We start from the raw sequence: 284,388 nt of genomic DNA, 5'->3' as shown, positions 1-284,388 counted from the left end.
GTATTTAAAGGGCAATTTAGGTCATTTATGTCATAAATGTTTAATAACTCCACTGCAGTGGTTGATTATATAAAGAAATAATAAAATAAAGAAAGAAAATACCAGCATTCTTGCATTATTCTTGCAGAGCTCTCACAAAACTAAATACTCTCCATGGGTTTTCGTTTTTTTTTAAATCTTTCTAATAATGGAATAAGTCATCGCCACTTGTGCTTTTGTTCGTGATGTGGATGTATGCAGAAGCAATAATGGAATCCACGTCTTGTTAGTGTTATTCTGCTCCTGTATTCCATCAGTAGTAGTCATGAAATGCAGTAAACACAGACATGTTGAACACAGACACATATAATCAGTTTCTATCACTTACAATACACAACTATGGCAGTGACAGCAAGGGGCCAACTTACATACATCAGCTTTTTTTCTCACAAAGGTTTCAAAACAGGTGTCGGGAATCAGAGCTCGACATTGAATATGCAAAAAAGATATAAATAAGACATTCATATAAAAATAGGCTTTTACAAAATAAACTCTATTAACCAATATTTACCAAAAGTGGAGAATGTGCCCATCTTTTTGATCAGTGAATAAGTCCAGTTAAGCTAAATCAGCTTGAAGTGAGCAATGCCATTGAAGACGGTCAGTAGAGCGTATGCGGCCTTCTACCTCGACAAGTGGGATTCTCTAGACTAGCAGCAAACAGAGGGAAGACAAACTCATGAGAAGGTCAGAGGGTCAGTGTGAGCAGCCTACAGCAGTTTCATGTGGAACAACGTTATTCTACAAGTTATTCCAGGCAGATTCCAATCCAGTGTATCAACCGCAGACAAAGGGGTCGATTGCTTTAATAAACTAAAACCTCCCAACATTTAGTTACTTTTGATCCAAAATGGACACAAAAAAAAATCAGTAGTTTTCTTTATAGAATAAATTAATATTAATCATTTTCATTCTCTAAATACAGTATGTTAAATATTCCAAATGGCTGTGTCATTTCACCCGTGCACAGGGAGCGAGAACTACAGCGACGTGCTCCGCCCAGCAATCACATCCGCCGTAATTCATTTGCATCGGCCAAGTCGAAATGTCAGTACACGTCCACATAGCTTAAAGTCTTGACCTTTTGACTCACGCTGTGGTCACCCGGTCCCGTATGTCACAGTTCAGTTTCTGTCCTTTAACAGTCACCCCCCCCCCTCCGACCGACAACAATCCAAGAAGAGGGGTGAAGAGCTTTGTGTGCAAAAGAATCGCGACGCCCCCCTTCCTCCGCTTACTGCCTGCACGGTGCAGTAGTTCCTCGTGACGTACGAACAGGCTGCGATCACAGCCTCCTCGTTAAGTTCGACAGTTCCAGTTTGTCCGTGACATCACAAAGACATGAACACGCACGCTCCCAAACACACACACGCACACACACAACACCCACAGACACACCTTTCCGATAAATATTCTCATTTGCACGTGTACACCTCTGTCCTCTCGCTGCAGGTGTTGCACTTGACGTAGCAGCACCACAGGAACTTGCAGTTGCACTGCCACACGCGCGAGTACTGGTGTGTGTTGTATCCCCGCCCGCAGCACATGAGGTCGCAGCCGCTGATGTGCTGCATCATAGTCTTGTTGCACACCCGGCCCTGCGTGCCCAGGCTCCCCGTGACGGGGTCCGCCTCACAGTAGTTGGGCGACCTGTCTATGTACACCAGGTCTGAATCCATGGGCTTCCGGTAAGAGTAAGGCTTCTTGATCTTCAGGAATTTAGGGCGCTTGTTGCGGCTGGCTTTCACCGTCTCCACGTGCACGGCGTGGGCATACTTCTCCTTGAGAATGTAGCCAAGCTCGCGGAACTTGGGAAGTGTAGTCCAGCAGGTTTTGGTGGTGCAGGAGCCTGAGACACCATGACACTTGCATTCCAGTCGCATGTTCTTCTCCAGGACCTAGACAAACAGAAAACAACTTAGAGGTGTAGTAACAACTGGCAACTGTAAAAACACATTACAGTGATGAGTGATAGTCACTCTCTCATGAAGGGATAATAGCAGCCATACTATTAAAACCAAGTATTATGTAGGTTATGATTTCACTGCTTCCTCCCTCAAAGGAAGATAATTAATATTTATTTTGTTTCTGTACGTGTTTCTACAACCTGAATCCACATTTCAACCCGTGCACTTCAAGGTAAGTGACAGACGTGTAGCTTAATAACAACGTGACTGACAAACACGCTGCGGTCGTGGATTAAACACAGCGCCACTATATAGCAGTGTGATACCGTACACACAGAAGCCAAAATAATGTATCGGATTTCAGGCTCTGTGTGTGTAGTTACCACACACAACACACAAATGTCAAGAGCGATTGTACAAGGCGTCGAGTGACTGGGATTACTGTTAAACCCTGAACTGATGACAATGAGAAGTGCCACTGACTGAAACTGGAATTTTTCGTTAGCAACAAGGTCAATTGCGATTTCCTTTCGCTAAAACTCTCGGCGTTTGGTATGCGATATGTTCTCCTACGGCCACCGACAGGAGATTTATGCCCCCGAGTTCTTGGCAAGTAAACTGTAACTATAAACCCAAATGCAGACATGAGAACAAGGAGCGAAAAACAACTTTTCCCAAAGCAAACCACTTCATAAAACCTCCTGGCTGCTACTCCCTAATCCATCAGTTGTTCTGTGACCAACACTTGTGACAGCCTTTGTCCCGACGTCTTCGACCGGGGAGCTGTGAACGGCGCTCCTGCTCAGTGTCACTGCTTTTGATTAGCATAAATAAAGGCGGAGAGGGGGCTGACTATCAAAACAGAGAGTCTATTTATCAGCAGAGAGAAAGGGGACAGAGGGAAGAAGTGCTCAAAAGTTTGAATCCACAAGTATACACTTTTCCCTGAGAGGCAATTTAGCTGTCCAGATAAGCCAATTTGAATTCATGGGCCTGAAATGCTCACAGAAAATGATCTTCTCTGCACAATTGTGTGCGAGGGGGCTTTTCAGCCACTGCTGGACATGTTGGTTTTGTGAATGAGGCTGTTTTGGCACGGCGCGGTGGAGAGAGGGGATATGAGTTAACACGGGCAAAGCTGCTTCTTTATTCTTCACTAACTCCGGCCTCACTTTAGCTGTTTTGGCACATTACCCCCTTCGATCTCTAACCTCTAGACTCACTGGAGTCTCTTTGTCACTTTGCAGTCTTCTGCAGGCAGGGATGCAATCGAATGAGCAGGCCAGGAGCAAATCATGAAAATATAATTTCCTGATGAATTAGACATATTTATACAGGTGTTTTCTTACTGTTTTATGTTGTAATGTCTCTTTTATTTATGTCAGGCAGTGAGAATAACATGGTGTATACAATACCAAAGTAAAACATGATAAAGATCCAGTTTTTAGTTTATTTCTGACGATTTAATTCAAACTGTTTCCTACCTCCACTAAGGAGGTTATGTTTTTGTCTGTTATTTATCAGGATTACGCAAAAACTACAGGTTGGATTAGCATGAAACTTGGTGGAAGGCTGCGGTATGGGTCAGGGAAGAATTCATTTAATTTTGGAGCAGATTCGCATCACGAGTGGAATAGGGCGTTTTCCACCATTTTAGTTGACTTCTCAGAGAACCATTCTTTGATCCTGAAATAAATCAGGGATACTTAGGGGAGTGATGTTCATGAGTGTGTGTAATTTGGGGTGGATCCCAACATTTTTTTGATCTGGTGAATTTAAGTGTTCATAAAGGGACTGTTGGGTCTATTTGACGTCTTTATATTTTGTTTTTGATGTATGTTGTGATGCCCTTTGTAACTTTTCCTTAAAACGTTTTACTTTATTACAGGCTGTCAGTGAGCATTCACAATAACATGATATATAAAATACCAAATTTATACTTTGTAAAGATCCTATTTGGAACTTATTGCTAATGATTTCATTAAACCTATTTATTAGAGCTGTTATGGTTGACTGCAGGTAACTGAACTCCTCTACAACAGCAGAAGACACACACTAGCCTTCTCAATGACGATCCAACCCAGTATCCAAACAGCAAACGGCCATCAGGTGCATGTACAAGCACATTGCACCTGATGTGGGTTTATGATATTAGAGAAATTGTGGGTGGGGATCGGTATAAAGGAAACTGTGTGCTGTCGCAGTGGTGCAAAGCATGTGGGGGACGGGGCTAATGCCTTTTTGTGCAGCGTCAATCTGTTTTCAGACCAGAGATCTGGGTTGTAATCAAACCCTGCCACTTAGACAGCTCTTCGCCTAAAAGCAGCCCTTTATTCCGCTGCTTGTTTCATCTCGGCCCCTTTGCCCAGATCCTTGGCAAGGTTCACCCACGCCACGGCCCGGTAGAGGCCGTTAACAGGAGCTTAGATCAGCCACAGACTAGTTAACCCGTGGTTCAACGTCCCTTTTTTTCTTGAGACTGGATAAGACAACACATTCACAACTTTTTTAAAGTTAATATCCTGAATAAAGACACATAACCCTGTTGTTCATCACTTACCTTGCGTCCAACCTCATTATTGTGGAGGTTCATGAGCGTCCTTGCGTTCTGTTTGACCTCCCGAGCATCGATAAACACTTTGGAGAAGCCCAGGCCGTAGCTGATGTCCGCCGAGCAGCCTCCCCACTTCCAGCCCTGGTCTTTGCTGTAGAAACCCTGCTTCTCCTTGTCACAGCTGCAGTCACTCAGGTTACCCTGTGTGCAGGCCGCAGTGATGGCATGGGCCACTCCTGCTGCGATGATGGCGTAGGTGAACGCAGCCTCTTTGCTTCCTGTAGGGGAGCAGGAAAAAAAAAAGGGGTGATGAATAAAAAGTAGCATGTTTAGATTTCGATTTTGTGAATGTCCAGTATGAGGAAAATACAAGAGGATTTTCAAATAGGAAAAGTTGTTTAATTATTAATAGTATATGTGCTTACATCACGGCCTCACTGACACTTCACTCAAGGCCTGCAGTGTTTTGAAACCTGACCTGGAAACTGTCCTGCCCGTGAACTAAAATGGCTGCTGGCGGTACAGTCAACAAAGCGGCATGAATACGAGGGTTGTCGGCAAGGAAGGGCTATTGATCCGCTCAGAAAACTGTCCCATTCTGTGTAAACGCATAAGGCACTGACATCAGAATCTTCATTCTGCCGTTATCTCACCCAAGTCCGGCTCATAAATCATTTACACACATGCGGAAATATCGACAAATGAGTAATGGTTAATCTGCCAAGACTCATAGACAGATCCTATGTAAACAAGGCAACACTTTTTCCTTCTAATACTCTGTCAAAACAGCCCACGGCCAAATAAATGTGCGTGTTCACGAACATAATCACCAAGTAGCATGTTTTCATTCTCTGATCTGTGAGTCTTTATCGCACAAACAGGAAATCACGCTGTATTTACGTGTAAACAAACTCCTCTTGTCCCTGTTTGTTCAAAACAAACATCGTGTCTTCTTCGTGCTTCCTCGTGCCAACCGTGCTTCACGATGTCAAGCTATCGTGTTTTTAATAAACATCTTGGATCTGTGCCCTTGCCATTGAAAAAAAAATCTACTCATATTGAGGCATCAATTATGTGGACGTTTTTATAGAGTCAATGGGCTCCGAGCCAAAAAAGAAGGTGTGTCCGTTCTGACTGCACCGTTGTTAATTTTTCCCTTTCAGTTCTGAGTGCATGAGTTCACTGCAAGAGACGGTGTGAATTCTTCACAACCTTAACGAGAGGTGTACGATATTAAAAAGAGAGAGAGAGTCAGAAGCATGTATAAGTTGAACTGGGAGTGCCGGTTCACTGTTCTTCTGCCACGTCTGCTTCTCCTTCATCTCCACAGTGTCAGGGACCTCGCTATACGCACGATCTTTATATGGACCTGGTCCGTCTCGCAGCTTAGTGCAACCGCAACGCTCAAGTGCAAACTCAGCTGAAGCCTAAAATCCAAAAACGGCTCAGCGCCAACGCACCTCGCGTTGCTCATAAGCATTATGTCAGTTCACTGGTCATCCCTCGCTTTGCTCCGAGAACAATCACAAGCAGCAGCTGATGCAGAATGGGCATCAACAATGGCATTCATTTACAACCTTTTAGCCCTCTACGCTAATCTGAGCGGTGAAACCAATCTATTCGGTATGGCTGTCCAGGCCATAGACTTAAACTCCCCTCTTGGAAACACAGTCTCTTGATGGGTTAGAACTACTCATTCATAAAGGAACAGATTGTCGAACACCACTGTTTTCATTTCAACACTATGAGGAGATAATCCTTTCTTCCCAATAGCGGCGTGCGAGATCCCAAACATCTGGTCCAAGCTACTGACCATTGTGTAATAGAGTAAATAGAGCCTGTTTGGAGGTTTTGGTATATTTCAATAACAAAAAGTATTAAAACTCCCTATAATGTAGCCTTCAGGTGTCATTGCAGAAAATATTCTTATACCCTGAATATTTGACAGTCTTGCGTCCAACTTATCACTGAGTAGAAGACAAATGAGCCGCAAAATTCCTGCCACGATTTCAGGTTTGGTTTGTCACGTGTCATGAGACTTTTGTTTCAGCAGGAATACTGATTTGTTGCTTTAATTTTATACTTTCAAGTTGTGCTCTCCCCTTGTCTTTCCCCCTCACTGTAACTTATACCCGTGGTAAGATCGACGTCCCTACAGTGGGAGCCACAGCACCCATCACTAGACAGGATAAAGACCAGTGAAAATGTGTCTCCAGAGGCTCTGTTGGGCTGAAAAGAAAGGCTGCCAACATTCACAAGAGCTCTGTTACAGCACTGGCTTCAGATACCTTTTACACATCCTCAGAAAAGCCCCGCTCAAAGAAAAGTCAGGAGGAAAACTAGGCCTGATGTAAATGACACTGGTTCTATATGGGATGGTCCCTATATACTGGGATGCAGTGATACAAAGTAGATGATCGTGTATGTGCAGAGGAAGTTGAGGACTGATCTTGACTGCAGAGGGGGATCGGATATATAATTCGTTTCGTGAGACTGGAGAAAAATGTATGTATTTACAAACAAATCCTTTGTATTTGTTTTATTTTTCTCGAGCATCAGGTCCTATTTCAACTTCAATTATTGAAACCCTAAATATATTTCAATCCTTCAATTTACTTTGGCTTTGTGTTTGTAAATACAAACCGTTTTCAAGGAGAATGGCGAAAGAAACCAAGGGTTTTACGCACAATGCGCACAAATACGCACGGAATTATGAGGTTGATAGACAAAATGTGTTGAGCCTACTGATGTCAGAAAAAAACATTTCAAACTGTAAACAAACATTAACAGACAGCAACATACCCACTTTCAACTCTTTTCCGAAGACTGTCCTCTCTCCAAGCGCAGAGCAGTTCCAGCGCCCGTTTTTGAACTGAAACTGACACTCGTTGATGCCCATTTGGGCTCCCTCTCCGATGACGATAATGGCATCGGGGCGACTCTGGCAGATAATCCGTTGTCTGGGAGCCAAACCGGGGATCTTGTTACAGATTATGCTCGCACCTAGGGCCACCACGGACGTGAAGCCACTGTGAATGGAAGATGGATAGGACTAAGGAAAATGACCCACCGACAATTTCTAATTTCCTCTGATACGCGAATGTATTTGCACGTTTTGGTTTTGATAAATACAATCAACACAATCAATATTTCCCCGTTCAAATGGATGGTTTGGTTTGGATCATTTTATTTTAACATTAAAATATATCCTATGGGTGTTTCACTTTACAGGAGATAAACATGTCTGGTTAAAGTGCACAGTTTTCCAAATTGCAGGCTGCAATAAAGTTTCAGATACGTTTAATTAGCAAATTTCCCCATTGCGTGACTAATACAGGACTTCTTATCTTATCTTATCTTATCTTATCTTATCTTATCTTATCTTAAAACAGATTAACACAAAACACAAAGGTTATAATAAAGGAAACGTCGTCATTTAATAATCACGCAGTTACCATAGGTATACGGGAACTGAGACCTTTACGCACATATCCCCAACTTTACGCACGTCGCTAAACTTTGTATTTGTCATATTTAACATCGACTGAGGAAATACAGGATATAATCTGCGATTATTTTTTAGAAGGAGCAGCAACAGATACGTGTTATTATCTTCAGTTCGGGAAGACAACGTAACAAGCTCACGGGCAGAAGAAGTCGAGTGAAGGCAACTCACCCAATTTTCAAATAAACAATTCCCAGACAAAGTAAAACTCTTAGAATCCAGCGTCGTGTTCTCCGACTCATTGCGGCTGCGCTCCGGGTCTCATGCACCGATCTGCAGAGCTGTTGATTAACCTACGCGTAGCGCTCGTTCTCCGGTCGTGTCACAGGTAAGTCCAACGGAACTCCAGAAGCACGGAAAGCATCAGGGGGGGAAAAAACAACAAAACTATCGCGGTACAACCCCCGGGAACTTTCACAAGCTGCCGGCTACAGGGGTGTCATCCAAACTCCCGTCACTTGCCCCCCTTCCACTGGGCCCTCTTGTCATTGCGAGGCTGTCACAGTCGCAGGTAACCCGTGGGGTGAACAAGTGCGATTATCTCGTTCTCACAGTTCCTCTGCAAACCCGCAGGTCCTGGTTATATATCTGCCTCATCTATCTGGGGCGTGTTCTCAGGAGACATGCATGGGGCCCTGCTGAAGAAGAAGAATCCCGCCAGGGCTGAATATCTCAGCAACACACACACACACACACACACACGCACACGCACACACACACACACACACACACACACACACACACACACACACACCTTGACTGATTGAGATGGTTATTTATCTGGTTATTAAGTGGGTCAGGGCTCAGTTGGATGTTCCAATATAAGTTTACATTTTACGCACGTGTTTCCAGGTTTACTTTTCTAGATTTATCCAGAAATGTCTCCTCTTACTCTAAAGATTCACCACAAACCACAAAAACCTCCAGAAATAATATTTAAACAAAGAAAGTAGGATTGTTTTCTTTTAAGAATCCTTCCCTCATTATTAGAATGATTCCCAGACTCGTGCTCTTCAAATATTTCTCCACTCACTCGTATAATTAAATCACTTTATTCTGAAATTGATAAACATTGATTACATACATTGCATTTATGTCTTATAATATATATAATATATATAACATCACTTCTCGTGGTTCCAGTGCACCTGGTGCGCGCTACCACGCGTTGCGCCTCCATCCGGCGCCACCTTCCTTTTATTATGGCGACATCTAGTGGCAGAACCCGGATATTACAGGCACAAATACTCACCAACCCACTTCACGTTTGACCCTGTGCGCTTTCCGTAGCTTGTCAAAACTTGGTGCTTACCGTGCCCCTCATGGAGATTGTTGATGAAGAGGTCTATTAGATTATTGATTTCAGTATGGATCCTCATCACCCATACCTGATTGGGGATTGCCTTATTCATATTTACACATTCCTAACCGAGGAGGATTTGATCATCGCTTCGCATGTGTGTAAGGTAAGTGACCAACACGCGGAAGTAGTCGAGATAACAGTGTTTGTTGTTGTTGAAATAATTCTGACACGTTCCCTGTGGTTCTCCAGGACTGGCACGAAGCTGCGGACACTCCGTGGTTATGGAGGTGAGCTGTTTTCAATCTTTATCTCACTCCTCTGTCTGCACAACTTGTAAAGAACGATTGTTGTTGTGTGAACGTCAACAATAATTGTGTGTCTTCCCTGCAGGAGGTTGTGTCTGCAGCGCTGGACCTTCTGTAACCTCACCGTGTTGGGCAGTAAACAGGTCAATCACTCCTGGAAGACCTACTTCCTGCGACGCCGCCACCTAGAGGAGGAGATGACGCAAGGACGGTCAGGAGGTTACAGCTGCAAAAGCCTCAGAGGACACACAGGTATACACACACACACACACACACACACACACACACACACACACACACACACACACACACACACACACACATAGTTACTACTTGCCTATCTCTTACCTTTACCTTAACCTTAACCTTAACCTGATCCTAAACCTAACCCTCACCCTAACCTTAAGGCAAGGCACGTTTATTTGTAGCACATTTCAACAAGGCAATTCAAAGTGCTTTACATAGAATAGAATATAAAAGGCATCACGACAAATTGTAAAAATACATAAAAAAATACAAAAAAAGAAGCATTACAAAATATATATTATGTTACAAAGGAGCTAAATACGGATTAAAAAATAAATTGATAAAATAGGAAATAGAAGAGTGAAAATAACACTGCAGTTTAAGAAATGAATAATTGCACGATTTAGTAAAATTAACCTTAACTTAAATGTTACCTTAACCTAACCCTAACCATAATATTTGTGTTCACCTTAAAATTTAAAGATTTACGTTATGTGGACCTGATTTTGTCTCTGGAATCCCCTTCCATAATGTTTCTCATCCTGTTTCTTTGGGTCTAACATGTGCCTTGCCCATCAGGCAGGGTGGTAGGGCTGGTGTACCTGCAGGGGAACTCAGCCCAACATCCTGAGCTCTGGAGCAGCAGCGCCACAGTCTGCAGCGGCTCCACTGATGGTACAGTTCGAGCATGGAACATCCAAAATGTCAGTGCAACACCTTTCAGCATCATCATGCATGATCTGTGCTCACATTTCATACTACTGCGTGTCTTTTCTTGTGTAGATTCACAGATGTTGACTGAAATTGGCTAATAATGTCTGTAGGTTTTGAAATTTGCTTTTCATTTGACTTAAATTGGACCGAGCAAAAGAAAAATTACTCAGTCAGAAAACTTGTAAAACTCAAAATTATTGTCTCATGTCTGTCCTCATCAGTCCATCATCAACTAAAATGGCACTCAGAAGAGCACATACCTCAACCAAGGCAGAGCAGTGAAAGGTTTAGATATGTTAAAATAAAACAATAAAATAAGCTATTTAGGGTCATTATTTAGGCTGCTTCACCTCATCTTCAGTTATGGGGAGTCTGTTCCACAAATTACTTTCTTTTTTTAAATTTAACTTATTAAAACCTGCAGAAACCCTGTTTAATCAAGCTGCACCAAGATGTAATCATAGATATCAATCCCCTAAATATGCCTAATTTTTTTCCATCAAGATCCCCCGAGAAAGAGGAGGAAACTAGACTGGCTTTGCCTCTTTGTCCAGATCCATAATATCTAAAATTGAGTGGGTGCTTTCTTAGCCCATGTCGCATCCTTCCACCAAGTTTTGTAGAAACCTGTTAAGTAACTTTTGCGTAATCCTGGTGATATCAAACAAACAAACAGACAAGGTGGAAACCATGAAGTCCTTGGTGGAGGTAACAAGAAATAAATAACTCACCAAGAACACCTGTACAACTCAGTAGTAGGTGTCACCTGCTGTCAGTTTTGTTATCCAAAACGTAGCCGATGCATTTCCTCACGTCGTGTGTTTTTTTGTCTCAGGTGAAAGTGTTTGAATGCGGGAACCCATACTGCATTCACACCTGTTATCTACACCACACCTTGTGACATGTACCGCAGTCATGTTCTACTGTAAACCACATGAATGCAGTTTTCATTCCAGCTCCGCTCACCTGAAACAAACTCTCCAGTAGCTTCCTCTGCTTGGCTCGTAGATGCAGGTCATTGGAATCAATCTTCCCCATCAAGGCCTGACGTGGCAGTTTTCTCTCTCTCTCTCTCTCTCTCTCTCTCTCTCTCTCTCTCTCTCTCAGGGGGAGCTTGTGTGGTGCAGTCCTGTGCAGAGTCCCTTGACTGCGATCGTAAAGGATGAACAGCATGACCTCGTGATCACAGCAGACTCCACAGGCCTCATCAAGACCTGGCAGGCCAGCAGCGGCCAGGAGGTGGCCTCGTTTCCAACTGCATCCCCTCACTGTACATTACTCCAGTACAGCATCAACAACGACTGGTTTCTCACTGTACGCAACTTCAGAGAATATATAAAAGTCTGTTATTTTTATTATTCGAAGTTTGACACATGCTTTCCCTGATTTCTTTATCCAGGTGGGAACCAGTCAGGGGTCAGTGTGCACACTAGCTGATTCAGCTTTGACTAAAAAGTCCAGCATCAAGGTTTGGGACACGTTTAAAGTCGACGTACTCGTAGTTTCACCGAACAAGAAATGGATCACAGCTGGAACCAGGGACAATGATGATTTATGTCCAAAGGTATTTCTTATTGTCTTTGGCTATATTTGTTTTTCCTACTCTGATCCTCTTTTACCTTGTTTACCTCCGTCCAAATGACACAGTGGGAAAACGGGTGTTTCCTCGATAAGAACGAGGAAACATAAATACACGTTTAGTAGATTTCTCTTGTTTGCTTTGTCGCCAGGTGATCTACACCGAGAGTCTAACCTCTCCGTCTGAGGACGAAGATCCTCTGTGCCAGGCCGTGCCCGTCACCGGGTGCCAGGCAGCTGTCTTCGTACCCACCCAGCCCGCCAGACTGGCCGTCATCCACTGCACCGGGCTCTCAACCAACAAAGCCCTCACTGTGTTCGATGTCAGCATTAAAAAGACAAAGTACAAGGCGGATATCCAGGGTGAGGACAGAGACTAGTGATATGAATCTTATAACAGCCATTAAAAAATAGCAGTCAGTTGGTGAATCAGTCTAGAAAAAAATCCATTTAACTACTGAACAGCTGCTGGTAAAGAAACTGCTGAATTTAATAAATTTGTCATTGAGGACTTTGCTTATTGTGGTGCTCGACTGCATTTAATCACTCCAAGAAATGTCTGATGCAATCTTTCACTCAGAGACCGCATAGCTCCACCAAAAGTCCCCTTATTAAACCGCATTTAAACTCACTAGATCTGGTTTTTATTTATTTTATTTTATAAGATAATTCTAAGAAAATGTAAGAAATGAAATTAGATGTAATTGAAGTTGCTTGAGTGAATTCATTCTGTAACTCACCATCACATAATAAATCCTATAAATCTTTATAATAGCTTGTACTATTATAATCTTGATTCTCTTCTCATCTTAGTCCAGCAGGTGGAGTCCTTTCCCTTGACTCTGAACAATTGGTCCTCACACATCCTGCTGGAGGCCAGAGACAGCAACTGCTTAGTGGTGGCAGCCGACCAGCAGCTGTGGGTGTACTCTCTGAAAGGAGCCCTGCTGGCTAACTTTAAAGAGCACATCATGCCCATCTCTTCGATATGTGTGGTCAGCTGTTCTCTCATTCGGTTTTTAAAAGAAATTTCCACTTCCCACGTTGAAATTGTTTCTCTAGATTTCTGAAAGGGACTCATTTGTTTTTCTGTGTGTGTTGACTTTGACAGGATAACTTCCGTGTGGTGACGGCGTCTCAGGATCTGTCCTTACGAGTTCTGATGTGGACAAATGACAGAGACAACGGGCTGAGTCTGGAGAGCAGATACCACTTACTGGGAGGCTCGCACACCATGTCCAGGTAATGGATTCTGTGACGTGTCTGCTGCAATCAAGTTAAAGGCAATAGGAACTACACTTGTACTGCATCTCATTACTAACAGTCTGTAAATAACAAATATTTGGCATAGCAGGAACTAAGGGAATAGATTCTACCACTATCTCTGTGTGTGTGTGTGTTTGTGTACAAAATAACTCAACTGTGCATGAACAAACATTCACCAAACTTGGTAGGATTATAACTTGGGAGGGTGTCTCCAGATGATTAACTTTTGGAGCTGATCGGTTTTAGGCCAAGGTAAAAACAAATATGGTGCAGAAGAACAAGTCTCCACAAATAATGGAGCTAGCAAGACAAGCTAAAACTTATATTAATCAGAAAATGACTCTTCATCATATGATAATTGACGTTATGTTAGTACATAGTTCAAAAAAGCCTTTTTTGAGGAATCTCTGTATCCTACTGGACTATAGACACAACTTGAACTTTATATAGATCAAAAAATTATTTATAATCATATGATAGGAATGACATCGTCACAGTGTCACTATGAAGTCAGAAAATAGTTGCAACCAAGAAAGATTAAAGACATGATCTACAATTTTATTGAGATGAACCAATGATTCGTCATCACATGGTATAAATGATGTCTTGATGGATTCGTGGTATTACAATATCAAAACGTTAGCATTGTCTGATTGGATTATAAACAGCGTGTGCATCGCCCGTCAGCTTGTGTTCATTTACAAATTTTGTGTCTTTCTTCTTTTGTGCCCTGTCACCAGAGGGTTCACTCATGTTGCGAGTGACTACACCAGCATCGTGGCCTCAGTGGAAGGGAAAGATGGGAAAGACGTCCTGAAAGCTTATTTTTTCACCTCCTGAGCGTCACTGCTTCACGGAGACAAGCGCCTTTATTTGCACGACCCACGGGAAGGAGGAACATCTGCTTTTATTACCAACTGTTCGTCATATACTCGTTATTATGATGTTCTTTGGTAGGTCTGTGTTTACAAAAAAGAAGAGAATGTAACTTATAATACAGATAAGAAGCACTATGTTATGGGAAAGGCATTGATACGCTGTGTGATACAATATGTGAAGAAAATGTTCTATGATCATGGAGCTGAGGTATGTCACTGTTATGGATGAATATGACCAAGCTTAAGGCATGAAGTATTGCAAAAGTAAATATTCTGGTGACCTGTTCTTCATTATGTTGCCTCCACTCACTACTTAGGTCAGATAATACTGAGGCGAGCTTTGTATTAGTGGCAATAAACTACATACCATGAATCTTTATACATTATATAAATCCCCCATATTGACAAACGAGTTATTAAACATTAAATAGATTTGTCACAAGGCACAAAAAGCTTCCCTTTCCTCTTTCTTGCCTCCACATGGAGTCAGAGTGCACCACACATACATAACTGGTCCTATGATTAAGCGAAGGGAGACGAGAGTGTCTCATCTGCGTCCATTCTTGTAAATCTGGTGTCTTCGAGGACACACCTCAGGACTGGAGTCATGGTCTCGAATACTTGCCTCCCCTCCTCTGAGTTATTCTCCACCTGTTCAAAAGGCAAACACCATTCTTCAGTTTTTAAAACAAACGTCATATGGAAATGAGTTGAACTGTTAAAATTTTTTTTTCGATGTTTTTGTTTTTCTTACCCAGGTGAAAGCTTTGATAGTTCGATTTAGGAATGCATTTTCCACCTCTTCTGATATCATCAACAGGTTAGCCATGCAGTCCAGTATGCACCGTAGTGTCTGTCTAGGAGCCTGGGAAGAGGTGACGAGGAGGGCGGAGTCAAAAGAATGAATTGTTGCATTGCTGTTGTTACAAGTGTGAATCTGCACAGAGTCACCTCTGACCTGGTCGAGTGTGTTGAGGACAGTTTGAGGATCGGGGTTTTCAGGGTTCAGGGCTTTGACGGCCTGGACGGAGATGACCGGCTCTTTAAGTTGCTCCATCCAAGCCCACATGAGCCCGGTGAGGATGAAGGGGTCCCGCTCCATTAACAGCCTCTCCCACGCACCGCCTTGGTTCAGCTCTGCCTGCACACATTCAGCCATTAGACATATTTAACCCAGTATGTGACTGAGGCAACTACTTCAGACACATTGTACTGTTAAAGCTGCTGGGTGTTGATTTGTTTTGTCACTAGAGCGTGCTATGATGAGGATTATGGACACTTCCATGTGTAACGTTTAAGTTGCTGCTGCTTGTCCCTTTGCCGAGGAGTTCATTGACTCCTATTGGTCATTGTTCTACGTAGGACACTTATGTAGCGTAACAGGTGGAGTATCCTCGCGCTAGAGTAGTGTGAGAGGCCTGTGAATCCAGAGAGTTATGTACTGTTCAGTTGTACTTGGTTTTTCTAAATGAAGACAGGAGCAGAATAAAACCCTGAGTTTGAAGGAGAAGTTGCAGCCCGCTTATTACCCACAAGCCCAAAAGACCTGGAGCAGGCTACCAACAAAGGTAGAACACAACTTCATTTAATATTTCACTGTATGGATCAGTGTTTGTGTGTCTGTTAGGGGGGGGGGGGGCATTGCACCTTTAAGATTGGATGTACTGTATATGCAAGAAAGCCTTTGTTGTAACTATAAACAATAGTTTGTTTGAACCTCTGACATGTGCCCTAGTTTCCATTTCCACTACACCACTGGTGGGGGTCATTTACCTGCCAGGCTAAGACTTTGCTCTTGTGCTGTTCTTCCCCTTCGAGAAACAGATCCACTGCCAGGGCCTGTGCCACCAGCAGCCTCCTGGCGTCCAGGGACAACTCCGTCTGCAGAGTGATGTAGGGCACCTCCGACTTCTCCGATTGCTCCTCCTTTCTATCTCGAGGCTTCGTGCCATTCATCCCCAACTCCTCCCTCTGCTCTGCCTTCCACCTGGACAACATGGTTCCCTTCTGGGTAGATTCCTTCTTCCTAAAGGACCCGCTGCGCTGGATGTATTCCTGTTGGACCTTCCTCAACAGAATGGATCCATCTTGGTTTTCTACGTTCTTGACTTGCCACAGTGAGCCTGTTGAGCCGTGCGAGACCTCAGACATGTTGCTGTTCCTGTCCTGACGCTGGGGTGCGACAGGCTTTTCTACATTTTTCTGCGACAGGGATCCGAGGGGTTGCGTGAGAAGGTTGAGCTCCGAGCCCAGTCGTCTCAAGTCGGACTCACTGTAGCTCAGACTTTTGCGGTGGTAGAAGATGGGCGGTTCGTGGAAATGCCTGGGTAAGGTGGGCGAACCAGGTAAGCGGGGCTGCTTGGCAAACATTTCAGGGCCCAGCTTCTCGATGACGCTGAGAGTCATCTCTATGTCATAAATGTCAGGGGCCTCTATAATGTCCTCCTCGATCACCTGTCGGTTCTCTGCAATGTCCTTCAGAAGTCTCGACACAAGCCGGACGATCTTTGGTAGGTGCCGCAGCTCCTTCCTCTCGTAGCCATGCAGGACGTGTCTCTGGCGGTGCAGGTACTGCGACAGGGTGACTGGGTTGGACCGAGGCTCGGCACAGGAGAACACACTCCTCAAAGGGGCAAGGAACTGGACAAAGTCTCTGACACAACGCAGCTGACCTCGGGTCTGGATAGAACCGGGGCGTTTAGCTCGCACATACAAAATAGCCTGGTTAGCAGTCATCCTGGTGGAAAAGGCCAAGAAACATGCTAACAGCACACCTGGAGGGAAGCACAGAGAAAACTGTGTTTATTGAGCAGTTGAAATTTGAAAGAGCTTAATGCACCATTCCACATGAATCTACCTGTTCTGCCGAGACCAGCGTGACAGTGAACTGCCGTCTTTCCCTCCTGCTGCGCGAAGGCCATGACCTTCACCATGTCCAGCACAGTGGTGAGATTGGCCACTCCATAGTCGCTCCAGCCAAAATTGTAGAAATAAACTGAAACGACAAGATGTTTTCAGTCACACTTAAGCAAACGTTACTGATTTATGAAGGATTCTCACATCAAGCACTTACTGTTGTTCTCCATGAAGACCTCCGGGAGGTATGAGAAGCCGCTCTCTGGCTCCAGAGGGTTTCCACAGCTGGCATGTTCGCCAGGTATCTGTAGGTTGATCACTGTTTTAATACTGTTCCTTGACACAAACACATCCAAAGAGAGACATGTTATTATTCTCATCTCCAAAGATGGTGCTCATATTCATAAAGTTGTGTATATATATATACATATATACCTTCTGAATTGATCAATAATGTCATATTTCTCAATGATTTCTGTCGAGGGTCTGGACATAGCAAGAAGATGATCAGTAACCCTGAAATAACACAAAAGAATGTTAGTGGGATAAAGAATATATAATAATCTGTCTCTTTTTATTTCAACTAACACGACTTCAGAAAAATATACACTTAAGAAAACTGCTATATTTTCTTTGTACTATGACAACTACTGAGGTAGAACAAACAGGTGTACCAGGATGAGTAGAGGCCTTTTATAGCTTGCTGGTCATCACTCCAATAACTCGGGTTGTCATACTTGCAGGCGTGACCTCCGCAGCCGATGGAGCATTGCATAGGAGCAGGGATGACGTAACGTATAGCTTCTCCTACTATTGTGTAGTTGGCCCTGGGGGCTCTGACTGTTATTGTTGTTAAAGGGTGGGGGTGAGAAAGGAAGAGAAATCGGACGTTACACAAATAATCTAAAATTCTAAGTAATATAATCAATGAAATCGTACGTATGTAAAGAGAGAGATGTGAAATACTGGTAAAATCCCATAAAAGGTTTGAGATACTCAGAAAATGTTGTGCAGCACAAAGAGTCCAAATCAAATGTAGGTTGTTCTGCAAGGCCTAAATAATTAAGATGGTCAGTGCTCACGTCGAGGCGTTTAATCCTCGCCTGGCGCTGCAGCTCTGTCATCAGAGCATGACTTTAAAAATAGCTACTCTCGTGGCACATTTGTACTCGAACACAGCATAATGATGGAATAAAAACCTGTAAATGCAAAGCAGCTAACTGACCTTCTACTCATAAACGTTTATTGATCTGTCTTCATTAATCTTACTCACGGTATTCCATCAGAGCTCCACCTCTGGTATTTGCCTGGAGAGCCATGTGAGCAGTCATTCAGGCTGACATCCACAGTCATAGCAGAGCCTGGACACACGGATATCTGCTTTGTTACACCACCTCATTGACACTCAAACAAGTGGTGCAGATGGATTTATCTTGAGTCTGGAATACAATCTGGAAAATGCTTTCAGTCCTCTGCATTAAAATGTTAGTTTTCCAGTTTGAAACTAGGTGACTAATATGCCTGAGCACCTTTAAATGTGCAGATCGATCCAAGATCAACATCATAGATCATATTTAAGCAAATGTAAAGCAGACGTAAGACATTAGAAGGGATTTGGCTTTTGCTTTTCTTAATAGCTTTACCTCATTACAGTAAAATATTCAAAATCACCCTTCTACTGTGCAGAATAATCAACCATATAGTTACCAAGGAAGGAAATACAACTATCCTAACAATAAATAACACAAAATAAAATGCATTTGATTGAATACAAAGTAATGATTTACCTGTTTGAAGTGGGACGAGGTGCCTGTGACCACCATCTCAGAAGACAAGTGGCTCAGAGCGGCGGCTGCCAACATTTCTGACATCAGCCTCTGACGTTGTCTTTCCCTCTCGAGGTCTTTGGGAAGTCAATCCCGTGGCTTCGCTTGATTTGATTGGTCTCAGATTATCTCTGTTCAATGGGGTGGGGTGATAACAAGTAGCCACAGGATCCACTGCCAACTCCCCATCCAACTCACCAGGATCAAATGAAGAAAGAAAAGAATATGTAGAAATGTTGCAGAGTGTGTTTCTCTGTGATTACCTCCATGCACGGTATTCCACCCTGTGCTCTTTGTGGGGGGAGTGTGGTTCTATTCCTGACTCCTCCTGGATTAGACTGCTAATCTTATTACTGCTTGGGTATAAAACAGAGCTCCCACTCCTCAACAAAAACTAACACTATGACCACACCCCCCAGTCCCTTCTGCTGGACTGTTCAATGATCTTAACCACATTCTGCTTGTTGATGCATTTATTGTCATCAGGTAACATTTCACCAACTTCCACCTCAACAGATTCTCATCATGTCGACTGTGTATTTCCTTGTGAACGAGCACAAATGGAAGTGAGGTTTTTCTCATGAGGGGGTTTAGACGGAGGATTTCTAAAATCTAGACCACACTGTCGCTCTCCTGCCCTGCTTCTACAAATAGTGGCACCTGAGTGCCAGTGGCAAGTAGATAACATTTGATTGGCTTACCGCGCGCCTCGCAAAAGCTGGTTAGGATGTAGGTTACCGCAGAGAGATCAGGTTATGATGTACAGCATTTGGAGAGACTTACAAGGCGATAATCTTAAAGCAATGCTCTGCACCTTTTCACACTTCAAAAGATCTGTCAGGTGTTGAAGTCAGGATTATAGATTTCTGCTTGTTATAAAGCTGCAGAAGGTTTGTATCACTTGATCCTGATCCTGTTCTTTACTATCCTGCTTTTTTTATTTTGTATATTGTTTAAACAATTATTGATAATAGTAAGGATGATAATAATTGCACCTTTAAAAACAGGGTTTGCAAAGTGCTTTCACAGATGAAGCAGACACAGGTTACTCGGGGACAATCACACTGTGCATTCACACTGATATAACCATTAATAAATAAGTAAATACAAATAAAAAGAATAGGAGCATTGAAAATAAAAAGAAGATGTTACATACAAGTAAATAAATATAAAGAAAAAGAAAATAACAATAATAAAACATTTAAAAAATAATTGTCAGATCATTATTAAATTGAAACACAAATGACAAATACAAATTCTGACAAATAAAAACTTGAATCTCTGAAAGTCTGTTCTTCTGTTCCAACACACAACGTATTGTCTATCAGCGAAAACTGTGGAGCTCGGTCTGGCTGTGAAGAGAAAAGAACCAATCAACATCATGATAACGAGTATCAGAGGAACAGGGACAAAAAGTCTCTGTCAACACAAACCAACTGAGCTCAGTGCATGACGTGTTGTGTATGTGGGACGAGATAAGACCCAGAGTAAATCACAGGCATATGATTTTTAAGGCATGTCTCACTAGTCGTTTTACCATGATGAATACAGAGTGTAGAGATAAGAGTATATCAAGAGTGCAGGCAGAGAAACAAGACATTTGATAAAACACATATAGAACAGAGAAATCACAATGTTTTAATATTAATTGTAGCTATAATGAGGTTTTAAAAGCATCAGGTATTATTGTAAGACTGGGAAGATAGTTTAAGTTTTAGTTTTAATTTACTGGTAGAGATATTTTGTCGACAGTCTGCTGCAAACACAAAGATAGAAACATGAGCCGGGCAGATAAGAACAGACACTGGCAGTAACATGTGCAAATTTTTGTCAAATGTGATCACCAGCAGGGAAGAATGTTTGCACCAGTCTTCATCGTCACAAGGGACAAAACCTGTAACGTTGTAAGAAACGTGTTGTGTGATCTCTGCAGTAATGTGATGCTCTAGATTTAATCTGTAAGGTGAGTACACACTTATCTGTAACTATCAAAATAATAGTTATCTCCCATATCAGTGAAATTCACTTACCAGACAGCTATGAGGAAACCAGCTCTGTGTCACGGGTATTGTCAGGAATGCAGGATTTATGCAGGTTTTTATTATTCAAAAGTAGTAATACCACATTATAAAAAACTTCTTTACAAGTAAAGGTATTGCATTCAAAAATCTTATGTGAGTGCAAGTAAGAATATTCTCAACTAAATGAACTTTCAGTGTCAATAGTAAACTAATGCATAAATGCATTTACTGTAAGTATATGGAGCATTTTGATGCTTTAGTTGGTCAAGATGATGCAAATTGTATTTACATTATTTATAAAACGGGAGCCTTTAACACATTCTATTCTATTATTTTACAAAATAGTTTTTCCATAACTTTTATCTTATCTTTTAAATAAAACCAAACATGTGATAAAATGGGGGTTTAAGCTCATTTTGTAAAGTTAATTTTGAAGATATATAAATCAGACAGTGTCATAAATCCTCTTCTCAAATAGTGATGTAATGTATGTGTCTGTCAGGGACTGTGTGAAAAATACAGTTTTTCTCGATTGTTTGCAGAAAACACGAATTCATGTTTAATCCGACAGGGGGCAGCAGATATTCATGTGGTAGCTGCTGACCGACCGGTCTGTGTGATCTATTTCTATGACAACCAGCGGCTTGGACAGAGACTTCCGTGCTCCACATAAGCAAAGAAGCAAAGCCTGATGGGAAATGAGTTATTTTAGTGGCGTCGCTGGGTCACACTGCCTTTACTGCCAGTACTACTACACTACATTTCCCATGATGCACTGCCGCTCTGTAGGAGCAGCCCCGGCTGGTTGCGTAGGAACGTTCAGCTGTTTCAAATGAGCCGGTGTCCGCAGCAGAGAAATACCGGAAATAAGCAGGTTTGCCTTCAAAATAAAAGACACGTGTTCTGATATTTGTTGAATATGTTAATCAATTTCCACACAAATTTGACATAATCTATTTGTGTACATATTATGTTAAAACTACCAATGTCTTACACTATATATATATATATATACTCTGTATATATTCTGTTTAAATTGTATATATCGTTTCTGTTTTATATTTCCTTGCTGTTAAGTTGCATGTTTGCTAATATATTACTTTTACCAATGTCTTTTATTTATTGACTAACCCCAATACTATTTCAACATGGCAAATTTCCCTATTGTGGGATGGATAAAGGATCATTTCATCTAATCTTACTGGGAGTAATCGATTATTATCCTTTACACTAATGTGCAGTCTATTACAAAGCTTAACCAACTAAGAAACTAACTAACTCTACACATCATCCCTTTACAATATATATTATAATTTCAATATATATATCAACAATACAGAATAAACAAACCTACTCAAGGCCTGACGTCGGCGAGCGTTTTATTCTGAAACTGTACACCCGGAAGTGTGACTTCCTGTCTCTGGCGCTGGAGCCCTGTGCTGGTGCTCTGCGGCTCTATCGCTCCGACAAGCCGGGGAGAGGAGAAGCAGCCGCGGGACCTCAGCGATGGAGCTCTGATAAAAGACACGACGGCGAGCTCCCCCCGTCGGAGAAACGAACCCCGAGTCCCCCACATGACCAAAGAAACCGGAGCGGCCACGAGAAACGCAAGCGTAACAATCATGCAGTTCAAATACCGACGAATCTGAGCAGCCGCCTCCTCCTCCTCCTTCAAGGTTACGCCGCTCGAAGACGCCCCAGCATCCCTCGCCTCTCACCCCCCCTCCCCTCCTTCACACCTTCGCCGGTTACCGACCATGTCCGTGGAGGAGCGTGGATACCCCGACGCGATGCTGCTGCTGGAGGCCCGGCCGGAGTGGATGCGCGCCGAGATCGAGCGCCTCGCCCGGGAGCTGAGCGAGACCACGAACGAGAAGATCCAGGCGGCGGAGTACGGGCTGGCGGTGCTGGAGGAGAAGCAGCAGCTCAAGCAGCAGCACGACGACCTGGAGACGGAGTACGAGGCCGCGAGGCAGGAGCTGGACCAGCTGAAAGAGGTCAGGGGACACGGGGACATCACTAATCAATCACATTACAAATCATAATACACAGTTCTGACACATCAGCCATATTCCCTATATCCGTTTTCTGGGTGTTTACCTAATTGCTGCAGTAAATACTTTGAGTTTATTTGTAGTTACTCATCACTTCCATGACAGGGACATTTGACAGGCATCAGTCATAAAGCAGCAGAGTTGCCCCTCATCCTACAAGGTCATTCACTGCAGGATGAGGAGGGGGTGCTTCCCCCCCCCCCCCCTCTCTTCACGCAGGGTATCCCCTCATTCCACTTGCCACCTTTTATTTATTAATGCAGCTCCTTCTTCAAGATGAGACATTCCTGTCTGACTCAGAGTGAGTGTAGCCCCCCCACCCCCCCCCCCCCCCCCCCCCACTGCTTTATAATGTCTAAATCACAAGTAGATCTGCCATCTGCACATAAATAAACATTGTTAGAGGGGGGTTTCTAAAACGCTTTGCTGTGCATGTTCGGTATGGGACGTGAAAATCTGACTCATTAATTGGAATCTGTGTTTTTGTGTTTAAATCTGTCTTTCTAGCAGATTTGTACTTCTGAAAACTATATTTACATGTTCCGCTGTCTTTTAAAAGCAGAAGTTTTATAGGGACATTAGATGATATCTTGTCTCTTAGCTCCGACAGGCGCTCCTCTGCGAACAGGCCATACTAGTTTAGTGTGAGGGAGGGGGGGGGCGGGAGCAGGTTTGAATTTTTGAACCTTCCCGCTCAGAGGAGTGGATGAGTTGCAGAGGAAACCAGACGAGTTGCGACCCCGTGGGAATGGAAAGAATGTTGAGAGTGACGGTTCAAGTTGGGCCGGCGGAGTCGGATAAAGGACGTGTCTGTTTTTCCTAACAGTGGTCTGACTCACCCCCCCCCCCCCCCTGTCGTATCACACTGCGTCCAATTTTCCTTCAGCAGTTTGTCAGTGTCCTATATGAAAGTGTGGCTTCAGAGTGACGTGAGGCAGAGAGTTGTACAAATGGTCGTGGACACTGATTCTCTGACGCCGGCTTGTTCATGGTTGCTCACGTCCTTCCTTTGAAAAATGGATTCCTCCTGTGTGAGGCAACCAACAGCTGACGGAGCTGACTTCGTGGTAAAGCCCTTCTTGGCATGCCAGAAAGCTGCTCATCATTCCCTTGGTGTTTTTTTTTTTGTTGCTTTTCAGGGGAGAGACAAAAACACAGAGAGTTTCAGCTCTTGGCGTCTCCCTCCTCTTCCTGTCTTGTTTTCCAGCAGCCTTCTCTCTCTCTCTAATGGTTGCTGTTGCAGAAAGGAGGAGTGCTCGGGGCTGTCTCAGCAACTCCTGCTCTGATTCCCATGCATTTCTTTTTTGGCAAACAGGCCAAGCTCTGCCACAGAGGAATGACAGCGGAAAACAAGCTCTGAATAGAAGAATCAGACTGGGAACGGTTTAAAAAGTAACCAAGGCTGCAAACAAATAAGTGAATAGGGACATTTTGAGGAGATTATTGATGTTTTTTCTAAATATAGTTGTTTGTATGAAAGGAGCTCCCATTGTGAGTCTGGTTGGACTCTTTGAGTTGTGTCTGATCTTTCTCTCTGTGTCATAATGGGCCACAAACAGCCATCTGTGGGAGTCATAAACTGGATTGTTTGCTCTCAGCTGGGGCAGGGGTTCTTTATTTTGCCTTGGGCCCGGGTGATGCTGGCTGTAGATCACTGATCAGATGTTCATGTTTTTGAAAGACCACAGCTATGGTCCTTTATCCTTCTACCCATCCCCCCCCCCCCCCCCCCCCCCACCCCCCGCCCCCCCCCCCCACCCCCTAGCCCAGGCAGAAGTGATGCTATCACAAGAGCAATGCACACACATCCTCCTGAAACCCCCCTACACTTCCTCTGTATTGTCTGTTGGAGAACAGATAAGAACAAGATAAGCTACTGTCTCCACAGTGTCTGAAGTTAAAGCTTGAAGCAGCGGCGGGTTTCGAGTCAAAATCAAAACTTTCAGAGCGCAACAGTGACCAGTCATCCACTTTTAGAGCGGCTCTGGCTCCAGAAGCAAATTTCCCATCATTTTCTCAATTGATGTTTCAGAAAATCCCCATAAAATTGTTTAGAGTCTGGAACCAAGCCGAGCAGCTATTTGAAAATGGAAAAAAAGGTAAAGGTACGAGTTTGTGTATGCATAACTATTGTAATATTGAAGGAACTACGCATTCCATGAACCACTGCAAACCCACAAGCTGGCCCTCATTAACACTACACTGTAGAACATGAACTGACTGATTTTCACCACTTTAAACTTTCTTTTCCTCATCTCTAAAAAAAAAAACCCACTGCATGTTAGGAAGAGAAATCATAGTTGCTCTGTGGTAAACATAATGCAACTCTAAATTATCCGAACGTAGCTGACATGGTTTTCGTTGTGGTAAAACATTCCCATGGAAACAGCCAGCTCCACCAATCAGAGGCATTGCTAATGCTATTACACCTGAGGTTTGTGAGTAGTGGCATACTTTTTCACCTCGTAGCTTGTGGTCATTTGGACCGTTACAATATTATGGCTGATAATAAAAGTCTCTATTCAGAAAATGCATGGAATTTTTACTTCTGGAACCGTGGTGTTGAGCAGTATAAAGCAGTGTGAGTGTCGTAGCTTCTCACCCTTGCTTTGTTTTTTTGGGGGTGTTTGAGAGTTGACAGGTCAAACCACGTGTGACTCTTTCTGTAGCTGTTGGTAAAGAGCATATTTGTCTGGTCAGGAACAAATACCATGTTGCCTTAGGTGCTCGGCTACTATTTGCACTATTGGCAGCGATGTTTGGATGTCTCTTCTCTTTTATACAGACTGGAGTGGATTGTCTGTGAGATTTACAGAGAAGCTCAACACTGGATTCTCTCCAGTGACCCTCTCATTTTACTTCCAGGCATGTGCAAACACAACACAAACGAGAAAAGACTGATTTATATGTATTCGTGGTGATTTAAATGCTCCAGATATCACTCATTTTGTCTCAGTTTGGACCGAGACAGTCGATCAGAAATCATCATGACGCTGAGCAAATTTCCCGTTTTGCCAGTACTCACCTTCTTACTTCCCCTTGGACAGGACACTAATGTTCACACTCAAACACACCCCCGCACACACGCTACTCCTGAGGCTGGAAGATGGAGGAATGTGCTCTGCTGTTGCTTAGTAACCTCACGGCTCTGGGCCTGAATTGGAACCGCCGTGCTGCTTCCTCAGCAGGTGTTGCTTTCGGAGTGTACAAACAGCTCACTATTATAGTACATATACACACAATTGTTGGAAGGAACCATGCATTGGTTAATGGTATTCATTGGACATCACACTTTAGCATTGGTCGACTCCTACATGTGGGCCAGGGTCTTCTACCCACACTTTTCCTTCTTCTTATCTATATCATTGTTGTCCTGCCACAAAATAATTCTCACAAGTAATAATTTTTGTACATGGACTTCTGTCACTAGGATTATTGATACAGATGTCCAGTCACATGGTTTTATATTATGACTATTATTTTATTTCACTCACACTATATATTATATCTAGAACCTTCAGATATATCAGCTGATATGAATATAAAACAAATTGGCAATGATTCCTAATATGTCTCTATGACAACGAAATGTAATTGAGGGTTTATATTTCACAGTTTGACCATAAACTTTATTTTAAACAACCATAAATAATGCACATATTTTCTACATTGTTTACTCAGTAAAATTAAGGTTTTCATACCGACTCATAGTAAACATAAACGACATTATATTATGTCTATGAAAGGCAGGTAAATCAATTGAGCTCTAATCATATCTAAAAGTCAATAAATGATTTCTACATAAAAAGCAGCTCACTCCTCAATCAGTTCACTGATAGAAGCACCCTGGCTGCTAATGAAGCTGTATGGACGGTTCCCTGTTATCATGCTGGCTGAAGAGTACAGTTCCATTCACTACGTACTGTAGATAATGACATTATGCTACATTACAGCAGTGGAAGAGCATGAGGTCATGTCTCCTCAGCGGTTGTTGATATTCTCAAGTTAAGCCACTCACAAATGACATCCCGTGCCACACCTACGACTGTAATTGCGGTCCTGAGGGAAGTTCCTGTGCCTGCATATTGTGGACCTGTATGGAGGCTCACGACAGAACTGCAGAGCATCTCACTTTTACAGACAGTCTGTAAAAGAATGGACAAGTATCAGACAAATAAAAAGTGAGGACTCTGGATACTGGTCCTTTCTTTTACAGACATCTACACAGGGGCCCAGAGCTTCTTGGGTCCTTGTTGCATTTCGACAAGCATTAGAGACCACACCATCATTCAGTCACCCACAGACCCTATTTCTCCCCAACTCTCCTCTCAGTGTAGCGGCAGCTGCGTACTGTGTTGTGGAATTCAAACAGACAATCAGAACCCTAAATATTGTTAAGCTCAGTGAAACCTGGGTTCTCTGTGCTCGTCTAACTGGCTCATTGTGTGTTTGAGTCCACTGGGGTGAACAGGTCTTGGGTGTCATAGACGAAGAGAGGGTTAAACGCCAGCAGAACACAGTGGATGACAAAGAGAGGCGTCCCATTGTGATAACATTTGAAAGGATTGGTCACTTTTGTCCCCTTTGAAATGGCAGATCACCAAAGGATATATCCCAATGTCCTTAAACAAAGATATCTGGTGTGACTGTAAGCCCTCTCTGTGGTGTTAAATGGGTTGGATGCTGATTGGACGTCACTAGAAAATACAAGGACACAAAACCCATACGGTTGCTTGTATTAGGAGTCATAAATATAGTCGGGCCACACTGGGCCATGTTTCATCAACAGCTGCTCACTTTCAGTTTTTTCGTTTTTCGCTTTTCTCACTTACTCCAACCATTCTTATAACTTAGCACAAACTCCAAGTCCTCCCTTAAATACCTCATTCAAGCCATCTTACTCAATCATTGTCTCTTCAGATATGCGTTTGCCTGTATTTGGACAGCATCTGCTAAACCTTTCAGCATTGTTTGGGTTTTTCTAATGAGCTCTTTTATCCTTAATGTATTTTGCCAGGCGGCAAAACTGCAGTTAAGGGGTAATCTTTTCTAAATGGCACTAAATAAAGTCCCAAATCCTCTACCCTCTGGGCTGTAAGAGGATGAATCCCAGCCACTATGCACAGGGCTTACAGAGGTCTGGGAGTCTGCCAAGCCCAGCTACACTCATCAGGCCCATTGCTGGGGACAGGTAGGTTCATTTTGGGGTAATGCTGCACAGAGGTTGTGTTTTAGTCTTGGGAAGCCCTCTTCTCCCTCGCCTGTCCCAGTAACATACACCAATGGCGGCAAAGCCTACCAGTCTGTTGTGAGGGCTGTCAGGCCTGGCAGAATCTCTGCCTCAATGCGAAGCTGCAAATTATTGTCAAGATCACCAGTGCAATAATTTCTGAATAATTTCAACTATTTTTAAAGTGTCCAGACAGGGCGGATCCACTAATGTAGCCGTCTGTGCCACAGAGGGACGACCATATGGTAAATGAAAGAATCATTCTATCTAGTTTTAGGTTTAGCGGCCCACTGCTAATCCCTAATGATTTTAGGAGCTTTTGTCCTTCACTCTAATACAATAAAATAACATCAGCATTAATCAACAGTTCAAGCAGAGGCCACATTTACTCTCAAGCATTAGTGGGTGGTTTTAAGGCGACATGTTTGAAGAGTGGAGTGTTTGTGCAGTGTGTATAAACGAAAAGAATCATGCCTTTGTTAAGTCCTGCTTGGGCAGGAGGTGACGTCGCAAAGAACACATTCAGCACTCATGGTATGTAGTTTATTGGCTGTTTACATGACTTGAGTTCCTCGAAGAAACACCAAGTTTGTCCACAAGCCTGTCAGATGTTGTTATCGCCAGTTAAAAGAAGAATGCAATTTTGTTACTGTTCATGGAAATGTTTTCTCTTATCTAATTTTGTGTGCGTCATTCGGTCACACTCCGAGACACTGCCCTCTGGCTACAGTAAATATGGAGGAAGTTATTAGCTAATCTAACCCAAACACAGTTGAACAACAACGAAGTGGAACATTTTATTTTGAGTATTACTTGATTCCACATATTGCAAAGCCTGCAGTTAGAACATTTCTTACTTTGTTAATGTGTATTAACTTTGAACTACCCAATACAAAGACTTCTATCAAAGTTTCACAGAAGTCAAGAGTGCATGTAAGGAAAGCGGTATGGCTGCCCAGCAGGGTCACGATTCTCGCGGTGTAATCCAATTACTGAAGACTAGGGCTGGATCAGGCAGGGGTCCACGCTAAAAGCAGGAGATGAGGTCATAGTAGTGACTGTAAAACATGGTTCACTGAGGCCAGTCTTCTGCTTTTCATGCTCTGACACTGGGTTACGACTATAAACTAATATAAATCTATCAACATAGAATCCTGTGTGCACTCACCTGGGTTGCCATTGTGTGTGCAAGAAACACATGGACTACTTATCCATACTCTGCATGTCCAATTGTCTTAAAAACCTAAACTAGCCCTTTATTTTACTTTAAACACCACAAATTAGCTGTTTCTGGTTATATTTACTACGTTAACTTCTATTTGTGTATTTAATTGATTAGACTTATTAGTGGGGTTTTTTGTGACATTTTGTATTGTGGGGGTGAAAAACACATTTGCCCTTGTGTTAGGTAATTAAGGTAATACTACCTGTCTGTATTGACTTTTTGTAACTGGAGACGTCCTGTTACATCACGTTTGAGGTGGATACTGAAACACATGCCCCTGTTAGCTGCAGGCCTATAAACTACTATTCAGTTCAGGTCAGCATTTATTTGTATTGAGTGTAACCAATGAATCAGGTGGTGGAATGTGGGTAGAGTCTAAGTTTTGTTTTGAACCCTGTATGTATATTTTGAAAGTATGTGGGCGGCATCAGATGATCTTGTCTGTAACAGAAGCCAAGCAGCGTGATCGGCTCATTACAACACCCTCACGGGATGTCAGTGGCCTTTTTTATGACTTTGTGTTTTGATATAAATCTTAGTCGTTGCTTTACAGTAACAATAAGGGCTCCACATCATATCTTTCCTGTTCCTTCTATTGAAATCATTCAGGACCGAACTCCTCTGCCCCATCTGCTCTGCATCGCTTTGCTTGTGAGGAGTCTGGCTGAGGAAGCATAAGAAATATGACTGTTTCAGTCCGGATATCTTTTAATGGATACGAGGAAGTGACCACATGAGGGTCATAAGGCCAGTCACCACTGTCACCTGCGTTTAACAACAGACGACAAGGAAGAAGTCTTTAAAAATAAAGAAATTATCAGAGGAATATCCTTGCCTTTCCTGCTGTGCTAACCTCAACAATCATTGTGCTGCATTTCCTTTCACAGTGTTCTAGGCTTTACCACATCAACAGAGACAAAGAGACATTCAGTAGCCTCATGGAAACTTGGTGTTCAATATATGTATTGAACTGTTCTAAAATTCCGTAGTTTTTATAGTTTTTTTTATAAATGATCGTTTTCTTTGAAAGCTTTTTAAAAATGTGGATTTGCAATTTCATGCCAGCAATCTTTAAGCGTAGTCTCTCTATACATGCAGTAAGGAATAAGAAACACACAAATGTTGATGTCCTTTTGATGTCCCCTTGAAATCAACACAACAAAAGATGGGGGTGACAAATATTAGCATACATGACAAGCAGAAATGAACTTGTGGTAGCTATAAGTGGACAGATGGTGGGATCCCCGACCCCCACCCCCCTCCACACACAAACACACACCCATATCCTCCCTCTAAAGAGGAGTTTGTTTAGTCCTGCAGTTTCTTCTCTGTAGTTTGTTCCAGGGCATTTTTCCCCGGCTCGATGCAGTAGATAAAGAGATCAGGGATGAGATGCAGACTCGCAGTGTTCTCTGTTTACATGAGTACATTCTGCCACACCCATCTCTGAAATTCTACATAGCCTGCTCATCTCAATTATCCCCTGACTGGCAGAGGAGTTTCTCCCACCTCACCTAAATTAATTAGACCACAGGGCAGATTCTGTAACGCATCTCCTCCTTTTAATAGGCCATCTTCTCAAACATTAGCAAAAAACTCATTTCAAAGGGTTGCCCTTTAGCCCTGGGGGTTCCTTTTTAGCCTCAGATAGAACAGCAGTATGTCTACATTCTCTCCACAGTCTATACCCACTCCCTGCCACCATCCTCCTCCACTTCCCTCCCCAGGCTCCTATTGTAAATAGGTTTGTGGGCCTGGGTCTCCCTGTCGCAGTGTTCCTGGGTCGACCTTTTAAAACCCTCAGGCATGATGGAACAGGGGAGGGAGGAAATTGGAACAGAAAAGGGGTAAAAAGGAGGGGAGATCCAAATACAAGAGTCAGGCAGGGGGCTGGCGGTACAGAAATAACAACATTAAAGTTTGGGCTCAGGAGGCGCAAAGAGAGGAGGGGTTTTAATTGGATGTGTGCCAGTCTCTCAGGGGTCCTTGAGAAATGGGGATGGAGAAAGGGGGAGAGGTTTGGTGGGAGGGGAACTGGGAAATGCACGGGATTCCTGTGGGAACCAGCTTGCGCTCTTTAAATGTAAGAAAAACAGAGGTTGGTCTATTAAATAGCTTAATGAGTTTAAAGTGTTAAATGGAAATCTTTTTATAATATCTGTACAAATATATACATATAAATATGAATCATATACACAGGGCTGTTTTGCTAATGTTTGTACAATATTTCCTTAAGGGCATTGTGTTCTGGCTTGGCTCTCACTTTCTTCCATTATTTTTCCTTTTATACTGTACACACATCCTGTTGGTTCAGGGAGATGTGGGCAGTAGCATGGGTTGTATTGAGCATGGAATAAAAGAAGTCATTGTTAACAAACAATGTGTGCTATATTCAGATAGGGCTTGTTTTCTTATTTAACCTTCAGTACTTTATTTGAACACAGATGTGTGGTAGTGAGGCAACCTCATTGTTGACATGGTCTCATATGGAGGCTTCCCACCCTGACCCATGACTTAACCTCAGTGGTAGAGAGAGGGTCAAACAATCGCATACAGGTTTTAATTATTGCGAATGGGGAAGGGAGGTCATTAGCCTCCATCTGGCTGGGAGCAAGGGCAGGACCTGCCCAAGGGACCATCCTCTGAGGTTGGGAGGGTGAACTGAGAGAGATGGGACTGGGGAGTTAGGGACGGCACATGGTAGAGATTGGGAGCCTTGTTCTCAACTGGAGTGGCAGAGGAATTGACAGAGTAGATCAGGAATGATAAATAGTTGAATTTGAAGTGGCACCTAAGACTGAAAACCTCAGGAGAAAGGCTCTGCAGTCCCGCCCCCACCCTGTCACTCCCTCAACCTGATTGATTAGATGAGTCTAGGATGACGAGGGGGGAAACACATTAGGGTGTAATATACAGCATTTATCTAAAAGATGGTTATTGGTAAGGTAACTAACTGGATACAGTTGATAGTGATATTGATAACGATATTATTAGCTATGTATTGCTTGTTGTGTGGATTTTTGATTCTATAGTATCGATAATCGTGAAAATCATGAAAACCGTGAAACCGTTTCCTCTAACAATAATCGTTACACCATAATCTCATATTGTGTCTAAGTGTGGGTGTCTAAGTTCACAAATGAATGCCCATGTGTTTATGTGTGTATGTACCGGTTCCACAGGGACCAGTGTCCTTTGGGAAATTGTCTGAAATCTATACTATACATAGATTATATATCCAAAGCTATACTAAATGGAGATCAGGTCTGATTCACTTCTTGTTTTTAGCAAAGAGTTAAAACAAAAAAAAACTCCAGTCAACACAAACAAATCTCTGGAAACTGGAGATGTACAGGACACGGGTGAGGACTGTTGCCAGAGAAAGAGGGAGGAGAGCAAGCTGTGCTGGGCTAAGCTCTGAAACAGCCATCTGTGTCACTCGCACCCGTTTGCCCTGCCTTTACTGGCTGACTCCCGCTTCGTCACTGTAATTGGCATCGTAACCATAACGACGGCAGTTCCCCTGGGGTGCGGGCGCGTGGACCTGGGAGATCTCATCCAGACACAGAGTGTCAGGCAGAAAGGGGGACGGACAGATAAGGCTAACTTTGCATTGCAAATGATCGAGGTTGTGAATGCCTAGAACTGGAGCTGTTATGTGATATGAGCGAAGATAAAGAGCCCAGACTCCGGCCCAGAGGAGATGTGGTGGTGCCATATATCAAATCTATTGAGTTTCTGCTTTCCCTTGAGACACAGGTTTTTTTTCCTGTATTCTGGAGCAGATTTAGCAGCTGAACTGTAGAGACAATAAACACCCAGGGATAAACAGATTCCATCTTGTGATCGTCTCTAACCCAGGATGCCAGTTCATAGATTAAAGTCAGAGGGAAACTCTATTGCAGTATGCAGAGCACCCAAAGTTGAGTTTGGAAGCTAAATAGATAACAAATAGAAGAAGGTACAGAATATATCTGTGAGCAGACACTGTGACTCTCATGGAGACAGATAGAGAAGACACAACAGTGGTTTGGCGAGATGAGCCAAGGTTTAGATGTATTTGTCCAATATCTTAGCTTCCTTGACCCTGCAAGATTTCTCTCGAAAAAGTTACAAATGAGAAACGGGCGGGTATTGTTGTCCCACCTTCATGCTGGCAGAGGAGGTACTCAAATTGATGTATGTGTAAAAGTTAGAGCTGCAATGGCAGAACAGGACTCCATCTCTGTTTTATTGTTATACACCCTGCTTCTGATTCAGGAACGCCCTCATGTGAAATCATGCACAGGGGCAGTAGCATGCTTGCTTCTTCAGTTCAGTGTAAACAAGGGAAGGGGTCTTCTTAACACCAATAACATATTCTGTATTAAAGGTGCTTTGGAAGTGAGAAACAAAAACAGTAACCCAAGTCAGGACAAACCTTCTCAGGAAACGCTTAAGCAAAATCAGCTTTTTCTGTAAATGTTGATCCACGGTTTGTTTTCAGGCTTACCTTGTGTTTCACCCCTGAGTGGAATGAAAATGACCGTTTCTGATTCTGCGTCATGTAAATCTGTCTCGACTATTATATATCACATACTCTGAAGGCTAAATAAACTGTGCTCAGATCCTAGTTCTTTATCTCTCTGCCAGAGGCACAATGACTGTTTTACCCTGTTATAACACAGGAGCCCGTTCATTAACACCCACAGTACAGAGCATTCAGGCTGACACAGACTTTTATGAAAGCAGAAGGCCGTCCACCTCTTGCATGTGTTTCACTTTTCTATAGAGTTTATATGTTTTCTCCGAGCTCCGGCCTTTGTCAACGTGTGATGAATACAGATAAGGCGCGTGTTTGAACATGAGGTCTCATCTGACCAGAGACCAACTTCATACAGAATCTCTAATTTGGACTTCTTATTAGTGGCCTATGTGAAGCTGGAATTAAATATATATAGTTTTCCCTAGCCAGATCTGATGAAAGTACCAACTAATGCTAAATAACTACAGCCTGATGTAAGGAAGGAGAATTTATGTCGAGAGTTTTTATCACTGAGCTGCTGCAGCCCAATTAGGCACCTCAGCTTTTTTTTCAATAGTTGACTTCTTTAGTGAGGCGTGTAAAGGGCCCCACGAGTCTGATTAGTACATTGCTCATGTGTAGAAACTTTAATGTGTCTACCTTCGCCCAGTGGCTCCATCCCCTCTGGCATTTGCTTTGTGGTTGTGTTTTTTTTTAGACGGTTTATGTCCTTCAGGTCTCGTGATGACAGTTTTGTATTCAGCCAGTCTACTTGAGGCAATAAAGTTTATTTTCAAGTAAACACATCTTGTAAACTCACATGTGGGAGCGTTTCTCTCACCTTTTTGTTTTCCTATATTCCCTGTAAAGCCCTCCTTGCCTGCGGTGTGCAGCTCATGGCCTGTATGGTTGAAAACATTATAGTTGTATGCAGTGTTGGTGGAACCCCTTTGAGGCTTTGAACACTCGCCTCTTGCTCCCTTATCTCAGAGGAGAGAGCAAGTCTCGACAGTGCTGGCGTGCCAGGTGCTTCAGTATGGATGACTGCAGGGCACAATGGGGAAAATTGAAAATGAGATGTGTGTGTATTTGTGTGTGAGAGGCTGTGAAATTGTCCAGGCCTGTGTGTGTATAATTGCCCAACGGCTCTATGCTATGCAAAGTGAATCAATGTGGCGATGTGCCAGGCAGCAGCTCATATCTATGCTTCGCTCATTCGCATTTCACTCGCCTTCTGTTCCCTTTTCTCCTTCTCTTCGGCAGATATAACACCTTGCATGCATCCAACTGTTTGTTGCAATTTCTTCTTCGTCGTTTAATAGAATTACTCTACTAGAATAGTTAGTTGCTATTACTTCATTTCCCTGTTTGAGTGAAGAGAATCCCTGCTCGAAAAGTTTAAAGTTGCAGATGTGATTAGAAATAGTCAGAGGAGAGGAGATTTCAGACCAGTGGAGAGTTAATCACGATACCAGTGGATTTGTCTTTAGCATTTCCATCCCAGTTTCCACTGTAGAGTAAAGTCTGAAGTAAATAATTAGCTTGCCTGTTACACATCATGGTGAGTAGTATCGGATTTGGCATGACCTGCTCTAATCAGCAGCAGAGTGTAAATGTTAACTCAAACAACTATTCACTGCCACGTGAGGTGGGCAGCATTCCTCACAGAACCAAGCAGTTGGTGTATGTGTTTGGTGAAGTGAGGCTGTTCAGTGTAGAATACTGGGCCAGCCTTTAGTGCTAGGTCAAACACGTGCTGCTGGTTCGCCAGATGTCTATTCACCACATGCCCCAAGAGATCTGTTATTATAAAGAGTTGATCGTGGACAGCTAAATATAGAACCAAAGCTATTTGTCCCTTTTAGTGTCGCAGCCTGTGCAGTGGCCTGCGAATGGCGACAGAGACAAAACGAGGGAGAAACGCAGCATGTATCTGCTTATCATCACAAACTGGGAGTCCACGTGAGCTGCGCTTCACGAGGCAAGAGAAGCCATTCAGCGTGTCTTCTTTTTCTTTCCGCTCCACCCCTCTTCCTCGCAAGTCGCCCACAGTGACAACACTGACCTTCGGACTTGCTGCAACACTGCTTTGGAATCCAGGGTCAACTACTCACAAAATCAATCTACATGACTCAGTGTTGCATTGTTCAACACGCGTCATCACAGGATGTCTGTGTCATAAAAAGAAGACTGCTTAACTGTCTTAAAATCAGAGCATTCTGTATTCTGCAAGACTTGTGAACCAGTCTCGTATCACAATTCAGCATCTCTTAGGGTATGTTATCTGGTTTTGCACCAAAGGCATGTTCTGTTGTGCATGTCAGGGCATGTCCTGACAGCATTATGGCCTGAAGTCAGTGTTGAGATGAGGGAAGATGAGGGAAGGCAGCTCACTGTGCTTTTTCATAATTATACTGTCTCGTAAAAGTTTAAAGTGTGTTTTATCTATGTAGATGACAAAAAACATTCTCAATGGATTAGACTTTTATTATTTTCTCTTGTTTATTACTCACTGTCTTTATTATGGCATTTACTCTTCCCTGGATGTCATCTCCAGCTTGTTTTTTATCTTTGCAAGTTTCATTTTGATAAATTTGTCATGATATTGGTCTGGAAACGGCTTTACAGTAAAATGAGTATAAGGCATGAATGAAAAGAGCAGCGTCTTTCAATCTGGCTCAGCAACAAAGACGTTTTTTGACTCCTCTGTTTCCTTTTCTTTTTTTCTGGCTGCCTCTTCTACTGGTCTCTTTTCAGCAAGCTTTACTTTTCTATTGGAGTCATGCTAAGAAACCACAGGGGGCTAAATGGAAACTTGAACAATGAGATGATTAGAACTACAGCAGAGATTGAGGAATAAAACCCAAATCCAGAATGCTGTTATGGGTTCTGCTCCGAATGCAGGACTTTTCAAAAGAACCCGCTCATATTGATTGAAATGCTCTTGGCCTCCTACTTAAATCCAGCCCAGCGTTCAGTTCATGTGTGGGTGAGTTAACTCGAATGTACCTATTGGATTTATTCTCCAATTCAGGGGGTCTGCAATAATCGGATCTCTTGAGACATCTCTCCCCGCTCGCTGTCCTCTCTTCTTGCCACAACAAACACTTTTCTTTGCCAGCGGAAGAGAAACTGAAAATAGAATTTTAGATTTGGTCGACTTCAGCTCCACATCACCTCTGAGACCAGCACTATTGATCTGTTTGTTGGTTGTCAGAGACCTAAAGCTCTTCCCCCCCTTGTGATCTTGACTCACCGGATTAAAGGAACATGCACAGTAGAATTCTGAGCGGGGGAAACCGGTGGGAACTCTGTGACCTATATATTCTCTCTGCTTTAATTTCCTATAACAAGTAAGGTGTTGACTATATGAGCCTTCAAAACCCAGTGTTTATATTTCCCCCGTTATTCACATCGCACAGAGGCCTCAGTCCTGATTTGTCTCACCTCAGCTCACTTTGAAGTCTGTGGTCAGATTAGAGGACAATGCAGTGATATCACCACACTGCGTTCGAAACACATACACAAATATAGTCTTTGTTAAAGCCTTTCCTGTCAAAGAATGCACTGTTGTGGCAACATTTGTTTTGCAGAAAGATAATCCCCACAGAAAGGTAATTAAATTGAACACCCTGAGTGTAAAATAAGTCCCATTACCAGAGGAACCAGTGTTTTGATATCGACTCTACCTAAGATCTCATAGCAACAGGCTCCTTCCTTAAGTTAGCCTGCGTTCGTGCACCCTCGCAGCGTCTCTATTTACACTTGTGAAGTTTCCATGCAATAATCAGGCAATTAGGCCGTTCACAGCCTCTGTTATGGTTCCAGCAATGTAGGGGAGGCTGAGGATAAAAAGGCGAAGTAAGATCTGAGGGGGCTCATCTCATTGTATCAACTCCTCTGTCACATCATGCTTTGATCACAGTGATTATGTGCTGTGATCTCCACATGGCGGCTTGGAGTACAAAGTCCAGCCCAGCATGGTGCCTAACCTCAGTCCATAATGTATGCACTCATCTGGAATCAGAAACTGGTTTCCGCAGAGGGATAAATCTCTGAAATGATCCACTTCTCCTTACGTAGCATCATAATGTTTTGCTGTAATCGTCTGTGAGGAAAATCTATGAGGAAATGCAGTCCAGACAGCGTGCTAAAGACCAAAGACCTACCTTTGATTAGCTTTACAAGGGATTAATAATCCACGCTCACATGTCCAATGTAAAAAAAAAAGCAACATATGCCAAGCTAAAGATGAATTATAAATTGGGTAGGCGGCTCACTGTGAGATTATAGGCCTGCGGTCGCGTGCGGCCCCAATTTACTCTTCCCTAAAAGTAGCCTAAAGCCACGCTTGGGGAGCTGAGATTAAAGACCTGGGGTCAGTGGGTTTGGGCTGCAGGGGCTTCTACTTTTTGTTTGAAGGACCGGCCTCTTTGATTGGATTGATTGGAGTCCCTCCGATATCCACCATGCACCAAGATTATGATGATGGGATTCCCCTCATTTCTGATTGGGTTAATCCTGCATCTTGACTTTCTAATCAAATTTAGCCTGCTGCTGATTGATGCTGTGAATTTTTTTAAATTAATTTTTATTTTTTAAAGCGAGAGGAAATAGAGGGCAAGGTATGAGGAACACTCTTATCAGAGGTTACTGGCATTAGTTGTTTATTGACAGACACGTGTCAGGAAAGACCCGATCTGATTACTTAAGCACCTCCCAGTGGTTAGAGCACTGGGATTACAAGTTTTTATATTTTGAGGATGATTGAGGTGTATGTTTACATCTCTGTGTCATCGAGCTGCAACTAAGTTTTATATTTATAATATTTTTATTATGAATGAATCAGCAAATTGTTATTTTACTTAATTTATTGTGAAAAAGTCCCCAAAATTCAAGCCTGAGGTTAAATCTTCATATTGCTTCCAAAACTCAAAGATGGGCATCATTTGACTAGAAAGTTACTTACATTATTAACCATTCATCAAAATTGTTTCTGAATAATCATCTCTAATTCAACTTAACAATTATTTCAGCTTTAGTGTTGGGCCTCAATAGGTATTTGATCTAACATTGGCAGTAATGTGGCTGTTTATAAAGAGGTTTGCTCTTAGAAAGATGAGGTTCCTTATGCTACAACCTCATTTCAAACTGCCGTTGTGTCTAAATGAAGCCTCTGAGTGAGAGTTAATCTGTTCACCGTCGTTATCTTTCTTCTGACTGTCATCTTTCCTCGAATATGAGAGGTATCCTAACTACCATGCACGAGACATGATGTCAGGCACTCCTGTAACCCAGTAAACTAGTTTTGCACGTTTGCATATTCGTCTTAAGCCGCGCAAGTAGGTCAGTTGGAGTGATACAAATTTCCAGATTTTCCTTTCTATAAAGGAATTACTGGGATTAATACGATACCCAGTCAAACAGTAAATCCTACCGCAGCCGCGTCACGTGCAGATGTAAGAGGGTAGCAGGTCAGAGAGGAGAGACAGTGCAGCGCAGATTTAATCCAGCGCCTCAGGTGATTTCAGATAACTTGCTGCGCTCGAGCTGCGAGCATCGGATCACTGGTGGTTACAGGATTGGAAATAAAATCTGTAATCAGTGGCATGATTATTTTGAGATGGGAGAGAGTGGCCTAACCTATATTCTGCTGCAGTGAAGGTCTCTCTCTCCCTTCCTCTGTGTGTGTCTGTCTACATTTGTTGTCACTGCCTTGCAGGCCATTGACAAATTAAGGTCAAAAATTACAGCAGCACTAATAATAGGGATACATCCTTTCATATTCCACACTCAAACTCCACCTTTCACAGCCTTTCAACAGCGTATATTCCCTTACAGAAGTTAGAAGCTGCAGCCTATGGCACCCCTGACTATTTAATCTTCATGAACTTCATCCCCGCCGTGCAATCTGTAAAAATCAAATAGTGTCTGGTGCCCTTCCCTTGCTCTGCTGTGATCCCTGAGGTATTAAGAGCATTATAATACGGGCTTCCCGTGATCACCCGGACACGTCCATTTGCTCTACTTTTCCTGTTTCATTCTCCCATCTGTGGAGTCACTGCAGAGCACGTGCAGGGGACGCCAACATCCTGTGGGTCAGGGAGGGAGAGATGGTGGGGGTTAGAACGGGGTAAGACGGGATGTTGCAACCCAGATGGAGCCTTACTGATTATGCAGACAAGGTTTTTTTTTAGCCCAAGCCCCCATCTTAACCACAGGAGACGAGATCAGTGTCACTTTAAAGGAGTTTTTGTCACTTTAGTCTTGATATTCAGCATTTGAATCATCTGATTTACATTATATCGCTTGTGTGGCCATTGAAAGCTATTAACCAATGCACATTATGTTCTTCATTGTATCTTTAGGCCTTTGGACAAGCATACTCCAACCACAGGAAGGTGGCAGCAGACGGGGAGAGCCGCGAGGAGTCTCTAATCCAGGAGTCGGCGTGTAAGGAGGCCTACTACGAGCAGAGGGTCCAGGAGCTGCAGACCGAGCTCCGCCAGGCACGCAACATCCTCACCAACACCCAGTCTGAGAACGAACGTCTGGTCACCATCTCCCAAGAGATGAGAGAGGTAAGAGAACGAGACCCAGAACCAGAAACACATAGATTTGTTTTCTGCGCCAAGTTGTGAAAGGATTTAAAATGTAAGATTTCAAAAAGGATGCCAACACTGCATGTAGGATATTGGAAGCGTCTACACGAAAGGGCCTGGTAAATGCGCTTCAAAGATTATTCCTGTTCATCAGAAGACATCAGTACTTTGAAAATGAACTCACTTCAGAGTTTAAGAGGTGTGCTGTGTCTTGTGCTCTTGTTTGCCTGTAGCTTCTGAGAACAACAGGTTTGTTCATGCTATCGTGTGTTTTTTTTAGGTCTGAGGCTCCTGAAAACCTGACAAAAGCTCATTTTACTCAACCTGTTCCAGGCAATAGTTTTGGGACTGTACTCTGTCTCGTGGTTTGTTTAAATAATACAAACATGGAATGGGGGGGGGGGGCGCGATGTTGTTCTGCCCTTTAGCCTGCAGCAGAGGTATTTATAAAGCCAAATTAACTTATCTGATGCATTGCGGGCTCACATCTGAGTCTGGAACACCGGCATGCTATCTAACATCAGGCACGGGAGCAGCATTATGTAAGTAAAATAGTGGGATCTCAAGATATTCTTCACGGATCTAACTTAGGCACTGTGTTGAGCCGAGAAGGAAACCAAGCAATACTTTACTTTTATTTGTTTGCTGGGTGCAAAGATGCTTCAAATGAAGAGGAATGACTCATCCTTGTCCTCAGACTGTGGTGCGAAAGTCCTGAATAAAGTAATAACTGCACATACATTCATCCACCACAGGTTCAGTGTTGCTGTTCAAGCCTTTATTATCTAGGGTGTGATTGAAAAGTCAGCACCTGCTGTGTTGACATGTTAAGACGAGACTAATAACTGTAGGACAGATACCTGGCTGATTAAAGCAACACCTTGCCTTCAAGCCTAATGTGATGTTCCTCACAGCTTATTGTGATGGAGGGTGGAGTCATAATCACACGGAAAGAGGAAAAACACTAAGACCATGGGAATGTTTTCATTTAGCAAAAGACAATATCGTGCGTATGCGTATTGGCTGGATTAGTATCTTAAGTTCGGGTGAACCTGTCCCTCAAGTTGTGACATTAGTGACAAAAACACTCCACCTCAGACAAGCCCTGTTCTGTTCTGTTTGACTGAAGCACAACTTCATCCACGCCAACCCACACCCTTTACATATGTCAGTATTTTGGTGACAACTGTCATAATGCAAACCTCTGTTGTCTGCGCCCCACTTTGGACAATGTCTGACCTCGCTCGCTGCTGCCATTTACATATACTCACAGCTAATTGACCTCATTAGAAGAGACACGAGTGAAGTGCAGAGTGTGGGTCGAGCGTCTTTGCCAGTGGCCAAGCAGGCAGCGGGTTGCGTGAGGGAACTTGTGATGAGGAGATTTGGAGATTGAATTAACAGCAGCAGTGGCACAAGTTGAAATCACGCTGACTGGGGGATGTACGGAGCTCTGAGGACGCCGGCTTCGACACAAATACTGAGAGACATGAAGAGGTGGGAAAGAAAAGATGAACACGGTCTGACGAGGGAGCCTCTCACCTTTGATGCACAGGTCTATGCTCCCTTGACAGCAGAGTAAAGGCTGGAATAATAAAGAGGGGGAGCGATTGAAGTAGTAACTTGTTTGAAGGTTAGGATTATATTAAGAGAGAAGGAGCAGACCAGACTAATGCTAGATTTAACTTCATTTGACACTCTCAGCTCCACGTAGCTGCGTGATACACCACATATCAGAATTTCTCTCTATCTTGATTGTTGCATCACATCTGTATTTTGTGCAGGAATTCTTTGGTGCCAACACTTTAGTAACTGTATCTTGGTGTTCAGTCAGATCAGTTTTGCTATATTCATTCTATACCCACGTCTCCACTCAAAAACCTTTTTACTAATCAAGAAAAGTCGTATATTATTCTGGATTCTGCCTCTTTCTTGGCCCCTGTTCCCTCCCCTCTGTATAATGCTCCTGCTGTGCAGTACTTAAACCCATCAGTACTGCAAATCTTGCCGTGTTTGTGCACGGCAGATTTAGCTGAGTCTTCTGTTTTGCAGGTCAAGTTGGTAATTCCAGTGTAATTGGGGAAAGGGGGATGAAAGGTCCTTCCCCCTCCTGAGTGAGTCTTTGGGCTTACAGCTGCAGGAGTGAGTGCTGTGTTCTGAGTCACTGCTTGAAACAGATGTCAGCGGCATTTCTTACTGAGATTAGTGAAACAGGCTTGAAGACATGTCCCTCACAACAACTTAAGTTCCGGAAAGCTCCAAATTCCACTATAATTAGGTCAGCTGCTGCTCAGCCCTGAATCCAAGTTGGTTTTAGTTTGGCTTTATGGAAGCCGAATATCACCAGACATGTTTTGGAAATGGAACACAAGTTGATTACTTTTAAAAAGACATGATGCTTCCTTAATCTCTCACCTGCGGTTATGTACATATATATATACTTATATATTTATGTTTGTGTGTGTGTGTCAGTGTTTCCATGATCTACAGCTTTACTGGTGTAAGTGGGCATTTCACTGGTGGCCTGAATGATGGCCTTTCTGCAGGTGCCAGTCTCATAAATACCCTGCATGGTCGTTGCCAGCTGTAATTGGCTGAATAAACGATGCCGGAGTGTAAATCACCCCATGTATGGGAGATAATGACACCCTTCTAATGGTACTTCTGTGGGTGCTAGGAGGAGCGTGTGTGGCAGGCAAACGGAGGGAGCCTGGGCACTGAGGCTGGCATTGTGACCAGACTGACGGGCCTGAAAGAGGTCTTTGTCTCCAGGGATTCAAATTAGCCCAAAAGCTCAGGCTGGGAGAGGAGGGAGGAGGAGAATGAGGCACTAGGAGACGACGAGAGCGGTGGAAGAGAAAGAGAAGAAGGCTGACAGTCCGTTAAAGAAGGAGAGAAGCTTAATGAGAGTAAATTCAACACCCGCGGTGGATGATTGTGCTGTTTTTCTGGGGCAGCATTGTAAAACATATTGAGTCAGGAGATTGAATGACTCAATTTCATCACGGAATGCAACTGACAGTTGGGCTGTAACTGTTGCCTTTTGTGCTCGGCCCTGCATATTTACAAGGTTCCTCCATAAAATAATGATTTGTTTAGCTTGAGAGCTTTAACAGCAGCACTATAGCTGTTAGTGCTGGCAACTCAATCAGAAGAAAGTGGCGTAATTCCGCAGATATGGAAGCTTCACTTGGTGTGAAATGGCTTTTGTCTCCGAACACAGATCAGTTCATTCACAACCATTTAGTTACATCATTTCAGCTGGTTAAATATGTCACGTTTAAACCCTGCCGGGCTGTTTCTCGTGCCAGAGACTCGAATGTTCGCCCCTGAGCACTGATAAGACATATTTCACTGCTATGGTGCAGTCTACAGGATTAAACCTCCACAAAGAGCCTGTAACATTGTAAGGAGGCGCACTCTAATAGGCGTGACTTCATTAAATTCAATCTCCTGTCTGGAGAGGAATGTGCCCACAGTGATGGCTGCCATTATCCTCACAGAATGGGGATTCCCATTGATCGCTGGTTTATCCAGCAAAGCCGAAGATAGAAATGCTGAGAAATGTTATTTGTGTACTTTAGTCAGGCTATTTACACAAATATAAAAAAAAGGAATGTGTTTCCGACTCCGCATCAGGACACGATTCATTGCTGTACTTCCTTTGTAGATTTAAATCGTCAGTGCAGTGCCCGTTCTCAACCTGCCTGTTTGAAATGGGATGTTTGGTTTGCCTGTGGTGATGCTGGTTGCGGCTTTCTTTCTGGAACTGTAAAAGTGACCTCCAGAAATTGAGTTGCGCCAGGTAAAGACTGGCTGCGGGACCCTGAAGCTGCACCACTGCTGCCGCACAAGTTCGGTGAAACCTGTCAGTATGTAAAACCCTGAACTGGAGAATCAGTTGTCATTGCCGTTGTCAGACGTTGATCGCCTGTTAATTCAAAGTTTATCAAAATTGAACGTATCGTGTGTACTGCACTTTCTTGTACCCCTAACAATACACAAGTGTAAAGCTGACAAGACGAACAGTTTTGCAGACAGCTGGAATTGTTAGATCTACATTCAGGATGCAGTGTTGACACAGTAACTGACTCATCCTTCATTTGCTCAGACCATTTCATGCTCACAGGCACTTTAATTATCAGCTTGGGGTTTTTGTCCATCACCATGATGTCGTAGCCATTCACATGTTAAACATTATTCCGCCTCATTGACAAAGTGGCTGCAGTTTGATTGAAGTGCTGCTTCGATTGGTTGGATTAAAACACCTGAGAGAGAAATGGGGGAGAGGGAGAGGGAAGGTGTCTGTATTGATGGGATGAGTTTAAAAGGTTAAAAGGGAGGCAGAGGGTTTAAGCTCATTGTGAGGAAGGCCATTGTTGTTATTGCATCCAGGATAAATTGGAGTGCACGGCTGCAGTTTTTCAGTGATGAAGCAGTAGATCAGATGGACGTGAGGGCAGGATTTCAGTTGTCACTGCAGCGCTGATGCTTCACCTTGATCATTGAAAGGTCAGAGTTGAGTGGTAAGAAGATCCAACCTCTTTCTTCTTCTCTCTTATCGTATGATGTGAGGGTAATGTAACAGGAGTCCTCCGGGGCTCTGGGGTGTTGGTGTCGAGGACGTTATTATTTCTTGTGACATTAATGCCGAGACAGATCACCTCCTCTCCTGTGGGAGTCAGGGGGGAAGGGAGCAGTGTGGAGAGACAAGTGGAGAAAAGTCTCGAAGGAAGAGGACTAACTGAAATGACCAAGGAATATAATGAGCAGAGGAAGAGAAGAGGTGTGAAAAAATATTCTACATGCACTGTCGGTTTAAATTTTTACGGGAGAAATTGGTACTGCTGGTGTTACAGATGTTACACTGTGACCTTCTCTAAACCGTCCAGATGTTATCTGCTTTATCTGCACCCAGCATCACCCGATCTCTCACTTCGGCTATTTTTAGCCCTTAAGAGTGTGAGTCGCTCAAATACATATAAAGGGATTTTCCATTTATTCCTAATAATGTTTATCTCTTTTGTATCAGCTTAAACAAAGCTCTAAAAAATGTGCCGTTCTTAATTTAAGCCCCTGGCTCGACGGTCACAGCACCAAAGAGGTTTTCTATGCCCGATCAATAAATCCTAATAAATCAAGAACACACACGCAAACAGGCCTGCACACTAGAGCCTGACCGATGTGGATTTCTGGCGGCCGATACCAAGGGAATGAAACATTTCCTACACCGATATATTAGTCGATATGTAAATAAAATAGATAAACTCTAATTCCTAAGTTGTCTATCAAAACCTTATGACATAGAGATTTAACTGAGGCTGGATATTTTACAGTTTAACAATAAACTTTAGACATATAGAACTTAAATTTAGAAAAGAAACATATTTTTATGAAAAATATAAACCCAAATCTTTTCTTCATTATTTATTCTGTAAAACACAATGTTTTTGTTTCACTGCATAAACGCCAATAGCTATGTGTCTGTGAAAGGCTCGTTATCGGCCAACTGATGTATCACGTGTACATTTCTCCACTTCCATCAACGTGACCTCAAAATCACTAATTCACCGCTAAGTGCATGTGGGCACACTTTCACTCTGGGCTTTTCAGCCATCACACACTGTGGGCAACGCACCATCCACCGCACAGTCACATTGTTCCTTTCACTTTTTTATTTTGTAATTGTCTCATTGAAACGTGTGACCTTGATGGTGTTTTCTCCCCCTGGGTGAGCTGAATAGAGCGACAATCACTGGCAGAGGAGAGGAGGATAAAAGCAGATCTGCTTTCACCCACATTCTCGGCTCTGACAGCAGCAATAGGCCCCTGAGCATCATTATTCCTTTGCTCTGTCTAAAGCTACACTGTGGGGGTTGAGCTTGGCTGCATCTGTGATTCATTTCTCGTCTCTCCTGAAGGTAATCCTGAGAATGGTTTGGCTTTGTGGAGTTAGATTTAACGTGGGCTGACGTGACCTTGATGTGCTGCAGAGCCCTACAGGACAGTTAAAAGTTCCTTTTTTAAAAATTCTTTAGTCCAAAAGTGCTTTCCACAGCACAATATCACGAGAGATCTCCAAGCAGAAGTGAACAGGGGCTGTTCCTTTCCACTTCTTTTCATCTGATGGGTAGATATGATGGAACCAAAGCTGAGTATGAAGAAGGAATTCAACTGTGACTGATGCACAGCCTCTAAAAGCACAGTGACACACTGACACGGGAGAGCAGGGAGGTGGGGTTGGAAAAAACGAGAGCGGTAATAGTGTTTGGAGAAATGGCAAAATGGAGGTCAGACAGAGAAGCTGAGAGGGGGTTAAAAAACAGTATTGAGCTGGGGTGCACTTGGTGTCATGCCATCTGGGAGCCACTCTGCACTTTGCAGGAATTGTAATTTTTAAAAAAGTGCATTTTACTGAAGTGAGGAGGATGGAGAGTGAAATGGAGGTCAGTGGAGTAAGATGGACGGAAAGAGGATACAAATATTCAGTATTTTGCCATCTGGGAGTCTGGAAGACACTTTCAAGGGAAGCAATCCAAGAAGTAAGAAGCCAGTAAATATGGATTTGGCAGAAATGCAAGCTGGATTCATCTGGATTTTTGAAGCTGCAGAGCCTTGAACAAAGCATTAAAACATTCCTAATCTATATTTGTGCTAAGCCTGAAACTTTGCCACCGTGGCTCAGTGAGTAATTGAGCCGTTTGCCGTAGAAGTCGGAGGTTATAGCCGCTCAAACACATTGAGAAATTACTCCAAGCCTTGGTGAGATTTAAGCAGGCTCAGCCGCACTGTGCTGTCAGAAGTGGTTTACTGGTGAGAAGAAAGCTTAAGAGATGAAAGTAAGAGTTCCTACAGTTAGAAGAAGCTCTGACCCACAGAAATGTGCAATGGTCGCAGTTTTGCAGCAGTGCATCATCAAGAGAGACTTCATTAGAGCAGAAAACTACTCATATACTATATTCACGTAAATTGCCTTGTCTTACATGCTTCACTTTGCTTTCAAACATCTAATATATCATGCCTACAATTGCCTATCCTGTAAGTTTATAGTGAGGGAGAACAGCCTGGTGTATTCACTGCCACCCTATCGTGTGTGTGTGTGTGTGTGTGTGTGTGTGTGTGTGTGTGTGTGTGTGTGTGTGTGTGTGTGTGTGTGTGTGTGTGTGTGTGTGTGTGTGTGTGTGTGGGTGTGTGTGTGTGTGTGTGTGTGTGTGTGTGTGTGTGTGTGTGTGTGTGTTTTTCAAGCAGCTGTCCAGACGTCACCTGCAGTGACAGCAGGCAGGGGGTAATCACAAACCACACACAGGCGTATATCCATTAAAGGGCTCACACTGACAGGCTGACACTGGCAAGTGGGACCTAAGACGGCCTTCAGAATATCACACCCCACCCCGGTCTCTAACCAGCCACACACACGCATCATCATCGTCGCCATGATTTCTTTTCCCAGGAGTGTCTATCCCATGCCTGATTAAATGTTATTACACACACAGGAGCACACATGGCCGCCACAACCTCTGGTGAATTAAGTCAAATCTGTGAGGCAGCAGGACAGTGTAACCTCCCCCAGTCTGGGAGGGGTGCAGTGTGGCGGAGGATGTGGAAACAAGGTGAAGGGTCAAAACCCTGCCTATGCATTGTAATCAGATTGGAGGCAGATCTTAATCAGTCTCAGTGCTGACCTGTATTCATCGGGACCAAATGGCACTGACCCTCCAGCTGAGGCACATCATCATAACCCAGACCTGGAAGAGACCTCACCAAGCAGCTGGCACAGAGTTAAAAACAACAGATGACTCCACTGATGAGATTATGTTAAACATGTCTTCCATATAATTGTATACATGTAGTTCAATTACTCTGTTACTGATTCCAGCTCTTCTTTTAATTTTTGCTTTAATTCCCAGAAGTCAGGACCACTGTATAGAGGCTTAGCGGCAGGACTGATCTGTATTGTTAGCTCATGCATTATTCAGTAATGCACCAACATCAGGGCTTTCGCTCAGCAGAGACGCCCACGCTCATTAGACATGCGCACAACCCTGATGAATATTAATGCACCTTCAAACGTCAGCATCGACACAGCACCGCTCATCGCGATGAATTATTACCCAGAGCAAATGAGGACTGTGTACCCTTCATCAGCGGGGGTTCAGCAACATAGTATTTGTTAGAGCATTCTGCTCTTTGTAAAATTAGCGAGTAAATTCCAATTACAGAGAAAGTAACAAAAACAGATTGCATTCTTGTTGCGCAAATCTCCTGAGTCACATTTGTTAGATCTCACAGAATCTGAATTATTGCTGTTTACTGTTAAAGCTCACTTATGAATAGTGGGTGTCAAACAAATCTAGCTGTTTAAGTTCAATGTCTGAGCACATCACAGGTAAAGGGATCAAACCGCTGACCCAGTTATCGTAAGGTGTTTGTAACCATCAGGACACCTCTCTCCACCAGCTTATACCCACTGTATTTCAATGAGTAATATCACTGATGTGTATTCAGTCTGGAGGCAGCGCCGATTTGATTCCTGCGCTGGTTGAAATGATCGCAGAGCGGGAGCAGGGATTGTGATGCGGCCACGTGGCGACAGCATGAGAGGAAGGGGCCACCTGGCAGGGGATTGGGAGGCTAATTGTCCCTATGGTATTAGGTTATCTCTGCCAGCTCCTCTCAGAGCATCACACACACACATAGTGACAAACACACACATGCAAATCCTAACCACGATACAGACACTCTTATTGTCTCACACATGTAAATCTACACATAATTACACAAAGAGTGTGATAGGAGCATCGGAGTCATGCGGACAGACTGTGCGGTGCACACACTCTAAAAGTTTCACACTTGTTTGCACATATTAACATTCAAGGTCAGTTCAGACACTGCTGAACACAGAGATCTATTTCACATGCCTACCCATCTCTTTCTCATATTACACACACACACAGACACACACGTATGTTCGTTCAATCAGTTCAATAAGAGTAAGGCCCACCCTCCTTCAGCGAGTATCCCTTTACTTCAGAGCTTTTATCCTTTCTCTAAAATGTCTCCTACCCGAATGTCCTGCGGGACTCTCCTGTTTTTTTGGATGGGGGGGGGGGTGGTGTATGAGCCAGCATGCAGGGATGGGAGGATGGCGTCAAACCTCAAAAGAAGAGGACAGAGGGTTAAACAGGGCAATAGATCGGGGAGTGAGGACACAGGTGGCTCAGTGGGGCTGATCGGATCCTTCTGGCTTTCGGTTCGTGACAGTGTCTGCGAGTGGGGGAAGGGCTTGTCTCTTACCTCTCTCACCTTTTATATAATTAATGATGCCTGAGCAGCAGGAGAGGGCCAAGTGCACTCTCAGTACTAGAGCTGGTTTGTAATAACTGCAAACATGATGTCAATGTTTCACATGTTGCTTCAGTTTCAAACTTTCGAACGATGAATGTGTGGTCAGAACTTTCAAAATTGATTTGAATTCCAAATTTCTACAAGTCCGTAATTTGTGCTGATTAGTCCTTGTATCCTCTTGTACGGAGAATCAACCCTAATCTACGCCTCTTTAGAAAATTAGACTGTGGAAGTGCTCTGTCGCCATTGAATAGCTTGCATCATGGGAGAGAAAATTAGGCCTCTGTGTCATTGGTGTCATGATGGCTGGCAGGCAAGCGCACTTGTGGCCTACTGCCCGGAGAGACACCTGGCACCTCCCTCTCAGACACGGACAGGCTCACACACCGGACACACACACGGCGGGTTCCACCAGATGGGAGCTCTTTCTTATCTTGCAAGATTTAGAGTGTTTAAGAGTCGACGTGACACAACCATCACAGTAAAACAAGAAAAGCCAATCAATCGCCGTCTCTCAACCTAGATTGAAATAGTGGTCACAGCTCTCCCTCCTTTGGCCCCACAGAACAGCCAGATGGTGGAGCTGCAGAGGAACCAGCTGCGGGATGACATCAAGGAGTACAAGTTCCGGGAGGCTCGTCTGCTGCAAGACTACACCGAGCTGGAGGAGGAGAACATCTCGCTGCAGAAGCAGGTCTCCGTGCTCAAACAGAGCCAGGTGAGGACAGAGCAGTGCTGCAAGTCTCAGTCATTGCAAACAGGGAGAAAAAGGAGAAGCGGTTGGGGAGAAGAAGAAAAGCAGAACATCCCCTTTCTTAATATATTTTCCTCGGCTGGTTGTCATCATCATCAGGCTATTCATAAACCGGTTGCTTCAGGCATCACAGCCTATTGTTTTTCATAAACACGTATACTATCTTACAGAATCTTAGTAGCCCCACAGGGCCTCCACCTCCCTCACACCAGCTCTCAGTCTCTATTCTACTGATTAGACTGCTAGTAACACAAGCCCCTTAATGTTCAGATTCAATTACGATAATAAAACATCCTCTGGTACAGTAAAGAGATAATTAGCTTATTTGTGTGTTTTTTCCCAGACTCTTTAACAGCTATCACTGTTCAAGCAACAGATTCTAACACTTCATGGTACAAAACACACAGTTTATTCAAATGAGCTGAAAGGGGAAAAACACACTTTGCAGATCTGCAAAAAAACGAAGCAGATGAATTTCCAAGTAGGACATTTCCATTTGATGGGGGCTTTTATGCTTGAGCTGTTAATTCTCTCGGTATGCCCCCGTCGTGCTGGATTAAGTTTTATTTTTTGAAACAAAAGCGGCTCCTTAGTTGAACAATATATTAAAGATTCCCAAATCCAATCAACTTAAAACTAATTAGGAAGCAAATTAATTGGATATTTTCTTAATTAACATTGTCTTGAATGTCATTCACGGTTTGACATACATGAACCAGCCTGACAGCTCATTGTCATCAGTGCTGCACCTAGTTGTATTTGATACAGAACACATTAAAGTGGCTCCTTCTCCTCCTCCTCTGTCCAGGTGGAGTTTGAGGGTTTGAAGCACGAGATCCGTCGTCTGGAGGAGGACACTCAGTTCCTGAACAGCCAACTGGAGGATGCCATCCGCCTGAAAGAGATCGCTGAGCGTCAGCTAGGGGAGGCCCTGGAGACCATCAAGACTGAGCGTGAGCTAAAAGCGTCCCTGAGGAAAGAGCTTTCCCACTACATGAACATCGGAGACAGTCTGTATCACAGGTGAACAGAGCACAAACATGGTGTTCCCTCAGCTGCAGCATCCTGTCTATTTAACACTTAATAACACATTGTTCACTCATTTTCCCTCAGCCCACTGAGCATCTCTCTGGATGGCCTCAAGTTCAGTGACGATGCCGGCACCGAGCCCAACAACGACGAGGCTCTGCAAGGGTACGAGAACGGCTTCATCAAACTGGCCAACTCTATCGCTGAAAACAACCGCGGCTCCACGCCCAGGATGGACGAGTTGTTCTGTCCTATTCCCAGCCTCGTGGACGACCTGCTGAGCGAACTTAACATCTCGGAGATCCAGAAGCTCAAACAGCAGCTGATACAGGTTTGTCTCATCACCATTGTTTGTGTGTTCACAGTGCGCTCCAGAGTAGCTCCCAGTAAATAATCAGTCAAATATATCACCTTAACTACATTTTATTTTCATGTTGTAATAGATGGGTGAGATGCCTTAGATTATTTGATCATACCTTAACTACTTTGTTGTTCTTAAAACGCACCAGGTTGTCAGTAGTTAACAGAGAATAACTCCAACTTACTCATTTGAGTAAGTTGAAGGAGTGTCTGAAGGAGGGAGTGAGTCAGTGGAGTGTTTGGGCTCCATCCCGACTCAGGCTGTTGCAGGGATCTAAATCCCCTTATGGCAAAGTTAATCCAGGGAGACACACACACCCTGCAGGCACGACTGGGCCGCCAGACAGCGTGGTGGCACCGGAGGACCTGCCATCTGCTTGCTCATCACCCCACGGTTACGCCTGACTGGGCACCATGGTTACCAAAAAAGTAATGGGAACCTGTGGATAATGATTGTTTAGAGGACTAGGGGATTATGGATTTTTTTCCTCCATCACCCTTCATCAAACATAAACACGGTTGCTGGTGTAATGTGTGAACTTGAGGTTACCTTGGTGCTGCCTTGCTATGATCACTGTTTTGGTTCTCGACCTGACCATTGTTCTGGTGAAGCAGGCGGACTGTGACAAAGCCCCATGTTTGATATGAGCCAGCAGCGTGTCACACTGCCTGCTGGAGCCTTCTGCCAAGTCATTCCACAGATTCCTGACAAGATCAAGAGCACAGGAAACAAAAAGCTTCCTTTACTCATTCAGCCTTACTCTGCTGCTCCTCTACCTTATCACATTCTATTGATTTGGTTCTCAATGATCCATCCCAGACCTGGATTTCTCTGTTATCACCTGAGCAATCCCTGGAAATCTATAACTACATCCATAATGGATTCTACAGGAATTTAATGGTTGTTAGGGTGTTAAACTTTTAAATATGTGAAAGGATCAGTCGCTGATTTATCATATTTTTAAGACAATATTATGTGATACAGCCTGGTCGTCAACATGAAGTGTAATGAAGTTTGCGATCTCAAACTTACTCATCATTTTATATTCTGCAGTAATGAAGATGAGAGTGACCGTGACACTGTAATATTATTTACAGATCCGCCTCTGAAATAGCTCAGTGCTTAAATCAGCACAACTATGTGTTTGTGTGAAAGATGAGCCTCCTCGTGTCTAAGCCAGCAAATAGTCAAGGTCAACCTGACTGTGATGCCGGGCCACTAAGCAACGAGCATCACATACCTTGGCAGCACAAGCCTGATGGTGGGCAGAGTTACCACATGACAGATAATCCACTGAATCAGTTTGATCTGTGAAGTTCAAAGCAAGAATCCCTCCCGATATGTAGTTACCAAGAAATAAAACATGGAATTAGATTTTTGCAATAACCTGAGAAAGGCCTCATATGTCTGTGCTCTTTGTGTGTGGTTCCTTGTCTTAGATGGAGCGTGAGAAGGTCAACCTGCTGTCCAACCTGCAGGAATCCCAAAAGCAGCTAGAGCAGGCTAACGGTGCTCTGTCAGAGCATCAGGAGAAGGTCAACCGCCTCACAGAGAACCTCAGCGCCATCCGCAAGCTCCAGGCCAGCAAGGAGCGCCAGTCCGCCTTAGACAACGAGAAAGAGCGCGACAGCAACGAAGACGGAGATTACTACGAGGTGGACATCAACGGACCTGAGATCCTGGAGTGCAAGTACAAGGTAATTGTCCCCTGGTAGTTGAGAACGAACAGCACAGACTGTTAGATTAAGCTTTAAATTGACAGATAATTCACATAAAATCAAGTTAACTCAGAGCAAATCAGATTGGGTTTATTTATACGCCACAATCGATCTTTCCTTGCCAGGTTGCTGTGTCTGAGGCAGGAGAGCTGAAGGAGGAACTGAAGACTCTGAAGGCAGAATACCAGGCCTGTCAGTCGCGATACGATGAGGAGCGCACCCGTCTGGAGAACGACGTCACAACACTGGGAGCGAAGCTGGGGACTTTGGAGAAGACCAGTCAGGCAGAGAAGGATGACAAGAACAAGCTAGAGAAGGAGCTTCGCAAGGTGGGATGTTGTGCTTGATATTGACGTCATCCTAAATGGAGGATGGTGGTGTTTTAATAACCACTGTGAAACAATAACGCGGCTAACTGATTTCTGTATCTGTATCTTCAGCTGAGCGACGTGGCGGGCGAGTCCCAAGGTAGCCTGAGTGTGGCACAGGATGAGCTGGTCACCTTCAGTGAAGAACTGGCCACCCTCTACAACCACGTCTGCATGTGCAACAACGAGACGCCCAACCGTGTCATGCTCGACTTCTACAAGCAAGGTAAGGGCGGTCGGAGCAGCCCAGAGGGCCGCGGCCGCCGCTCCCCCATCCTGCTCACCAAGGGCCTCTTCCCCGAGCCTGGTAGGACTGACATCAGCGACACTTCATCACTCTCCCCCCTGCCTTCTCCTGTATCCGACCACCGCCGCGAGCCTATGAACATCTACAATCTGGTGGCCATCATCAGGGACCAGATCAAGCACCTGCAGCTTGCCGTGGACCGAACCACTGAGCTGTCGCGCCAGAAGGTGGCCTCTCTGGAGCTCGGCACTGTGGCCGACAAGGACAAGGAGGCCTGCATGGAGGAGATCCTCAAATTAAAATCTCTGCTCAGCACCAAGAGGGAGCAGATTGCCACCCTGAGGACTGTCCTCAAGGCCAATAAGCAGGTCAGTTGGTCTTGTGTCTTTTACACATTCAACATATCTTTTAACCAACAGGGTATCGCTACCAAACATTTGTCCGATTCCCTTGAAAGACAGAGACAGACGACAAAAGTGTCAGCTATTTCAGGTCGATTCAGCTGCTGCAGCAAATGCGCCGCAGACAGGATCTGTAACGAGCACTGGTGGGGAGAGCAGCCTCCACGGTGTCAGCTGCCCAGAGAGTCTGTGTTTAGGTTTGAAGAACAGCCCTCCAAAGCACAACAAGCCATAACCCAGAGGCACAGTGTGTATGCAGTTGCTCCAGCAGCCCTGTAAAGTATGTGTGTGGTTACTCACTGACCATTAGAGCACAAACATGAAAGCCCGTCATAAACCACACACCTTTGAATTTCACAAGAGCAGCTAACAATAGTAGCTATAAAGGGCACAGGGCTACTTTAATGACTTGCACGTGACCAACAGAAATAGGTCATATGTTCCTTATTAACAGAGGTAGTCATCTTAAAACAGGAACTACACCCCCGACGTCTTCCAGCTGCTCTGACCTTTTCTATCCCTCTCGTCCACCCACAGACAGCAGAAGTGGCCCTGACCAATCTGAAGAGCAAGTACGAGAACGAGAAGGCCATGGTGACCGAGACCATGATGAAACTGAGGAACGAGCTCAAAGCGCTGAGGGAAGACGCCGCCACCTTCTCCTCTCTCCGAGCTATGTTCGCCACACGGTAAGGGACACACCGCCTCCTGCCCTAGTGGACAAAAAGATCCTGCTTTTCACGTCGCACAAACATTTACCTGACATCTCTTTCAAACCCTGACACAATGTTTGCCCACCTCACATTTCCAGGAGAGATTGCTGGATAAGCAGTCTTTGTTTGTTTTTTTATACACCCACATGGTCAGGCATAAATCCCAACTGTGCCTATATGCTTTAGATTAGGGCAGCGTTTTTACAATCGATTGTGCTCTTCCTAAAACTACTGTATATGCATCATACAAAGAAAATGAAAAAAAAGATTATTATCATAATATAATCCACGTTCGCCATATGTTGACTCTGTCTGTGTTACTGTATGTACATGTCATCTTAAAGAGGATATTGTTTGATTTTGAGAATCACGGCCAGGAAGGGATTTTAGTAGCTTTGATACAGACAGAAGGTATTTAATCTGGGTATCATTTATGTCACTTATAAGTGTTTTGATGTGTGTGTGTGTGTGTGTGTGTGTGTGTGTGTGTGTGTGTGTGTGTGCGTGTGCGTGTGTAGTATCAGATGGGCTGACACACTTGCTAATCTTTTCTGATTCTGAAAAGAAGCCGGTCAAAGGTTCTGTGCATAATCCCACCTCAGCTTGGTCTGGATTACACATTCAGTACTACACACATCGTAGACTAAGTGCTCATACACAGCCTGTTTGTTTGTTTGTGAATGAATATTGAGAAAGATAAGGAAACGAGCGACAGAAGATAATATCTATCTGTATAATTTAATAAATAATAATTTTAGACTGGATTTTTAGTGATTCCACAGTGGATGAACACTCTCTGAGTGGCTTTTCCTCTTGGTGGATGTGTTTTTTCACTTGTCCTGTAAATATCGGCTCTGGTCCAGATGGCTGAGATGCTGAGACAGTCTTTCCTTCTGCATTTAAGACTTCTCTGCAATCCACAGAAAAGCTCAAGCTGTGCAGAGGGAAGGAGGAGGAGGAGGAGGAGGAGGAGGAGGAGGAAGGAGGGGACGGTTTTATAGAATGAAGGTTACTGAGGCTGCGGGGAATACGTGGGAGGCTCAGCACCCCCTCATCTTACCCATACAGCAATTCGATACCTATCTCTGAAGTGAAGTATGCTTGCTGGAGTAACTCCATATACCTGCGGTGTCTAATTAGGAGGATAACCCCTCTGTCTGTTGCCTATGTGGTTGGTGTGCTGCAAAAATAGATGGTAAGAGGCTGTAGATGTAACGCTAAACTATAAAGGGAACCAGATCCTGCTCGCAACAATGATGTTTTTTCACCCATCATTGTAACATGAGTGTGGTGAAAGTGTGAGATCATATGGACGATGCAGATCCATAGTGAAGGGTCTCTGTCCTTAAGCCTCTTTTGCTGGAGAGACTTAAGATATTGACAACACATTGGAGCTCGCTCTTCAGCGCCTGCGTCATCACGTGTGTTTTTCGTCCCCGTGCATCAATCACCTCCCCCTGACGATGATGTTCTCAAGGCTGCAGCACCACCGCCCTGCAGCCCAATGCGTGATTTACATACAAGTTTGTTTCTGGGGATTCACGCATTGGTATGTAAATTCTGTCCAATACGGCACAGAGTTGGGTCAGGGAACTCTTTGAGAGGCAGGGGGGACTCGCCTTAGAGAGGTTTCCCACACTCCCCCACCTCTTTGTATCCCCCTTCCATTCCTCAGATCCAAACAACCGGTTCTCTGGTCTGTCTGGAAAAGAAAGAGAGGAAGGGGGCAGGCGTTCAGTTAAAGCCCACTACAGGAGCCTAATTTTACTTCTCTTCTTTTGTTCTTTTTTCATGATAATCACCTTTCTGACAAAGTCTGTGAAGGTGGATTTGTGAGAGCGTAGAGTACTCGGATACAAATGTGTGGTCTCGGACAAAGAGGAAGAGTGCAATTGAAAGAACGAGCAGGTTTTTGTGCGAGTCCTTTGTGGGATCTCACGCTGCAGCCTGAGTGTAGATTAATAAAGTTACTTGAGATCTTCTACGTCCTTTTTCATTCTGCAAGGATTTCATGAGAGAGAAGCAGGCTGAATGTTTTTCAAGTCTGTGTGTGTGTGTGTGTGTGTGTGTGTGTGTGTGTGTGTGTGTGTGTGTGTGTGTGTGTGTGTGTGTGTGTGTGTGTGTGTGTGTGTGTGTGTCTGTGTGTGTCTGTGTCTGTGTCTCCAGCTGCAGTCTCTGGTGTCATATTAACAGTAACCTCCTCCTGCCTCTAACATTCCTCAGACATGCCTCTACATGCTCCCAGCTCCTGCATGATACTGATAAACAGCCAAACCATTAGCCCGGGTCACGTTTTCTCCTCAAACACACACACCCTCAATCATCCCGCTCTTCTGTTGTTCCTTATATTTTCTCACCATCGCTGCTCCTTCCATTCTGTTATTACTTCTTTATCCCCGTTCCCTCTGCATGATATCCATCCCACCATGACCACCATGACCAATCAAGCTCCAGACAGGACCAGAGTGGAGGAGGCTGTGTGTGTTAGTGTTGTGAAGGCAGTATTGATTACCAGCCATGTTTGCATGAACGTTGCAATCGGTTGTTTCCTTTTGCAGCCACAAATGCCATTTGCTAAAGTAAATCTTCACAGAAAGGTGCAGATAGTTTCTCTTTGTCAAATATGGTGTTCACTCCTCAAAAGGCGACTGGCTGTCTCCCGGCCCCCCTCCGCCATTGTGCCCCCACACCCCATCAACAGCTCAGAAAGGCTCCTATTGTATCCCTCCAGTCCCCAGAATAGACTCTGGGGTTTTTTCCCGGGAAAAATGCACGCCCTCTCGCCCCCCCATCCAAGAGCGGCTGAGCTGTCTGCAGGAGCAACAGCCCCCCCCCCCCCCCCCCCTTATACCCAGGTCGTCCCCCCCACCTCACACTGGGTTTAATGAAGCAGCACTGATCCGTATTGTCTGGGTGTGTGTCCCACTGGGAATCAAACTGCATACACAAGAGGGGAGGGTATGGTTAATGTTTGCATGGTGGTCGGGCAGGGTCCGAGTTCACATGGCTCCCAACCACGTGCAGCACCACTCACAACAAAAACATCTGATGTCACTGCGACTTTTTGAGACTAGATTCTACCTTCAAGACTTAATTCAATCAAAACAAGAACTTAAACTATAATATCACTCAGAAGAGCACATAACTCCGCCAAGGCCCAAAGTTTAAATTCACTACATTTGGATTTTTACTTCTCTTCTATTATTCTCTGAGAAATCAAGGAAAATGAGGAAACACTTCACAATGTCAAAGAAAGTGGAGAAAAAAAGATGCTGGATCCAGACCCTGAGTTGTTTCATGGTAATCCATCAAATAGCTTTGTGTAATTTTAGTTACAAAACAAACAAACCACCCAAGACACAAACAAACAGTCAGAGATGAAAACACAACCCCCTTGATGGAGGTAATTACAGGTTTCACTCTGTTCCTAGTGCATTTTGCATTTACCAAAAACACATTTTCATATCTTGAAAGAAGAAAGACAAAGGACAACAATCAGGAAATAACACTGGAATATAGAAACTATTCAAATCCAAGTCATTTTCTTCTTCTACTTTTGCAGTTATTTGGAAAACACAATTTTATGACTTTAAAGATATAGAAGGTGGAGATTTTTTTTAGATTAATCAACTCACTTGTTTTTACAGTGCAGCCGCTCAAACAGTCACTTTCCACAGACCAAAACAATAACAGATCTCTCATGCTGGCTGGGAAAATGACAGTTGCAGACCTTTGAATACACTGTTACATCACTTAAGAGAATATTGTTGTGGTTTTTCGGACCGTCACCTCAGGTAGAGGCGTTCCCACATAAAGTAAATACTTTAATTCCCGACAGATAAAGGGAGCAGGGTGAGGCCACCTACCAGTTGAACTGTGTCTAAATGTTTTTTTAATGCTGCACAATTGGAGAACAAGGCGACGCTTTCTAACACACCCCTCCCTTCATAAAGGTGTTCGTCAACACTGAGGCATGTCACTCGTACTGCTTTGTCAGCAAAACACTTTAGGTATAGGGATGAGCAAGATGGCAGACGAGATGCAGACAGCAGCGAGGAGGGGGGAAGGAGAGGAGAGAGAGAGAGAGAGAGAGAGAGAGAGAGAGAGAGAGAGAGAGAGAGAGAGAGAGAGAGAGAGAGAGAGAGAGAGAGAGAGAGAGAGAGAGAGAGAGAGAGAGAGAGAGAGAGAGAGAGAGATAATGAAAAGGGGGATTGGTGGAGAGAAGCAAGAAAATAGAAAGGGCATGACAGCAGATGGTGTGTGGAGATATGAAACCTTAACCCCACAATGCATTTCGGTGACCCAGTTTCCTACCTGTCCAGACACACACTCACTCACACACACAAGGGCACAGGGTGATAATGCCGCAGTGCAGCACCCAGTAACATGTGCCACAGTCTCACTTCAACTGGAAAAGTGGAGATCAGGTGTGAACAGCTACAGCCCAGAACTATGAACCACAATCCTCTCTTCACCATCTTCAGTTCTCTCCCCTCCCTGACACTCGTCTTCAGTCGGCTGCTCAGGTGACGCATAAAGGATCTTCTCAGTGACCCCTGGGTTAATGCTCTCATCCTTTGTGTATGCTATCTATTCTTATCTTGCTCATAATATTCAGAGGAGCTTAGAGCTGCATAGAGTTGTGGAGCACAGACAGAAGTCTCGTGCTCATGAATGTCTCACCCTGATGCAGTGGCCCTACAAACCCCCAAAGCATGGATTTGAATATCATATTCAAGAAATATGTAACAATATTCAAAGGTCTGAAGTGTTTTATCATTTATGAACAAGGGAAGAGAAGTTTAGCTGCAGACAGATGAGGAGTTATTGTTTTTTTCAAAAACATCTGCTCAAATTATTTAAAAAATGAGCTGTGAACATTGTAGTTGGTGAAATTTGGTGAAGGCCCTGACACAGCTCATGAATTCCTTGAGTAAAAGAGCTGGAGCTCTATCTGTTCTGTGTGGCTCAGGGGTTCCACCTGGTGGTGGCAAAAACTGTGCAACCAGGGGAAAGGTCATGATGAAAGTGTTTTTATTTTAGTTATTGACTCAGTGAGTGTTTGTGTCAGTATCTGAAACATGCAGCTCGGGTCTGTGTGATATAGTCATAGTTTTACAATAGTTTAATGTAAAAAAACTAAATCCGAAATTATTTTCTCCATTGAGTTGCACTGTTTCGTATTACTGCATGTGATAGTCCCCCCTAGTGGTGTGACACGGGACAATATATCTTCCTGACACTCTTCATTACCAGTTCAAAGTGAATGAATACACGTCTGACTCTACAGCTTTCTGTGTGTGCCTCTTGCAGTTGTGACGAGTATGTGACCCAGCTGGATGAGATGCAGAGGCAGCTCGCTGCAGCAGAGGATGAGAAGAAGACCCTGAACTCCCTGCTGCGGATGGCGATCCAGCAGAAACTGGCCCTGACGCAGCGCCTGGAGGACCTGGAGTTTGACCATGAGGAGACCCGCCGTGGAGGCACCGCCAGCCGCGTTAAGGCCCGCAGCAAGGCCGCCAGTGCTGCCATCAACCACCCCCACGTAAGTCAGAGTCTCTCCTGCTCTGGCACCGGCCGCCCAGAGCCCAACAACGCCGTGCCCAATGGCATTCTGGGAGGCCCTGTGGTCTTCTGCAGCGAGAAGTACAAGATCTACTGCGACTGAGGCGGACAAGGATTCCGCAAGGGACTGCTGTGTACAGAGGGGAGGGCGCCTGTCGGCCGAACCCTCCCTGCCTTAGTGTTTAAGATCCCCACTCGCTCGCTTAGCTCCCTGGCCAGCCTGCGCTCCTCTAGGGACTGCTGTGTGACTAACCAGCTGCTCGTGTGTTGCTAGTGTAACGCTTAGGGGAATGCAGATGTATGTACAGTGGTGCACTAGACATTTGGACTGTAGTAGACATATATGGCATGTGGATTATAGGGCCCCGGTTATATTGGGGGTTTTGTGGATATTATGGAGTGTCTATTCTTTCCGCTGTCATGGTGCCGTACGTATGATGTAAAAGGCGGCCGCTTCTGTGCTGGGTTGTTCTGCCCCCTGAGTGTATTGCCTGGTAACACTAACACATTGTGGGGGTGGGGACTTGTAAAAGGGGATGTCAATTTGATGCTCTTGCAACTAAATATGACATCCTCTGCTCTACGGCTCGTCCGTTGGCATCGGTGCTCCTTTCGAAATAAAAGCCCTCTTCTTTCCTCTGCCTCTCCGTCCTGGTCCCCCAGGACTGACCTGTGTCCAGTTGCCCACTGTCTAATCAGGTCACTCTTAAATGTTTACAAGAAGAAAAGAAATATGCAATCTCCCCCTGCTTTCTTGCACGGGGAGCACAAAATGATTCTACACAGAGATTCTAAAACTTGCCAGTGGGTTTTCTGGTGTAATTGTTTTGGGCCAATAAGGAGCACCTGTGACCATGGGTGTTTATTTCAGGATGGTTTCGAAGCTGTGATCGTAGCACACCAATACAATAGGGTTGGTAGATCGCATGGCTTTGCAGCTAAAAACGCTTATGAACTTTTGAACTGTTTGTATCTGTGTGTGGTACAAGACAAATGTACTGCAGGGCTCTACATTGTAAAAAGAGGAGTTATTTGGTGTCGGGTGCGATGCAGGAGGGCTCTCTATTCCATGTGACCCACTGCGTTGCGATGGATTCCTTCAGAGCCATATTATAAGAGAAGAAGAAGGTTTGACAAATCGATCTCCAGACCCAAATTAAGTGCACTTCAGCATAGGTGCCTCAGGTTCCTACTTCTGTTGAAATGATATGATTGCTGTGAACAGAGATACAATATAGTTTTGATCAAAGATGATTTTTTAAATATGGAGCAAATCCTAGAAGAGCACAAATCAATAAAAAGGCACCCACATCTATTCGGATAATAAATGTGCAAAGAAAACCAAGCAACCACGCGGCAAAAGTGCCTGTCGACCCAAACACTCGATATATTATCTATCTGCTGATGTAAAGCCCTGTCCTGTCCTGTGTCTCTACTTGAGCTCACTCTGTCCTCCGCTTCTCCGTCTCTCTCCCCCCTTTATCCTCTCTTGTTTTTGAAGAGCTCTGTGTGTTGATGTGGATGAAAACACTTTTCCCTCACGTCTCTAATCTGTGTCTTGTCACTCGGTCGCCATAACGACCCTCTCTCTTGTAGATTGTCAGCAGCTTGCTCCTGAAGCATCACCACTCACCCTTTAAATAGAATGAGGAACTGTGGGGAAAATTGCCCGCCGAGTATTTTTTTGTCAGGTAAAGTCCTCACGTACTTTGTGTTCCTGATTTTGTTCTGTTGCCTGTTTGTATATCAGAGTTGAAATGAAGCGCCCTCATGTGTGTGTCATGTTTTCTAATCTTTGCAAATGGAGGGCGCTCATTTAGTTTGGTGAGTGAGGACACAGCGACGTACTGTTTTAGTATCCACACAATAGCTTTAACCCCTCGCAAGCTAGCATTACGCAAATAGGAAAAAAATACAAGTGGGGCTTGTGTTTAAATCCATGTATTTCTTGTGGATCATAGACACATTAGCTTTATGATGCTGAAAGCAGGGTTGATGTGAGGAAAATCCTGCAAGATTGATCAAATTAGAAGTTTTCTACTACTACTAAGCTATATATTGTACTCTATATTCTTAATATGATCATGTTCAGGTTATAATCTTGCAGGATCCTACTACAGTATTCCCTCCTCTCAGATATGAAGAGAGGAGAGTTCCTCCTATGCCTCCGAAAAATGGAACGACGTCCCCAGTCAACCTGCTTGAGTGTGCATTCATAAGCCACAGCACACAGCATGGACGTTAGAGATAGAGAAAAAAACTAATGCAGGCCTCCTGAGAGGTCAATCACTCTTACGTTTGTGATTCACTTAACTTACAAGTGCGATATATTCAGTTTCTATCAGTTTGCGCTGACAGAGAAAAGGTTTGGGGAGTAGTCAAGGGAGAACTACTCGTGGTGTAAACCAGCTCCTGGGAGAGAGAGAGCGAGGAGATAAGAAAAAGCTAGACATGCTGGGGAGGAGAGCCAGATGTCCGACTGAGAGCTGACTCTCATACTGTAGTGAATGAGTTTCCTAAGGGAGAAACTCACTGTGGAGGAAGAGACTAGTTGAACAATCAACCAGAGGACATTGATTCAAATTAGTCGAGCCCCTGACCCCTTCTCTCCCCTTGTATAGGCTCAGTGGGATCACTGAGCAGTAGATAGACCCCAGGATGTGATTGTTACTAGAACCCCCTTCTCTCAACGCTAATGAATCCCCACTTTGCTCCATCTGGTTTGAAATCAATGTCTGGCTCCTACCTCTGTTTGCAGGCTCCGCCCACTTCACTTTTCAGTTTTACTACCCATGATGCATCTAGTTTCTGATTTCATGTAAGCCTGCATGTATAACAGAAAAAAAACATAAACCGTTTTTCATGTACTTGCATGGCACAAAAGAAAAAACCCATCTCCTCTGACACAGGGTGGCGGGAGTGTGGCTTCAGCTCTGTCCTATGAATGAAAAGGTCGTGGTACTCGTGAGTCGTTGGCTTCCTAACTGCACCTGCAGGGTGACTCGTGTTGAATGTGCTTTCACACCAGCTCCTCAGAAACGTATAGACGAGGTCGATTTGACCCGAACGCTCCTGACATGACATCACTCGCCTCCGGGGCTCCTGCCTAACGTCGGCTTCTGTTGCTCTGACTAACCACAGCCGCCCTTTTTGCTGTGTGTGTGTGGACTCATGTTAACAGTTGCTCTAAATTGATCAATAATTCTAACGCTGATCATTTGTCTGTTTCTTCATTTTTGCAGTAAATTACAATAGCGCCGCGCGGACGACGAAGCACCGACACAAGGTCCATTCTCACAGCCGATAGAGTTCGCCGGGAAAGGGTTAGCACTGTAGACGATTTGGACATGAAGACAAAAAAAATAAGAAAATGTTAAAATTTGTAAGTCGGATCAACTGTCCTTCCTCTTGAACACTAAAGTGATGCATGCAATACTTAGTCTCATCTTTGCGTGCTGCTGCTGGAAGCCAATTTCCGAACCGGAGGTTGCAATTGGCCTAATCTAACCCTCCAATGAGAAGCCAGGGGAGATGGGTATTTTCTTTTTTTATGTAAATCACAATCTTGTGTTTTTTGTTGTTTAGTTTATTATTTTCTTAATCTGTGCACTTTCATTTATAGGACTATAACAGACTATTATTAACCAATAGGAAAGCGTGGTAGCACTATGGTTTGTGAGTAATTCAGTATAGATTACACGACTATAGGATTATACGTCCTGCTGAAAAATCGGAATTAAAGAGACTATTTACTCCGGTAAGGGCTTCGCAAACCATAGAGCGACTATTACGGCTTCATCCTCAAGATTTTATCCATGAAATTATCTTTTATTGTTTTGTTACATCATATGTTATGCTGTTGGTTTTTCTCTTGTGTTTGTTCTACTGCCATGTTCTCTACAAAAAAATCCAGGGTGATCAAATTCTGGGGTTTTTTCATGTATTTATTATTCCTAGGAATAGTTCGAAATAACACAATGAAACTTGACAACGCTCTGACTCAAATAGGTAAGTTGTGTTTTGGGAAAACTTCAAGCGACGTGAAAAGCTTTTCCTATCTTCCTACCGAGGGCGTTCCACTGAAGCAGGATCACTGACTCTCAGAATTCTTTGCAAGTGCAACAATTAAATTCCAAATTGGAATTGTTTCATTCTCTCTTTGTTTATCGTGCCAAATCTTGGTGCACCGTTTAGGTTGAAAAGAATCAAGACAGAAAGAAGACAAGCCGTCAGTTACAAAGGTGTAATTCGGGCCGCGGCTCTCCGTGTGAGGGCCGGGGTTTTGATTTTTTGGTTTCTTCAGTTCTTCGTTTCTGACCAGTAGTGCCTTTCATTGTTTCAAGGGAGAATCTTAGACTAGCGTTTTTATGTTTTCAGTTTTTTTATATAGGTGAGGACCTCGGGTTCAAAATGACTGTGAGCAGCAATAAGTGCAAAGGGAATTTCAACCCTTTCCGCATGAGTGAGGTAATAGTTTTAAAATTAGCTCAATAAAACTGAAATTGTTTTGAATTCTGCGGGTCAGTGATCCATTCAATAAATTCAGGGGTATTAAAAAAGAGGTTTGTTTTTTATCAAACTTCGGGAACCAAACAAAATCCCTTTGGCCTCCTGTTTTTGAACAAATGTGTTGGGGTCGATCGGTGTACTATTGGAAACATCTACGTATCTCTAGCTTTGTTTGGTGAAGGTAATGTGATATCAGTAGTATTGTTGAAAAAATGTGCAGAGGGCGCATTTTATCCTTCTTTTTCGTCCGATTTGTTTTGTTTGTTTGTTGGTTTGTTTGTTTTTTTATTCTTGAATCTTTTTTTACGTCATCTTTGAGCATTGTGTTTTCAGGAAACAGAAAACAAAATGGGCATCAACAAGCAGGAATAGTGCCATTATAGCCAATGCTTGTTTGTTGAGGCGTTAAAGTTACCAATACGGACGAGAAGCTAAAAACTAAAAGTGCAATTCAAATACAGTTTTACATTTAAAAAAGAAAAAGTTTTCTGTTTGCTGGAAGCGATAGCATTGTCATAATAAAATTAGCTGTGCGAACTTGATATTGTCATATTGTGTTTCAGTATTGATCCATAATGAGGGTTTGATATCTTTATATGAAATAACGACTTCACCTGTATGTTGGTATTTATTTGAATTGTCATGCAGTACTGTATTATCAATAATGTGCATTATGATTACAGCTAAATGTCATATGCATGTTGCTCAGTCATGGGACCTTTACACAGAATTGAAAACAAACATTTTAAATCTTTTTTTCAGGGAAAAAAAACGATGAGGAAGAAGGAAACGAAAAGACGAGAGTAAAGTCTCATGTATTATTGATGAATTAATCCCATGAAAGTGTTTTGTTTGTTTTCCAGCAGGGAGGAGGTATGTCTGTGTAAAGGTAGTCATACTGGCTAAAAATCAATAAATAAAAACATAAATCTCAAGGCCTTTTTCAGTGTTGTTATTTATAGCTCCTCTCCCACAGCAGCAGCAGCACATGAAGGGTTAACCAGGAGAGTGCATGGTCTGCAGCCCCCGAGTCTCCTCAGAGTGTTCCCAGCTGGAAGCTAGGGGCAGGGGGAACTTCCCAGCTGTCTGAGCACACAGCTCCAGGACATGATCACATTTCACACAATGCACAAAAAACACTTCCACCTCCTCCTCCCCCGCCGCTGCAGACCCTCGTTCTCTCCCTGCCTGTTCTCTGCTGTGTCGCTTAAACCTCGCTGCTCCCTCTCCCCTCCTCGGCCTTTCTCCGTTTCCCATTTCTTTTCCTTTCCTCCTCTCTCTCCCCCCCTTGCCTCCTGGTGATACGCCCACGCGCTGAGAGCCGCCCTCTTGACCTTTGGTGCACCCAGCACTTCCTGTCCAGGCTCTGGAGGCCGGAGCTCTGTCTAATTAATACTGCAGTGATTTAAAATGCAAGAGAAATGCTGACGGGCTCTTTAACAAGCTGCTAAAATACTTGATTTCATGCTCACAATGCAGTTTTCCCAGCCCAAGAGTGATTTATAATGATGCACATGAGATCAAATAAATAATTTCAGCTTTAAAATGTCAAGTTGATTAGGATAAAGTAACGTAGCCTTCTGCAACTAAAGAAAGATTATTAAATATTCCACTTACGCACAGATAAAGTTGCATGATTCATATCTGTGGTTTCCACCCTTTTCTCTCTGATGCAGCCTCGTCGGATGAGATCAAGAACACTTTATTAACACCATCTGTCGTGAGGTTCTACTAAAGTCATTATTTAACACTGTGTTGCATCAAAGTGGATATTGTTCTTTTCTTTTCATATTTCTTTGTACTTTTTCAACTGTAAAATCTGACAGGTTGATCTTACCCTAAACAATCTATAGTAAACTTATCTCCTTGAAAAAGTTAAGTACATATAAACTATTAGTCTGAAGTTGCGTTTACTGAAAATCTCATTCATTTCACTTACAACTTAGTTCTATGTACTTCATTTATTTCGAGGTGTTACAACTTAAACATGACAATTGAAATGAAATTGTTCTTTCTACGTTTAAATAGTTTAAGTAAAAAGTTAGTCTGACTTAATTGAAAGGATGTGTGTACTCAGTAGAATTTAGGAAACAGTTAAATAAAGTAAACACAAGAATGGTTAGTTCACAGGATTGTAGCAGGTTGTTTTTATTGATTATTGTGAGAAATAATACTCTCAAACATCAGCCTCACACTAGTTTGTCATCCTTTAGTGAGGTAATTTTGGTCATCTAGGTATCTCACTTGATAATATCTGATTTTTATCTCGATTAATGTGTCATGGACAAGTATTTGATTGTGTGTTTATACTGCAGACACTCATGTCCAAAGTAAATTCCCCACTGGGACGATAAACTCCTTCTTATCTTATCTTATGTTTTCCAACTGGATGAGCTCCTCCACAATCTTTCCACATACTTCCTGGTGAATGCAGAAGAGCCTCCCGGAGCTTTTTAAAGTCTGGAAGCTCCCCACAGAGACACAGCAGACACAGGGTGGTCCGTGCTCCTCATTACTAATGAACTAAACACCATGTGTGTAATATTGGTGGACTTCTCCTTCAACTGAATGCACTAGAAATGTTCTCACAATCATACATAAGTTCCAGTTACCGTAATAATAAAGCTTAATATATCTTATGTTAATGATACTGTCGCCCACCCACACGCCGCTGTGACTGGAGCGGCAAAAGCAGTGAAACAGCTTTTTCACATGTGCCAGCCCGATTGAGCTTGAATGTCAGAGTGTTAATGAAAAGACGTCAATGTCCCTGACAGCCAGTGACATCACTGTAGCCACAGAGGAGCCTTTGTTGGTGCCAGTCTCCTCTCACATCCTCCCCAACCAGGGCTCGACTGGCAGAGGGAAAGTATGGGTCAGTGGGGTTCATTCCTCGACATCAGTCCTCAGTTATCAGTTAATATGCAGGTGCTGTGGTTTTATTCTCTGGACGCAGGGGAGCGGTTCATGCTGCAGATCGAGCTGCTGTCTCACATGTGATGCACTGTTAAAATCCACCACCTGGGGTCCCTCTACTACAAATGGTGACATCTTCATGGGCAGCTTGTCAGTGGGTTCAGCATTGGTCTTAAAACAGAGGCAGAATGTGTGTGTGTGCACTTACAAAGAGTCTCCTTTATGTGCCTGCGCCGTCATGTGATAAAGTCATGTGGAGCCTGAAGGAAGCGTGATCAGCTGCTGTGGATGAGGAGCTCCACAACTTCAGCACCACCCAGGCCCTCACATGGATTAACTTCAAACACACACACACACACGTTTCTGAGCAGCTCTACTGGAGCAGAAATGATTCCAGAGGACGTTAACTCATTTATGGCCCGTGGAGGAGTGTGAGCTCAGCCTCATGATGCATTAAAACATTCCTCAGTCCTGACACTGGACGTGGGGTGTGAGCGTCCTCGTGACTCACAGATCTGTCAGGATTATCGAAACTCTTGGTGCAGTCTCAGAAAAGTGCCACAGCCACAGATCAGTGTGGATTCAATCAGCAGGAGGAGGCTTTAATTTGCACCTGAAAAGGAGTGAAGGAGTAAAACCTGGCACCTCAGTACAGAGTGTGATTAGTCATCTGATTCAGGCGTTTACACCATGACGGTTTCAGATAAGTGTAAAAGACTCATCTCACACGTATGCGTGCCAGGTTCGCACCTATCCTTCATCTTGACTGCTCATCTGCCTCAGTCTTCTTTCTCTTCCAGTCCCTAATTGTCTTATTTTCAATACTGCTCAGTCTGTCTCTCGCCTCTCCCCCTCCTCCTTTAACTCCCTTCCCCTCTCTCTTCCTCCTTCCTCCTCTCCTCTCTGTGGATGCTGTTGTTCCTTCTGGGAGGATGTATCCCAGGGGGCTGTTTGGTGTTCTGCTTTCTGTGGACCAGCATGCCCCAGACGCACTGACAGGCAGCTCCGTGCACTCGGAGGCACTAACAGGGGCACTGGGCCCCTGGTCTATTTAAAACACGAGTTCAGTCATCCACAAAGCTTTTGGCCTTTCCGACTCCGCAAAGACATGTTCAGAATTATTCTCCTAAGTAAAGAGGGAAAAGGTTAAAGTGAAAAAGGGAGAATGTGTTTTCTTTTCTTGTTTTTGCTTGGGTCTGCAAAATGGAGGCCCTGTTTTGCAAATGAAGTGATCAGAGCAGATATAGAAGAGCTCATACATGAGGTGTGTATGTCAATGGCTTTGTGTGCACAGCAGCCAGGGAGGGAGGGGGGGGGGGAGGCATTACCATTACAGACCCTGCTGTTGTCTGTGTTGATCTGAGACAGATGCAAAGCGTGCAGCAAAAAGGGGTTAATGACGCGTGGCTGAGTCGACACGGGTTTCAAAAAGACGGCGGGCCGAGCGGACAGACAGACACAGAGAGTCGTAACGAGGGTTCGCGACCACACACTCGTGCTCCTGCTTGAAAACTTTATTACTGACACACACAGACTGGCAGTGGTGGAGGAAGCACATGGAGCCTTCACTGAATGTAAAAGTATAGAGACAATCTGAAAATACTCAAAACAAGTCAAAGTGTTTTAGGTAAAAGTCCAGAAGGATCATTCATTTTAAATCTGTATCAAGTAATTTTGTATTACCAAATTACAACATATATTATCTCTGGGCACTTTACATATTAAGGTTGAGACTTTACAACCTTACAATATTATAGAGAAACCCAACAGTTCCTTTTGTACTTGCAGTACTCGAATAAATGTACTTGGTAAATGTACTTCTACCACCAAAGGTTGTAGCCCTTATAACCTTGTATACCCCACAGGAAATGAAATGTGATTTTATATCTACAGTCAATACTTGTTCTCCTGCTGTTGTGAGTCTCTTGTTACTGCTTACAGAGATTCTCAGAGGCAGCTGACAGAATCCGTTCAGCTGCCTGGGAACTCAAGATAATCAATTAAAAGATGAGCAGCGACATGGAAACGCGTCGCCAGTTAGTATTTGTGTTCCAGCCTCTTTCTCCACACTAATAGGCAGCTGTGGACCTTTCTCAGCAGAGCCATCTCTGGAAATAGGCCTCATCCTTTTCATGACTTCACGTGACGCTGTCATGTCATGTCATGCCTCGCTGTGCCAGTGGGCACATCATGGCTGCGAATGTAGCCTGCTAGAAAACTGACTCTGAGACTGTGGTAGCTGCTTCTAAGGGATAGTTCACCCAAAAATGAAATTATCTACTCACCACTATGCCGATGGAGTGGTGGGTGAAGTGTTTGAGTCCACAAAACACTTTTAGAGTTTCAGGGGTAAACAGCGTTGCAGCCAAATCCAATACAATTTTAGTAAATGGAGACCACTTCTTCAAACGTGGAAAACAACAGAAACAAAAACATGAAATGCCTCCATACTGCTCCTGTGGTTTCATTCAAGTGTCCGTAAGCCTAAATATTCAAATTTGACTCAAAACAGCATCATTTACACTTTGTTTTAGTCCAAATGCAGCTTGTTTTCCTCTTCTCGAGCCACGTTCACACGCAAGCAAGCTCTCGCCCAAGAGTACGCGCCAGGTGACATTTAGGCTAAATGGAGGCATTTTCTGTTTTATTAGAAGTGGTCCCCATTTACTTCAATTGTATTGGATTTGGCTGCAACGCTGTTTACCCCTGAAACTCTAAAAGTGTTTTGTGGATTCAAACACTTCTCCCACCCCTCCATAAGCATAGTGGTGGGTAGATAATGAGTACATTTATCCCTTTAAAGTCAAGTGATGAGTCCAAGAATAACTTTTATTAGGTTCTTATCTATTTTCCAACACATATCTTTCATTCTAGCAGTCACTCACCCAATGAATGGGGTTGTCGTGCTCGCGCATCGCACCGGCGGGGGCGCGCATCTCCCTTTTTTTTTTTTTTTTTTTTGCTCCAGCGGCTCGGAGAGGAGGCTTCTCTCTTCAGGAGGGAGGAGAGAGGAGCGCACGGAGGAAACTACTCTGCTCGCTACTCGGCACAAGAAAAATGACCCGGGCACAACTCGCTGGAGTCCGTAGGGAAACCATGAAGCGACCTTAAGTGTGTGTGTGAGGCTCGGTTCTCCTTTTTTTGGTGGGGACAACAGGAAAGGAGGAGAAGTGGAGACGCTCCGTGCGCAGGAGCCTCTGTTGTTGCCAGTTTCTCCGAGAGAGGAAAAAGAACGCGTTCCGCAGAGAAAAGAGCCGGAGACGAAGTTTGTGCAGGATGCAGGGGGTTTCAGCTACTGGTGAGTTTTTCAAACACACAGACTGCTCTGCCTCTCTGTCTCTGTTTGTAATGAAGAAGAAGAAGAAGAAGAAGAAGAGGGAACTCTGCTGGGAGAGCTTTTCTGAACTTGTTCCCCCAAATGGCCACGGCTTCCATTGCGCACAGGATTTGAAATTCCAAAATGCTTTTGCCAGCTGTCAGCGGGGCAGCTGCAGGCCTACAGCAGCCCCACAACAACCGAGAGAGGGGCTGTTGCTCGTACACACACTCACACAGACTCACACACTCACACACACACACACACACACACACACTTGTGTTGGGGAGCTGACATGGCAAGAATAGGAGCAAATCTGTGCCAAAACCCTGAGGAAAGGAGCTCTGACCTCACCATTGCCCCAGACTGACGCAGGGCCCCCTCCTCACACACACACACACACACACACACAAAATTATATTACTGATTTTGAGAGGAGTCATTCATCCTCCTCACTGCTGTAGTGTGTGTGTGCTCTGTAGGACCTTGTCCAGCTTTAATACTCGTCCTAATGAGACAAAACTTCATTTGTGAACCCCCGGTCAATGTCACACGTGACTTGTGGTTAAGTTAAGTAAAGTTAGTCCTGGTTCAGGTTAGAGTTAACCATGAATGAGTGGAAGTCAATGAAAAGTCTTAATAAGAAGTGTGTGTGTGTGTGTGTGTGTGTGTTAAATATAATTTAACTGGAGGAGAGTGTGTGTATATGTGATGCAAAGCTGTGTTGACCTCTGAGGTGAAGTGTGTGTATCAGTGAGTCATTTCGTCTTTTCATTGCATACACAGGTAATTTTGATGATATCCTTCTGAATTTGTATTCTACCATAATCAAGAAGACAGTTGTTCCTTTTCGGTCTATAATCAACTTTTCGTGTCCAGATGTGTGTAGCGTGATGTTGAGATGACACATCTGGGGCATCTTGGCTTAATATTCCCAACTAAGTATCCACAGCAGTAAATTGCAGCAGGAACCGAAATCCAATTCAAATTTCAGCTAAATCTGGAGTTTGTTCACAGGAGGCCTGAGAATACAGTGCTAGCATGCAGACAAAGAAAGGGGGAGGGCATAAGAGTGATAGGGATGGAGTGCTGATGGGGCGATATCAGGCTGCAGCAGAGGTGAGCTATGCAGAGAGAAGGGAGAGAGAGAGAGAGAGAGAGAGACAGAAAAAACAAAAAAAAGTATGTTTGTTGTGAGACTCGGGGGAGGAATTGATCTGCCGTCCTCCTGGCTGACTTTCTTTTTCCGGCAGTCCAGCGGTGTATCGTTTCTCTCCCACACACACATTCATTCCCAAGGCCTCGGTCTCTCCCTCTTTTTTCTCTGCACTTCCCTCTTTCTCTCCCACACTGTCCCGGATCAATCTCGTCTGCCCCCTCATCGCTCTGCCTGACTTAAATCCCCTCCCCAACACACACACACACACGCAGACACACACACACATTCGGGTCCTCGCTGCAACTGCCGTCGGATGAAATATATCAAATTTTGTTCTCCTCTAAACTCCCCTAAACTCTACTCCTTCCACATGGGAATCCAACCCGCCCGTGCACTCTCTAATGCTTATTTTTATGTTTACGATGGGAGGGTCAAAAGGGTTGTAGGCTGCTCACATCAAATCATCGGAGAATCTATTAAAATAGACCACATCACAAATAAACTGCGGTCGCACAGATAGCACGCCTCTCAGTTTGAATTCCACCTCAAGCCTCAGACTGGTTTCCCACTCCATAAAACTTCTCTCGACAGACTTCACTCTCTGCGAACATGTCTCGTCCGACAGATGTGGGACGACGGTGGTGGACGTTTTTTTGGCAGCAGAGTCCTCGGTGCAGCGTGGACGTCCCCTGACTGGCTGTTTAGGTTATTTATTATTAACAAAAGCTATTGGGCCTGGCTGTGTTTAACCAAGCCAATGTAAACATCTCCCCTCCGTGTTAGATAAACACAGAACACGGGAGTTGGAGGAGAGGATGGTGAGAATATTATCTGCCCAGCTCCCTTTGTTCCCACTTGGTTTTCAGCTCAGATTCTCCTGCTGTTTCTCTCACTTCCAAAGTCTGTCCTCTTGCTGAAAGTCAAATGGAAGTCGATTGACTTTTTAGGTCATGTCGACTGGAGATGTTCCGATACAGTTTTTCCCTTTTCGATACTGATTGCGATACCTGGACTTATTGGCTGATATCAAGTACTGAACCGATACCAGTGATTAAGGAAACAACAGCATATATATTGTGTTGTAACAGCTTTATGTGACTAACCCTGTATCAAAGTAATTATTTCTTTCATTGTCCTCTGGCGCAGTGCTAGTGTTGTTATTATGTGTCACTCCTCTTGCATACAGTTCACGTCGACATTTTACTTGTGGGACTTATTGACAAACTTTGACATTACAGCTAGCTGTGGCTAACGCTACAATACCGGTCTTGGTTTTGGGAATTTCTGAGAAAATAAATTGGTGAAACTAAAACTGTTTTCAGACATGAACGCCAGAGAATGTCCGCACAATTGGGTCTGAACATTTTTTTATGGAGTTCGCCTCTCACATATGCAGAACACAGCAGGAGATTGTCGATCACAATGACAGGAACATCTCAGGAATGTCAGGAGAAGGTCCGCAGCAACTGACTCGGACATTAGCGCTCTCGTCCTGAAATTATCTGGAGTTCAGTCCATGTTTGAAAGCAGCTAAATATACTTTAAAGACTCTGTATTGAATCGGTACGTAGATTTGCGTACTTGCTGATGCCTGATCCGACATCTTCAGCAGTAGCAGAGGCATTTTTCCGATCCAGGTATCAGATCATCTTTAATAAGGACAGAGGCACAAACATGATCTATGAACCGCATACTCCACTATACTACTGTACTGCAGTGTTACATGTCTGGAGACAGTTGTATTCAAATCAGCAGGCATGATTTATTTATTGATTGAAGTGGACATAAATAAATTAACATCTACTTATACTAGTGGGTAAATCTGGCTGCACATGTAGCAGCCATAGATTGAACAGTGATTTTCAATTTTTTATTATGTCAATGACATCTGAGCAAAATACAGTAATATCAAAATATCAATGAACTGTTAAACTGGGAAGCTGTCTCAGTCTCCAGATAAGAAGTAAATGTGTTGGGTGATGGAAAACTTCCTGTTGCCATTCTTCCCCTCCAGCTGTCTTGGCTTGTATGGAGCCCACTGATTGTTGTCGTGCATTAGCTCAAGGGCTCAGTAATTCATTCAAAGTTTTAGATAGATAGATAGATAGATAGATAGATATTGAAGCACTGCAGCTAACAAGCTACTGCTTGATCTCAAGGTGACCAGCAGACCATTCTTCAAACACGTTGGTGTATTCCTGCAAGTGCCAATGTCTACCATCCCCTACGTGTGTGTGTGTGTGTCTGTGTGTGTGTGTGTGTCTGTGTGTGTGTGTGTGTGAGTGTGAGAGAGAGGCAGCATGAGTCAGTTTCAGTGCCTTTCTGAAGCTTAAGGCTCTTCCTCGGCTTGTCTGACTGTCACATTGATTTTCCCAATGGTGGTCATGTGTGTGTCTTCAGCTAAGACAGCCCTGCAGTGTGAGTGTGTGTGTGTGTGTGTGTGTGTGTGTGTGTGTGTGTGTGTGTGTGTGTGTGTGTGTGTGTGTGTGTGTGTGTGTGTGTGTGTGTGTGTGTGTGTGTGTGTGTGTGTGTGTGTGTGTGTGTGTGTGTGTGTGTGTGTGTGTGAAAGGGGCCTCTGATGTGATTGAACCATTTTCTAACACAACATTTTTAGAAAGTGTTTTTTCTGTGGCTTCCCCCCTTCTTTTCTTTTCCTGCACTCTCTATCCGACTGTAAATGCCTATTTTCATGTGAAGTTGTCACAGTGATTGTGTTAAATGACCTCGTGTCCACCTCTGCACCAGATAAGACAGTGGTCTATTAGCTTTGCTGGTTTAACATTAGAGTGCAGGTAAACATCAGACACATTTACAGGAGGATGATGACTTCAGGACCGAGACTGAACCACGGAGGATCAGAAACTGGTTTGCTATGATATGTCTACTACTATAAGCTGGTGTGACAACATTGTGGCGTTATATTGACACTCCTGTTCAACAGGTTCTTCAGTCATTGGCAGGCACGCTCCTTTGAGAGGCGTGTTTCCAATTGTTCTGCATTGAAATTGTCGTAGCATATGCAATTATAGAGCAATGTTTGCAGTAATTGTCAAAAAGGACATTGTGACAACTTCTAACCACACCTAGCTGTTCTGTGTGGTGTGACGTAGCCCACAACACTGGGCTTCCCCACCCTTTGGACTCAAGGCCTAAATATGAAGTCATATCTGCTCTTGACGTCTTGTCATAAGTTACGATCCTGAGTTATGAGTAGTTCAAACGAAGATCTCCGGCAGTTTCATTTGAAGGATCGTACATTCAAGAGGTGAAAGTAGATTTAAAATGTAAAAAAAAGGTGAAGACAGTTATTTATAAGTTTGTCTCATACCCCTGCCAAGGAGGTTATGTTTTCACCTCTGTCCATTTCTCTGTTTGTAAGCAAGATTACACAAAAACAAAATGAAAAGATTTCCACGAAACTTGTTGGAAAGATGCGGTTTGGGTCTATGAAGGACTCATTCATTTTTAGTGCAGATCCAGATCAGGAGACTGTTTGAGTGTCTTTCTAGTTTGTTTGTTAAGTTAGCAGCATTTCACAAAAAGTACAGGAAGGGTTACCACAAAATCTGGCAAAAGGATGTAAAATTGAACAGGGAAGAACGCATTCAATAACAAAGTGTGCCATTTGTTATCATTCAAATTCCCTCAAATCAATTCAAATATTTTTTATTTAATATCTGTGACCAGAGTTTGGATATGAATAACCTCTAGTACAACAACCATAGTTGGAAAGCCTTATAGTGTTGGTGTCTGAATCCTTGTGATGCAACACACAGGCCACGTCTTTCCACACCAGAAGATCACACTGACACTTTGAGTGTTTCGAAAGTATTCACAGAAAGTTTTCACAGATTAGTTGGAACGAGCGGGAATGTGACAGCAGGGGTGGCAGGAGTGTTGAGTCGAATGCTGTTTGGTATTAGGATGTTTCTGTTCGGAGCAGCAGTCCTTCCTGCAATATGTGTTTATACTGGAGGTCTCTTGGCTTGAAGTAGGGTCTGGCTGACACACTCACACACACACACACACACACACACACACACACACACACACACACACACACACACACACACACACACACACACACACACACACACACACAGAAGGCGGAAGTGACCTAGATTTCCTAAATGGTACCAACTGTTGAGGCCTTCGAGAAATGAACAGAATTATACTCAGTGTCACCCAATCAAGGACAGGCATGTCAAGCATCGAGCGTTCCCCTAGAGACTAAATAAATCTCATCCTGGTCGTCGAGGTAGATCAAGTTGTTTGGAAGTCAGAGGCTAAGGAGTGCTGGGTTTAAGTGTCTGAGAGACGGGAGTGTTCCTTGAGGCCTTTTCTAAAAATGGGAAAAATAATCAGAAATCAGCCCAACAGAGAAGAGAAAGGGTCAAGTTCAGTAACCTTTCACCCTCTAAACTCTTTGGGGGCATTAGTCACAGGAAGAGAAGGTCAGTGTCTCTGCACAGCCGTCTGTGTCTGTCTGTATCGGAGTGTCTTCTCCAGTCTACTGTCTGTCTGGATTGGACCGACCCTGATGAGGGGGATTTTCCTGGGAAAGTCATATGGAAAAAAAAAAAAAAATCCTTAATAGTAAAAGCATGTTCCATTCTATTTCTCTGTGTGTATGTGTGTGTGTGTGTGTGTGTGTGTGTGTGTGTGTGTGTGTGTGTGTGTGTGTGTGTGTGTGTGTGTGTGTGTGTGTGTGTGTGTGTGTGTGTGTGTGTGTGTGTTTTATGAGTGGAGCTCCTTTCTAGCACACTGAAGGCATTGTGTTTTTCCTCTCTGATCATCAGAAGAGCAGGCTCTCTAGAAGCAGGGGCTTCCTGTACACACTGGGGTGAGGCAGGGGAAGGGGGAGGCAGGGAGGAAGAGGAGGAGATGGAGGCCAGGTGGAGGTCACCTCTAGGTTAGATGGTGAGCATTAATGTTCTGGTTCACAGCAACACAGAACCTTGGACTCCTTGTCTGTAAAATGTCCTCCTCAATACCTTGGTTACAATCATTCAATAACCAAATATAAAGGATGGGTCCTGGGATGTGCCCTACATGAAAAACAGTTCCAACAATTGATTGAACCAAAGAGTTGTCTTTATATCAAAAGCTTGATTTAACTTCCTGTGTCATAGAAGTCCATTATTGTCCAAACATGTGCAGAGCCTGCTCTAAACCTGCCTGATTGGAATGGGCTGTTGCTCGGCCTGTGGTGATGCTGGTTCTAGTTTTCTTTCTCAAACTGTGAAAGTGACCTGCAGTAATTGAGACACTGCAAATGAAGACTCAGTCCACAGAACCCTGAACTGCAGAATCTGTTGTCATTGCTGATGAGTTCCTGATGTCGCTGCTTCAGTGTGCCGGTCGCCTCTTTATTCAAAGTTTAGTAATATTGAACATTTTCTGTGTCCAGATTGCACCGAATTTGTCACTGCACTTTCTTGGGCCTTTAACAACACAACACACGTGTGAAGCCGATTTAGATGAACTGTTCTCGTGATATACAAACCACAGACAGAGAGGAATTTCTTTAACTATAGTAGATGTAGATAACTCCTGTACTATAGAAAATATCAACGTGGTACACAATTGAAATAGGTGACACGTTAATTCATTATGATTAATATGAGCAGTTTGCACTTCAGTCTATTGTGAGTCAGTTTCCTGCTGCTGTAAATACTCCTGTGTGCAACAAATCTATACCTATTGTATATTCTATAGATCCATATCTGTATAGACTAGTCTATGTCCTTCAGAAAATACACCGTCTTCTCTTCTGGTGTAATGTTTGCTAAAAACTACATTTTGCAGCTCCACAAACAGGCTGGGAAAGTAATGACGTTCTGAGCGATGGAGTAGAGCTGTTTGCTTTGGGTCTTTTCATATGATTTGTTGACATTATTATTATCAGGATCTAGTTTGTTTATCTTGTGTATTTGTTGATATTCACATCTATATTCAATGTTTAACAAAATGTCAAATATTGAAACAATCCTATACAGTATATATATGGTCAGTTTGGGGATTTATTATTTTTATTATGACCCATGCAGAAATTGTTCTCCATAGGTTTCTTTCTACTATAAAAAATCTTCCAGGAACTAACTTAAGCTTATTATTTTTATCAAGGTTACATTATTTCATGTGGGATTCAGTTTTTTTTTAGCAGGAATAGCATTACTGAAACTCCCTGGTTTTGATTTCAAGGACACTCGTCTGAGCTTTGAAAGTGCAGCATCCAGTAGCCAGACGTGGACGGTGTGAATATGGTGTTTTCTTACATTATGGAAGCTGTCTGTCAAAGCAGTTGCTGCCTGCAGCTGCATTTCCTCGTGCTGACGCTGTTCAGTCCTCCAGACACTGAAATGATGATTGATTATCAGATTTCCAGTGGTAGATTTTTACACCAGTGTGAAATGTAAACCACAGGCTCGGGGAAAAAATTCAATCTAAAGAAAATAACCCTTCAAACTGTACACACGCGCTTCTTGAGAACTTAATGTCCTTAATGTCTCAGCTAAGTTTAGTTCGCCCCCCCCAAACCGACCTTCCTTAATCACCGCACACACTCCGCCATTCACATTGGCTCACCTGATAGGGTCATAAACCATGTTGTAAATGTCTTCCTAGTCTGGCTGATTGCAGCCAACAAAGGAGGCTTGTGTGGAGTTCTCCACGCTCTCTCCCCTGGGTGCCCTTCCTCCCTCCGCCCCCCTCTGCTCTGCCCTTCTGTTGTCATTAACCATTGTCTCTCTCCCTCTCCTCTTCCTTCCTGTAAACCCTGCATATTGTTGGTACAGAATAAATCTGGGGTAGAGTCGATTTAGCCGCTAAGCCCCAACACTTATTTGCCGCTCTTGACATTTACACATGATTATAATTTTTTATTTAACACTTACAAAATGTGCGACGCAGCCCCTGGGCCTCTCAGTCTGCAGGAAACATTTCCCTGCTCTGTTCTTTAGTCTCAGCCTGACACAGACGAGCTCCTTTTTTTAAAACCCAGGCTGATGCTTGAACAGGCCTCTCATTTAGTTCCCTACAAGACACTGCCAGATAGTGAAAGTTGTTCTGTTAGCAGCCTTTCTCTTTTGGCAGCATTCAGTTTATGGTCCCCCTCGTTCAAAAGTCCTAACTGCCACGAGTGTGTCTTTACGAGCGTCTTGTTATGCCTCCTGTAATTTGCTGTTTTGACGAGGAAAGATGCTGCTGTCAGTGGAAAAGATTTGTGGTACATGATGAGTGCGGATTTGTTCTCCCTTCTACTGAGCTCGTGAGAATCTTCTTCTCACTCTTAAATCTCAGCTCTTTTTTACCGTCATTCATAAAACGCTGATTCAGTAGTTCATGTAATAAAGCAGGAGAAACAGCTTTTACAACCCCGTCCATGAGCCCTTTCTTCTATTCATTCAAATGTGATTTATATCAGATGTGGATCTTATTGCCGACCAGAGCAGTTTTCCATAGAAATCTCTCTACTGCTGCTCTGCTGAGTGTGCAGCAGTTATTGTACCACTAGATGGCACTGTTATGTCATTCCTGTAAAGTTATTCATCCCACCCAGCAGCAGCAGCAGAAGGAATCAGGAGACCATGAACTTCCCTTAACGTTAATTAATAATCCCTAAAGACTCCAGAGTCTCGGGGAAGGAACTCCCACAAGGTGTTGCAAATAAATTAAAGGGGTTGTTGGGTTATTATAAGAATCAAAAGCGTGAAAAAACTAATTTCAGATACATGAAGTAGTTTATCTTTCATTTCTGTTTTTCTTGTGAGTTAATAGATAGATAGGTAAAATTCTTCAGGCCTGTAAAAGGAATATTGTACTATTGAGGAGAAGACGATGGAAAAGCTTTTTGTTTTAATTGGTGCATCCAGTGATGATTTAAGGGGTCACAAGCCAAAAAGACTTGGAGTCTTTGGTTCTGCTTTCATGACCATATTTTAAAACATCTTTGTAAACAGCTGTCGAAATTGAATGTGTTTGTGAAGTTTTCTGTCCGTCATCACGACTCTGTGTCGGTTCACTGACTCTCTCTCTCTGGGCTCCAGAGAGAGGTGGAGCTCAGCAGTCGAGCTGGTCTCAGTCTGGGTGACATCGAGGTGCTTCACCTTGACCCTCGGCTATCTCCTCTGCTTTTTCCTATTATAGTCTGTGCTTCTCTGCAGCCATTTATCACCCTGTGCTACTCTGACTCTGTGATGACTTTGTGAAACAAAGTAGAACTGTCATATTATGACTCCACACCGGCAACACTCAGTGGCTGTTGTATAGTCGGTTGTCTGTCGTCCGTCCTTATGTCCGTCCCATTCTTGTGAATAACAAGTATAACTTCAAATTTGTTTCAAACGTTAGTTGGACTCAAGGCTAAACTGCTTACAGTTTGGAGGTCACAGGTCAAAGATCAAGGTCGCTGTGACCTCTCAAAAACACATTTCCTGCCTCGTGAACACATGTCTCAGTAACATCTAGAGAGGATACTGTCAGTTTTGGTACAAATGTTCACTTTGAATCAAGGACGACCTGATTAGAGTTCGGAGGTCAAAGGTCAAGATAATGTGACCTCACAAAACTATTTTTTTACCTTGTGGGTTGTCAAAGGTCACGGTGGATTCACAAAACATGTGTTTGGCCTCTTGAACAATACATTTTTACCAGTTGTCACTTGGACTTTAAGATTAACTGCCACCTGGAGGGACTGAAACTGCACTGGTTGGCGGAGGCATATAACCGCATGGCAGTAATTCTAGTCGGAGCGAGGTGTGGACTCTGATTTACCACTTTAATGGCTGCAGTTTGCGATGACTTGCATTTTCGACAGTAGTTAAGAGCTTCCCCTCTCCTCGTGTTAAGTCGTGTCACCTGAGATCCTCCTTTTGTTCTAAACTGTCAGCCGGAGGTTTGAACCTGTCGGCTTCTGCGGCCACCGCACTGCGCCGCTCCCTCTCCCGGCTCTCATCACAGGGAGGGTGCAACACCCTGCACCTAACGAGGAGATGAGAGCTACATCCACACAGATGGATCCTGTTCCTGTGGCCCGCTGCGGATTATCCTCCTCAATTTCAGGGTTTCAGCATTTTTTTTTCTTCATCAGGCTCCTAATACACTAACAAACCCTTCATTGGGTAAACATTGATCCTGAAAGGTCAAAATGTAATAAAACAAAAACTGCCATGGGCTGCTTAGGATCTGGATTTTATGGATGTGTGTTTGTGTTTGTGTGTCTGTGTGTGTGTGTGTGGTAGGTGTGTGTATAGGTGCATGCATACATGTCAGCTGGTTTTCTGAAAAACTTGCTCTCTGTCTGCTGCTTTTCATGCCTGGAGCTAAATCGTTGTAATTACTTTCTTCCAAAAATACCCTTGGAATATGAAGTACATGAGCTGGAGGTTGTTAAACTGCCATCTATCATCGCCGGACACACACACACACGCACACGCACACGCACACGCACACACACTATGCTGGTCTCCTGCAGCATGACTCTGCCGCTGTGCCCGATACACAAAAACAAAACAGCCAGACGCGACTCATCCTGCTCTAATCTATTTGACGGCTGGGTGAGAGAGCCAGCAATACACTTATAGGTAAAGCACTCATAACCACAACAAGATTCAACCCTATTACAATAAGTAGCTTGTGGGCCTGCTTCTCTTCTTTACCGACTCTCGGTGCAGGATGGCGTCATTGCTGTATCTCATTCAGTGGAAGAAATATGAGTGGACTGCTGATCTCAGTTTCAGCTGACTGAGGTATGAATGTGTTGATTCATTCACAAGAGCGAGCTTGGGATGCTTTGCATTCTGCCTTTGCTCTCACTGTCCTTTGTCTTGAAGTCACAGGCATGTCGCTGCAACTGTGCCCAGTAGGTGACTACTGTACAAAAGTTTTTTGATGCAATTCTGCAACATGGAGTTTTTATGACTCAATTAGATTTTCACCCGCTCTGTCTAGAGGCACCATTCAAACAGATATCAGTGTAAATAGCATAGATTCCCCTCCAGAGGAAGTCAGGCCAGTAAACACAGCGAGAGTTAAATATTGTTGGTTCAGTGAAGCATTGATCATTTTTCACACTGCTCTTTTGGGTGTACTTTGCTTTCCTGTGTGCGATCAATCATGTCAAATGTTGCTGGTGATAAATGCCCTCCTGTGTATTCCTTGCCTGAGATATTCCCATCAGACACACACACACACACACACACACACACACACACACACACACACACACACACACACACACACACACACACACACACACACGCACAGACCTTCGTCATCCATCACCTTCTACCCCCGTCACGCCTCGTCCTCTTAAACATGATGCAACACATGAAATCTGAGATTATAATTTTGTCCTGCAACAAAGCTAAAAATCTAAGAGAACAGTGGAAATGATATGCAGCTGAAAGGTTTCGTGTTTCTCTGCAGATGGAGTTGTTAGTGCACGTTTGCCTTCTTTTGATGCTGCGCTGGGTGACGCTAGCCGCCCTGCATCATCACACACGCTCCGTTTCTTTGACCCTGCATGGCCGATGTTCCCAAATCACTTTGTGCCAACCTTTTCCTCATTTGAACTATTTATTTTTACTCTCTTGTTTCCATCTCTGTCTGTGCTTGCACACTAATCTCTACTGAGCCGTGCATAATCATAGGCCATCTGGGCGCTGTAGGGAAAGATGAGCCTGCAGCTCATCAGATGACCAAATGCACTGTGGGTGGACACACACTCGCGTGCAGGCACTCACACACACTCGCATGCACACAGTCACACCTTTAATAGTTACAAACCATCACAGGGAGGTTCACTCGAATCACACCTTGGAAGACCACACTCAAGGACATGCACACCATGGGGTAACAGTGGGGACTACAAGGGCACTCAGTATAGAGCACATACCTCCACCAAGGCCCAACAGGCCCCTTAATTACAATCGAGCTGCAGCACATTTCACACACCAGTCCCCTAAATATGCTAAAGCTGCTTTTTTCCATCTAGATCCATGAAATATTTTATATAAAGAAAGTAAAAAGAAATTCCTGGATCCGTACCAAAATTTAATGTGTCATTCCGTGACCCACATCGCATCCTTCCACCAAGTGTCCTGGTAATCGGTCCAGTAGTTTTTGCGTATTCATGCGAACTAACCAAACCAACCAACAAAAAACGCAAACAAAACCAAGTGCTGCAGGAAAAATCAATCTCTAAATCAGTGGTTAACTATTTCTGCATTGTCCATATAGTCTTTGCTTAACAAAATAAAATAATCTGACTTCCACACAGAGATCCCATTCATATAACAACCCCCGTGTATTTATTATCTGCTGTTTCTCATATTGCTCCCCTGTCTGCAGGACTGCCTGCTTGTGTTGTCTGAGGAGCCTGAAGAAGAGCTCATCCAGATCATTACTGAACTGCTGAGTGCTGGTAAATTCTAACCTGCCCCTATGGTTCAATAGATGCAGCGTTGTAAAAAACAGGTCATACAATAAAAGATATGTGTGAGACCTTTGTAATTATATTAAAATTGTTCCACTGAGGGTGAAGTTTGAACTGGGGCAAATCATCATGTGAATATGTAATGAATTAAACCATGGAAGGTTTATCCTTGATATAAGAATCACATGGCAGCAGCTACAGTATCAAAACTTGACTAAGGTTGACTCTTAAAATTGTAGAAACTAACATAAGTCAATAGCTGTAATAACTACATCGAAAAATAGATATGTCAGACTAGTTTTTAACTGATATCACAATAACAGTTTTGTGGTATTTTATAGATAAAATATTCCGATTGGAGTGGCTCATAAAAGTTCCTTTAAATTAAAACCTGCAAGTCTTATAGCAAAGGCCATTTTGTGTGTCTCAGCTACATATTGGTGGTAGTTACAGTTTCCAGCCCTGCATGCAGCCCATCAACCCCATTTAAACCCACTAGATCTCGATTTTTATTTGGATCCGCACCAAATTGCTCAAAATAATCAATACCAACCCCCATGTTGTGTTTTTCATCAACACTCACACATAATTCTCTAAGAAATCAAGGAAATTGTTGAAAATATGATCTCTCTATGTTAAAATGAATCCCAGATCCGCCCCCGATCCAGATCTGCACCAAAATTGAATGGCTTCTTTCCTGGCGTGTACCGTATCCTTCCACCAAGATTCGTGGGAATCCGTCCTGTGGTATTTGCCTCATCCTGCAGACAAACAAACAAACAGCAGTGAAAACATAACCTAATTGGCGGAAGTAATCATTGTATGTACATCTAAATCTGATGCCCTTATATCACTATATTGATATAGAAACATATAGACACATGTTTACAAATATTTATTATTGAATTCAGACTTTGCGGTTGACGTTTTTGTGGCAGACATTTCTATATTACTTTAAATATTCAATTCAGGATCATTTTCTTGATCTCCTTGATATTTTCTTTGCTCTTTCAGTGAACCGCTCTCTCCTTCCCCCCCATTTCTGACTCCCCCACACACCCCAGGGCCAAACACCCACAGACGACATGGGACCAGTGTAGTAATATAATTTCCAGACCTTATACCACCACCAGTTAGCTCTGCTCTAACAACGTGCAGCAGCATAGTCTATAGTGTGTTGTCTTTCCATCGGGGGGGTAACACAGATAGTGGGATTATGCAGACCCAAGTCTCTTTGTAATTCAGATTAGACCTCTGTACTCCAGGAGGATAGCTTTAATTATTAATAACGAGTCTCCTCTGGGTGAAATATTAATGAATTCTTCTTTAAAGAGAGGTTCTGACGCCTAAGAGAGGGAGGAGGACTGGAGCCTAATTTAAAACATCTCTTTGATCTTTATATCTGAATGTTTGAGGAGTTAAGGTAAAGATGACACATGTATGTGAGCGGACAGATGGAATGACTGCTGAAGATATTTTCATTCAAGGACAAAAGAAGTATAGCATAGCATTTAAATTTGACACAGGAGATCACCTGTCGTTATTCATATCTCCAACCAAACCCTGTTTCCGTCTGAAAGCTCCAATTGATCCGCGCAATGAATGGTTGTGAGTGTAATTCCCCTCAGAGAAACCTGATCCACAGGCTCAGTGAGTCAACATGAATGTGTGTCAGGAATCGTGGAAGACTCTGTGCAGCTGCCTTAACGGTGTCCTTCCTCGACCTCTGTCCTCCGCTGAGGTTTGTCTGGATGTTGTGTCTCGCTGCCACTCGGGGACCTTCACAGACGTGTGAACATTAAAGCTGTTCGTTTTCCCAGCGTGAGCTCGTGTGTCTCTCTCTTCTGAATGTGTGTGTGTGTGTGTGTGTGTGTGTGTGTGTGTGTGTGTGTGTGTGTGTGTGTGTGTGTGTGTGTGTGTGTGTGTGTGTGTGTGTGTGTGTGTGTGTGTGTGTGTGTGTGTGTGTAGATGTATTCATACGTGCGCCTGCCTGTGTTGTCTTTCTGTGTGAGGGCTCTTAGGAAAAATCCTGGAGTCGGGTCAACATGCTGTGGAATGTGAATTGTCTCCATGACAACAGCCCAGTGTCCTCCTTCCGGCTCTCATCCACAGGGCTCATGCTGAGGCCGCCAAACCAAGTGTGCCGAGGCATCAACGCCACCGATCTGAGCTATTTAAAGAAAATACTTATTTATCTATGCTGATTTCTGTACCAGGTCCCGTCTGACTCAAGCTGGACTAATAATTTATTCCTGCAGTGTGTGTGTGTGTGTGTGCATGTCGATGTAGTATTTTGCATATTGTTGAAGGCGTTGCTGTGCACGTCTCTGTGTTTATTACAGAGCCATGAAGTCACGGCGGGTGTTGAACCGTGACATCATACGCTTCGATATCTGGAGCGTAATCCACAGACAGAAGAGCAAACGTAGTTTCCAGATTTGTTGTCGCTGTCTCATTGGCTGTCCTCGATTCTGACATTAAACAGGGAAAATATATACACATCAATTTTTAATGTATGAACACCAGGCGATGAGTCGTATTTCCCCTCCCTGTGTAATAGAGGGATGGAAGGGTGTGTGTGTGTGTGTGTGTGTGTGTGTGTGTGTGTGTGTGTGTGTGTGTGTGTGTGTGTGTGTGTGTGTGTGTGTGTGTGTGTGTGTGTGTGTGTGTGTGTGTGTGTGTGTGTGTGTGTGTGTGTGTGTGTGTGTGTGTGTGGTGATCCCACTGAGCAGATGGGTGGCAGATGCCCTCCTTAGGTCAGTAGAGCGGAGAAGGTTTAGACTAGTCGTGAATATACCAGCGAGTTTGAGACGGAGTCGGCAAATAATCACACACACAAGTTTCCTCTCAGATGAACTGGGATCATTGTTGTAATTAGTGAGAGTGGTAACGCTCGACAGACGGACAGAAGAACTGTGCCAGCTTGTTTCATTTCCTCTGTCGGTTACTTTCTCTTCCTGACTCCCTGTCTATCTTTGTGATCTTATTCCAGGCCGTGACATGGAGATCTTCCAGTTGCCCCCCTTTTTAAAGCCGAGTTCTACCTTGAGCAGCGATCTCCTTCGCACGAAATAAAAAGCGGTAACAAGGTGGTGAGAGGTTCGACATTCCTCCCCAACCCACAGCTCACATTCCTCTCTTTGGTGTAAAGAGGGGGCACGAGCACCATGCCTCATTAGATAACCCACAAAGGCAAGGCTCTATTCTTATGTGAAATGGGTTTTCCCCGGTATTTGGATTGCCCCTCAGGGCGACCGCGGTGCCGAGTCTCTATCTCGTCTTTTCCCCCTGATGTGAGAATATTACACCTTCGGCTTGTGGATTGAGCAGCCTGCTTTATTGCTGTGGAGAGCAGCACCTGTTCCCCCCTGTCCGGTGCGATGCATAATTCACTGTGCCGAGAATTTCAATCAGTTCAGCAAGAGGTGGCCTATATAACAAGCTGCTGGAGGTGAGGGGGTTTACTCGGGAGGCTGTAGTTATTGCCGCTGTTTCAACAGGAGGACAAGAGGATCAATCAGGGCCCATTTTAACCCAGTGTCAGTCGCACTCAACTCGCCTACAATTTTAAAGCTTCTGCGTTTCCTGAATCTAAATCCAACACAGCCACCCATCCCCCTCTTTACATTCCCCCTGTCTTCCGCTTCTCTCCTCACACTCAGCGTTTAAAGCTCTGTTATCATTTTGGAACAGGGGGTCTTCCAGTGGTGTTTCCATGGTTATCGGTGGCATTCGCCTGTAGGTTCAGAGCCGGTGTCGGGCGATGTCACCCCGTCTTTCAGGCCCATGTCACCCCAACTATTGAGCAGGATGAGGGGGAGCACAGTGAGATATGGAGAGGGGGGGGTTGGCTGTAATTATATGTGCATATGAAGTGGGTTGGAGCAGCTTGGGCGCGTCACCCTGGCAGCTTTTGTGATCCTCGTGTCTGTGGGGGGAAGTCGCACACGGATGTACTCCCCAGAGACTTGTGGTAAAGAGGATCCTCAAGGGATACAGCAACATTACTCATCTTCATATTTCAGAAATACAAATTATTTTCAAGGAAAGTAAGAGTCAACACAAACACAATTTGAAAATACTTTTGATCTATTGAGTTATTTGTTATTTATATTAGTATTTACAAAACAAGAAAAGAACTGAAACTGTCATTTGATTAACAGATTGCTCAAAAAATATGAACAATAAGCAACTAGAATCTTGATAATCGATGAATCAATTCCTTCGTTTAACAAGACAAATTGCCAACCATTTGTTAAATGTTCTTAAATCTGAGTATTTGCTGTGTTTAATATCATTGCAATTTAAATTTCCTTATCTTTTGGCGAAAAACCATTGATTTGAAAACAAATTCTCTATTTTATGACATTCTATTGACTAAATTATTACTTAACTAGAAGGGCACCTAGAAAACCCATACCTCCACCAACAGTCCCCTAATGAAACCACATTTAAATTCACTAGATTTGCTTTTTAACCTTGGATCTGCACCAGTATAAACATCAGTCCCCTTGACATGCCTGATTATTTTAATCAGGATCCATGAATTGTTCTCTGAGAAATCAAGGAAAATGTTGAAAAAACGCCAAGTTAACACAAAGTTCAAGAACATGAAAAGAAATATGGATACGGCCCCTGACCACCAAAATGTAATAGATCTTCCCCTGACCAATACCGCATCCTTCCACCAAGTTTTTGGGAAATCAGTTGTGTAGTTTTTGCAGAATCCTTCTAAATAACTAATAAACAAACGTAGAATAAAACGTAACCTCCTTGGTAGTGGTGAGAATACACACCATGTTTTCAACAATTACCTGATGATTCCTCCAAAACGTCCCCCCCAACCTCTCCAGCTCACACACACACACCCACTCTCTCATGCAACAACTGTGCCGACACACCCACTGATACTTACACACACTTCCCCCATCTTTCATGCAGCCACTTCTTTTCCTCTCTCCCTCCTCCACTCATCTCTCTCTCTCACTTAACTCTCCCCTCCCTCTCCATCCACCCCTCTCCACCCTGCTCCCCGCCTTGCTCCCCTCCTCATGCCGCCAGGCCGGGCCCGTCATTAGTTTCCATGGTGACAGTTGGGAGGCATTATTGCCGGCTGAGAACTGCTCCTGGGTCTCTTTTGAGAGCGGCGGCGGCGCAGGCATTGTTCACTCCGCTCCTCTGAATGGTGTGGGGATCAGGACAGGGAGAACGCAGAAAAAGGAGGAGCGCATTTTTTTTTGGGTGCTGGGGGGAGAGAGAGAGGCAGGGACAGCGTAGTGGTGGGTGAAGGGGAGGAGGAGGAAGGGAGGAGGAGGAGGAGAGTGAGAGAGAGCGAGCGAGCGAAAGAGAGAGAGAGAGAGAGAGAGGCAGCGTGGTGTTTGGAGAGAGTCGCTGAGGGAAGAGGAGTAGTAGAAGCAGTAGCAGACTCATGTCGCCTCCCTGAGAGCTGTAATAAACCAGGCTCCTCTCACAGCCTCCTCGTGGCTCGGTGCTGAACCCGATCGGACTCTGCTTTGATATTTATTTTTACTGTTTATGTTTGTGTCGCGCTGCAAGAGACGAAAAGGATCTGCAGAGATTTCAGACGGAGGGCGAAAACAGAGGCACCGGAGGCAGATGGCAAACTGAGTTCAGTTGGTGAGTTCTGCTGCTTCATCGTGTGCCTGTAGTAGATCTGCATGTGTATTCATGTGGGAAGGAACATGTGCAGACTTGAGCTTTGCATAAAGATGCGTCTTGCTTTTTGGTTTATATGAATTTCAGTGTGTATGAGTGAATTCAGGTGGTGCTGCCTTACAACAAAATCAATGTTTTCATGTGTCTGGGTTATGTTTGGGTGCGTGGGCTTGCAGCTGTCTGCTGAATGTGGGCTAATTCTCGCTGTCCTCTGAAATATACATGCCAGTCTGCATGTTTTATTCAGATGGTACATTGGGGGCAATTTTCCGCTGCCTTGATTCCGGGATCCCCTGCGATGTGGTTTTTTTTCAGGGAATTTGTGCGAGGGACAGCGTCAGTTGTGTTTTGGTTCTAGTTTGTTTGGTTTTCTCTTTCATCTGCAGCTCGGTGTGTAATTAGGAGTGAGAGCTGAGCCCTCTGGCTCCTTGAGCGAGTGATGTGCGGTGAGTAATGTAGTGGGAAGCAAACAGCGCTGATGTTTTTCGGATCACTGCCCTTGAGGTGCCGTTCCGATAAAGCTGCACTCCAGATTATTTTTACATCGACAGTCTTACAACTTCCAGTCAATACACGGTGACGACCACTACCAGCTCGATGATGTCATAGCATGGCAGCGTGACAGTGATTTCAAAGATAATTTGAAGCTTAACTGATCAGCCAGTGCCGGTGAATTGTATTATCTTACTCACCGCTAGTATGTCAGTGTTTGTATTCAGTGTCTTTTTTCTCTCTTGCTGGTGCACTATAATTTAGCTGACTAGGGAGTTGTCTTGAGGAGCAGGGAGTCTGAGTGTTTCCATGACGACCGGCAGCAGCTGTGCGAGTGTGTGGCAGACATTGTGGCATCGCCCTAGAGACGGCGAGACTCGTTCTAATCAACGACCTTTTGACCCAGATCAATGGGGTGGTGCTGAGCCAAGCAGCTACAGGATCTGCCTGACATATATACTGTAGCACGACGCCAGGGGTGCACAGCTGCTTACGCGTTTCCTGGAACGTTCGCTGGCGACAGAGCCGTCTGATCCTCTTAACGTTGGGGTAGAATTTGTGTAGAAGCAGGCGTCTCATATATCAAGGTTAATCGTGTCCATTAGATGGATTTATTTTAAGAGTAATTGAATTATGACGTCTGAATATCCAAGTCCCTGTTGGTTATGTTTTTGTTGAAGTGCCATGTGAAGCAGGACTTTGAAAGAAGAAGTCCCCAACGTAGAGTAAAAAGCTGGAAAGCCAAATTATAGCTGAATACCTGTTTAGCATATATTAGCTTTAGCATACAAGTTTCCAAACGCTCCTAAACATCAGTGTCCAAATGACTGATGCTTTTCTTCAAGTGCAAAGTTCTTAAATCTGCTGAAGATGAACAGCTTTAAAATAAAGAATGAAGTCAGCAGAAGAAGAACATCGGTGGCCCTTAGTCGAAAAACTAACAGAATCAGCACCTCTGCACCACAGTCTAAACAAAAACAGATTGTCAAGCTACGGACCCAGTAAGCTGGCATTTATGGCTGCCATGTAGAGGGCCTGCACTCAAGGCCGCCACACAAAGACTCCCACAGTTAACCTCGTGTGAAAGGCAAAGTCCCAGAACCCCTGGGCCCTGGAAAAAGTAATGAGTCATGTTTCACCCTTTTTCCTGCGTCTGAACAGGTTTATACTTTTAGAGAAAACCAAAGGAAAAGGAAGTCTTCAGCCCACAGTGTCCACAACTATTTCATACTTTACAGGGGCAGGTCTGTTATATGTGCAAAGAGCCATGATATATGAGCTATTAGTTCGGATGATTATCCTGCATCTTTAAACTTCAGTTAAAAACTTCTTTCGTCCACCTCATGTAGATGTGGTATAAACTCATTAAACCCAAACTTGAGGGTTTCTCTTCATTTGATGGTTATATCGAGACGAAGGATGAGCTTCCTGTTGCTCAGAGATTCCGGAGAAGCGATCAAGCCGCACACAAACAAAATGCAAATACCATGTTTAACAGTCATCCTGATTACTGTGCTCCATCACACTGGTAATTTAAACCCACGACTTCCTTTTAACACAGGGCACGTCCGCCATGTTCCTCTGGTGTTGGCACAATAATTATAGAAATCAAGCGATCTTGCTGCTGGAACCGTGACTGGAGATGACAGAGCAAATTTTATGTGACTCATCTTTCAGCCAGTTGCACACAGCACAGTCTGGTAGTTCACTATTTACATAGATGTTTGCATACTGATACCAGCAAATGCTGATATCTTTCTAAAAATACCGGTCCCAGCGAAGAGTAGGCAAATCTGTGTATCAATACATTTCCATGGACTATTGTATTATGTATTGTTATATATTATGTACAGTACGTATTAGATTTATGAAACTGCAATTTTCTTTTTACCAGAAATCACTTCTTCTTTGCAGTAGTTGCACGGTACTGTCGCTGGCTTTGTTAGCTATCACCCAGCAAGATGGTAAAAACTTCACGCTCGAAAGTCCCACACGTAAAACAGTGGCGTGTGCCGTATATCTGTTCTTTTCAAACTCGATGATAAAAGTTCCGTGGCATTCATTCTCACTACTTGTATTCCAAAGGGTTCAATATGAGCCTGACATCAATGATAGCAGTCATCACTTCCATACAGGGTTAGCAGCATACAGCTGTTAACATGTTGTTAAGTTGTAATAAGTTGTTATTTCTCCAATGCACCGGTATCAGATCAGTACTGAAGGAAACACGTCATCGTAACATCTCTACTGACATTCTTCAGGGTTGGACAGTTAAAAGTCACAACAGTTTTGTTTTCGAGTGTCATGTTTGTCCTTGTGTCTTTGTGTCTCTGCGTGCGTGTGTCCCTTCCTTCTCCACTGGGTCTGTGCAGCCAGTCAGAAAGTGTTAGGAGCTCTTTTGTCTCCGCTGAAGCATGTGTGTTGTCTTTTGTATGAGAGTTTGTCATTAGACAGGAGGATGAATAGAGAAAATCACACACGCGCTCACAAACAACACTCCCCTCCTGCCAAACTCAATCACAGCACTAACTTACATCTTTTAATCTGACCTCTGTCTGGGGAGTGTCAGTGCGTGGGGGGGGGGGCTGTTTGCATCCTAAAATGCATTTAAAAACCCTCGCTCACTTCAAAAGCTCATATGGTTTCAGTGTTAATGCTGACACTGTCTTTGTAGTTTGTGTCCCACTGCTGTGGAGAGGATCAGAGATGTCTTCCAGTGGCCAGTAACAAGATATTTATTGAATTTCTGCTGCAGGGCATCGTGGGAGTGCATGCACAGTACATGTGTGCATCTGTTTTTATGTCCCTGTGTGCTTGTTTATGTGCGTTCGCTCATGTGAGCTACTGTTTTCTTTTTAAATATACTTTCCTTTAGGGATGTTTGACTGGAAAATCCTTCCCTGCCACGTTCACATCGGGGGGGAACATTACCGTCTCCTCATAAAGTGGAAAGTCAGTACCTGTGTACACAGGGAGCAGGGGAGCTACCATAAATGGTAAATTTCAGGACAGTAAGCTGCTCCCAGTGATCTTGCTGTTTTTTTTTGTCCTCTAAGCTTGAGGGAAAGAGAAGCAGAGGAAAGAGAAAGAATGTGATTGGCTTGTATTCATGAAATATTTACTGATTTCAAGCATTTTGTTTTAGAAAAAAATCTTTTCATGTCAAATTCCCCCCCCCAGGGATGTACAGAAACAGCTCTCGTCCCCGGGGCTGTTTCTATACATCCCTGCCGTTGACCCATAGACTCCCATGTAGCGGCAGTTATGGAAGTCCTCTATAATTGGGCGCTCTTTGATCAATCCTCGCCTTTCCCTTCAGACCCCCTTCAGAGACAAGCTGTTGCAGGTAACTCAGGTAACAGATGACAGAGCTGCAGGCGAATGCAGCTCAGTCTAAATTCAACGAGGACGTGCCCACGGTCAAAGACAACATAAAAGACAGTTACGAGCAGGGTAGAATGTAAATGATCCCACTACAAAGTGTATTTTATGACAAATGTGTGTGTAAAGTTTTTGGTTCTTATACATATTTTATTTTTGACATTTCTTTAAAACAAATTGTAATTTATTCTCCTGCTTTTTCTTGTGTCCCTGACGGTGTAGCCCTTGTTTTAATGCAGTGCAAGCAAGAAAGGAATCATACCTGCTATAAACAGAGCCTCCCATGGGTCGTGTGGTAGGAGTCGTCTGCAAAAAAAATAGAAATCCGTGTGCATGCACGGATTAATAAACCGTGCACACATAAATAAACCGTGCGCGCTTTGGGACATGCACATTAAGCAGATTCATTGATAAAACAATCTTTAATAATATAGCCTTATACTGAGATCCTTTATTTTACATACGAGGTGACGAAAGAATCCCTAGTTGTGACTAATCAGGAAATGCATAATGGATGGATAATGGGTGTAAACTCATGTTAGGTGAGAGGGTCAGATGGATTACAGCACACTCATAATAAACTGAGTTCATCTCTTTAGCACAGATAGTGTAGCCCTGAGATCTATTAGCAGTGGGTTAGAATACCCACATTGGAAACCAGCTTCCTATACTCGACTGTAAAGATGTATAAGAGGCCGACTCTGGCTGAGCTGTTGTCTCCTGTGTGGGCAAACTAACATGTCTGTGAGCGCTGCAGTGCGGCGCTGTAAAGGGGAAAGTACTGGAGCCATTAGAGAGGAAATAGGAGCCTTTATTAGTCTGTCTAGTGTACACCTGGCTTCTATAACAGGCCTCGCCTTGTACAGTGTGTGTGTGTGCGTGTGCGTGTGCGTGTGCGTGTGCGTGTGCATGTGTGTGTGTTCCTGGTATGTCTTGGCTTCTTGCTCTCGTGTCTTAGCTAATTCTGTCCACCTCAAACCTCAGCCTGAGAAGCTTTCTGTGATTTAAAGTTTCCATTCAAGACTCTTCTTGCACAACATGATAATTTCGTCTTCTCCCTCTTCGGCGTTTAAAAGTATTCTCAGCTTTCAAAGAGGAGTGACTCATCATTTATAAGTGCAGCCCAGTGAACTATAGTGTCAAACACTTTGTTCACGAGTTCAGACGGGCTGACAGGAGCTGCTCGCCTCATATGCTCCTTGCCGTAAAGCTCCAGTTGCTGACGCTGGCGTTTCTAGAGCCAAGTGACATTTTGAAAATGATCCTGACGTCAAAGAAGACGCATCTGTGTCCAGCGCACACTGACCTTTTTGTCTGTGTGGTGTGTTGGTCTGAGTCCAGTGTATGTCAGCACAGAGGAGCAGTGACAGGGGAGGAGACAGAGCTTAACCCCCTGTTCCTCAGCCTCAGCAGCCCAGCCCTGTACAGCCACACACCCATTCTGCATCAGACCAACCAGACTGCACTGAGCTGGACGGGAAGGGGGCAACATATTGACCTGTGCTGGGCAGGGCTGTCCCGCTCTGGGACCTTTTGACTGTCAGCAGCCTCATAGTCACTCCCCTCCACATGCTGACATCCATCCTGCCTGGAACAGATGCAGGGGGGTGTGGTAGCGTCCGCGTCCGCGTCACCTATACTACCTCACAGCTCACAGGATGGAGGCCGAGCAAAAGTTGGGATTGAGTTGGTCAGAAGTAGGATCAGAGGAGGATTTACAAGAACAGGGTTAGGGTGAACATCTCAGAAAACATTAGAATTTTCCACAGACCAAGGTGACATTCTCTGAAGATATTCATCAAGTTTATAATCATGCATTAAAAAGATAAATATAAAATCCCCACATTTGAAAATCAAAAAAATGATAAAAGGGATTATTTGATGATCAGAATATTTCTGTCACCTAACTTTTGTGTTTTTGTGACTCATCCATCAGTGGGACAGATGAATGGTTTAACTAAAACAACATTGTTCAGTTTTAGCTGTGGACACATGCACCATCAGAACAATATTCACATTACACCCGGGACCTTCTCCTCGTTCTGAATAGAATACAAACGCCTCTTTTCCAACAAACACGTTCGTATGTAAACTGGAAAACTGAGCCCAGTGGACGTGATCTACACAAACCACTTCCTCTCTCTGTTGGGGGAAACCATGGTTTTCCAGAGGTGTAATTCTGTGGCCGTTAGAGTTGTGTTTTGGTCGCCGGTGAAATGTTCTCTCCCTGTGTGGGTTTGCGTTTTATTTGGGAAAGGGAGCGATTTGTTCGGCCGTGTTTTTGGTAGCTGCTGAGTGTTTTTCTGTGGTCACGCTGTAAAACGTTAGCAGCAACAATGTTGACATGAGCCAAAGTAATTTTGTGGTGTGTGCTGCATTTGGGGTTGTGTACGGTTAAGCAGCCAGACTGAGCGACACAGGCATGTGCATGTTTACATGTGTATGCATACACATGTGTTAATGTGCATGTAAGCATGAGGCGGGGGGGAGTGTTGTTTGCCCCTGGAGACACTGTATTTAACATGCAGCAACGCCTAAGTCATCAATCAATCAGCAATTAATCAATCCTGCAGTCGGCCACATGATCCGTTTTTAACTGGTTGTGTCCACCGCAGTGATTGGTTGATCCCACCAATCAATACATGACAAAATAATCAATACACTCACACGTCAGCACAAAGAGTCATCGGGTCTGGATCCCGGATATTAAAATCCTCATTACAATATGGCTTTCTTCGAACAGGGGATGATTGAAATTAGTTTTGAAAATGCTATTTCAGGCTCTGGGGGTTGGTGACTCATGAAGCAGACCTGTGTTTGTCCAGACCTCCCCCCACTCCCTGTGGGGATGGAAAGAGCTGGACTATTTTTTTCCAGCACCAGCAGTTAGATTTTTTTTTTTGTCTTTCTGCTGGTGAAGGTGTGTTAGTGTTTTAGTAAAAATGGACTGAGAGGAAGAGACGGGATCCTGCTCAGTTGTTTTTTCATTTTTTCCCCCAGTTAATTGTTGTGCAAATCTTCCAGTAACACAGTGAAAGCCGCCATTGACAAGGGCTACAGTAAGCTTCAGTAGTTTCTGGGACAGTGAGGCAGTCATCTCCACGGGCAGGTTTGCAAACCCCCTTGTTCTGCTGTGTGTGTCTGCCCTAATTGCCAATCTGTGGCTGCTTCCTTTACAGTAAATGCTCTGGGCTACCGTGCTGCACTGCATCCAGACAAACAGAGGCCCACCTCTCTGCACTGAGCCTCATAAAAGTCCTGTTGTGTGTATGTGTGTGTGTGTGTGTGTGTGTGTGTGGGGGGGGGGGTGCTTTGAGTGAATGTGAGAGGCCGGAGGGCCGAATTTCAGAGGCCACTTGTTAATGTGCAGCGAGTCACGAGTTCGGTGATAAACATGAAATTTGAATCATCCCCCCACTATGTCCTCACATCATCATGCCAATTGCTGTAAACTCTGAGTGTTTCTCCACTGACTTGTACTGTATCTGTGAATCTGAAACTGTGGGGCTTCGAGTCACTCTGCAGGAACAAGGTCAGCGACTGTGTCATCGCTCACCCACAGCATTTTTTCTGTCCGGCCGACAAGGACACCGCAGCGTCTGGGGAATAAAGACGAGAGCAGGACCGATGACATAAAATCAGCTGATAGGAGCGTTTCACAGACAAAGGATTATCATGTTCTCCGATTTCTGCTGATATGAAAGGTTTTATTTTACAGAACAAACGATGCAGTAAAGACGGGCATTTATAGTTAAAATATGAATAATACAATTTAGGTTATTAATTTACATGCTATATATTTATTATTATTATTATACATTTTATGGTTGAACTGTAAAGTACTAACCACCACCTGGTAGCCCGGTCCTCCACAGGCAGAGGCCTGATTCCTCCTACAGCAGCCGTGGGTTCAGTTCTGACCTTTTTCAACGTGTCTTCCTCCATTATCTCTCTCTCTCCATTTCACGCTCATGTCGATAAAGGTGAAACACCTGAAAAACTACCAAAGAAAATAATACTAGTCACCAATTACATTTCATTCTCATATAAGGGTTTGATAACTACATCTCAGGAATCATTGGAAATGAATATATGTAAATCGCTATTAGACTCGCTATTAGAAAACATAGAAACACTACTCTTTGACCCACGTGTGTGTTGGTTTTACTGGTGACCGTAATGAACACTGAATGGTCAGAGGACAACGGCCACAGTTGTTAATTCATTTGACATTTTTAAGTCCACCTTTGTCTGAGCTGTACGTCCACTGAAAGAAGAAAGTCGTTCTTTATGGTTCACTGTGACCCGCTCGCTATATTAGCTATATATATCAGCGGTGTTGCCATGGCAATAGCCTCCTCTTTGGTTTCTCGGGGCTCGCTGATGGAGAGTCTTTCTCCACTAACTTGATTTTGTCGGGGCTCTTCAAGGATGATGCCACTCTGATATTAACTCGTCTGTCTTTATGTGTTGAGCTCTCTGCACTTGTTGACAGTTACAATGTGTTATTACAGGAACAGAAAACAGATGGGTCTATTTTTCCACACTGTATTTACAGCTTTGTAATGTGCTCGCATCACTTTTCTTATACCACTGCCATCATCCATGCTTTTTATTAAAGCCGCTCAACTTTACTTCAACTCGTCCCACACTTATTCTTTGCTTCTGCAAGAGTAGCCTGCAACCTTCTTCAACACTTTCCAGCCGCCCACCGCCTCCTCTTCCTCTTTTCAGCCTCCCTGTCTCTGCCTCGTCTCATCCCCACAGAATTTCGTGGCGTTAATCTGTGGGAGCTGTTGAAATCCTCCTATTTAGTGTGGGAGACATGTCAGTGAGCGTGCTGTGCCCACTGGCCTGATTTAGGGGGAAGAAGACAGACTTAACAAGATGACTTTCCCCACCCACCCCCCTCCTCCGCTCCCCCCAGCCCCTGGGAAGCCATTACACCAGTGAAACTCGAGGCACTTCTATTTCTTAAACAGCACAACACGTATTTACCACAGGAGGCTCCACGCTCACAGAGAGATTGGCAAACAGAAAGTGACTGGTTATGATAACAGAGTGTGAAGAGAAATATAAGAATGTAGATCTGTAATCTGGGGCCAGATGCTGGGATGTGATTGCGTAGCTGTTGATCCTCATGTACTTGTGATTGTGTGTGTGTGTGTGTGTGTGTGTGTGTGTGTGTGTGTGTGTGTGTGTGTGTGTGTGTGTGTGTGTGTGTGTGTGTGTGTGTGTGTGTGTGTGTGTGTGTGTGTGTGTGTGTGTGTGTGTGAGAGTGTGTGAGTGTTACTCTAAGGGAAGTCTGCTGATTGTCACAGATTGAGGATCTGTCCTGCAGCAGATCCTGGAGCAGCTGCAGTGTGTTTGTGACATAGATCCTCTCAAAGTAGATCTATTCTTTCTGATAGATGGTGAATGACTGATGTTCGTTAATCAGACAAAACAAGACATTCGAAAATGGCACTGTCCTGGTATTGTACTGACAAAAAGTTTATTTGAAAAAACAACTGTCAGATTCATCATTAATTTAAATAATCGTTCAATTAAAATAATAATTCCTATCTCAAAGTATCAACATCCCCCCCTGCAGGCTTGTGAGGTGGCTGTGAAAGGTTTGTGGATTTGTCCTTCGCTGAGCTCAGCTGCTGCGTTCAGACTCAACTCTCGTCCGTTATGATGGATTCCAACACTCATCAATTTTTATGGTGGCAAAATGTCCACAGCAGCTTCTCAAACCACTCATCCAGCTGCTCAGTCTACTTCTCTAGTCTGCGACTGAATGCTTTGTGTGTTACGTGCAGACAAAATGACTTTCACACTGTTGTTATAGTAACTCTCTCAATCCTTATGTCAACTGTGTGAGGTCTCTTGTACTGGCCCATGTGTTAATGTGGCGCATGTACTGTTAGTCTGGCATTTTAGAATATGTATTCTAATCCTCATAGATAGAAAATTACAAAACAAAACTACCACAGTTTCATCCTCAAGTCAAATTGTGTCTGTCTGTAAAGATTTACCGAGGAAAATATTGAAAAATAAGCAACTATTTAATAAAGCATGAATATTATCAAAATAATAGAATATAAATAAGGCGAATTATAATATATTAAGAAAGGATACAAACAATAAAAGTGACTGATATGCTATCATTAAAATTTTTGCACAATAATATATCATGATTATAGTTTTAGTTATTGCAGAGAGGTTTAAGGTGACATGATGACATTGATAAATAAATATTGCACATGAAACAAGTTGTGATATTGCACAGAGTCTTTTCAGTCTAAGGAGAAGTGTGTGTCTTTTAATTGTTGGGGTGATTTCTGAAAAGCAGATCGAGGTCAGAGCACTCATTACCGTCTCCTGCTGCACAGAGGAGACCATGAGTCGACATGAAGGTGTTGATATGGACCAGCAGTGGACAGTTCATCACTCTGTCATCTCTACTTCTTTTCCTAGCTGTTGTTTCAATTTAGCTTTTTCCACTCGTCACTTTATTTTGCTCTTTTCTTCATCTTGCACTTGCACACCAACACTGAGGCATGCCCTGTGTGTGTGTGTGTGTGTGTCTGTGTGTGTGAGTTAAGTTAAGTGGCTCAGAGCCATTAGATGAGAGACTGCTCCTCTTTCACTCAGTCCTTCATGGTAACCTGAAAAACCAGATCAATGTGTCTCGGTGCAGAGATAGAGAGTAAAACAGACGCATGGACACAGGTGGAATGAGAGGAGCAGATATAACACTGGCAGAGAAACTGGGAAATCTGACGGTGGCGTGGGAGTAATGAGGTGTCACACACAGAAAAAGTGTCATTGGGATTGGGCTGCGTCTTGGTGGGGGATTGGGGGGAGGTTGACGTGTTGTCAGCTCAGCCTGCACCAGGGGTTGGTTTGCGGGGAGGAGACCTGATTGACTGGCTGCCTGACTGGGGACACTCTGAATGCTCGGTCTCTCAGACAGCACCGGGGCGAAGAGGACTGTACTCAAGGGATGATGGGTAATAAATGACTGTGAGGGGGTCGCTTCGGGGCTGACGGTGACTGACAGCCAGCCAGGTTTGTGCAATCGTATGTGTGTGTGTGTGTCTTGTGGATGCTTGAGAAAACGTAGGAGGAACAAATGAACAGTTTGTTCCAGCATTTGATGTTCATGAGATTTTAGAGAAATAGCAGCTGCTGTTATGAAGCAAATGATTCAAAGTAATGGATAAGAAGCAGATGGAGGTCAGATGTGGAGCTTATCTTAGACAGTTAGAAAAATGTGGGTCTGAGGGCTCTGATCTATTATTTTTTATTTTCCGCCAAGGAAGTAATATTTTTTGTCTGTTGGCTTCTTGGTTGGAATTGAGCAGCAATACGCAAAAAGGACTGAACCGAGAACAATTCATTGAAATATCTAAACACAACTAGACATATGTTCTATATTTTGTTGACTTGTGTACTTGCACTATCCAAAATGTTGACAACAATGTTCAAACCCAGAGAAATCCTCAATTCAAGGTATCAGGACATTTATTTTTAGTCATGTAAGTCATTGCATCATATCCAATTTTAGCTCTGCCCGTCTCTGCTATAACTTCCAGAACAAACAACGTATGATGAAGGAAAAACACGCCGCTCGCCACATTTTTTCCTTCCACTGTTTGTATTGGCCACTTGCCGTTTGCTGTGTAAAGTGAATAAAACGCATGACCTCATCCATGCACATGATTTGCACCTGAGTCAGGGCAGGTAGATTTTTTATTGGCAAAGGTGGTAAAGACAACAACTCCCATGATCCCACGCTGTTTCATGACATCATCAAACTAGATCTTTTGTTATTGTTTTGATTTAAAGACCCCTAATGGCTGAAGTTACATATTTTATGCCCAACATTGCAACATTCACTGATATCACAGGCAATGATTTATGGATCTTGATGAAAAAATTAATCTGGCAAACACCTTAATTTAAATGTCTTATTTTGAATAAGGTCAATAGTTGGATTATTGTCCATGAGTGTTTGGTGCAGATCTGATTTTGGTTCCTACTATTTTAGCATTGATTCCCAGTATTTCATATATATTTAACCTCATAATGTGACTTATCAGGTTTATATTATGGCATATCTTATAAATTGGGGTTCAGAGAGAGAGGATCTAAAACTGCAAATGAAGTGAAAGTCTTCAGTGACATAAAGGAGACATTCCTCTGGTTTTGTCTTGTGACAGCATCACCAGAGATTTGTTGGGGCCTCGTGCCTTCAACTCAAAGAGGGAGGGTGCGAGTATCATTGCGTCTCCGATGTGTCCCCGTCACATACCTGACGGTGTCTGAATATCTCTGTGAGTCTGGTTCACAGCAGCCTTTCACTGTCTAGAAATCCACTGTAATGCAGTCTTTCAGGTTACGACCCAAAATATTCACTGTGCTCTCCGGGTGCTGTTTGTTCTGTTCAATCTCAAAAAGCGCGTTACACCCAGGCCACGAGTGCACAGGTAAGATGATGACGGGTTGTCTGACACGTTGACTAATAGTGGCTGGAATAGTTCCTGCAGGGGAGGCTTGTCACAGTAACACGCAGCCTAAAGGGCGCAGTCGTGATAATGTCCTATAATTGTCCCACTTATCCATCCCTCAGTAAATGGAGCTGACTGAATTAATGAGTTCACTATTCTCCTGTGTGTTTACACAAAATGATGTGAAATCTACATATTACAGTATTAGTCTAGGGTTCCTCTGAGAACAAATCAATTAGGTGACTGATCCAAAGCTTCAAGTATTGTTCTAGTTATTTATTATATTTACATATGACATATTTACACCAATGTTCCCAGTATTGGCCCTATCCAGAATAAGACAATATTTCGATTATGATGTTTACATGAGTCACTAATGGAATATTCAAATTACCATTTACATGTTGCAGAGCGTAACCCGATTATGGCTCAATACATTACGTCCACTATGAAATTATGTCTGATATTATTCCGCCACTTTTAAGACCCCCACACTTTGATGCAACCATTTAGCATTTTTTCTTTCTAATTTTGCAAAAGCTACGACTCACCCAGGGCTTTTGTTGTCAAGCAGTGACTGTGTTATATCGCAGAATGCTGTGAAAACTCCCAAAGGACTTTATGATGGGATTAAGACATATACATGTCTACATAATGTGATTAAGGTCAGAATACGCCACACGTCATAATGTGATTATTGCTTATTCTGAATATGACCTCATTCGGGTTAAGGTCATCAGAAAATGCTGTTTGCATGGTAGTGTCTAATTCGTACTCTTGCCCTTATTCAGAACAAGACATTTTTTATTGTTACGTTTACTATGTCATACCTTCAACGTTCGTGCAACCTTTTTGAAAATATCTCTATTAATGGAGTTAATATCAGACTAATGGTGCCCAGGTGAACGTTGTTGTTCTTACAACACTGTGTGTGTTGAGGTATGAGTGCAGCTGCTGTGTGTGTGTGTGTGTTGTGGGTCTGCAGTAAGAGTACGCCCGGATCGTCGGGCCTCCACAGTGACACACATGTTACTTTGGCCCCGGGAGGAGGTGCTTGGATCAGGTTTGGCAGGTGAGCAGATAGGTGCAGCTCCTCAAACACACCTGGGAAAGGAAAGGTGTGTGTGTGTGTGTGTGTGTGTGTGTGTGTGTGTGTGTGTGTGTGTGTGTGTGTGTGTGTGTGTGTGTGTGTGTGTGTGTGTGTGTGTGTGTGTGTGTGTGTGTGTGTGTGTGTGTGTGTGTGTGTGTGTGTGTGTGTGTGTGTGAAGCAGAGCTGAGCTTTGCCGAACCCTGTAGGGTGTGTGTGTGTTTCCCACAGACACTAGTCTCAGCTGCACATGCGCACTGTGGCAAACTGGGAGGGCAGGAGCTGTTTCGGTATTTACCGGCTTGAGACTTTTCCTCTTGTTCTTTGGACTTTGGATATGGGAAACTGAACAGTTGGAGGCGAGGTAACGTTTGCTAACCGGCTCCTCTCTCAGAATATATTCACTGATTATGTATTTTATTCTGTTCTGACTACTTGTAAACAGCTTTTATTGACAGCCTGAGCTCATTGTGTCGGGATTTAAGTTATTTCCTCGTACTTGCTTTCACTTTGTGTTCCTCAGTGACCGTTGAATGATGACATAACATGTTATTTTACTTGGTTTGAAAGATTTTAATTAAGAAAAACTGTGAGCGTCAGCGCTTCTCTTTCTGCTGTGTCGTCATGTTCCTGTTTGGTGTTAGGCAGTTTGATATGAGGGCCAGGTTTTGCTCTCAGGTAACCATGGCTACGCTGCGTCTCCATAGGCACCGGCCCCTATGTGTCCGTCTTCCACCGCTGTTTGCTTTTCCCAGGAACGACCCCGGCCGGTGTTGGGTCAGAGAGTTCTTCACCAGGCAGTCGTCTGGCTGAAGGATCTGCTTGTTCACTCGATCACAGGTCAAGGTTTTCCTCTGACTCAGCCCACGAGTCATCTCGGATGTAGAGGAGCAGAAACCAAAGCAAGACAATACTTCTGTTGCTAGGGGCCAAAGTCGAGTTCACTCAGAGCGAACATAAAACCTGTATACTGTAGGATTTGTGATCCTCTAAGCTGAGAGAGATGTTTGCACGGCACATCTCTTCCTGCTCTCATTCCTTTGTGGTGCAGACATGGTGGGAAAGCCTGCAGTGTGCCACATGGTGGCACGCCGTGTAATAAGACTCATTACAGACTCTATTGTCTCCTTCCGCTGCAAGGAGCACAGCTTGAAACACCAAATTAGATGTGGTGGGCTTCGTGCTTCCAAAACAATTCTACACATAGAGGACGAGTCTGGTAATATTTTCAGCAAAAATCCAAACAAAAGACTAGAACCAGCAAGTTTCATAGATGTTCAGGAACTGTTAAAATACTGTCCCATCATCACCTGAAACGTGGGCATTGTAATTTATTTAGATTTCATCCCAAATACGCACTCCTGGGGGGGTAAACACTCGCTTTAGCTCCACAAATCAGCAGCTGAAGATAGTCCTCAAGAAATGCATGGTTTTCTGCAGTTTGAGGAACATGCCCAGCCATTTTCAGAATATATGTATCCAGCTTTAATTATGTATTTACCTCCATTAAGGAGATTATGTTTGTTTGTTTTAAAGATATGACAGAAACTACTGGAGGGATTTGCACGAAACTTGGTGGAAGAATGTGTCCTGGAGAAACCCATTACATTTGTTGGGCTTCTGAATCAGGGGCTGGATCCAGGATTGTTTTATCACCTTCTTTAACAATATCTTTTTATATTTTCGCTGATTTCCAGTGCACTGATTTGCATTGGGTCTGCATTCTGGGCTTTTTGCACTACAGTTTTCTTTTTTGTCTTAACGTTGCTTAGATTCTCTATACAATTCTCCATTATTCTCTTCTTATTTATGTAAAACTGTTGGTAGAGGAACGTTTTTTCTTTTTGGAGGTATAAGTTCTACTGAGTAAAACTTTTTAAAAGATCTTTAGTAAGAAAAATGATTCTAGCGGCTTGGTTTTGGTATTTTTGTGAAACTTGAAGAACAAAAAAAGCCATCTTGTAAATCTGTAAATGTGTAAATGAATGAAACATAATTCTTCCAAAGTATCTTCCAAAAACAGGTCAGACTGATCGAACTAAAACCAAACTGCACTCAATCGGAGTCAGAGCACTTTACTGTCCATCACAAGTTAATGGAAACGCCTCTTTCAATGCAGCTCACACACAATTCTTCACACTCTCACTCGAGCTATTAACAGAAAAGTGGGCAGAGAAGATTAGATGTAGTCGGTCAGATACAGGCCGTTCAGACAGCGAGAGGGAAGCCAATCTGTCGTCTGCTGCCTGAGGACGGGTGTCAGGATCGATTCTGCAGAGCTCCTCTTCTCCTCTGTGCCCCCCCTGCTCTATGTCCGGGGGCGCTATCCTGAGCCCAAGGTCGTTCACCTTCAGTTCTATCACTGCACAGTGTGCACAGTTGCATTGCAGTTAGGATTACACTGGGTTGTGCGTGTGTGTTTTTAGATGAATCCAATTATATCCTGATCAATACTTGACAATTGTGTTTCTTGTCCTCCGCAGACCTCCCTGCCTCCGCTCTGCAGTACCAGTGTGGATCAGTGGACTACCTGTGTTCTCCACAGCTGGCTAAGAAAGGTCCGACCCCCAGACCATGTCACGACAGGCCCGCCATCAAACCCCGGCCCCAACCCTCCTCCTCACCCAGACCGCAGACCGCACAGAAACCTCAAGGTAAAACGCCGGGACATAGTGTGGCCCCCCTTCAAGGCCGGTTTTGCCATTGGCGCTGTCATTATAATTGAAAGGTGCAACAAGATCAGAGCGCTGGGATCAAGATGTCATTTATTCTGCTCTGACAAACACTTTTCTATAACATGGTACGTGTCAGCGGACTGACCTCACTCTGTCACTCACACTGCTCAGTAGGTCACCTCTGTAGGAGTGGCTGGTGTGAAGCAGGGCAGGCGCTACAAAGTGTTTGTGTTCGGGCATCATTTGAAGGAAGCTAAATATAATAAGCTTGTGTGATGCTCAGTAGGAAATTACTGAGAAACATGCGGGGACACTACACACAAAGATTTAGAGTAACAGGGCAAGAAGAACCAAAGAGGTTATGTTTTCACCACTGTCCATTAGTTTGTTGGTTGGTTTAATTGTGAGCAGGTTTATATATAAAACACAGGATAGATTTCCACAGTCAGGATTTGTTTTTCTTTCTTTAACATTGCAAGATTTTTCCACATTTTCAGTTGGTCTCACAGAATAAAAAATATTAATAATATTTTACATTATATATTTTTCCTCAGAGAGTAATTGATGTTTAAGGGACTGATATTTATGAGTGTGTTCAATCTGGTGCAGATTCAATAAAAGTCCAGGTGGTGGAGGTATTTTCTCTCCTGAGTGCCATTCTAGTTTTACTCTATATTGTCAGTGTTGTTAATGAAGATCATAGTATGTATTTTATTAAATATGAAAGGATCAAAACTGAATTAGACTGTTGGGCCACCACAACCCTCCAGAACAGCTTCAATGCTCCTTGGTTAAACTCTTCATGTCCTGATTGAAGACAGAGAGTTGCCGTCTGACACCTTGGTCCACTGGTGAATTCACAATGATACAAAACAGGGACAAGCCAGCGCGTCCTCAAAATGGAGGAGCTGGGACATTTTTGGTTTGATAAGTGACTGCAGGAATTAATCAAATCATTGTAATGTCTTGTGATGAATCAACTCATGATGTCAGCTTTAGCCAGAACAGATGAATCACACAATTTTCATGCTAATCAAAGCAGTGGCCCCTCGTTCTCTGTGTGGAAGCGTGTGCATTCATTTTGTTTCTCTACTAGTCCTGCATCCACACAGTTCCTGACCAGTGTTCTTACACCAGTATAAATTATATGGTTGTAAAATTAAAAGTATATCCTTATATGACATTACGTGGGAAACACCTTTATGAAAAATGTGAAATTAAAATGCTTAAAGACAAGGGAATGATGATATTTTTCCATTCTGCACTGGACAGAAAGAACTACCCTATTTCTGAGCACAGTTCTAATACTCACAGTTTAATACGGACACTGTTTCCCACCTGACAGGATGAACTTCCTCTCCAAAGTGTTTCTATTTCACTCATAGCTTATCCTGAGAGAGCCGTTCTGTGAGAACCGGCAGGGAAGGCACAGAGGAAGTGCTCAAACTAACAAGTGTAACTTGTAATTTCCTGGTTTTCACACATTAAAGTGAAGGACAAAGAAATGCAAATGAAAGATTAGACGATGAAGTTGAGTATGCATGAATGCATAAGTCATGCTGCATTTTAAAGGCAGCTCCGTCATTTCTCTGTCGGTGCTTTTATTTTAAACTAACTGGAACCACAGTAGCTTCACGTATGTCAGCATCCTGTTCTGAAACCAGGAAGTTGGCCGCTGAAGCTCAGAGTTGTTTCGCACAGCACCGCTGCACGTCTCTTTCCTGGACTGTGTTTTTTTACTATTTGGAGATCTTTCTTGAGCGTTTTACGAAAAAAAAGCGGTTTTCACACACAGACTCGGCCATGGAGGTTTTCTCTCTCGGATTTATTCGTGTTACCTGATTGGTTTTGTTAACAACTGAAGCCTCACGCATCTCTCTTGCTCTTCTCTTCTCGCCTCGTCTGGACTTCTGCATCTGTAGTGCCCCCTAAACCTGCGCACCTGCTCGCCCTCGGGCAAGACAAGAAACCTAAGAGGATCCCCCCAGCGCCCTCCAGGCCCTTGCCAGCACCCCCTCCTCCACCGAAACCAAAGCCGACTCTGCCCCCTCCTGTCCTGGGAGTACAGCCGCAGAGGGAGGCCCAGAAGGTGGGGCTGCTCATCGAGAGGTTTGAGAATTCAAGGTGAGGAGGACATTTTATCAGAAGCTCGGTTTGTTTTTCAGATACATTGCTTGTTTCATTATGTTCCATATGTCATGTGAACTTTGTTGCTTAAGGCTAGAGAATAAAACCTTTAAAAAGCATCTCAGTATGATTCCAGTGTGAGGTACAGTGCAGTGTTCTAATTCTTCGCTTTGCTACGACTGCTAATAAGCGCTTCTCCTTAACTGTGACTGTGTCTCTTACTCTCGTAGGGTCCCAATCCTGGGGGTGCTCCCACGGTCCCAGCTGCACCTGTGCCTGAGAATGGACACTGCGAACGACATCAACTCCTCCTGCGGCCAGGACACGGCGGCGAAGGCTGCAAGAGACTCCTCCGCTGTGGACAAACTTGCACTTGGCAACTCCGAACTAACTCCGGAGGGGTCTGAACTCTCCTGCCTGGCCTCCATGCACATCGACGGCTCCGATGAGGCTCCGCTGGACGAGTGCGCGGAGGTCGACCTCACGCACGGCATCGGTTGCCTTGACGACGTGGAGAGGGAGGAAGGCTCCTCCCATGAGCTCCTGGACAATCCGGACTCCTCGGAGCAGAACGGGAAAATTCCCAACCGGGACAGCGGCATCGACAGCCCGTCATGTGCCGCGGACGGGGAGGTGTTCCCCAACGAGGACGCCATCGACGAGGAGGATCATTACGACAGCGTCACGGAAACGGAGAGCGTGTCCTGCTGTGTTACCCTGGGCAACAAGCGAGACTCAACGCAGGATGAGGATAGTGACTTGGACGAGGGGAGCAGTGGGGAGATGCACCCTCTGACAGACACACAGACTGGGTATACAGCAGACACAACGTCAGAGGCATACAAAGTGAGTACCTCACATTCTTAGGCCTCATCAAGTCATTACCATAAACCTGAACAACCATAATTTAATATCTGAATAACCCCTCTGTGCATCAAAGGTGGTCATTAGTTCTCTCTCTACCCCCCGCACCTTCACTTTTTTATTCATATGCCATGTTGCATCATGATTTTCAGGAATTTTCATTGCGTGCTTAAATTCAGGTCATCGCACTGGTTGAGAAGCTTCATGTCAGACAGTCACACTTCCTTTCATGTAGTGGAAAAAAAAAAAGTAGCTTGTTTCTATTATTATCATCTCAGCCTGGGTGAACAGTTTCAAAGAATACTTCTGCATGAAACGCTAGACACCGCTGCGGCCTCCGTTTGCCGGTCACAAGTGACGGGCTTGTATCTAAAAGCAGCTCCATCGTTCCATAAAAGGATGAATACCTGCCCGAAAGCTGTAACAGGAGCGTGTGAGGGCTGAGAGATGAAAGAGCCCAGAGACAAAAAACCTCCCAACAGATGATCTTCAGTTTCAGCTTTCCCTTGTCCTTCACTTTGACTATTGATTGTAAACAACACTGATACCTCAGACTCTGCACACACTCTTCCTGATGGTGGCCTATATACAGAGTGCGGCATCGGTGCTTCCGTTATTGGAGACAGACAGAGTTCTGATCCAAAAGCATCGAGTCTTAAAATGAAACCCATTGCGGAGGTGATGACAGAAATATGAACCAATGTCAAATGAGAAAAGACAAAAAGCTCAGATGACCGGAAAATGTTCGACAGCGCAATAAACTCAGAGAGCAAAGTTTTATTAAAGCAGCACTGATGTGGTCGTAGAAAGCATCGTTACCACGGTTACTGTCTCTGTTTTTAAGCTGTTCAACTCAACCCAAACTCACTTGAATGTCACATGGACACAGAACACAGACCTCTGCTGACTGGCCACAGCCAGAGTGTTTCAGGGAAAGGTATCTGCACTGAGCAGTGCTTCCTGATACCAGCCATGCTGTGCAGAGGAAGATTGTGCGTGCGTGCATGTGTGTGTGCGTGTGCGTGTGCGTTTTTTTAGGATCTTTTCCAGCGTAAATACTGATCTTGTCATGACAAGAAAAACCTCATGGAGACCAAAGCCTAATCAGGCTAAACATAATTTCAGAGCTCCTGGTTGATGTTATGGATAAGATAAAGTTAAAAGTGGTTAGGATTAGGCATGAACTGCACAGGTTTTGGTTAAGCTGTCGACTATGAATGGAAGTCAATGTAAAGTCCTTACAAAGGTAGCTGCATGTATTGTGTGCATGCTTGCGTCTGTGGCTGCACGACTCTGAGGCTTCAGTCGACATGTTGAACCTATATAATGAAAACCTTGTCACAGAGGATGTGGGTTTTCAGTGACGTGCGTTGCAAGAGGGTAAGAGATTGAAAAAGAAAACTTCTGCTGACTGAGTACCGTCCACTTTGCAAACATTAAGACATTTTGAGTTCCACTGAACAACCTGTGTTGACAATTCCAGCCTCCTGTCTTGGGTGTGTGCAATTGTGTTGATGCATGAGATGGCAGTTGTGAAACCGACAATGTTGAAACAGGCCGAATGCATCATGACCCTGATGTGAGTCCACGCGTCACTGAGATGTACTTTATCAGAAACTCACTTCGGTGTTGAATCATACAGCGAGTGAGGGCTCTTTACTTTAATCACGCCAGCTAATAACTTAGCACTTTCAGATGTTACATCCTCTGAACTAAACTAATGACAGAAATAGAGCTTTGTGAACATCACTTCACTCTTCACAATCTGCTGATCATTTGTTTTGTTTGTCAATAGATCCCATTGGAAAAAAGACCAAAACTGAGAATACTTAACTCCTGAGGGAGGAACTAACAAAAGTACTTTTTACACCTAATTGACGAATGTGACTAAAAAAACATTGAGCTTGACTTTTCTTTAAGAAACCACATCTTTGAGCCATTTATTTAAGAGTTCAGTCTTAAGGAACCAGTGGGCTGGAGGCTGAGAGCCACAGACACACTCAGGAAGTTGGAAAGTTCGGGGAAAGTTTTCACTCCACCTCATTGTTGCTCTAGGTCTTTCATGGGATTTGTTGACAATGAGGAAAAACATAAAAGAATATGGAATACTGCCCATCTTATTAATATTTTAGGAGTAGCCTTATTTGCTTAAAAAGATCATCTGTATTTGCATGAAACATTGTTTAGTTTGTTTTTAGGGGGGATACATACAGATCCTTAATAACTGCTCAGAATGAGAAAAGAAAAGTTTAAATAAGTGAACTCATCCATTCATTACAATTGACCATATCAGACTTTTAGTTTTTTAAGCTCTTGAGTCATGTATCCCATTGAAACAGTACAGATGTTGCTTTTCTATATCTTTGTAAAACATTTTTTTTTGTTATTATCAATCAATCACTCGTTAAAAGATTTATTCTTCAGATCTATGAAGAGAAACCAGATTCTATTATATGATCCATTTAACGCTGACCTCATGGTTCTCAGTTTAAAAGTTCATTGTGACCTGTGTTGAATCAAAGCTTCGAGCTCACAATGAAGCAAATGTCACAGTGTTCAGCTGATACAAAGGGATGACGTGCTCTGTTGAAGCTACATCAAATAAATGGATGTGAGACAACGGCTTAAACCGAAAAAACGACATGAAGGCCACACAGCTGAACAAAAATATCTTCCCTGACAAAAAACAGCCCTAAACAGTATCATTGTGCTGTGTTTGAATAATGTGTTGATGCAGAACTTTAAGTTTAACGTGCTGAAGAACACTGAAGAACCTGAAGGTTTCCTTTGTGATTTCTCACTGTGTTTGTGTTCAGGTGTTTGTCTGGGATCTAATTCTTGGTGTTTGTCTGTTTCCCTCAGTGCTCAGAGGCTCAGAGACTCCTGAACATCGCCAACGAGCTTCTCCACACCGAAGAGGCCTACGTCAAGAGACTCAACCTCCTGGACCAGGTAACACCGGGCCTCGGCGTGTGTCTCCTCCTCCTGTCAGTGGTGTTGTGGGTTATATCAGGCTGTCTGGGTGCCTCCGGGCCAGATTTCAATCTCCTAAATGAGCCAGAGGTCTTAGAGATTGAGATCAGGGCTATGCTGGATTAAAAGTGGCACTGTGATCCACTGGACAACAACCCTTCCTCTGTTGACTGGATTACTCAGAGCCTGTAAACACAATCATGTGAGAAGTTGTGTGCGTGTGTGTGCATGTCTGCGTGCATGGTTTGTATTTATAGATGTGCAGCACGAACAAAGTGTGGTGTCTGTCTTTAAAGGGGCACATACATGTATTGGTGTGAGTGTGTGTGTGTGTGTGTGGGGGGGTTGCAGTGTTTGTGTGTAAATCCCGTGGATTAAAAATGTGTGTTTCCTGACTCTTAGCTGAGTTTATAATTAGAAAGCGTGTCGGTCTTGATGATGCTGCCGAGCTTTAGACATCGAGAGGAGGGCAGAATTTTTTCAACACTTCAAATACACAAATATTATAAAAACGAATCTGCATTAAAAATAAAATAAACATCTTAATAAAACTAAATCCTATGCTGTAAATATTTAAACTACATTTAATGAGCTTTATTCATATCATTTTTTGAATCTATTAGTCATTTTCAATAAGGGCCATTACAGTTTCTCATGGTGGAAGTGGACATATTCAAATCCCTTTTCAGTAGTAGTAGTTTCAGCCTGTGTTTGTGATGAGCCTGTAGTCGTGGTTGTTGAGTCTTCTTCCTCTTTGTTCGGCTCATGTGGTGGAGGAGATGCACAGCTGCCCTATCACACAACAGCTCAGGTTTATCTGCTGCTCAGGGCAGAGATCAGTCACAGTTAACTTCCTGTTTTGGCACGACACTTTCACGGCAAACTGATTGCATTGGATCAACAGCTCCCACCCGTTGCTGTGAATGGGAGAACAGCATCGGGTGGATGGAGACAGCAGGACGTTTTGACCCAATTTAGTGTCTTAATACAAAACTTCCAAACATTTCTTGTCTCCAGCTTCTCAACTGTGATGAATTGCTTCTTTTCTCTTTTTTATATTATTGCAAATCAAAAATCTTAAGGTTTTAAACTGTCGGTCACACAAAACAAGCAACTAGAAGATGAAATATTTCTCTCCGAGTAAATTCTGAGGGGCAGTTTTTTATATAATTGTAGAGGCTAAAGATACGAATAAAGAAATGATTGACAGGGAAAGTAATCGTTGTGGTTTGCATTGGGTCATTATATCAGTGACATTTGTCAACAGTTGCTTTACAATCCTAAGTAAACAAAGTAAGTTTATATTTTACAGTTTATCTTAGTTTATCTGAGTGTCCTACAATAACAAATGAGCAGCGAGGCTTCAGCTGACTCAGATCTCCTTACTGGTCTCTGAGCTGGAGAAACATTTATGTCTAAGTGGACACACAACAACATGGAGATGTCTGTGTCTCTGTTTACCTGCCTGCTCCATAAACAGGAGTTTTGATTCAGGGTGTTTAGAAATAGCTGCGCTAATACAAGTGTTGTTATCTTTCTCCAGGTATTTTGCACTAAGCTCACAGAGGCTGGAATCCCTCAGGACGTCATTACAGGGATCTTCTCCAACATCTCCTCCATCTACTGCTTCCACGACAAGTTCCTGCTCCCCGAGCTCAAGACGCGGATTACAGGAGAGTGGTAAGGACGAAGCTTTCCCGTCAGTGTGATGTTATTCCACAGATGGTTTTGGCTCAGTTAGTGGTCAGTTGGGCCCGTTGCTGTTGGCCGAATCTCTCAGACAGCTGGGCGGCGGGGGGGGCATCTGCTGTCAGGTTGTGTGTTTGGTGTGTGTCAGAGTCGCCGATTGAGGGCGTTTTCTGCCTCTCTTTCACACTAAGCAGGGTATTTGCCCACAGTGTGTGTAATCTTGCCAACGTCAGCTGCCCTTGGTAGATAATGACTCCTCTAGAGGCCCGTGTTTAGGGAAATCACCTGTTATTTTCTGGAACTCATTAAAATGCATTGGCTCAGATTGGAGGAAAAGAAGAAAAGTGCACCATGGGAAGAAAGTTCATAAGAGGGATTAATTTGTGCAAATGTTTCTGAGATTAGTCTCATCTTTTATGAGCCGGCTTTAGTTTCCTGCTTGGAAAGTAAAGATGTAATTGAAACACCTGAAGGAAACTTTTATTTACCAGCCACACACTTCAAGGAGATCTTATCTCCCAGCATGCACTGGGGATTTTCCCTAAAGCTTCACACTTGCAGTATTCGCATCTATATATCGACAAGTAACTTAATTTCAACAAGATATAAAATCCTGCTGCTTCTTCTCATGAGACAGAATAAAAATAACTTGTTGTTGATGTGGTTGTTTGTTTGTGTTTGCTGCAGGGACTCAAACCCTCGTATTGGAGACATCCTCCAGAAACTGGCTCCGTTTATGAAGATGTATGGAGAGTATGTGAAGAACTTCGACCGAGCGATGGACCTGGTTAACACCTGGACGCAGCGCTCTTCACAGTTCAAGAGTGTTGTCCAGAATATACAGGTATATATACTCCTGCTTCTCCAGAGTTTTCTGTCCAGCGAGCATTTTGTTCATCATCTTAATCTCTTCTTTTTTGTGGTTAAACAGTTCAAATAAGCCCTAACCCTTTTGTTTTTGTGTTGGGAACATCAGAAACAGGATGTGTGTGGGAACCTGACGCTGCAGCACCACATGCTGGAACCAGTCCAAAGGATTCCTCGCTACGAGCTGCTGCTCAAAGACTACCTGAAAAAACTGCCTGACGACGCCCTCGACAGGAAAGACGCAGAGAGTGAGATACTTAACCTGCTGTTTTTACTGCAACACACAAACACACTCAAATACAGCGTTCAGAGAAATCTTCCCACTCCCAGTCCACTCTTCTGACAACCTTGGGTCGGGTGTCCACACCCATGGTGCAGTCCACTGCTCAGTACTGACTTGTTTTAGTGTTTAAAACTAGTTTCCCTTATAGATTTTGAAATAAAATGGCTGAAAAAACCTGTTAACAAGAAAAGAACAACACATTTCTAGATGAGAGTGATGAGGAGGGGAAAGTGCATGAACTTGGTTGAACTACATTTCTAAAGCTAACATAGAAGCGCTACCATTCAGCTAAACCCTCGACAATAATTAGATGTGGCATGAACACAAAGAGGTCAACAGAAAGACCTGAGAGAGGGTGAACCGATGCAGAGCCACATTCCAAAGAGCAGTGATGGAGCGGAGACGCGTCCACTTGAGTTGATAATGAACATGTGTGTTACATGGCTCCATGACTGTACAAGGGCAGGAGGAGAAAGTGGAAGGGAAGTGCTGGTCTTTGAAATCGGATTATCTGAGTTGGTATCTGTTCTCCCAGCAAACGGCCACTTTACCCCCGACTGTGTCAAACCTCTCCAGTTGTTGGGATGAACAAAATTCACGGTGTAGCATGTGAACACAACCTTGTGTGAGAACAGTAACTGTTGACTGCTGCTCCACTTTTGTTTTTGCTCCAACCTTGACTGGGAGTCAGTTGTTGAGATTTTCCATTTCGTGATTCTATGATATCGTCCCATTTTGCACAGACACACGTGCAATGTCACGTGCTGCAGATTAAACAGAGATTAAATCAGAATCCCGAAACTATTCACAGTGCTTTTAAGGATATGTTTGATTTCTCCCTGGCTCCTCCCAGACAGTATATTTAGAAAATACCACGTGCAGAGAAGATGCTAAGTGGAGGCAAACAGTTGTGGGAAGGTTTGGCGACGTAATGTGTGACATCATCTTAACCACACTTTTAACCTTGCTTTTATTTTCTCTCAGTTACTTTAACTCACTGCACACATGTCTCAGAAATCTTCTTTTAAATCTCTCTGAAAGACATATTTTTATAAATAGCATTGAATATAAATTATGATTTGTATTAGTATTATTGAGATTATGTGTACAGCACAAATTAATTGTTATATTTGTAAGATTTAAAGAAAATCCTCTGATTTGTGTAAACTGGTTGCTTCAGTGGTGCTCTGGTTAATTTAGATTTGGATGCAAGTCATTCACCAGCCTCCTGTGACACAGTTGTTGGTTTGTCGCCTGTTGGACGAGCACATTTCACCCTGATGCTTTAAATAGACCTTTGTGCTGTGTGTGTACTTTCATCCTCTGCCTCATGACACACTTCATGTTGATGTCCGACCTTTCATGCCCACAAATGAAATTAATGGAGTTTGGAGTCCAGGGGAAAATGGGGGGGGTTTCTCACCCTGCTCCGGTTGGAAATCAGTTTTATCGCAGTTGTCACGGCCTCATTTTCCCAGAGTGTGTGTCGCTTGTGTTAATGTAGGCCTCCATTAAAGTGGCTGATTCAGGTGTTTTCTACTGGGCTGAAATCCAGCTAATGCACCAAGGGTGTTTAATGTGAAGAGTGTGCACTTTTGGCGCATTCTGATCATGCGAAGGTCGGTTTTACTCAAACATCATCTCACCTGTGTTCGTTTTGTGTTACAGAGGCGGTGGAGCTGATCTCTACTGCAGCGAACCACTCCAATGCAGCAATCAGGAAAATGGTAAGACTCTCTTTAACACATCGCTTCTCTTTTCTGTCTTTTTGTGTCGTCTCGTTTCAACACTCTGTCGCGTTGAGCTTCGTAAAAAAAACAGCCGCGTCAACCAGCCAATCAGGGAGATGCTGATGCCTCACTGTCTGTCAGCAACATCGCAAGTGTTTGTCTGATGGAGTGAATGAGTCGAATCGGTACAGACAGGAAGTTGCAGTTTCCTGCCTTGAGTTTCACAGCTTGCGGAAGCCGGACTGACTTTCTTCACGATCATCCTCCTCATCTCTTTCCTCCGTCTGGCCACGAAAATGCTTCTCACATCCTTTAAACGATGTAAGCGCACAAGTTTATGAATCAATAAAGAAATAGTAGGAGTGCGTACCTAAGAGTCCCCTTATGAAACCACATTTAAAGCCACTACATCTGGATTTTTACTTCGATCTGCACCGAATTGCACACACTCATAAATAACAGTCCCCTTGATATGTCTGATTTTGAATTACTCTCTGAAAAATCTAGGAAAATGTTGAAAATGCAATGTTTTAAGAAAGTGGTGAATAAAAATCCCTCATTCGCCCCCCCTGATCCAAATGTTGTGGTAACACGTCCAGTAGTTTTTGCGTAATCCTTCTAACAAACAAATTGAAATGAGATGATAATACCACGAGTGAATGGAAGCCTTAGCTGATAATAAAATGACTCCATCTGCTGGCGTGTGGCTCACAGCTCTGTCTCGGTCTTCTCACTCTCTGGTGTCTTTCCTCATCATCCTGTGGCCTCGTGTTTTCAGGAGAAGATGAACAAGCTCCTGGAGGTGTACGAGCGGCTCGGGGGGGAGGAGGACATCGTTAACCCCGCCAACGAGCTCATCAAAGAAGGACATATCAAGAAGATGTCGGCCAAAAACGGAACGGCACAAGACCGATACCTCTACTTGGTGAGAGGGCTGAAGTGTTTTAATTAGAGAGAGAGATAGGAGAGCTGTATCTGTCCATGTTATTACCTGCACTGTTCATCATCTGCAGTGTTTCTGTCCCTGCTCCAGTTCAACAATATGGTGCTGTACTGCGTGCCTAAACTCCGACTGATGGGACAGAAGTTCAGTGTCAGAGAGAGGATTGACATCGCCGGCATGGAGGTGCAGTGATCATGTCCTTCTTTCTTTTCTAATTTTATTTCATTCTAATATCATTTTTTCTGTTAGTGTGAAAACTAAATGACCTTTGCCTCTCGTCCTCAGGTTCAGGAGAATGTGAAGCAGAACCTTCCTCACACCTTCGCCATCATCGGCAAGCAGCGCTCACTGGAGCTGCAGGCCAGGTAAAGATGACTCAGTCATTCCTATGGAAATTTGTATGTATATTATATATCCATCCATTATCTATACCGCTGATGCTTTGTGGGGGAGCCGACCCCAGCTGACATTGGGCGAGAGGCGGAGTGCACCCTGGACGGGTCACCGGTTTATCACAGGGCCAATATCCAAACAACCATTCACTCTCACGTTCACATCAGTTTAGAGTCTCCAATTAACCTAACCCCAATCTGCATGAATTAGGACTGTGGGATTCGAACAGGCAACTTTCTTTTTGTGAGGCGACAGTGTTCACCACTTTTCCACCATGTTGCCATGATCATATGTATAAAATAGAAATATATAAACCAACCAAAATACCTTAGTAACCAGTAAATATTGAAATTATTAAAGAACTTATTATGAATATGTTGTTTTATTTCATTTTAATGTAGATGTTTATTTATTCACTTGGACTCAAATATGACCTGATTCGATTATCAAGGTTACGGTGACCAGATACGAGTCTGGAAAATGTTGTATGAAGACTGAACTGCACTGATTGGTGGAGGCATAGAACCACGGGGCTAATTCTAGTTTATTTTATAATGTCCTGCTTATTTAATATCTAACACCCTTGGACTCCGTACATGCTTATTTTAATGTGGGTTTACGTCTGACAAAATCGTTTCATCTCATTTTATTTGCTTTACAGGACAGCTGAAGAGAAGGAAGATTGGATTCAGGCAAGGATCTGACACACACACACATACAGTGCACCCACACACAGTCTGTCTCTCGTGCACACGTGCAGCTTTTTGGGCCTGTGCCTTCAATAGTTCTAGTTTGTAAAAGAATGGAATTAGCACACAGGGAAAAAAACTGTCCCCACACTCATTCAGTGTGTCAGGGAATTATATTTCCTAATAAAGCCCCTCATTATTGTGCATTTAGCCCATTACAGCAGAGTAAAGCTGATTAAACCATTTTCACCAGCTGGAAACGTGGGCGGGCGTGTTGCAAAGGGCCTGAGAGCTTTTCTTTGTGTTTTCAGTCTGTAAGATAAGAGAGGGATGGAAATGAGTATAAACTAAGAGTCGCATTTAAACTCAATAGAGAAAAAACAGATTCTCGGGACAGGTCTCCGGACTTTGGCGTTGAGGTTGTAGCAGTAGGACCATGATGCTTTGAGAGCTGTGATGTCATCGCTCTTGTCATTCATTTAGTGCATGCTCAGATCAGACATTCGATTTTTTTCAGTAAACTGGCGTTCAACTTTCTTTGATCTCTTCTGTTTCACTTCAGTAAATCCTTTTAAGTGGAGAAACAGAATCTGTGGGACACTAAACATAAGATCAAACATTTTTACGTCACAAGCACAGAAAGAATGAATATACATAAAAGGCCATTGTGTCTGATCAATAATCCGTCTCTTCTCTTTGTTTTCTTCCTCCCTTTTCTCCGTGATCTCCTCTCCTCTTCATCTCCTTCCACTCGTAGGTGATCCTGGCCACGATCGAGAGGCACAAGCAGAACAGCGAGACGTTCAACAAAGCTTTCAACAGCTCCTTCTCTCGAGAGGACGACCACCTCCCTGACTCACCGGTCAGTCACCCAGTTCCCTGATCCCTCAGTTTGTGGCTCATCCTCTGGGATGAATCACGGGAGGCTAGCTGCAAATGAGTTTGTCATCATGCTCTGGTCTTTGTCTGCTTGAGCAACCGTCCATCTATGGATGTGCTAGTATCATACACACAATACACACACACCTTAAGAAGCTTTTTCCTTTGTGTTCAATCCCAACAGTCACACACGTAGCATCTGCGAGTCTCTTCTCCCAGAACTCTCTCATGACCTAATAGGGAAAGTCAAAGTATATACAAAAGTCTTATGGATTTGGTTTGACCCACTTTGTGCTGACCAGAGCTGGATGCCGTCCAAGTGACTTGACACAAGCCAGAGGACGAGATGAAGCAGGTCAAGACTGACACCTAGTGGTGAAGACGTCTGACTGCAGGAGGACGCTGACGTCTCCAGTAAATGTAATCTTTGTTGGTTCTGCTCCTCAGGGTCCCTGGTGCAGCCAATCCATGGACTCGGACAGTGAAAGACTGCACGAGAGGGTAAGATACTAATAACATCTACTGTCACCTGGTATGTTGGTGGTACTTGAAGTTTTTCTTATACCTATGAAAACCACAGCTGGAGATTGTCTGGGTCAGATGCGTTCACGACAACAGGAAAATGTCTGGAACATTCAGGCGAGCATTGGCGCCAGGTTAGAGCAGCAGGAGAACGGCCCATAAATTCTGCTGTGGAGATCACATGTTTTTGTTTGCAGCACATAGACTTTGGCCCTTATCCCCAAAATTCTTGAATCTCGTTGTCTTTCCAAGTTGACATCTTGGTCTTATAGTCGTACGGCTCCTCTTTTTCATCCTGTGCTATTTTTATGCTATAAAAACAAGGTGAAACATCATGATTGACAGATGAGACTGGCCTCCTATTGGTCGAGCATGTGAATCGCCAGGATCCTTCTGCAGTGACTCTATTCCCTGATTGCCACTGGCTCTAGATGGTCAAGATGGTGGCCTTCGGGATATTCCGGCCTAATTTCTGGATAGTGGGAGGAAGTGGACACACGTGGTCCATCTTTATACACAATCTATGGTGCACACGTGTTTTAAGGAACTTAAAGTAGCTCAACTGCAAATGCAACTAAGCATCTGTCCTTTTTTTAAGTACGTCTGCTCTTAATAACATTAAAAAGGAAAAATATATCTATGTAATTGTATCTAAAAACATCTGATATTTCTCCATATAGATAATTAGATGTTAGTATTTTTGATGGTTTTTTCTCTGGTAATTCTCAGGTTCATTGATCTCAAGCTGAATGATTGTGGTGAGAATAATAACGGCAATCTGTTTCTTTTGTCTAAAAAACAGTTTAGTTCCCATTGACGAACCCACTCCCACTCTCATGTTACCTGTTTAAACGGAGATGAATTTCACCTTCAGAATAACAACCTGGCAGCCTGCTCTCTCCATCTGACCCCCGCTCCAGTTGTCTTTCGGAGAAGGATAGTGTGTCTGTGTGGGTGGCCGCCTGCCTGGGTCTTCTCTTGACAAGAAACTTAAGATACACAGCCAGACAAACAAAGGATGGAGCGGGACGAGCCATCAGACATTCCTTCATGTTCAGCTGTGCTTAAAATGACCGGGCTGACGACCTCGACACATGACTCCTGTGTTGTGTTTTTTTTCTCTCCTACAGAAGAGTTCCAGGAAAAAGGACAAAGAGAAGCAAACATGTAAAGGCTGCAACGAGAGCTTCAATTTCACCAAGCGCAAACACCACTGCAAGTCCTGCGGAGCGGTGAGCACACACGGAAGGAGATAGATTCAGGCACTGCTTGTTGGAAAACAAGTGGAACGTTTCTTTCAGACATTTAACCGTTCACAACGGAGCCGCTTCTCAACGCTGTCTCTCTTCTTTCCCTGCTCCTTCTGCAGGCCATCTGTGCAAAGTGCTCAAAGACCCTGGACAACAAAACGAGCCGAGTGTGCCCAGAGTGTTTCGAAGCGAGCCTCAGTCTGGAGAATCTCGGAGTCAGTGAACAGAAGAGGAAAGCAGCGCCTGAGGTGAGACACACACTCAGACACAAACAAAACCAAGAACACACACACACACACACACACACACACACACACACACACACACACACACACACACACACACACACACACACACACACACACACACACACACACACACACACACACACACACACACACACACACACACACACACACACACACACACACACACACACACACACACACACACACACACACACACACACACACACACTGAGAAAGACTGCGCAGCATGTGGATTGTAGTTTATTTTTCTGCCTCCATTCCTGCCAGTCCAATCCATCTCTCTGTGTACGTCAGTGCTGAAAGTCAACCAGGGTTCAGCAGAACCAGATTCCTCTGATGGCAACAAAGAGAAAGCACAGAAGTGTAGTTAAGACCAGTGTTTGAATACTGAACTCCCTGTGTGGTCTGGAATCATTGTACACACACGCACAGACACACACACACACACACACTCTATATTTGGACACTTGTGAATATACAAACGTTCACATTGAAAGATCAACTAATCCCTATTTGACTAATATCATAAAGAGATCTGAGCTTAGGGACGACCAGTCGTCTCCGCTGACTCGACAGTCTGGCAGCTTCAGGTGTCGCTGTACACTAATCTGACAGGAGGATACCGTCATATATAATATTGATAATATAATGTAATAATACTATATAATATATTATAATATAAATATTTCAGTTCATTCAGTTAAAGGTTCAGTGTGTACGATTAAGGTGAAAGGGATCTATTGGCAGAAATTAAATATACCTTAATCCTAGTGGTTTTCACGAGTGTATTTGATCTAATTTGTACTAATTGTTGTTTTCTTTACTCTTTATATTTAAATACTTTATATTTACATCAGGAGCGGGTCCTCTCTACAGAGGCCGCCATGTTTTTTACAGTAGCCCAGACTGGAGAAACTAAACACCTAAAGGTCTGACCTGCAGTGACATTAGACACCACAAGGGGGGGGCTGTGGGCCATAGAGGTGTTGGAGCAGGGGGCAGCTGGAGCTCGATCACCTGTCAATGTACAAATCTGACTGTGTCCTACATCCTGGTTATGTAACGGTGAACACACACTCATCAAATTTAAATCTCCAAGACCTGATTCAGACGGATTTCAATTACACACTAATTCCAACCAATACTAATAATAATGATTAATGCCAACACCTTTAAAAACAAAGTAAAAAAGGTAATTTATAAGATAAGATGAAGCTTTATTGATCCACACCCCGGGGAAATTCACCTGTTACAGCAGCAGACTAGTGAGAATGAGGAAGACAAGAGAATATATGAAATATAATATAAAAAGGCAATCAAATTTAAAAAAGAAATAAAGAATACAAAATATGTACATAATATACACCTGTGACTACAGAAATATTGTTTGTATAGAAATGTAATTGAGTAAAGTGCAGTGGCACAGGATGATTGCACGAGCAGGTAAAAATGTATGTGTGCACAAGTATATATACATATTGAGATAGACGTGTCCTTATATGTGCTAAATAGAGTATAGCATATTATATATATATATGGATGTAAATTAACTATAGTAAACTAAAAACAGTATATTTGATGAATTACAACTATAGAAAGTTGTTTATAAATATATATGTATAAAATAAATATAAAGGTATAAAATAATTGATCTGATCTGTGTTTTTCTTTTATCTCAGTTGGAACAGTTGTGTTTATTGCATTTAACAGCATATGGACCTTTTATTAATTTGTGTATACGTCTATATTATTGTACCTTTTCAGAGACAGTCATCTCTAGTGGGGGAGAACTGTTTAATGAGCGGCCACCTCCAAGTGCAGGAGAAAGGGAAGAGCTGGAACAAGATGTGGGTGGCTGTCACCAAGGCTGAGCCACTGGTGCTGTTCTTGCAGAGCAGTGGGCAGGTAAGAGTTAAACAAACACACAAACACAAACACACACCAATATATAGACAAAAAGGACAATAGACATTGCAAAAGTTCATCCACATGACCACACAACCAGTCCTCTCTTATAAATCTGCTGCACCCACTGGGACTGTTCCTATACATCCCGTGAGCCTCCTCCTCTTGAAGTAGGACATCTGTGCAGTACAGCCGCAGAGCACATCCCTGAGTGTGTGTGTCTGTCTGTGTCTGTGTGTAAATCAGATCTGCTCAATCCTGCCTGTGCCGGGTCTGTCTGTGCTCTGTAGATTTGGGCCAGGAGGATTTGGTTGTCCTGGATGTGACCTCAGGTATAGCCTCTGTCTGTGTGTGCTCGGGCTTTAGTTCGCACCGACCAGATGAGGCAACGTTACCGTAATTCCTTGAAATCGTGGGTTTGTATGTGTACAACTACATCTGCTCCGCTCATCCCGAGGAGGTGCGAATAACGAGCGGTTTACACGATTGCTTGAAATAAAATAATAATAAAAAAAAGATATCCCAGAGCAATCATGTTTGGAAAGCTTTCCCCGAGAGGCCATCATTCATATCACAGTGGATGGCACAGAAGGGAAGTCAGGCTGTTAAAGCCGCCCCGGGTTTCATTTCCAAGACTAATATCCCAATCCCACTGCAGAAAGCTGCCATTCCAAAGATTAGGATTAATGGGAGTTGGATGAGCATTTCCTGATTATACAGAAAGGAAGAGGGGGAAGGGAGAGAGGAGGACAGGGTTTATTGTACATGCCGGACGGAATTTATTCTCGTGCAACTGAAATGACAAGCTGTTGCTTTATTGTTCGAGGCAAAATCAATTTTAAATACCACGAGATGATTCTGATTTGTAGATAAAATATGAAAAAGATGAAGTTCATTGATCCCACGTCGGGGAAATTCACTTGCTACAGCAACAGAGGACATGTGATTGTTTTAAACAGAATACAAATAGGCAACAATAATCAAATAAAAAGAAAATAATAGAAAATTGATTAAATGGATTATTTATATATTATGGGTAGAGAAAAGTACTTGAGTAAAGTGTAAAACTGTATTACTGTTATAAGTAAATATGCAGGTATGTAATATGATTTATAATATGATAAATGTGTTATACTTTGTACATATATATAGGAATAATTTCACAGTATACATATACACAGGCAGGTATGGTATACAATATGAATATGAGTATAAAAATGGCATGTGTCCTGATTCTTGTAGGACTCTAAAGGGGCGCGGGCGGTGCCTCTCCCCGGGTTCGAGGTGAGCGCGTCGCCGCCATCGGCAGCAGAGAAGTCCGAGGGGAAACACGCAGTCCGGCTCACTCACGCGCAGCAAACTTTGCTCCTAAGTGCCCAAGATGCAGAAGTTCAGGCCAAGTGGATCGACGTCCTCTCCAGAGCTGCACGCGGAGAATCGCCCACGGATTCGTCGACCAGCCTGACGGAACACAGGAAGAGCCAGTAGTGGCCAAAAGGAGCCAAAGGACTCGTGCCCACTCCTTCCCTCCTCCCTCCCTCTCCTGTGTATAGAGCACACATTACTTGAATTCACTTTACCTTGGCACTTTTTGTTTTGTTTTCTTTTGTTTTCTTTTGAAAGGACCACTCAATCCTTCCCATGCCACTTCAATCTTACTTTCATCATCACACAGCTTCTTCTTCCTCTCTTTCCATCTTTCCGCCCGTCTTGGACAAACAAACGAATAGAAGGACTGTGTTATCGTGCCGCCGACACCACTGTATGCACACGTATGTGTTGTTAGGATATTTTATTTCTCTCCGTGTTTTCAGCAGCCGGAGAGGAACGTTGAAGAAGTCGTGTTTTATTTGTAATATAGCTGAATAAGGTTCCTGTATGATTTTTTTTAATTAATAATGAAGTTCCTTGTACATGATGCGACTGTGTTGTGAAGCATTAACTCTTCCATTTGTGTGTGTGTGTGCGTGCGTGCGTGTGTGTGTTTGAGTGTGAGCCCACTCCCATGTTTATTAAGTATTGAATGTTAGTGTAAGAAACCTGCGGCACCTCTCTGTCTTCATCAGTCCTGTGTGCGGACACAGTGGCAGTTCAGTGGGTATTGTACAGTATGTAAACTATAGTGTGATGCAAGGAAACAAAGAAAAGAAAAGACATTTTAACTTAAAAAATAACGTTGATGGATGAAAAGATGTGTAAACTTGTGGCTGGCCACCTGATGCTCCCGCTGTCTGCTCCCATCTGACAGACTCTCGCCTTATGCTCTCCTGTTCTTTAACCTGAGTCCCATCGGCCACGTCTCCTGTGACTCGTCTCCTGTGACTCGTCCAGAATGGGATCAATTCTGAGCCAGGTTCAGAAAATACAGCAGTAAAATAAACCCTTTCCATGTACTTCTCTCTTTCTCGCAGCATAGAATCGGATTGTCTGCTTCTCCCTCCCCCCCCCCGTCAGTGATGTGATGGAAACCAAGTACTGTACTGTAGAGCTGTTTAATCTGCCTTGCCCCGCCCCCCCGGTCCCCTGCTCCTATCAGCACCAGCCTTTAAGCAAAAGTAGCAAAAAAAAATCTCGTCATTGGATCTTTGTGCATGTAAAATCACTCATATTTATGTACCGTGCTTTGAAATATCGCCCCCGCCCCCCCTCCCCCTTTTTTAATGCTCCAGAATTCATTCTTGTCGTACTGTAAGTGAGCAGAGTCTGCATTGAGTGTTTTTGAACATGGATTGTGCACAGTGGAAAAGCAGTCAAGCATATCATCAATAAACCGATGTTGTGGTTCATTCAGTACCACGCTGTCCGAGCAGATCTTCACATGTTTTCTGTCTGTACTAATGCTTCTGTGTGTGTTTTCCGTAATGAAACACACACGCGCACACACACACACACACACACTAGTACACGTAAGTGAACGATTGATCCACAAACCCACTCGAGCGCTTAAAGACATAAACGGATGTTCATTGCCTCCAGCCGCTGATCTTGTATTGATATCACACCAGACAGCATATGAAATCATGTCAGCAGCAGATATTTGTTTTAATATGCTGATGGTATTTAAGAGGATTAATGTTGCACATTCTCCGTGTGTGTGTGTGTGTGTGTGTGTGTACGTTTCATCTCGGGTTACGACCACCGTATACCGCAGTTTTATTTCAATTCCTTTTTATTTCATCTTCGCTTCCAGTTTTCTCTCCTGTTTGGATTATTCACAACGACTGAAAATAGTGTTTGGATGAATTTGATATTCAGTATTTTTTCCCGACTCCATCCACTTTAATAGCAGAAGGTAAAAGTCAAAAAGAAGAAACTTTACAGCTGCACAGTGACATTAGTCCTTGGAGAAAAATGCACAATTATAAAAAAATGAAATTATACAAATATTTTTTAAAGATGTATATAAAAAAAAAATTCATATGACTGCCACTATATATACTGTACAAGCATTTATGAATGAGCAAGTAGCCACAATTTATCACTGAATCTATGAAAACAAGGGTTTCGCAGCCTGTGTGAGGCTTTGAGATGATGCTATAATGACAATGTTAATATAGTAATGTTTAGCAGGTATTATGTTTACCAACAAAGAGTTGTGTGTTATCTTATCTTATCTTGCACTTACTAGGCACTAGCAAGGCCCAACAGCCCCCTTACATTCAAACAAGCTGCACCAAATTGGACAAACATTCATAGAAGTCAGTTTCCTAAATGCCTAAGTGCCTAATTTTTGGATCAAAATTCATGAATTATTCCCTGGGAAATTAATGAAATCAAAAATTAAATTCTCACAGTGATAAAGAAAGTAAAAGGAAATCCTGGATCCGCCCCCTGATCCAGATCCACACCAAACTCCTAATTGGTTCGTGTCTGTCCCAGAACATTATCTTTCCACCAAGATTTGTGTTAATCTGTCCAGTATAGTTTTTATATAATCTTCAACAAACAAACAAACAGAAGTGAAAACCTAACTTCCTCTGTGAAGGTAGATATTAAGGGTGTTGTGTAAATCATTCATTTTGCAGGTATTTGGTTATGAACCAAAGCTCGGGACAAATTTAACCAATCACCAAATCTCGAAAAGTGAGGGAAACATCAATGTGAGTACGAAATTCAACACATTCTACATTGTTACATTCCACTAAAACGTATATAGTAATTGTGAAGTTTCAGAAATAACCAAAGTCATTCTGATTTATCCACAACAACAATAACAGGAACATCCAGTTGCTGCAGCTGTGTGCTTTTGTGTTAGTGTGTGTATGTCTGCATGTGTGTGTTTGTGTGTTTGTGAGTGTTTTGATATAGATTCAAAGTGCTGAACAAGATAGATCTGCAGTGACTGTGGGAACAAAGGCCTTTATCGACATGAAGTCAAGAACACTTTGCCTTTTTCACAACACGTTCCACACGCCTGCTGCACAGCCAGATGTGAGTGCAGCACTGAAACTCGGTGTCCTGACCCATGACCAACTTCTCCACATGAAAAAACAATACAAACAGCCCTTTATGATCTGAACAGGGAGAGACTCATAGAATGATCATGTTCATAGAGAGAAACATGTTCAATCAAAACAATAAATCAACTCAACACTGTGGTGGCTCGTGCCTAATCTACTGTATCTGTGTGTTTGCATGAACACTGTGCAAACAAGCGTCGTGCACAGTGTGTCCTGTGATGTGGTTGAAACATCACATTTGTACAAGTTATATTTATTGTTACCTCCACCCAGGATGTTGTGCTTTTGTCTGCTTATCAGAAGGATTACGCAAAAACTACTCAACCACTATTCATTACATTTTGTGGATTCAAATTCAATAGATTCAAATCTATTGAATTTCTAGTGAATTTCAATGTGGTTTCGTAAGGGGACTGTTGTGCGTCCTTGGTGGATGCATAATCGATATCAAAATAAAGAAAGGAAAAGAAAACCTTTCTGAGAGAGTCATGTGGCTGATTTCACCTTGAGGAAGAAGGAAAGTGTGAACTGGGAAAATATGTTGCCGTTGTCTCAGGTCCATTTTTCTCCATTTTGATTTAATTCAGCTCCATGTTCCCTCCCTCTTGTTTGTCTCCCCTGTGCACTCATTACGCTTGTTTTGCAGTTACTGTGGGCAGAAACATATTGATATGCATTTACAAAAAAGGAGAGAGGACAACTATTGATAGCTGGTGTGCACCATAGCTTGTTTATTTAGCGAGTCAACACTATAGAGTGTCAAAATGATGAATTGGAAGGCTGGCATCTCTGTGGAGCTGTGAGCTGTGGTGCAGAGATAGAGCGCAAACTGCTGACTGCCTCCTTCTGTCGTACTTTTACATGCTGTATATCCAGAGCGGAGCGAGGCAGGGTGGCACTGTGTCTGCTGAGGAGGACAGAGAGGGAGAGATAAGCTCCCATCATCTCTCCAGAGTCATATAGAAAACCTAAAGCTTTTTGGTGTTGTTTTGACTTTGATTATCTTTGTTTTAGAACATGGGACACGGTGGTTTTTGAGGGTCACTAGCTTGGTGTGAAGTTTCCGACCATCATCAGTTGTGTTCCTTAGTGTCATTGTTTTGTTTTTGCCTCAGACCTTCAGGGCGTGAGTCCCTAACATCTTGGGGGCCCATTAGGGGTCTTGCCTCCTGACCCAGAGCCATATGCTGCAGCAGTCTGTGAAGTTTCGTATGGTCCGGCTTGTCTATGCATTACTTTGTGCAACCTGATGGTGGATGTTGCACTAAAACCCCTGCAGCCAACCTCCACTGGGCAGACTGTTGCTTTGCAGCCACGTTGTTTGGCCTCAGATGCCATTTACACGTACAGCAGCCTCTTCCTCTTAATGGCTTCCTCAACAGCACCATCCCAATTGTCAATTCTACGAAGTATAGATGACACGCAGGGTGTTGGCTGAGAGTAACAGGTCTCAGTAGTGGAAGTGAGGGTTTGGTTTGCTGACAACAAACGTTTGCAGCAGGAAGTTACGCTTCTTTGCACGTATTTGTCAGAGGGTGTGTAGCTTTGACTCGCCTCGGCCTCATACCGCTCCTCTTTGCTTTCAGTTGTGTTTGTTTGCCAGGAAACTCCACCAAGGTCACGGTAGAAGTGTAACTTGTTTCACTGACCTCCATCAGAGCCCTGAAGGCTTCCCTTAATGGCTCAATTCATCAAGGGCACCGACCTCTCTGAATGAGCACAAAAGGCAAGGTTGGTCGAACCGAGCCGCTACTGTTGCCAGAAATGTAATGGAGAGCAGTTGTGGGTGGAAAGAAAATCCCAGCAGAAAATTTCACGTGAAGACAATTTGTTCAGGGTTTCAGGTTGTGGTCGAATCCTGAGCTGCTGCTCCTGCTGCTGCTGCTGGTGGTTCCTTTTCCACAACAGGAGGGGAATGGTTTAATGGGAGAAAGCTGGAGCTTAAGCCTCTTACCAGCTGTGTGTGTGTGTGTGTGTGTGCGTGTGTGCGTGTGTGCGTGCGTGTGTGTGTGCGTTAAGTGTGTGCGTGGCCCGAAAACATTTGCATTCTGCATTCCCAAAGCGCCGAATACACGCCCCTGCTGACCTACCTACACAGGAAAACAGGGAAGAACAAATTAAAACCTGCCTTTCATATGCAGCGCCACCCATTTTCTCCTCTTCTCCTCTCTCCTCCTCTCTTCTCCTCCCTTTAGTTGCGAGTGACATAACCTCTGATGGACTGACATAATTGGTGCAGACAGACCTGCTCCCCAGACTAATGATTCTGGTGTTGTTCCAACAGCAGGTCACATCAGGCTATTTCACCCGACACTTCCAAACTATGACTCAAGCTCTATTACCTCAGCTGTACTCTGAGATCCACAGAATGGAATAGAATGGAATAGAATGCAATTGAATAGAATTGAATTGAATAGAATAGAATGGAATAGCACATGGTGTGAACAAATTGGCTAAATGGGTCAATAGGCGCATGACACATTCATTAAAAAGAGAGTGTGAAGGATATGAATGTAGTTTTCATCCTGCTCTGTGTGGTGCTCCGCTCTTATAATGCCGGTTATGTTAACTATTAGTGTAGATGGAATTCTTTACACACCTCAAAGCTGGTGCAGTTTCCTTAAAAGAAATAATCTTTGCATTACCGTTTAAAATGTAGTGAGTGTTGACTCAAATTTAAATTAGAGTCCCAAAGAATTGTTGTTTGAATGTATTTCTATTTAGATATTTATCATCAAAGACATTGTTGAGTGAGTAGTTCAATCTTTGATTGTTTGTGAAAATTTGCACGTTTGGGAAATGGTAGATTTTGAGTTTTCAGGCCTCTGAAGGAAACCATCTTAAAGTAGCACATCACTTCGTTTTAGCAGCTCTGACATCACAGGCATGCGACCTGCAAGGACACTGTGTCACTTCAAAGTGGAAAAACGTCCACTAGACTGAAGATCTTCGGGACTGAGAAGTAAAAATCGATGAGTAACCGAGGGTCACACATGATACAGAGCCAAGATGTGTCGCATCATCCTGCCTTGAGCCAGCGAACTGTATCTGCAGCAACACCCACACACAAACACAGACGCTTCTCTGCGCTCTGTAGTGGAACGAGCTGTCAGCCCTACATTCTTGCACAGGAAGTGGTTGCAACTGTTTCCTGACATCTTGGTGTTTTTAGTCTGTGCATGAGCCACAGGTTTGTTCACGGCCATGTTTTAGACGTCAAGCTTCTTTGTAACAGGAACCAGCATTTCTCTACCAGACACAAAGTGCGGTTGATGCAATGTCGACATTTTCTCTCACAACTCGACTCGCGAAGTTCCAACCTAGACACGATTCATGTCGAGTTTCATAACCTCCGTACGTTCTGGCCTCTTGGCCGGAACCAATATCCATCAGACGCCCCGGAGGAAATGTCTCACGTTTAATCACAGAATCTGAAGGTACATGATAGAGATTTACCACAGGATGATGATGATGAATCGCTGTAATGGTAGCGATACATCACCAGAGACAGCATCGTTCACATCTCTGTCTCATCCGGAGCCGGAGTGCAGGTGCAGAAAAAAGAAGAAATCTCATTCGGATTCACAGCCACCGGGGGGGGAGCTGGACATCCTATCTTTATATGCTAATTGGAAAGCGTTAAGGTGGATTTGATGATGATGATTTTGAGGTCTATTTAAATGAAAAACCACATTGCCCTCACAAGAACTATATAATGGCTCCATTAGCTGGAACACCCATGACTTTGCCTCTCCCCGAAATCCGCAGAAAAGACAAAACCGCACCAACTCAGCGAGTATTTTTCTATTCATTCCTAAATAAACCCAATATTCATTTATCCCCCCGGAGCATCACACTTGCTTTACTCTGACAAATATGCTAATGTGTGTCAACTTGCTCGCACTTACACTAAATTGAAGTTACACTGGAGCCTGAATTAAAACATCTAATGACGGAAACACCATCCAACCAGCGCCGTCTTCTCCGGGCCGTTGAACAAACAATGCTGCAAAACACCAGACCTGAATATCTTATTATACACAACAGCTAACATCTCCACAAACGACAGGGAGCGACGTGGCAGCGTTTAGAGCTCCCTGGAACAAACAGGGAGTCGTTTGGGGTAACAGCAGTCATCTCAGAATGGGTCATTTGGCAGAAGCGTGTAAATGAAAAGTCTAGCGAGATGCAGCTATACAAGCGAAATTGCACAGTGCACGTGCACAAGCATAACCTAGAATCGCAGTCTCAAATAAACAAAAAGGGTTTATTATAGAAGTGCATCCAGGCTCCACTGAGGCCTCAGCCTGCAGGAGGACTCTCAACATGGAGAGTTCAGCAGAAGATCTGTTCAGAGGAATCAATGTTCAGATGTGCACGGACATCGGGTGCAGTTATAACAGGTTTCCTGAGGTCACTTCTAGTGTCCTCACTAATGTACAACGAAAAAAGACCCAAGATAAGAGCTGGAAGGCTCCGGAACCACCAGACCGTGGCAGCCCTGATATGAAAATTTGATTTATTTTCCCTCTCCTATTAAAGTGTGTTGTATCTGCTCTCTCTCTCTCTCTCTCTCTCTCCTCTACAAACTCATTTGTAAAACTTTAAAAAAGTGACTCAGCTCTTCATGTTTCCCCGAATTTAACAAATCATCAAACTGAACCTCACTTAACCTTGGAGACATTTTTTTTTTCTCTTCCTAGATTTCCTCCTATACGTTCAGGCCATTTCCTTTCCCCCCTATTTTCTTTCAGTGCTTTCATTCCTGCATCCGTCCTCCAAACCCACGTCTTTTATGTGTTGTCTCCAGCACCGCTGGGCTGTTCTGCTCTGTCAGTGTCACAGTGGGAATCATCGCACCAGTTGTGTTAACACTATTTGGCACAACCTGCGGTGCAGCTGTGACACAATGACACTGATGCTGATGCTCACCCTGTTTCATGGTTTCCTTTAACTTTCTACCTCACTTTTTTTTCTTGCCTTACTTCTCTCCATCTCTGGGGGCCACAAGGTGGGGGGGGGGGGGGGGGGGGGGGGGGGGGGGAGAGGACACGGCCCTCAGGCCGCTGGGTGACATATCTCAATGGAAGTAGTGCAGCACCCGACTCGTCACTGGTCCCCGACTATGAAGGGTGTCAAAAAGGAGAATTTGTCCTCAGTGGTCAATAAAGTAATAAACGGCCGGCACTCAGTAGAGCTCATATCTCTGCCAATGCCCAACAGTCCCATTAAATTCAATCAAGCTGCAACTAATCAATCCCCAGAACCATGAATAATGGATCCACAAATTATTATCAGTAACAATTTAAAGGAAAAAAAACCCTATTTTGAAATGTTAAAGAAAATGAAAAAAGATCCAGTCTAGCTCCAAGCCAAATCTCTTGGCCCATGAACCAACCTTCCACCAAGTTTTGTGGAAATCCTTTCAGTAGGTTGTGTGTTATCCTACTGACACACAAACAACATTGACAGGGAAGAAAACATAACCTCCCTGGCAGAGGAGGTTAAATACTTGTTTTTTATTTGTGATTCCATGAACTTTGGTGACCCCCCCCCCCCCCCTGATCTTTCCTGTTGTCCCGTCACAAGCTTGACGAATGAAATTACCGTCGGGCTCATAAACATTGAATTTGGTTCATACATTAACGTCGCCCTTGAGATTAACTGCAATAATTTTTGTGATTTTCAATTTGTCGAGCAGGCTTCTCAGGTCAAACTTTGAAATTTGTCCGATGATCCTTTTTGACCAAATATCTGTAAAACTAATAACACCCCCTTCAGTCTGAGCTGCTGTTTGTTTAAAATGAGCGCTTGGTTACCATTAGCATCCTGCTAACACCCTAAAACAAACAGTGAAAATGAAGCTTACCTGCTGAATATCCTTGCAAAGCAACTATAACCTATGTATATCTTCAAAAAGCTGCTGTGGCTGTGCACTCTCTGTCGAGTTCCCTGTGTGTCAGTGCCAAAGTCACATTCAGTTTAAGCTTTGTGTTTTAATTGCTTTGTCTCTCTTACATTCTGTGCTCCAAGTACTATTTTGTTGTGTGATATAAATCAACCACCGACTGTTTAGGAAGCACAGTACAATATAAACGTATTGATATTCAAGTAAAGTTGTTATTTGACTGAACAAATCCCTGATTAAATTAATTTATATAACTGAGTAATTTTCTCCTCCCAGCTCTGCCACAGTCGCACTGCCCCCCCATCCTCAGTGCTGTCTGAGACACACTGTGCATTTGTAACCCGTGCCTTGCAAGCTGTGCACGTCGGAGGTGGAACCGTGGTGAAGAAACGTTTCATCAACTCAATTTCCTCCTAAAGTCTCGTCCTTCTCCCCTGTTTCCCATCTCTTCTTTCTTCCATTTCTCTCTCTCGACGTCTTCTTTCCTGAGCGAGTATAGGGCGAGTGCAGGAAGGTGAAGATTCATGGAGCGACGGGTCCGCTGGTGGCCACAGTCCAGCCTGAAACTGTGTGTTGTACAGCGATTACAGACACAGAGGAGTGAGAGAGAAGTCTTTATGATGTCCTTTCTGAGCTTAAAAGAGGGAGAAAGACAGAATGTGGGTCGTCCTTGTGGAGGTGGTCAGCACTTCATTTGATAATGGACGTGAACCACCATGTATCTCACAGCAGCTCAGAGATACAGGTCATTTTCCTGGCATCAGTATTCAATGGTTTCAAGGAAGTATTTATTTGTGAAGCATTTTAAACACCTCACGTTTCAGCCGTTTAAAATCTGGCTTAATTTGCAGCCTTTGTGTGACTCACAGTTGTAACAGTGACGCACAGAGGGCTTGATTTGCATATTAGAAATATTCCCACAAAGCTTTCTGTGCCCTTTGCAGAAGCCTGGATGACGGCACAATCAACACCGACCTGATATTTATCACTTTAGGAGCTGGCCATGGACGAGCCCGATGACTTTCAGTCTCCTCCACCCAGACCTGCAGCCATATGTGGCCTGGTCAGAGCAGCAGTGTTGATGGGGCGGTTGGCAGGGTGAGGTGGTGCCCCTCCTGCTCCACCTAATTACCTGTGAGATGGAGTGGTTCCCCCCAGCAGAGGCGTTGTGTCACACTGTGTCAGGGGCAGGGCGGACACGTGGAGTGGACCGGTCTCACCTTCCTCACTTGCCTCTCTCCTCTGATAAGATTCATAATAAAAAAAGCAACAGCCGCAGAGAAGTTTCCTTTTGGTTAAGTTAATCTTTCGATGTGGATTTCTCCTTTTCTGCCTTTTCTACTCAAGGCTAAGGAGGTTATGTATTCATCCCATTTGTAGGTTTACTGGTTCAATTGTAAACAGGATTACGCAAAGAGAACTGGACAGATGACCACGGAACTTGGTAGAGTGAAGCGATATCATTCAGGGAAGAAGCAGTTACATTTTGGTGCAGATCTGATTCTTTTTATTACTTTTGTTAACATCGCAACGTAGGGTGATTTTTGTCATTTTCACAAATTTCCCAGGCATTAATTCATGAATCTTGATGAAAAACATTTAAGAGACTGATTTCTATAAGTGTGTTTGCAGCTTGATTGAGTTCAAAGGGACTTTTGGGCCTTGATGAGGTATAAGTTCTACTGACTTCTAGTTTTTCAAGTTTCTACATATGCAGTATTTTGTTAATGATGCCAAATCGTGCACCGATACTCAATATGAGCTTGATTGCTGTGTAATACAGTGAAAAGGACCTGATTGAGTGTCTCCAGCTTCATTAGCGAGCCTCCAGGTTGATTATTGGATTGCACAGATTAACTAACACACAGGCCTGAGCAGAGTAAAGCTGTGAGGGTCCAAACTCTACCTGCTGAGACAATGCCAGAACACATTAACTGTTGCTGTGGCAACCGTCTCCAAATCAAAGGAAAAAACTCCAACACTTTAAGAGGTCTCATTCCTCAAAGAGTCCTCCTCCCCTGTCTCTTTCTCTGTCTTCCTCCTCCTCCTCCTCCACCTCCTCGTCTTCCGCTGAAGGTGATGAGCAATTCATTCATACAAGCATCAGAAGGGTCTCAACCCTGGACACTCACCATTCAAGGGACATGAGTACGTTTTGAGATTTTGTTTACACTTCAGCTATATTTAATTAATTAATTTAATTTAATTAAAATCCAATCTATTAATCTCTTGTCTGAATCTCTATGTACAGACAAATGCAATGTGTGACATTGAGAGTTGAACCTGAGCCAGAGTTGTAGTAAATCCAGAATATTTAGGAGACTTGTTTCATGCCTGCAGACTGATAAAAAGCACAGTGGGAATAATTCACATTTACACAACAGCAACACATACGTCCGCTTCCTGACTCGATCCGTGTTCTCCAGATAAGAGCGCAGAGCTGTGTCACTCCACAACACCGAGGACACAACTTACTACACTTTGAGACAAGTTATGAACGTCTGCTCCTGAGAATTGCCCACAGTCCCTACATCTTTTAATCAGCTCTGCTAATATATTCATGAGGGATGAGGCCGTCTGAACAGAGGCTCGCCGTGTGTCTGAGGTGGGTTTGCTCAGGTGAACAGGGCTGAGCCTGTGGAGACACTTATCACCCACAGCAGAAACAGTCTTGTGCATGCATGCCCAGAATCCTCAATGACTTCAGGGCGACATGCGACTCAGACAAGAGGAAGGAGCTGCTCCTGCACGTGAAGGCAACATGGAAACTGGAACCTGTGTAGAGTTTCGTGTTGTATGATACTTGGTCGTGGTCATGGTCGAGGTAAACTTTATTATCCCAGAGGGGCGATTTGTGTCACAGCCAGCAAGCCAGCCTCAGGTTAAAGTGGAAAAAATGGATTTGTTCCCTTTGACATACGTTTTTGTTTCATCTAAATTATATTAGGACCTGTAAAGTTATTGCATTTCTACATATAAAATGCATTAGTTTCCCATTTTGTAAAGAAGCCCCAGTTAAGGCAGCTGATTCTTCATGCTGTATATCAACCTATATTGCAATATTTTATATTTTATATTATATTATATTTGTCCTATGATTGTAATAGTACATTTGTTGTGTGTGTTGTACAGTTTCTATTTATTTTACCTGTTTGCTCTGTGGTTTGTTTGTTTTTTCCCATTTATTTTTTTTATTTTTTTTTCACTGTTGTCATTGGGTTAGTGAGGGTTGTATATAAAACTTTCCCTGGATAATAACATCCTTGAGATGATGCAGGGACAGAGGGCCGTGAGTGAGGGTAGAGGTAGAGTTGGTTTTCGAGTTTGTAACTGTGAAAGTGAATCGTGTGCTTGTCAAACTAACCATTACATGATTCATATCATCCATTTCACCTGTTAGCGTGTTAACCTCAGGCCTTACCTCACTGTGACTCAGTCAGACATAGAAGGAGAAGTAAGAACTTTAGAAACAGTCACAACTGTAGAAGCACAAAGAGACAGTGACACAGTCAATTTGCCTGACCTATTGGTCTGGCACACATACGCACAGATGCCTTCCTCTTTCTCACACTTCTCCTTTACATGTCTCCAAGTCAAGTTAAGGACATTTAGAAACAGGTTTTCTACACTTTCAATGTGTGTTTTGCGTATTTCCAGAGCTGACTGAGGCACCACGTCCTGATAGGCTCAGAGAGCAGCGGTGCCACATCCTGCCCACGGGCAGCAGCTTATTTCTGCTGGAGGTGCTCGTCCTGTCCACGGCTCTGACATCCCACTCGACCTGACCCGCTCTAATCCACACAGTCATTGTCGCGTCGTTCAACGAGGTCCCGGTCGATCACTTCGTCTGGCTGCGTCCTCCCGAGCGCACGTTTCATCCGCAGGCGCGCAGTCCGAAAAGCTGGCGTGAGAGAAAGTGAGGAGGGATTGTGGGAGGTGGTAGACAAAACACACACACAGACACACACACACACACACACACGCACACACACACACAGGATCACACAGACAAACACACACACACAGACAAGCTCCAGCTGAACGGGATCCAGGCTTGTTTACCCAGTGCCGGGCACAGAGGAGCACAGCCAGAGGAGCGCGGAGTGTGGGGGCGTCTGTCCGTCTGTCAGCGCGATGTCAGCGGCTACAGCTTCTGTGGCAGATGTGTCCAGGACCGACGGGACATACAGAGATGGAGGTCGACGCCAGAATAACTCAGGTAGGACATGAAATACACACATTCATACTTGGGTCCAGTGTAGGTTTGTGCGTAAGGCGATGGTTTGTTTTTGGCACTTTGCACTTATTCCGTTTCATAACACAATTATAGGCCTGACTGAATATTCAGGTATTCAAACACTGACCCCACAACATTTAGTTAGTGTGTAATAGTAAACTCATATTTCTCTTATAATGCTCTTGTGCAATATTCATTTAGGGACAATGTTTAGTGTGACAGCAGCTCCATAATACACTTTAATACACAAGATTATTATTAACTTTATGTATTTCAATTACATATTAAATGTTATTTAATTACACAAGTTCAATGTATCAAGTTAGTGTGAATACATCAAATAAATTGTGTGTTTAATGTTTATCTCTATGAATAAGTTTAACATTATTTAATCATATCATTCTGAAGTTATTTCATTGATTCACACTAACTCAACATGATAGAAAACACTTAATTAAAAGTGGCCCTTTACATTGAATTTATGTTTTTTTAAAGTTACATTGAAATGTAATATAATTGAAATACATAAAGTCACCGTTTTAGGCATAATTATTTATTTGATTGTACTTTGCAGTCAATATAGAATGAGATGTCTTTTAGTGATCTGGTTTCTGAGACATATACATTTAATCAATTATTACATTTTCACATCCTGTAAACATGTATGCATGTGTTTTGAAATGTGGTCAGATTAGGGGACATATGTCTGAAAATTCAGTGATCCCCCCCCACCCCCCCACCGTACATGTGCTTCTGGGTGATCAGGCTGATTCAAAAAGAGAAAAAACAAAGAGGAAATGAGAAAGGGGCTCGTGGCACCATGCACAGCTGGACGCATCTCACACGCACACACACTTAACGCAGCCACACGCACAACAACACACGTTATGTAAAAGTGATGCTCTGTGCTTGTCGTTAATGGAATGCGTCCTTGCGTTACATAAACTTGAATATGGTGAGCTAATGCTAATGGCCTTCAGATTTATTCCAAATGAGACTTATTGAGTTTGGCCCAGTGTCAACAGAAGCTGCAGTTATTCTTTACAAGGAAATGTGCACGTCTTTCTTAGTTTCTTTATTTCTTTATTTTTTGGAAGCTATGTCTTCAATCTTTACATTCAGTCGCCCTTTCCTTCCTTCCTTCCTTCCTTCCTTCCTTCCTTCCTTTCCATAGACTGCATATAAAGATAAATGACATGTCTCCACTTGCTCCCACTATCTCGAAACAAAGCCAAAATTTGCCGCCATCTTGCGCATTTGGAGCCAGAGTCTGTGCAGTTTAGTGATCAATCGCTATACAACCAATCACGAGTCTGTCTCAGCTGTCAATCATGACGGCAGGTTTTAACTACCTATACTGTAGCCAACCACCAATTAAGATGCTTTGGCTTCACTTTTGGGAGCTGTCATGTCGCCAAACTTTAAATACAGTCTATGTTCCATTCCTCCTTTCCATCCATGAAGCCCTGAACTTTTTGTGTGGGTGAATTGTGTTGACACACAAATGAGGCCTCTCACGCTTCCTTCCTTCCTTTAGTTCAGAGGAAAAACTGCAACTTTCCCTATGTAAACAAGCTGGTTTGGATTTTGTTCCTGGACCTGATCACATTATCCTTCCCAGTCCTGCTGGAAATCACCGAATAGATGTCATCATGTTTATTTGCATTCCAACAGCTTGTGTCATGATGAAGTGATGCTTGTGTTGTGGAGTCCCGGTGCCAGACTGCTGAGACCTTCCCTCCTGTAATATGCTGAGCGCTGTGCTGTGCTCTACGATAACCGGTTGTCTAGCGTGACTCCAGATGGCCCGTGTGTTTCCAACCAGCCTTACAGGCGTTTTCTTGAATGATTTATCACATATCCTGCTCTGATAGTGTTAGAATTATATTACAGTACAGTGCCGGGGTTGTTACGAGGAGGTGGGGGGGCAGTGTTTTGTCACGCAGTGTTGTTCATCCCTACAGGGGTTCAGCGCTGATGGAAGAATTGTCCCATTCCACTCTCAATCTCATCTGCACGGCTCCATTCTTTGTTGTTGTTCATACCCTTCACCTTCAATTGTTGTGCTACATGAGTTGTACCAGTATTTTGTTGCACACACAGTCTGGTTTATCCCCAGCTGACCATCAGCTTTTCATTATAGGTCAGTCCCAGGCCCAGTGCAGACCCATGCCACTGCCTGCCCTGGGAACCCAGAAGATCATCCAGGGCAATGGCACCAATGTGGGCACGGTCATATCGCTGCAGTGCCCGGCCAAACACAAACTGGTGGGGAGAGAGCTAACGTGTGTCATGGACGTCAACAGCACCCACTGGGACGGGGAGAACTACTGTACACGTAAGTAGAATCATATCAGAGTTAGTGCAGCACAAAAATATAGGATTCTTTAATCTAACGCTATCCAGCTTATCAACCACTGACAACACCAGACAGTGCAAGCAACATTCACCCATTCCCTCACACGTTCAAAGCGATACTATGCTCCGCTTCTTCCATCACACACTATCAGGGGAAATTTGAGTGTTTTGCATGTGGACTGCAGGAGTCGGGGATTGAACTACTGACCTTCTGGTTAGTGGGAAAACCCGCTCTACCTCCTGATCCACAGCCAGTATTATTTACATTGTGGGGACCTAAATCTGTTTGCACATGGGGACTTGTCTTCCATTATTGGCACAAAAAGCAATTTCCCATAGAGTAAATCATTCAATTGTCAAGGTAACAACATTTTTTAAGGGTAAGATAAGGGTTTCGGCAAGTCGTGGTTATGGTTAAGGTTCGCATCGGCCTCATGCATGGAAATGAATGTAATTCAATGGAGTCATGGAGCTTCGACTCAGTGTGTGAGAGAGATTCAGATGTGAGAGATTCAGATGTGAAGTTCCAAATGCTTGTGCAGAACTGCAGTAGCTCATTCTGAATGTATATCAAACATTATTTGACAGGCATTGTGGCTGTGGGCAATGTTACAGGAAGACCCTTAAAGTAGTCAGCAATAATTAATGCTCTAAATTATTTGCGTGAACATATTTGAGAGAGAAATTATTTGTTGCTCGGGGATAAAGCTCATTTAAGGAGAATACTCTAACGCAGGTAGAGGGGACTCATTTCAAGCAGGTGCATTGTTATTATTGTGATGGAAAAAGAGAGAGCAGGAAGGTGTCAGATGTGAACGGAAATAATTCAAATTTCATTTATATTTCATTTTCCTTCCCTTCATGCAACCAGGGCACTGTTTTTGCAACATGCTGATTTTAGCTGTCTAATACATGCAAATCAAGTCAGCCTTCCTCTCTGTCACTCCAGCTCTGGCTCCCTACGAGGGCCATGGTTTCCGTGTGGCCGTGTTGGCGTCCATTGTGAGCTCGGCCATTATCCTCCTCATGTCCATGGCCTTCATCACCTGCTGCTTGCTCGACTGCATCAAGGAGGACAAAAGGAAAAAGCAAGAGAGGTGAGTGAGAGAGGATGGAGGAAGTACTCAACGTGTTTACTCAAAAGTACCAATACTGAAATGTAGAAGTACTCTGTTACAAGTAAAGGTCCTTCATTGAAAATCCTACTTATGCCTCTTCATTTATTTATGCAGTAGATAAAATGCAAAGACTCAAGTCCAAGTCAAGTAAATCATCATTAGAAATACTGCCAGGAAGGTTAAAACTGAATTTTTTTTTTAACAGGGAGTCAGAAGTGTGGCAATTGGAGGAGCCGACTCAACACCAGGGGGACAACAGGTCTCACTACAGCCACAAAGGCAGGAACAACAACAACAACTCCCAGGAGAAGACGCTCTCTCTGTGGGACTCCCACAACCCAGCCGGGTGTGACAACATGCAGGCCTGCAGGTGAGACATGGGCTGACTTGGGATGGAGGGGGTTAGACGTCCCTGATGACATCCAGACGAGCAGAATCACTAAAGAAACATCCTCCTGTCTTTCCCTCCACAGATGTCATCAGGAGTACTCCTATGGACTCGTCTGCACATATGGCCCCGCTGCTCCGCTCGCTGCTCTCCCCGGGCCCGGCTACGACCAGCCTCTTTTACCACGAAATCCAGAATCTGTGCAGCTCTCCGGTCCACCTCAGTACCCTGGACCTCCTGCCTCCTCCTTTCAAACTGCGAGCCCGCGCGTGGTCCAGATCTCAGCAGCGGGGCCTGGGGTGGCGTGGCAGTATGGGAGACAGGAAAGCAGCTCTGCACCTGCAGAGGAGAGCAACTCTAGGAATTTAAACCCTGCCAAAGAATTCTCCATAAGGATTATATCAGTGTGAGGACATGTTGCACAGGAGGTGAATGTCGTTTAATGACCAAATATGTACATCAGTGTTATGAATGAAGACTATTGGAAGTGGTAACTCAACATTAATGTGTGAACTTCTACAGTGTGATGGCTTTACAGGCTCAGACGAACGTGCCTTTTGTAAACTGTGATGGCACACTGCCCTCTGCCTGACGAGAGAGGCCGGTGCACTTCCAGGACACCAGCCTTGTCGGAACGACACGCCCTGTAATTAGAAGCTCGAGCGATTTTCTTGACCTCAATCGAACTTAAATTAAATGGTTGCTATGAGGTTTTGCGATTGAGGTGTTTATGGGGACATATAGTTCACAACACACAGAAAGCGGGTGAGGAGGTTCTCTGAAAAACAAATGTCAGGGCAGTAAAATTCCCTTTTCCCTGCAGGAGGAGAGCAGCTGGAAGGCACTGGACACTGTTTGTAGATATATTTTTCTTAAGGAATGTAAATCAATTAAAGACAATGTGTAAAGAGAGCAGTCGTGTCCTTTTGATGCAAACTCACAAGTCAACTTGATGCAGCGGCTGCAGTGCAGTGGTTTCCACTGGTCTGTGTATCGATGTACAGGTTGATGACAAATTGGAGGAAAATGTGAATAAATACGTGGAAACAAACGTAACGAATGCAGATGCTTCCATACAGAGCAGTGAGCGAGTGAGTAAATAGGTTGATGCAGACTGATGTGGATCATGTGCTGTGTGACCTTCACAGTCACAAGATCTCTGCCCCTTTGAACGCCTGTGGTTGATTTGGGATTGACGTTATTTGGCAGCGCTCCACCGGGGTTAGGGAATGTATGTTGGAAAAAAAGGTGTAGTAGTTTCACAGACTTGAATAGGGTCAAAGGTCACTGAAGCTGAAGCTGCCCTGTTTGCCCTTCTTGTGGCCCAACACCTCACGTTGATGTATAACACAGGGATTTAAAGGGAAATGGAAAAGACAGAGGCAACATGTGATGATGATGATTTTAGAGTCTCCACTTACATTATTATTATTATTATAAAGAGGTTATGTTTTCCCTTTTATTAGCAGGATTACACAAAAACTACCTGATGCATTACCAAGAAACTTGGTGAGAGGACGTGATATGAGTCAGGGAAGAACCCATAACAAGTTTTTCAACGTTTTCTCTAATTACTCATGGTACTTGATGAAAACTATCTGGCATGTGGATGGATGGATGGATGGATGGATGGATGGATGGATAGATAGATAGATAGACAGACAGACAGACAGACAGACAGATAGATAGATAGATGAATACTTTATTGTCATTGTAGGCAAACAACTGGTGACTCTCATAAAATCAGCAGCAGTAAATAAAAACAACATAAAAACAACATAAATAGACAAAAGTATGATGATGTAACGTTTCTCTCTAATAATAAATAATACATAATAATGATTATTGCCATTCTGGTAAAAGATAGATGTAAGTATCTGTCAGTCACATTCAGATCTTGAGTTTGTACTATGAATCTTTTTGTGTTATTGTCAAAGAACTTGAATTGATTTGACATTGGAGATAATTTCACTAAGTTGTTTAAGATGTAAAGGAATGCACTCAACTTATTATCATTATTATTATTTGTACAAATGGCAGAATGGATTGAAATGAACGATAAGTGACAGTGTCTGCTCCACGGAGCTCGTGTCGTGCTGCTCCTGATAATCTCCAGCTCAGTCTCTCGGTCACTGTCTGCGGCCTGATAATCGCCATCATGTGGCCCTGAGGTCGGTCATGTGGCACCGGGCGGCGCGGGGCGGTGCAGCGGTCCAACGTGCTGATGTCAGCGGGCAGCAGGGACCGTGACACCGGGGACAACAGGAAGTCTCACACCGGGGGAGGCTGCTGCTGCTGCTGGTGGGTGAGGACCAGTCCCGCACGTCGGCTGTGTGTCAGTATGACAGGTTTGTGAATGAAGGGTTAAGATGTTTATTAGTCCTGTTGTGGAGCGTTGACAGTGAAACCGTGCGCGCTCGTCCACAGTCAGAGTGTGCGCGCGCCACCTGTTGCGTAATATTCACATTTTTAACTTTAGTTGTAGCAATAATTAATGATGTGTATTGATTTGTCCTTTATATGAAGCAGTGTATGGGAGCAGCTTCTCACCATTAGTGCAAGACTTAAAATATCTGAGGGGTTTAATAGATCCATGTTTATTTGTTTGTTTGCTTTTCTTTTATTTGTTTGTTTATTTTTTGTATTGATTGTAGGTTTCAGTGTTTTTGTGTGGAGGGGTGGGTCATGATCCAAGGAAGAAGCTGATAGGTTCTGGTTCAGATCCGGATCAGTGGGTGTTTCACTTTCTGTAACATTGTGAGATATCATCATTCAACATTCTTCCAGATTTCTCCCAGAATATTTCACTGATCTTGATTTGTTTAAAAAAATCTAACATGTTTAGGGGACTGATATTTATGAGAGAGTATAGTTTAGTGCAGAATAAAAATCTGGCTCTAGTGAATTTAAATGTAGTTTTATAGGGGAATGTTGGCCATAGTTAAAGATCTGTTTTATTATCAGTCAGTCACAGTCAGACCTCTATTTCATTCTTAAAGAACTACAATTAAAGCGACAGTGGAAGAAGTGTTTGTGAAACTACACATTACATAACTGTTGTCCAGCTTATCCTGCCTCACTTTGTTGTTGTGATGATAAATGTAAACTGCTACTTCAGGAATTTCTACCTGCACAGTTTTGATTCATAACCTTTTTGCTGTATCTCTCTTCATGCGGTTTAGGATCACCTGCAAACACACATTTTCCCTGTAGGATTTATTTTTCCAGAAAGTCAGGGAGACATTACAAAAAAAGAAGCATTCAGAAAGAAATTTAAAAGTGTCATAATAAAGAATTTAATCAGTCAACACCAAACACATCCCAGGCTTTATATTGTACCCTCTTTTTGGTGCTTATGCAAACCGTAACTCGCAGACTTGTTACTCAAACAGTATTGCAACCTGATTTTCACCTCAGCATTAATCTATTTAAATGAATGTGGCCAAATGAAGGATTTTGCAGGAAGTGTATTCACCTTCCTAAAGCGAGAATAAACCTCTTAGTCACTTATTTTCAGAGCGGAGCTGATGCCAAGCCCAGCTTACAAAGAAAGGACTTACGATCAGACCTAAAATCTGCAGACCTCTGATTAGAACAGGTTCAAAGTTATTAGGGATAAAGTGGACACTGTCTCCTGCTTGTCTCCCTTTATTAAAACGTTGTCATTTAAATCTTCCTTGACCAGACAGTGACTTTTACCTTGAGCAGCTTCAGAGAGATGCCAAGTTCCTGTGCTCAGATCTGAGGATGGACACTGAACTTGTTGACACACTCGTGCTGCAGCTGAACAGAATCTACCCCCAGATACTCAGTGACAAAGAAGCCCGCAGGGTCAGTACACTTATTGTATGTTTTCAAAGTCAGCATGTCCTTACACTGGAATTGGTTAATTACCTCCACCAAGGAGTTTATGTTTTCACCCCTGTCCATTTTGGTTTGTTTTTAAGCGAGATAACGAAAAACTCAGAGATGGATCACAACGAAATTTGGTGGAAGGATGTGGTATCAGTACATTTTGGTGAGGATCCAGAGCAGGGGGGGATCCAGGAATTTTGATCTCTTCATTGTCACCATTTTCCCAGAGAATCATTCATGGCTCTCGATAAAAAACAAATAAATCAGGCATTTCAGGTGACTGATATCAAAGAGTACATTGATTAAATTGAAGCTGACTTCAGGGCCTTGGTGGAGGTATCTACATATAATGTTGAATTGGAACAGAAACATGTTGCACATGAGCAGTGACGTGATTCAGCATGTGTGTCTCTGCAGTTCAGGAACCTGAGCGTACCCACCAAGGTTCGGTTAGCCGAGCTGCTGAAGCACCTGTATGGGAAGGGAGAGGACACATGTCATGAGTTCTATAGAGGACTTCACATTCAGGCTGAGGACGTCTACTCCAGCCTGCCCAGCAGAGCCAGACAAAGAGGTAAAACACTGAGAAGGCCGCCGCCTTCTTCCTCTTCTTCTGTGGATTTTCAAGGGAGGTGCTCTTTTCAAAAGATGTTTCCTTGCAGACTCATATCTGAATGAACTTTAGTGCAGAAAAACACACTGCTCGTCCAGTTTCAGTCTAGGCTGAGCTGCTGGGGCTTAAAGAAATCAAGTTGAATGATAGAAAAATATCCACCTACTAAAATCTGTGAAAATATCTATTTAATTTAGAATCTTTAAGCCTGAATGCAGACATACCATTCAGTACTTTAGTGTGGAGACAATTTAAATGGAGAGTAGAATGACAGCAGTGTAACTATAGTGACATGAAGTATTTCTTGGTAAATGAAAGCAGAACGTGAAGTGTGTGGAATAGTCATATTCCACTGTTCACACACATCATCTGGGGGGTTTCAGAAACTGTCTGAGCTTAGAGGTAGTAATTCACAGAATGCATCATCTGGTGTTTTTAACTCTGCTTTTCTCTCATCTCATCTTTCTCACATCTAGAGATAATTATCATGAGAGAATGACTTTACAAATCGGAGTTAAATCAGTTATATGTTACACATCCTTACATATCGCTATATATATATATATATATTGGACTTTTTTTATATTGCTATTGATGAAAATTATATTGCAGTGATTATTGATATTGATTTATTGCCCAGCCCTAAGTGCATTTATCCATAAGTGCATCACCTCCTCCTGATTCTGTCACGTCATGTGAGACACTATATCACACGAGCACAGTCCCCCAGTGTTCTATAACAGTGGACCCCCTGCTGTGTGATGGCCCTCTCTGGCTCTAATGTAGGTTTATCCTCCTTAAGAGGAGAGAAGTTGATGCACTGCCTGAACTGTTGTTCACTAGATGATCCAACTCACCACATGCTGTGATTTATTTTTAGTCCGATGTTTACAGATTAAACATTTTCACTTTCTGTTCCAGAGATCGCAGATCCAAAGTGGACAAACAGTGTGGTGATCCACCCCGAGCGATTTGTGCTCAATGACAGAGGTAAATCCAATAATCTACATGTTTACAAGTTTAAATCTAGGTATTTGCAGTTTACATGTTGGTTTAATCTAAAGAAACATACTGGTAGTTTTGCACATTTTAGGCCATTTACTATAATCCACATACAGTATACTTCACAGTAATTCTATTCTTTAATCAAATTCTTTTTTATATATATATATATTTTGGGGTAATCCATCATTCAGCATTAGATTTTGTCAAGTCTATGTTGTCATCATATAGAAATGAAGCTGCAAACAGAAACCTATTGGCCTCCTCTCTACTGTATTATAAAAAACAACCTTGTTAATCCAAGAAACCACAAAATTCACATTATTCTTTCTTCAATATCCTTGACTGTTTTGATATAGACCTGAATGATGTATATTTGATTGGATTCCAGAGCTCATAAATACATTACTGTTGGCATTCATCCCTCAATGTCTCTCAATGTCCCTGCTCAGAACTGCATGTGGTTGTGTGTGAAATGTGGTTATAGCAAAACGTATTATAAAGACACTCAGCAGAGCGCATTACTCTGCCAAGGCCCAACAGTCCTTAAATTCAGTCAAGCTGAACCGAATTTCCCACACACATCGTTGTGTCAAGTCCCCTAAAGGTGCCAGATTTTTGTTTTTTCATCAAGATCAATGAATTATTCTCTGGGAAAATGTTGAAAAATGCTCCAACTCACAAAGCAGAAAATGAAAATAAAATAAGATCCTGCATCCGCCCCCTGATCTGGATCTGCACAAAAATGTATTGGGTTCCTCCCTGACATCCCTCCACCGAGTTTCGCCGAAATCCTTTCAGTTGTTTGTGTGAACCAACCAGCTGGATTTTACAGCAGTCAAACAAAAAGGACACAGTATTGTAGTGTGAACTGAAACATGTGGCGAAAGTAGGGAGTCATTCTCCCCCCCCCCCCAAAATGTTATACTTCCCAAAATAGTGGTCAGTGTAGTGAAACGTAACTAATCATTTATCGTCAATGACCCAAAACAAGCTTCACCTGTCTCTTGACTCCACTTCCACGTGTGTGTGTGTGTGTGTGTGTGTGTGTGTGTGTGTGTGTGTGTGTGTGTGTGTGTGTGTGTGTGTGTGTGTGTGTGTGTGTGTGTGTGTGTGTGTGTGTGTGTGTGTGTGTGTGTGTCAGGGCGCCTCTGTACCCCTCTCTGATCCTCACATAAGCCCCTTAAGCCCAATAAGCTTTGTTCTTCAGCAAACGCGGTTGTCTGTCGAACCTTTTAACCCCTCGATTCAGAGTGTGGGCTCCCATTCATTCATCATCCCATTAAATTCAGGGCTCTGGCTTTGTGGGTCAGTTAAACTCATGTGTAGCAGCCCCCCACACCCCTCCCCCCCCCAACCCCTCCCGTTCAAAACAGCTTCCTCTGTCCTGAATTCCTTTGAACAGTGAGGGGCACATCCACTGGGTCAGAGGTGCGTCAGCAGGGAAATGGGTCATCAGTCGTGCAGTGAGACACTGACTCTGTGCTGACACACACAAGTTCATAACATTTATGGAGATAGACACTGACCCACCATTCACATTTAACGTGTGTCCACTCACTGATCCAATATTGACACAGGTTTTATTTATCAAACGGTCACGGATGAGAACTTCCTCTCTCCTCTTTCCTTCTGCAGGACCGATGTTCTTCCTGAGCTGTTTCAGTTTTGTAGCTGGTATCGCGATACTCTACTATTATGGAGGTGAGTCATTGGCTGCTTTCAGGCGTGCACTGAACTCTGAACATTAGTCTGAAATTATCCAGGGGGCCTTTTATAGTGAGAATGCAAATGTCTGAGTCAGTTGCTCCAGACATTCTACTCCTTTAGTAAAAACTCTGGATAATGTCTGAGTGAGGCCATGTGAGAAAACAGCAGGAAAATGTGTGGTAAACTCACAGCGAGCTAGTGGGTGCGGTGAGGATGTTTGTAACAAGAAGAATAGAAATATCTCAGGCTGACAAAGAGGAGTCATACAGGTAGAAGACAATGAGATTTGGTGATAGGATGATGTCGGTGTCAACGTGCTGTAAACATGTGACTCCCACATGTTCTACTCAGACACCACCCTTCACCTAAATACTCCAGAAACGTTCCTGTTGTTGTGAACGTGTCTGACGATGAAGTCCTGGTTATTTATCACAGGGCAGTTTAAATTATTACTGAATAACAATAATTACCAGCACACAAAAACAATATCACTACATAGATCATATGTAGAACTTATTTCCCACTCTGTCTGGGTTCCTCATTTCTAAACCACCATGTCCACATTTCTCCACAGACGGTGAGACACTGAGACGCACCGGTCCGTTCCTTCACTGCTCTGCAGCAAGACAAGTAAAGGTGCTAAAGATGTTTTAATTACCTATGCTGAGTTTGGAAAGCAGAGAAAATGAGGATGTTAAGGTGCCGTGAACCGATTCCCAAGAGAAGAGCGAGCAAGGAAATGTTCCACTTTGTGTGCCAAACACATACACACTCTCAGAGCTGTAAAGTGTTTTAATGAAACTAAACACATTCAAGTACAAATACAAGTAAACAGGTACTTACTGATGTGTTTTTTTTATGCTGGATGAGGGAGACATCAATCAGGTGCAGTTTTATACAAACACACACACACACAGTAAGGCTTATTGCAGACTTGTGTGTTTGTGTTGTGTATGTTAACACGTGCTTCATTACTTTTTCTTAATCGCACAACATATGCGCTCACCAGCTCACCCACTCTCTGTGCCTTCCACTACTGTGATAAAGAGACTTTTTACTATCTATTGACTGTGTTCAACTTTTGCTCAAATAAAGCACAAAATATTTTTTGACATCTCCTGGAAGTGAATCTTATTTCCTCCATCAAAGAGGTTATGTTTGTGTTTATCTTTTCATTTAATCGTGTGTATGTTTATTTAGGTGGATGCATTATGGGTCAGGAAAAAAAAAACATTAAGTTTTGGTTTGGATCCGGATCAAGGGGCAGATCCAGGAATTATCTTTTCACTTTCTTTAACAATGCAATAACAAAATTTCAGGCATGTTTAAGGGGACTGATATTTTTGACTCCACATAGAAATCCGGATCTCGTGAATTTAAATGTGGTTGGTTTCATGAGGGCACTTTTGGGCCTTGCCAATCTAGTCTAGTGTTTAATCTGGTGTGACACAATAGACAATGATAATCATAGAAATATGGATTTTATTAGCTTCAAACATACTGTATGGTAAAGTATTTAAAAAGTAAATATTACAGTAAACAGCTGTTACAGTTATTATCTGTTTAGGTTTGTGTCTGACACTGTTTCCTTTGCTCCTAAACTTCGAATTTTTTTGTGTTGTCAATTTTTAGATGATGATGAAACATTAATCAGAGTAAATCAACTGCACCCAGAGCCCACTAGAGGGCACTGCTCCCTCATTCAGTACATCACAGAGGGATACGAGGATGATGGAAAATGCTGTGGTGTGCTATAACAATGACAATCGCTAACAACAGACAGCCTTCAATAATTAATAATGACAATCTAATTGATTGAATAAGTTAAGTCAACTGAATTGAATGCTTCTTACCTGACAGCGTGAGAAATACTTGAACTATGGATGCATTTCATACGTACACGAGGCCCTTTCAAGCTCATAATAACAATTCAGTAGGGAAATATGCACATCTAAGACGGTTTGTAAAGTGCAGCTCTGGAGGAGGGCTCCGATGTCTGATCTCCTGAGATCTGCGGCACTGAGCAGCACTTCTCCGTCTCTGTCTTCTCTGCAAAGGGGGAGAGCAACAGATGATGAAAGAGGGGAGCCGGAGAGAGGAGGGATGGGGAGGTGCTGAAGGGAGGCTGGAAGTGTCACCGGGGTGATTGTTCAGTTCGAAAACTGGCATTCACATCCCCATGAGGTAGAACTATTAATAGTGTGGCTTCACGAGACCTAAAGCTGCCGGTTGATCATCTGCACCCTCAGATGTTCGACCTCCCACAGAGTCAGTCTGCTGAACTTCACGACTGGGAAGGAGCCAGAAGTATAGGAGCGAGATGATATACATTATGTATGCACCGTATATCAGTCTGCAGATCTGCAGAGGGGGGCTGTGTGTGTGTGTGTCATCAATCTGGCTCTGTCTGACTGTTTCCACGGTTACCAATGATAGTTGTGGAGGAGGGAAAGGATGGAGATGGTGACGCTGGTTTGTCAACTGCATGGTACTTTGTCAGAGTCACGTTGATGAAATTATAGATCTGACACATGAATATTCTTAAGGATTTTTAGAAGGTAATTATGTGAAACCGATGGCGCTCGTATTCTCGTGCAAAGCCGCTGAAGTGTAAAAAATGAGCATTTGCTTGGGCTCTAATTGGGGTTTCGGTGACATGGCTGAAACACAGTCTAATTAAGGCTTCATTTTAACAAGCAGTTCTGCTGGGGTCTGTGCTGCGTTGACTCACCAGCTGCTGTTGGTGCAGAGCACCACTCCAGCTCTGCTTGTGTAGCAGAGGGAGTCATGGCACAACCAAACATTGTTATAATTGAATGTTAGGCACAACGCCTGTGGTTGAGGACAGATGTGTTGGACAGGTTAATGCTGTGGAAGTGGGTCAGGGATTTGAGTCACACCCTGCTCTGCATACATGTGCTCAGCAGACCCGTGAAACCTCCTGGTCAGAGCTGTCTGGAAAAGCACCGTGACATCGAGTTCGAACGTCATCAGTGCGATTAAAAATTGAAGCCTCGTCTGCTGTCAGCGTGTGTGTGTGTGTCTGTGGTTGTGCGTTTGTGTCTGGCCGGTGCTTGGGGGTCACTCCCGGGCAACAAATGAGACAGTGTACCTGACTCCTGTTGCCTCGACGTTCCTGTTTGTCCACTATTGGAACAAATGTTGTGCACACACCAGACCCCTTTGTCAAACTTTGTCTGTTTCTCTCTTGCTTGCTGTTTTCTCTCTGTAAGAGGACAAAGATTTTCTAGTAAAAGAAAAGCGGTCAGATGTTTCGTTTTAGTTTGTTTTCTGGTGGAAATTTCGCTGCGTGCCTGGAGAGGTCAGTGTGTTTGTAGGTCAGGTAGGGGGATCGCAGGGGTCAGGTCAGGCGAAGAGAAGTCCAAAAACATGCTGACTACACGGATGTCTATAGGGACAAACTGCACAGTAAGGCAAGAGAGAAAAAACCTGTTTGAATAGAGAGATGGGAGCAGAGACAGAGGGTGAAAATAAGGAACCTCTATGATGAGCAAAAAGAGACATAAAACCTTTGTGCGAGTTCTTGGGTCAGTCTTTGCTTTTCGGCCGGTTGACTCCGAAGGCGGCAATGAAGATGTTGACCACCACGATGATAAAAACCAGGCTCGTGGCCACGTTTTCCATCGTGTCCAGCCTCCAATGCTTTCGTTCGTCATTCAGATTCCATCGAACTGCGGACAGAGCCAGGAGACCAACTTCAGCAACACACACACACACAAACACACACTCTAATAAAACATCACCAATCGACTTCCTTCTGGGACTCAAGCCAACTCATTATGACACGCAGATTTACTGTAAACCATAAATCCATATATACTTAATTCTGGGTTAAGGGAGTTCTCCTGTGCTCGAGTGATTCCACAAAAATGCAGGGTATCAAATGTTCATTTTGACAAAAGCACACGAGGATAAAAGAGGAATATGCGTCAGTGTTTCGCTGATCAGCTGGATGTTGGAGCGACAGATGAGTCGATGGAAGAGTCTCCCTGATGCTACTGAAGGAGGATTTTCCACAACCTGGCAACCTAAACATTATTGTTATCAAGTGTTATCTGTATAATACAATTTTAGATTTGAACAATTACATGTCCATTTTGGGAACATTTACCAAACACTAACATTTAATTATAATCCATCACAAAGTAGATGAGAAAAGATATGTCAACATTTTCAGTTCATTTCAAAATACCTCATGGGTAGTTTGAGGCAGGAAAATAATTCCAAAAATACAAAATATCCTAATATAAGAAATAAGTTGATATGATAATGTAAGAAATACACAACTCAAATTATTTTTGAGATTTTAAATGCACAAATAATTTGACTATTGTGTGTATTTGTGGTATAAAGTCTGTTGGTTGTTTTGTATTAGTTGCATGTTTCCATTAACATATACAGAGTCTTTACTTTCTATTACGACTCCAAATATTGCTGATTCAAAAAACACAGTAGGAACAATACAGGGAAGAGAGAAACTGATTAAGGGAAGCTTGTGTTTCCTGATTCATATCATTTGTGCTATTTAACAATTTAATCAAACACAATGACAAACACGCAACTATTCCATGTTGTGATTATTGATTGTTACATGTATATATTAAAGTTTTCATCTTTATCATCACAGGGATGGGTCTTTAAATAATGATTTAATGTAGATCATGACATTTTAATGTTTGTGTGTGTGTGTGTGTGTGTGTGTGTGTGTGTGTGTGTGTGTGTGTGTGTGTGTGTGTGTGTGTGTGTGTGTGTGTGTGTTAAACAGTGTAAAGGTTAAACAGTGTAAAGACCCCGCCTGGGTGTGTGTGTGTGTGTCCTGGCTGGGGTGGGCTGGGGTGGGTTTGGCGGGGGGGTTATGGGGGTGGTATGTAGGCCACTCACATCACGCACCACTGGTTCCATTAGACAGAGCGGGATCCACTGGTAGAGAGGAGGGGGACAGAACGAGGAGGGGAAGCAGAGAGGGTACAGACCAATCAAAGAAAATGAAGGAATAGAAATGGAAGGAGCAATAAGAATGAGATATGTGATATTCTGGGAGGGGAGGGGGGGGGGGTGTTCATGGAGGATGGGGCAGTGGAGTCAGAGGATTTGGTGAATGGAGGTGGGGGGGTCAAAGGGGGCAGGCGTTCATAAATGTGTGATGACTTTCACATGCTGACCAGCCTTCTCTCTGACATGTGAGCCTTGAAAACACAGGGAAATTAGAATTAGAGTTACGAATGATTACAATAATAAAAGTTATTCTTTTCAAAAACTAATTTGCCTGTAAACAGAAATATATGAAAAGAGACCTTTAATCCAATGTGAGGCTAAACCATGAACTCATATGTATGTGTTCCAACATAACTGTTATTTTGGGATATAAATGAAAGAGATACACAGGGTGGTGGAGAGGATACTGACATTATTAACTCCGCCAAGAAGTTATGTTTCGTTTGTTTGTTTGATTGTTAGTTCACAGGGTGGGAGAGGTGGGGAGGGGTGGGGCCTGACCCAAGGAAGAACCCATGACATTTTGTTGCAGATCCAGATTCAATTCAATTCAATTCAATTTCAATTCAACTTTATTTGTATAGCCCCATATCATGACATTCATTATCTTATCGGATTAGAGGCAGAATCCAGGAATTACTTTTTCACTTTCTTTAACATTGGGAGATACAGGGTGTTCTTTTTTACATTTTCATCAATTCCCCAGGGAATTAAAGATGGATTGTGAGGGAAAAAAACTGATATCTATGAATGTGTTAAATTTGGTGCCGCTTCACTGAATTTGTTGGGCCTTGGCAGAGCTATGCTCTCTACTGGGCAGCTGTGGCTGAGTGGTAGAGCGGTTGTCCTTCAACCAGAAGGTCAGTGGTATGTTCCCTGTCTTCCCCATCTGCATGCCGAAGTGTCCTTGGGCAAGATGCTGAACCCCGAATTGCCCCTCATAAAAAAATTGTATTGCTGCATATAGATGCACTGTATGAATATGTGTGTGAATGGGTGAATGGCTAACGTACTGTAAAGTGCTTTATGTGGTCATCAAGACTAGAAAAGAGTTATATAAAAACAACCCATTTACTGCCAATCTAGTTCTTTTATTTGCTCCTCCAGCTGGAGCTGAGATGAGTCAGTGTGGCTTGGTTAAAGTTCACTGACCTGCTGTCCAATAGACAAAATGAACTGCACTAACATCTTTCCATCTGAATGGACCTGTTTTTCCAAACTGCAGTTGTGGCTGTTAATGCAGACTTCCTCAAGTTGCATCTCTGGATGTGTGATCTCTTTTTGTCAGTTTCCATTTACTCCAAAACACTATTGACACGTTTCCTCACTCCACAACAGAGAGAGAGAAAACATAATCACCTCCCCTTCCCTTGACTCCCAGCAGCTGTAAACACATATGAACTCTGACCTGGTGTCAGGCCTGGTTTCCATGGTTACCTGCTGGTAATGGGTTGTTTGTTAAGGAGGATTTATGGACTTGACATTGGCGAGGGGGATGCACCGTATGGGGCAAAAGGTTATATGTGGTGGGCTTCAATCTTGCTGCAGGTCAGATGATGAAACACGAAAAGCAGGTGAATGTTGAGAGATGTGAAGTGAAGCCGCCGACAACAAAGATTAACTCTGGTCTGACAAAAGGGCTCGGCCTCTGCGTAATTTCTCACCTATGAAGATAAGCAGGACCCCGACTGTGACCTGCAGACAGAGGGAGATGCTGATTAGGGTGACGATGGGGGTGAAGAAGGAAAGACGCGGCCCCTGCTCCAGCACAGCCTTCAGCTGGGAGGCGTTTGCCATCAGCAGAGCCACATCCAGCATGCTCTCAGCTGCACTCTTCTTATTAGCATAGTGGTTCAAGTTGAGTGGGGCTGGGGGGGAGGCCTGGGGAAAGAAGAAAGTAATTGACATGGAGATAATGTTTATGGCTTTGAGATAACGCCTGCAAGAAGAATGCCTCGAAATAAACAAAGAGGCATGCTCTCTGCTCTGATTTCTCCCAGTAGAGCACCAAGGAAGCATGTTGATGACACCAGCATTACATTTTGTGCTTCCTGTGCAGTGATGGCGAGGATCTGGTTATCGTTCTTACCTAATTAGCACAGCGAACAGCCATTACAGACGAGTGACCTTTGAAATCAGAGCCATTAGTACAGCAGAGACATTCAGACACGCTGGTAACAGACCCAATAAACGGTGGTGAACATGACCAAGTCAGCAGGAGCAGACTTTCCAAGAGCTATGATTTGAAACCATCACATCTGCAGTTTGTCTTGTTCTTTGCCGCATCAAATCACTGCTCTGAGCATGTGTCGCTGGGAGCTGCACTTTTACTATTTACTGTTTCCCGCTCATATATCACCCTCACCGCACTGACAAACTGTTGACTCATTAATCCTGCTTTCTGAAACGAAATTCACTAAAACTGTACTTACTACATATCGAGCAGCTCACGACATGGACCATATCACATGATATGTGTATCAGCCCCCCTGCGACCCTCCAAAGATAAATAGTATAGCTAATGGATGGATGCATGTATATTATTATATTACATAAACTATGAAGCAGGGACTTCAAATAGAGGAGAATGATTTAGGCTGCATCCTCTCTATGACATAACAGGTGATAACTGAAAGGATTTTAAAAAAAGGATAAATGGTGTGTTTATTAATAAAGAATTAACTTTATTTTCTCTTTTGAAATGAAGCACTGATGATGCACAAACATCCACTTGGACCTTGCTACCTCACTGCAGCTTCTGTCACATCAAGGCCAAAATACTATTCACCCTCTGCAAACATGAAATAATCAGCAGCGCTCACAGTCTTTTCCTCGACTCTACAGCCTCCTTGTTTTTTTCTCACAACACAGCCCTGCAGCTGCTGAAAGTGTAGTTTGTCAGAAGAAAACCTAACCACAGAGCTGGTGGGAACTGTCTTTGCTCTACTCAGGGGATGGAGACTAGAAGAGAGACAAGAAGAGCTGCACCCTCTAATTTGCTACAGGGTAGGCTACAGCTGAATTACAAAGTCTTCAGCCGATTCTCAACTATCAGCTGGCAGAGTTAAGTTGATGTATGACAGGGAAGTACAAGCTGTACCATCCCTGTGGCTGAAGAACTTGCACTGTGCAGTAATTATTTTTGATGAGATTTTTTCTCACTCCTGTGATAACCACTGGACAAGACGTGTTTAATTCTTTTGATAAGCAATTGCTTTTTAGCACGTGTGGTTACATCCAAATCCTTCATCCAGCAACTGACCTATTAGTTTAGATTTTATAATTTGGCTTAGCTTCATGTGAACACTGCAGAGACATCCTGACGACACGCAGAATACTTTTAATATGTCTGTCAATCCTCTACTCTCAGAGCCACGATGCCCTATGGCACATTACGACTCATATTAAGCGGATCCTCTGAACATGTTTCGTCACATTCCATGGGAAAAAAGCCACGTAGAGTAGCGCGGTGCCCTTGTGACTATGATTTGTGCCAAACGCCACAAATGGCACACTGTCATGACGTGTCAGGGTCAGCCATTCTGCTCTCCAACACAAGCTTTTTCAAAGAAAGCCCTTTATCCCAGAGTCAACAGACCACAGTGAGATAATGCTTGTTGTGAGATCGCAGGTTGGAAACGTGCAGTCAGGACGTCTAGAAGCACAGCACATGAATTAGCTCCAAATTTCACCCAACAAACATCATGAACTTTTTTCACGCACTGTATATATGATTCTTGTCCTGTGTACACACCAGGCTGAGATACAGAGTCCAAGCTTTTTGTCAGGATTAATCCTGCTGTCTACTCATATCATATGGGTGATGACATAGGACAATAACTCACAGCAGAGGAAAGATAATAGAAACATATCAGCTGTGGTATGAAACACTGTTACATGGTGTGAAAAAAAAACATTCTACACACTGGATCTATTGTTATTTTTGCGGAATCTAAAATGAAAGGTCTTCATCGAGGCAATCGCTCTCTGCTGGTCCTGGATTTCATTGCTTATTTTTGAGATGAATTATTCACACCGCATTCCTTGTCTGAAACAGACTCTGGGGACACACAGAGGAGAGAGAACGGGGGAGGAGGGGGGTGAGGAGGAGGAGAGGAGGGAGGGCTGAGAGAGAAAAGTTGTTTGAATTTGAATTAACTCTCAGTTATGCGTCACAGCAATAATATCTCACATATCCTGCTTTCTATGCACTAATATTACAATTCAGAGAAAATGAGAAAGAGAGTTAGAAAGGAATCAAATCAGTCATAATAATTTATTTAAACTGGAAACTTGACCAGCTACTGACAGATAAAGATTTCATAAATTAATAATGTATATTTTTAAATGCTAGATAATAAATAATTCCTGGAAAATTGACCCTAGGATATGGTCAATATTATTATTGTAACAACTAGAAGGGCACTCAGTGGAGTGTATACCTCCACCAAGGCCCAACAGCCCCCTTAGGAAACCACATTTAAATTCACCTGATCTGTATTTTTAAGTGCAGGGGTCTGCAGTTAAATCACAGAGAGATCAGTCAAAGCGGGTCAGAGATTTAAACTGGTGCCAATTAATGCTATGCTTTAAAACAAATGAAAGACTGATCCTTAACACCCACCGCCTCCCGCTTCCATTTCTCTCATGAGTGGATAAAACTACATCCCCATCATAAACAGCTACCTTTATGTCTGTGCAAGAGAGAGCTGCAGTGCAACTGGAAAGGCTGTAACGCCCAAATATCCAGAGATTGAACGCAAACCGTGAACTTAACTGAACCATAAAAACTGATTTTCATTTTCTAATCAAAGACCAACTCAAAGTTCTGGCCGACTTCCAAGCCAAAGAAATGAACTCGTTCAACTCGCACACCTAATCCTAAACTTCTCCCCTTTTCCCACATCGTCACACTAACTGATGCCGTTAAGCTACATACCTGCATGTCAGCTACTGAGACTGCTGCTTTGAAAGGCTAAGCTCTGTATCTGACCTGTAGAGAGCTCTTTGCAGCAACAATACAAGACACCACTTAATGGTGAGACTCTGCATGTATTATTTAGTTAATTGACTACTGTTCAGCAGCAGATTCAAAGGCAAATGAACTCACATCTGTAACTGTATGAGTGTATGCTTTTTTTCTTCTTCTTATACATCAGCACTTCCTTGATTTCCATCCATCATGTCCTATCAGCAGCCTTCTCCTCTCTCTCACCTCAAACTCTGGCTCTCCTCCACATGAGGATCGACCCAACTGTAAATCTAATTTCCGTGATTCTCTGTAGGGCCTTTAGCTTTACAGCCTTACACAGTGCAAAGCAAACATGGTTGTTTCAGATCATACTCTATCCTGTTATGGCACTCGGAAAAAAACAAGTGAGCAGCGACACAAAAAAAAAGGGGAAAAAGGTTAAGTTCAAGAATGTGCTATAGTGCTGCGCTGAAATCCGACACAAAATCTGATTGTTCTTAGATTTCAGTGTAACACAGGCGCCGATATTAAAAGCTAGTGGAAAGTCTGCATATAAGATCTGCACCTTGCAGAACAACTGTGGATTGATTCCACTCTTATTGACTCACACTGATGGGAGACACATTGCAAATGAGACCAATTGCTCATTTTATCGAGCGTAAGGGTATTACATTCTGCATCTGCTGCCTGAGCTCTGACGGTCACAGGGAAGTATCTGGCAGCCAGGGCCTCTCTCTCTCTCTCTCTCCCTCTCTCTCTCTCTCTCTCTCTCTCTCTCTCTCTCTCTCTCTCTCTCTCCCTCTCCCTCTCCCTCCCTCCTCCCCTCTTCCCCAAACACACACGCATCCATCTGAAATTAAATGGACAGTGACTATGTAGGCGACACATTGAAGTCTATTTCCTTGCCCTGTAAAACCGGATACAGCGCCGAACTAACATACATTGCAATTACTTGTCAAATGGCAACTTCATTCGCCACATAAAATAACACAATAAACAGGAAGTGTCCTGGTACAGCCTCGTTGTGGCACGCAGTGGGATGACATTATGTAAAAGTAAACTCAGTGTGCGTGTATGTATTTATGTGTGCATGTGTTTTGTGTGTGTATTTTGGCCAGTGAAATGGAAACAAAGGAGGTTATACATTATTTATAAGGTCACTCAGGTGCCAACAGTGCTTCAAGCCTCATCTGAACCAGACTGCTGCCATCTGACCCAGCATGCCTGCACCAGACATGAGCTGTCTGTTTGAATGTTTTCCTGTATTTACTTGATTCTGTGTTTACATGCAATATTTTCAGCATTCAGCAAACTTTCTGTTTTTGCATTTAAAGTTGGATCGCATTTTACATTAAAATACAGCAATGCAGCTTTACTGATGTATTAAATTCAACTATATTAACCAAATGCTCTTTGCTTTCATGTCCATGCACTTGTTTGGCTCTTTTTGGGTCATGTTTCCACACTATTTTTCGACTCCAATTAACAATCACTTGTAAGAACGCAAGAAAGAGAAACCTGAGAAATATTGGATCCCAGCTTCCCTGCTAATGTGTCTTTGGTTTCTTGCAGCTGTAAGTTGAGCACCCCACAACTGAACATACCAAATTCCGTCTTGCACACGGACAAGCGTGGCTCAATTCAGTATTTACTTTTCCTTATTGAAATAAAAAAGGTCTTAGATATCTTACCTCAGTCCCACTTCTCCTGCTCCTGCTGCTGCTGTTCATCATTTTCCTATATGTGCACGATACTGCACCTCACCTCTCTCCTGCAGGCTGCAGCTCTGGGTAACTGATCTGCAGTGGATCATGTTGATGGGGAAGAGAAGACCTGCAGCTACAGAGCCTACTTAACATATGTAGCAGATGCATTTGTTGTATTATGGTGCAATGACAACTATGATTATGATTCTTTCTAGGATATTGTGTTGTGCATGTGGGGCACACACACACACAGTGTCACTACATTATATTGATTTTCTAGAGCCTTACTCTAACCTTAACCATGTTACTACTTGCATAACTCCTAACCCTTACACTAACCTTAACCTACCTACCTGCCTCATTGTCATTTTGAGTGGATGAGGCCTGATTGGTGTCAGAATTGTCAAGTGCATCTCCTACCAAAAAGGAAAAACATTTCAACCCTTTGAGGTGTACAGTCACAAATGTGTGATCATTCTGAAAAACATTCATTGCCTCGTGGTCACTTGTATTAAGCTACATCAGGGATTCCCAAAGTGGTGTGCATGCACCCCTAGGGGTGCACAAGCTGTTGTAAAGAGGATCCTTTGTAATTTTTTAGTTATACACATAATTTCTAGCGGTTAGATTACAATACGGTATTCAAATCTTTCTTAATTAGATCATGTAATATGGAGAAAATTAGACAAAAACTGTCGGATGTAGGCGATTTTACCAGAGGTGGCCAGCATCATGAGGAGATGATTTAGGCAAAAAAAAAATATGTTTGTCAAGAAATTACTTAGGCCATTATTTTAGGAAGGTGACGATATGCCTTCACCACAAAATGTCATGATTTACACAGCAGGGATTTTTTGCTCCCAAAGGAAGATCACTCCCCACAATGTGACTGTGTAAACAGATTTTGGTCCCCAGAGTAATACCTGGGCAACTCTCTCTCTCACACACACACACACACACACACACACACACACACACACACACACACACACACACACACACACACACACACACACACACACACACACACACACACACACACACACAACCCTGTGTCAACTTACATTGATTTTCTACTCTAACCTTAACTGTGGTTACTACTTGCCAAACCCTAACCCTAACCCTCACCTTAACTTGAACTTAACCTTAATCCAAACCTAAAACTATTTTAGAATATAGGACAAGATGGTGAATATCCCTTGTATGTTTGAAGGTCTTCTGCAAAATGTAAGTTTCCAACTACCATTTAGATGTTAGCAGGTGTTAGCGGACACCAGCGGATGTGAGGGACATAACTTCAGATGTGCACCTTAGTGTCATCAAGTGTTTTGGCCTTGGAATCAACGATACAGGACGAACTTGAGGGTACGCTGAGGCTAAAGGCAAATCTGACTGGCTACAGGCTTGTATTGCAGTACTATGAAAGACGTAGTACTTAAGCCATAAGCTAACATTTAAACACATCTCCACCATAAACTTCTTGACTCCATACAGAAGACGACTCACCATAATGTGACCATGTAAACAGATTTTGGTCCCAAAAGCATGAGCAATACCTGGGCCTCAGACCAACACACACACACAAGTCTTAACCCTCAAACAGCCCACTGATAAAGTGAGGACCGGTCAAAATGTGGGTCTATGCTTAAAATGGTCCTCACAAAGATAAAGTAACACACACCACACACACACTGACACATGTTCTACAAGAAAAGACCAACAAAGACTACGGATGGTTACATAATAAATGACAAATCATCTGTAAAATCTGATTCACGCCCCTTAGATCAAGCATGTGTGTGTGTGTTTCTGTGTGAGTGTGTGTGTGTGTGCGCAGCCTCTCGGAGCTGTGTGATTGGATGATCCCCCGGTCGTTACCAGGGGCGTGGAGCCGATCGGGGCTGAATGGTGGACACATTAGCGCGGCTCTCACCGGTGCTTTACCCTAACGGAGGCAGAGAGAGACACACGGTGACAGGCGAAGACAGCCGCACACGTAACTCAATTCATCTCCGAGGGAGCGACGACGGCGGAGGAGGAGGAATCCGCGGGGTGCTCCCCTCTCGGCGGCCCGGCTCTTTAACTACACCCTCCGCAGAAACAGCGGCAGCCGCGACGGGGAGGGAAGAGCGGAGACACCCCGGCAACACCGGGATGCGAGCACTCGGGGGAAGGGGATGAATACATGAAAACGTGGTCGTCATTTTGTTTTTAAATCGTCTCTATGCGGCGGGTTCTTCTCAGTTAGAGCGGCGACTTGAAGCGGGGGGTTTGTTCGCGGTCCACCGGCTGGTAACGTGAGGATAATACGCAGATAGGGCGTTTTTAAAGTCCGCCTTTTGTCGTGGACGCTTGCTAACGTTAGCGTGCGGTTCTCTGAGCACCGGACCCGGCGGGTTTACCGTGTTTTCGCTAGTGGGGACTTTAGCCGAGCCTTCCCCGCCCCAGGTGAGTCCCCCCCCCTCCCCCCCCCCCGTCTCATCGATATATAACTGCTGCTCGAGCGTTTGAAGAATGATTCATTTCAATTTTAAAATCAAGCAGTGTGAAGTTTTCCCACCGTGAACTTGACGTTAACTTGTGTTTTGCTAGTTTCTCTCTCTCAACAATTCAACTCGTGGTGTTGTCTCAACATTCACCTGCTTTTATTCCCACCAACTAACTTTAACTCCTTAATGGCGGACACCCCTCCTTTTAACCCCAGTTAGCTTCAGCACCATCTTGGATTAATAAGTGATGTGTTGGTTTCTCTAACTGTCAGTTTTCCTCTCCCAGCTCTTCACATCGGATGGAATCTCCCCATCCCTCCCGGTGTGGTTAGGGGCCTCCACCTGAGAACTGCGTCACCGAGTGGGCGCCGCAGGTATCCACCTCTTGAGTCTTCATGCTGGGAAGCCAAGCCATGGCACGGATGACCTGGAAGCCAAAGTGAACCAAACCTTCAAATCACGATGGAGCTGGAGGCTAATTCAAACTCCGAGGCCCACCCAGAACTGAAATATCCATCTGTGTCCACCTCTCAGTGTGAATTGGACATGAGCGATGGGAATATCAACCTGGTGGACCCGATGGTGAGAGGTGACAGCGACCCCAGCTCGTACCCTTCCTCCTCCAGCTACCAGAGGAATGTGCATCAGAGATTCATCAGGAGAAATCTGTGGTTCTCGGACATGGACGAGCAGGCCTTCGAGGCACCCGAATGTGACAACAGGAGTAATATCCTGAATATAGACCTGCGAACAATGGTGGACGGGACTCGGGGGACTACCTGCGGGATACAGGAGGCGTCCAGCGCCGAGAGCCAAGGTAGCCCGAAAGACGATGCAACGGAGAGCGCCGGTGCTGATGAGGAGAAGGAAAAAGCTGGAGATGTGTTGAGTGTTACTTGCAGCAACGGTGCTAAATCCGCTATCAAGGCCTCCAGTGAGGAGACTGAGGAGGAGGCGGAGATGAAGGCAGTCTCCACATCTCCAGGAGGAAGGTTCCTCAAATTTGACATTGAACTGGGGAGAGGGTCCTTCAAGACTGTCTACAAGGGCCTGGATACAGAGACCTCGGTGGAGGTTGCCTGGTGTGAGCTGCAGGTAAAGTACCACAGCTGATTTACAGTCTATCCCTCTGGGACACCCAAGCACAGTTCCAGTTGAGCGTAAACAAAGCAAATGCAGCAGTCTCATGTAGTTTTGAAAAGGTTATTTTTTTCCTTATTCTTATACGTATAAATGGGAGACACTTTTAAACAACAGTGACATTTTGTCTGAGACTTATTCAAATATTTAAAGGTAGAAGGGCACTTGTGTACCGTGCCAAGGCCCAACAGTCCCCTTGTGAAGCCACATTTGAATTCACTAGATCTGGATTTTTATTTGCCTCTGCACCAAATTTTCCATACTCATAAAAAATGTTTTTTCCTTTATCAAGAGCCATGAATTATTCTGTGAGGGAAAAAACGAAATTGTTGAAAAATGCAAAATTCAAAGGGTTCTTTCCTGCCCATACCGTACCCTTTCATTTCATCCGTCCAGTGGTTTTTGCATAATCCTCACTAAAAATGAAACGCAAACATAACCTCCTCGGCGGAAGTAACAACCATCTTCACATTTTTTTTTCTCAACAAAAAATACTCGGAAGTTGTTTTTCAGTCATCAGTGATTTATATTCTGCGAGGATTGCTTTACTCTCACAGGAAGCCCCCTCGCTCAGTACTCTGTCGGTGAAGGTTCACACATCATGACAGTATAATGGTGATGTCTTCAGGGAGCTGTCAATCAGCCATGCTCTCGTGGGGGGGGGGAGTCCGCTAAGTTGCAAATGGGTTACCACTAAATTTTAAATGGGTTTACACAGGAAAAGTGATTGACAAGCAATGGCTGCTGACGTAGAGGTGCACACCTCCCCTGAAGTATAGTGATCAGCAGTTTTGCAAATACACGAGGAGAGTCTATCTTGTCTTGCATTACACAGACGGAAGAAAATCACCAGCGTAGACTGTGCAAAGGTATTAACTAATTATTTCCGTCCTTTGGAGACTGCAACAGGGATTATCTTTCTCTCCCCCTCTCCCTCTCTCTCCCAGGAGGCTTAAGGGGGACTACAGTAAGCATGACTGGCCCCCTTTTAAAGAAAGAATACCTTTACTGTGATTTGTTATTCTTTCACCATTCAGATTAAAATGGTTAAAGATTCATTTTACGTTCAACCATCATTTTCCTGTAGAGTCTTCTGGCCAGCTGATAATACGATGAGTCTGATTACAGTTATTGGAGGAGACAGTGCAGAGGGGGAGTGTGCTCTGTCCCAGCAAATGTGTGTGCATGTTAAGAGCTGCTCCCTTGCATCCCTCCCTCTGTGCAACAGGAGGTAGGCAGACAGGAAGCAGCTGAAGTGCGTTGTAGCCTGCTGGGAAGCGTGTGGCGGTCTTGTGGCCTCGGTGAATACTTTGCTTAGGATCTTGAAAACGTGCTGCGTCAGTAACCTGAGAGACCAAATAATGCAGAGTCCTTGGTGCACGGAGAAGAACCAGACCTGTTTAGTATAACAATGCAGTGACTCATATCGCTGAAAGGAACTGAAAAGATAACATGCCATTGGATAGGCAAGAGTAGAGCTACAATAGTGCTGAGGGACACACCATGACTTCATTTGGATGATGATGTCATTCAGACTGATTGTAGCAGTGAGCAATCCCACATCTCCCGCCTCAACCTGACAACACTGAGCTGCAATTCAGACGTGGAACCGGAAACAATTTACTGCATTTTATTTTCCCCAGTGACACGTTGAAACTCCTTCTAGTGGTCAATCACTAATCCCTGTTGAACTCTATAGAAATGGGTCTTCCTCATAGCCATGTTTCTCATCTAGGCGCTCTCTAATGCAAAGTTTTGAAGCTTTGACCTGATGGTCTACTTCTACAATACGGTTAATGTTGTGCTGAGCTGATCAATTTGTTACATTAGAGCTCATCTTGGGTCATCAGCTTACTGAGCAGATCAGAACCACTGGTTGAGACTCTGTGTGATTGAGTCACTGAGGTGGAAAATCTTTAAAATGATAAGAACCATGATCTCATGTTGATTAATCCTGCCTCTATAAATATAAACTATTTAACTAGTTAATGAAGAGGAGTATTCATTCAAACTGTCATTAGGGTTGTGCAGATTTAGGTCAGACACGGGGGGGGGGGCTCTGTTTCAACTAATCACAGTTAGAGCTTGTCCAATTAAACCTTTCCTGGTCGAATGGTGGATAAATGTTGCTGCACCCGTTGAATGGTTCAACAAGTTGTACTTGGTCTTTTAATTAATAATTGGTGTATTTTGGGCATAATATGCAATAAACCAATCAGAGTAGCAAATCCCCCTGGTGGATTTTTATCAGAATAGATTTGCTAGGTAGTAAGAGTAACAGTGATGTTCTGTGCCACTGACTTTAGACTTAGTGTTTAGTTGGTTGATTGCGCAATAACTTTCCACTCAATCAAGATAGCCATGCATCAACAGTGCACCTGACCGCACCTCGTCTTAAGAGCAACACACCATGGGTGCTCTGATGGTAACAGATATCCAAATGTAAATGTCAGTGTTTTCAGCAGATTTTAATTTGCAACAAAATATAAAGTCAACTGAAATAGTGAGAAAAAAACGTAAATTGAGTACAGTAAGATGCAATAAATCAGTTAGTATTAAAATGGCTACAGGAAATTGGACACGACTACAGTTTTGTTGGTGAGTCAACCAGGAATTAGTAACCCCCTGCGTAGTGAAGCTCGCAATAAAGTTCAAGTGAATTCCAGGACTTTTCTTTCACAGAAAAGCTGTCTGAGCTAAAGTCTCTAAATGAGTTTGCAGAAACACTGATGTGTGAGTTCATTTAAACTTAATTAAAATACATGACGTCTGTTATTTTTATTATGCGTTTTTACTCTTCAGTGTTGCATGTAAGTTAATGACAGCCGTGCATCGCTCAGTAAAGTGTGGTTAGAAAATTGGAGAAGACAGATGAGCTTTGTATTACGCGGGTCAAAAGAGATATGACTGTGATTTTCCACTGTTTTCCCTGCTTCAAGTGGTCACATGCCTTTCTTGCCTAGAAATTTTAATCTGGTTCCATGTTTATTCCTCCTTCTCCCCTGCCCTTGCTGTCTCATAACACTGCCCCTTTCCTCCCATACCCATCTCCCCCACAGCCCTGCCAGGCTGCTAGCATAACACAGATGGCCCTGGCTCAGGCAAGGGATGTTAATCTGAGACAAAGATGCCTGTTGTGAGTTTGTCATTGTCAAGAAGAAACACAACTCGTGTTTCTGTTGGCCTTGTCTCATTCGGTCAATGCCATTGTGGAATTTATTTTTTAAACTTTGGAAACTTCCTGTTTCTGCCAGTTGTGGCTTTGTGTATAGATGTTTATCTCACTGTTGAATTCTGTGTGCACGGCCACAGATACAGAGTTTACTTCTTGTTTTGTGCAGACTTCTCTGTGGTATTTGGCAGATATTGTGTTGTTCTGTAGATTAAATCTGGTTCTTAGCTTGTGATTGCAGAGCTGACAATTATACCCGGGCCTTGATATGAAGCTGCCTGTCTCTGGGTGTTTGCCGGAGAAGTGGGCACTCCTGAACCAAGCAAACCTAACAAATGACATAATAAATCACTACTTTAATGTCTTGGCTCTAAACATAGGATTTTTCTGTAACAGTAGATTCAATTGAACTTGTGGCTGTCTCTTTGGATTAACATGTAAAGGGCAACTCATCACACAACAACAACAAACCACTTTTGACTGCTCAGATGGAAAAAAGAAAATGTTGGAGAAGCCCAAGTGGGCCATTGGTTACAGCCCATTTGCCTCTAGGAGGCCCAGGGAAGCAAGGCCAGAGCCAGTGGCTGTATATAACAGTGCCTTATCAGCGGGTCCCATCTTCAGGCATGCTTCAGCTCCTGTGTCACTCAGCCAACTGAGGACCCAGAGGGATGAAGGATAAGCCTGTTAGAGCCACAGCCGTGTGGTCTGTGGAATACTTCCAACAGGCTTGTTGTTTAGAGGCTGATTAAGGAAATGTACACCCAATTCATAGGAGACAGTCATCAGCCAGAGTTGTTTAATACAAATTTTTTTTTAAAAAGCACAGTCAGAAAATTTAGCTATTTAAAAAAAGACAAGTGATAAGATGAGTAACAAGACTAATTTGAAAAATGGGCTGAATGAAACACAATGTCAGAAATCTCCTCTGGTAAAATGGAGCTTACCATAGTTTTAATTCAGTCTTTAAAAAGTTATTGGGAAATAAAATCAGTTTACTTTTCAGCCTGAGCTGATTTATGGTTTGTGGGTCATTTATTAGGCACACATGTAAAACCTAACATGATCAAATACATCAGCAAAGCCATGAAGTCTGATGATGTTCAGATTGAATTCACATGGTCAGAGGTACTTTAACTGTTTATCATTTAATTTGTAGTTTGCAGTAGAGCTGAGCTGCAGTGCATTACATTGAGAGGTATCTTTATTGTTTGCCCATCCCATTTACAACATGAGAGGGTAAGAATATGAGATGCACATGTCAATATAATGCAGTCCATTAAAACACCACCACTAACTACAATCACACTATTAAGTATGTTATATACTAATGTGTGACTGAGCTGGTATACTGGATCAAATTAGATTGCCTTATGTGTGGCCAGAGTGTATATGCATTAATGTTTAGCAAAAGGCCATTTAGAAAACACGCATTTGGAACTTGTAGTTAAAGTGGCTCAAGAATAAGTGTTAGCAAGCGGGGGAAAGCTCAAGATTTAGCTTGTTATGAAAGGAGTATGAAAGATTTATCAGAGAATTTACAGTATTGAGAATGCTTGTAATGCTTGCGTGGTCAATTCATCCACTAACATCTGGCTTTTGTGTACAATGTGAATGGTGACATTCACACTCAGGTGAAATGACTTTGCAGTAGAAACGTGTTTTTACATGACACCTGGGTGAACGCACTAATTTCTCTAAATGCTGACGCTAATATATGGATTAATACCATTATTGATTGCTAAATCTTAAGAACAATACGCAACAGCCTTTTTTGGCGTGTTCGTGACATCGAACATGACTCCCCAGTGGGAAGGAAACTTGAGGGAACTTGGGAAAATTGCCTTTTTAGCGGGTTTACCTGGATTTAAAAACCTGCATATACCCTCTAATTTTGATGAAAAAGACACATAATATATTTCACAGAAAGAATTTGGAAAAACAGTGGTGGACTAAGAAAGGCTTTTACAAAGCAGTGTTCCAGTATCTGTTTGGTGAAGCTCATTATGCTTGTCACATGTTGTTCTATCACTTTCAAGGCCACAGTTTGTTTGTAGTCGTGAGAAGCTAATTCTAGATCTATGTTTCAGTGGGTTTTGGTAAGGATCTGCTGTTCCTCTTTTCCACTGCACTTTTGGCTGCATTTGGCACGCGTTTTTCATAGTTGGGACTTTTCTCCTTGGCAGCAGGTATGCAACTAACGTGATTGATTGTGTTTAGTCCATAAAATGTCATAGTGAATTTAGGATTTTTCCACTTGTTTTGTCTGAAATGGTGATTCCATCATCTGGCCTTTTGTGTCAATGTGTACTGCTTCATTTTGATTTAAAAACATAAACGTGGATATCACGGTTTTATTAAAGCTGACACGTACTGCTAACCATTAAGAGGTGGTCAATGTGTGAAATTTAGCAATATGTGCCCAAACTTTTTCCTTGAGCATAGCAGTATTTAGCTAGGAGCCACCAGAGCAAACCTACATCACACCTCCACTCCTGCAGTCTAACCTTGAACTGATTAAGATTTTAGCTAAATGGCCTTTGACCTCCCTCGTCCTTCCCCCAGCAATAGGAAGTGTCACAACAGCTCATTAGACCCTGTAATCCCTTTTGGAATTTAAGGAGGTTATTTATTATGAACGAATCTGGAACACTTCTGTATCCTGTTAAAGCCTCCTGCTTAGGCTCTGTGGTATGATGACAAGGGTTACTTTTCAGACAACACACTCTACCTGACCTCTGCATCACTAAGCTATTTACGTAACAATGAATGAAGAACAAATGGCCATACTGTAGCACTTAGTTTTTAATCTCTGCAATGGTTACTAACATTTTGACAGCTGATTTCAAACCTAAAGCTCCTTACATGCAACAACTGCTGGGCAGTGCTTTGAATAGTTTGTATAGTTTCTTCTGTTAAGCTTCAGTAATATCATTGTTGAAACAGTGAGGTTTGTGTAGCTGCCATATCTGTATATTTTGAATATCCTTTATCCCTCTAGGGATTTTCATTGTTTATGTGCTTGCAAAATGTTTCCCTGGCTTATTATGAGGCAAAGGTGTGACCTAATTAATTGTTTACTACAAATACCTTAAAGTTAGGAATCCTGAGTAGCCCCTCAATAAATCCTAACTCTTTGAAGCTCACTGTATTCATCATTCATTCAGCATCAGGGAGCAGCTGATGCAACATTGTGGGCATTTTGGAGGCTGTTATTACTTCCACCAAGGAGGTTTTGTTTGCAGCTTGTCAGTTGGTTAGTTTGTTCAGTTGTTAGCTGGATTACGCAGAAACTACTGAACTGGTTTTCACGAATCTTGGTAGAAGGATTCCGAATGGATCAGGGAAGTTTTTCCTTTCTTTAACACTGCAGTAGCATTTTAAAAAAAAAACAAAAAAACATCACAGATTTCCCGGGGAATCATTTATGGATCTGATATTGGTAACCGTGTGCAATTTGGTGCGGCTGAATTTAAGATTCACGAATCTTGGTAGAAGGATTCCGAATGGATTCCTTTCTTTAACACTGCAGTAGCATTTAAAAAAATAAAAAAAATAAAAAAAAATACATCACAGATTTCCCGGGGAATCATTTATGGATCTGATATTGGTAACCGTGTGCAATTTGGTGCGGCTGAATTTAAGGGTACCGCGGAATGCACTCTACTAAGTGCCATGCTGGAGAGTAGTGATTTTGCAGTGGATTGACTTGCATTAAGAGGTCTTTAATGGTAAAATAATGAAGAAAAAGGTTAATTGTATTGCTAGTCTGGCTATTTTGTGGATATGTGACAGATGGGTTTATAGCTTGTATGTGCAAAGCAAGTGCCCAATGGAGCATACACATTACTTTTGTCGCCATTTAACAGGGAACCAATTGTATGTAACACCACTACTCTTTCTCTTGATCCTTCTGCATAAGTTGTCCTGACTTCCATGATACCTGACAAATTTATGACATCATGTTTGTATGGATTTTATGGTTAAGTTTCTTTGAAGTACCATTGCCGTAAAAAGATGGCAGTGATGAATCAAATGCAGCATTCTTGAATTTGTTTTATTATTGATGACCATGATCGGTTTCGGTAAAGGCTCCACATAAATTAAGAAACAAGGCTGCTTTCAACAACTCCATGTCTGTGTTTTGCCTGTGTGTTGTTTAGTCTGGGTCAGAAAATGATGCTGAATACAGTCTGTCCCTCTGGCTCTGTGCCCCCACACTGCAGCAGCTGATAAAATGATCAGGGGAGGGGAGGGACTGGCAAGGCCACCCATTTCAACTCAGTAAATCTCTACCCAGCTCACCACTCTTCTCTCTGCCTCGTCTCAGCTCATAATCTGTGATCCTGGGAAAGGGTCACACGTGCCAGACCAACCGCTCACCTTACTTACCCTGGTTTTCTGGCTTGCACCAGTACAAGCTGGCGTCATTAGGCTGTAGTCATTTACATGGGCATTGAGCAAAATGGTTCAGAACAGATGGGTGAAATTGCCACCCAGGGTATCATAGCACCACAGCTATTTGTAGCTGGTGTGATTTTTACAATGTGTCTGAATATCTGTGTGTTACCATGAAGCCTGGATGTTGAGTGTTTGTATTAAAGAAATAACCACCAGCTGTTGTGCCTCAGATTCTGCTGGTCACACTGGTTCCAGCTGCTTCTTGTCCACTATGAAGCCTTGTTGATTATAAATGAAAAAGGACAATAACAGTGAAATACTGACTGTAGAGTTTCACAACATAGAATACATGCTATTAACATTCATCATCAATATCAATAGACATTTGACCATCAAATTAATCTATTAACACTGATCTCTGTGATACTTCTCTTCAGGAGTGCTGACACAATCTTATAACCTATTTAAATTAAGGTTAGCATGTTAACATTGCCATTAGATGAGTTTGCCTTTCTGTTCGCAGGAGGAGAGAGCTGCTTAGCTGCAGTGCAGACTAGTAAAACAAATAGAAAAGATGGAATGTAATTTTGCCAGATATTTATTTACAAATAAGCATGTGATTCTTTAAACTTTATCAGGATAGATCAGGCAAAATTAAAGATGTGATCAGTCGGTAGTTGCCATTGTAATTACATAACCAGCTTTAGGCTTTTGAGGAGTCAAGTGTGTAATCAGCAATTTTTGTGTCTTTGTCCGTGTGTCAAAGAGCTGTTTGTCAGCCAACGCATTTAGTCTGTGACAGGAAAGAGGTTTATAAGAGGTTTGTTTGTAATCCACATTGGCTAACTCCTGGTCACAATCCGTCAGACACACTCATAGACTTGCAACAAACACAAGTGCCTTTCACTATGGGCCACTTAAGTTCATTTCAGTCAGAAGTGCAGCAGTGACATAATGCTTTGATTTTGACCCCTTTATAAGTAAAGGGTGTTGTGGTGTGGTAGTGTCTGTCATACATCTCCTCCACATATTGTCTCTTTAATCTCTTCTCATTTGTTTTTCTTGGCTTACTCCCACCCAGACAACAAAGTCTTGGTCATAGGCTGATTTTAACTTAATGACTTTCCTACTATCACAATATATCAGTGGCTTGTCATCTTGTTTGTCTTTTAGACTCTTCCTTGACAAGGCTGGGTGATGCATTTAGAGATGTTACAATACAATTTTTCCATTTCCGTTACCTCGACTTACTGATCAAATTCCTGCATTTAAAGATTACATATTTTAACAACTGTATTCTACCAACCCTGTATGGAAGTAAGATTTTATCTGTCACTGTTGTATGGCCTTGCCCAGGTTGTACCTTTTTAACTAACAAATACACAGAGTGAATGCCATAGAATTTATATTATCATCTAGTTTGAGCATCGTAACTGAAAATGAACCCAAATAAATATAAAGATGAATACAGAGCAATAACCTGACAAGTTTGTTCGTTATCTCTCTTGCTTAGGCGCTGTCTTGGTTGAATTGACCGCAGCATTTGAAGGTGGTTTCCAAAGTTTGCTGCGGTATTTCGTACTGTTTTTCTCTTTGTCTTGGTGAACTCCCTGTGTGCTTATGTGCGATGGCTCTTCAGATGCTTTATGAGATTGCTTGTGTTGTAACTGGCAACTCCTGTGCCACTCCTCAAATCACAAGTCTAGCACATGGTACATGGTGGTGTTGTACTTGTGGGACTTCCCAGTCCGAAATATTGGCAAATGCCTAACATTCTAGCTAGCTTTGGCCTACGCTACACTTTAAGAACGCTTCCTCTTCTCCACTCTAAAAACATTACTTGCCAGTGACAGTAAAGTGCAACTGCTGTTTCTGAGTGACAGAGAAGAAGTGATGAAACTGATACACTTTCAAGATGTGTTATCGGATCGGTACATAGATTAACATATTCACCAATGTCCGTTCTGGCATTTTCAGCAGTATCTGAGGTATTTCTGATGCTATCAGAACGGCTCTCTATGCATTCCTTTTCTTTTCCCTCATGTAAAATGTGTAATGCACCTCCATGAATGCCAATGTGCCTGGAAGCACAGCTCGTGTGTTAAGAGTGGATGTATGACAGAAACAGAGTTAACAGAGTACCCAGGTACAGATGCTGGCCAAAGCTTCCTGCAGTCTTGACTGATGGGACACAGTTCTGCTGAGGGCAGACTGCTGGCTCACGGCTTGCCCTGCACCAGCTTCTGTTACAGCAGCAGAAGCACTGCAATATTCATCTGTTATAAAGGATGGGTGCAGAGGGTGGCACGGTGGCCAAGGGAATTAGCATACCTTCTTCAACATGGCAACCAGAGTTTAAAACCTCCTCCTTGCTGAAATGTCTAAATAAGATGCAGCTGTAGCGATGATGTTCTGTAGCACTGTGGCCTGCATAGATTAATAAAGTGATCTTATCATTCTAATTATCACTGTACCTAAGCATCATTGCAGTGTTAAAAAAGCTTTACTAAAACCTCTGCTCTGTGGGGTGTGTGTGTGTCCAGCTTTACCAACCCTGATTATGATTAGTGTAGTTTTAGTTGTTTAGTTTTTTTCCAAGTACATCCTGAGGTGAAATATTTTCTTTCTTAATCTCCTTAGCCAAATGTTGTAAGTACTTATTGAGTTGGGTTTAGCTGTCTAGGTTTTATAGTAAAAGCTGTTGAAAAGTTGTTTGAATATAAATCCCTGTCACACTAATGTTAATAAATCCAAATGTTGCCAATCTGCTCCTTGAAAAGGAAGGATCAGGATGAGGCTGAGATAATTAGGGAAAGAAGAAATTGTGATTAGGAACCCAATTCTGTAGAGAAAGACTAACCCAAGCTGGAGTGTAATTTAGCTCCTATAATTAGGGCTAATGCTGAAACCTGTTACATTCCTAATGTATTTAGTTCCCTGGCTATGGATCTCAATGGTTCAATGATTTTTGTACCTCACTCACTGGATGGTGTCTGTCTTCCACCTTCTTTTTTATCGTTACCACTAATGCTTCTTTCTGACATGCCCTGCACTCTGCATAATCTACTGAAATTATTCAGAGGGTTTATTGACTAGTAAAAGCTCTGGAGAATGTGAGAATACAGTGAGTGAGTGGGCATGTGGGACCTTTCTAAAACGTGACGCACGCAAAACTACAACATAAAGAACACAAATCTCAGGATGAAAAAGAGGTGTCATAGACATAGGAGATGCTGAAGAAGATGTCAACTTGGAAAGGCAACAAGATTCGAGAGCTTTTGGTGAATAGGGCCTATACATCAGTGTTGATGTGCTGTAAATAAAAACTTGTGATCTCTGCAGGGTAATTTATACATTAAGTCCTACCTCCTGAATTCTCTACTCAAACGCCACCACTCACTGGAACGCTATGGAGATTTTGCTGTGGTAGAAACCAGCTGACTCGAATAATCTCCTGCTGTGTTGTGACAATCCCAGTTCATGTCTGAAAATGGCTTAAGAGGGCAACTTTTATAGATTGATTTGAGCCAAAGTACAAAAACCATCACGATCCTAAGATTTCTTACTAGATCAGATAAGCCCTTTATCTTTTGCTGCATCTCAAATTTTGAAACTTTTGCCATGACACTCAAATGTGGCATCCTTATCAATGTTACCACAGCTGCAAACTCAAAATAGCAAGTGTGAGTGTTCAACTACCACACAACAACAACTAGACTTTCTACTTTGGGAACTAGCAACACTAGCTTATACACCAAGAGTGAATGTTTTCAGAGGTTGAAAATAATGATCCAGTCCCCCACATTTTTTTGTGTGAGGCCTGGTAATTGACCATTTATAAACTGTGGCACCAGAGAACACGAAAACATTTTCCATATTTGTTGGAAAAGGGGAACCTTACAACTGCTCATGAGGGCACATTAGTACAAAATATTGTTTAATTTAGTTTTTGCTTCACTTTTTTTCCAGAAGATCATAAATATCAGCTCAGATTCATATGTTCAAAATTAAGTTTTTCAGACATTTGGCTTCTGCAAACCCCTAGAGTTTTATTATGATAAACAAATTTAATAGAAAGTGCCTCGACAGCTATCTCCCAACTAGGAGCCATTTGATTGCATTACTGGATAATCAGTTGTAAACAGTAATCCTGCTATAGCCTCCATATTTGAAACACTATATTTATTTTATGAAATACAAGGTGCATTCACGGCAAGAAGATGTTGCTGCATCCTTTTGAAAGTTGACTCACCTGTCAACACACAATTATACCTGCACTACACACCAGTAGTTTTAGGGATGTCGTTTGAGCTCGACAACTTGTTTTTGTTTTTATGCCTTTGTTCATGGCAGAAATTTCCAATCACTGTTAAATCTTTTGACACGCTTACATATCTTTTTACTGTTAGCTCAGTACTTGTGTGTGTTGAATAGCAGGATCCTCCAGAACTGATTTCACATGAAGGGCTCTTGTTGTTTTTACATATTTGTATTGCACGGCATGTGTTTACTCTACTCTATGACTTTGACAGGCAAATAAGTACAATAATTACAAGCTTGATAAGTGATGTTGACAACATTACACAGCTTATTTTGTTTACCAAGGACACATAAGCTATAAATGTATTTAAACATTCGACTATAGCATGGTGGTTTCTATATCCTGTATGTTGTACTTGTAGAAAGAAAATGTGTAGCCCAAATAAACAGGTACTTAAAAGTAGACATGAGGATGAATCATACTGATTAAGAAAACACATATGGTGCCAGTACTCCAGTGTACCTGCAGTGATACAAAAGTCAAACTAAAGCAGTGGTTGAGCCATTGCTGATTATTTTATATGTTGAAAGTGGAACACCTAGAGCCTACAACCAGTTCCTCTAACTGGGAACTGTGACTTCTGCAGCGTTTTTGTCTCTAGCCTTAGATACTCAGTTAAAGTAGCTGAACTCACAGCCATTACTCCACACTGAAGGTGCTTTCTTCTTGGAAACGACATGTGACATTTGGTCAGGAACTTGATTTCAACACATAGTTTTGCAATTACATGGTATATTAGCCAGTGATGTTCCCAGGACTAATGTTTTAATCTGTTACCTGGTCCCCTCCAGAGGCCCACTGTATCTCATCCTGATGCATCTGTGCTGATGTATGAGCCACCAGAGCCGGGGAACTAATAGAGTTCAGCACACAGATGTAGTGGGTGGCAGAAGTGTGGAGCTTGGCTTTATAGATTGCTTCCTGCTCGTGTCACAATCTATTTTTCTGTTCCTGCTGCCCAGTATGGCTTTCTGTCTGTGTGTTTAACCTCACCTGGGCGGCTCCACACTCTGTAGCCAGCTGAGTCTTGATAAGATGCTGAAGATATACATGCACACAGACACTAGAGGGTCTGTTGGAAGCAAAGTTTTGATTTCAAATATAATGTAATATTGAGTCACCCTTCTTAAGAGCTCAAATTTATTACCATAACTATGACACAATTAACAGGTCTTGTATATTGATGCTTCTGTCTTATGCTTTGTCTGCTGTGTGCATGTCTTTTTGGTGGGGTCTTTCTTCCAGTGTCTCAATATGCATGTATATCTGTGTGTGTATCTCACAATGCTGTGTGCAACACCTCTGAGTCTACATGTGACTTCTGAATTATGCAGAAGCCCCCATGTCTGCTGAGAGGGAACACCGAATTGGGGGGGGTGGGTGGGGGTGTGGGTGTGTGTGTGTGTGAGACTTGGGGGAACACTCTGAGGTGGGCTCTTGGGGGTTAGTTAGGAGCAGGATTCTTTAAAGATGAGAAGAAATGATGGGAGGAGGTGAAACAAGAAAGAAAAACTGTGGAAATGAGAGGAGAATATAGCCTCAAGGCAAGAAAGCTGCATCGCTCCAGGGTTAAAATTAGCTTTGAGCTGTCTGTCTCATTCCTCGCTGTCTCTCTTTCTAGACCAGTGTTTCAGGTAGACTTCCGTGCACATGCTGCTTCTGCGCAGCAAGGAACACTTGGGGATAACCTAAGTTGGGCAGCCCCAGCCCTTGCACTGCTTGGTTTGCCTCAGTAAAAAGGGTTCTCTGCAGAGCTGAATTATTCATGGGACTTCAGAAGAGTGTGGTGAAAATCCCCACCCCCACACACTTGCACACAGAACCTGATATGACACGCGTACACCATGCTTCATCATCTTATCACTCCACTCTTCAACACATTGCATCACACAGCGTGTCTTGCTACATTGATAATTTTTAGGTTATCCAGGCTAATTTTTCCTCTACTATTTACTCTCACAGGCAGTTCCCTGTGGTTGAATAATTGAATAGATTAGAATCCACTTGGTTGTATTCGTTGCGTTCCACCGTCCGTGAAGTCTGCCTCGGTAAGGGGTGGGGCAGGCTTTTGGTCCATGCTCGGTACTGAATGTACGCATCTGTTGTCTATTTTTGTTGCTGTGGTGGCTTAAAAGAGGGAAATTGCAGAAAAGAAACCCTTGGCATCACCTAGAGCAAGGTGCTCTCAGTGTGAGAGCAACCTAACGGAGAATCGCTGAGGGAAGGTATTCAGGGAAAGGGAGCGCTTACTGAATGTGTATGCGTGGGATGTTTGGTGATGGAGAAGGGAGTGGTTGGCGTTAGGGGTGCAGAGAGGGAGACAGATTGCAGATAAGAGGGGGCGGGGTGAGCAAAAGGTAGTGGATGAGCGTGAGCAAGCAAGTGAAGCAGAAAGATGAAAACGATCAATGACATACAACCTTTAGCTGCAGTGTGTTGTGGGTGTGACCATGTTAATTTGTGGGCTCCTTTTCCCCCTGGAGTCATTGTAGTTGTGGTTTGTCACCATTCTGTGTCTCACAGCCTCCATGTTTGATCCATGCAAGATATTTAAGTCTTGTTACCGCCTGAGAAAGCCACTGATCTGGATTCTTCCCACACACGCATGAAGTGTTGACTTTTAATCATCTCTGATATACATATGGTCCAATTAGAGATGTGCAGCATATGGCTCAAAGACTGAAGCAAACGCTAATCCACTCACTCACTCGTTCCCACTGGATGTATGAATTTAATTTGTGTACGAAAGTGCCTGCTACGATACAGCCTTTTCTTGTGAAGCAATATAGTACTATAAGTATCTATGGTTAGAGTTTCACATTCATTATTTCTTTTTGCTGCATCTGTCGTTTTTCCTCTAGGATCGTAAGCTGACAAAAATGGAGCGTCAGCGCTTTAAGGAGGAAGCGGAGATGTTGAAGGGTCTTCAGCATCCCAACATTGTCCGTTTCTATGACTTCTGGGAGTCGCCCCTTAAAGGGAAGAAGTGCATTGTTCTAGTCACAGAGCTCATGACGTCAGGGACGCTTAAAACGTGAGTACCTTATCCAGGCAAATACTGTGAAGACAACTCCTGACCAAAAAATAGAAAGACAACATCACAAATTCAACTATTTGTTACTTAGAGTAAACTAAGAAATGTCTTTTGTGTTTTGAATGTACTTTGTAACTCATGATTGTGAGGTAACCTGTTTTCCCTTTCCTTCCTGCAGTTATCTAAAGCGTTTCAAGGTAATGAAGCCCAAGGTGCTGAGGAGCTGGTGCAGACAGATCCTGAAAGGCCTCCACTTTCTTCACACCAGGACCCCACCCATCATCCATAGGGACCTCAAATGTGATAACATCTTTATTACTGGCCCTACGGGCTCAGTCAAGATAGGGGATTTAGGACTGGCAACACTCAAGGCAGCATCATTTGCAAAGAGTGTCATAGGTAAGAGACTTTGAAATGTAACTTGGCAGATTCAGGTAAAATGATAAACGAAGAAGTGACATATCCATTGGCTGTTCTCTCTTTTTTTAGGCACTCCTGAGTTCATGGCTCCAGAGATGTATGAGGAGCATTATGATGAGGCTGTGGATGTCTACGCCTTTGGCATGTGTATGCTTGAGATGGCAACCTCAGAATACCCCTACTCCGAGTGTCAGAATGCTGCTCAGATTTACCGCAAAGTCACAAGTGTGAGTCCCGATAATGTGCAAATTTCATGATTGATTTAAAAATTAGATATAGGACAGGACCTGCAGTCTGTGCGCATTAGCTTTCACACATTATTTACATTTATAACCCAGCACATTCATTAATAATTTAAATGACACAAGCATTTATACATCAATAGCTAAATTAACCAGTAAAATGGAGCAGAGAAAGGACAGGGATGTTTTTTCTGCTTCACCACATAGAACGCCCAGGGTGTTTTTAATTGAAGGGACGCAGCTTTCTTTTAGAGTACGAGAACTGCTCTGTTTGTTTCAGCCATGGATCCTCAGCCTTGAATTTCTTGGGTGAAGAATCTAATGAGCCATATGGAGTCACAGAGGGAGTCCAAATCTCCTTTGTTTTTTAGATGAAGCCTAAAGGCTGTATTCCATTCCATTTCAATGAGCGTGCCTCTGCTAGCAAAGCACACCGCAAACTGTTTTTAGATTAGGTGGTGTCTAAAGTCATGATAGACTTCCTGATTTGATGAACGTTATTGATTTTCCACTCTTGAGACTTGGCAGTGTTGGAATCTGAGAGATGACCCTTTCACCGGCTGTTAAAGAAGCAAAGGCCCCCATATTGCCCTAGATACTGTTCTCTGGATTGTTACCATATGCATATCAGAGTGCCCTGCAGAGACCACTGCAGGATATTAATAGGAGATTGATCAAAGAGAAAACATGATAGCTTTATATATTCCCTGAGTACATACAGGATGCAGCTGCATAATTGGTTGGAATGTTAATCTGGAGTATGCATATACAATACATAGATTACCTGGGTGCAGAAAGAATGAATAATCTCACAAGTTACGTCAACACCACACATAACAATACAGTCTAGGGAGAATGTAAAAACAGGCTAAGACAGAAGGGTAGAGCACTAGACTAAAAGAAATTGGTGTCATAAAATTAAACCATTTTAAAAGTGACATTCTAACCAACATGTTTAGAGTATCAAACCCTTTCACAGTGGAAAAGAAAAATATCCCCAAAACCTTTTATTTGATTTGGTCACTATCCATCCATGTGCTGAGGATGTTCAGAGCAGTCAAAATACCATAGAACTTTACACCAGCTGTGTTCTAATTATTAGTTTACAACAAAAGTAACTTCAGGAACCAGGGCAGACTCAAGACTGCTGCTTCTTCTGACTAAAGGAATAGTAGGAGATGGGTGCTCCTACCTGTCTGCAACCTCTTTATAAACTCAGCAAGACTGTCTGGAAATTTGAATGGAGATTGTGCATTCCGCCATAATTTAGTAAATGCATTGAGCCCTCATGAATAGACGTTGACTGTGTTGCAGGAGTAGTTTGAGAGATTTCTTATGATGCTTTTTGGAGTTTTTGTATTCCATTGCAAATGACTTGGATGCAAGCTAACCACTGCTGCCACACTTTGTCAAGGTCGACAAGCGTGTGCACACACACACACACACACACACACACACACACACACACATATACACACACACACACTGCACTCTTTCCTTTGTTTTTCCCCAATATTTTTCATCCAGACAGTATCATTTCAAGGCATGTCCTCAGCCTTTTGTTTACATTTGCTCTTTCTCAGGGAGTGAAGCCAGCCAGCTACAACAAGGTCATGGATCCTGAAATCAAGGAGATTATTGGGGAGTGTATCTGCCAAAAGAAAGAGGAGCGGTGAGTGAATGGCCACATCGTTGTCCTGTGTCACCAAACAGGGGCCCATTAAAAAGCCCTCATTATTGTGCCTTCTTTCTCTCTCGCTGCTTATTTCTGTGGTGCTGACAGTTTGGCTCTCAGCAGCACTGCGGTCTCCCTCTATATCTGCAGGGTGTCTCCCAATTCTGTTACATAATGAGTTTGTGTTCAGATGGGGAAAAATAACCCTCAATTAGCTTCCAGTGGCTCTTTTTAAAGCATGATTGGGTTCAGTCAGGGACTTTGTCCTGGCAGTGACCATGTATGTATAATTACTTTGCTCGACCAGGCCAAGATGTCCTTTCACTATCGACGTACCTGAATTCTTGGACCATGGCGAACTGCTCATATACCGATGCTGAGGCCATCTGCAAACCCTCAACATTACAGATCAGTGGCTGCAGTGTGTGAAATACATGTTTGTACCAGAATCTGAGCTCCACTGTTCTTTCTCCCAGGTACACCATCAAGGACTTGTTGAACCATGCTTTCTTTGCTGAGGACACAGGTGTGAGGGTCGAGCTGGCTGAGGAGGACGATGGGAAAAAGGCCTCAATAGCCCTCAAACTGTGGGTGGAGGACCACAAGAAGTTAAAAGGGAAATACAAGGAGACTGGAGCCATCGAGTTCGCGTTTGATTTGGAAAAGGAGGTCCCTGAGGTTGTGGCACAAGAAATGGTAAGTGATTCATTTTTCATACATAATACATTTTGATTTGAAATTCCCTTACTTGTCTTATATATTTCTGTTTTACATTGCCTAAAATATTTGACTGTCATATAGATAATCTGATTGTGCTCCAAATATTTTGCATACTTTGCCTTTTAACAATAAATATACGTTTTTACCCATGTTTATTAATGCAGGATGTAAAGTTTGCATGTCTTTGTGGCACATTGTTCTGTAGCTGTTATCAGTGCTTACAGGACTGTCTCAGAAAATTAGAATATTGTGATAAAGTTCTTTATTTTCTGTAATGTAATTAAAAAAACAAAAATGTCATGCATTCTGGATTCATTACAAATCAACTGAAATATTGCAAGCCTTTTATTCTTTTAATATTGCTGATTATGGCTTACAGCTTAAGAAAACTCAAAAATCCTATCTCAAAAAATTAGAATATTTCCTCAGACCAAGTAAAAAAAAGATTTATAACAGCAAAACAAAATCAAACATTTGAAAATGTCCATTAATGCACTCAGTACTTGGTTGGGAATCCTTTTGCACGGATTACTGCATCAATGCGGCGTGGCATGGAGGCAATCAGCCTGTGGCATTGCTTAGGGTTTATGGATGCCCAGGATGCTTCAATAGCGGCCTTTAGCTCATTTGCATTGTTGGGTCTGGTGTCTTTCAGCTTCTTCTTCATAATACCCCACAAATTCTCTATGGGGTTCAGGTCAGGGGAATTGGCAGGCCAATCGAGGACAGTAATGCCATGGTCAGTACACCAGTTACTGGTGGTTTTGGCACTGTGGGCAGGTGCCAGATCATGCTGGAAAATGAAATCCTCATCTCCATAGAGCTTTTCAGCAGACTCTTGGTACACAGCTGCATTTACTCTGGACTTGATGAAACACAGTGGACCAACACCAGCAGCTGACATGGCTCCCCAAACCATCACTGACTGTGGGAACTTCACACTGGATTTCAAGCAACTTGGATTTTGCTCCTCTCCAGCCTTTCTCCAGACTCTGGCGCCTTGACTTCCAAATGAAATACAACACTTGCTTTCGTCTGAAAAGAGGACTTTGGACCACTCTGCAACTGTCCAGTGCTTCTTTTCCATAGCCCAAGTCAGACGCTTCTTCCGTTGTCTTGAGTTCAGAAGTGGCTTGACCATGGGAATACGGCTATTGTAGCCCATTTCCCGGACACGTCTGTGAACAGTGGCTTTTGATACCTGGACTCCAGCTTCAGTCCACTGTCTTTGAAGCTCCCCCAAATTCTGGAAGCGACCCTTCTTCACAATGCTGTTAAGGCTGCGGTCATCTCTCTTGGTTGTGCAGCGTTTCCTGCCACATTTCCCCCTTCCAACAGACTTTTTGTGGATGTGCTTTGAAACTGCACTCTGTGAACAGCTTGCTCTTTGAGAAATTTCTTTTTGTGTCTTACCCTCCTGATGGAGGGTGTCAATGATGGTCCTCTGGACAGCAGTCAGATCAGCAGTCTTCCCCATACTTGTGATTTAGTTTACTGAACCAAGCTGAGTGTTTTTCAAGGCTCAGGAAACCCTTGCAGGTGTTTCGAGTTAATTAGACGATTCAAGTGATTAGTTGAATACCCTACTAGTATACTTTTTCATGATATTCTAATATTTAGAGATAGGATATTTGAGTTTTCTTAAGCTGTAAGCCATAATCAGCAATATTAAAAGAATAAAAGGCTTGCAATATTTCAGTTGATTTGTAATGAATCCAGAATGCATGACATTTTGGTTTTTTTAATTGCATTACAGAAAATAAAGAACTTTATCACAATATTCTAATTTTCTGAGACAGTCCTGTATATCTCATCATTGGGGAATGCAGTTCGCTGGTGATAACTTACTCTGCTATTATGGGAATACAGTGATTGGTATTTTATTTTTTTCCTTTCATTTACATTTTTGTTCTCTGGTGATGATGCCATGAAAGTATCCTGAAGTGCTTTACAGGATAAAGAGAATCTGGTCAAAGTCAGCTAGAGAATATAAATATTGTCATTGTTTGTTTTAGACTAAAACTGATTTCAGGGAAACATTTAACCGGTACATGTTATCTGGGACCACACCTCCAGTGAGACATGTAGATTAATAATAATACAGAGATAATTATGATCAGGGTTTTTTTCTTTAGATGAAACTCAACAATTGATATTATTTACAAAACCAGAAATTGTACAAAGACGTCTTTATCAGATGCTTGCACTTCATGTGTAAGTAAACAGGTGAAAGACAGAACTTTAGACAGAGGTTTGCCCAACTGTTGCTTTAGTGTCGTCTGTCTCAGATGATATAAAAAAGAGCGTTTTGTTTATTCCTCAACCAACTAATCCAGTCCATGACATAACCTGGTTTTCTCTTATTACATTTCCTTTTTCAACCAATATTTGTATTTTCGTTCTGACACTTTCCCTCTCCCACATATGTCGTCCCCTCTTTGTTGTCTGATCCTTTCTTCAATTTGTCTGTGTTGTGCCGATCAGGCTGTAAAGCCAGAAAAATAAAACATCGAGGCCTCTCTATAACAAGTTCCGTGGGGATGTGGGCAGACATATGGATAAACAGCACAAAGAGATTGTATGGCCGGCAAGCTTCTATGTCATGTCACTCTTCATCCACTCTGAGTCATGTCTCTTCACACAGGCAACCTCGGAGATGTAATATTTCACTAATGATGAAGCTGGATCTCCTGGTCATTCATTATTGCTTTTTTGCTAATGAAGCCTAATCAAATTCATAATGTAGTCTTCAATACAATGCTTTTTTTATTTGCAGATGTATCAGTTCTAAACAATGAACTAACCGCTGACAGAGGGAGCAGTTCCCAATTACTCTGATCCCCTTTTCTCCCTTACACGCTCCCATTTTTAATGCATCCTCTTTTCTCTCACATGCTCCGTGCTAAAAATACCCTGGAAGTCATGCTCTTTCCTTTTCTTTGTCAGGTGGAGGCTGGCTTCTTCCACGAGAGTGATGCTAAGACTGTGGGAAAGTCGATCAGGGATCGCGTGGCACTGATCAAATGGAGAAGAGAGAGAACAGTGTCTGCTGCAGTTGCAGCGGATCAGGGTGAAGGAGGACACAGGGTCCAGATGACTCCGTCTCAGGGCATCTCAGCTGGGGCTGCACATGTAGGACAGCCCCCTATGCTGGAACCAGATGAGCAAGATGCAGACCAGCACAACACGCTGTGTAACCTACCAGCCAGTGCCACCTCAGTCACATGTAAGAGATTCTGCTCTCCTCCACTTAAAACACAAATTCAATCTTTGACTTTTTTATGAGTGCATGATTTGCGTGTGTCTCTGCAGCAGACCGCACGCTTGACAGTGGCATGGGCTCCACTGTGTACTCAGACTCCCACAGCAGCCAGCAGAGTGTCCTCTACCAGTCCCTGCTGGAGCCTATTACTATGGCAACGCAGCAGGTCTGTATCAAGAGCACACACCCAGGTGGACAATGTATGATCAGATATAGTTTAATATACACAGTTTTTTCAAAGCAGTGACTGTTCACTTTGCCTTGATACTGAACACGGGTGCTACATTCACACATATGCATTTCTTTTTAGGGAATCAATCTTCATTAGCACTTTCATTACATTCATGTATCCTTGCAAGCAAATTTGTTTGTCCTGATCTTATCATTACAACAACTTTATTTTGGTTATAATCTGTTCGTTTTGAGTAACATATGTTTTGCTTTTGGGTTGCTCCTCAATTAGTTCCAGAGCAGTAGCCCTTTTCTCACAGATCGGCCTCACTCCTGTGAGAAGGGTGAAATATGGGGGGGAGCACTGAGTCCAGAGCTCAGGACTCGATTGGGAGCAGCAGCCCGGAGAGGAAGTGCTCCTGTTATTGACACACGCAGGGGCAACCACAATGCTCAACTGCATGCCTTCAGTCAATCTCGGAGATCGATTAGTCCCAGCCCCAGCTTCACAGTACCAGAGAACCAGTCCGAACTCAGCCCCTCTGAGCTTCACTCAGAGGCTGGCGACGGGTTTCCCACCCAGGGTGTTCTGCCTCTGCTGCAGCTCTCCCCTGTGTCGTCACTTTCTGAATATCGTCGCCTGAGTGACACCGGCATCAGAACGACATCAGAGGCCAGTGAGAACTCAGCACTACCTGTGCCAAGTGGACGCAGACATTCTGACCTCAGCAGCCTTCTGAGTGTAACTAGTCATCACAACCACCATTTTGCAATGCATAAAACCCACATGTGCCAGGCCTGCCTCTCTTTGCTTCTTTTGAAGTCACGAGAAGGAAGCCACCGCTACCCTTCTTTTGCCATGCCAGCACACCACTGTCCATGTGACTTAAGGCACCAGCCGTCCTCTGGTGGAACCATGACCCCCCCTGGTTATGGTCGGCCAAAAGGTTCCAGCGATTGCTCTGATTTCTCACTGCTGCAGAAGTCCCTGTTCAATATAACCGGCCGCAAAGCAGCCCCCTGTCATGCCACACCCTCCCAGGCCTCATTGCTGCACCCCTCAGCTGCACACAGTCCTGCTCGCAGCGATGGAGGCAGCAGCCTGACGAGTCATCTCCTGGGTGGCAGCTCAGTTGCGGATCAAGAACCCCTCCAGGACAGCATGATTAGATTCAGTGCCGGAGAGCAGCAAGTTACCGGGGCTGTGGGAGTGGTAGGTTACAGTAGCAGACAAGCAACTTTGGTTTCCTATATGGAGCCCAACACCTGCTTAACTGATTTCTCCCTGCCAGTAGAAGGCACAACGTTATTCTGCATGGAGCTGGTCTGATCTCCTGTCCACTGTCTGAGTCTTGCTGCCTGCATAGGCCTCCAGAGCTGACCGTCTTCTTAGAAATGATAAGCTTGATCATGTCGGAGGCCAGTGGCAAAATCTCTAACTGGCACAATTTCTGCTGATTTACCCTAACAAATCCCTTTCTAGTTTTTTTTATATTTTTCCCTTTCTGCTTTACTGGCTGAACGCTACAGCAATCTTTCTCCTTAGCTTGCCTTGAATAGATGGCCTCTGGTTGAAGAAGGGGTGGCTGTCTGATCTCCCTCCTGTCAGTCTGCTATTCCTCCCTTGGGTCCTTATTTTATCTCACACCTGTCACCGCCTGCTCATTGTTGTAACAGATGTTTCATTAACTTATGTTTATCCTTTATCCTCTCGTTATACTCGCATTCGGTATGACTAAATGCAATCAGCACAATTATTAGCTTTTGTGATTTTATCCATGACCTGTATAATTCTTTAATTAACTTTAATTTCCCCACTTTGTTTTCCTTAGACCAGTTCTGCAGGGCAACAGAATCAACATTCTGTCCAAGGCCTGCCTTCTTCCAGCACAGCAATGACCACACCACTGCAGTACCTCCAGCCTGGACCCAGTTACCCTGCAGCTCCATATACTGGTCCACCTAGTGCTGCAACACCAGCTCCAGCCGGTCAATGTTTAGTCAACATCCAGCATGCATGCAACGCTGCTGGCTATCCACCTCCAACTGTGCAACAGACCCAAGCTGCAGCACTTATTTCAGCCTCATCTGTGCCACAACATGTTGCACAGAGCCACCAAGCAGCAGGCTACCAACAGCAACCGGCAACAGCAGCAAACTCTTCAACTTTTTCTTTGCAAGTCCAACAAACGTGTCAGAACTATGTGGCTCCCTCTCAACAACAGGCTCAGTCTACATCAGGATATCCACCTCCAGTTCAGCAACTGACTACAGCAGCAGCCGCCCTGCCAGCACATCAGCCTCTTGCATCTGTAGGCGCAGCTGTTGCAGCCACAGCCCAGTGTCATCCCGCACACACACTGCAGCATGTCCAAGCTGCAGTCAAACTGCCAAGTCAGCAACCTTGTCAGAGCTCCTCCACACCAGCACTTTACAACCAACAGATCCCCGTTCAGCAAGAGCACCAACAGCCCTTACCACAAAACACTCAATCCAGCATACAAACACAGAATGCTGGACAGGCTTATATTCAACCTCAACTCCAGCATAACCAAGATACTGTGCATCCCCTACACCAACAAATTGCACAACAGCCTATCCACCAATCTCAAAGTCATCAGTATCCCAGTCAGCAGCAATTGCACACCCCAGCTCTACAGCAGAAAGCCATGCACGCAGCAATTGCACATCAAATCCAGGACGTGTCCCAGTCTACTGTCCAACATGTTCAGACCCCAGCTTCTCACCCTCATCTCACAGCAACATCAGCTGTGCAGGTTTCAGCCACACATCAGAGTTACCCTGCTGCAGGTCCCCCTGATGCTGCCTCTCAGAGCTATGCACACTCGGCCCTCAATGTCCTGCACCAACAGTCTGCTCCAGCTCAGAGCCAGTACCATCCTGCACAGCCCACTGCTGCTTCACAGACCTATGGAGGGGCTACTCAGATGGTGACTCCTCAGAGCCTTCCTGCCTCTTCCCAGCATAGCCAGGCTGCACATATTTCTCAACAGGTGAGTTTAGAAGTGGTGCATTAGAGCTTAGTGGCATACACAGTGCCCCAGTTTTGTGTTTTTATGTTTGTTTCTCCTCCTCTGACTCGCCCTGTTTTCATTTTTCATCAGTTTCAACCCTATCTTTACATCGCTGCTCTCCTGAATCAGGTAGAATGCCTTTGTCTCAATGCATTTTGTTACTGTAGGACTCACTGTAGGACTCACTAGGGGAGGGAGAGAAATTACTGCACCTCAACAAGGGAACACTATTTGTGGCAGTGCTGTTATTAGATTTGCTCCTACTCATATTATGGTCCCTGGGTTTGATTTGGTGCAGCCGAATTGGAAGCAGCTGTGTTTCTTGAACAGCAGTTGAATGGGGAAAAAAATGAACAACTCAATAAACAGGAGTTTCCTCGGACAGGAGCCAACGGAGAGATAATGTAAGCAGTAATGAAAACAATAACAGTGGTTTAAGCTGCTGCATCCGCCAGCCCTCCGAGGCTTACTTTGCTTAGAGACAGGAAAGTATGAATTATTCTGGAATCAATAGCAGGAAATGCAGGTTTCCAAAAGGAGAGGTCAAATTGGAAGCCCTGCCATAACTTGACCACTTCTCTCTCTTTTTCTCTTCCTTTTTCATCCGTAGAATATTCCTGCTGGACAGAGCATATCCCTGCTTGGACAAGATGGACAGGGCCATGCGCAGAATCTCAGCCAGTTTGCTCCCAGTATGCTGACCCAGGCACTTCCCCCTCAACAGCCAATGGCCCAGGCTAATGTCAATCAACAATTCCAACCTTTGCAGATATCAACCTCTCTACCACCAACACACCAACCCCAGGTATTTTTTTTTTTTACTAATTTCTTACATTGTATTACAGATCAGTAACAGCATTGACTTGAAACAATGTATCTTCTATCCTCCTCCTATATTTGTTTGAACATTATTCTTTAGAGTATTTGATTTTCCTCTGTTTCTTCCATTTTCTTTTCCTTCAATTTCCTTCACAGTATCCCACAGTCCAGGTGATGACAGCTGTGACTGACTGTGAATCATCCTATCCTTACCCCTACACTGCCCCTCACCCTTCAACCACCTCTTCTCTTAATCACATCTTTCTTTCTCCCGGACAGACTCTTCCAATTACCCCCTCTGTCTCCCCTCTCTCCCCTTTACACATTGAAAATGCATTAGTCTCACCCATCCCAGTGTCCCTCATACCTTCCCCCTCACCTGGGCTGGGTAAGATGGAACCCGCATCCCCACAGCACCAGCCCAACACTGCTCTGAAGCAGAGTGTTAGATATGAAGCTCCTCATTCACAACCAGCACTTATATCTGCATTAAACACCCATCCCATACACATGCACATTTCCCCTTCCCACAACACACACCCTCCCACAAATGGCAGCACTCAGCCTCTGATACAGGTAATTATGATGGGTGCTATGGAGTGCTGTTGTTTACCAAGAAGGTGTGAACTGGAGTTTTGAGTGTTCCTGTGTGTTAAGGGTGGTTGTAGTCTTTGACTGTGATAATCTCTGTCACATTGTTTTAGAGCTTTGTTTGCTCATAGCTGTGTTGTTGTTCCGTAGCTGAAGGATAATGAGCCTTTATATGTTAAAGTCGATTAAGATAAATGGTTCAGATGTAGGAAGAAATCTTGTAAAGAAACAACATAACAGCCAAATACATTGTTGAACACCAAAAGGATTCAGCATCTTCCAATATGTGGTAGTTATACTTGTAATAATGATGGGGAAAGATGATGACTATGTGTAATCTTGTTTGTCCCCAGCAGGCCCAGGTCAGCCATCCTGAGCTTGTCCCCTCTGCTCAGCCAGTCCAGCCTGCACTTTTCTCCTCACCTCTTTATAATGGAACTGATCCAGGCGCAGCCACCACTGTTGCCAATCTGGACAAGAGTAACCCATGCCAGCTGGCCCTGCAGGCCCAGAGTCAGGTTCAGAGCCAAATTCCTGTGCTGCAGCCCTCGGACTCTCAGCAAGCATCATCTGGGTCTGCCAGCTCCAGTGTGACTCAGCAGAAACCTCTCGGTTCTCTAACAGGAGCTGCAGAGACCAACACGGAGGTACTGACACATGACTCACTCTTTTTCCAACTTTTTTCTTCCTCTACCCACAGTGCTTTGAAAACATACCAGTACACTCGCATACAATATCACTGTTTCTCTCTCTCTCTTCACAATCAGATACATTATCTGAAACCCTCTCTCTGGTTGTTTGTTTTCAGGATCAAACCACAGAGAAACACACTGCAGGACAGAGCTATGACAGGTACTTATTTTTCTAGGTGACAAGTCAGTGATTGCACTTGTAATAAATACCTATCTGATAAGTGTAATCTCATATGTTGTCAAATGAACATTAATCTCTAGATGAAAATTCAGTTTGATAGGCACTGACCTAAATTTTTTTTAATAATAAACATGGTCTTCCTTATTTGAAAATGTGGAAGTTTGTGTTTACACTGTTATAGTAGCCACACCAACACTCTGTAACACTTGTAAACAGACATGTTCTCACTGACACTGGTTCGCTACACTACTGTTGCTGTAGTTTACAGAGACATTGTTTTTGTTTAGAAAACATTGAGTGTTCCACTGAACATCAAAAGTGATGTTTAACCAACTACCTCTTCCTCCTGAAGTAAACACGTTGATGTCACTCTGAGGCACACTGATGGCATCTGTCATTCTTTTAACCTCTGTATTGAGTGAAGTTCAAGACGTGAAGCCCTCTTTTATCCACCAGTCAAAGATTTTAGTCTCTGTATCGCGCTAGAGGTGCTTATCTAAACATTTTACTTAAAGAACTTCTTTTATTCATCACACGCCTTATTGTAACAGTATTTCTCTTTGTCCAGCTTCTGTAGTTGGTACACTGATAAGACAATATGTACATATCTGCTATTTTAGTTTCTAACATACAGGTATATAATAGCAATAGCTCCCCTGAATAGTAAAGCTTTGTGTTGGCTATTCAGATAATATTACTTACACTAATGTTGTTTCTTCCCCAATTAAGTGTCACCTCTGACGCCACGTCAGGGAAGGAGATGAGTGATGGTTATGAGGGGACACATGGAGGCAAAGGAGAAGGGAAAGTCCGCAAACACCATCGCAGGTCAACACGCACTCGCTCTCGTCAAGAGAAAACCAGCAGGCCAAAACTCAGCATGCTCAATGTGAGTAAATATATATATTTATACATCCTAATAAGGGACATATTACTTAAAGCCTATGTAAGAAATAATAGATAATGTATGTATTTGTCTGTTGTTCCTGCAGGTGTGTAACACTGGGGATAAGATGGTAGAGTGTCAGTTGGAAACTCACAACCATAAGATGGTCACATTCAAGTTTGACCTGGACGGAGATGCACCAGAGGAGATTGCCACATACATGGTATGCAGGAGTGTCTGTCAGTTCAGTCAGTAGTGTCTGTCAGTTGTGCGTTGCCTTAGAAGTTTTCTTATGGCTCTGAAACTCTGTGTGGTGCTGTTCGCAGCTGCAATGCAGCAAAAAATCTCAGTGTTTCTGTCTTGCTCTTTCTCTCTCCTCCAACCTCAACCAGTTCAAGTTTGGTTCATATTTATAGACAGATGAATTTTTCATAGCATAAATGTTAACTCCATATCCACTAACTTGTTGTGGATAAGACAGTTGGTCCAAGGCAAATCCCTGCTTGTGAAGCTTGATGAACAAATTATCAGAAAATATAAATACTTTCTACATACAAATACATTCAACTTGAGACTAGGTTTGCTTAATGTTGGCAGCAAATTACATTAAGACAATATATGTGCAATTTCAATAATTGTATTTATTCTACTCTTTAGAGTCACTAAAAACATGCATCTGTTGATCCTGGCGCAGCCATGACCACAGTTTAATTTAGCTATTGCTTGTTAAGATAAAGAATTTAAAAACCTGTTGTCTTTTTCTCCATCCTTCCTCTCAGGTGGAGAACGATTTCATTTTACCTGTGGAAAGAGAGGTCTTCATTGAACAAATGAAGGACATTGTGGACAAAGCTGAGGACATACTGAGTGAGGACACAGAGGGTGAGAGGAACTCTGACCAGGGAGGCAGTCCCAAACGGAGCGAAGGAACTGACACACTAGGAACAGAGGTGAGAAAGGAAGCGCTGATAGTTAGTAGCTGTAATAGTGTAATCTGTCTACGAGTGCCCCTTCCTTGGATACATCATCCTGACAGCACTCTCAAGATGACTCTCTACAGACTCTCAAGATGACTTTGCCTGCATGCTGCCAACGAGAGATGCCATAAATACATTTTTTGCTGATGTGAAACTATGTGTCTAACTGAATTTATTTCTGAAGTTTGTCTCTTTGGCTACTTGAGGAAACTTTTCACATGTCTATTAAATGAATGCACATGCATCAGCTCTTTAAAGTAATCCTTCTTGTTCTTTTGGGATTGAAGGCATCAGCGCCCAGCACCCCACAGCCGGTGTACCAACAAAATGGTAAGACTTTGATCCCCAGAAACTCGTATTAATTTAAACAAAGTCCATGTACACTTTTCAGTTCTAGTAAGTGGTTTCCTGTACATTTATAGATATTTACATTTAAGAAGCCTGTTATGGTTTGACTTTGGAATATGAATGATTGAATGAATGAAAATCAGTTTGTATTCTTCCAATCTGTGTTAGTTTTCTTTGAATCATCAGTCAGTAAATTTAGCTCATCTACTGAAGTGATTTTGTAATAAATGGGGTTTTATGAGACTTTCTTTCTCTCCCTGCTTGACAGTCCTCCATACTGGGAAGCGCTGGTTTATCATCTGCCCTGTAGCCGAGACGCCCATGCCAGACAATAAGAAGACTGCATCTCAGATCACTCCAGCCCAGGGTATGCAACATATTACTTACTGCTTATCAGACCAAATTCTCATATTTTCTATAGAATGAACTGAACTGTTGGTGTCTCACTTGCTGCTCTCGTTACTGAAGAGGCTTCACATGCATTCGAGTGTGCGCCGGTGCAGTTATACCGGTGGGGTCAGTTATATAAGAGTGCTTCTGCAGTGGTAGAACGGCAGGATTTATACTCCAGCTGACAGATCCTGATGGGGGAAGACAAGCTGTGATATAACACTCTGGCACTCACAGGACTCAGACCCTTTTCTTCTCAGTCTTGGCTATTTAACTCCCAATCTGTTTCCCTGTAATTAACTCTGATCTTTTTCTTTCTTCAGAAGCTGAGAACTCATCATCAGTCAGGCCCAACTGCAACACAACTGCAGTGACTACCCCGGTCGCATCTTTATCGTCTCAAAACCCACCCTCCTCCTCCCCCGCTCTGCCCCCTGCTGCTCAGAGCTCAGTACAACCTCCAGACCAAAACATTGGAAAATCTCGGGTCCAGCAGACTCAGCCCTGTGTAACTAAACATGCCATTGCTGCTGGAGTCAGACATCAAAACTCCCTTCCTGTGGAAGAACCTTGCATCTCTGCTGTCTCTATGGTGACGGAAATTCCATGCTGTGCTATTGTGCCACCTGTCTCTCTGGATGTGAATGCCATTGATAAAGGAGCAGCTGGAGTTTTGGCCTCGTCTCAGACAAATCAGCCCATCGAGAAGGCCAGTCCTATTGGAGAGCTACCCCCTCAGCTCGCCTCCCATCAGTCTGTGGTCCTGCAGCAACCCTATGCCACGCCCATGCAGCCTGGGACAGTGACCTCCCAGCCCCAGAGTCCAGCACATCAGACCTCCCAAAACTCTCAGTCATCAAGCCACCAGCAGCCCGCAAGTGGGGGGCCAGGAGAGTCAGACAGTGAGGGACCACGCAGGGTGGAGTTTGTTGACCGCACCATCAAGACTCTGGATGAGAAGCTGAGAAACCTGTTGTACCAGGAGCATGCTCCCTCGCAGCCTCCAAGTTCGACATCTGATCCCCAGGCCTCCAGCACAGAGGGAGTGGTCACCCCGCCAGTCTCGGACGGCCAGAGCACTGAGGGAGGACTTGCAAAGAAGAAGGGGGACCCACTGGTAAAATACACTGTGTTTTCTATATTTAAGAGAGAGAGTGAGAAATGTGTGCAGATGTTTGTTATTTTTATTGGAATCATCATTGAATTGTTTCCCCTGCACTGTTATTGATTTGACTACTGGCTAAGACCATTACTGTGTTTAGAAAGTTTACTGAAAAGTCCTGCTGTGAGTACAATAATGTTTCGTGATCGCTTCCTCTGACAGCTTCATTTTAAGTAGAGGTTTGACTCATTAAGACAAAACTGACGTCAGGAGAGGTTACTGGGTAGCCGCCTCATCATGCTGATCTAGCGCATGTAGTGAATTACTGTTTGACATTATTATTATTCCAAGCTCCCACACAAACACTTCTCTCTTTCTATCTTAGCCTCAGATTCTGGAGCGCACAGATAGTGTGGGTGCACTAAGTGACTCTGCAGTGGCAGGTAGGTCAAATGATTTATGTAATGTCCATATCACATTAATCATTTCTCTTTTTAAAATAGTTTTACAAGACATTATCCTTCCTGTTCCTTTAGCTGACAGGGTTTTGAAAGGAAGAGATGCAACTGCCAGCTCCACTTCATACGGATCCAAAAGCCGTTTTCAAGTAAGAACCCACTTTCTTTCCTTTGCTCATAATCCTTTAAACAAATCAGCTCAACAAAAATGACCATTGACCAAATTAGATCACATTACAGGCTTGTCAAGTGTACTTGTTTATGACGTTTATGGAACTTGATTTTGTTATGAACATGAGCTGCTCTTCTTTCCAGATCATTCCCACTTCTCCGGATGTCATATATCGTTTAGAGAAAAGTAAGACAAGCCGCAGCACCTGCAGTTCTACAGCACCCTCTAGTGGTTCTGGAGGGTCTCACAGTCAGACCCAGGGAAAAGGCAGGAAAGAGAAGGGTTGTATGGCTGTGGGCAGATCCTGTGTGGGGACTGCAGCCGACGAGGAGAAAGCAGGAACATCCAAACCCCACGGTAGTAACCGCTACTCTGCCCCACCAGACTTCTACAAAGCCACCCCCACCTCCAGTTCTGATGTCACCCCGCACCATATCCCCCGAGCCCAGACCATTGACAGTCCGATGCATAACAACTACCACCACCTCTACTCTGACTCAGCAGATGAGGACAGCAGCAGCATAGCTCTCCCTCCGGCCCACCCCGCTCCCCCAGCTCATGCCCTGTCTGAGCACAGTGGTAGTGACCTCATGAAGAGGGCAGTGGCCTTCCTACGGCGCACTGGTCGGAGCAAAAGTGAGCAGAGCTCGGATTCACCAAGCCGACAGCCCGTGGCAATGAATGGTCACGTGCCCTCACCTTCAGCAGGACATGCCCACTCATCTTACATCAGCAGTGACAACGACTCTGAGTTTGAGGATGCAGATATGAAGAAGGAGCTACAAAAACTAAGAGAAAAGTAAAGTAACTTCCACAGATGCACTCATGCAAAGCTGCAGCAAATGTTTTTAATGTTCAGCCTTAAATTCATCATTTATCTTCGTCAGAATGCAATATTTGGTTTTTATGCAGAGTTTCTCCAAAATTAATTGTTTATAATGAAATAAAAAATCAAGGTGATGTGGAATGAAGTGGACAGGTTTAAATTATACAGCACGAGGAGGATTATTTGAGGATTGATTGATAAAATAATGAACCCAAAGCTGCTTCTGGGTTTGTGTGTGGACAGTTAAGGTTGGAAAGGCAAAATGATGGTAAATCAGTTTGCAGGTGGGCACCATGTGACCTCAATATTTCCAGGGACATTAATGACTGCCTTGAACCCACAAATGCTATGACGATGAGGTTTGTCAGCTGAGTTGTTTCAACTTGTTTCTAAAAGATGAGGTTTTGAAATGAATCAGTAATTCAACACACAAATGAGGAGAGACATAGGTATCATCTCTGCAAGCCATGATTAAACGGAGTGTAAGTTACGAAAGGAATCTTGAAAAAAGACCATGAAAAGCAGCCTCTCAGTGGCCCTTTAAGCTAATTTTTTGTCTGCTCTCCCTGTAACTTTCTCACCAGACACATGAAGGAGATCTCTGAGCTGCAGGCATTCCAGAGGGGTGAGATTGAGCATCTGTACAAGGAGCTGGGCAAAAGTCTACCTCCCAACGTGGGTTCACTTCATGCAGCACCCCCAAGTGGCCGGAGGCGTAGAGCCAGCAAACACAAGCTGAAGGCTGGAAAACTGCTCAATCCGATGGTGCAGCAACTTAAAAACAATCTTAACACCGCCACTGAGAGGAAAGGTGTGTGTGTGGTGGGGGTGGTTGTGTGATTAGTGCTTCAGTCTGAAGCACAATTTCTTTTGCACTGGTAAACACACGGATGACGTCAGGCTCAGAAAACTGTAGGTGTATGATTCACAGAGTGATTCATTCTGAGTCATGCTTGTTTCTTTTCCTAGGTGAGAGCTGTGCCAGTTCATCCAGCTCCCCGGCTAAAAGTTCAGTTCTGTCTGATGGCTCTGCCCACTCCAGTGGCAGCTCCAGCTCTAGCAGTCATCCCCATACTGCCCCAGAGCAGGTTCACACACAGCAACCCTGTTCGCTGAAGGGCTCGTTCTCTTCAGACAACATCTACGCTGGACTACATGGCGATGGAATGGCCCCTCAAGCAGGCCCTGGCCAAGGTACACATTATAGGTTCATCTGCATGCTTGTGTGTGTGTGTGTGTGTGTGTGTGTGTGTGTGTGTGTGTGTGTGTGTGTGTGTGTGTGTGTGTGTGTGTGTGTGTGTGTGTGTGTGTGTGTGTGTGTGTGTGTGTGTGTGTGTGTGTGTGTGTGTGTGTGTGGATGGGTCATGCTATCTACTAAACCGCCATTAAGGTCGAATGGTGGCTAACATGTGTTCAGTTAAGGAAAGTGGTACTTGTGGGTTGTTTTTGTTTATGTTTTACCTCAATACATTACAAGCTAGTTGATCTAAAGATGATCAACAACTCGGCCTATTTGTGCTGCTCATGACTGAATTAATATCTGAATTTGTTTTTGTCAAATCTGTGCCTCAGTCAAACTTAGCCCCAGAAGCTTCTGTTTCTTGTGTTAACTGGCTGAATCATTTCTTTTTTTAGATTGACATTTTTCTTTTAGTAAAATTTCACATTTCAATCTCTCAAATAAAAATGTATTTTTTGGTTTTATGCTAGAAGCACTACTATCGCTAGATGTTGCAAATTGTTCTATAAACACAGTAAATACTTTGATTTGACCACATTAAATACACAGTATGCAAATTGACCACCAAGCAAAAACCAAAACACAACTACAGTATCTTTAACTGATTGGGAGTTTTTATTTCTGGTTCCCCTGATGTTGCTCATAATCAGTTGTAATTAAATCAGACTGATGATAATTACAATGTTTATTATTAACCAGATGTAATATTGGTATCCTGCATTTCGTACACTCCTGATATCCTTTGCTGGTGCTTTTGATGGTGGGGGTTTCACATCGCAGTCTCTGTGCACTTTTACAAAGTGTCTCTCTTGTTTCTTCTCTTCTTCCCTCTTATATTCATTTTTACAGGCTGGACGGTTTACCACCAAACGTCAGAGAGAGTCACCTATAAATCTAGTAGCAAACCACGCACTAGATTCCTCAGTGGACCTGTGTCTCTGTCCATCTGTTTGTATTTGTTCTTTTCTATTTCCCCTCACTCATTTCCATGTCTTTATTAACCTACCTCTCTCTCTATTAACAATGTTTTTTATGATATATAATATCATTACTCTTATATCCTCATCTGATATTCATCACCCATCTTACATCCCTACCACCTGCCCTTTCCCTCAACAACCTTGTGTTCTGTATAATTTTTGTTTTGACAGCCAGAGGATATCCATCACATGCACAAGATTTTTGGTATGATAAACAAAGTCATTTGATCCTGTATAACATAGGCACACTGAAAGGTTTGTGCAACCAGAAAATGTTTCCTTTCCTTCAAGCAATCAGTGAAACGGGTCATATTTACACCTTAGGTTAGAAAATAATTCTGTTGGATCCCAGGTTCGTTTGTCATTTCCAAGAGAAGAGCTTTAGCAAGTATGACCACTATTATAATCTTAGCGAATTAAGTTAAAAATCAGCATTGGCAATGGAATCGAGGTGGCACAGAAGTAACTGTCACCCATTACTTTCCCAAACCCTGATTTAAAATCTGGCTTTCAGTGACGTTTTTGGAAATTTGCGGTGATGAAAGGATACCATCAGAGTGATAAATTAATCATCCTCTGATATAATTTACCTGTCGACAATGTGAATTTGATTGCAGCCTTTTTATCAACAATTTAAAATTCTCGTGAGTTTCTGATTCCAGTAGTATGATCACAAAAGACACAGTGGCTGATGGTTCATGTATGTAAGACATGCATTTAGGCCACATGCTACCTTTCTTTGATCCCGTATCTGTGCAGCAGAGATGCAGGATGACTTCAGACCTGGTGTGATTTGTGTAGGCAGGTAGATCACACGTTGAGATGACAACTATACCTGCTAAAGATGTGTTTATGCTGAAGTAAGATGCTGTGTCTTAGTGTGAAAGTAATAAGAAAAGATTAAGTTGCTATTGCTTCTGAAATTTTTAATTGACCCCTTAGACCATCCAGTGTCTTGGTTTGGAGATTTAGAAGGAAAGATTTCCAGGGTGTGCACGCCTCTTAAATCTTAATGTGTGGCCTTCAATGCTTAATTATCATAATAATTGTAGATATTTCTCTATACACACAATTTCCTCTGGCAATTATATACAATCCACCGAGCCACGATTACACTCATAACCATTCATTTGGGGGTACAACCCCCTCCCCATCATACAAATGCTTTGTGCAGTGCTTCTGGCGCCACAGACATACTGAGCTTGTGAATGGCTAATCCTCTCCAAACATGGGCCTGAGGTCAGATTTGAAACAAGCAGTGTGCCTGTTGGGACGTATGGATGTGTGTTTGTGGACTACAGTAGCTTTGTGGGGACCCCACAAGTTTAAATGGCTGAGGGTTAAGACAAATAGGTTGTAGTTAGGGTTAGGTTAGGTAAGACACAGGCACAAGGGGACCGTGAGGGTTAAAAAAAACTTTAAAGTCCCTTATTACAACTACAACTAATTTGTTAAAATCCCACCACCAAGAACAAAATAAATAGGTTACTAAAATAATTAAATTGGGGATGAACTCCAAGCCATCTTCTCCTGCAGTTGAATTAAAAAGAGGAGGGATGTTAATAAGACAATTTATAATAAATAATGATAAATAGGAGCAATAATAAATGGTAACATCGAATTCCTAATAGGAGAAATATATTTTAGATAAGTGTTAATCAAACCAATGGGTTAGAAATTCAGTTGTAAAGGTTAGAGGCTAGGAAATGTATTTTGTTAATGACAGGCCACCACATTTATAACAAGACAAGTGTGTTTGTATACGTTTGTGTGAGAGAGAGAAAATGCCAAAGCCTTTAAACCCTTTTTATTTGTTGTGTGTTTCCATCCACTGTTAATTTTAATGGCATCTCCCAAGTCAGGGCCCTTTGCCCAAGTCAGTAGTCCTGTGCACACTAACACAAAGAACCCCCCCCAGAAATCAGCCCTTCCCTGATAAGCAGGGCCCTTTGCTGTGGTAGAGGAGAGCGCTCTCTGTCCCTCATGTTTGGAGGGAGAAGACGTGCATGGTGCAGCCGCCAGGCAGGGCACTGATGGAGACTTGCTCCGCCACATGACCACATGAAGGGCTGTATCATCAATATTACTACTTTTTGTTTTTCTCCTTCCACCTCTCCTGAGTTACCTGCATGTGTCTGACAAGTGCCGACTCTGACGACTCCCTTCTAGTGTGTGTGTGCTCTTTCACTTTTAAGTTTTATTTATTTTTGCTTCACATTTTGTTTCACAGGCATTCTCACATCGGCAAAGGGATCTCCTTTTACTCCAGTGCTTTACTTTCTTAGAAAACAGTTACTCTCCCTGCCAACTAATGGACCAGTAATTCATATTAAATCTTACAAATAAACCTAAATATCCCACTCTTTATTTGTAAAGCTAATTAAGATGATAGTGAGTGCACTTTACCAGAGTTCTGTATATAACAACATTGTTTGAAAAAAAACCTTGTCCTTAAGTTCATTTACAAGGCAGCATAAGATCTGTCTCCATGCCGACAAGGTCACTATAAACGCAGATCGAACATCACAAATGAAGACTACGTGTGCTCTCTTTTATTAGCTTGACAGATATACTTTCCAATAGTCAACTTTTACAATGGTTGCCCATTTTAAAGAAAACTCCTAGGCTCTTTCTTCCAGTCTTCCTCACTGATTTTTAAACCCCTCGTCCTCCTCTCCTCTCTCTCTCTCCCCAGTTGTTTTGATAACTGAATGTCCTTTTTAAAGCAGCTTGTCCACATGTGCTGTGCAGTGTGTTCTGGCCTAACTGTTTCTGTCTTGTGCTGTTTTACCTTCTTATAGGGTCCACTCTGAAACGACTATGTCTAGGCAAAGAGCGCAGTAGTAGTAACTATCTCATTTACTTTCTTACTCTCTGTCTTTCTTCTTCTGTCCTCACAAATCCAATCCTTCATATGTTTGTGTGTGCACTTTTATTTTCTCTTTATGGTTTTGAAAATGTGGCGGATCTTCTTGAATATATGTATATATTGGTACAGATTGTTTTATCAATTTACGTTGGTTGTGGTTTTGCATGGCAGTGTGTCTCGATTGCTGAATTTTGTCATTGCTTGCATATCAAACATTTCATTTGTAGATTATCATTGATGTTGCAATCAGTTGGCTGCTATCTTGGCAAAATGTGTGTAACAGTCCTGAAAGTGATATTCATTTTGTCAAAGTGCATTACATTATGCCATACAGTAGCCAATTGATTTCAGTCTTTTTTTTTTAATTCATTTTTTTGAGCCAATTTTTAACTCCTTTGTCTTTTTAGGGTCTAATCAAAGCACCGCCGCGGCTCAGACGGCCAACAGTCAGACACAGCCGTCACTCACCTCAGCCACACCCTCACCATCTGCTCAGCCTATTACACGGCTCGCTCAGGCCCAGACCAACAACAGCAACAACAAGAGAGGCACGTTCACAGATGATCTTCACAAACTGGTAGATGACTGGACGAAGGAGACTGTCTTGGCAGCCAATCAGCCACGACCCTCCCTGAACCAAATCAAACAACAGACACGCCAACGGGACCTGGAATGCAAATCTCACCCACACACAGGAGCAGCTGGACATGAGGTATCCGAAATGGAGACGTGTACTCAGTAAAAGATGATTTCAGATCGTTGGATTTTGACGTGTTACATTTGATGTAGTTAAGAGGTGCTCTATGCACTGTTATGTGAAAGAATTCCCTTCTGTTCCAGATGAAATGCCATCTTGGTACCAGCAAGTTCCAGTTGCCTCTTTCCTGCCCCATGACTGCTGCTTTAGGTCCTGGTATGCCCACAAGCCTAGCTCCCAACTCCGCAGCCATGCTCCCTCCTGGGTACCTCCTGCCCAATGGCTCCTATTCCGGGATGGTTCCCGGTCCTGTTTACTCTCAGCAGTGGCCCGGCGTGCCTAGCCCTGTAGGGTCAGTGGGTCCTGTAGGTCTGCTTGGTGCTGCAAGAATGATGCCCTATAACAAGATGGCAAACCCAGGGATCCAAAGCATCCCTCTTAACATGCACAACCCCGAAAACGGCCCCTGTCCGGAAACCGCTAGGACTATCTAATCTACAAACTACAACTTGTCCGTGGGTGTGTGCGGGATAGTACAACTCCATTCTGTTCTGCTTCACCAGAGCCACAATTGTACATAATTTGAATTTGTAAATAATATGACAGAGTGTTAATGTTCTTTATACAACACATACCTCCAATCAGCCACAGCATTGAAACCACTTGCTTAATATGGTGTATGTTCCCCCTCGTGCCATCAAAACAACTACGACCCATCGAGACATGGGCTCCATCTGCCTCTGAAGTTTCCCCTGTGGCATCAAACACCAAGACATTTGCATCATATCCTCTCACAGATGCACCATCGGATTGAGATCTGGGGTATTTGGAGTCCATGAAAACTATTTGAACCCTGTCATGTTCCTTTAACCATTCCTGAATTTTTTTGGCGTGTAGCTTATTATCCTGCTGAAAGAAGCCAATGCGATAAGGGTGAACCACCATGAAGGGTTTGCTTGGTCTGCAAGAATGTTAAGGCAGGTGGTATTTGTCAGAGTAACACCCACACAAACCCAAGGTTTCCCAGAAGAACATTGCCCAGAGCATCACACTCACATTGCCCTAAAAGATGCAAATGCACCTTCTACATGAACGATTTGTCAGACCAGGCCTCCATCTTCCATTACTCTATGGTCCAGTTCTGACGGCTGTTTCATTGATGGACAGTGTCGCCACGTGCACCCTGACCGGTCTGCGGCCACATACACACATTTATTACAACAGCTTTTCTTCTGTGAGTTTTGATCCAACAAGTCTGCCTTCACTTCCCACATGCATCAGTGAGTCTTGGGTTCCCATGACGACTAACCACTGCATACTAGGGTCACCCTAAGAAGACCTGCTGCTTTTCACAATCTGGCCCTCGTCAAAGTTGCTCATATTGCGACGTTTGCTTTCAACACATCACTTTCAAGAACTGACTGTTCACCTGCTGCCTAACATGTCCCACCTGGTGTGGAAACCATAAAACCAGTGTCCCTTTCTCCACCTGTCAGTGGTTTTAATGTTGTGGCTCATTGGTGTATATCTGGAGTTAAAGTGTGTGTTTGTGTGCGCGCATGTGTAAATAAGTGTGAATACTATACAGTACTCGTCAAGTGTGTCTGAATACCTAATGCTTTTTGGCTTTGGTCTTTACTGAACTAAGCCATACAACACATTTTGTCTTCGGTCCAGAAAACCTATTTCACTCTTTTCTTTGTTGCTGCAGTTTTCACGTTGATTTTTGCCTTTCTCTGTTTTATGTACACTTTAAACACTACATTGGAATCCCAAAAAACCAGTGGAGTGAGAAATGGTAACACGACAGTATTTACAGTGAAAATATTTGAAGGAATGTAGTGCCTTGAACATTAAATTTTATTTTTTATTTTCATCTTCGAAGCAAAGCATGTCTGCATCCAGGTTATTTTAATTGATGGTAGCTTGAGTGCAGTCTCTTTTTTCTTTTTTTTTAATGCATTAGACACTTTTTGGTTTACATATTAATGCCCTTGTAGAACTGCACTATTAACACAGTATATGCTCTTATATAAGTAATAAAGTCATGTTTTAACATTTGTTTACCTTTCACCCCTGTGACCGATGGAATGCCATAGTGGTGAGACGTACCGTTGCCTTGCAGAAACAAATGGTAAAGATGAGAGGAGGAAAAATAATTCCACCAGAAGCCAAAATCCACTCTTTCAGGTCAAATGGTTCAGTTGGACATGGCCTGTTTTTTTCTTTCTTTTTTTGAAAAGACAACAGTGTTGTAGCCTTGTGCTCAAAGGAAAGGCCGTGTCCTGAGCCATTTATACTAGACGTAGTTCTTTCTACAGTAAATGCCTCCGGTAGTGTTCTGATCAGAATGTAGCAGTTAATATGTGATGGCTTGAGGCTTAAAAGTGCAATTTAACCCCTTCACAAAGCTTTGATGGTGGCCTTGCCACAAGCCTTATCTCTGATGTGTGCAACAGGAGCAAGCTGAAAAGTTGAACAAAGTCACAACACACCAAGCGCCAGACCGATATTACCAGGCAAAATATAAATACTACAAATCACCCGAACTCTGAATTCACTACTGCTAAATGTTCTTTCAGCTTGGCTGTCCTACTGCTCAGCATACACTGTATGTAACATGTTCTGTGCAATCACCAGTCAAGTCTGATGGTTTTAATTTATTTGATGTTTAAAGCTTGATTATTATTTTTTTGGGATGGCTGCTATCATCCGAGGTGATTCCTGTGTACAGTTCAGCATTCAATATACACATGGTACTGAAAAATAAAAGACTTCTAAAGTTTAATTTACAAATGCGAAATGCTCCCAATGCAGTGTTATTGCCTTATGGCAATGTGTTGATTTCCCAGGTTGCGTTTGATAACAGCCTTTTATTTTTTCTCGTCAGTTATATATTGCAAAATTCAAATGATACTTGATGTGGGAAATTTGCACAACAGATAGTCTCCCTTAATTCTGACATATGTTTAAGTGTTTCGTATTCTGTATATTGTGGGTTTCACCGCCTGTACTTTCTTTCATCACAGACAAGTGGCATGGCCAACTTTTCAAGTTCCACAAAGCAAAGCTAAACAATACAGTTGCTATGGTGAAAAATTACACAATCTCCACAACACATATGAAAGGTTTCAGCGCCCCAATCCTTCCAAGCTGTGAACTGTACAGTTTTCTTGTAGTTTATATTTGTACATTTTGTTTGTTTGAGGGTGGTGGTGGTGTTTGGAGGGAATGCTTTGATGTATATTGTTCCATCAATTCGGTTTGAATTGGACTTTTATAGGATATTATGCAGAGTCTTCTGCTTTGGTGAAATACTTCCAGTAGTAAGAGATTTCTGTTCTCTGTCACTTGTATCTGGTAAATATAGTTTGTTCCACCTCCTGGCTGCGAAATTCGCTGTTAGCAGAGGAGGGAATAACTATTGTTGCCATATTCATTTTGGGTGCAGGAACAGAAGCCCAAGTGCAGAGTCACACGTTGACACTTCCCACTCCGCTTGTCTCACTTCTCTCTGGACAGCATTGCTCCCTGGTGAATATGCTCTGATTGTCAAAAGCTTGTATTTAAACAGTGTGGGATTGCTTCTGCCTGCTGTATGACCCACTGCATTACCCCCCCACCCTGCCCTGCTGCACTCTATCACACACTGTATGTTGAGAGAGAAATAAATATTTTGTGCTTGATGCCAAGTGTCATTGTTTTTATTTCCAGCCGGATTTATTGAGGCCAAATCAAAGTACATGTAGTTATGTGTTTAAAAAATGGGACAAATTAATAATCTAGAATGGTTGTATTTTTACTTTACTTGAAGAAAATTCTGTTTGTTTCTCACCTTTTCTCCATTTATTGAATCATGTGAAAATCAAAATCTGAAAAAATAGGCCAATACAATTTAAAAAAAATATATATATATATATATTTAAGGATTTCAAATGTCAACTGTTCTTATTGCTTCACTATTCTTTAATTTATGCAAATGTGTAAATATGTCTGATTTATTTTTGGAATTATTGTAAGTAAATGCAAGTGTTTTATCTGAAAATGATACACTCAGAAACACAGCCGCAGATTCGCGACACGGCCAAAAGAAAAAAACATTTAGATAAATAGTGGCAATTCACGAATTAATATAAATAAATCACCCAATAAATGTGAATAAGAGAATATCATCTATTTGGTCATTAAACTTTGCTTTAAATGCGCTAATGTCTTGTTTTTGTTAAACACAAAAGCAAAGAAGCAGCTCCCGCTTCGTGTGGCGAATGTGTCTCCCCGCGTCCACGGCGCGGCGTCACAGCAATGGTTGCCCCTTTTGTTCACCCGAGTTTCTGAATAATTCCCAACACAATGACACGATCGGGTTTTTATATTGTTTGCTGAAAGCTGTTTTCACTGTACCCACGCTGCCCGCGAGCTGGGCCCCGGGATTATCTCATGAATTAAAGACGAATCTGCGACCCCCTTTTTCCGCCCGGGTGTGAGGAGGTTTTTCCGCAGCGCGCAGTCCGGAGGAACGTGGAGTAGTAAGTGTTTATAACGTGGATCTGTGAGCGTTTCACCGAGGGAGGCTCGTTCTGTGGCACGTTGGCTCGCATCTTTTCTGCAACTGTAACATCGCAATACACGTTATTTAGCCATTTTGATTCCAGCCACAACACAAAAGACACAAGAGGAAAAGCCCTGAAACACAAAAGAACCCTGTTTGTTTCCCTTGCATCATATAGTCCACAGAGGAGGAGAACCATTGCATCATCATCCTCCTCATCCTCCTCATGTGTGATATAAACATACATGAAGAACCCGATCACACATGTTGTAGTTTACTAGATGCTCGTAGTGCTGCAGCTCAGTGCCTGGTCCTCACAGGATGAGGTCATTGTGGAGGGAAACACAGGAGAACTGGCATCTGCTCTTAACTTATAATCTGTTTACAATGTGACAGACTTCTATCACTGTTTTATTCTTTACTTTGGTGCTGAACGGGACCAACATGTTCTTTAGCATCAAAACGACGCCTTCCTGTGCAGCTGACGTCTGATCCGTGAACACAGCTACACATTAGCACGTTGAATCAAACTCACCGAGCTGAATGAAAACAGCGTCGATTAAAGTGGGAGGAAAACCCCGCCGGACGTTAGCCGGAGCTAACTCGCAACGTGAACTCGTGAGTGGTGGTTGTGTTTTTCTCTGTTTGCGCCACACGCGCAATGCGAATTGTTGTTGTTTGCTAGCCGCCGTTAGCTCGTTGGCTAGCAGCGGCGCCAGGTTCATTGTTTGAGGAAGCAGCAGCAGCGGCTACATGCTACGGCTAACGTTAGCTGCACTGGAATACACTTCAGTCCTGTGGTTAGCTTTCGGTGTTTTCAAGCTACTTAGGACTAGAGCATCGTTTCACCTTTTCTTCTGCTCAAACCTATGATCACCACATGTCTCCTAACTAGATGTAACGTTGTGCTTTTGTGTTTGATCCACTGCACGATAACTTAGCAAGATCCACCAGAAACAAACACACTGACGTGAACTGCACCTGTGATTCCAGTGACAGAAACATTACAACTGGTTTGCATCTGTGAATGGAGGGTCACGTGACTGTGCCCGAGCAGGTGAACCCAGAGCTGGACTGGACTGAGAGTGACTGACAGCTCCAGTGACAGCAGCTGCTCACTCGTGTGTTTTGTGTTTTGCACACACACACACACAGTCGAGATCAACTCTGTGTAACCGATCCCCTGTGTTGTCTGTATTCCAGATGTAATCTCGAGCAGCAGCTGTCCCAGCGGTGGCTGTTGGCACAATGGGGCTGGACTTTGATGTAAAGACGTTCTGTCACAACCTGCGGGCCACCAAGCCCCCTTATGAGTGCCCGGTGGAGACTTGCCGAAAGGTGTACAAGAGCTACAGTGGCATCGAGTATCACTTGTATCACTATGACCACGACAACCCAACTCCTGCACAGACAGTACCACAGAAGAAGAGAAAAGGACGGCCTCCTCGCGCGTCTCTGGCCGGCTCAGGAGATACAGATGACGGTGGAGGTAACGGAGGCGGGGGGCCGGGGCACGGGGGGAACACGCCTGGTAGTCCCAACCGGTCGGACTGCTCTCACTCCCCGGGCAGAGAGACGATGACCTATGCCCAGGCACAGCGCATGGTGGAGCTGGACATTCAAGGACGCATTCACCGCATCAGCATCTTTGAGAACATTGATGTGGTTTCAGAGGAGGACAGCGATGCAGAGGACGCTCCAACGTCCGGTACCGGTGGCGGCGGTGGAGGGGTGTGTAACGGTAGTGACGGTGGGAACGGGGGTAGCGAGGTAGGAGGGAGCGGCAAGGACCGGCCAGATATCCCTTCGTCTAACGGGGGCAAAGCCACCCCGAAGTCTGGGAAGCATAAGAGTAAAGAAAAGAAGAAGGACGGCTCATCCCATCATCACAGCGCTCAGTCTGGACCTGCGATCAAGCTGCCCGAGGCTGTGTTCAGAGAGCTGGACCAAGAGAGACTTGACGCTCCTCCTCGGCCGTCATCTTACTACAGGTCTGTGTTGAGAATTATTATCTGATTCATTGATAATTATATAGAAGGTGGAGGTATAATTATTGGTAAGTACATGGCGGGAATTTCATTTTCTGATCATACACTCCTAATTGATTACACACTTTTCTCTGAAATATTTATCAATCTGTGCGTTTTCTCGTCTTGGGTGTTCAGGTACATTGATAAGTCTGTGGAGGAGCTGGACGAGGAGGTGGAGTACGACATCGACGAGGAGGACTACATCTGGCTTGACATCATGAACGACAAGCGGCGGCGAGACGGTGTGACGCCCATCCCGCAGGAGGTCTTTGAGTACCTCATGGACCGCTTGGAGAAGGAGTCGTACTTTGAGAGCCACAACAAGGTACCTCCGCTTGTGTACTGAGATGATATTTCTAGCACTGAAACGTGTACAGAAATTCTGATCTCTCCTCGTGCTCATCTCTCTCTCAGGCCGACCCCAGTACCCTGATCGACGAAGACGCTGTCTGCTGCATCTGTAACGACGGGGAGTGTCAGAACAGCAACGTGATCCTGTTCTGCGACATGTGCAACCTCGCCGTCCACCAAGAGTGCTACGGTGTGCCATACATCCCAGAGGGCCAGTGGTTGTGTCGGCGCTGCCTGCAGTCTCCAAGTCGAGCGGTGGACTGCGCCCTCTGTCCCAACAAGGGGGGAGCTTTCAAACAGACGGACGACGCGCGATGGGCTCACGTAGTTTGCGCACTCTGGATCCCGGAGGTAAATCCATACACCACCACGTGCATGATTGATGAGAATTACATAATCGTGCAGATATCGAGGCAGTGTTCCTCTGTGCTGGTTTCAGTTTTTACATTTCCACAGTGGATGCATAAAGATTTTATCTTATTGATCATTGCTGACACATGGATGTTATCAGAACGTTACTTACTTGCTCATGCATTGATGTTTACTCAGCTCCTTTGGTCACACAAGTGCAAGTTAAAAAGCGAGAGATGTCTCAATTCTAAAATACAAGTCACAACTAAAATGATCTATAACCAACTGAATTTCCTAACCCTTTGATTAGCGTGTTCTAATAAAGTGGATTTTGCTGCTTTCCCTCAGGTCTGCTTCGCTAACACGGTCTTTCTGGAACCGATTGACAGCATCGAACACATCCCTCCTGCCCGCTGGAAACTCACCTGCTACATCTGCAAGCAACGGGGCTCGGGCGCCTGCATCCAGTGTCACAAAGCCAACTGCTACACAGCCTTCCACGTCACCTGTGCCCAGCAGGCAGGCCTCTATATGAAAATGGAACCCGTCAGAGAGACCGGGGCCAACGGCACCTCTTTCAGCGTCCGCAAAACGGCTTACTGTGACATTCACACGCCGCCGGGGTCGGCCAGACCTTTGGCGGGAGTGGGTGGGGCCAGCATTGGTTCGTCGCACAGCGAGGGAGAGCTGGAGGAGGACGACGAGCCCAGCATCGGCCACGACGACGACTCCAAGGGCTGGAGCTCCGAGCGAGCCAAGAGAGTAAAGGCGAAATCCAGGCTGAAGATGAAGAGAGCGAGGAAGATCTTAGCTGAGAGGAGAGCCGCTGCTCCAGTGGTGTCTGTGCCCTGTATACCCCCCCACAGGTGGGCACACACACTACATGTTGCAACTGGACTATACTGTATGTACTCCACAGCACCAAGATGCACATGTGTCTTTTACCTTTTTATATGAAACTATTTGTGGAACAGCAGATTCACCAGAATCCAAATCGTTAGGATGTTTTTTCTTCTGCCTAATAATTCCAGAAATCTCTCTGTCTGTCTGAATGTGGCTTACACATGAAGAAAACGTTTTATTTTATCAGCTTCACACTTGACGTGTATTGTTAAGGACCCGAGGAAGTGCAGTGTTGAATTTGGAACGATTTGGAACGATTTGGACACGTGATACGTTCAATACTAATAAACTTTGAACAAAAAGGGGACCGGCGCTCTGTAGCAGTGATGGCTGGGACTCATCAATGCGTGTGACGTTGTCGATCATGACAACAGGGCGTTCACCACAATGTGCGCATTCACGACAACAAAAACTGATTCTCTAGTTAAGGGTTCTCCACTTAACACAGCAGCGGTGGTGCAGCTTCTCAGGACTGATTCCTGCAGCTGGTCTTTATTGGCCACAGCTCAATTACCGCAGGTCACTTTTACAGTTTTAGAAAGAAAGCTGCAACCAGCGTCACCACAGGCAAAGAAAACAGCCCATTCAAAAGAAGCAGGTTTAAAATGGGCACTGCACTAGTTCTAAACCAAGCCCTGCGAGCTCCAGAGGTGCAGTTCTGTTTATCACTCATATCTCCTTGTTTCTCTCCAGGCTCAGCAAAATCACCAGCAATCTGACGGTACCCAGGAAGAGCCAGTTCATGCAGCGACTCCACAGCTACTGGACCCTGAAGAGGCAAAGCCGCAATGGTGTGCCTCTGCTGCGCCGGCTCCAAACCCACCTGCAGTCACAGCGACCTATCGAACCACTCCCACCACCGCCGACATCACAGCTTCCTCCAGTAAATATTTTGAGTGTTTATTATTATTATTATTATTATTATTATTATTATAATTCTAAGCTTAACCTCGTCCAGACGTCTGATCACGTTTGTGGGTTTGTGCTTGTTGGTGTTGCAGAGGGACAGCGAGGAGAAACAAAGTGCGCTAAAGGAGCAGCTGAAGGCATGGCAGAGACTGAGGCACGACCTGGAGAGAGCCAGGCTGCTGGTGGAGCTCATCCGCAAGAGGGAGAAACTCAAGAGGGAGACGGTGAGACACAGATTGGATTTATTTCTGTCACTAACCGAAATCTTCATACAAGCAACAATACACTGTTATGTCCAGTGGGCTGTGTAGGACAGTGGTTAGTACTAGACACGTCTTTACAAATCTCAAAAGCCATTGATTTCAAATGTTAAGAATTATTTCTTCACAGTCAGGACATGGGGCGTGGGGGGTTACAGGCTGTCACATTATGGTGTGGGTACATTTTAGTGGTCCACATTTAAACACACAATTCAAACTGCACAGACTTCACAAATCTTATTTAGCCAGTCAGTGGTTATATACGTTGTTTAATGAAATGTGTCTGTATTCAGATCAAAGTGCAGCAGATGACGCTGGAGATGCAGCTGACTCCTTTCCTGGTGCTGCTGAGGAGCACGTTGGAACAGTTACAAGAAAGAGACACTAACAACTTTTTCACTGAGCCTGTTCCACTGGCAGAGGTAAAGACACAAAAACACACATACACACACACTCAGTTGGCATAATTACTCTAAGTTTGTGTTCACAACATGGGTTTATTTATGTTTGCCTTCCCCATCTTCAGGATTTATTTGTAGTAGTTATGTGTTCACCAGTTATATCTAGTCTGATACAACATCCCTGTCACATCTCCTACCTTTATGAAGCTTGTATAGTTTTTAAAAACCTGGTACTAGTATCAGCAGCAGAACATCAGTGTCAGTCAGGCTCCTGACTTAATGGAGGGTGTAATAAAATAAAAAACAACTTTTCCTGACATCTGCCTTTTGAGATTTAAGGTTACTAGAATGAGTGGGTGATGCTTCTGTCTGATCCCTACCCACCACTCTCCAGGTGCCAGACTACCTGGACCACATCGACACTCCAATGGACTTCCAGACCATGTGGAACCTGCTGGAGTCCCACCGCTACCTCACTTTCGAGGCCTTCGAGGCAGACTTTGGCCTCATCGTCAACAACTGCCTCAAGTACAACGCCAAGGACACGGTCTTTTATCGCGCCGCCCTGCGACTCAGGGAGATGGGCGGCTCCGTCATCAGAACGGCCCGGCGCCACGCTGAGCGGATAGGCTTCGACTACGAGACTGGCATGCACCTCCACCGAGAGCCAAGTCCCGACAGCCAGTGTGACCAAGAGAGAGACAGGGAGAGGGAGCGGGAGAGGGAGCGGGAGAGAGAGAGGGAGCGGGAGAGGGACCGAGACCGAGAGAGGGACCGAGAGCGGGACCGAGAGCGGGTTCGAGAACGAGAACGAGAAAGAGAACGAGACCAGCCGTTGTCTTCCAATGAAGATGGTAAGTGATCTCTCACTTTAGTTTTTTGGCAGCCAACACAATATTTTCTTGAGCAATAATTGGAAAAATAGACAAGGGTTGAAAAACACAGGAGCACTTTTTGTTTGGCAAAGGGAACTTGAAGGTGATCCGATTCCATGGTTACGATACAATACGTTCTAAAATGACAGGTTCTCAATGTGTCAACATTTGGCAGGCGAGAAGAAATTTAACACTTACGCCTCATTTTCCTGTAAAGCAAGAAATTAATGTGAGTAAAATTCTAGAGGGAATTAACCTTTATTCCTTCCATTATTTCTCTCACATTCATTTGGGAGGGGGGGGGGGGTGGACTGTCTAGATGTCACAAAGGGATGAAAGGCTCAGAGAATGAATCATGCTTCTTGTAGAGATCATGTTAAAAAGTGTGAAAGGGAAACAGGGACATACAAGTTCAGCTTTCTAGGCTTTTTGATGTATTTTGTGTTCATTAAATGTCAGTTCCAATGATTTCCTTGTCACAGCCATTAATTGCTGAACTAGTATTTTAATGTCAGTGGATTAAGATGCAGAATGAGAATATAGACAAAAAGCTCTTTGGCCCAAGTGAAGCCTTTTGGCCAGTAGATGGCGCATGTCATTCATGCAGAAAGCCAAAAACATTGCCACAAAAATGTCTTCATACTTCTTTGCTATGAAATCACCGTGTATTAAAGTTTGTTATTCAATTCTATCAGACAGACACCATCATCATATTTGACTCTCTTCCTTCCTCTGAGGTTGTTAAACAGCTGTTTCTCTCTGTGCCTCTCGCAGACCTGCTTCTGCCAGAGAACAGGCGGCGGCTGCCACTGGAGGAGCAGCTGCATTACCTGCAGTCGCGTCTGGATGAGGTCAGCTTGGGGAAGCACAGCATCGGTCAGTCTCGTAGAGCCAAAGCTCTGAGGAAAGAGATCAGCGTCATCAAGAGGAAGCTCGCGCACCAGCGGGAGGGAGGCTCTGGCTTGGGGGGGCGGGAGTCGGGGGGAGGAGGAGACCGGGGCCCCTCTCTCACCCATCACCCGTGCTCTTCGGGGCACCATGACGAGGGGGGAGAAAGCAGCAGCCAGGAGATTGGTGGAAAAGGTGCATCTAGGAAGTTGTACAATATCATTTGTGTGTTACGTGAATATGTTAAAGGAAAGTTACACACTAAACGTTTGCATCCATTCCTAAATTATCAACCTCTCTCCTCCTGCAGATATGAGTGTTTCCTCGTCGGCCCTGGCCCCAGAAGTGGGTCGTCGGACATCTGTCCTCTTCTCCAAGAAGAACCAAAAAATGGCTGGACCCCCTAAAAGGCCGGGACGCCCTCCCAAGAACCGGGACGCTGGCTACGCCGGGGCAGGCGTGAGCCAGAGTCCAATTGGCCCCCCACAGCTCCCCCTGCTGTCCCCCACCCGGCAGAGGAAGAGACCTCGAAGCCCCCGAAGCAGCTCCAGCTGTGACAGTGACAGTGACAATGACGACCTGCTGCCAGGTACAGTCAACGCAGGAACAATTTATACAATATATACAACACAAATCTTTGAGTTACACACTCAATTCGCTCTGTCTCTTGTCTTCAGGTTTGCCAAGTAATGGTTTTGATGGAAGAAACCAGCCGGTCACAGAGAGCTTCCGTGTGTACAGGAGTGAGTCTCGTCTCCCTCGTTCCAGCTCCGACTCCGAGTCCACGACCAGCAGCAGCAGTAGTGCAGCTTCTGACAGAACCAGGTGACCAGTGCACAAACTCTATATTCACAAGTCCGGCAAAGCAAGATGTATGGTGTTGCCTAAAGCTCCTTTAATCCAAGGTATTATGTAATAGGTCTATGGAAAGTGAAAGGAATAATTTGCAGTAACAAACCCTAAGACACTTATCTCTGCAGGTGAATTGATATTAGATCTTTTAGCTCATTGTTCTTATCAAGCTATTCAAACAAATTCCCGATTAACTTAGTCATAGGTCATATTTTTTACGATGAGTGTTTAAAAGTTTGTTTCCTTGAGTTCTTAAACCTCCAAGTGGCCGGTTGATGACAAACAAATGAACAATTTGACATTTCGTGATTAACACACATTGGCTTTGACTTCCTGGAGGCTTGTCATCACTTTGAGGTTGGTGAAGCAGAAAGACCACAGAGCTGCTCAGAAGTGACTTGTCCTCGCTGCTAGTCATAAAACAGGGTCAACGGTCCAGCTTGTAATGTGTTGTGAAACCATAGCTGCATATCTTTTACATTTAGTTTATGGACGGATTTAAACAACAAGATGTAATGTGTGGATGACTATGCATAGGAACAACTATGCATGGTGCATTAACTAGTTCCACTGTCGATGCAGGGATGGGAAAGTGGCTCTGATCCTCTCAACTAACTTTCTGCAGGAAAAAGTCAACACCTCAAGGTTATAAAGGGATTTATGCAGCGTTTTGTTTTTAATAGCACTAAACAGACAGAAGTATAAAAACATGAGATCCTCAGGAACAGTTTTTGACCAGTTGAATTCTACACACTTGTCTTTAAGTTTATACACATGTTAATAAATGTGTTTCTTTTCTCTCGCAGTACGACCCCCTCCAAACAGGGCAGGGGGAAGGCGTCATTCTCTCGCTCTGCCTTCCAGGAAGACAGCAGTGAGGAAACATCAGGGACCGAGAACGATTCCTATTCGGTTGGAGGATCGAGGAGCGTTTCACATTGTGAGCAAACTTTTCTCAAACTCACCAACACGCTCCCATGTGTCAGTGCATGCACAAGTAGTTTCTCTTGATGTAGACCGTGAGTGTTTGCTGCACATTTCAGGATTTATAAAAATGTGGGAGATCACGAACAACAGACGGATGTAACAGATTTTTTATATATTAATCGTGAGAACGCAGATACTAGACGATCCAGTCGAGACACAGGACCTTGCACTTGGTATTTAAACAAACAAATTCTGAGTCAGAGACTTTGGAACTCACAGAAAGTCAGGTGATCACATCAGAATAAATACAAACATACTGCTGGCGTGCGTAGTCAGCAGGTTGCCATTGTTTGTGTGATGTTTTGCACTGAAAAATAAAAGGAAAAAAAACAACTTATACTGTTGCCACAATTCTTCTTCTTCTTCAAAGTCTTATTCAGGCTGTGGGCCTCTATGTTTCCGTTCTAGAAACAAATACGCAACATCCGTTAGGTGACACTTCCCACTCAACCTGCTCTCATTGGCTGTAGCTCACTCACGACTGGATCTCCCAATTTCAAATCGTAAAAATCAAACATATTTATATAAATATTGCATTTACCTTGTTTTACAAAAAGGAAAACGGAATTACGGTCAATATTTCTGTAAAGTTTCACTCTTTGCTATATTTTCGTGTAAAGATTGACTTCCCTAATGATAAAGCTGAAAATGAATAATTTCCAGGAGTGAGGTTGGATGAATGCTGGCTGTCTTCCTGATCCTGTGTTTGTTACCGTCAGTGGTGCGTAGCCGGTCCAGATCAGGATGTTGGATGACCTCGGATGACTACACCTCCCTGGAAGCTTTGGACCTGGTGTGGGCCAAGTGCAGAGGTTACCCATCATATCCTGCTCTGGTGAGACGACACAAACTGCCACTGTGCTCTCCAAAGTACTGTAATGACTGTATATCTAAAGCTCCTCTCGTTACCGTTTGCCTGCAGATAATTGACCCGAAGATGCCCAGGGAGGGGGTGTTTCACCGAGGTGTCCCAATCCCTGTCCCCCCTTTGGATGTGCTGAAGCTTGGAGAGCAAATGACCCAGGAGGCCAGGGAGCACCTCTTCCTGGTTCTCTTCTTCGACAACAAGAGAACCTGGTCAGTGGTCATCTTGACTCATCTCTTACACAAACTCATTTAATCATCATCTATTTAGTTTCTTCTGCTTTTGCTCCCACTGACATCCTGTCTTGTTGACGATGAAATGGAGAATAAAACACAGAAGACAGAAGGTAACTGGGCTTCTGATGTTACTGAGCGCTTGCGTGTTTTCTGCGGTGATGGTTCAAAGGAAACTGCTCTCATTGTACTGAAGTGCAAGACGACAGAACCTTCGGCAGAAATAGGGCAAATGTGGCTTTTGAGAATAGGAGGGAAATAACACATCATGTTTTTAGGTCATAGTGTGCTGTTGCACAATCACTTACTCTTAAGGGTTGTGAGGTCTTTGAGAAACTTGACGACAACAGCCACTGTGCGAAACCTTCCAGGAAGCATTCAGGGGGTCGCCTGTTTCCAGCTTATTGATTGGTTACTTGGTCTGTTTGGCCTTAAGATCCTTTTTTAAAAACCTATTAACTATAAAGACTTGATGACTGAGATGTGGGCCTTGATCTTAATTAATTACACTGTTAAAAAGAAGATTTAACACTTTGCCATCTCTGTGTTTGTGCGTGCAGGCAGTGGCTTCCTCGCTCCAAGCTGGTGCCGCTCGGCGTGGACCAGGAGTTGGACAAGGAGAAGATGCTGGAGGGCAGGAAATCCAACATCCGCAAGTCGGTGCAGGTGGCCTACCACCGCGCCATGCAGCACCGCAGCAAGGTGCAGGGAGATCCCAGCAGTGAAACCAGTGACAGTGACTGAACACACGTGAACCATACGTGTTGATCCCTGCAAGTGTTGTGGAGTACGTTTCTTTATCGAGAGCCCGGCCCGACATCACGACACCAAACAAATAGTGCCAGCCGCACTGAGTGGAAGAAGACGTCCACTACATCAGCCCCAAGACGCGCACACTCATGCACACTAAGCCGTATTTAATCCGACATGTAAAATATTGTAATTAAGAGAATTGAAGAAAAAAAATAATAGTATTGATTGATGAAAAATTACATTATGTTCAGAATCCTGAATCCGAATATTCCTTGTATGTGGTCGATATATATGTTTAATACGTTTACAGAGTCAAAAAGTGACTATGACACTATGATGTCTGCACAACTCTGCCTTTCCCTGTCATTCCTACACATCAGTCACACATACGTTTACGTGTGTGAACAGGGAAATGCATGAAGTGTACGTTAATGCACACACACTGTGGGTATGGCGGTGAGTGCCATCGCTCGAGCACGTTTTTCACATGCGTCACCCAACTCCAAAAAAAAAACAAGACAAAACAAGAAGCCTGGCGCTGGAGTCATTAGTCAGTGGAGCACAAAGACTGTTGCAAACCAACGTTAATGTTATTTATTCTGCTTACTCCTTCTCAACAAGCTCCACCAGCTTGATTCATGACGAACTACTTCTAATCACTCCGACCCACACGAGACACGGCTGTGTGGCTCTTTCCGTCTGTCACTCTGTGATCATCACGTCTCCCGTTTTTACAGTTTTTCTTAACGTACGTCTGTGTCGCACAGGCCGCTGGTCAGAGAATCACGAGGACTCAACTGAAACACGTGATGGCCTTGCACTCTCTCTTAGTCTCAGGCTGATGGCCTTAGAACTTTTATATATACAGATTACACAAAGATAGAAAGTTTAATAAAAGGAATTGAGTTTTTTAAACTTGTGGCTCGTGTTGTGGTCACTGTGTCGGTGTCTGAGGGGCGGGGCCGTGTTTGTTCATCCTCGATTGTTGTGGATCATTGGGGGAAGCACTGCTCTATATTCCGTAGGAGCCCTGCCTAATTATTTCTGAAGAAACAGGGAGGACCTCTGACACAATGATACTGATTAACACATAATGGCAGCACAACACTGTTTGCTATCAGTGTGTGTGTGCGCGTGTGTGTGTGCGCGTGTGTGTGTGTGTGTGCGCGCGCGCGTGTGTGTGTGCGCGCGCGCGCGCGCGTGTGTGTGTGCGTGTACGTACGCTGAGAAGCATAAAAGGACATTTGATTCATTGTGACTGTAGCCGGTCAGAGGGCATCAGCTGAGTTGCGGTCCTTCATATGTGGCCCAGGATGCATTTGTGTACACACAGTGACAGAATGTTGCCTCATGTGGCCCCAGAACCACCTCTGAATGTGTTCTCTGTGATGGGATCTCAGGATCTCAGCATTTGGACGCGTTCAGACCTGAATTTCTCTCTGACCTCTAATGATCAGATCACCTAAAGACGGATGTTAACACCAGGTCTGAACAGGGTCCATTATAAGCTCCAGGGTCTATTTGACTTAAACACTTGAGTTAACTTCCTCTTTCATGAAAAGCATAAACTCTCCGTGTCTCAACACCTGACATCCTCAGGAAATACTTGAGTAGCAACTTCGTGAAAACAAAAAGTGTCGCTGAGAGGCTTTTATTAAAGAAAAAGAAGATCAACTTATTGGACTATGCACAAACTCATAGATAAAATTTGTTATTTATTGTTTACTTGTGATCCTATTAAGTGGGTGAATGGGGACGCTGTATTTTTTTGTTGACCGCTAAACTTCGATAAGCAACCTGCTCCCCCTCTTTCCTTCCTACACAGGTGAACAGGTGCCCCCGCCCCTATCCTTGTTTTTCCTGCCAAATTAATAGGATCACAAGTAAACAATAAATAGCAAATAATACGCCGAAAATACAAACCCATTACATCTTATATCATAAGCAACAAAATAATAATAATGTCCTTCTTTAACCAATTTCTGGCTCCTACAACGTGATCAACTTGCATGTTTCCCTGTAACAAAGGGAGTTAAGTTACAACAAATGGGTCATGTGCTCAGTTCAGACGTTTACTGTGCTGAACATGTAAGACGATGACTTGTGTGTGTGTGGAAGCTGTTGTAGAGTTACACTCATGCTCTATACATCTCTCTCACTGGCTCTACAGGTTTCACGGCCCCTCGCAGTATGTTTTTTTGTTTATGAAGCACACACTGTAAACCTGTTCTGCCAGTCACGCGACATGGTTCATGTGGATACAATGATCTGTTTTGCCCATTACGAAAATTTATAGATCAGTCTTTCCACACACGTTGAAGATCCCCCACCCAAGTGGAACACCCACTCACCACAACGTGTCTATCTGCAACCAAAGTGACGACACTCTGAGCGAAGACGCCTCGTTTCCTGCCCGACGCTCAGCAATTGGGTGGAAAAGACAGATAAGCATCAGTCGGTGGTTTCGACAGAATGTGGCAAACACTTGAGGTGTAGTGGAGACCTGGTATCTTTTTTCTGTTCTATCTGTTAACATCCAAATCTGATGACCATGTTTAAAGTGATTCTTTACTGGTTGATTTAAACCACATATCACATCATTTTGGCATCAGCCTAAATTGCTTAATTTAAAGCGACGCCACCTTTTATGTCTCTGTGTGTCTGTATCTGAAGGACAAGTCATAACCTCCACAGAGGAACTAACTTGTGTTTTCACCGCTGTTGGTCGGCTTGCTTGTTTGTGAGCAGCCATACAGATTAGCACGGAACTTAGTGGAAGGATGCATTATGGGTCCGGGAAGAACACTTTATATTTTGTTGTGGATCCAGTCATTTCTACTGTCTTGCACATTGTGAAACAGAGCATGTTTCAACATTTTACTGTTTCCCCGAAGAATCATTAATGGATCTTGAAGAAGATCTATGAGAGCGTGAAGGTTAGTGCAGCTTGACTGGATTGAAGGGAGCTGCTGGGCCTCGGCGGAGGGAGGCGCTCCAATGAGTCTCATTTTTAAAGTTTCTGTCTTTATCTGAAGAGCTGAGAGGGTTTGTGAACTAAGTGTTGAAGGACAAACAGGGGAAACCAAAACGTACTTCCTCTCACTCACACACACACCCTCTCGCAGTTTTTTACCATCTATCTGCCCTCAGGCTTTTAGTCATAGACCCTCAGGCAAACCCAGCCGAGAAACATTTAGATGAACTGTACATATTGTATTGACATTCTTCAGTGTCTTACTGAAGGTCTACAGCCAAAGTTTGTATATAATTAGACAGTGTGCAGACCCTGGTGTCTTCCAGAAGAAAGCATTAACTGAAGCCTGACTCTGTGAATGCAAGGGGGTTTAAGGACATTAGTCTACAGTCATGCTTTGTGAGGCTTAGACACTGTGGCGCTTTGAACTTAACACCTACATCACAAAATATGTGTTTTCCAGCAAGAGGGTGATCCTGGGAAACGAGAGCTGCACAGAAATGTCTTAAAAACAACATTCAAATCCCAGATTACTGTTTATACTCATTAACCCAACATGTAATGTGACCAGAGCTCGAGCAGTTACAGGTGGGGCTCGTCTTCATACAGAGGAGAATACACAAGTACTTTGTATTTTTATTTCATTTGGATTCATCTGTTTTCCCTTTCTGTCTCTTTCTGTTGATCAGTGTCAAAGGGTCATGGTGAGTTGATGTTGTGAAACTAGAATGGCACTTAGTAGAGCACAAGTCACTCCAAGGCCCAACAATCACCTCATAAACCACATTTACATTCACTAGATCTGGATTTTTATCTGGATCTGCACCGAATTGCAGTCCCCTAGACCTAATAATAATAATAATACCTTTTAAAACAGCCATCACAAAGTGCTTCTCGAAGGACAAATAAAAAACAAGAATACAAAACATGAAAGATAGTAAAACAGGAAATATTCCAATACATGTATAGTGAACATTTTTACAGGCAGGGGGGTTATAAATGAACCAAACCTATGTATATGTTGGTCTAAGGCCCAGTGTAGTTTACACTCACCAAACACCCCTCAGTGCTGTTTACCGTCAGAGTGGGTGTCAACACACAAGTGTCCTCTGACTTAACAATCAGGCTTTGACTCAGAGATGTGTGTCCTGTCCTTTCTCCTCCTGTGGCTGCCTGAGGCGGAGCTGAAGGGGCCTCGGTTTGTAAAAGAATTAGAAGTAAAAGAATCATAAAAATGAGAAGTTAACAAACCTCATTTATCTCCCAGGGAACTTCAGAAAAAAATAAACAGGCCGCACGGGGTCGCTGATAAACCTCCTCAGAGCGCAGCGTCAGTGCGCTGCGGCTGTTTGTGTTCCTCCCCTGAGAGGTGTGTGTTTCTGTTTGTGTGTGTCTCTGTCAGTGTGTGTGTGTGTTTATGGAGGGAGACACTCGACGAAGTTTGATTTCGCTTGTGAGCAAACCAGCGACATGGACGCGCGAACCAGCGACGGCTCCGTGAGGACACAGCACCATGACTTCTAACCAAATCCCTGCCCGTGCGTAAAAGATGCGTCTTGGCACCGCGCTGGCGTTTATCAGCGCCCTGATGTTTCCTCTGCAGCTGGAATGTACCCCGACATGTCAGGTGGGTTCTTACAGACACATTTATATATATATACACAATATACAGACAGGTCAGTACAGTATGAATGAGGTCAGTATCACTGTAGTATTATTAATAATTAATAATCACCTCTACACAGTAACTGGACACCTGCAGCCTTAATGTAACGATGCATTTGGACAAGTTGGGTTGCGCAATAACAAGATATTAATAATTGTATCAATTTATTTCTCATCAATAGCAATATATTTAAAGTTCAATATATAGGCCTGTCAATATATTGTTTATGCTTTGAGGAGGGATAACATATAACTGATGTACCTCAGGTTTGTAAAGTGTTCATCAACTTTCACCAGTAAGTAAGAAATCATTTTAAATTTGTTTCGGTAATTATTGATATTCGGACTGATTTAATAAAATAAACTTTTTAATATAAAATGCTTGATATTTTTGCCTTATCTTGGTTTCAATTTAAATTTGGGCCATATCGCCGGGTCCTGTTTGTAGAAGTACTTTCTCCTCAGTGAATGTTTGATGTATTCTCTAAAACTTTTGTCTTTCCTTGTTTCCTGTCTTTACTGCAGAAGGGAAATGGAAATGGTGGTAAGTTATTTTCTCTTTACATTTCAGTGACTACATGTGGAAGACGTGTGTGCTGCTACACTAATGCTGCTCTCTCTCTCTCTCTCTCTCTCTCTCTCTCTGTGTGTGTGTGTGTGTGTGTGTGTGTGTGTGTGTGTGTGTGTGTGTGTTTTACAGATTATGTTGAGGGACACTGCCCTGCCACACTGACCCCGTCCCAGAGCCCAGGGAAGATGTACTCTGAATGTGTCACCCTCCGAGTTTGGATGAAGGCTGATGGTACAAAGTCAAACCATATGCGTCTTACAGTGCAAAGTCCATTCAGTTATCTTGTGCACACACACTTACACACACACGTGATCCTCCATACATTTTATCAGCTTGTATTGTTGCAGGTCAGATTTAAGTTTTGAAAGGTGTGTCCCTCTGGTTTTCCTACAGACTTCTGCCAGGCCCCGAGGATTGAGATTCTCTCACCATTTAAGAAGGTAATCCGACCGACCAAGAAGGGTCAGAAACACAAACACAAGGTGGGTGTTGTTTGCATCTGTCCCCAGAAACGCTGCACATGTACAACATGTCAAAGAGTCACCTCGGTCATGGTGGCAAACTGAGTGGAATTCAACGTTATCATCTCTCTTTTCTCTCTTATCTCTTCGTCTTAGTGTGTCAATGAAAGAATTCCAGGCGAAATCAGAGTCCGCTGTAAGCGAGGAGTAGATACACAGCAGATACAACAGAGCAATACCAGCTTTACCCTGGTGAGAGCAGTTTCTCTTCTGGCTTTTCAAAAACTAGGGATTATTTTCTGAAGATGATTGATGTTGTGTGTGTGTGTGTGTGTGTTTGTTTCAGTGGGAGATTGTATACGATTGTGTCAAGGCCCCTGCAGGGAGGGTTGTGTCTGTGTCCTTCAGCATGAGGTCAACAAGCTGCAATGTCAGCTACACGGTGCCAGGTAAGGTCCTTCTCATATCTGGCGTCAAGGCCTTCTTATTTCTCTTTTTACTTTAATATTTTTTTTCTCTCTTTTGCATTTTCCACATATTCTCCCTTATTCTGTTCTCACAGAATCGTCTCCGGTGTTGACAGATGACCGACACGAGTCGTTGCGTTTATCGTCTCACTCTCTTTTAAACTCCTTTTCCCTTGATTCAATAATTAGGCTTGTTTTGCAGTGTAATCAGTTGTTGCTACTGCTGGAATTGTGTCCTCTCCCGTTGGATTTTACGCCGTCGATTCAGGGAAGGCTTTTCCACTGAAGCGACGCGCACACACCAGTAGTACTGCCTTCTCTCTGCACTGCCCTGTGATTGGTCAAAGTCCCCCCCTCACAGATTTCCCTAAGGCTGGAAACGGAGCCAAGAGGAAGCACAGACCTTTAGTTTTCTCTCAGATTTACATCTTGCTGACAGGTTGTTATGCCATCGTGGCTCAACCGCAGCTTTGAAGGAAGAAAAACAACCATTAAATGACTTGGCAACTTTTTTATCTTGAGATCTTATATGAGACTCAGTTATTCATGCTCATCAAAACATTTAGTAGCTGTTCCCTGTGACTGACAGCGATGGAGGGAAGGACTCTGACAGATAAAGCTGATCAGTCAACATAACTTTTCCATTGATCACACATCGTCTTTCTAAAGCTCAGATTTTCCAACTGTCGCGCAGCAGAGATGCGTTTGCACCAAAATTCAAATTTTCCCATCAGAAATGATAAATAATATCTTTTGATTTAATTTGATTTTCCGTAGATATCATCATCGATGTCCGTCGCAAAGCTGCTTAGAAATCATAGAATAGAAACGTGCCTTATAACTCCAGAACTTTAACAGCTAAACATGTTAGTTACAGATTTCTAGTCATTTTTGTTACCACACAGCTGCTGACTACACTTCACACCACATTTAAATCCACTAGATCCAGATTTACATTTGGATCCACACCAAATTAAACACACTCATCGATGCCAACCCCCTAAGTGTCTCTGACCTTTGCTATCGACATTCACTTTTCATTCTATGAGGAATCACCAAAAATGTTGAAAATTTTCCTCTCGCAGTCTTAAAGAAAGAGGGGGAAAATTCCTGGATCTGTCCAATGATCTGGATTTACATTGAATGGGTTCTTCTCTGACAAACACCACATCCCTCCAAGTTTTGGGTTAATCGCTCCAGTGGTTGCTAACGGACAAACACACAACTAACTAACAAACAAACACTGATGGAAACATAACCTCCTTGATGGAGGTAATAATCGTTAGTTGTTAATCCATGGGTTTACTGCAAAGAGGAACTACTAATATATAAGTTAACACATTTTTAATGCTGTAAAATTATCAAGAATGTAGAAATCATGACAAATACAGGACAAAACTAATTTGCTTCCATTTTGAATCAACCAGAACATGATTATGTCCCAAATAAAAGACTGTAAATATGGACAGAAATAATACTAATAGTAGTAATAATAATAATAGGAGTTATCAGCATTAAAATGAACTTTTCCTTGTTGCCCTATGAATGTTATTTCTGACGGCACACAGACATCCTGTCTGTTTGTGACGTAGATCCAGTGCCACAGTTCGGTGTGTCTGTGAATCGGTCGGTGAAATCCATCACCGTGACTGTGGAGCTGGGAGAGAAAGTGCACACCAGGTGGTGTTACCTAAGAGGCCAGTGCGTTGAGGGGTCACATTCACCGCAGATCACTGTAAGTCTCAGTGGCTCATTCATCTGCATATACTCATGTGTGTTTGGACACCGTGAAGAAAATGTACAATATTGTTGTTTGTATGTTTTTTTTCAGATTGATCCGTCTCAGTCTCGATCAGCTGTTCTTCACATCCCCTACCTGCTGCCCTGCGTGTGCGTTCAGGTACCTGAGCTTCATGCACATTATTTTAAACAGGAAAATTACTTTTGTGTGTTTGTTTTCATCGCTGCACATGACTTGTCTGCATCCACAGGTATATTACACACACACGGACGCCCGCCGAGAGAAACACTGTCCTTTTCAAAACAAGGCACTCACAGGTGAGTTTTTACAGACGATTGGAGTCAGAATCAGACTGAAAACAAGTTCTTGTTTACTTTAAATACTTTTATTTCCATGTGAAACCGAGCTTGGGGGAATCCCATCGCCGAACAGTCACATTAAATTCAATGAAGCTGCACCACTCATTAAAATCCGTTCCAAATCAGAGGAGCATGCGGCCATGCGAAGGTGTTAGATGACATTAAAGTGTGATTGATAACAGTGGAATAAAAACCTCACCCATCATGTGATTATGTTTAGAGCAGGACCCTCCATCAGCTCATAGAGAAAATTGTGTCCTGAGAAAATAATTTTAAAATGAATTTCTTCTCTTTTAAAAGACGGTTCATCCAAAATAACCAAGAGATGAACAGTGTTTACCCAGTGACCCCTAGTGGTGTCTATCCATGCTGATAGTTTTGGTTTGAATATGAGTCAAGGTGAAGGGAACTTTGTGGTTCATATAAAACTGGAAAATGACGTTTAAAAAACCTCAGTGTGTAACTTGTCTTTTCAGAAACAATCCCGCCCACTTAAGAAATTCTTTATGAAGTATTTGAGGGGGGGATTCCCATTCAAGCCCATTCAGCATGATTTTACTTAGATGACTTACTTGGATATGTTTTTTTTTTGTAAATTGATGGAAGAGACATCAGTTCATATTATTCTGTCAGGCAAATTCAAATCTCGTAGGTTTTCACATGAATGCATCCGTGTTGTTAACATATTCATATTCATGCGTTCATATTGTCAAGGCTTCGACTGTTCCTCCCTTCACTGTCTCACCTCCGACTAGTTCCCAGCGCAGCAACTCTGCCTCTTACTGGTTTTAATAGACGTCATCACAGCACTATTTGTATTTGCTGCTTTTACGTGATGCCGTCTTCTTATTACTTTAATTTCCAGATTATTTTTATGAGGGTGCGATTTGCTCCTGTGACTGCTTCATCTGTCAGAGCACTCTGTAAACCCTGTTTTGACAGGTGCTATATGAATTAATTTATTATTATTATTATTATTCTGACTTCATTACTAACATTTTGCGTCCTCACCAGATGTGGAAGACGTGTGGCGCTCGTCTGAAGTCACCCTGTACGAGTCAGTTTTGGAGTGGGCCTCCGAGTGTCCAGTCAGCAGCATGAATATCTCCGCCCTCCTCTGCTGGAAGCAGCACGAGCACCTCTGCGTCCCCGTGCTCGACTCCACACTCGAAGGACACGAGGACGGACTGACCCTGGTACATTTGGCGAGGCCACTGCTGGTGCTGGTGATAGATTCCTAGTAGATACTAATATTCTTAAACACCCCTTGTGTTCCCCCCCCGACAGATGTATAACACATCCACTGTGGACAAACACCCTAAGATGTGTGTGCGGGTGAGAATCAGCTACGTATAAAAACATGTCCATTTGCTTTACGTTTATTGCAGATTCATATTATTTGTATTTCATCTTTGCAGTTTACTCTACAAGGCAGCCATAATATCTCTTGTCCTTTCAAGGCTGGTGAGTCAAACATTTTTTTGGGGGGGGGATACTAAAAAGTCTCACCTCTTCAGTCTGTTCCTATTTCTCTTGATGCCCTCTTCTTCTTGGCTTTTACAGATATGTCCTCATGGGAGGTGAATATTGGATCAGGCAAGCAGAGTGTGTTTGTGTATCTCACCTCTTTGGCTCCAGCAACGTTCTCGATTCAATTCTGTGTCATTAACGAGATGGGATGTTCCCCCATTGGAGCGGAGCACACACTAAGAATGGTAAGTAAATTCTGAGGGAGGGGGAAAAAATGTTGATTTAATGTTAATGTGAGTAAATCTGTGACTTTTCTTATCCACTTCACAGGAGGGGGGAACTGCAGAGACCAAGATGGAACTGCCTCCTCACTTTCTTGTGCAGGCGCCGTGTATCCAGGTAAAGTTCATGCTGCCACTTTGACAGGGTGAAAAAAAAACTGAGTTATTGCACCATGTTCAGAATCAACTTTCTTACTCTTCCTTTGCTTTGTTTTCCTGCAGGTGTGGCAGTCACGTCCTGCTCTTCACGGAAGAAGAATTCTCTGCCCAGACTGTAAGTGTGCTGAAGATGTTTACACACACGGATAATCACACAAGCCCAATTGTACTGACATATGTACCATTGTGTTCCATTACTTCCTGCACGGCGGCATCTGTGCACACGCTGCTCCTCCTAAGTAAATCGATTTAATGACTTTATTTTCCTTCCACAGACGTGCACAACAGACGTGGCCTGTATGTGATGGCAGCTCTGATACTTGTGTTTATTTTTGCTTTGTTGGGATTTTTCATCCACCGTCTCACTAGAAGCGGAGCTGCAGGTTAGTTCACTTCGCATTAAGTACAAGGTCAAGGCTCTGGTTCATTTCGCCTGTATGGTCATTGTTTGTGTCTTTGAGCGCTTGCATGGCTCCATCTTCAGATTTAAAATCGTTTCCTGCCTCTGTGGATTTCTATGCTTGATGTTAACCTTCTAGAAATGCATTGAAATTCTCCAATTCTGTCTTTTCCCATGTTCCTCCAGGCTGGCTCTGGATCCAGAAGGAAGTGCTGCTGGTGTGCTCATCCGAGCAGTCAGCCCACGTCTCTGCTGTGTGTGCTTTAGCCTCAGTTCTGCAGGGGGAGCTAAAGGCCACCGTGCACATGGCTCTGTGGGCCACACAGACCGGGGCCAGGACTGGAGTGGCAGATGTGGGTCCTCTCCCCTGGCTGTACGGCCAGTGGGAAAGCATGCGCAAGGCTCAAGGAAGAGTGCTAATTGTCTGGAGCCCCGAGGCAAAGACCACCTATGAGAAATGGAAGGCGAGAGAAAACGTGGATAAGAATGAGATAAAGAAAGAAAAAGGAGTAGATGTGCAAGAGCATTATGAACTAAATGGAAGAAGACTGGGAAAAGGCAAAAAGAAGGAGAGAGCTGCAAGAAAAGAGGATTGTGTAAAAGACTTATACCCACAGAGGGAAGCCTGCTCAGTGATAGCACCGGTGTTTGCAGGTGCTCTGGCCTGCCTGCAGGGGTCGCTGCAGCAGTGCAGAGGTCAAGGAGTTGCCATTGTCTATTTTCAGGGCTTTGGCCAAAGCAGGGACATCCCAAAAGCCCTCAGAGACGTCCCTCGGTACTGCTTACCACAGGATTTCAGGGGTTTGATACAGGAGCTGGGAGGGATGCAAAGAGAGAGCAAATCGAAGGGGCACTGTTGGCCCAGACTCTTTTCTAAAGTGCAGTCGATATGGCTGGCACGACAGCTGGCCCACAGGCTGCAAACACTGCTGCGGCGGACGCAAGGAGAGAAAACGCAGACTGTCACATCGTCACAGAAAAAGACGTCAGAAAAGACACAAAACAGGCTCAAGCTGTCACCGGCTGCCGATGTGGGGAGACAAGAAACTGCCCAAGAACAAGAGCCTCTTCAGGGGTCACCTTGGAGAGCAGAGAGCCTTTAATCTCAAGTTCCACGCGTCTTACGGGGACAGACTTTTGTTCTGCTGGACACATGATACGTACATGAGAAACAGGAGATGCCGTTCCGCTGTGAACACCTCAGGGCCCGTCACTCACCAGCAACTTTTCATCACTTGACACCGACAGATTTTTGCATATTGCGAAGCGTTAAAGGCTCCATCGCGTCTCGTGCATCTGGCCTCTGACAGAGACCCTTTATGTTGCTTTCCCGACTGAAATGTGAGAAACGACTCTCTCATCTCTGTACCTACGCTCAGCACTATATGGAAATCTGTTTGCAAATCATACCTCTCTTTCATCTAGAGTGCATTTAATGCTTGAACAGGGTTGTGGATGAGGGAACAGATGTCAAACTGTGTGACTACTGTTAACAGACACCTGCAGATTTGCATGTCTGAACCAATATATTGAGCCGAAGCCGTCCCAGCATTTCTGCTTGTACTGAGTTGTGTCTAATTTAAGTCATGTGTGAAAGTTTTTTATTATTTATCCTGTTAGACTTTACATTCTTTACCATTACAAGTCTGCTACTATTGCCTTCAGAGGGATTTATGTGGCGCTGTCTGTGTGCAGCCCGATAATTCAATATTTGAGCACATGCTGGCTCCTTGTATTCCAGCACAGAGTATAAATCAGGCACCTCGCTCATTCAGAACACATTACTGAAAGGTAGGACATGAAAAATATGTGTTACCTCAAAGACTTGTCTGTCTGCAGAGAGATACAGAGAAAACCATCATTATCTCTACTGCTTATCCTTTAACGGTCCAGTGTGTGAGATTAAGGTGAAGGGGATCTATTGGCAGAAATTGAATTTAAAATAATCCATGTGATGTTTTCACTTGTGTTTTTCATCTAAATTATACGAATTGTTGTTGTTTTTTTTTACCGTAGAATGGTCCCTTTTTATTTAATTCTTCATATTTACATCAGGAGCGGGTCCTCTCTACAGAGGCCGTCATGTTTTTTTACAGAAGCCCAGACTGGACATACTAAACACCTTTTGAGTTTTGATTACAACTGAAGGCTACCACAGGTTCTCTTCATGTTTGGAAGGGGAGGGTGAGGTGAGGGCTATTCAGCTGCAACATGCAACTTTTACCACTAGATTTCACTGAATTCTACACAGTGAACCTTTAAGTGTCACAAGAGGCAGCGAATCACAGGGCAAACATGCAGAGACAACAACCATTCTCAACTTAGGTCAATTTAAAATCACCAATTATTTTTTACCCCAAATTTGCACATCTTTCAACCGTCGGTAAACATGCAAACACAGAAAGTCCCCAGGAGTTGAACTTGCTGGGATGCAAGCTCTGCACCTCCGCGCCACTCAGACTAACAACTGTATTATTCAAATATTATCAACTGAAAAAATAATACTTACAGACATTACCTCAAAAGCGTTACAGCAAGAAAACCATGATGGGGATACTTTCCCAGATGGGGGGCCTTCATAGTTCAACGGTCAACTTTTTGCAAAGCAACATTAAACGGCCCCTTGAAGAAAGATTTGTTCATCATCATTGAAATAGATTTTAAGTTTTAAGATACTACCACTGTTGGCATAATACATGTTTGTATGGCATCTGTTTTTAAAAAAAAAAGCAATCTCTGAATTAACAAACTGACTGAGACAAAAAGGTTTGTATGTTATTGAAATCTGGTTATACAGCATGTGTTTCATAATCTTTTTCGTTTTTCACAACCTGAGCGTGAACTGCAGAGGAAGACCTGCTCGACAGGATTAATCAGGAAGTGGATTGTTACACATCATGCCCAGAACTCAATGTTTGGAGAGCCGGTTGTTATCACAACCAGGACAGTGTCTCACTCTGATGTGACACCTGCACACATTTCTCAATTTCACTAAACTCGCAGGCATGATGTAAATTCAAGGTGTTGATTACACCGAATGACAACGAGGCGTATTGATACAAGATTACAGTCACACAATGGGAAGAAAAAAAGATTTTATACAAATAAAAGCTGCAGTTTTTCTTTGCCCAAGGAGGTTGTGTGTTTCACTCATGTCCATTAGTCTGTTGGTTGGTTGGTTTAGTTGTTTGTTTGGAAGGGTGAGGCAAAATCTACTGGAGGGGTTTCCATGAAACGTGTGGGAAGGATGGGACATGAGCCAAGAAAGAAAACATCAAAAGTTTGACACAGGTGCAGACAAAGGGGCAGATCCAGGACACTGAGTGTGTGCAATGTGATTGATTGCATTTAAGCCGACTGTTGGCAGAGGTTTGCCATTCTAGTTTATGTATTTTTCTATGTGAGATAATCCTTTTTTGGGATAATCTACCTGATTTTTGACCTACACTTGTTGTTCTAAATGTTAAATCTAAATCTAAATGTTCAATGTTAAACCTCAATGTTAAAATCTAAATATATATATTAAATCTAAATGTTAAATCCAAATCTAAATGTTAATTGTTAAACCTAAATATTAAATATAAATATTGAATCTAAATGTTGAATCTAAATTTAAATCCACCATCTAAAATACACACAACTTTTTAAAAACATTAATGAGCTAAATATATTGAAATGTTGCTGTTATTTTAGCGTAATCTTTACAGAGATAATCTATATAAAGTTTATCTGATGCACTTTTAAGTTCCTTTCTCCCCAATCAGTCACCAGTTTTCAATGCCCCTTTACAAAGGAGTGTATTGTGGTTTAATCTGTAATGATTCACCGGTGCAGAAATACACTGGAAAAAGCGACACGCCCACCTCCCGAGCTGTCACTCATCGAAAGGAGCATTTTGCGGTGGAGAGCCGAGCTGAGATCACTCGTCTCCCGGAGGAACTCGGAGCTGTCATGCCTCAGCTGAGCGTCGGGGTGGATCCACTGGTTTTTACGGTCTCCTCTCTTTGCCTCTGGGATGAACTGACTCCAGCTGTGGGGGACAAGAGACGTGCGTCGGGGAGAGAAGCTCCCTGTGCCAAGCGCGCGGCCGCTCCGCTCTCCAAGGCATGGCCTCCGCGCTGCGCCTCCACTACCTCCGGGGGCCACGGTTCTCCTCTGTGCTCCTGCTGCTGCTCCAGCTGCGCCTCAGGCTGCTGGTGTCCGCCGGAGAGCTGGAGATGATGGAGCAGGACGCACCGGACCTCATGTGTAGCGAGGTAACAAGTCACCATGATGATCTAAAGGCTTCTCTATATTGGTGCCATGGCTGTAAAGTGACTTATTTGATGGCTCCAACAGGTACACACCTCACATACCTGATGATATCTGTTTGTTTAATCAGGTCATTTGTTAAACCACCATGTATTATATCGTCAAACCTGACATTGACGAGTCAACACAGAAAGCCAAGTGGAAATCCTGTTTGCAATCCAGTTGTTGGAATGAATGTGATCAAGTTTCTGTATTATTGCTTATTATTGCTTGAAAATCCAGTTCATGCATGGTGATGATAATAATAGAACTGAATGTGCAGGCTGTGGGGTTTTGTGCTGGATCAGGAGAAACAACACAGAGAAACAGAGAGAGATCAGAGTTTAATGCCCATTACTTATTTACCACTGAGCACCAGCAGGACACTTTACTCCCCCGCTCAGTTTCCAGTTGAATCTAGACATTCGTGTCAGAGCAGAGCGAGAAATCCTCCAAACACAACAGCAGAGTATGACGGACTGTCCAGAGAACAACCCTGCCCTCGTTGAGGTCATTCATTTACTCAAATACTCAAATATACTTTTATTCTCCCATAGGGAAATTGTTCTTGGGCTAAAGTGCTACAGCAGCTGCAGCACAGTACATATTACAACAAACAACAACAACAACAACAAAACAGTACACAAAGACATATCACGCAAGACCCAGAATAAAAATGCAGAATAAAAGTGAATTATTGCACTTGCCCTAAAGTTCAAAGACAACGGATTATTATTAATATGATGCAAATGCTCATTTTTGTTGCTGTATAGAATACAACAAACAGACCAGGCATGTCAAAAACAACACAACATGAAACTAACACACAGTATCCTTGCATCAAGTTTCGCTGTGAGCCGCCCACTAGTTAATGATCCTGTTCAAAAACAACCAACCAAACAAACAAATGCAGGCGAAAACAGAACCTCCTCAGCTGAGGTAATGAAAGAACAGAGTTAAAGCCATAACCTTGGTTTTTTTGTTGACATTTTCAAAGATTTCTCAGGGAATAATTAACAGATCTTGATGAAGAATATCAGGCATAACTTGAAATAACTAATCTATTGATAATTAATCCTTTGTTGCTGAGATAATGCAGTTTCAGTAGAGAATCAACTGTTTGTACAGTATGTGTCATCAATTGTTTTAGAATGTGCAAACAAACATGTGCAAATAAAAATGTAGTTAATAACTGTACAACCCAACCCCCTCGTCAAACTTTAACTTATGGTAGATTTATTTAGTGGAGGATCTGAACTCTTTGACTGAAGTACTCATGAGATATTATTATGGGTGAGGGGGGCTTTGTTAGTTACACTCATCAGCATCTTGTCTTTCTCTAGGGTTTGTGGGACTGCCACGTGAAGTCAGGTAACAACACAATCAACACGAGTGCATGTTAACCTGACACCAGACACAGTGTGTAGTGTGTCTAAAACAGACAAACATCTCTGTGTCATCAGTCTCTCAGTTCTCTGCTGCCCTGCCTGATCCCAATGACGTCGTGGATGTTACACTCATGCAGCTGAAAGTGATGCTGCGCTGCTCGGACGCACAGGACTGTGAACCCTGCCTGCGAATCATCATCACAGTCAAAGGTAAGTTTGTCAAGAATCATGTCCAAGGAAGTAATGTTTTCATCTGTTTGTTGGTTTGTTAGCAAGATTTTGCAAAAACTACTGGATTGTGTTTTTTTTTTCTTCCGTATCTTTATTCAAGAGTGTGTCTTCAAGTTTGAGGGCAGGAGTTGTTGATTTCATACTCAGATTTTGTAACGCTTTCACTCAAACCCCTCAAATATACGGTGGTGGAGAGAGCTCAATGCACTGCCACTCAATTTGACAACACGTGCGCTGCAAAAAGTCACAACACATGCAAATACAATACAGCAAACATCAATAGCCTCACAAAGCATTGAGCTACAGGCAGGTTCGTCACTTTTTTGGGTCCCCTGGAAACATTTCCGGTGTCATTCAAAATCTCCCAACCAATAGAGTACCAGGTGCGCCCTCATGTTGGGTGTGTTAGCTTACGCAAGGACATGAACCTGTTTAAAGTAACCACACGAATGATTGCTTTGTTTGATTGATAACAGGAGAATGCTACAATTAGAGTTTGGGTTTAGAGGTTTAGCTGATTACCACAGAAGAAGGAAGGATGTGGTATGCATCAGGGAAGAACCCTTAATATTTTGGAGTAGATCCAGATAAAGGATCAGGAATTATTTTTCACTTTCTTTTACAATGTGAGATTCTGTCATGTTTAGGGTTCTGATATTCCTGAGTGTATGAATTATGATGCGGATCCAAATGAAACCTCCAGATCTAGTGGTTTTAAATGTAGTTTTAAAGGGGACTTTTGGGCCTTGTGCTCGACTGAGTGTCATTCTAGTTGTCAAATCATTTCTTGAAAAGCCGATTCCTGTGGCCGCCTTATCCTTGCTGCTCCTCTGTCAACTTTTCAGCTGTCGTGGTCTTAAACAATTTGCGTTCCGTGCTGTCTTACTTACTGTGGTTGCGATGCCTTTACAGTTGCTGAAGAGGTTTCTGAGGAGTCGGGGGAACACGGCGATGAAGAGGAGTTATTCAGTCATTCAAAGGGGGAGGGAAGTGGTCAGAATGTGCTCCTCCAACCAACAGGTATAAAACTAAATGCTCAACCCTAAACACACAAAGTCACACATTCAATCCCACTTTCTTACTTTTCATAATTTTTTAAAATAACAATTACACTTCATTTCTCCTCTTCTCCTCCACTGTGTGTTACAGCTCTGGTGAAAGTGTGTCTCAGCTCTCCAGGCCACAGCGAGATCTGGAAGACGCTAAAGTTCAAACTGAGCCGCTCCACTTCAGTCCACACCTCTCCACAGTCCACACATAAGGTAGATGATATTGGAGACTCGTGAATGAATTACCTTGTGTAGTTGTTGTTTCCGTTGGCTCCTTCACGCTCTGTCAGACGTTGTTATGAAAACAATAATCTTCAGTTGTACCATGGTGTTATCAGCTTCCGCCTTTTAGTCGTTAAAAACGTTACGTTAAAAGCCGAACCTGAAGCTACGCCGAGGCTCTGACTGGCTACTGGCTTGTATGGCATCACTATGAAAGCCATGTGACCCGCTCAGTAGATCACACATCATTACTTCTGTGCCTTTTTAAACTAAACACTTACTCTGACAGGCAGCAGAGTCAGAAGCTGTCCCATTTAACTTCATAAAATATGGTTGCAATAAAAGTAAGATAAAAAGGAATAAGAGTTAATTATAGTCTACTGAACCAATTCCAAAAGTCTTTGTTAGTACCATGAATTTACACACCCACATTTATTACCATAGGGCCCGGGTTCAAAAATACTAGAACTCCTCTTTATGTTTCCAGCTGCTGTTGACGGAGGCGGTGAGGTTTGACAGTCCTGTTGTGGTGCAGGTCTACGCACATTCCAAGGGAACGCACAACGTCCAAAATATCTCGATCCCACCTTTAGAAGAAGGTGAGGTCAGTTGCTGCAATGAAAGCAAAGACAGCGCGGAATTGAGTCATTTGTGTGATTTTTATTGAACAGCCAATCTCCCCAATGTCTTTCAGTTTGCTCCATGAACCTGGAGGCGCATGTTAAGGACTGCAATGGTAAGAGATACTCTGAAATACTGCATGTGTGTATTATGCACATGGGAGTCAGTGCTGGCAAAAACACACATACATGTAGAAAGACACCTGTGCACCTCAGCGGGGATTGAAGTCTGACTTGTCTCTGACTCAGCTCCCAGACTCCGAGCTGAGACGGACCCCAGGACAGACGTGGTCCTCCTCCACCTGGAAAACGCTAATGCCAGACACGATGATCTCATGTATCAGATGATTTGGAACGAAATACCCGGAGAGATTCTTGCATGGGTCAGTCAGTGCTGAATTATCCATACGATGTAATCATATCAGTCCGACAAGTCAATATGAATATTGATAGTGTCTGCATGAATCTGTGTAACCTTTTTCTAACCTCTGCAGCCCAAAGGCGAGAAAGAAATGGTCATATCTTCAAACTTTGTCGCACCGTGTCTGTGCTTCCAGGTAGCGTACATGTGTGATAAGCAATAAAAAAACAGCTACAGATATTTATATTCGAAGATAATACAGAACAAATTTGCTTTCAGGTGTGGTGGAAGGGAAAAGCGCTTCGGAGAGAATTCTGTCCTTTCAAAAACCAAAATGGTAAAGAAGGGCGTCAACTTTCAGATCCATTTATTTCTTTTATCAGCGTTTATCGAAACCCACCTTTATTTTACGTTCCTTTTATTTCAGACACACTTGAAAGAATGCAGCACAATGTGAGTGTGTCCCTGGAGGAGTTTCCGATGTGGGGGGGTGGCACAGGGCTGAGCTGGAACGTGAGTGCCCCCTGCAGACTGGAGGCAGAGGTGTGGCTGTGCAAGAGAGAGCTGTCAGGAGGCCGGTGTGAGGAGGTGACCGGCTCCAGACAGCGACTGCACAACCACACACATGCAGGCTGGATGGCAACGCGCTACGGACACTGGGTAAAGAAACACCAGGAAAACTACATGATGACTTGTTTTTTTGGTCACTTTGTTTAACGTTGCATTTTTATAAAAGATTTCTAAAAGTTTGTACATTTGTAGAGCTTGATTGAATTTAATGGGAATGATGGGCCTGAGTGACTTGTAAATGCTTTTCTCAATTTATTTAATGATTAATTTGCCTCACAGAAAACAGGAGAGTTCAATGTGTCATCACACCCTCTGCTTTGTGTCCAGGTGATACTCGACTTACTTTCTAATATTATGCATATTAAAATATAAATACTGTACTCCCACTAACTCCTTTACTTCTTTTTAGATAAAGATACATGGGATGGAGACACACTTAGAGCCCCAGTGTCCATTTGCAAGTAAGAGAATGAATTACCGTTCAGACCAAGATTAAGTGACGTTAATGTTTAACTCTTATCAAACAAACCGCATTTTTTTATTCTTACCTGGTAAATAAGTGATCAAACACTTGGTCACTCTCCAGTGATTGAAATCCTTTGCAGTCCCTGTTTAATGTGCTTGAGAAAGACTGTGCTTCATAATTCATTCATTTCTCCAGCATCTCGATGGAAATGGAGCCTGCCGCTCCTCATCGGATTACTGCTGATATGTATGGCCATACTCGGAGCCTATTTCATACAAGGGGTTCTAAAAGGTCAGTTAAATATTTGTAGGTCATTAAATATTAATAGCACCTCATCAGAAGACCTCAATGTGGGCTTTGTTTTTCCTTTAGGCCACGTGTGGCGATGGTTGAAAGAGGACGACGTGAAAGGTCTGCGCCACTATTTTCTCCATCCCCCTTTATACTGTTTTTAAGTTTTAAATGAAATAAGATGAATGTTCTTGTGTTTAAAGTATCACTTATATTTAAGACTGTTGCTGCTGTTTAGCATTGTTTTTGAGAGAAGTGTTGATCCAGAAAGAAAACAAGCAAACTGTACATCTTGAAATGTCAAACTCTTCCTTTGACCTTGAAGGTTTTAATCTCCCTTTGTGTCAGGTGCAGTGGGTGGTGGTCATGTGGTGTTGCTGTACCCACCCGATGGTAACCAGGCTCTGCCGGGGCTGATGTGCCACCTGGGCTCGTCTCTGCAGGCCCTGGGCTTCAGTGTGTCTCTGGACCTGTGGAGCCAGGCTGAGCTTAGCGTCCTGGGCCCCGTCCCTTGGCTCCATTCAAGACTGGACCGACTTAAGCGGCAGGGAGGCAAAGTGGTGCTAGTTCTAACCCAGGCTGCCTGGATAAAGGCGGAAGAATGGGGAGCTCCGAGCTGGGAGAGAAATAGATTCGGGGAGGAAGAAGAGGCAGGGAGAAGCAACCCTGCTTCCTCTCCCTGTGTGGATGTCTTCAGTGCTTCGTTTAGCTGCATTCTAGCAGACTATTTACAGGGCCGCGCGGGGGAGCGGTTTATGTTGGTACAGTTGGAATCACTTCCACCAGAGACTCAAGGTGTCGCGTGGCCACTGCCAGAACTCTTTCGTGGCCTTCACGTCTACAGCCTCCCCTCCCAGAGCCTGGGCTTTCTGACTGAGCTGGCTGGAGCTCGGCAAATGGCCACTGCCTCGGCAAGACGGAAGCGGGCAGGCGGCCTCAGGGTGGCATCCCGAGCTCTGGCGAGAGGCCTGTCTGGGTTCACAGCAGGGACAACAATATTACGCTTTGCAGGGATGTCCCAGAGCTGTGTTCGGTTAGAAGAGTCTGGAGAAATGGTGCCGTTGCAGCCAGGTCTTATTACGCCTCCCTCCAGCCCAGACACAAGCCCCAAGACGAGTGAAGTGGAATGGGTCTGACAGCAGGACAGGACATCACATGATGAGCAGCCAGTAATGACTTGAAAGAACCTGAAATAATATTCAGGGAGACTCATGAAAATCATTGTTAGTTTCCATTGGCTGGTCAGAGCCTCAGGGGGAGAAGAGCTTCCTGCACGTGTTTGGAAGCAGAAAGAAGCTGAGTTGTTATTGTTGCTGCTCCAGAGAAGTTAAAGTGAATAACATTAAAAATCAACACTAAGAAAAGTCACACAGAAAAATATTAATGATTCATTACTAAGTGGTCTATGGGGAAAGAAGCCTAATTCAAAAACGTTACCTCTGAGTGTGCTGATTAACTAGTATCGGTCCTTCTGACTGCCCATGCATTAAATCCCTAAGAGACACAGTTAACACACACATCAGACAATCTTCAGAATCAAAAGAGGTACGAAATTTGTCTTGTAACCTTTTGTAAAAGTAACTCGATAACTTGCAAAAAGGAACGAAAAACACCAAAGTTTTCACCAAACACAACTTGAACTGTGATACTGGACTTATGTTCACGAAATCATCAATGTCAAATGAGTTATGAGAGAATAACCTTGTTGCTGCTGGAGTTACTCTCATGTTGTTCTGTGCTGTGTTAAATGTTAATGTAAATGCAAGGACGCTGGAAGAAGGGCTGCTGAGAGGGCTGCAGCAGCCCCCGCTGGCGAGAAGCTATAACTACATGGCAATAACGTTTGAGAATATTTTATTTGAAAAAAAAGCCAACCAGTGATAAAAAATGTTTTCAAACAACTTCACAGACAAATCACAACCCTCCTGCTGCACTACATTCAATATGATGTAATGACGTGACCTCCACTATCCCTTTGCAGTAACACTCTAGAAATATCACTGTTTGCCTTTATTTAAAAGTTTTACTCAGTTTGTAATAAAATGTTTAAAAAGTTGAAACAATTCATGAGAGACTTCTTGAATCAGTCTTCTGACTGGTTGTCCTGTTTCATCTGTTAACATGTAGATGTCTCCTTACTGTCTCTGGTTACTCCATTGTCACAGGGTAATCATCTTTCATGTTGTGTGCACTGACCTTAAACTCCAGTGTCATAAGTTTCCTGCCCTGGTTGAGTGCTGTTCACTTTTCTATAAATGTATGTGAAGTATTTTCATAGTAATTGGTTATAGATATGGCTGCTCAAACCCCATCATTACTGTCGTGTGCATCATCAGAATGACATGAGAGGAGCGAGTAGAAGGAGGCAGAGAGGGAACAAGTGGCTGTGATTTAAATCAGAGTGGACAAAATACAAATCCCATTTTTTCAATAACTATGATAAAAATGCCCAAATACTTCTGTTGAAAAGACTTTTATTTCCTTGTGTCAATATAAAAATACATTCTCATCACTAAACAACAGGTGACATATGTTATAAAACACAGTATAGCTTCAGTATACGAGTCTGTGGAATGCACTTGTTGGCAGATATCTGGCCTTTGTGAATAAACAACATTCTCTACATAACAAATAGTTTTGGACTCTATTAGGTCAAAGTAGTGTCTTTTTAAATAAATATGTTTCATAGTGACATATTTTACACTGTACACTCACATTCCCTTTCAAATGATGACATAATCAGTGACATCTCTATGTAATCTGATCCTAATAATCCAATAGAGTAGATTGGCTGATGGGCACTTTTCTTAAACTCTGTTATGATCAACACACAAACATTACAGGTATTTCTCCAGCTCAAGAAGCTCAACATTCACATGATATTAAACCTATAGGTGTCTAAGTATATCACAGTAACAACTGTATTACACTGCATGAAAACAATGGAAGGTCACAAGAACATAAGGCCACTGTGACATTGCCCTTTGACCTTCAACCGCAAACATCTAATCAATTCATCTTTGAATCCAAGTGAACACTTGTACCAGGTTTAAGGACATTTTATCAAGGTGTTCCTCGAATGCTGTGTTCACAAGGTCAAACATTTGTTTTGTAAGGTCACTTGACCGCCAAATACTAATCAGTTTATCTGTGAGTGATAATGAACATGTTTTATAGCAAATTTGAAAGGCTTCCCTTGAGGTGTTCCTGAAATATCACGTTCACAAGGTAAAAAATATGTTTGGTGAGGTCACATGTGACCTTGACCTTTGACCACCAAGATCTAATCAGTACCAACATTGAGGAAATCCCCTCAAGGCGTTCTTGAGAGATAGATGTGGCAAAGAGCGATGGGCAACCTGGAAACAATGCCTCTGGGCCACAGCCTCATCAGCATGGAGTCATAAATATGAAATGTTTAAAAGAGCTGCTTGTTGTTAAGTCTCTCTGCTGCCAAGAAACTCTGCCCCCCCTATACATAACAGATTCACTGCCGTAGTTGTAGGGAGGTCAGTTTGGTTCATCGATGGGTCTGCGACAGTACGGACAGCAGTTGTGCTGAAGAACCAGGAGTTCATAGTCCTCACTGTGAAACATCTACAAGGAAACAGACACATAATACAATTATAGCAGTTGAGCAACATGACAGAAGAAAAGATAAAACAGTGTTACTGTAAAAAAAAAAAAAAAAAAAGACAGCAAAAGAACATCACAACAGGTCAAGTCAGCTGTGAATGTTGTAAATACTGCACCTTGAAGCAGGTGGGGCACATGGTGATGCTCACATCTGGCAGCAGGGAGCGGAAGTATTCCCACTTGAGCGGCCTGGGCCAGCGTTTGATCAGGACGTCCCTCCTGCTCATGGAGCGCAGCGCTGAGCGACTCACCTTGATGGGGACAAAGTTCGAGCCCCCCTGCTGCTTGGACACACAGAAACACATCCATGTTTTAATATGGACCCGTCCGTTCACCTTGTCCAGCTGGTGGAATATTAATCACCTCATCTGTTCTGTCCTTTCTTACCTCAAAGCTCATTTTGGCAGTGAATGGGTCGAACTCTGCTTCATCTGCAGCCTCATCCAGCCTCAAAGACTGCAGCTCTGATTGGTGTTGTTAAAGAACAAATAGCCCAAGCAATAAAAACATCATATTTTTAATGGTTATATATTTTTTCTGTAATTATACATTTTCAACACAGGAAAAATCTCCTGACAAGATGATTCCTCAGAGACTCTTCTCAGAGTGAGAGTGTTCAAACTGTCAATCAGTCGTACCTGTCAGTCACGTCGTGGCTCTGGGAGAACAGAGCAGACCTCAGTGCCCTTGAGTGTCTGCCGGCTAATGCAGGTTAATCCCTGCACTAGGGGCTGTGGCTACGGCTCTCAGAGGGTTAGTGTCATTAAGATGAGACAGGAGAGCCTCGCTAACCCTATTAGCTCAAGAGCTAAGATGACTTAGCTCCGACAGCTTACCCACCAGCACAGAATCCAGGCCAATGCAGACTAAACAGCTTCTTAGAACTGTCACAAGGCAAATGAGAGTCACGTGCTTCGTTTTGAACAGATCTGCAGTGTGTCAGGGCCGAGATACGCATTCTCTGGTCCAGCAGAGTTCATACAAGGCGTGTGTATTTATGTTACAGCAGTGGTCAAAGGATACCATTGGCCATATCTTGCTGGTTTGCATCCCTGTCATCCATTTGAGGAACTTCCAGGTCAATAAGAGACACAGCCTCCTCATCACTGATGCCCTCTTCCAGATAGAACTGAACAAGGGGCAGCACCTCTGTGCACAAAAGAGAAACCCATTAGAAACACAATAATATATCGATATAGAACTTCTCAAAAGAAAGTTACAAAGTGTTTCACAAATCATAACATAAATACACAGCCATAAAATAATAAAATATGAAATGTGTGACAGAAATTTAAGCATAATCCGTAAAAGAAAAAGGAGGGTAAAATTGTATGAAAAAAGCACATTTCACTGACCATATGATGAAGCTGAGTAGATGAAAGGCTGCCTGCAGTTGATGCACACACTCCCCTGGTTGTTCAGCAGGGGGTTGTTGGTGGAGCAGCGGTAGCACATCATGGCCTCTATCAGATCCTGCAGTGGACACATGGTGGAAGATTTACCAATACATGAATGGATAACGTACTCTAATATTCAAAGAGTAGTTCTGAACAATGTTTGAGACCAACGTGTACATCCAACTCTTCTACACACCTCGCTGTCGTGGAAAGGTTTAGAGCGGATTTTGACGCTGCCCAGCTCGATGGAGTCCTGGAGGCGAGAGGGAATGTACAACTCCTGGAGCTTCTCATAACAATACCTGGCAAGTTTATATGCACCCAGTTTTTCACTCTGCTTGACCAAGGCATACAAGGTGTTACTGATAAATAGGTCAAGGAAAATGTGTGTAAGAGGAAGAGACTTAGGACATAGGATGTGTGAGAGCCCTTTCCTTCCTCAGACCACTGTGAGATAATCCATGGATTTGTCTGTGTGGCTGTGGGTGGCATTGTGTGTATCTTTTTAATCAAAGTATATTGTTTAGTGTGTTTGTGTAAGCACACATATGCACAGAGTTCAGTAATCAGAGCATTTGTTTAAATAATGGAGAATGAGTCACTTGCTGGCATCGTATCCTCCAATCCATGATCACCCATTTTCTTTCTCTCAGCAGCAGCATGGTTTCCGCTGTGGTGCCAATTCTTCTGTTTTCTCCCTTCCTCTATCTCTGTTTCACCACTTTGGTATCAATGCCTCTGCCAGTCTTTACTTGAAATTACTGTGTCTGCTCTTGAGAGTTTTCCAGAGAGGAAGGGCTCCACAGTCCAATATTGGAAACATATTTGCTCAAGATCTTTTACAGTGTTAGAACTACATTCTCATATGGAAGGATACACTTCAGAGATGCCTCGTGGTTTGTCCTTGGTGAGGTTGTTCAGGAGGAACCTGCAGATGTTGAAGAGCGTCTCTGGCATGTGGGAGCTGAAGGGCTCATCCTGAAGATGAAAACAGTTGAAGAGATTTGCACAAATTAGAAATGGGAAAAAAGCTAATTTACATATTTTTTAAAAGTCGCATCTCTCTTTCTCCCCTTATCTTAAATTGTTTATATTTCAAAAGCAGCCGGATGCTTTGCACCGCTTCAGTGTATCTCACACTACTAATCACTAACAACACTTTATTCTAAGAGTAGATGGTTCAAATCTATTGTGCCTGCCCAGGAGGGTTAAAGTGAGATATAGAAGTTTCCTGCTCTGGTCTGGATCACAGCGATGCTTCTGTATTTCAGGGGCTGTGACCAGATCCGAGCAGAAAGCTGCAACAACAAACTGAGGACACTGAGACTGGCCAGGTCCCCATGTAGTGCTCATGACCAGGCTGCGCTTGTTTATAAGTAGGTTAGGGCTTGACGACGACTATTGATGAGGTCATCATCATGATCAATCAAGCAGCTAGTTACCATGGTGATCGGGGTCAGGGAGGTTTCAGGAAGTGAACTGTTTTTACTGTGACATAAAGGGCTTATCTATCTGCCATATGTTAATTCTTATCAAGATTAAGTTTGACAAAGTATGATCACCGTGTAACGCTGGATAGAGCGATAGACGTGGTAGAGTTCAGCAAGATGCTGAAAATGCTCAAACTTCTTCAGCATCTCATCCCTCTGCTCTTCATCTTCTGCTTCAAACAAACACAGGAATAACAAAATGATTAGTACAGAACAATTAATATATCAGGTTTTACACTAAAACGAATTGTGGTTGGAGATGGTGTATCGGTGCATTGAGGACATCTCTTACCTCTGGCGATGTCCAGACACTGCATAGACAGCATCCAGTAGTAGTACCCAGCGTCATTGAACCTGTTCTCCACCACTGCATTGTGGGTAAGCTGCTCCAGGACTTTCACAGCTTCGTTCTGTCGCCCCGCCTTGTGAAATGCTAGAATGACAGAATCAAAGTGGTGATGAATGGATTGTTATTACGTGACCTCCAGAAACTGTAAAGGCTGGATTTTAAGTGGTGGTCCAAGAAACCTGATATAACTGGTCTTTTGTGTGTGATTTCTTTTGGCGATAAGTTATCATAGTAGTGATGTTTTTACACTGTTGTTTCCAGTTTGTTTGGAGAAGGAAAGGCTCTTTGCTTTGGCTATATTCAGCAAGATTACTTAGTACTTATCGAATACAAGACCAAGTTTTACGAGGTATGAACAGGACCATAGTGACGCAAACTCACCTTTCTGTGCCTCCTCGAATCGGTCGTTCTCAGCCAACCACTGGGCGTAAGGCACAAAGACGTCACTTGTGAACTGGGGGTTTTTCTCCACTAGTGAGAAGGCCTAAGGAAAGGGCAGATGGGAGCAAAGGGACAAACGAGTTATCAATTATTATTCCGAAAAACATTTCATCCAGTCAAAACTTTGCTTTGACACACAACATGAACTACAACTCTGTGAACCAGCTGTAACTCAGTCTGTGCTCTGTCTAATCTTGGTGTGCACCTCCCTCAGTGGGCATGGATTCAGAGAAACACAAAGCTGGATGATTAGCTCTGGATCATGTGCATGGTTTCAGTTTGTCAGTGTATAAGGAAATTAGGCAGCTGTATTATCTTACTGTTTGCATTCTGCTGTGGTTCATTTACTTTTCTGGGAGTCCAGAAGAAACCCCGACACTTCAGTGGTTTATGACACATATTTCTGAGTACCACAGCAGTTAATTTAGCACAGTCCTCTGTGGTTCACATTATATTTATGTGTGATCAGGACAAGCTATATATATAAGTCATGATGTCCTGAGCCTTTGTTCCTGCTGTGTTGCTAAACGTGTCTCACCTCTTCCCAGTGCCGGGTTTCCACATGCAGGTGCATCAGAGCCTGCAAGTCCCCCATCTTGGAATAGATCTCCGAGGCATAGCCATGGTGCTTCAGCTTCTTGAAGTAGAGTGCACATTTTCCCAGTGGCTCGCGCTCAGCCTTGTTCAACTTACGAGCAATATCGATCAGCCTGGATGAGTGGAGAGAGGATTGAGTTCACAGAGAGAGGACATGTGAAGATGTTCCACAAAATGGGGATCTGCAGTATCAGACTTTGATCATGACCCCCCAAAATATGTAAAACAGTCAGGATCACGAACTGAATCTGATGGTTTGATTCCTGACTGTGTTCAGCTGCCAGTGGGAAGTTTTGATTTAACAGACAACAGCAGTGTTTGCCCAGTAATCAGAAATATAATTGTTGCTGTCATAGCTTTCCATTAGCATGTAAAATACACCTTTTATATATGTTATGGATATTTGTTATTGATACCTTGTGCTACTATGTGTGCAACAAATATTCCGACTTAAATTAACATGTCAAATCAGGAGTATGTGATGGTTGAAGAATCTTCAACCCTGGATAAGACTTTAAATCTGTGTTTATCATACTGGCCATTCCACTTATCTCAACAGCATTTGGTCAATGTCTCTGAACATGTATGTTTCTCAGGATAAAGTTAAACCACAAAGAAACATCACATTACTATCTTCTCTTCAGCGATGGCAGCCTGGATGACATTTGCAAGTCGGATAAATTTAGACAAAGCCTTTCCTCAGTTTTGAGTAGAGGACAGTTTCACACTGTGATTGACACCTACATGTCTGCCCAGCCATGCTCGCCGATGATGTCAATGGCTTTGAGATGCTCTCCAGCTGACAGGTACATCTCTGCTGCAGCCCGAGGCTCCTTGCTGCTCTTAGCCCAGTCTGCCTGCTTGGTCATCAGGATCCGAGTGCTCTTTGGGTCTGTTGTTTTGACAAACTCCTGAAAAGAGAAAAAACACAGTTTCAAACTAACTAACATATGAAGTTAGAAATTCAAAAGGAATGAAAATAAGTGAGTAATGCAAACAGTTAATATCCCAATTAGAACACTTATGGTAATCGGGATGGAGAGCAGGATAAGTCCATTTTCAGCAAAAAACATCATCAGGGTTAAGACAGTAGGAGGAGAGTCAACCAACAAGGCAAAACGTTTGGAACACCTTTCCCTCGGATGTCCCTTCTATCTAAAACAAACAGCCAGTAAGACCAGATGGCCACACATGATCAAAGTGTTCCTCCACATGTAAATATAATATAGCATGAATGTGTCTCAACTCAAACTGACCCCCTCATCAAAGTGCTCATGTCGCCTTGTTTCTCTCCATTTGTGCTTCGTTTCAAACTGTGGCTGTGTGTGCAAGTTATTGTTGTGTTCACCAGGAATACGTGTATAAAAGCACAGTGTGTGTGCACTGATCAGTTGATGCATGTGGAGATTGAAGTGATATATGAGGAGATGAAAGACAGATGGTAAAGGGGGACGTTTGAACACAACACAGGGCCCTGACTTGGCATAACTGCAAATAATGAAGAAAAACATATGTTCTACAGCCCTCAAAACATGCAATGCTTTCCATGTCCAGGTCTCTCTGTCTGAATTGAAACAAAGGTATGCTGTACATGTGCATTGTTAACAATCCATGATTTCATCACCTTGGCATACTCAAACATGCGCAGGTCAGTGTACATGCTCAGGGCTCTGGACTCGTGGTCAGTACGTTTGTAGAGCTTGGCTGCCTCGTGGAATTTCCCCTGGTAGGCAAAGACGTCTGCCAGGAACAGCTCGTTGTATTCCTCACCTCGCTTCTTCCTCTCCTGCAAATCATAAACAAAAACATTGGCATGCATTGTGGTTAATCAAGGAAATGGCGAGACAAATTACATTTTGGTGGTCTGCCCCAGTCTAGGAACACTGTAAATATACAAGTTCCATGATTGTTAAGGAAAACATCTCTTCTCAGCCGTGTCTAATGTTGAGGACATCAGCTTGAGCCAAAATAGAAATCCGCAAACAGAAAATATGAACTTTACACAATGTTGAAGGATTTCTTACCTCAATGCTATTGATGAGCTCCAGGTATCGCAGGTCCCTGATTCTAATGAAGGCCTGAATATAGGAAAAGAGAAGAAGAAGTAGTTGGCCTCAAAGAATTTCAGGTTTTTGTGTTTTCTTGTGTAGTACCAGCTCCTTCTTTAAAATCTTGCCTCCAAGAGTCAATAGGAACATTGCGTGTGTTTATACTTGGTTCCATGGGTCGTGTCCATACTGTAAACTGGTGGTGAGACTTTGAAGATTACATGAAGCCTAAGAATAAGGTGCCAGCAAAGTTTGCTTTTGGCTAAATTTTGTTTGTCCTGTGAAGATATCAGTAAAAAGGAATGTGTTGATGACTCCGGTCTCAGTCAGAACAGTTTGCATGTGTCTGACTTGCCTTCTTGGCTGTGTCAAAGTCAAGTCCCTCCAGGGCATCTGTGGCTAAATCCCTCCAGTCACTGTCTGTCACACCCAGACAGGCAATCTGATAGGCCTCCTTGAACATCTTCCTCTCCAGGTACTGGTGCATGGGCGCAGACTGGGCAGAGCAACAACAACACCACCGTCACAAAGTATTACAAAATCAACACTGTGAAATCAGCAGAATAATAATAATAATACATGATAGAACAGGAGTCTTTAAAGGTTATTCCCTTCGTTGTGGTACTAGCAACAATATGCTCTCATCTCTACATTATGACCACATGCATCACTGTCATTGTCCTCAGACTAGGACAGGCTGACAACATACTACACACCTGAGGTACCTCCACCGCTGACATGGAATAGACATGGAGGCAGAAGATCTTCGAGCCATTGTAGCCAACCACAAAACCCTGCATCTTCTGCTGGTGTACTGGGAAATTGCTGGCCTTGATATTAAGGTACCCACTGCCAGAGAAGCACAACATGTCTTCACACTGGGTGTTCCAAGCAACGCTGTTAGCATTAGGCTCCTACAGGGAAGAGAGAGGAGATGGTATTTATCATATAAAAGGGCACAAGGAGAATGTTTTAATGTGGTTTAAAACATTTTACTGGAGTGGGACTTTTGCCAAGTTAGGCTCCTCAGTCATACACGTAACGCTCTGTCAGCTGACCTGAAAAAGCAGTTCTTTACTGTTGATGTCGTAGACCAGCAGAGTGTTGTGCTCGTCCACCACAGCCAGTTTTTTGCGGGAGGCGCTCATGTCCAGGCAGCGCACTGAAGTTGACAGCTTCAGCAGCGTGATGGAAAACGGGTTGTCAACGAATATCTTCAGGATCTACATAACAAAAACAGCAGCAGAACAAGATCAGAATAGAACATTGGTAATAGTGCTAGTTAAATCTAGTTCAAATAAATGTTAACACAATGAGGAATGTTTTTAGGACTTGCAGTCCCATCTTCATATGAATAAATCTCATCTTCTTGAAGAATTAAGTTGTTTTCTTTTATGTTCAGATTCCCAGACCACAAGCTTGTGAGCATGAGATTTCTAAATCATCTTTAGTCATTTAAATTACTTAACGTGTGTAAAATACTCACAGCTCCATTCTTCAGCCCAACTAATAGACCCTCTCTGCCTGGAGGACCACCGATAACTTTGATGTAGCGAATTAGGGACTCCATCACCCATTCTTTCTCCCTGACACTGGTGAAGGACAGACACTGGAGCCGCTTCTCCTGCATGAGAGCAAAATGGGGGGAAAACGAGACCAGTTACATATAACACAATAAATCTAAGCACATTGTTCTGTTCAACATTGCAAAGTGTGATCCGACACCAGAGAGAAACACTTGATAAACAATGATTTATTTAGTCCCATTCATTCAATTCACGAAACAGACTGGTTGTTAAACTAAATATAAAATGAATATTTTGTTTTTATGATCAAGGAAGTTGTATTTGTTCTCTGACTAACCTGACACAGGATGATGTGCTGGGAGCAGACGACCAGCAAGTTGCATTCAAACTTCCTGCATATTTTCTCCTTGATGCGATAGTGCATGTCTGAGGAGTCATCTGAATAGAGCTCATAGATGAGGATCTTCTCAGGCAGCTGGATGGCGAGGCGGTTTCTGTAGATGGCGATCTTCTTCACCAGCTCGCGGCACTTGATCCTCACTGGGGAAAGACGGAGATGAAAGAGAGAGTGGGCAGGTCAGGTGGGATGAGGGTTCTCTAATTAAAAGCGAAATCATAGTACTGAATGATTCTGTCATCAAAACTCTCTCAGTCTTATTAGTTTTCACTTTGTGTAAAGAAATGAAAGGCTTTCAAAATGAGATACTTGTTATTTGAAAAACAGCAGACTGTCTGCCCTTACAAAACAGTAATTCGAAGACTGTTAATAATGTGAAAGTCATAAAACAATTACTATTCAAATTCTACATTTTTCCTTGTTTAGTTCACAAAACAATTTCTGACTCCGTCAACTTAATCACATTACAAATGATGCTTCAAAACACATAAAACCTATTATTTGCAGTGGCATTAAAATAAGTCCTCGCTGAATTTCCTGTTGTTCAAACAATAATGTACCTTTTTGTTCTGTGATGAGGTGCTGGACAATGACATCGGTCATGCCGTCTCTATAAGCGTAGCGATCCTTGTAGAGGCCGTGAACTGTACTGAAGATAAGTTGGTAGCAGGCAATGGTTCCATCCTGGCAGCCCAACACCTACATAAGAGAACATAATGTAGCAGTACATCCTATTAACACCTCTAAGAAAGCCGTAGCTGTTGTCAGTTCTGAGATACACCTTGAGGGGCCACCTGCAGGACACATCGTCAGACTGGTGCAGTTTGGATGACTTCACAAGCTGTAGACCTACCACAAAGTTGGAGTCAGGCTTCACCCGGCACGTCCACACCCAGGAATTCTGCTCGCCAATGGTGCCGAGTCGCACTCCATCTTTAGTATAGAGGGAGGACTGTTTATCAGAACCGCCCATGACTATGTATTCGCCCTTAGAAAAGTAACTGACGCAACACGGGTCATAGGCGAGCGCCCTGTCTTTTCCAATCTGAAAGAGAAAATGGACATTAAAACAAAAATAAATCAATCATTATTGAGTTTATATGTGTATAATCACAAGACCAAACTGTTTGTACAAAGGCACATGGATTCAGGAATTTTGTGAATACTTGTGATATTCACCTGTTTTCCACTCAGCTGATAGAAGGAGAGCTTCTGACCCCAGTCTGCCACAGACAGAATGTCATTGTGCTCATCCCTGTGTAAACACAAGAAAGTTACAGGTGTAAATATGAATTGTCAACATACTGTACCAAAGAGGTTTTGGTTCTTCAGATAATGAAGACAGTGTTAATGAAAGCATAGAGCACCACCCTCCCTAGTGATAAGACTAATGATAATAATGACTCATATGATATAAGGTCAGGCTGTTTCCTCTCTCTAATAATGGAAAGATTTATTATGTTATTTTGCATGCCAGGACCAATTATTTTATTTAATTCCATTATTGTTATAAACAGAAAGTCTACGTACTTATCCACCTAAGCTCGGAAAAATGTACCCTCTCAAAACATCCATGAGCAAGACACAGAAACCCTGAGGACCAATTATATTTCCTGTAGCTAATTGATAATAATATATCTGATGCATCTTGTCATTGTGTCTTATCACTGCCATCTTCACCCCTGTACCTTCAACATCCTTCATCTTCCTGTCTGAGCTACTCTCTGAAGCCCTGAAGTCCACTGTAATGGTCTTAGCTTTGCTCCTGGCTTTGGCTGTAGAGGGCATCAAAGAAGAGAGACAGCTCCTCTAAATCATCATGAGACTCTTCCTCACAGAAACAATCAGGACCACTCCCTGGTTGACTACTGCCACCTGCTGGCCCAATACAAGCTAGTCACTTACAGTTAAATCTTGGTGAGATGGATGGATAGTGGAAGAGTTTATGTGGCTGAGAGAGGTATAAGATTTAATATATTATTGTAGATATGGTATCAATCGATTTTTCTACTTACTTAGAAGGGTTCCAGGATATGGACCAGATGGGAGAGGAGGAGCCTCCCGGACGCTCTATCTTAACCTTCTCCTCTCCATTCTTGTTTCGTATGCTCACGACTCCATTCATCATGCCAAGGGCAAGGTACTGACCATCGTTTGTCCACCTGCAATCAAATGAAACCCCTCAACATAACCTTCAACTCTTCAAAATGTTCAATCTACCACTGGTAGTTACAGTTAAAGGCTTTACTTACCCACAACATGTTATTTTGCTGCTGACTTTATGTTTGTTCACAGATTTTTGCTCTGGTGACCATAAACCTACAAATATAAAAAGGTTTTCAGATGTCCGGGTTTTTTTTTTACATATGAGCAGGTTCATGGTTTATTATGTACAAGACTAAATACTGGTGAACTCACCAAAGTCCCCAGAAGAGCAGGAGGCAAGTTGGTGAGTGACAGGGTTATAGGCAACACACTGGATAGAGTCATTGTGACTGCAGATGACGACATGAACAAATAAAGTGAGTGTTGGAGGAATACACACTACAGAATTGCAATAATATAAAAAGTCATACTTACGTGTATTTTAAAATACCCTCCAGTTTAGATGTCCATATGATAATGCTTTTGTCTGCTGACCCAGAGGCAAACCTTTTACCTGGGGAAGAATACAGTAACAGGTAAGATTACAGTGATGACTAGTGAAGGAGAATGTGTATAAATGTAAAGCCCGTTGAGTACCATCTTTGGCATAGGCCACACAGTACACTATGTCTTTGTGTCCTTTCAAAGGCTGGATAATTGCTCCATCTGCATCATAAACCTGCAAAAATAAAAACAATACGTTGGATATAGTCTTAAGATAAGGGACTTCTATGCTCAAAGGAAACAGGGAAGCCTTACAAGGACACGCAGCCCTGCTGCAATGATGATTTGGCTGCCATCTGGTTTGAAGGCAAGGTCATAAACGCTGCAAAAGAAAGAATAATGGATTTGTGCTGAGGAAGTTTATCAATCAATTGATTAGTTGATCAACAATAATTTTCCTGATCTATTCATCACTGAAGTCATGTTTTGGCAAAGGGGAAATGAGGTCCTTTTGCAATGTCACAGTTACTGTTTAATTAACACTGTTAAGTGCATTGCAGTGTGTTTTAATATTAAATCAATGGCATCTTGCTAGAGGTTTCCAAGTCATTTGGACAGAACTGAAGGAATTATTTAAATAGATAATAATCAAATCTGAAAATAAGCTTGAGGGTTCAAATAGAAGTATGAAAGGAAATATTGTCAACTTACTGAGTTATGATTTATTAATTTATAGTGTAGTAATTGTTTAATGGCCCTTTTAAGGGAAAGACAAAAAACATCTATCTTTAGTTGCTGTCATAGCACTATATCATTGTTTTCTAACGCATAGAATTAATTGATGAAGTTGTCACTTTGATCCTTGACTGACAGAGGTTAATATGACTTTACCCAAATAATTCACATGGACCCAAGGTGTGCAGCAACCACCTGGAACTGTTAACGAGCAGTAGCTAGCTTAACATTAGCGTTAGCTCCAACCTAACGTTACATTCCATTTCAAAATAAAGTTATCGTTATACAGTATAGATAGGATACATATTTTGCATTAAAACTAACAGAAAAAGGAAATACATAACGACTCCGGCATCACTGTCACTGTCGACGGTTTTCAAGTTACTCAGGGGCTACTGCTAGCTAGCTTGCTAACACTGGTTTACATAGCAACCACCGTTGCTAACCACATAGCGACGCGTCCCATCACCGGCGGCGGGTCGAGAGCGTGACCTCCGTTAGAAGCTCTCACCATTGATCACGAATAGTTTCCTTCCAGGCTAGAACAGCCCTCATCTCCACCGCTAACCGACACAACACCGGGGTCTTCTATCAACAGGTTGTTGTCGGTTTACCGTCGGTTCTTCACGCTCAGCCCTGTTTTCATGACCCGCTCGCACTGCGCAGACTCGGGTCCTGCGTTGCCAGGTTTGAAAGATAAGAAGTAGCTCAACCCTCAATTTTAATCCTAACCCGCTTCATGTTATGGGAAATAAACCGAATAAAATAGGCCGAATTCGCTGTTAACAGTTCCTGTTTGCTGTGTACTACTGGATGTAGAGTTACTATCAGCGGATTACTCAAACACTGAAGGAAACTTGAAAAAACCATCACAATTCTCAGTTTATTTCTGCATAAGGATCGAATGGTTTCACAGCGGGGGTTTTGGACTTCTATATGTTTGATAGGCACTTCAAAGTGTAAGAAAGTTCCACTGAATCTGAAAAATATGTTCTGTGTGTTCATATTTGGATAAATTATGATAATTAAAGACAAAATTACGAGAATGTGACGGAAAATCGACCAACCTGGCAACGTCGCTCGGATCTGCTCGCTGCTTCCTGTGTGCAACGCAAAGACGTTACGAGTTTGCAGAAAGTGGACGTGCACTGCGCCACAGAGGAATCAGACCACACACACACACCGGACTCCACATCTGCCCTGCACATCTGTGAGAAGATGCATCTATGATATACTCTGGAGGTACTTGTCTACTTTATGTAACACTGCACTGTGTAGAAATGTCATATTTGTGTTGTTGTGGTAAATAATTCCAGGTTGTCATCTCACCCCTCCCTCATTCGGGTCAGAAACAACAACACACCTTTCTAAATGCATCCAGCTGGAGACCAGTGGCGACATGGATAACCAAAGTCACAAGGACAGAGATGATTCGTGCCACATTTCCACAATGCCCCCTGGCTGGATCAGGGAGGTGAGGCAGAGGAGAGCAGGCAAGACAGCAGGCAAACTGGACGTCTACATAATAAGGTGAATTTGTTTTCTTGTTATCCTCTTTGTATGTAATCAAACAGAAAAAACTCTCAAATCTAATGAGTATTTGGGGTGAGCAGCACCGATTCTCCTAGTTACACTTGTATAAAGCTATTCTGGGTACTTGGCAGGTTTGGTAGTCTCTTCACGTGATCCCTGACTGACCCCATGATGTTGATATCAGAGCTCTGATTATACTGCATGATGGATATAAATCTTAACCTCAAAAGTACCTAAGTAAAGTACTTACAGGGCTGGATGTGCATTGCAGATGTAATGAGAGCAGAGTCTAATCGATCTTATTGTTGTTTAAGTCCCCAGGGGCAGAAGTTCCGGTCAAAGTCATCCCTGCACGCTTTCCTCCTACAAAATGAAGACGGGAGCTTGGACATCAACGTCTTTGATTTCACCACATCCAAAGGTGATGTCATCACAGCTTCACAAATAATATTCCCCACCCAAATTAAACCGAGGAGGAGAAAGACAAAACAGAAGGAGACAACGCAAGATGCAGTGGAAATTCTGAATCCACCTCCGAATAAATCTAAAAGAGCCACCTCCCCCTGCAGAAGTACTAAAGAAGACAATGTAAGGAGTTCAGATGACTTTAACCATATTAATACTGACATTTTACCAGAAGTGTGTAGAAATAAAACTGAGGAGACTGTGGAGTGCTGCATCCAAGCTGCACCTTCAGTAATAGTGGAAGATGTTATTATGCAGGGGAGTCCTCAGATAGTCGGGCTGAGAGAGAAGCTACTCCGACTGGCTCCATCTAGCAAACAGAAAATCACTTCCAGTGTTCAAGTGGACGAACAGGAAGACTCGCAGCCTTCTGTCCCGACAGTGACTGTTGAACCGGCCACTGAGAGCGAGAATGAGAGAGAGGAGGAAAGAGGTGAAGAAGAGATGCAGATTCACAGCAAAGGCGAGAAAAAGCCTAATTCTGAACTGGAGATTGATGCTGACAGTCATCAGGATGTTGAAGAGGAGGTGTTGTTACCCGACAGTGATGTCAGCTCTACACCAGTGAGAGATTCCCAGAATAGTAAGTACAATCTGTGATGAATCTGTCTTTGTGTCCTCTGTTTACTTTGCAATTTGATATGTTTGAATGTATGTACCATTGCCGATGTGTGTTCTTCATGTATATGCTGTGCATGTATAATATATACACATAATTGTTTTCTGTCTGCCTAGAGTCCAAAAGCTCAGAAGACAAACGGAAAACAAGCCCTTATTTCAGCAGAAAATCCTTGAAAGATGGTAACATTTTAATGATTATTTTCATACAAGAAGCAAAGAGGACGCTTGTTTATATTTATATGTGGGACTAAACGTTGACATTTATGAAATTAAATCATGTTTGTTCTCTATCCGTACTCAGGACTCAGTCCTCCCAGGAGGAAAGCCTTTAAGAAATGGACACCGCCTCGTTCTCCATTCAACCTTGTTCAGGAAACCCTTTTCCATGATCCCTGGAAGCTCCTGGTTGCCACCATCTTTCTAAACAAGACCAGTGGTAAGATCCTTCTTACACACATTTCAACACACTGGATGGCAAACCAACCTGTACCTAAGTGTGGTATTTTACTTTTTTTTAATCCTCCAGGCAAGATGGCTATTCCAGCTCTGTGGCAGTTCTTTGAGCGTTACCCATCAGCAGAGGTGACCCGGGAGGCCGACTGGAAGCCGATGTCTGAACTTATAAAGCCACTCGGCCTCTATGAGCTTAGATCCAAAGCACTCATCCGCTTCTCAGGTGAATGTGCTTGTCCACTAATGGTTACACATGAACTATGTTTGAGTGTATTATTGTAGTGTTAATGTGTCTTATCAGCAGATTTGTATGGTTTTAGCCCAAGATATATGAGGAAATACCAGTGGCCAGAGAAATCCCACAATCCATTTTCTCCTGTGCAGATGAATATCTAACTAAACAGTGGCGTTACCCCATCGAGCTGCACGGTATCGGGAAGTACGGCAACGACTCCTACAGGATCTTCTGTGTGGGAGAGTGGAGACAGGTGAGAATAATCCTAACAATTATACTCTCTGTGGATTCCATTAATATTTATTAATAGAATCTCTGTTTTTTTGTTTTTTTATTTCAAGGTGACACCTAAAGATCACATGTTAAACAAATATCACGCCTGGCTGTGGGAGAACCATGAAACTCTTGGAATCTGAAGCACAATGTCCAAAGAATTGTACAGACTACTGTTATCTGAAGTATTATGATGACCATGTTTATGCTCAGGTTTATGTCATTTTATTATACTATAGAAATGTGTGTTAGCCTTTATTTAAAAAGTTTTACCCAGTTTGTAATAAAGTGTTTTAAAAGTTCAAATGATTCATGAGAGAATTATTCAACCAATCTTCTGACTGTTATTCCTGTATCGTCAATAAACACGTAGATGAGGTCTGGAGACGTCTCCTTACTGTCTCTGGTTACCCCATTGTCACAGGGTAATAATATTTACCTTAAACTCCACACAGCAGCTTTCTCTTGGTCACGTGTTGCCGCTGCTAAACACTCAGTCAATGCACAGGCATTGGATTGAGCATGAATCTCAAACATGTGCCAGTACAGTCATTTGGATCAGTGTTATGATTGAATGTGAATAGACCTCAAACTTTAAGAAGAAAATTAAATCCTGCAGGACAAAGACACAAAGACTGAACGTCTCTGGTGGATGAATAGAAGAAAAAGACAGGACAACCAAATGAAACTACATAAGATAACTTTTCTATTTGGTGTTTATCATAATGTTGGTAGTTAACAAGCTGTGACTCTGTTTAGTTCAATCTTCATTACCACAGCAGCCATAGCTTCCACACCAGTGTGTGTGTGTTTGTACTAATTCTTACTAGGAGCTTTTCCAGCATGGACATTAACCTTCTAAGAAACAGTAGATCTCTTGGGGACCAGAGCCTGGTCTTAATGGGGCAAAAAGGATTGGGATGAGGTGTGTGCAGCTAATGGTGCAGAGCATTAGGGACAGATCAGCAGCTCCTGAAGGGAGAGAGAGAGCTGCTGCTACCCTAACCCGATTAAATAACTTCCAGAGGCTCCGCTTGCGAACAGGCAAGGCAGGCAACTGCTTGGGGCCCCAGGACATGAGGGGGCCCCTGAGGGCTGACAAACTTAACTCCACAAAAGCGTCTCATAAGGAAATCTCAGTAGGAAGTCTCCAGTTAGGAGCTCCATGCCGTTCCCGTCTGAGCCACAGTTCTGTATCATTCTCACAGTATTGTTATCCACCTGGAAGTGAAAAAAGAAAAAGAAACGAGATCATGAGAAAAAAAGAAAGCAAGACAGTGATAAGTGAAGCAGATCATGACAATAAATTATAACAGTATAACTGAATGCTGTCTTTAGCAATGACCAATGGGAGAGACACTTGAGCACTTATAATTATGTATATATATATTTGTTATACTCTATATTGTTTTTATTTCAAGCTATTTATAATGTGTTATATATTATATCTATATTGTACCAACTTATGTCTGCTAATGTGAACACTGGCTCCTTTTTGGTTTTTATTGTTCTTTACATTAATATTTAGAAAATTAGAAGGTTTTGATGTTCGTTGCTTTTGTTTTTTGTTAAATGTACTGTGTGTTTGTGCGTGCGCGTGCGTGTGTGTGGGTGTGTGTGCGTGTGTGTGCGTGAGTGTGTGATGAGCATGGTCATGAGTTAAATCCCTCATCCTCCTCGGGTCTGGGCGGTGTCACCCTGTGTGGAGAACAGGGAACCAGCTGGAAGCTGCTCGTTCATTCATCCCCGCCACTGCTCCACCAGCGCTAGCTAGCAGCCTCTCGCTCAGCTGGCCCCGACATCTGCTACAACGATGGCTCACTTGGAGCTTTAAAACCCGACTCTCCAAAATATGAACCTCCTCCTTTACTGTATGAACACGCAGGGAATCGGACAATCGTCAGTGGTGCAGCGGTCGTGGTGGTTTTGCTATAAGGTAAGAGCGGAGCAGCTATTAACAACAGCTCGGCTAGCTAATGCTAATAGTTGATTTTTATTTAAAGTGTCTCTGGCGTTAAGGACACGTGTGGTTGAATATCTAACGAGGCTAACACCGCTGAGCTCAACGGACTTTGTGATTGTAGTCTGCTCATCTAATGATGAAACAACGTTAGCTTCGGTTAGCAGCTAACTATCGACCTTAGCTGCTAGTCAGCTGATCTAGTGTGGTGCTGATGCTGAGCTAGCCGAGCTGGCTAAGCTAATGGAGAAACTGGAGCATCCCAGTTAAGGCGAGTGATTGAAAAGCTTTTTCACCGGATGAATACAACAACACTTGGAGACATGTCACTGAGCCACATGAGGATTGTTGTTTATCATGTGAAGCTCAGTTTGAATTTCAAATTATGAAGATGACGTTGGTCTTTATTAAAATAATAAGAGAAGATGACAATCAAATAAATACATGAATAACACCAGTTAGTAGTTGTAGAGTTGTTTTTACACTATATTATACAGATGTTTCTGTTGTTTTGACCTGGGTTGTTTGATGAAAAGCCATTTGAGACATTTGTTGGCTTATCAAACTACAATATACTTTGTTATTTCATATTCTTACAAGAAAACAGCAGGTAAAACTCTTCTCGTCAACACTTAAAGTAAAATCCTCTATTCAGAAATCAGAAGCAGCATTTACGTGTTGAATCAATGGTTTATTATGCACCACAATGTAATTTTAAGCAAATGTGTTTCATATTATATATGTTAGCAACTGTAACTCCTCCCGTGGACATCTAGAAGGGAAGGTTGCTGTATAAACAGATAAAGGCCCAAAAGTAAATTTATAAAATGAAGCTGCACAAAATTGTCAGTCACATTTATCATTCATCTACACTTGATTTATTTCATCAAGATCCATGAATAATCCTCTCGAGATCTGTGAAAATGTCCCCAAAAAAGGCTTGCAAAGATCTTGCATTGATAAAGGAAGCAATTTAAAAAATGTTCACGCCTTTGTTTTGATCCTTGCTGAAATTTACTGGGTTCATTTTTGTCCCGTGTCCCATCTTCTTACCACGTTTCATGGAAATTTGCTCACGAGTTTGTGGGTTATCCTGCTATCAAACATAGCAGCACAACAAACAAACCCATGGAGAGGGGTGGAACTAATTATGTCTCCTCAGGACAAGTTTTAATTCTATTATAGTGTGATATAAATAATTTACTAAATCTTTATATGACTCTTAAAATGCTAATCAGGGAAACTTGAACTAAAGTAAGTAAACATGTACGTATTACAATTTTCTAAATTATACGTGTGTGTTTAACACTAAATGAATTAGCATAATGTATTGATTGTGTGTGCATATGTTTCCTCTGGAGGATCATGTGGTGGGCCTGGCCGTTCCTGCCTGCTCTGGTACTTCTCTCAGAGCTCTCTGTGGTGAGAGTCCAGACAGCGCCATGCCAGACCTGTCGAAAACTCACCGAAAGTTTCATTAAGGTACTGCAGTTAAAATAGTGAAGCATCAGTTAATCTATGTCTGTCTGTGCCAGTTTATCCTTTTTGGTATTTGATGCCCTAAAATGATTTCCCTCTTTTTAGGGTTTGGACGTAACAGCGAAAAAGAACTTCGGGGGTGGTAACACTGCTTGGGAAGAAGAGAAGCTGGCTAAGTATGCACGAAGGTAAGAGCAACATATATATACCTAATCCAAAAGGATTGTGAATTGGCAGTCGATGCCTGGTATCAAACATGCCAAAAAAAGATAGCCGATGATACAGATTGTCTCAGAAAACGATTTCATATTGTTACATAACCAACTCCCAACTTTCCTCTTTCTTTAATTTGTATTACTGAAAACACCCTGCAGAATGGGATTCAGTCAGAAAGTCCTTCCCAGCACATATGGATAATATTTTGTAATGTGTGAATGACTACATTAGAAAGTGTATTTTTAAATGTTACACTCCTTTGTGGCCGCAAAGCTCCTGCACCTGTTCTCTTTTCATATTCACCAACTGCATTACATCTCTTAATTGTTGCCTTCTTGTTTTAGTGAGACTCGACTGCTGGAGATTGTAGAAGCTGCTTGTGAGAAAACAGATTTTGAATGTAACCAGCTGCTGGAGCAGATAGAGGACCAGGTGGAGACGTGGTGGTTCCACAGGTACATGTATTGTTTGCATACTCGATTTGAATCTCCTTTTCATTTCTTTCCTTTCACTCAGCCCAACATCATTTGCATGTTGGCTGATTTGCTGAGGAGCAGGTGAGGTTTAGTCGTCTGGTAGCCATTACTGGGAGCAGCTCAAGTTTTTCAGTGTGATTAAATTGCTCGGTCTGGAATCAGGCTAGTATGTGGATCATGCATTGGAAAAACGACTTCATGTAAATAACAGTTAAATGAGATTTAGGTTTAGTTTTCATGGCCCAACAAAAATAACAAATATTTTGATGAACATGGATATAATATAAAGTTATTAAAGTAACTAAGCTCTATTTAAATAAGGCTGAATCCCACATTTTGTTAATCATTTTGAGACGGTGTTGGTTTCAGCTGTGTAATTATGTTTTCTTAAGACGTATTACCTTGCCCCTGTTCTAACTCTATGTCTGACATGATGTGTGTGTCCTTTAGGCAGCAGGAGGCACCAGACCTGTTTGAGTGGCTGTGCATAGAGGAACTGAGACTCTGCTGTCCACCTGGACACTTCGGGCCTGGCTGCAAAGGTGTGGAACACACAGACCACTCAGCACAAGCTACCTGATATCCCGATATAAAATCTTACTGTGCCAGACCTTAATTTATTTATTTCTGTCCCATTTAAAACATTATTTACAATTCATCACACAGTCAAATCAAATGTTTGTTATTACAATCATGCTCTTTCAAAGCGCTAGTGACCAGGGAACCACTAATGTCATGCTCATCCAATACAGAGTGTCCATCCAGCCCCGGTGGGGTGTGTGGTGGTCTCGGCCGCTGTGAGGGGGAGGGGACTCGACTGGGAGATGGAGAGTGCGTCTGTGATCCTGGATACTCAGGCAGTCTGTGCCAGGGCTGTGCTGATGGCTACTTCAGAGAGAGAAGCTCCAATGACAGCAAAGGAGCCTGTGCAGGTGCTTCAGATAAACCTTTCAATCATCAAGAAATCCTCAGCATGAACTTAATTATGTTTGAGTTCAGCTAAAATTTACGGTCTCATTATCTCCATATCTCTCATGGTCTGTAGCTTGTTACTACTCATGTAAGAAGTGCTCAGGGGTGCAGGACTACAAATGCCTCGACTGTAAACCGGGCTGGATCCTCCATGACAACAAGTGTGTGGGTGAGTGTGGCCTAAGAGTCCATTTAGTAACGTTTCATTGATTCTGTGCCAGTTTGTTGGCCGTTGGTATTCTGACTATCCTTGTATGTCTCTTAGACACTGACGAGTGTGGTACGGAGCTGGCTCGATGTCCCTCTAACACGTACTGTCACAACACAGATGGATCGTATGAATGCAGAGGTACGTTCTCTTGTGTAGTTGCTGCTGTTTAAGTCACATTATAGGACTTGATGTCTAGTTCGGTATGCAATGTTGACCACTGTGATTTTTGCTCAATCCAGGCTGTGATCAGGCATGTGTGGGATGCATGGGAAGTGGTCCTGCCCGTTGTAAGAAATGTTCACGTGGCTACAGATTGAAAGGAGCCAAGTGTCTTGGTAAGCATCCACTACTTAGCCCATACATTTGTTTACGATTTAACTCTTAGCCTTGGCCTGATGTACTTAAGCTGTGTTTCTTTGCCCCTTTGCACAGATATAGATGAATGTAATGAGCGTGCGATAGCGTGCCCAGGACTCAACGAGGCCTGTATCAACGAGGAGGGCTCCTTCCACTGTGACTGTGCTGATGGATTCATCAGAAGAGACAGCATTTGTGTCGAGAACAAGCCACCTGGTAAGTAGTCGTAGCAGTAAATATGCAGAAATGTACAACATGGTGTGTTGCTGACAGCCTCTCAGATCTGTTTGCTAAATGTTCTTTCTGTGTCGCTCCTCAGCCGGCCCAGAGAAGGGACTGTTTGACGACATGACAGACGACGAGGTTCTTGTACTGCAGCAGATGTTCTTTGGGGTTGTGATCTGTGCCATCGCTACGCTCGCTGCTAAGGGTGATATGGTTTTCACGGCTATTTTCATTGGAGGTGTGGCTGCTATGGCCGGATACTGGTTGACAGAGAAGGGGGACTACATGCTGGACGGATTGCTGAAAGGACACTAGACTGTCTGTGGCCCCGATTTAATGAAAGGACCTTGGAATACCAGCCAATAAAAGTGAATATCACTCGACTGGGGCAGAAAATGATCACAACAATGCTTGCCTTTCAGGGATTTATTTTGGTTTTGGGAGTTACTTGAAAGGGCTTGGGGTAAAATATGTTTATGAATAGGATAATGCAGGAACGTTAAGGCCACGGAGCCATATATCTTGAAGAGGAACTAACAAGGCCACACTGCACTGATGTAAAGGAACTTAATCCCCTACCTCAACTTTGTTGGGAACAAGGTTGACATGAAGACCACCGCTGATTGTTCAAACCTAATATGCATTTGGATTTTCCATCTGGCCTCGATGTTGCTCGAGAAACGATGTCTTTCTTCCACACAATCGAAACCTCCAGTCATCATCCGCCGTCAAGCAGAGCTTTTCCCATAGTTTGAATGTTGCGTTAGTTTCGACAGTGCCGGGTCAATCTTTGCTATGGGCCTGCGGTTTAGATGAGGAAATCAGCCCAAAGAGAAAGCTCATTGAAACTCTGGGATGTTTCCATTATGAACCACTGGTTATTAATGTTCACAGAATGACTTTTTTTTATTTCCTTACTTCCTGAAGGATTCTTTTCAGTAATACTGCATGACAACAGGAATTGAAATGAAAGGTACTACACTGTTTTAATTTGTCTCACTTTGGCATGAAAGTCTGACAGCTGCTGGATCACCAACATTACTGCTACTGACCACTTCTTAAGAGTTTGAAGGAATGTGCTTAGGTAAATACCAGCTCTAATCTTGATGATGTAAGCCATTTTCTGTTGCCTTTAATTTCGAAAGCAATATTTATTGGAATGATGTTTATTATATTTAGTTCTCGACATCTTCTCTGTGTGTATTTATGTGCATTTTAATGCAATTTTTAATTTATCCAGTTGTGATTCTAGCAGGTATTGTAGCATCATGTTAGAAAGCACCTGAGGCATCAATTCTCATCCATCCATCAAATGTATCTTTTCCAAGGGTGAAAACTCGTCCATACAGTCATTGTTCATTATAGATGTTTGCTTTATAAGAAATGTCTGCAACCCTTCATGTCATTTTTAATCTAATTTTGTGAAGAACTGTATGCTCCTTGCATAAACAGCGTTCATTCAAGCGTATGGAATTTGTTTTCTTCAACAGCATGTTTTGTCATAAATTAAAGGAGATGCAAAAACTCTCAACAGTTGCTGGTCAAGTTGCATTGTGGGTAATGTAGGCATCACGTTTAGACGAGGTTGAACGCATGGAATAAGAAAGACGATATCTCTGGTTCTGCTGCATTTTTTAATACCAATGTCAACTTAAAAAACAAGTCTGACAATGTAACAGAAGCAACATTATAAATTGTGTCAGTTCTATGTTTAGATTTTTACCATACTCTAAAATAACTTGTATAAAGTAAAACTGGAAATACAGTGACATTCTAATGCTGATTATAAACCCCTCCAAATGTCCCTTTAAGTTCCATCAGTGACTATCACAGTGCTAATTACATGCACTATGTACATTGTTATTTTTCAATTTCATCCGACACCCGTGCCGAACCAAGTCCTGCAGCAAAGCCTGAAGTCTGTTCCCCAGGATGTTGAGGTTCAACCTATTTCAGTGTTCCACTCCAGTTAATGGGGTTGAGGCGCAGCAGCTCTCTCTCCTTCAGGATCTCCTGGGAGCGTGTTAGTGCTCTGTCCCTCCAGCTCTGCTCCATTAGCTGCACACACACACACACACACACACACACACACACACATACACATACACATACACATACACACACACACACACACACACACACACACAGCTGAGACAGGAAATACACCACAACTCACTCCCTTCATATGTTGTTGTATCCGGAGAGCAGCCAGCATGTTGGGGCTTTTTTCAGGACACTCTTGTGAGCGGCACAGAAACCCCAACAGTCTCCTTAAATTCAATCAAGCTGAACCAAATTTTACACACAAAGATGTTATTCCCCTAAATGTGAAGCATTAGTGGATGTATGAATGGAAGTGTACCTTCTTGTTCTCGTCTCTGAACACTGTCATTGCTCTGCTGTGCTGGATCCTTTGCTCTCTGTCACTGGACAGGGCGCGACGGTCCACTTCACATAAATACTCGGACTCCTTCACTTTACCGACCAGCTGCAGTTTCAGGGCCACACGTTTCTCCTCCATCTGCCTCTTTAACTGTTCTAGCAGCTCCCTCCTGTCAGAGGAAGACAGACTCATCACTAAAGTGTATTTGCAGTATGTGATGTGATGCAGGACACGTTTAAAGGATAAAAAGACTCATCAACACAGCCTGTGAAGTGAAGGTATCCACACGTTCACCTGTATTCTTCTCTTTCACTGCTGCTTCCATAAAAGGGTTTTCTCCACACTTGATGATACCTGACACATCAATGACAAGACTTTAAACTCAGCTCCGCAAAGTCAAGATAGAATTGGCTCTGTGACTTTTCTTCTTTTAGTGATTCTCAGTTAAACATCAGTCACAGTGATGCTGCCGAGCGCTCCTACCTGTGGTGCTCTCTTCTCTGCATGATCAGTGTCCTCTGGTGGTTGTGGTGGTGAACAGCGGGCGTCTCCAGACTGACGATGCGTTTATGGACCAACGGTGGATGTAGAGGGTTCAGTCTTGGCAAACTCTAGGGATCAGATATATAGACGTTTTGTTTCATCTTCCCATGAGTCAGTCACACAATGAACAGACTGTCACTGAATCTCACCTGATTGCTTGTCCACAGTCGGGCAGAGTCTGAGATGATGGGAAATGTCTTGGGAGTGACCACCAGGCAGCGACTCTGCTGGACCGCAGCTGTGTCATGACGAATACACACTGGTGTCGAAGCTAAGGCTGCTGTGGTAATGAAGATTGAAATAAACAGAGTCACAGCTTGTTAACCACCAACATTATTATAAACACCAAATAGAAAATTTATCTTACGTAGTTTCATTTTGTTGTCCAGTGTTTCTCTTCTGTTCGTCCACCAGAGAAGTTCAGTCTTTGTTTCTTTGTCCTGCAGGATTACATTTTCCTCCTAAAGTTGCAGGTCTGTTCACATTCGATCATAACACTGATCCGAATGACTGTACTGGTACAAGTTAGAGAATTAACCTTAATCTGCCTGTGCATTCACTCAGTGTTTAGCAGTGGCAACAGTTGCCTTGGGAATCAGGTTACCCCCCGACCAAAAGAGAAAGCTGCTGTGTGGAGTCTAAGGTCAGTGCACACAACAAGAAAGATTATTACCCTGTGACAATGGAGTAACCAGAGACAGTAAGGAGACGTCTCCAGACCTCACCACATGTTAACAGATGATACAGGACAACCAGTCAGAAGACTGATTTCTGTCATGAATCATTTCAACTTCTAAAACATTTTATTACAAACTGAGTAGTAAGTATATGATATGTATGATATTTCTAGAGTGTTAATAATTATAAGATGATTCAGGTTAATCATAATACTATGAATATAATTACCCCCATACAGGCTGCATCAGGACCTTGAGAACAGACATTGCCCCTAACTTTTGAAGAGACTGTTATGGACCTTTTTAAGACTTTTGATTTGACTTTAAACTTTGTGTTTTGAACTGAAATGTTGATGTTGAATTTGAACTGGTAATCTTTTTGTGTTTAGACTTTGGTTTTGTATTTATACAACTTTGGCCTTGTTATTGTCCTTGTATCTGGTATTTGGATATACTGTATATCTCAGCTGTTTATACTTTGAGTTCATTATTTCCTGACTCACTGTGAAGCCCATGTGTCTGTCTTTCTTTACTCCCTCTGGGTAACTGATGGTTACATGTTACCTCTGCATAAACTACACACATCCTCTCATCTTCTGGAGTGAACAACACTTTCTTTCTTTCAGCAACACTTCCTTTTTTTCTGTTATGTTTCTCATCATACACAGATAACATTTCTTTCTCTAGATCTTTTGCACTACAATGTTTTCAGTGTGTTCTTCGTGAGGAGTTCAAGTACCAGAGGCTTCAGCTGCTGCCCATACTGTCACAGAGCCATTGATGATCCAAACTGATCTGCTCAACACTACAGCACTGAATTAGTTTCTTTAATGTTTACGCCGGTGTAGGAGCAGTTGGCCAAATAGAAAAACAACTAATACAAATTAAATATCTAAAATGGCATATCTTGTATGCACTGGTGAAAAACTGGGAAGCTCCAGGGGTGGCTAGCTTCAAAATTCACAGCAAACCTTGCCAGAACAGTGAGTTGTGAAGAGTTGGATATACATGCTGGTCTAAAACATTGATCATAACTTCTCTTTGAATATTAGAGCTGTTATCTCCCTGTATTCCTTGTATCAGTGTTTACTGCAGGATGTTGAAGCATTGATGTGCTACCTCTGCTCCACCATCAACCCCCTGCTGAACAACCAGAGGAGTGTGTGCATCAACTGCAGGCAGCCTTTCATCTACTCAGCTTCATCCTATGGTGACACACTGTGTGTAGCATTTGCCAGAGAGGACTCCCTTTGTTTCTAATGGATTCCTTCCCCTGGTTCAGTTCTACCTGGAGGAGGGCAACAGCGATGAGGAGGCTGTCTGTCATATCAGCCTCAAGGTTTCTCACAATAAAGCACACGGGCAAGATATGAACAATCTGTGATTATTTGTGTGACATAAATACACACAAAGTAATATATGATTCATGTGCTTTGTATGAATGATTAACTCCTCACTTTGCTGGTCTGGATTTCTATTATAGCTGGATTACCTTTTTTCTTGCTGTATGGTTTTTATTTCATTAATTTTCATTAATAAAACTTATTAGCTGTTGTTTTTGTTTTCATCTTTATTGTTAATATGTTATTTGCAAGTGTGGGAGCTACTTTTAAGAAGGAAACTTGCATTGTCAGAAGTGTGATGAAAGTAGAACTGGAGACAAGTGAGTGCCAGGTCTGTCTGCTTTGAACTCACTGGGGCTTGTGATCAGAGGGTGGTTTCTCTGAGCCCTCTGGGGGCAGAGTTTCTCAGTTCATTTCTTTATCCTGCAGTAGATTTTTCAACTTCCATCATTATTCGTGTGCACTCAAGCAGTTATTACTGTAGTTTATCGTATGTGATTTTTTTACCCTTTGTGCAGGTGCAACTATGAGGTTGTGCCGCAAAGAATTGTGGGGTGGTATTTTCTCTTTTTAACAGCTCTTATTATGTAGGCGAGCTGAAACATTTCCGGGTCATTTCTCTCAGTTAGGAAGGTTCCTTAGCAAATGTGACTTTTTGAATGCAGCCACTGTCCAAACATCACACACACCTGCAGCACACAGACATGGAGTGTGTGTTACATACTGAAAACATCCATAAAGTGACCTGGAGACCAGCGTAGTTCAGATTACGTTAACTGTTTTAATTTTTAAAACAGCCTCAAATATTCTTCATCATTCTCCAGTTTCATACACCAACTTGCCTCCTGCTCTCCTGGTGAATTTAGTGAGTAAAGTCTTACACATAATAAACTATGAAACAGATTTTGCTTTTTAAACACAGAAGGCCCTTCATGGAGCACTGATCATGTGAAAACATTCTATATACTTTTAGGTATATGGTCACAACAGCAAACATCTGTGATGAAATATAAAGTCAGCAGCGAAATAACATGTTGTGCGTAAGTAAAGCCTTTCTACTACCAGAAACACATGTCACATTGAAAATGTTGAAGGGGTTGAAGGTTATGCTGAGGGGTTTCATTTGATTGCAGGTGGACAAACGATGGTCAGTACCTTGCCCTTGGCATGATGAATGGAGTCGTGAGCATACGAAACAAGAGGGCAAAGGAGAAGGTTAAGATAGAGCGTCCGGGAGGCTCCTCCTCTCCCATCTGGTCTGTAGCCTGGAACCCTTCTAAGTAAGTAGAATAATAGGTTGATACCATATCTCCAATAATTCATTAAATCTTATCCCCCACTCTGCAACACAACCTTTTCCATCATCTATGCACCTCACCAAGATTTACCTTATGATTCTGTAAAATTCCACTTTTAGTGAATAGCTCGTATGGGGCCAGCAGGTGGCAGTGGTCAACCAGGGAGCGGTGGGATTGTTCCAGTGACAGAGTCTCATGATGCTGTAGAGCCAAAGCCAGGAGCAAAGTTAATGTTATTATTGAAGAGAGTAGCTCAGACAGGAAGATGAAGGATGATGAAGGGGCAGGGGTGAAGATGGCAGTGATGAGACACAATGACAAGATGCATCAGATATATTATTATCAATTAGCTACAGGAAATATAATTGGTCCTCAGGGTTTCTGTGTCTTGCTCACGGATGCTTTGAGAGCTTACATATTTCTGAGCACAAGGTCTTAGGTGGATAAGTATGTAGACTTTCTGTTTATAAAAATAATGGAAGTAAATCAAATAATTTGTCTTGGCATGCAAAATAACATAATAAATCTTTCCATTATTAGAGAGAGGAAAGGGCTTGATCTTATGTCATATGGGCCATATTAGTCATGTCAATAGGGAGGGTGGTGCTCTATGCTTTCATTAACATTTCATTATCTGAACAACCAAAGCCTCTTTAGTACAGTATGTTGACAATGAGTAATGACAACTGAAGTCATTTAGTTGTGTTTACACAGGGATGAGCACAATTACATCCTGGCTGTGGCAGACTGGGGTCAGAAGCTCTCCTTCTATCAGCTGAGTGGAAAACAGGTGAATATCACAAGTCTGCACAAAAATTGCTTCAATAGTGTATTTTATTCTAACGTAACAAACTCCTTACACTATCACTGCAGACTGTAAGGTGAGGGATTAGATGACTAATGGTCTCATTACATGGGGAATACAGATAGATAAACAATTTTTTTTAATGCTGTCAGTCCATCATATATGCTATCACTTGCTATAGCCACAAGAAACAAGTATTATTCAAGTCTTTCTATCCATCCCAAACACTAGAAACACTTACTGAGTTTAGATTTATGCTTCCTGTTGTAATAAGACTGTCGGAGTAGATTGAAACCATAACTGTACATTGGAAGTGATCCTGCTATGCTTTAATGGCCCCCTCACTGTCCCTCACTGTCTTACATTCCCTGTGGGCAGTAACATAATTATAGACAAATATGCACTGTTCTTTAAACTGCCGTTATGCCTTAGGCTCATATATTATCATCGGCCTACTTATCTATGTAAGTGAACATTTTGTTTTGATTACAACACCAGGAATTGTTCACAGTGAAAGAAAATACTATGAATTGTCGGGCACTTTTTTGCTAGAGTGAGAAGAAACAGATGCACAGAGTTGTGAGACTCATATAATGTTGTTCAAATGTAACATTAATACAATAGAGCCTATTTAAACCAGAGGAAGACTTTCTTTTTGTCTATCTTTTCATCTTACACTCAAAGGGTTGGTTGAGTGTGCTGTGCAGTTTGATGTGTGTTGGCCCGGGCCCCAGTGCAATAAATTTACTTGATTTATTTTTGGTTTAATGTCCATATTCTCTTTCAGATTGGAAAAGACAGGACGCTCAACTATGACCCGTGTTGCGTCACCTACTCCTCTGAGGGCGAATACATAGTCATGGGTGGTTCTAATAAACAGGCCTCCCTCTATACTAAAGATGGAATGCGACTCAGCACCATTGGCGAGCAGAATTCCTGGGTGTGGACGTGCCGGGTGAAGCCTGACTCTAACTTTGTGGTAGGTCTACAGCTTGTGGAGCCATATGTGTAGAGAGGTTATCCAACCCTTGAATAATAGTATGTGTCATTGTGAGAGAGGAGGAAGGAGAATGTAATGAGTGACACTGATAAAGCTCAGATCTGACATTCAGGGTGTCAGTCTGCATTTGTTCTGATAACACAGCCCTTCTTTAGCTGCGCTGATACAAAGTTGATTTTACAGTAACACCTTCACATATTCTCTTTTCACTACATTTGAGTGAAAGTGAGGAGGCATACAAGCGAGAATTGGTTGTTGGCAAATTGTCTCAGATCTTTGATGTAAATGGTTTTCCCACCGTCAGTCTTTTCTTAGAGGTGTTAATAGGATGTACTGTTACTTTATTTTCTCTTATGTAGGTGTTGGGCTGCCAGGATGGAACCATTGCCTGCTACCAACTTATCTCCAGTACAGTTTACGGCCTCTACAAGGATCTCTATGCTTATAGAGACGGCACGACCGAGGTCATTGTCCAGCACCTCATCACAGAACAAAAAGGTACACTATAATAATAATAATAAAAATAAGAATATGAATGATAATAAACTAATGTGTACAATTAGACAAAAATAAACAAGAGTAAAAATTACAAGGACACAGATAATTATGGTCTCTATTTATATAGTGCTTTTTTGTGCTAGTATTGTTAAACACTGTGCTTTACATTTATGTATCTATGTCAGTACCAGGAAATGTTATTTTAATGCCAGAGTAAATAATAAGCTGTATGTGTCTTGATGCATCATAGTTTGTAACGTGATAAAGTTTATAGAGGGAGAAAGTGTTCTGTGAACTAAGATTTTAGAATGTAAATATGAATTTCCTGTTATCAGCCAGTTGGGTCATAGCAACAGTCTTTTAATTGCCTTTTCGTAAGGGCAGACCGTCTGCTGTTTGTGGAGAGAATTTTGATGACAGAGTTAAAGAACCCTCATCCCACCTGACATGCCCACTCTCTCTTTCATCTCCTTTGTTTTACCCAGTGAGGATCAAATGCCAAGAGCTGGTGAAGAAGATCGCCATCTACAGAAACCTCCTCGCCATCCAGCTGCCTGAGAAGATCGTCATCTATGAGCTTTATTCAGATGACTCATCAGACATGCACTACTATCAAGGAGAACATTTGCACAGAGCCTAAATGCAACCTAATGGCAGTCTGCTCCGAGCACATCATCCTGTCTCAGGTTAGTCAGAGTAACGGAAACAATTTCCTTGATCATAAAAACTGTTCGTTTTAAGCACGAAGTTGAGTCAACAACCAGAGTCTGTTTGTGTTTTGGGTCTTTCCATCAGATGAATCGCTTTCTTACAGTTATGTTTGTCAGGCCAAGTTTACTACTCGCCAGAATGCCTGGAGAAAAACGATAACGAAATGAAATTGCTCTTTTTCCACGTGTCTTCCTAGTTTGCCTTTGCTAACCCTCTTAAAAACAGATCAAATTAGACAATTGAATGAATGGGAACGTCCACGGTCTGGGTGTCTCTTTGGTTCCTCTCTGCTTCTTGTCTCTGTGTGTTTGACAGAGGCTGCTAGGGAGGAGGAGCAGCTGTAACACACATGCTCATGTTTCATGATCACAGCTTTTAGACCATAAAAATGGGCTGTGCTCATATGGGCTGTGCATGTCTGTCAAATCAAATCGTTGTTTATCTCTGCAGCGTTGCTTTATGGCGTCGAACCACACTTTGCTCTGTTCTAAGATTTGTTAGACATTTACAAGTTTGTTTGAACATTTAGGGTTGAGACTGTGAAATGATGAAAACAGAATCATTTGGTCGTACAGAACCAGTCAGAGTTTCATGTGTATGTAGCTGTGATCTCACTTTCCCCCCATTTCACTCTCATGCAGGAGAAGCGGCTCCAGTGTCTGTCCTTCACCAGTGTCAGGGAGAAAGAATGGGTGATGGAGTCCCTAATTGGCTACATCAAAGTTATCGGTGGTCCTCCAGGCAGAGAGGGTCTATTAGTTGGGCTGAAGAATGGAGCTGTGAGTATATTACACACATTAAGTACTTTAGATGACAGAAGATGATTTAGAAATGGATCACATGCTCACAAGCCTGCGGTCTAGGAATTTGAACATGAAACAGCTTTCTTCTGAAGAAGCTCTTTATAACGTTCTAGTAAACTAACATTTCTACCAATGTTCTGTTGACCGATCTTGTTCTGCTGCTGCTTTTTGTAATGCAGATCCTGAAGATAGTTCTTGACGATCAGCTTCCCATCACGCTGCTGAAGCTGTCAACTTCAGTGCGCTGCCTGGACATGAGCGCCTCCTGCAAAAAACTGGCTGTGGTGGACGAGCACAACACTCTGCTGGTCTACGACATCAACAGCAAAGAACTGCTTTTTCAGGTCAGCTGACAGAGCGTTACATGTATGACTGAGGAGCCTAACTTGGCTTGAAAAATGCTTGAATGTATTAAGTACAGTTACATATTTTTGTCCTGTGCTCTTGCCTGGTCTATGTTCCACAATCACATCTTGGCCATTTTCACCACGTCTCCTCTCTCTTCCCTGTAGGAGCCTAATGCTAACAGTGTGGCTTGGAACACCCAGTGTGAAGACATGTTGTGCTTCTCCGACAGTGGGTACCTTAATATCAAGGCCATTGATTTCCCAGTACAACAGCAGAAGATGCAGGGTTTTGTGGTTGGCTACAATGGCTCGAAGATCTTCTGCCTCCATGACAATTCTTTGTTAGAAGCGGAGGTACCTCAGGTGTGTAGTATGTTGTCAGCCTGTCCTAGTCTGAGGACAAAGACAGTGATACATGTGGTCACAATGTAGAAATGCCAGTGGCAGGTAAATATTTAATATCATGGCATTTGCTTGTACCACAAGAGAGAGCCCTGAGCATGTACACTGACCTGCGCATGTTTGAGTATGCCTCGGTGATGAGATCATAGATTGACAACAACGCACATGCACATGTATAGCATACCTTTGTATTAATACAGACAGAGAGACCTGGAAATGGAAAGCATTGCATGTTTTGAGGGCTGTAGAACATATGTTTTTCTTCATTATTTGCAGTTATGCCAAGTCGGGGCCCTGTGTTGTGTTCAAACGTCCCCCTTTACCATCTGTCTTTCATCTCCTCATATATCACTTCAATCTCCACATGCATCAACTGATCAGTGAACACACACTGTGCTTTTATACACGTATTACTGGTCAACACAACAAAACCTTGCACACACAACCACGGTTTGAAACGAAGCACAAATGGAGAGAAACAAGGCGACATGAGCACTTTGATGAGGGGGTCAGTTTGAGTTGAGACACATTCATGCTATATTATATTTAAATGTGGAGGAACACTTTGATCATCAGCATTACCATCACTTTGCTGGAGCAGTGGACAGATCCACAACTTGGTCTGAGCTTATATATCTGGTTGTATGTGTTTTTGAAGGGGCTGCTGTGTATTTATGTGTATAGTTTGTTTCAGAGGGAAGGTACATCGGAGGGAAAGGTGGAACCCTGATGATGTTTTTTGCTTTAACTGGACTTCTCCTGCTCTCCATCCCAGTTACCATTAGTGTTCTAATTGCGATAATAACTGTCGGCCTCGCTCACTTGTTTTCACTCCTAATGAGGTTTTTAAGTTCTCTTTGAAAGTGTGGTTTTCTGTTTTTTAGGAGTTTGTCAAAGAAATGGACACTCAGCACACTGGGATCCTGACGACCAAGCCGGCAGACTGGGCTAAGAGCAGCGAGGAGCCTCGGGCTGCAGCAGAGATGTACCTGTCAGCTGGAGAGCATCTCAAAGCCATTGACATCATCGGCGAGCATGGCTGGGCAGACATGTAGGTGTCAATCACTGCGTGAAACTTTTTCGATCAGTCCTCTACTGGAACATACACTGTTATTCCTGTGTAACCTTTTATAACCTGAGATGTCCACCTGATGTCCAAATGAATTCGACCTAATCAGTACTGAAAGGTGCATTTGACATGCTCAGGGAAAGCTATGACAGCTATGATTACCTTTCTATTAAAAGCCCACATTAGACACTGCAGCTGAACACAGTCAGGACTCTTCAACCATCAGAATCAGATCTTGACCCTGACTGTTTTACATATATTGGGGGGTCATGATCAAAGTCTGATACTGCAGATCCCCATTTTGTGGAACATCTTCACATGTCCTCTCTGTGTGAACTCAATCCTCTCTCCACTCATCCAGGCTGATCGATATTGCTCGTAAGTTGAACAAGGCTGAGCGCGAGCCACTGGGAAAATGTGCACTCTACTTCAAGAAGCTGAAGCACCATGGCTATGCCTCGGAGATCTATTCCAAGATGGGGGACTTGCAGGCTCTGATGCACCTGCATGTGGAAACCCGGCACTGGGAAGAGGTGAGACACGTTTAGCAACACAGCAGGAACAAAGGCTCAGGACATCATGACTTATATATATAGCTTGTCCTGATCACACATAAATATAATGGGAACCACAGAGGACTGTGCTAAATTAACTGCTGTGGTACTCAGAAATATGTGTCATAAACCACAAAGTGAACCACTTAAGTGTCTGGGCTTTTTCAGTTTTCTCAGGGATTTCCAGAAAAGTAAAGTGAATTTGTTGAAGGAACCACATCGGAATGCAAACAGTAAGACAATACAGCTGCCTAGTTTCCTTATACCCTGACAAACTGAAACCATGCACAAGATCCAGAGCTAATCATCCAGCTTTGTGTTTCTCTGAATCCACAATGATTTTTAGAGAGCGAGAATCACAAACACTCTGCTGCACATATGGAAGCTATTCACAGCATGTACTCTTTGTTTTAAAACAAAAAGGACTTTGGGCTCAAAGGTCTGGGACACACACAAGCTCTTTCTCTCTTTTACTATTTTACTTGTGTGTGTTTCTTGGTTTGTCACAAGACTTTTAGTTCAATCAGCCATTATGAAAATATATGTCCACAGCTCCTTATCCCCTTTTTACAGAGGTAAAGTTCAGTGTCAAATCAACTTGACTCACACCCTTTTTTGTTCTTAACTAATACACGTAGTTTCGATTGAAAGAAATGTGTGTTTCTCTGAATAATAATTGATAACTCGTTTGTCCCTTTGCTCCCATCTGCCCTTTCCTCAGGCCTTCTCACTGGTGGAGAATCACCCCCAGTTCACAAGTGACGTCTTTGTGCCTTATGCTGAGTGGTTGACTAAGAAAGGTCGTTTCGAGGGGGCACAGGAAGGTGAGTTTGCGTCACTATGGTCCTGTTCATACTTGGTATCATTTTTTGTTGTTCTTAATGGGTAAAGTTATCATTGTAAAGTTGCCGACAGTGTATTGATTCGCTCAGCCCCTCCTGACTCCAAGGAAATCCATTATTGTCCATCTCTGTCTAATCAGAAATTTGTCTTTGCTTACATGTGCAAAACGTGCTATGAAAGGTACACAGCAGGAACACAGCACGGCACAGACATATTTAAAATAAAAGATTACATAAAACACACCAACTAAATTAAATTTATTGATAAAAGGTTGGCTATGGCTACATCCACACTATATACAAAAACAGAGTCGCCTGTGTTCACTTTCTGATTGGTCACAACTCAACAACCAGCGGTGAAGGCAAAACATTTTTGAACACTTTTCCAGTTCCACCTCCTCGTTTGTCCAAGAAAAGAAATCCATGGTCATACTTTGACCATTCTTGCTCCCTGTTCGTAGTATTTTCTTAAAGAATGCAACTGCCTGCACAGACATGCAGTGTTTGTGAATGGTCTTGCGCTGTGTATTTTCAGGTGTGATCCAGAGGTTTTGTGGAAGGAGATTGTATTATTTTTAAAATGCACCAAAGTTGGTTTGGATGTTTGATATATATGTTCACATTTCTTTAAATGTTTCAAGGACTCTTTCAATGAACGTGAACATCTATTGCCACAGGCAGTGTTAACATATGGAAGTGATAAAGCTCTGGCTGCTCTGGGCACATACATTTTTCACTACTTCCTTAAGATTCTCTGTATCCACTGTAAAACATGATCCGCTTTGCTGGAGCAGAGCACAACAGGGTCGGGCTAGCTGTTAACTGAGAGACATGCATGCATGCCTCTAATCACCAGTACTACAAGCAGCTCTGATGATGATTACCAACTGTAACCATAGTTATAATCATCTCATAGATTTATAATTATGATCTCAGCAGGCGTATTTCCTCTTCAACATAATCTCCCTCTGCCAGTCTCGACACAGATTACATGACTGAACAGGCCTGATTGTTCTGGAGCTCGTTCACGGTCGTGCATTCTGCTGATTGTGTGTGTTTCAGTTTGGTGCTGATGCAGAATTGTCTAAGATTCTGTTTACTGTCCACCGCCGGCACTTCAATGACAACTCTACCAATGTTAACAGTAGACTGAATTGGTTGTGGGTATTTTTTTCGGGTTTCATATGAAGCTTATTTGTCCTAAAATGGGATTCTGAACCTCGGAGGATTCAGTTAGACTCTCTGTTGGACTTTTAATTTAATTTAACTCTTTTCTCCCTTTTCACATTTCCCATGGCTCCTGTTTGTATCTTTTAAAAGTTACCATGCTCCTAATTTCATCACTCTAATTGTTCTAATTGATTAATATGTTATTCACCACTGTAAATGAAAAACAGACATTCCAGAAAATGTTATAAACATCATTCAATAGTTTTGATTGAGCAGATTTCTTTTGCGTCCTCACTTTAACCCGTGGTGAGTTGTATTTGTTTGGGATCTTTACCTTTCTAACATTAACCAACAGCAGCTGAACGTGGGTTTTAGACTCCCTGAAGCTGCCTCTAATTACCCTGTGATAGGAACACGAAGAATAGCACTAACGTTTATTCAAGATTTAGAGTCAAATTGATTTGTTGTTTGAGGAGCCTCCCTGGAAAAGACTTATTTTAGTTGTGTGAAACAGTAGGAAAACTTTTATTCATTAAGTTCAAATCTTGATCTTGGTACATTGTGTGTGTTTGTTAAGTGACACTGCAGAATAGTCAAATCAAAGAGCACTTCCTTTTTCCTTTATCACCAAAAGAAATCACACACAAGTGAAAAAGTTAAACCAGGTGTCTTGGACCACCACTTAAAATCCACCACTGACAGTTTCTCAAGGTCAATAACAATAATAACAATAATAACAATCCATCCATCACCACTTTGATTCTGTCATTCTAGCATTTCACAAGGCGGGGCGACAGAACGAAAGTCTGTGAAAGTCCTGGAGCAGCTTACCCACAATGCAGTGGTGGAGAACAGGTTCAATGACGCTGGGTACTACTACTGGATGCTGTCTATGCAGTGTCTGGACATCGCCAGAGGTAAGAGATGTCCTCAATGCACCGATACACCATCTCCAACCACAATTCGTTTTAGTGTAAAACCTGATGTATTAATTGTTCTGTACTAATCATTTTGTTATTCCTGTGTTTGTTTGAAGCAGAAGATGAAGAGCAGAGGGATGAGATGCTGAAGAAGTTTGAGCATTTTCAGCATCTTGCTGAACTCCACCACGTCTATCGCTTTATTCAGCGTTACACGGTGAGAACATGATACTTTGTCAAACTTAATGTTGTATAGAGTCGACCGGACAAAACCCAGACGAGGGTTTGAAATCACAGGGCTGCCACTTGATTGAAACTGCTTCGCCCTGAAAATAGTGTCTACTATGCAGTTATATTTCTGTTTGGTTACAAAGACATTTCTGTTCTAGATTTTTTTCAAATTCACTACATTTCTGCCCAGTTTGAACTCAAATTCCTTCCGACCCCTGTGACTTTGACAAGAAGGAGGACTGGTTCTGCAAGATTATTTCAATCCAACAAAAGAGACTCAGGGAAAATTAAGATACGCACAGAGCTTGGTAAAAAGTGAAGGGTGTTAAGTTCAGCCGCAGAGCACTGAATAGGGATTTAATCAAAATGAATGACTTCAGTGCTGCCATTATTAGATTTTTTAAGGTTCTACTTAAAATCGGACTGACAAGAAATACAGTAGTTATGATAGATAAGCCCTTTATGTCACAGTAAAAACAGTTCACTTCCTGAAACCTCCCTGACCCCGATCACCATGGTAACTAGCTCCTTGATTGATCATGATGATGACCTCATCAATAGTCGTCGTCAAGCCCTAACCTACTTATAAACAAGCGAAGCCTGGTCATGAGCACTACATGGGGACCTGGCCAGTCTCAGTGTCCTCAGTATGTTGTTGCAGCTTTCTGCTTGGATCTGGTCACAGCCCTGAAATACAGACGCATCGCTGTGATCCAGACCAGAGCAGGAAACTTCTATATCTCACTTTAACCCTCCTGGGCAGGCACAATCGATTTGAACCATCTACTCTTAGAATAAAGTGTTGTTAGTGATTAGTAGTGTGAGATACACTGAAGCGGTGCAAAGGGTCCGGCTGCTTTTGAAATATAAAGACATAAGGAGAAAAAGACAGATGGGGCTTTCTTGAAAAATATGTAAAACTAGGGCTACGTTGTAGCACTAACGGGCCCGAGCACAGGCATTTTGAAGCCTGTTGCGGTTAGTGGAGAGAGCGATCAATAGGGCCTCCCACCGTTCGGTGCTCGGGCCCTAATTAGTTGCTTTTAATTGATAAGTGGTTTTATATCATTATAGACAGTAAGATAGATGAAATATTGCTGCCAATTCAGATGTAAAGTAAACCCTCTATAATTACGATAATTGCTCCTATATATATATGTTGATATGTATGTATATATGTGCTTTTTTCAAAGTTATAGATCGTGTGTGTGTGTGTTTTTGTGTTATAGATTCTGTCAGTACATTTCCATAGATATGTTCCCTGCACTAATAGTTTGTTTTAATGGTGTAGTTCATTTGTGCATCGCTCCAGAGAACGAAGTTGCCCTGTGAACTTCAGGAAGCCATAATGAAATGGGAGAAGTTAAAGCCTCCGGAGCCAGATGATCCCATGTGCTGCTGCGAGTGTGATATCTACCAGTATGGATGCTGCTGTGACTGTGAAGATCTGGACGAGGCCTTTAACAGGTTAGAAGAAGTATGACCTTTAATGAGACACAAAAACTAACTAACTAAAAAGTAACTAAAAGTACAAAAGTAACTAAAAATACAAAAGTAACTAAAAAGTAACTAAAAAGTAACTAAAAGTACGAAAGTAACTAAAAAGTAACTAAAAGTACGAAAGTAACTAAAAAGTAACTAAAAGTACAAAAGTAACTAAAAGTACAAAAGTAACTTCGATTGGAACAAATATGTCAGAGATACAGAACCTCATGTTTTGATGTCGTGTAATCAAACTTTGATGTCACGCCACGGTCACACCGTGTGACGAAAAATCGATCTTTGAGTTAGTTTTTATCTCCATCTTGTTTAAATGACACTCATCTCAATATGAAGTTGATCTGATGAAAGCCCTACGACAAGTTCGTCAAAGTAAAAATGTGAAAAATGGCCTTATTTGTTTGTTATGAGAAGACACATGTCCCTAATGGTTTTTTGTACATGTCCGCAACTCGTGGTGCCGGGGCTGCACTTTAGGGGGCGCTAGTCAGTTATTTTGCCACGCCCATTCCTTAAAACCATCTGAATGTCTGCAGGGGGGGACTGTTGCTACACAAATGTAGTTTGAGGGAGATAGACCCATGAACATGGAAGTTACAGCAATTTCGTGTGTCACAGCGAGTCGATGAACTTTAACGCCACGCCATTAATATGGCGTTTGACGAAAGGTCACAGTAATCTTATGCCTACATTATCAATGTCTTGAGACCCTTTTGACATAGGTTTGACATGGCTGCGGTCAGTAGATGAGGAGGAATACTTCCAAGTGTAAGACATGCAAAAAACAAGACATTTCCTGTTGCCACCAGGGGGCGCTGTGTTTTTAAGTCATGATTTCTGTGTAGATGTCATCAGGCCGGGACTTTTGTCTTACATGTCTAGTTTGGACTCAATTCGACCAAATATGTCCGAGATACAGAACCTTGTTTGTCTTGTCATGATACACCTGGGCTACGATTTTTGTGAAGATCGGTGAAAGCTAACTGAGGGGCTTTTCCTTAGATGGCGCTGTTGAGCCATTTTTCCACGCCCATTTCAAATTACTCCAGAATACAATAACTTTTTGGGGTTTTGAATTCCCTGCAAACTTTGGTAACAATTTGAGCATGTCTAGGCCCTGAAAAAGCCCCAAATGGGAAATACAAATCCTTCGAAATACAATAGGGCCTCCCACCATCGGTGCTCGGGCCCTAATAATAAGAAAAATCCTTACAATTTCAATAGGGCCCCCCACCGTTCAGTGCTCGGGCCCTAATAACATTTTTCCTGTTTTATAATTTGTGCAAATCTCTTCAACTGTTTTCATCTTCAGGATGAGCCCTTCAGCTCCCACATGCCAGAGACGCTCTTCAACATCTGCAGGTTCCTCCTGAACAACCTCACCAAGGACAAACCACGAGGCATCTCTGAAGTGTATCCTTCCATATGAGGATGTAGTTCTAACACTGTAAAAGATCTTGAGCAAATATGTTTACAACATAGGACTGTGGAGCAAGTGGTGAAACAGAGATAGAGGAAGGGAGAAAACAGAAGAATTGGCACCACAGCGGAAACCATGCTGCTGCTGAGAGAAAGAAAATGGGTGATCATGAATTGGAGGATACGATGCCAGCAAGTGGCTCATTCTCTGTTATTTGAACAAATGCTCTGATTACTGAACTCTGTGCATATGTGGGCTTACACAAACACACTAAACAATATACTTTGATTAAAAAAACACACACAATGCCACCCACAGCCACACAGACAAATCCGTGTAGTCTCTCACAGTGGTCTGAGGAAGGAAAGCCCAGCTTTTACGGAGGAAACCAGGCTGAGAATCTGGCCACACTCAAAGACTTTGAACTTAGATTTATAGACTTAGCTGATCTGCACTGGACTTCGTTTGAATAATTAAACACGCTGTCATTAAAAAGCTGCAGTAAACAATTGGAGGCCATGTATTTATTAACAGACCCGACCGGGGAACCGAACAGTGTGGGAGGTGTTGGAGAGCAGCTGATTGGAGTAGTGTTACGTTTTAGTGCCAGTGTAGAGCTGTTACAGCTGCAACTCATTGCCCTGTCATAGCCGCTCTCAGAGCTGCTTTCCTAACAAGCTCTTTCTATATAAATACAAGTAGAGAACAATTCCCTAAACCCCAAACAAAAAAAAGAGACACACATGCTTGTGTAAGCACATGCAAACACAGAAAATCAGTGTTGCTGGTTTAGCGTGTTGTTCTCCTCATTGAGATTTTTCCACATAGAAAACAACTCGATATGAATTAGATATGGAAAAATGCATTTCCCTGTGCCAACCCTTCCTCCTCCGAAATTTTCCTTGACCTTATCATTAGTAGCATCTTGTATGCACTGGTGAAGAAAAGCTGGGTGCATATAAACTTGCCAGGTATTGTTATGAGAAGCTCCAGGAGTTGTACATTCCCTCTCGCCTCCAGGACTCCATCGAGCTGGGCAGCCTCAAACTTCGCAGCAAACCCTGCAGGGACAGTGAGGTGAGCTGAAGAGTTGGATGTACACGTTGCTCTGAAACATTGCCCTTAAACTACTCTTTGAATATTAGAGCTGTTATCTCCCTGCATTCTTGTGTCAGTCAAAATTCTATGTGTTTATTGCAGGGTGTCTTTAATGCCATGATGTGCTACCGCTGCTCCACCATCAACCCCCTGCTGAACAAACAGGGGAGTGTGTGCAACAACTGCAGGCAGCCTTTCATCTACTCAGCTTCTTCATATGGTCAGTGACATGTTAATATATGTGATAAACATGTCTATATATATATATATATATATATATATATAAAATGTTTCTAATGAGTTTCTCTTTTGTGTACAGAGGTGCTGCCCCTGGTCCAGTTCTACCTGGAGGACAACATCACTGATGAGGAGGCTGCCCGACTTGTTGACATGGAGGTTCCTCACATGAAAGATGTGGACAATGGTATCCTTTGACCACTGCTGAAACATAAATACACACAAAGTAACAGATGATTCACGTGCCTTGTATGAACTCTGCTGGACCAGAGAATGCGTATCTCGGCCCTGACACACTGCAGATCTGTTCAAAACGAAGCACGTGACTCTCATTTGCCTTGTGACAGTTCTAAGAAGCTGTTTAGTCTGCATTGGCCTGGATTCTGTGCTGGTGGGTAAGCTGTCAGAGCTAAGTCATCTTAGCTCTTGAGCTAATAGGGTTAGCGAGGCTCTCCTGTCTCATCTTAATGACACTAACCCTCTGAGAGCCGTAGCCACAGCCCCTAGTGCAGGGATTAACCTGCATTAGCCGGCAGACACTCAAGGGCACTGAGGTCTGCTCTGTTCTCCCAGAGCCACGACGTGACTGACAGGTACGACTGATTGACAGTTTGAACACTCTCACTCTGAGAAGAGTCTCTGAGGAATCATCTTGTCAGGAGATATCTCCTGTGTTGAAAATGTATAATTACAGAAAATATGTATAATACGAGTATAAAAAATATGATGTTGTATTGTGTGAAATGTTTGCTTGGGCTATTTGTTCTTTAACAACACCAATCAGAGCTGCAGCCTTTGAGGCTGGATGAGGCTGCAGATGAAGCAGAGTTCGACCCATTCACTGCCAAAATGAGCTTTGAGGTAAGAAAGGACAGAACAGATGAGGTGATTAATATTCCACCAGCTGGACAAGGTGAACGGACGGGTCCATATTAAAACATGGATGTGTTTCTGTGTGTCCAAGCAGCAGGGGGGCTCGAACTTTGTCCCCATCAAGGTGAGTCGCTCAGCGCTGCGCTCCATGAGCAGGAGGGACGTCCTGATCAAACGCTGGCCCAGGCCGCTCAAGTGGGAATACTTCCGCTCCCTGCTGCCAGATGTGAGCATCACCATGTGCCCCACCTGCTTCAAGGTGCAGTTTATGGTTTATGGTTTTAGATTTTTCTGTCATGTTGCTCAGTTCACATTTCCTTCTTCAGATCTTTTGTGCTATAGGGTCATTTTCCGTTTGTTTCCTCGTAGATGTTTCGTTGAGAGGATTATGAGTCTCTGGTGACTCAGCACAAGGGCTGCCCCTGCTGTCGCAGATCAGAGAATTAACCAGACGACGCTGCTGAAGTGATTCAATCATTTGTACAGAAAAACTAAACAAAAAATAAACAAAACTAGTTGACAGTTGAAAATAGTATCATGTCCTTCAACTCATAAAGTTCTCCAAGCAAGAAAGTAATGGAGACCCTAACTCTTCAAAAACACATGCTTGATTGTTAATTTAATTAATTAATTTCTCGAAAGGTTAAGAGCTTTGATATTTAGTCTGAAAACATCTTAAAGTTGGAGGAGAACCCGGCCAAACCAGTATTTGAACAGGGAACCCTCATGCTGTGGGGTGACAATGCACCCCAATGCCATCCCATAATGTTAATCACATATTTTTTGTATGCCTCTGCACTGGTGACAGCCATTGGCCAGAGGCGTTATGTTTTTCAAGTTGTCCGTTTCATTCTTGTGAAGTAATGTCCCTTATATTTGGTACAAACGTTCACGTGGACTCAAGGAAGAAGTGATTGGATTTTGGTGGTCAAAGGTCATTGTGACCTCACAAAGCACAGTTTTTGCCTTGTGAACGTGATATCTCTGGAACACCTGGAGGGAGTCCTTTCACATTTAGCACAAACATTCACTTTGACTCAAGGATTAACTGATTGGCTTGTGGTAACCAAAGGTCAGAGTTCAAGGTCATGGTGGCCTCACAAACCATGTTTTTGGGCTCTTGGAATCTCTTCAACTTTTGATCCGTTGTCACTTGGACTTAAATATGAACTGATTGTATTTAAGTGGTCAAAAGGTCACAGTGACGTGAAATGTATGACGGAAACTGCACTGGTTGGCGGAGGCATAAAACTGCAGTGCGGTATTTGTAGTTATAAAATAAATCTTTCAATTGTTTCATTCCTTACTTTGTCCATTTATATGAACTGACAGTTCCAGTCTGTGTTTCACACTCATCTGTGTTTTTATCTTCTTAAAGCGTGTTGTGAATATAAAAGTCCCACTGATTCTGATTACACTTAGGAGTTGAGCTCTGCATTATGCA

The 284,388-nt window shown here is 43.1% G+C and overlaps 17 protein-coding genes and 1 long non-coding RNA gene across 42 annotated transcripts in view; 12 read left to right on the top strand and 6 right to left on the bottom strand.

The window, feature by feature from the left end:
• Positions 1–8,673, bottom strand: part of LOC117764863 (protein Wnt-7a) — a 16,992-nt gene extending 8,319 nt beyond the window's left edge. The window contains exons 1-4 of one of the 2 annotated variants that reach the window (XM_034590953.1): positions 8,177–8,673; positions 7,303–7,529; positions 4,507–4,778; positions 1,424–1,937 (exon numbers count right to left, since the gene is read on the bottom strand). In XM_034590953.1, coding sequence (XP_034446844.1) covers positions 1,455–1,937; positions 4,507–4,778; positions 7,303–7,529; positions 8,177–8,247 — 1,053 coding nt within the window. In that variant the 5' untranslated portion in view covers positions 8,248–8,673 and the 3' untranslated portion in view covers positions 1,424–1,454. Of the gene's footprint in view, positions 1–262; positions 1,938–4,506; positions 4,779–7,302; positions 7,530–8,176 lie in introns of those variants that run through there. The other variant, XM_034590952.1, reaches the window with a different exon arrangement.
• Positions 8,674–9,271: 598 nt separating this feature from the next.
• Positions 9,272–14,614, top strand: fbxw12 (F-box and WD repeat domain containing 12). Of its 2 annotated transcripts, XR_004614464.1 has the most exons (11): positions 9,272–9,471; positions 9,558–9,595; positions 9,699–9,865; positions 10,439–10,563; positions 11,681–11,887; positions 11,973–12,137; positions 12,304–12,514; positions 12,965–13,146; positions 13,263–13,393; positions 14,158–14,353; positions 14,419–14,614. XR_004614464.1 is itself a non-coding variant. In XM_034590948.1 (10 exons), the coding sequence occupies exons 1-10, from the start codon at positions 9,373–9,375 to the stop codon at positions 14,255–14,257; spliced, it is 1,425 nt and encodes a 474-aa protein (XP_034446839.1). In that variant the 5' UTR covers positions 9,272–9,372; the 3' UTR covers positions 14,258–14,614. The 2 variants fall into 2 exon arrangements, 1 of the variants encoding a protein (XP_034446839.1); XM_034590948.1 differs by having other exon boundaries at positions 14,158–14,614.
• Positions 14,583–19,765, bottom strand: ptpdc1b (protein tyrosine phosphatase domain containing 1b). Its single transcript, XM_034590947.1, has 10 exons — positions 18,939–19,765; positions 18,425–18,512; positions 17,826–17,991; positions 17,587–17,667; positions 17,369–17,487; positions 17,153–17,290; positions 16,069–17,069; positions 15,254–15,436; positions 15,050–15,160; positions 14,583–14,946 (listed from the first exon to the last, which is right to left on the bottom strand). The coding sequence occupies exons 2-10, from the start codon at positions 18,480–18,482 to the stop codon at positions 14,818–14,820; spliced, it is 1,986 nt and encodes a 661-aa protein (XP_034446838.1). The 5' UTR covers positions 18,483–18,512; positions 18,939–19,765; the 3' UTR covers positions 14,583–14,817.
• Positions 19,766–22,425: 2,660 nt separating this feature from the next.
• On the top strand, positions 22,426–66,558 carry LOC117764318 (protein bicaudal D homolog 2-like). Of its 6 annotated transcripts, XM_034589983.1 has the most exons (12): positions 22,427–22,995; positions 40,380–40,592; positions 50,524–50,676; positions 51,521–51,735; positions 51,826–52,072; positions 53,542–53,799; positions 53,946–54,149; positions 54,261–54,803; positions 55,374–55,525; positions 60,863–61,094; positions 62,711–62,805; positions 64,357–66,558. In XM_034589983.1, exons 1-11 carry the CDS (start codon positions 22,756–22,758, stop codon positions 62,756–62,758), a joined length of 2,505 nt encoding a protein of 834 aa, XP_034445874.1. In that variant the 5' UTR covers positions 22,427–22,755; the 3' UTR covers positions 62,759–62,805; positions 64,357–66,558. The 6 variants fall into 6 exon arrangements, 5 of the variants coding, with proteins under 5 accessions (XP_034445876.1, XP_034445874.1, XP_034445875.1 ...); XR_004614369.1 differs by having other exon boundaries at positions 60,863–62,805; XM_034589984.1 differs by lacking the exon at positions 62,711–62,805.
• A 4,950-nt stretch (positions 66,559–71,508) lies between these two features.
• On the top strand, positions 71,509–126,454 carry fgd (faciogenital dysplasia). Of its 5 annotated transcripts, XM_034591280.1 has the most exons (20): positions 71,528–71,837; positions 106,069–106,239; positions 108,183–108,384; positions 108,618–108,879; positions 108,928–109,233; positions 112,114–112,203; positions 113,768–113,904; positions 114,601–114,757; positions 114,890–115,028; positions 116,732–116,790; positions 117,572–117,718; positions 117,827–117,919; positions 118,022–118,101; positions 118,791–118,821; positions 119,576–119,680; positions 120,145–120,198; positions 121,350–121,451; positions 121,589–121,717; positions 123,503–123,643; positions 124,886–126,449. In XM_034591280.1, the coding sequence occupies exons 1-20, from the start codon at positions 71,816–71,818 to the stop codon at positions 125,129–125,131; spliced, it is 2,673 nt and encodes an 890-aa protein (XP_034447171.1). In that variant the 5' UTR covers positions 71,528–71,815; the 3' UTR covers positions 125,132–126,449. The 5 variants fall into 5 exon arrangements, with proteins under 5 accessions (XP_034447170.1, XP_034447171.1, XP_034447172.1 ...); XM_034591279.1 differs by having other exon boundaries at positions 71,509–71,837; positions 108,618–109,233; positions 124,886–126,454; XM_034591281.1 differs by lacking the exon at positions 71,528–71,837 and adding an exon at positions 89,762–90,088 and having other exon boundaries at positions 108,618–109,233.
• An 11,140-nt stretch (positions 126,455–137,594) lies between these two features.
• On the top strand, positions 137,595–155,907 carry LOC117765051 (sushi domain-containing protein 3). 2 transcript variants are annotated; one of them, XR_004614493.1, is made up of 7 exons: positions 137,595–138,230; positions 140,392–140,586; positions 141,556–141,703; positions 141,930–142,094; positions 142,198–143,013; positions 149,240–149,247; positions 155,897–155,907. XR_004614493.1 is itself a non-coding variant. In XM_034591285.1 (5 exons), the coding sequence occupies exons 1-5, from the start codon at positions 138,146–138,148 to the stop codon at positions 142,520–142,522; spliced, it is 918 nt and encodes a 305-aa protein (XP_034447176.1). In that variant the 5' UTR covers positions 137,595–138,145; the 3' UTR covers positions 142,523–143,017. The 2 variants fall into 2 exon arrangements, 1 of the variants encoding a protein (XP_034447176.1); XM_034591285.1 differs by lacking the exons at positions 149,240–149,247; positions 155,897–155,907 and having other exon boundaries at positions 142,198–143,017.
• Positions 144,340–150,400, top strand: LOC117765052 (caspase recruitment domain-containing protein 19-like). Its single transcript, XM_034591286.1, is given in 7 exon segments — positions 144,340–144,460; positions 145,798–145,943; positions 146,385–146,541; positions 147,502–147,570; positions 149,221–149,286; positions 149,867–149,917; positions 149,920–150,400. Coding segments are annotated over 7 exon segments (558 nt in total). The 5' UTR covers positions 144,340–144,453; the 3' UTR covers positions 149,982–150,400.
• On the bottom strand, positions 146,275–162,128 carry LOC117765053 (ninjurin-1-like). 2 transcript variants are annotated; one of them, XM_034591288.1, is made up of 5 exons: positions 162,115–162,128; positions 160,972–161,197; positions 155,973–156,189; positions 152,823–152,984; positions 146,275–146,438 (listed from the first exon to the last, which is right to left on the bottom strand). In XM_034591288.1, the coding sequence occupies exons 2-4, from the start codon at positions 161,011–161,013 to the stop codon at positions 152,842–152,844; spliced, it is 402 nt and encodes a 133-aa protein (XP_034447179.1). In that variant the 5' UTR covers positions 161,014–161,197; positions 162,115–162,128; the 3' UTR covers positions 146,275–146,438; positions 152,823–152,841. The 2 variants fall into 2 exon arrangements, with proteins under 2 accessions (XP_034447179.1, XP_034447178.1); XM_034591287.1 differs by lacking the exons at positions 160,972–161,197; positions 162,115–162,128 and having other exon boundaries at positions 155,973–160,868.
• A 549-nt stretch (positions 162,129–162,677) lies between these two features.
• LOC117765049 (serine/threonine-protein kinase WNK2-like) lies at positions 162,678–204,815 on the top strand. 3 transcript variants are annotated; one of them, XM_034591277.1, is made up of 32 exons: positions 162,678–163,434; positions 163,762–164,570; positions 179,371–179,543; positions 179,722–179,942; positions 180,033–180,190; positions 181,789–181,877; positions 182,357–182,576; positions 185,547–185,826; positions 185,913–186,028; positions 186,326–187,246; positions 187,866–189,047; positions 189,159–189,197; positions 189,679–189,873; positions 190,044–190,058; positions 190,167–190,463; positions 190,832–191,125; positions 191,287–191,330; positions 192,081–192,240; positions 192,344–192,460; positions 193,017–193,187; positions 193,502–193,544; positions 193,831–193,929; positions 194,276–195,069; positions 195,440–195,497; positions 195,591–195,661; positions 195,828–196,483; positions 197,095–197,321; positions 197,480–197,704; positions 198,600–198,698; positions 201,532–201,576; positions 202,007–202,311; positions 202,440–204,815. In XM_034591277.1, the coding sequence occupies exons 2-32, from the start codon at positions 163,938–163,940 to the stop codon at positions 202,788–202,790; spliced, it is 8,298 nt and encodes a 2,765-aa protein (XP_034447168.1). In that variant the 5' UTR covers positions 162,678–163,434; positions 163,762–163,937; the 3' UTR covers positions 202,791–204,815. The 3 variants fall into 3 exon arrangements, with proteins under 3 accessions (XP_034447168.1, XP_034447167.1, XP_034447169.1); XM_034591276.1 differs by lacking the exon at positions 189,159–189,197 and having other exon boundaries at positions 190,044–190,463; XM_034591278.1 differs by lacking the exons at positions 186,326–187,246; positions 190,044–190,058; positions 190,167–190,463; positions 198,600–198,698; positions 201,532–201,576 and having other exon boundaries at positions 162,682–163,434; positions 190,835–191,125.
• A 1,775-nt stretch (positions 204,816–206,590) lies between these two features.
• Positions 206,591–217,946, top strand: brpf1 (bromodomain and PHD finger containing, 1). 5 transcript variants are annotated; one of them, XM_034590485.1, is made up of 16 exons: positions 206,591–206,822; positions 208,049–208,836; positions 209,011–209,200; positions 209,290–209,577; positions 209,926–210,443; positions 211,174–211,363; positions 211,482–211,613; positions 211,943–212,071; positions 212,445–212,904; positions 213,700–214,008; positions 214,124–214,402; positions 214,491–214,638; positions 215,472–215,605; positions 216,372–216,487; positions 216,575–216,729; positions 217,311–217,946. In XM_034590485.1, exons 2-16 carry the CDS (start codon positions 208,094–208,096, stop codon positions 217,492–217,494), a joined length of 3,975 nt encoding a protein of 1,324 aa, XP_034446376.1. In that variant the 5' UTR covers positions 206,591–206,822; positions 208,049–208,093; the 3' UTR covers positions 217,495–217,946. The 5 variants fall into 5 exon arrangements, with proteins under 5 accessions (XP_034446376.1, XP_034446373.1, XP_034446374.1 ...); XM_034590482.1 differs by having other exon boundaries at positions 211,473–211,613; XM_034590483.1 differs by having other exon boundaries at positions 211,174–211,372.
• Positions 217,947–221,847: 3,901 nt separating this feature from the next.
• On the top strand, positions 221,848–229,600 carry LOC117764585. Its single transcript, XM_034590486.1, is given in 19 exon segments — positions 221,848–222,104; positions 222,668–222,686; positions 222,843–222,944; positions 223,107–223,195; positions 223,331–223,419; positions 223,520–223,623; positions 225,234–225,376; positions 225,473–225,541; positions 225,633–225,699; positions 226,756–226,937; positions 227,029–227,076; positions 227,160–227,205; positions 227,305–227,456; positions 227,542–227,610; positions 227,715–227,766; positions 227,927–228,034; positions 228,238–228,980; positions 228,982–229,390; positions 229,448–229,600. Coding segments are annotated over 18 exon segments (2,469 nt in total). The 5' UTR covers positions 221,848–222,026; the 3' UTR covers positions 229,291–229,390; positions 229,448–229,600.
• Positions 229,601–231,944: 2,344 nt separating this feature from the next.
• Positions 231,945–256,574, top strand: wu:fl23c11. Of its 2 annotated transcripts, none has more exons than XM_034590636.1 (17): positions 231,945–232,307; positions 233,685–233,712; positions 233,805–233,939; positions 234,873–234,980; positions 235,110–235,222; positions 235,719–235,830; positions 235,926–235,967; positions 236,101–236,234; positions 236,346–236,408; positions 236,492–236,549; positions 236,640–236,872; positions 237,062–237,109; positions 237,192–237,243; positions 237,444–237,539; positions 237,621–237,659; positions 237,894–239,045; positions 256,564–256,574. In XM_034590636.1, the coding sequence occupies exons 1-16, from the start codon at positions 232,158–232,160 to the stop codon at positions 238,673–238,675; spliced, it is 2,193 nt and encodes a 730-aa protein (XP_034446527.1). In that variant the 5' UTR covers positions 231,945–232,157; the 3' UTR covers positions 238,676–239,045; positions 256,564–256,574. The 2 variants fall into 2 exon arrangements, with proteins under 2 accessions (XP_034446527.1, XP_034446526.1); XM_034590635.1 differs by having other exon boundaries at positions 237,888–239,045.
• On the bottom strand, positions 239,997–253,420 carry ift122 (intraflagellar transport 122 homolog (Chlamydomonas)). Of its 3 annotated transcripts, none has more exons than XM_034590632.1 (29): positions 253,256–253,420; positions 252,325–252,391; positions 252,163–252,244; positions 252,001–252,079; positions 251,839–251,915; positions 251,673–251,739; positions 251,436–251,582; positions 250,600–250,675; positions 250,202–250,465; positions 249,981–250,119; positions 249,361–249,563; positions 248,984–249,121; positions 248,556–248,720; positions 248,214–248,411; positions 247,853–247,993; positions 247,474–247,527; positions 247,074–247,235; positions 246,194–246,360; positions 245,391–245,562; positions 244,793–244,895; positions 244,355–244,495; positions 244,135–244,235; positions 243,450–243,550; positions 242,769–242,934; positions 242,531–242,648; positions 242,199–242,324; positions 241,563–241,639; positions 241,292–241,456; positions 239,997–241,136 (listed from the first exon to the last, which is right to left on the bottom strand). In XM_034590632.1, exons 1-29 carry the CDS (start codon positions 253,297–253,299, stop codon positions 241,050–241,052), a joined length of 3,627 nt encoding a protein of 1,208 aa, XP_034446523.1. In that variant the 5' UTR covers positions 253,300–253,420; the 3' UTR covers positions 239,997–241,049. The 3 variants fall into 3 exon arrangements, with proteins under 3 accessions (XP_034446523.1, XP_034446524.1, XP_034446525.1); XM_034590633.1 differs by having other exon boundaries at positions 250,274–250,465; positions 253,256–253,419; XM_034590634.1 differs by having other exon boundaries at positions 244,135–244,232; positions 250,274–250,465; positions 253,256–253,414.
• On the top strand, positions 253,847–256,626 carry mbd4 (methyl-CpG binding domain protein 4). Its single transcript, XM_034590637.1, has 8 exons — positions 253,847–253,986; positions 254,094–254,274; positions 254,592–255,325; positions 255,478–255,543; positions 255,665–255,799; positions 255,890–256,039; positions 256,201–256,304; positions 256,393–256,626. The coding sequence occupies exons 1-8, from the start codon at positions 253,971–253,973 to the stop codon at positions 256,465–256,467; spliced, it is 1,461 nt and encodes a 486-aa protein (XP_034446528.1). The 5' UTR covers positions 253,847–253,970; the 3' UTR covers positions 256,468–256,626.
• A 1,355-nt stretch (positions 256,627–257,981) lies between these two features.
• Positions 257,982–263,747, top strand: LOC117764890 (protein disulfide isomerase Creld1). Its single transcript, XM_034591022.1, has 11 exons — positions 257,982–258,260; positions 259,646–259,766; positions 259,869–259,951; positions 260,324–260,434; positions 260,906–260,997; positions 261,208–261,387; positions 261,501–261,596; positions 261,693–261,776; positions 261,878–261,973; positions 262,071–262,211; positions 262,315–263,747. The coding sequence occupies exons 2-11, from the start codon at positions 259,650–259,652 to the stop codon at positions 262,533–262,535; spliced, it is 1,221 nt and encodes a 406-aa protein (XP_034446913.1). The 5' UTR covers positions 257,982–258,260; positions 259,646–259,649; the 3' UTR covers positions 262,536–263,747.
• A 93-nt stretch (positions 263,748–263,840) lies between these two features.
• Positions 263,841–265,749, bottom strand: LOC117764891. 3 transcript variants are annotated; one of them, XM_034591023.1, is made up of 6 exons: positions 265,514–265,749; positions 265,296–265,426; positions 265,087–265,214; positions 264,898–264,957; positions 264,583–264,772; positions 263,841–264,287 (listed from the first exon to the last, which is right to left on the bottom strand). In XM_034591023.1, exons 1-6 carry the CDS (start codon positions 265,521–265,523, stop codon positions 264,168–264,170), a joined length of 639 nt encoding a protein of 212 aa, XP_034446914.1. In that variant the 5' UTR covers positions 265,524–265,749; the 3' UTR covers positions 263,841–264,167. The 3 variants fall into 3 exon arrangements, with proteins under 3 accessions (XP_034446914.1, XP_034446915.1, XP_034446916.1); XM_034591024.1 differs by having other exon boundaries at positions 263,841–264,278; XM_034591025.1 differs by having other exon boundaries at positions 265,087–265,203.
• Positions 265,750–267,996: 2,247 nt separating this feature from the next.
• Positions 267,997–283,366, top strand: LOC117764501 (intraflagellar transport protein 122 homolog). The gene is given in 25 exon segments (XM_034590341.1): positions 267,997–268,031; positions 268,140–268,206; positions 268,300–268,446; positions 269,179–269,254; positions 270,057–270,248; positions 270,629–270,767; positions 271,253–271,376; positions 271,378–271,453; positions 272,120–272,257; positions 272,461–272,625; positions 272,794–272,991; positions 273,915–274,081; positions 274,461–274,632; positions 275,375–275,477; positions 277,440–277,468; positions 277,471–277,582; positions 277,705–277,802; positions 280,629–280,729; positions 281,655–281,677; positions 281,680–281,813; positions 281,937–282,054; positions 282,154–282,258; positions 282,856–282,932; positions 283,039–283,203; positions 283,314–283,366. Coding segments are annotated over 24 exon segments (2,709 nt in total). The 5' UTR covers positions 267,997–268,031; positions 268,140–268,168; the 3' UTR covers positions 283,326–283,366.
• LOC117764502 lies at positions 271,525–282,931 on the bottom strand. Its single transcript, XR_004614401.1, has 3 exons — positions 282,849–282,931; positions 281,192–281,195; positions 271,525–271,534 (listed from the first exon to the last, which is right to left on the bottom strand). It is a non-coding gene; the product is annotated as an uncharacterized LOC117764502 (long non-coding RNA).
• Positions 283,367–284,388: the final 1,022 nt, after the last annotated feature.

The sequence above is a fragment of the Hippoglossus hippoglossus genome, chromosome 7, assembly GCF_009819705.1.
Source record: "Hippoglossus hippoglossus isolate fHipHip1 chromosome 7, fHipHip1.pri, whole genome shotgun sequence".
In the NCBI taxonomy this organism is placed as follows: domain Eukaryota; kingdom Metazoa; phylum Chordata; class Actinopteri; order Pleuronectiformes; family Pleuronectidae; genus Hippoglossus; species Hippoglossus hippoglossus.
Note: the sequence above shows the minus strand (reverse complement) of the source record. Positions and strands in the feature narration are given on the sequence as shown.

Bases quoted from the DNA above. Each gene is read 5' to 3' on its own strand.
- fbxw12 (XM_034590948.1), top strand. From the start codon at position 9,373: ATGGATCCTCATCACCCATACCTGATTGGGGATTGCCTTATTCATATT. The intron at 9,596-9,698 runs GTGAGCTGTTTT...TCTTCCCTGCAG, and splicing joins GACACTCCGTGGTTATGGAG to GAGGTTGTGTCTGCAGCGCT. The intron at 11,888-11,972 runs GTACGCAACTTC...TTCTTTATCCAG, and splicing joins ACAACGACTGGTTTCTCACT to GTGGGAACCAGTCAGGGGTC.
- ptpdc1b (XM_034590947.1), bottom strand. From the start codon at position 18,482: ATGACTGCTCACATGGCTCTCCAGGCAAATACCAGAGGTGGAGCTCTG. The intron at 15,437-16,068 runs GTAAATGACCCC...GAATGTGTGCAG, and splicing joins GCAAAGTCTTAGCCTGGCAG to GCAGAGCTGAACCAAGGCGG. The intron at 15,161-15,253 runs GTCAGAGGTGAC...ACCTCTTCCCAG, and splicing joins TCCTCAACACACTCGACCAG to GCTCCTAGACAGACACTACG.
- LOC117764318 (XM_034589980.1), top strand. From the start codon at position 22,756: ATGTCCGTGGAGGAGCGTGGATACCCCGACGCGATGCTGCTGCTGGAG. The intron at 50,677-51,520 runs GTGAGGACAGAG...TCCTCTGTCCAG, and splicing joins CCGTGCTCAAACAGAGCCAG to GTGGAGTTTGAGGGTTTGAA. The intron at 52,073-53,541 runs GTTTGTCTCATC...TCCTTGTCTTAG, and splicing joins TCAAACAGCAGCTGATACAG to ATGGAGCGTGAGAAGGTCAA.
- fgd (XM_034591279.1), top strand. From the start codon at position 71,816: ATGCAGGGGGTTTCAGCTACTG. The intron at 113,905-114,600 runs GTAAGGACGAAG...TGTTTGCTGCAG, and splicing joins ACGCGGATTACAGGAGAGTG to GGACTCAAACCCTCGTATTG. The intron at 118,102-118,790 runs GTAAAGATGACT...TTTGCTTTACAG, and splicing joins TCACTGGAGCTGCAGGCCAG to GACAGCTGAAGAGAAGGAAG.
- LOC117765051 (XM_034591285.1), top strand. From the start codon at position 138,146: ATGTCAGCGGCTACAGCTTCTGTGGCAGATGTGTCCAGGACCGACGGG. The intron at 140,587-141,555 runs GTAAGTAGAATC...CTGTCACTCCAG, and splicing joins CGGGGAGAACTACTGTACAC to CTCTGGCTCCCTACGAGGGC. The intron at 142,095-142,197 runs GTGAGACATGGG...TTCCCTCCACAG, and splicing joins GACAACATGCAGGCCTGCAG to ATGTCATCAGGAGTACTCCT.
- LOC117765053 (XM_034591287.1), bottom strand. From the start codon at position 156,327: ATGCTTCCTTGGTGCTCTACTGGGAGAAATCAGAGCAGAGAGCATGCC. The intron at 152,985-155,972 runs GTGAGAAATTAC...CTCTGTCCGCAG, and splicing joins GGTCCTGCTTATCTTCATAG to TTCGATGGAATCTGAATGAC.
- LOC117765049 (XM_034591276.1), top strand. From the start codon at position 163,938: ATGGAGCTGGAGGCTAATTCAAACTCCGAGGCCCACCCAGAACTGAAA. The intron at 192,241-192,343 runs GTGAGTAAATAT...TTGTTCCTGCAG, and splicing joins CAAAACTCAGCATGCTCAAT to GTGTGTAACACTGGGGATAA. The intron at 195,070-195,439 runs GTAAAATACACT...TTTCTATCTTAG, and splicing joins AGAAGAAGGGGGACCCACTG to CCTCAGATTCTGGAGCGCAC.
- brpf1 (XM_034590480.1), top strand. From the start codon at position 208,094: ATGGGGCTGGACTTTGATGTAAAGACGTTCTGTCACAACCTGCGGGCC. The intron at 211,614-211,942 runs GTGAGACACAGA...GTCTGTATTCAG, and splicing joins AGAAACTCAAGAGGGAGACG to ATCAAAGTGCAGCAGATGAC. The intron at 214,639-215,471 runs GTGACCAGTGCA...TTTCTCTCGCAG, and splicing joins GCAGCTTCTGACAGAACCAG to TACGACCCCCTCCAAACAGG.
- wu:fl23c11 (XM_034590635.1), top strand. From the start codon at position 232,158: ATGGCCTCCGCGCTGCGCCTCCACTACCTCCGGGGGCCACGGTTCTCC. The intron at 236,873-237,061 runs GTAAAGAAACAC...TTTGCCTCACAG, and splicing joins CAACGCGCTACGGACACTGG to AAAACAGGAGAGTTCAATGT. The intron at 237,110-237,191 runs GTGATACTCGAC...ACTTCTTTTTAG, and splicing joins ACCCTCTGCTTTGTGTCCAG to ATAAAGATACATGGGATGGA.
- ift122 (XM_034590632.1), bottom strand. From the start codon at position 253,299: ATGAGGGCTGTTCTAGCCTGGAAGGAAACTATTCGTGATCAATG. The intron at 252,245-252,324 runs GTAAGGCTTCCC...TTATTTTTGCAG, and splicing joins CAGCAGGGCTGCGTGTCCTT to GTTTATGATGCAGATGGAGC. The intron at 249,564-249,980 runs GTACATTATTGT...GTCTTTCCCCAG, and splicing joins CCTCATCACAGAACAAAAAG to TGAGGATCAAGTGCCGCGAG.
- mbd4 (XM_034590637.1), top strand. The intron at 254,275-254,591 runs GTGAATTTGTTT...TTGTTGTTTAAG, and splicing joins CTGGACGTCTACATAATAAG to TCCCCAGGGGCAGAAGTTCC. The intron at 256,305-256,392 runs GTGAGAATAATC...TTTTATTTCAAG, and splicing joins GTGTGGGAGAGTGGAGACAG to GTGACACCTAAAGATCACAT.
- LOC117764890 (XM_034591022.1), top strand. From the start codon at position 259,650: ATGTGGTGGGCCTGGCCGTTCCTGCCTGCTCTGGTACTTCTCTCAGAG. The intron at 259,767-259,868 runs GTACTGCAGTTA...CCCTCTTTTTAG, and splicing joins TCACCGAAAGTTTCATTAAG to GGTTTGGACGTAACAGCGAA. The intron at 260,998-261,207 runs GTGTGGAACACA...CATCCAATACAG, and splicing joins CTTCGGGCCTGGCTGCAAAG to AGTGTCCATCCAGCCCCGGT.
- LOC117764891 (XM_034591023.1), bottom strand. The intron at 265,215-265,295 runs GTGAGATTCAGT...TCTGATCCCTAG, and splicing joins GACTGTGGACAAGCAATCAG to AGTTTGCCAAGACTGAACCC. The intron at 264,773-264,897 runs GTGAACGTGTGG...TTCCTCTGACAG, and splicing joins AGTGAAAGAGAAGAATACAG to GAGGGAGCTGCTAGAACAGT.